A 243,793-nucleotide genomic window follows, 5' to 3' on the forward strand; every position below is an offset into this window, starting at 1 on the left:
TGGATTTCACCAGGTTTTGAACTACTATCTTTTTGGGTCTTAGATCCAGTCCGGGCCTGGATTTACACATTTTCATGTCGCGTTCAGCTGTTCTGACCCCTTACCTTAGTCCCTCTGTGTCTGTGGCCGTGCCTCATTCTTTTCTTCTTTTCCGTGACCTTGACACATCCTAAGAGCAGTGCTGGGTCACCTTGCAGAGCGCCCCTTGCTCTGGGTGTGATGTTTTCTCATGACCGTGCAGACGGCATATCCATCACTGGCAAAGGTGCCCCAGAAGGGATGTCACTTGCTAACGCGCTGTTGTGAGGGCACAGAAGTCAGTGACAGGTGTTTCTCACGCTGTTAACTACGATCGCTTGGCTAAAATCACCTCTGCAAGGAAGCCCCACTGTGCAGTTACAATTTTCCCCTTGGTGGTCGCTACATATTAGGCGGGAGACACTTTGAAACTATGCAGGTTTCAAGTGGACTTCACCTTTGGCACTGGGCTACTCAGGCTGAGCTTCCTGTGGGCGTAAAGGCCAAGCTTTTAGGCTCCTGACACTTCCTCCTGCCCCACACAGAGGACATCCACGGCTGGCTCACAGGCTTGCCTTGAAGGCTGCTGGCTCCCTTTTCACTTCCACTGTGCAGGCACCGCTTCTTCTGGCACTCCAGGCTGTTAGCATGCTGGTCTATATTGTATTTTGTGGGGAAGAATTCTTTGCAGATTAACTATACCGACATCTTGCTGAGAGCGATGGTTGCTTCCACCCATCCACACACGCTGACCCCAACATACCTCTGTATCCTCAAGGCCATTATATTTTCTGAGCCCAAAATAACGACTCCTATTCTGAGAAAAGGACTTCTCTTGATCTGTGCACTTTTTTTCTGGGAAAGCCTTTGCAATTGCAGAAAAGTCAATTACATAATTATTTGCTTAGTCAATCCTCCAGGCATGTATTTGGGAAACAATACAATGGTATAGAATTGAGACAAGCACAGGAAATCCCGCACACATGTTCTCAGCACCTCTGGCTCATTCATCATGTTAAATATCATTGTTTATTCCACATGGGCTTTTCTCTATGTGCATTTCATGAAGATGATGCTGATGATATGAGGAAGTGACTGCTGTTTCCAAATGATGGACAGAGAGACAGGAATGCTGAACAAAATAGCTCTTCTTAACGCGTCTTAAAAAATGGGCTCTGACCTGATAACCGAGCAAGGAAATGTAATTTGGATCATAAATTCTTGGTTGATTTAAAACCGCCCCCCCAAAAACAATGGGCTCTGTCAGCGCAGAGCGCCATGTTCCCCCATCGCCCTGGTCGGGCCTCTGCCCAGAGAGCACCGGCTCCCTTCCAACACGCTGCTCTCCACTGAGCTGGGCTTCCTGACAGGCGCCATCTGTCACTGTAACTTCTCTTCCAGGCTGCGTGGCTTTGCACGCCATGAATACCGGTTTCCTACCACCTGGACCTCGGAGCTCCCCAGGAGAGAGGAGGATCTCACTAGGGCTGTATTCGGGTACCTGACTCATCTGAAGGTGCTGCCAAGACGAAAACCTGAGGTGAAAAGCCAATCAAGTGCTTTCTGTTTAGGTGGGGGTGAAGGTTGGGGCCAGGCACGTGAGTGCACACACGTGTGTGTGTGTGTGTAATGCACATGTGCTCATTTGGAGAGGGCAGGCTCAGTCCCATTGCTCACGAAAGCAGGGAACAATGTATTTTGGTTTATGAAAACTCACATTTTACTTTTATGATAAGTGTGCTTTTTGGTAGGGAACAGATGGTGCTGTCAGTTCTCGGCACAGCGCGGCCGCGCCATGGGAGCCCCCCAGACGGCGCGGCACATGCAGACCCAAGCTGCCAGCACCCCTCCGATGGCCAAGGCCCCAGAGCTCCCAGACAGCACATTGCCCCGCAGTCCTTTGAACAATAAAAATTGCTTTGCTTCCTGCCTTCCTCCGCATTCCATCCCCCCAGTGCTGCCTGGGGCAAGTTGGAGACAGCTTCAGACTTAAATTCTATGAAATCAAGTCTTTATTCATCGTTTGTTCTCTAAGGCAAGGAGATACTAACACCTGCTGGTCATACATAAATAATAAATGAGTGGAACTGGGAATCAGTGAGTGGGATTCATCACAATGAATGTGGTAATTATTTATTCCCTAAACAAGTATATGAGAATCTCCCTGTACAGGGAAAAGCCTATGTGGAATAGACACTGATATTTAAGAAAATACTTCAAGCCGGTAATAAATCAAAGGATATAAGATAATATGGCCAACGTACAAGTTGGAACATGAAAAACATAAAATGAAAGAGTTTAAATAAATGACATCACTGCTAAATTGAGAGGATAAACTTTATGGAGACAGTAGCATTTGTGTTGGACTTTGAGAAAGTGAGCTTTAAGTTGAAAGACAAGGGGGGTTATAGTTTACCAGAGTTAATACAAATTAAATATATAGAGCACTGGAGTAATTCCTAGTTCCATCACTAGTCTTTAAGCCACGGAAAATTAAAATGAGGAAAAAAATTGAGTTTTGGGATTTGGCCCTTTTCTTCTCATTGAAGAATTCCCTTTGCAACAATTCCTCCTGTTTGTGAACTTCCAGTCCAGCTGGAGCTCACGCGCGGTTGCTTGAGCTCAACTGGTGCTACCACTTTAGAAAAGCAAAGCTAAATATATGTGTATCCTATGATGCAGTAAATCCGCTCCTGTATATATAGTCATCAAAAGGCACTTTCTAGAAAATTTGTAGCAGCATTATTTAGTCCTCAACTGGAAGTCACCCAAATGCCCATTGACTTTAAAATTAATAGCTATATCATGGGGTATACATTTGGTGGAATGCTGCACAGTGATACATCCATGATGTATATCTCCACACGTATGGACGAATCTCTCAGATCTAAGCTGAGCAAAGAAGCCAGATACAAAAGAATAGACACTATATGATTCCATTTATATAAAGTATGTAAACTGGTTAAAATACTCCATGATGTTAGAGAGCAAGGCAGTTGTTGCCTTGGGGAAACTGGATGGGATCTCAAGGAGGGGCTTCTAAGGTGCTGGTGAGGTTCTATTTATTTTTCTGGGTTCCAGTTAAATGGATATATTTGGTTTATGAAAACTCAGATTTTACTTTTATGATAAGTGTACTTTTTTGTAGACACAATAAAAAGGTTCTGAATATTTTCTCAAATTAAGATAGCCTCGATTTGTCAAATGTGAGGCATAGAAGAATTTAAGTGATGTTGCTTTGGTTCTTTAAAACCTAGTCCTTTATCTTATTATGTAAATTTGACTTGACCTCTAAAAGTGTTTAATGACTCTCCTATGCAGATAATATGTGTCTTTCCTCAATAACAAAGTTTGGACTGGGTCAGGATCAATGTTCTTTGAGTTCTCCTTCTCCTTAAATACTGCTCAGCCAAGTTCTGTCCTTCTTTTGTTTGTTTCTGCATCTGGTCCATCCCTACGTGCTCTGTTACTCACCCTGTGGCTTCAACTTACACCACTGATGAGTGGTATCAAAATTTTCTAGCTCTTTTCTCTCCTTAGCTCCAGAGCCCCTGATGGCGTCTCTGCTTGGATGAATCGCAGGGCCTGTGAATGCGGCCACATGCAAAACAGAGCTGGGTACCTGCCCGCCACGAAGTCCCTTTCCCTCCTACACTCCCTGTCACGGCAAGGTCAGCGCTCCCGTCCACCAGCCGGTCATCCTGGACTCTCCCCTCTTCCTTAGTCCTTGCTTCCTGCACCTAATTAGTCCACAGATTGTGTCATTTCTGCCTCCTAAAAAGCTCTTAGATCTTACTTTTCAGTACCATCTATTCAGTGGAATCAACTAGCCACTTCCCACCTATCTGTTCCTTGTACAAACCTTTATTAATATAAACAGTAAGTTTATTCTACCAGTTCTCAGAACAAAAACACGTTAGGCCATTTCTGACTTTTCTCGCACACATCCAGTTGCACAGCTCCATCTGCAAATATATCCAGAATCTGGCTATGTCCTGTCACCTCCTTCCCATCCCCACCACCTTGATTGGACAGAAGTCATTGTCAGGCCTGTGCCTGGCACCATGCCCACACTGCCCAGGCACGGTGCCCCAGCCCAGCACAGTCCCTTCCCATCGTCAGGGGCGCCTGCCCCCTCCTGCTGACCCGGACAGTTCTTTCCCATCATCCAGGTGAGCATGGCCCACTGCTCTCTGGGACATTTTTCCTGGACCTTCAGGCTGAGCCAGCACTCCATGTTGTTATTTATCTTTGTATTCTGAGTGCCAGGCAGGCTGGACCAGGCAGTTTTCTTTCTGGCAGATAAGGTGGAATCAAGTTTGCTTTGAGAAAACCCCTAATTGTTGTCTGTTTGATGCAGTACTTTGTCACTCTGGTGATGGGACAGTTTGGTGACTTGCCAACGAACCCTAAAATAATGCCCTCTCCCAAATAAAAAAAAGGGAGTGGGTTTCTAAAGACAAGAGCTGAAAAGCCCAGGTAAGGGCTGTGGGGAGGGACGAAGCAGGGAGAGCTGGAGGCAGAGCGCTGTTCTCCATGTACGTAACAGCACATGGGGGATCTGCCCCCTCGGGATGGTGCCAGCCTTTCTCCGTAGCTCTCCTGGGAGGGAAACAGCCCTGGTGCTAGGAAGTGTGGAGCAAACTGCTGGTCTGGTCATGCTTGGCAAGCACACACGGGAGGCCAGGCGTACAAGCAGGAGAGAGCCGAGAGGGTCCACAGCTCCGGGTCAAATGTGCAGGGCCACCCCCGCAGAGGACGGTCCCCTTGGCCTTCCCGCCACATCCCGCCACCGCTTCTTTCAGACCAGCCTCCCCACTGACCTTTCTGTTACAGGCCTCTGGGGACCAGCCACGCAGAGGGGAAGCTGGCTGTCTGCAGGAGGCATGTCTCCGGAGATGAGCTGGGGAATCTGCAGCCGAAGGGCATCTCCCAGCAGACCCAGGGCTTTTTAACCCCGTCTCTTTTTCCTTGGCCCTGCATTTGATCCTAAGACTTTTACCTAAAACTCATCAATGAGGGAGACTGGATCTTGTTTTCAAGCTCCTTGGTCAGGACAGATCCTCAGATTTTGACCTCAAGTTAGCATCCATTAAGAGCTGCGATTTGGTTTTGAGTGTTGTGCCATGCGGCATGTTTCCCAGCTAAAAGCCACCAATGATCAAAACATGGTGCTCAGCTGAAAGGGGAAAAACGGTGCATACTTCCTAAACCAAAGAAGACTCTGCCCAAAGGAAATGGACATTTTCCTGAAGAGAGTGGTCAGGGTCGGCCCCCAGCGCTGGCTTGGGAGGGTGTCAGCCATCAGCAGGGGCTCCAGAACAGGCAGAGACTGGTACCACATCTCACTGCCATCTCCCCTCACGCGTCTCCTCTGTTTTTCAAAAAGAAGCTTTTTAAATATGCATTAAAACTCGTAAGTCCAAGTGAAATGTAGTAGAGACAGGCTAAGCATCCATACATACCAGGACTTAGGCTCTCTGTCATTCTCCTCCAAATTAGGTCACGGGGGAATATGGGGGGGTGACATTTGGTTAATTATCAGGAGACCCCACAGGAACCCCAAGGAAAGTCAGGCTCAAGCCTCCCTGATGTAATTACTGGTGCGTTTAATTAAATCATGTACAAAGGCATTAAGCATTTCAGCAAAGTCTGTTTTAAGTTGTTTTACCTCTTGAAAGACACTAATAGGAAATGATTTGCTCCGATAAATGAGATGTAGCTTTGTTGGTGCGTGGAGCAGACACGGCAGCTGCAGTTTTAATTAAACGTTTGCCTAACCGTATAAAAAGACAGTGATCTATCTGCATAGCATCTGGCAGCCTCCCCATCCTGCAGTCACTCTTTAATTAGCATGCTGGAGAATGTAACAGAAAGTGGCTTTAACTCAGGAGCAGATGGGTTTTCTGCGCGGTGAGGGAATGACAGGGCTGGCATGCTTCCTTTGGGTGCAGCCCCCGAGGAAGTCAAGGGTGAGGTTTAGTGTCTTCTGAAAGCAACCAATTCTGAATCTCGTTCAGTCAAAAAAAAGTCTGACTCCCGAGCTTCCAGAGACGGTCTTCCTTCGTCTCTCCATGTCCACTTCTCCTATTTGATCATGAGATGAGCCTTTTTCGCTGTGAAAAGTTTTATGAGAGTTTACAGCTTCCCCGAGACAGCTCAGACGGTCGGATGCGATACGGGGTCCAATGAGAATCGCCAGCAGAGTTTTAAAGTTTAGGAAACATGAACCCCAGCTTCCTCTTAGCTGGCAATGGGCTGGAGAGAAGAAGGGGGAAAAATATCTTTGCTTTTCATAGAAGTTGTTTTTGAAATAAAAGGAAAAAGTAAGAAAATCCTAAGGAATAGGGAAAACAAGACTGTTCACAAGTTTTGATGTGCTTTGATTCTTATGGGCCAACTTTTAGAACTTCTTTCCGGTATAAATGCTCTTCCTGCAGGCCTCTGATTACTGTGCCCATTCTATGGGGTAGCCGCGGGGCACCTAGGACATTTTAAATAATGCATTTAGTTTATTTCACACGGTCAAGAGTGACTGAGTCAGAAATGGATAATTAATCTGTTTGCATTAAGCGTGCTGTTTCTCCATTTCTGCATTTATTTTCAGGTTTTCAAGGATGAATTGCAGACAAACTGGTCTAAACCAACTGACCAACTATGTGCCTTCTACACCTGCTAATAGCTGCCAGCCGTAATATTAGGTACTCTACTAAAATTATCACACTTAATTCTCACAATAAACCCGTAAGCCTGGGACCCTTTTGCAAATGAAGAGATGGCCTGGAGAGGTACAAGGGTGGCTGGCCCAGTTTCAATGCAGGCCTGTCAGACAGAAATACTGTTCTCTGTCCCCGGCTGACACTGTTTTTAGAGCCAGAGATCATTTGTTACTCATTCACAGAAAAAGAAAAAGCATGGAACACATTTGACCACTTGCCAGACAGGTGTTGGGGACTGAAGATGCATAGAGCCTGGCCCCTGCCCTTGAAGAACCCTCAGTCTTGAGGGGTGCACAGAGGGATAATATAAGCACAGTAAATGCGTGACAGTTAAAGACACAGACCTCTGGGACCTCAGAGGCTAGAGCAGGAAAATTTTCCAGGTGTTATGCATTAATTGACATTGAATTTGGTCTCATTTCCAACAATCCCATCCCCAGCTTTATTGAGATTTAATTGACAAAAATTATATATATTTAAGGCATGTGATGTGGTGTTTTGATAAATGTATACATTGTGAAATGATAGCCGCAGTCAAGATAATTAACACTTCATCACTTCGCATGGTTACTGTGTGTGTGTGTGTGTCTGTGTGTTAAGGACTCATAAGATTTACTCTTTTGCAAATTAGAAGTCTACAATGCAGCATTATTAACTAGGGTCACCATGGTGTACATTAGATCCACAGAACTCACTCATTTGCATACAAACTTTATCCCCTCTGCCCAGTGATTCTCCACTTCCCCCACGCCAGGTCCTGGCGACCACCATTGCTTTAGTGTTTTTGTCTTGATGCGTGCAGCCTTGTACTGGAGCCTGCATTTGAAGGAATGAACGTCAATTCTGATCTTCATAGACTGGTTTTGGCTGTTGGAGACCTTGTGCTGCCGAGTCTCCAGCCTCGCAGAAATGACCCAGGGCCCCAGTGCGTTGGGGCTGGGGCTGGCGCTTGTCGGCAGGTCTGTTTGCAGTCGGCAGGCCTGTTACCAGAGTCATACCTGGGCGTGGCTTCGGCTGGGTTCCTGAGCATGCTGCTGCCAGTTGCCTGGCTGGGCCTGGGGCAGGCAAGATGGCCTTCACGCTGCAGCAGAGCAGAACTGTAGCTGGGACTGTAGTTGAGTCCAGGGTTGGTGACCTGTTACTGGGGACCTGGATCAGTGTGGCCTCCGTGGGCGGAAGGTCAAGATTCATGGTAGGCCCGTGGACAGGTGAGGGTGAGCTGACCGCACAGTGGGGCGGGGCTGCTTCCAGGGACCGTGGCTCGTATGCGGGTCTGCCCGCAGTGAGTGGACCTGCCTTCTCACGGTGGCCCTCCTGGGTCTGGGACCTCAAGGGGGTTTCACGGCGTCCTGCCTGGATCCTTAAGCTCCCATGAAGGCACTCTTGTCTGCAGCTGGCTGCCATTTGTGTCTGTGTGAGGATGCGGCCTGGGAACCTACTGTTTTACTGCCTGTGATGTCCTGAATTTAGTCTTAAAAAAGCAGTAGGAAATCTCCGAGGGGAAGCTGGGTGGAAGCTTGTTCTCAGCTAAGTAAGCCATGAATAAAATCTCAGCGGTCTGAAAGAGCTTCGCGTATTTTAGCAACAGGGCTGTTTCACGTGAATGGATATAACGGTGTGTGCGTGTAGGAGGATGGCTTGCTTTTAGCAAAAGGGACGGTGAACTCAAACGTCTACTTGGGCCAGATGAGGAAAGAAAATGACCAAAGTGAACCCAGTTTGGTGATAGGGAGTCATTGGGACTGCAACAAAGAGGTTCTATGCTCCACAGAAGGGTGGCATCTGATACTCAGCTCCTGTCATTATAACCAAGGAATATTGACCCAGCACCACCAGAGCTCTCATCTTTCCAAGAAGAGTCAAACATTCAGATATTTGAAAATTCTTCAATAGGAATTTACCAGGAAATAACACTTCCACCATGTGAAACATTTGCATTCATTACAGCATGCTTGAAAGAAAATAACTGGAGAGAAATGAGGGCCTATTCAAAGAGAAATTGTTCACTAAATGTCCTGAGTGTCTAAATAAGTACAACCAAGTTAAAGTTAGAGAAAATAGGACTTGTGTGCCGAGCATGTTCACTAGCAACCATCGGGTATTGGAGAACCACTATTTCAACTTGCTAGTCCATCAAATTCCATTCCTATTAAACAAGTTCCCCATTGGCAGGTTTGGGAAAATGGAATATCATTTAGGGATGAGCAATCCACCTGGGAAATGAATGTTCCTGTTAAAGTTTAGTTTTCTTTCAAGTTAGCACCTGGAGGCAGCTTTCACTTGAAATGTATTCACTTTGCACCTTTTGAGCAGTTATTTACACTTGCTAGTGTTAATAAAGGAAAGCATTTGGCTACAGGAGGGAAGAGGCACAGACTTGTCTTTATTTAGAGGACCCAGGGGGATAGGAAGTGAGTTAGAAGAGGGATGGGGGAAAGACAGCACACTCCTGTTAATAGAAATGTGTCAGGTCAGGAACACGGATGCCTAACGCAATGTCTCCTCTCCCCAAGGGTGTTTGTGGTTCTCTTGTAAGATCTAGACTCTCATCAGGACACGTTGGACCAAAGAGAATTTCCCACTATGTATTAACTTGCCAAATGATACCTGATAAATACAAAATGAAACATAAGTACTGTGAAATAAAGGATATATACACCCCATCTTCCTGTTTATTTTTTAGGAACCTCCCGTGTTAGGCACGGTAAGTACTTGCTGTCTCTGACTTAACGCACTTACGGGATGACTTTGTCCTGTTTTCATGGCTTTCTAACCCATCTTTTATATTATCTGTAGTTTATCGTATACAGTTCAGCATAGAAATGGGGTTTATATTTTGACTGCAGACACGGGGGCAGTTGTCTAACAACCGATTGATCTGGAGCACAGACCCCAGAGGAGATTAATAAACATCTGACATATCCGTTGTCAAAGGCCTACATCAGAGAGGCAGCCACAAGAAATTCATCTATCTCCCGTGGACTTAAAGACCTTCTCTCCAGTTACTACTAACATAACGGATGCTAGAAATAATCTTTCCTTGGTGAGATGAGTGGTGTCTAAGGAATGTGGGTTGGCCAGGAATTCCATACCAGTACTGTGAGAACCCAGTACGCTTGGTGACTCAAACCCTTCAGAGAGGCGGCTGTGGCTTAGAATTCTGACCTTTCTCATGATGGACACTCAGAAAGGATTTTGTCTCTTGGAATTTTGCCCTAAGAGAATCTTCCAGACAAGGTATTTCTGGGAGCGCCTACAAAGAGAGAGAGAACTGATGCTTCACCGAGCTTAGGCTGGGATTGGTTTTGTGCCTATTTGCAGAGAAAAGCTTGTACGGATGTCAGAATTGGGTGGGAGATTTGCTCTCGGAATAACCTGTCACCTGGTGATGATGCCAGGGGGAGGAATGCCTGTCGACCTTTCCTGCCTCTAACTAGTGGAGACTAACTGATATCTGCCAAGTAGAACATAGTCGTTGTTAGCGACCAGCTGGACAGAGGGACATTGGCGGAGGGATGCGATGGGAAGGGGAGGGTTCCGGGGTCCCACCTGCCCTTGCTTCTCTTCCTACCTCCCAGCCTTAGATCTTGCTGCTCCCCCTGCCTGGGGTGACTTTCCCTGATGGCACATGCCTCCGCCTTTGGGGTCCGGCTCTGATGGCCCCTCCCAGGAGGCCTTCCCAGCTCCCTGACCCCTGGGGACCTCAGATCCCAGCCCATCCCCCAGAAGCAGGTCCAGGTCTCCATCCCAGTGGAATAAACAGTTTCTAAGTACCTACTGTGTAAAAACAGAAGCACATAGTGCTGCCTCTATCTTCCTTTCAGGTCACCTTGGAGAAATTCAGGCTCACTCATCATGGCCGGAGGGCCGTGTTGAGATTCTGCTTTCTCTGCTACAGAAGTTATTCTGGGATCAGCGTCTGGGGTAAGCCTGGAGGTCCCGGAGCCGCCCACGTAGCTTCTTGTGTAACCTGAGAAACAGTCTCTTGACAATAGTTGAATATAAATAATTTATACCCACTATCATGTAGGCTGCCTTCTTTCAATCCCCTGGAAACAGCTAGACTTTGTGTGCATGATGACAGAAGAGGCAGATGGTGGAAAAGGCATCCACGCAGCCAATGGCTTTTGAACTTACTCCCAACAGAGTTGGCATACGGGCATCTAAGGGAGTCCAGGAAATAGAGCAGAAATGATCTTTTCCATCATTGCCAGGAAAAATAATGACATATGTAGGAGGCTTTCTTATTTTTTTTCTCTTAGCCAGACATCACTCTTCAAATGATCATGAAGATTACTCAGAGGTCTGACAGGTAAACTGAGCAAGGAACACTCTTGTCCTAAACAGGGCAGAGAACACTGGGCTGGAAATACTTTTAACAATTGGAAACTTTTTTTCCAAGTGGAATGTTACCTCGTTCTCTGACATAAGACATGGACAAGAGCGATGAGCAGGGTCTCCAGTCAGGGTAAATACTCATCATTGTTTCCCGAGCTGTGGAGCTCCTCAAAGAAGCTACCGTTTGAAGACAGACAATCTCACGTGGCGCCTTGCTGCCATGGGGTAACGCAAACACATGATGCATAATGAGGAAATGATAAACTGGACTTAACCAAAAGTAAAAGCTGTTCTTCTAAGGTTCTGTTAAAAAAATGAAAAGACAAGCCACAGGCTGGGAGCAACTCTTTGCAAATCACTCATTTTATCTGATGAAGGACATAATCCACAATAGATTAAGAAACCCCAAAACTCAGTAATAAGAAAATAAGCCATCTGATTAAAAAATAGGCAAAATATTTTAACAGATGCTTCACCAAGAAGGTATAAGGATGGCAAATAAACACATGAAAAAAGTCTCCCTATTGTTAATCATTCAGGGAAGGTGAGTTAAAGCCACAATGAAACACTACTCCACTGCTATTTAGAATGGCTAAAGTCAGAAAGACAGACCATATCAAGTGTTGGCAAGATGGTGGAGGGAGAAGAATTCTCAAATTCTGTTGATGGGAATGCAACATGGTACAACCACTTTGCAAAAGCATTTGACTATTTTGTAAAATGTTAAACACATGCTTACCACATGATCCTCACTTTCCATACTTACGGGTTCAACCGAGAGAAATGAAATCATATGTATATATAAGCATATAGCTACAAAAATGAAAACCAGCTCAAATGTATATCAACAGGTGAATGAATGAACTCTAGGATCTCCACACAATGGGCTATTATTCAGCAATAAAACAGAATAAACTATTCATACAGGCCAGGATGGGCTCAATCTCAAAGTGACCATGTTGAATAGAAGAGGACAGATAAAAAAAGAGGAAATACAATGTGATCCTATTTATATAAATGCTGGTATATGCCAACTATACTCCAGCAATAGGAAACAGATTTGGAGAGAGAGTAAGGGCTGGGAAGTGAGGGGCATGAGGAACCTTTTGGGGGATGATGGGTACACTCGTTATTGTCACTGGGGGTGGTTTCACAGATGTTTATATGTCAAAATTCATCAAATTTCACACCATAAATATATAAAGTTTATTTCTGAACAAATCCACGATAAAAAATTCCATTGTCCAAAATTCAGTGTCAAAAAAGATTATTTGCTTGTTTAGTTTCTAGATGCCCAAATCTGTTTAGTTGGGCTCAGTATCATGCAGCAGGTCTGGGCATTTCAGATAAAGTACCAGCTAGTCGACTCGGGTGGCTGAGCCCAGTAGTCGGGAGCTCACTGACAGAGGGTGAGCCCCGACTGAAAGGCGAGAGGCAGGGCTGTCGGGCCGGAGCGGAGGGGCCCCCAGTCAGGTCCTCGTTTGCATTTCCTGGGTGGGTGGCTTTGGCCGGTTGCTCACCTGCTCTCAGTGTCAGCCTGTCTCTCATGGGAAAATAGTAACTCATGAGATCATCAGGAGCGTAAGTGAGAGAAAGCAGGGGAAGGGAACACCTGTCGGCATGTGCTTTTGTTGCTGGGACTGTTGTTACACAGGAGTGAAACACCCAGGGGCAGTGGACAGAGACCCCATCCCTGCATCTCTGGTAGAACTGACCTTGTGCAGCACGCGGGCCCCGGCTCATTCACTCAGCCATTGCAGAAGTGTCCTTGCAGCCAAGCCCCTGCAGATGTCCCTAATGCCTTCACATTCACTTGCTTAGGGACTCTAGCTCCACATGCATTCTGCTCCACGCACCCCTTTTTTAACTTCTGGGGTCCTCTCACCACAGCACCATGCATCTCTGCTTTCAGACTTTGGACTGGCTTGGTGCATGCCTGCAGACAGCTCATCCAAAAATTGTCTCGAGGTCCCGATATCTTTGCTCTGCACCTGGGTCAGTTACCGTACGCACCGCTAGTCCCATCAACGGACGGTTCATTGAGCTCCACAACCTGCCATCTTCAGTAACTCATGGTCACTTACAAATAGTTGTGCACCTTAAGGGCATTGCAATGCACAGGACTGATTTTTTTAAGTCACTATGGAGATAAGTGATAAAATGCAGGACAAGCCCCCTTCTAGTACGGGAAAGCTATCGCACAGGCATAAATATTTGTAGGTAGACAGTATCATAATCATAATATCTAGGGGTATATACTCCCGTCTTGTGGCTTGCTTCTGTTCCTTATTTTCTCAAGCTTATGATCCTTTAATTCAGTGTTGGCAAAGTTTTTCTGTGAAGGGCCCAGAAATAAATATTTTAGCCTTTGCTAGCCAAGAGGCAAAATCAAAGGTGCTATGAGGATACTTATGTAGCCATTTTAAGTGAAGCCATTAAAAAATATAAAAACCTTCTTAGATCTTGGGTCACAAAAATAAACCAAACCAAACCAAGCAGCAGCTAATACTGTCCCACTGGCCATGTTGGTCAATCCCTGATTTAGGTGCTTGTGACTGAGCTTCAGTAACTTAACACTCATTGAATCCAGTTTTAAAGAGTTATTTTCCTTAACTGATTATGACATGATGTCCTTTTGTTACATCCTGGTGACTCATTTTAGGAGAGGAAGGGGTTAAATCTCACCGAGAACTTACTGAACTTATTCCAGTGGAATTACTGGGAATTTGGACTCCCTCCACTGTTTTTCTTTGAAATGTTTACTACTTCAATATTTTGGGCCTCTTCCATAACCCATTTAACAGAAAACACATTTTCATCCATGCCTTTCCTCTTTCCTGCGCCAGAATCCTTTGGATCTAAAAAAGGAACAATGTTGGGCTAATTAATTGCTTTGCAAGCAGTCAGAAATCAGTATTCTTTTTTTTTGTCATTACTCTTAGTGGCCGTTGGCTAAATCATTAGAATTCTTTTAACATATCAATATTTTTAGATAAGTAAATATTTTCCTTGGAGAAATGCCCTTTTTGGATTCCAAACTTTTCTTGGGAGATAAACTTCACAGAGTGACATAGGCTTCTTATCCCTAAATATTTTAAGAGAGCAAGATGCCACTGGAGATAACTTTGCATCCACCCTGTTTCCTCAATCGGATTTCAGCTCCACCAGAAACGGCAACAGCCACGCAGAGGCCTCCGTCTGCCCGGGATTCGCCCCGACAAATACGCCTCCTAATTTCCCACCCTTTCTGAGATGGCTTCCCTTCATTTTGAAGAACTGAGAATGTATTTCCTGGTCTCAGCGTTTCTGCATCTCCAGCTCAGAATTTATTGGCGTCTCCGCTTGTCTTTTCTTGTTCTGCTTGCATTTTGGAGGAGAATGTGTGCTTTTCTCCTTAACACACCCAAGTTCTTAGCCGCTTCTTGGTCTCATGCACTGTTTCTCCTCCAGGCCAGTCGTCCCTCCGCGATCTGTTCGTTGCATTTCCTGTGTTTTCTTTCCACCCGTTCTCTTGGTGATAGCAGATGTTTCCTTAGCACTGAAAATATTGACTTGTTGAGTCCAAACATTGCCTCAAACTACCACGCTTCTCTGCCCTCTTTTCTTACTCAGTCTGAAGCCAGGTGATCTGTCCCCTCTGCTTCCTGTTGCCCCCTTTGCTTCCTGTTGTCCCCTCTGCTGTCCGATTTATCACCCTCCTCTTTCTATTCTGATGAAACTACTTTCTTGAAGACCACATGTAATTTACTAACCTAAAAATCCAATGACTTTTCTCCACATATGCATACATTTTTTTAAACTTCTACAAACTAAATAAGTCTTGATCAAGTTTATTTTAATTCAGAAATTTTCAATGAGTTTCCACTGATGACAGAATGAGGCCCAATCCCAGAGGCCTAGTATTTAAGGCCTTCCACCTAATCACGAAGAGCTTTCTCTACTGCTCCACGCACATTATGTTCTGAATAAGTTGGTCTATCTCCTATTGTTTCTTGAACACATTCAGTGTTTTCCTACCTTAGCATCTTTTAGGTAAGTGACAAGAGAGACCTTCTCTGCTCGTGTTCTCTTCTGCGGGAGAAGTGAGAGTGTGTGAGTAAGAATACAGCTTCCCCAGCTGTGCAGGACACTGCCAAAGAAACCTGCTTCTTTCTGACCCCATCCAGAACACCGAGGGGTGCTGCAAAATTTGCTGGGAGCCATGTGTAGGGCATGAAATGAATGTAGACCTTAATAACCGCTTTCCAACTCCATCAGGAAGCCCACCCATGGACGGCTGGTGATGCCTCACCCAGGGATCTGCCCAGCTGGCCCAGGGGCACCCCCAGCATTCTATGTACCTCACCCACACACCCCACCACCTCGTGGCTGGCCCCTGTGAACAGTCCCAAGGGCGGCAAAAGCAAATCTCTGCAAATGGCTAGTGAGCAGGAGCAGAAGGCTGGCCCTGCTCTGTGGGACTGGGAGAAAGCACACAGACTTGTGCATTCAGCACTGCCCTAAGGAGAGAAAACAGGAAGCTGTCAGCACCCCGCTTGGCTTCGCAGAACAGAGAGAACGCAGGAAATCTTAAGATTCTTCCTCTAGGGAATGCAAGTGTGGAGGAGGCATCCACACACAAGGTCTGAGAAAGCCTGAGAACCCCTGAAAGGGCAGATGGACGGCACTTCTCTCCCAAAGCCAGCCAGTAAAGACTAGAGGAGGCGACTGCTTCCACAGGTGTGACGACAGCAGTGCAAGGCTCCAAGAAGCAAGAAAAATCACGCGTCCTCCAAAGTGGGTTCCCTGAAACACCCCCAAGGAGTGGAGAGCTGGGACTGGCCCGAGAAAGAATTCAAAACCATTGTTTTCAGGAAGCTCAGTGAGCTACAAGAAAACACAGAAAGACGGTGCACTGAAGACAACAACACGTGAACGAAGCAAGAATGTCAACAAAGAGAAATGCTGCAAACTAACCCAAGTGGAGCTCTGCTTTCTGCTGAAGAGTATGATGAAGGAGGTGAACGATGCCGCAGACAGCATCACCAGCAGATCTGGTCAAGCAGGGGGAAGAAAGGTCATCTGTAAGTATTCATCAGAAGAGAGCAAAGAAAAGAATCATGGGAAAAAACGTGAAGGCAGCCTACATGGGCCATAGGGTGACATTAATAGAAATGATGTATGCATTGTTGCAGTCCCAGGAGGAGAAGAGAGAGAGAAAGGAGCCAGAGGTTATTTACAGCAATAATGGCCAGTTATTTCCCAAATCTGGGGAAATTTAGACATCCAGGGTCATGAAACTCAAAGGTCTCCAAGAATTTCAACTCACAAGGATCTTTTCCAAGACACATTATAATAAAAATAAATAAAAGAGAAAAAGAGAATTTTAAAAGCAGCAAAAGAAAACTAACTCCTCGTATATAAAAAAAGCCACACTGGTAGAAACAATATTTAACTATATTTAACTATAAATATTGTTACAGTTAACAATGTTGTATTGTACACTTGAAAGCTGCTAAGAGAGTAAATCTTAAATCTTCTCACCACACACACAGACACACGGTCATTACGTGAGGTGATGGAGGTGTTAACTAACCTAATTGTGGTAATCATTCAGCAATACATACGTGTATCAGATCATCACATTGTCCACCTTAACCTCACACAGTGTTACATGTCCCCTGTATCTCAAAGCTGGGGGAAAAAAAGACTTTGTTTTCTCCAATAATGCATCCCTAGCACATAAAACACTGCTTGTCACTTAGGAGGTGATCAATAAGCATTGAATAACGGAGTGAAGATGAGACTCATTCATATTACTGGAGGCTTCCTAAGATGCCCAGTAAGATGAGGGCTGAGAAATCTGCACTGAGTTCGCTGACAGGAGCGTTGCAGGTGATGAGGGCCAGTCGTCGCTGTGGGGAATGAGGTGTGGAGTCCAGGATGCAGGTGTGCGTGGCGAAGATGAAAGGTGCAGAGAACCCTTCAGTGGGAGAAAAGAAGAGAAAAAGCTGTACCTCAAAGATGGTGTGTCATCAGAGACATTCTTTTTGCTTTTTAAGATCTGAGAGACTTGACCATGTTTAGAAAAAGCTGGTGAGCTGAGAATAGCAGAGAGCTAGAACACAAAGGCTGAGGATTCAGGAACATGTATGTGTGTGTGTTCCTACATATGTATAATAGGCAGGAAAATCATAACAAACTGAAACATGAAGGGAAAATAAAACGTGCAATGAGGGATTATAGCAGCAGGATCTTCCTAAGACTGTTGGCGGCATGGGGTCCAGAGCCCAGGGGATCAGCCGTAGACAACAGAGGGCACCTCATCCCCTGCAGAGAGATGTGGCCAGTATGCAGAGTGGTGCAGGGAGGCTAAGGAAGTTCCTCTTTTGATACCTACTTCTTCTGCAAAGCAGAGAGCAAGCGCATTTGCTGGGAAATGGGGAAAATAATTAATTTCCTAGGCTGCCTGGAAGTTCTTAATTTATATTTCTACGGAACATATGTCATACCCTTAGGACCTCCCCAGGAACTGTTGGTAATTAAGGCTTTTTAATAGGCCAACTGGAAGAGGCTATTTTCATCATTTATTTCCTAATTTATGCTGCTCTCCAGTAAGAAAATGGCCCTTTTATTTGGCAAAGCTAGACATCCTTCCCTCTCCTGGTGACGTTGATTAGGTGGTACCTCAGTTCTTCACCATCAGCGTTCTCTTTATAAGTTTCCCACGAGCCCTGTATTTGAAGATAACTGCCTTTGCAAACAAGCTACATTTATAAAGTAATATGCAGGTATCTGCTTTTTTATTAACTGGATGTAACATTTGCTCATAGCCAAAAAAATGTGACTTATCTGCATGAGCAATTATGCTTGATTAATCTAACTCCATCCAATCAAAGGAATATGACATCTCAGTTATCCTGTACAACCTTGCTGAAGATAAATGCATGATGCTTCTGGACTTTTAAAATATATGAAAACAGCTTTTGGACACCCCTCATTTCTTAACAGACTCTTGGAGGAAAGACTACAGGTGTAGGTGACAGCCTTGATTTTCACTGTGGTCTAACTTCTAATCTAAAGGTAGCCAGTAGTAAAATCTCTTCTTTCCCAAAATCAAAGACGTGAACCCCGATTGCCCTTCATGTATATTTACCACTTAGTGAGAATTTTAAGAGGCATCAACTCTGGAAGTAAATGGATGATTCAGTATCTCTTCCGCAAACCAGACCATCATTTACTAAATTACTTTGCTCTTGAAAGAGCTATTCAAACGACCCCAATACCTGGAAGTGATTTAGACTTTTTAAGCTTCTCTTTGACAGTGACAGTGAATAATAGCTTTGTAATAAAGCTACAAAGGATCATTTCAGCTAATTCAGTTCTGATGTTTTTAAATATGTTATTAAGATTATATGGGAAAGAAATCTATTCACCCAACAAATCTATCTCAAGCCACACAACATTCTGGGAGACAGCTGTGGGTACTAAAGAAGGGAACCGTGTCCTTGTGTACCTAACATGAGCCAAACAATGCAAATAACCATAATATTGTAATTTGAGATAATGTGTAGGAAAATTATAACAGAATGAAGCATGAAGGGAAAATAAAATGTGCAATGAAGGATTGTAACCAAAGAGCCTAATTTAAATGGGAACTGGGCTGTGCCTCCAAGGGAAGGCCATTGGTGCAGTAGCTTTAGTGTGAGTAGGTTTGGGCTGGAAGCGGACGGAGGGTGAGAGGATTTCCAGGCAGAAGACGTAGAAGCTTTGAATGCTGGACGGTAGAAATGAGCGATCTTTCCCCCTCTCTGCCCTCACCTAGGACAGAAGAGCCAGACGGGCGCTTAGGGGAGCTCAGGGGATGGGACATAATCACAATGAGTCCATTTCTGTCGGGGATGTATTTCTGGACCATAAGTTAATTTGCCAAAATGATTTCAGCAAACGGTGACTCATTTACAGTAAACAGTTTCCTTTCGACAGTCTCTTAAATTCTGAGGAGGGTAACACAGAAGACTAAGTGGCCTGCTTGGGCCACAAAGACTGTTTCAGATCCTTAGTGTATATACTCTGTCACAAAGTGTGATCCATTAGCTTCAGGAAGAACTGAGGTGGTAAGGAAACCGAGATATAAGTATTTCTACCCCTTATGTGTTACTGGCGAGCCACACAGGTGATCACCTTCAGCTTTTCACAATCAGAAAGAGCTAATGATTCCTTCGCATGCTCATTCCCGTTCCCCACCTTGAACAAAGAAATGAAATGACAGCTGTCAGCTGTCAACCTCTTTTGGTTTGATTGTTGCCCCGGGGGACCTCTGGTGATGACAGGATTTCCTCAGCATCACTTAGTAATGAAGGACATTCCCCTATTATAAATGTCACATGTCCCCAACTTAAGGTTAATTTATACAGATCAAGGCTAGTATTTGTCAGGAGAAAAGCAGTACAAAGCGAATGCATGTAATATTTTCAGTATATGATATTTAAAAGGCACTTCCCTGTCCCTGGAAACCTTTACAGACTTTATTTCCTTGGACTTGAGCCAGTCACTGTGTACTGTTCACCTTCTAACTTGAGGATCGGAGTAATTCTTGTAAGTCACAGAACTATCCCCTGGCTACTGAAGTTTTACTACAGAGAACTTTCTAAATGGTCTATTTGTTCTCTAATGGGATTCAGCCTGATCAGTCTTCTCCACTGCACTTTAGAGAGTTACTCTCCTGCTTTTAGATAAATAAGTTGCCAGATATATTTAAAGCTGGGAACCTAAGATCTTACAAGGTACACAAAACCACTGGGTTAATACTTCTCAGCCATGGCTACACAGCCCCTGGGGAGTTCTTAAAGTTCTTTAAAGTTATTGCACAGGACCTACAAATATAATAGGTACAAAGGATATATTTCACACACAGATATGTACTTTTAATTTTCAAATGTAAATGTATATAGGCCACTGTGATAAAATATATGCCATGTTCAAGCATTACTGAATTCATGATAATGCTTTTGTTGATCAATAAGTGGAAGAAAAATGATCACAGTATCATTTCTTAAAATTAAAAATGAATTATGACACTCCAAAAATTTAGGAACTTCTACTACATGCTGTGTTGACTGATTTAAGCAGTGGCTTTCCAGCTTCTGATCACGTATCACTCTCAGTTAAAAAACTGAGCTCATGCATCCCAGTTAATGCATATTTATTTATGAGCAATATGCATGTACTGTTATGCTAATATATTTATGTACTTTATGCAAGTTCTGTAAAAGTAAATTCAAAACAATCAGTTAAAAAACAAATACAAATGTTAACTATTTCTTGAGCGTCCCTGGCACCCGGTAGCTCCATGTTGGAAGTCACCGGATAGGAAGGAAAGACACCGAGGGCTGTGTGTAGAAATAAGAGGAATTAAGTCAGTATAGTGCGAGAGAGAGACCGTGCAGGCCAGCTAGGCCTTGTGGAGAGGCTCCTGCATCCTGCCGACATTACCTTTTCTACTGACTCTGGCCGTCAGTACAAGAATAAACCGCAAGGCACATACATGCATTGTCTCACCTGTTTTACCCATCAGCATTGCTGTCTGGACAGAATTCTGTGCTGGAAAAGGCAAAAGCTCACTGTCCTGGTCCCCCATATAAAATGTCCTGAATTTGGAGCGATCTTGACAGGCTGCTGTGTCCTTTGATGGCTAACCACCCCTCACCGCGACCCGGAGGGCTGGCCCTGTCATCGGCATGGCAGAGTAAACAGTGAGTTGGAACTAGTCTCTGAAGGCTTCTGGGGGGCCTGGCAGGATCTCACAGAACCAAATTCCTTACAAGGGTGCTAAATCCAGGTCAGTAGACATTTGACTGATGTCCTTCCGAGTTTGGAAGCGGAGAAACTGTCGCATACCCATCGGAAGCCGAGCTTGTGCTGGAGGAGGAGCAGTACGTCCCTATTGGTAGAGCACAAGGAGGGATCACAGGTGGGAGAAAAGGCAGAAACAAGGGGAGCTCGCCCCAGAGGCAGCCGGGAAGCCGACAGCTTTTCATTACCCAAATGAATGCACGAATGGGTACGTGGAAAATCGGAAGAGACAATTCAACTTCACCAGTTCACCGCTTTGCATGTCATTTTTCTCCTCCTGGAAACAGGGACAACGTCCCACTCACCTCGCAAGCAGGCACAAGCAATGAAAGCCTTAGGAGATTGTGACATGGGAGTTTTTTTTTTACCTCTTGGGTGAGCATCCGTCGGCAGGCTGTGAATATATATTGTTGTTATGATGATTATTCCACGAATCCTGGTTTTCCTTTGAAAACCAATATATCTAATTCCTTTTTTTTAATTTTTTTCAGTAGTTCTTAATAAATTTAGACACCCTTCATGAAATGCCGGGACAGCTTGAACCACAAAAATAAATGACTACTCAGAACTTGAGATAAAAGGGTTTGCCATTTCAATGCACATAGGCGATCAGTTTTTTATTTTAGTGAGGCTCATTAATGTCTAAAATCATATGATGACATAAAAGGGACAATGTCATTAAATCTGTGCAAGAAATGAGAACTTAATGAGTTCCATAGTGAACTCCAACTTCCTAACGGAAGCGAAGAAGTCACGATACTATCTATGCTGACAGGAAGGTGCACTTAAAAGAATTGAAAAGCACTAGCAATACGTGAAAACGATGGGCTGATGGAGGAAACTCGGTGTGATCCTCTCCTCTCTGCAGGGAACCCGAGGGGGGACGCCCCTGGGGATGCCTCAGGGGACAGCGACACAATCAAATGGCATTCAGCACACAATTAATAAAGCATCGGAAAGCAGAATGACTTTTTCCATGGCACAGATCATCAGAAAGTCCAGAATTTTATTGGCCAGATTCTTTATTGTTCTTCCAGGGCGTCAGGAATCCACACCTGGATGATTAAAAGCACCAGAAGCCAGCGTGCTGTTCAGCTAGTCAGCTTCCATTGAGGAACAGGTACAGAGAGAATAGAAAATACAGTTACATGCTTAAACAGCCAGAATGCTCAATTTCCAAACATGAAAACTATATAATTCAGAAACTAATTGAGATGGAAGTTTTAAGGAATTCACGCAATAATGTAGTGTTGCCGACTAAAAGAATATGTCCCTTACCCAGCAGGCAATCTGCTCCTGAAAGAGCCGGTTCTGTTCGGGAGGGATGAAAGGGTCCCAGTCTTTCTCTTTAATCAAGGCTTGATGCTGGGCCTAGGAGTGTGAGGAAATGGTTCTCAAATGGCCAAGAACCCTGAAAAAGAGTGGTGTGAAACTGCCCGGCACAGAAGTTCTAAAGAAATGCAGCACTTTGTAGAAAGTGGAAGGGCAGCCAGTCACAAGCAGCTGGTGCCGACTCTGCTGTCAAGCTGGAGAACGTGGGCCTGGACACCCCCCGAACCATGGCCTGGCCCTTGCTGCCCTACACCATGCCTAGCACTGTCCCTGTTCTCAAACTTTATCCTAAATGGACTTGATGGTCTTCTAGCCTGAGAATTTGGTCATGATTTAAGTGCAGTGAACAGGCAGCTAGAGTTCTGGTCACAAAGAATTCAAGTGGAAAAATCAGGAACTATTTCTTACTTCCTTTCATCCTAGGACAGTGTCCGGCCGGATGCTGCGCAAGTGAATTAGTGGGAAGCCTTCACTGAAAGGAGAAGGGGAATTCACAGGCCTGCCGGGGCTGGAAGGCTGTATTCAGGAAATGAGATGAGCAAACCCAGTAAATGAATTAGCACTCTATGATGCATTTAGCTATTGATCAAAGAGAGAATTTATTCACAGAGCTTTTCAAATACAAACAAATGGCACTTTTTTATTTTTTACAAAATGGATATTGAAATAAATGCAGTCAGCACAGTACAACAACGGACAAAAGAAAACAAGGTCTAATGACTGGAAAATGTCTCTCATTACTCTCGTTTCAGTAACTGAACTCTCTCCGATAGTGGAAAGTTGCCCTTCCACTTTGTAAGGATATATCACAGCAGAAGCTACTCAGAGAAATATTGCATATTTTTGAATAATATTGAAATACAAAGGCTTAACTCGTAAGTGTGCATAAATGCTGACAACGGGCATGTTTTCATATGTTGAGGACAGAAGAGTCTATGCCAGATACACAAAATACTGATAGAGTGGTTTATTGGTCCACTTATTGAGTGTAATGTATGCCTTATAAAGTGATAATACTGTGGCTTAAATGAGTATTAAAAAGGAAACAGAGTCGTGGTGCCCCGCTGCACCCCCCCGCCCCCACCGTCTGCGACCATGTGTCTGTGCAAGGGCACAAGTGGGGCTGTGTCTGCCTGTGCTTTCCGAAGCGCCGTGACCCACAGGGAACACCGGCCCGTTACCCTGCTCCCCAACGGAACCCACTTTCGGCTAGCCCTTTCAGTTCTCAGAATCCTCAGCTTCAAAAAACACAAAAAACAAACCTTGTTTGCATATATAATTGGTTGTGTGTGTACGTGTTCTACGTGAACAGTCTTCTGTGGAATACAAACACCCAACAGCCTGCAATATTTCAGCATTTGGTCCCTTTTCTCTATCATTCCATGCTCTCCATTTTTTTTCCCCACAAACCTTGTGCAATTCTTCCACATTGGGTGACGTTCCTGATCCCACTTGGTTGCATTTCCTTACCCGGGATGGGCGAGCGGCAGTCGGCCACCTTTCGAAAGCAGCTGGAGGCTTCGGGCCCTGCAAGCCCCTCGGGCCCGTCTCCCCTGCTCCCCGCGGCCCCGGCTCAGTAGGGGTACTGTTTCTGCTTCTTGCCCGAGAAGCAGGCCAGCCACGCGCAGAGCAGCACGGCGGCGGCGGCACCCGCCCCGGTGCAGTAGTAGGCCCAGCCAACTTCACACGTCCCTGGGGACACAAGAGGGGGCGGGGCGCAGGCGCAGGTCAGCGGGGTCGGGCGGGAGGCTCTGCTACCTCCCGCAGGGTACGTGTTGGTGATGCGGCAGGAAACTGATCCGCAGGGCACTCCGTCAGGGGGATGCCCGCAATATCACAGGTCCTGGAAGCTGTCTGGGCACAAAGCCGGGGTGCCCGTGGGTGCCCTCCATTAGGACCTCCTGCCAGCTAGGAGGGCGGAAGCCCCGACCTCCTCACACTACCTACTCCCCTGGTGGAAGAAGAGAAGGATTTATGGGCAGCAGTCTGGATAGAAGAGGTGAAGGAATTTGTTCTAATTTAAATCATCCCAACCCATAGGCATAATCAGGCGCCCTAGGAAAAAATTCGAAATATAGATACAGTTCTGCAAAGGGGCCACTCTAAGGAGGAGGTGCATTTGAAGGGCGATGCTGAAGTCAATACCGCTATTCACATGGAATTGCCAAATGATTCACACTCGGCCATTCGAACTGGAGAGCAAACAGTCCCCGATTCTTCTGGAGTCAACATTAACCTTTAAATTAAAGTGTCATATAAATGGGAACATAACGACAAGGGTCATTACAGGTCCTGATCTCTGAGTTGAATGAGTATTAATAGTAATAGTAACACACTCACAATACTGAAAATCCACTGAGCCAAGGAAAGCAGGAGCAGCCATCTTAATTTTAGAAAGAGCAGACTCGAAGCAAGAAAAGTTATTAGGGATAAAGAAGGCCATTGCCTAACGATAAAGGAGTGAATTCTCCAAGAAGACGTAAGAGTCTGTAAGATGTTTATGCCTAACCATAGAGCATCAAACTATGCAATACAAAAACTGACAGACTTCAAGGAGAACTAGATGCACCCATTATCAGAGCTGGAGATTTCAATACCCCTCTGCTGCAAATGACAGATCCGAAAGGCAGAAAAGATCTGTGAGGACATAGCTGCCATCATTCAACTGAATATAACTGACATCTCTAACTACTTTAACCAAAAAACAGCCGAATACACGTACTTCGCACATTCACATGCAAAATTCACCAAGACGCTGGGTTACAAAAGACACCTTATAACATTTAAAAGAATAGAAATCATACGATGTCTGTTCTTAGATCACAATAAAATGAAACTAGAAATGATGGTCAGAAGGATGATTGAAAATTCTCCAAATTTGTGGATATTAAACAATGTGCTTCTAAATAGCACATGGGTTAAAGATGAAATCTCAAAAGAAATTAAAAACATACTTTGAACTAAATGAAATGAAAACATACCATAAAAATTTGTGGGATGCAGTGAACCAGTGCTTAGAAATTTACAGCTTATACTGAATGCATATATTAGAGAAGAAGAAAGATCTAAAATCAATAATCTAAGCCTCCACCTTAGGAACCTAGAAAAAGAAGAGCAAATTAAATTCAAAGTAAGCAGAAGAAAGGAAATAAGAAGTATTAGAGCAGAAATCATTAACATTCTATGAGACCATCATTACCCTAACATCAAAATCAAACAGACATTATAAGAAAACTACAGACCATCATCTCTCATGAACAAAGGTGAAGAATTCTCAAAAAAATATTAGCAAATAAAATCTGACATAGTATAAAAACAATTGTACACCTCAACTAAGTGGGACCTATCCCAAGGATAAAAGGCTGATCGGCATTTGAAAATCAACTGATACAATCCATCACTTCAAAAGACTAAAAGAGAAACATCACCTGATCATATCAATAGATGCAGAAAAAGTATTTGACAAACATCCAACACCCATTCACGATAAAAAAAAAATCCCACTCTGTAAAGGACAGTGTTAAAAAGAATGAGAAGACAATCCACAGACTGGGAGTAAATATTTGCAAAAGACACATCAGCTAAAGGACCTATTACCCGAAATATATACAAAGAACTCTTGAAACTCAACAATAAGAAAATAAGCAACCTGATTTCAAAATGGGTCAAAAGAGACACCTCACTAAAGATCTATAGATGGCAGATAAGAATATGAAAAGATGCTCCACATTGCATGTCATCAGAGAAATGAAAATTACAACAGTGAGATACCACTACGTCCCCATTTGAATGGCCCAAAGCTGGAACACGGGCACCATCGGATGCTGGTGAGGGTGCGGAGCAGCAGGAACTGTCACGCACCGACGGTGGGAATGCCAAACGGTGAGGCCACTTTAGAAGGCAGTTTGGCAGTTACTCACAAAACTAAACATACTCCTGTCACACAATTCCACCATCGCACTTGTTACTTACCCATAGGAGCTGAAAACTTATGTCCCATTAAAAATCTGCATGTGATGTTTATAGCAGCTTTACCCATAATTCTCAGAACTCTGAAGCACCAGAAAACCTCTCAGATCCAGGACTCAAACCCGGGATTCAGATTCTAAGAATAAATGAAATTGACCCGACATATCCTTTCTGAATTAATGGATAGGTTTCTGCATTCATCAATCCCCCCCTTTTTTTTTTAAACAGCAGACAAGTTATTTTTGCATGTACAGTAAGGGAGCTCTGTACATCTTTCAATCAACATTGTCTTCTATGCTCTAGTTTTAATCCCTCTCTCAGTGCTATGACCTTACCAGAAAATGCCCAGACAACAATCCCTCCCTTTTCTTTTGTTTATGTTTATACATTGCATTCAATACAAACACATACCCCAAGATAGCTGGATTCCACAGTCATTGAAAATACACAGCATAGAGTGAAAACCCTACCCCTTTTCCTCCAAGTAATCTTTTCCAACAAAGTAAATCTGGGATTTTATTTCAAGGGTAACTCTAATCCCATTTTGGCTCAGAATTTTTGGAAAGAAGTTCCCAAACCAGCTATGCACTTACGGCCTCATGCAGAGTGTCTTAAATTTATCAGGACATGGGCTCCCAAAAGAGTGTATCTCCATCCTAGGGTAGGTCTCACTGGCACAATCACTGCCATTAATACTGATCCACAGGATAAGCATATTTCAAGCGTAACAGAGTCCCCTTCATGGGCCAGATTTTCTTATAACTATATGCTAATGTGCCTGGGAGTTTGGGGAATAATCTCCATTTTGAATTATTCTTTAGTTGGGTTAAATAAATCCAGGAGGGAGAATTAATAGGTAGCTAGAGAGAGCAAGTGGCTTAGAACCTTTAAAAAAGTCAGCAAAACTTGTGCTCTGTCCATTCAGCACAGGGCTCGTATATAGAATACAATCAATCGTTCATTAACAACAAGGTATTGACCTACAAACAGTTTCACGACCTAACATGGAAAATGGAGAACATAATTCTTTATTAATTATTGGACACTTACTCAAGAAAAAGCAGTAGATGAGGCTATTTGAGAACAGTGTATGTGGCCGTAGCCTCATGTGTTAGAGGTGAAAAAACACCACCACAGGGCCGACTCTCAGAGGACCCGGGAGAGGGCACATGCCTTTTCTTTTTCTCCAGGGAAATCAATAAAATGGCAGAAGTTTGAACTTTACGGGCTCTTAACTGGCTTGACCGCTGTAGCAGATGGTGTGGAGCTCCACCCGCCTCCTCTGCATCCCTGCGCTGGCTCTGGGCTCCCCTCCCTCAGCTTCGGGGTGCGCTTTGCTCCTGACAGCTTACACGTGGCCCCCTCTTCAGAGGACCTGTGAGCACAGAGGCGCTTTGCCCCAACCCTCTGAGAGCTGAGCGCCCCATGTATGGCCTGCAGCCCATAACTAACACGTGGGGGAATATACCAGGCCCCTTTCTTTCCCCCAGGGGCACATGCTGCATGGAATGTTCCAGAGCTCCTGTGAGGTCAGGTGGGGCCGGGACCTCGCTGCACCTAGCTGGGTGTTTTCTTCTTCCCTGCCGGGCCTTCCCACCTCCTGGCTGGTGTCTCCTTGGCAGGAGAGAGCCCTTAGCACAGCTGTCTCACCCGCCCCCTGCGCCCCCATCGTCCTTGGGCAGATCCAACTGCGCATGCTGTTAAGTGTGTATGTGCCGTTTCTCAAACTTGGTACGTTTCTGGAACCTTCATAAAACATGTTGTCAGCTCCTCAGACTATCTGTCAATCAGATGAAAACAGGAAGGAAGGAAACCAAATAAAGGTACTTGAAAACTACACCGAAGTAGAAAATGTTTGAGGATGTCACAAAATATCGCCCCGAATTCCACATATATGCAGAATATATAATTTATATATTTTGGGGTTTACATTCAGAAACTGGCTCAGATCCAAAATGAATCCAAAACAATTAATACAATTTTAAAAAATATTTCTCTATTTCAGATACGAAGACTTTTGCTTACTAGGTAATTCATAAAAGAAGTAATTATTAAATCAGTATAGATTTCTTCTGGTATTTTGGATTACATAGACATATAGCCAGCCCATCAAACTAACCTCAAGACAATATACAGAAGCATATACCACACACACACACACACACACACACACACACACACAAATGGTCAAGATGAGTCTGGTAAGATCAAGATGTGTCAGTGGGATTTAGGCAACTCTAAAGAAACACCGAGTCACCCAGTTCCTGTTCTTGATTCCTTGATTTCTTTGCTCCCCCTCTCCCTCAATGTATTCACTGATGCAACAGACACTAGTAAGTGCCTCTCCCACTAGGCGTCACTGGGTGCTGGGGTCTACGGACCCTGCTATCAAGGAGCTACCATCTAGTCACGGAAGTAAGTATTAAACAATAATTACTCAGATAACTATATAATGGTAATTGTGATATGTGCTTTGAAAAAAAATTCAGGACAGGAAGACAAAAAGTCCCAAGGGAGAGTATATAGTGTGCTCAGCAAAGGAAAGCCTTCAGTTAGAAGAGAAACCTAAGCTGTGACCCGGCTGATGAGCGGGAGTGAGTCACGCGTGGATGTGCGAGGCCAGGAAGGAGTGTGTCTACGCTCACGGGGATGGGACACGTGGTGGAGAAAGGCAGGCAGGTTCGGGTCTTGTTCAGGTATCGCTCAAGAGAGAGTCGGATGCTGCTGTGGGCGTCAGCGAGAGGTGGGGCTGGGCGCAACCACCTCCAGGGTTTGGGAGTTTGAAGCCTGGAAACTTCCTCTCCAGCATCTTCCTCTGTACTGGTGGGTGGAAATGCCAAGGCTTCAACATTCCTCAGTAAGTCTCGAGTACCTGCTGGCTGTGCGGCGATGTCACGGAATCCGAGCTCCGTGGGAGGGGGCCGAGGTGACCAGCGGGGCTTCATGCGGTGTGTGGTGGTAAAGATGATCCTGCAGTTTCTGTCAGCAGCTGCTCTTGACAAAGCCTGGAACTACCTGAAATGCTGGTCCTCTGGCTCCTGGACAGGCCAGAAGAAAGTGAAAGGACCTACACTGTCCCTTTTGCTGCTTCTGTGTAGCCCATGAATGCAGCCAGTAATCTAGCAAACGAGAGCCGCTGCATCCCACCCTGAGGCTTGTTATCTCCCTCCCCAGTCTGCACGGGTCGCACCTCCATCGGCCGCCGAGCAGCGGCTGAATATACCGTCTGTGTCCAGGTAAATGCGACAGGCTGTGGCAGGACCGCTGTGATCTTGGCTAGCGGCCCTCGCTTCTCGTGGCTAAAGTACAGTACCTGCTGGAAAAGTCTTAGTGAGGGCTGCGGGCTATTTCTGGTGTGCCATGAAAGCAATGCCCAGACCGAATCCCAGGGCACGCACAGATGCCTGTTAGACGATCCGCCGTCGGGACGCAGGCACAGACCAGCTCCTCAGCCCGTTCCAGCTTTCTACCTATGTAAGGGCTTGGGAATGCCCCCTGCATGCAAGAGCCACCAGAGGCAAATGTAGGCAGGCCCCAGTGCAGGATTCTATTCTCTGTGGCCTCAAACGACCAGAGAGCCTCTGAACTGAAGACCAGAAGCCAAGCCCTTTAGGGACGTCCACGCCTTGGCTGCCATGCAAAGGTGAGCCGGAAACCTTCAGAAAAGCTTGCAACAGTGGTTAAAAATATGAAAATATGTGCCTGTGCACAGACAGGTAAATGACCACTGCTTCAAGCTTCCCAAATGTACACTGTCCCTCCCCACACCCCACTGAGAACCCTGGAGAAGCCCAGCCTCCGGTCCCAGAGGGCAAGTGGTTGCAGGGCAGCCCCTGAAGCCCAGGCCAGGGCTGGGCTGCTGTCCATCTTAATTTGTATTGATCAGGCCTGTGGTACGGCGGTTGTTACAAGAACGGCCATATGCCTGGATGGATGTTTACATCCTCTCATGTAAGGATAGGGGGTGTCTATAGCCCTCTTAGCCAATCCACAATCTTGAATAGTTTTAATTTCACTGATTAGAGTCCATTTTTGACATGCATCCTGCTAATCCCACCAATAAAACTCCATTTCTGGCCAGCCCTGCTCACGTGAGGCCCCCAGTGCCGGCTGGGGTGTGGAAAGCGGGACACCTCGGCGGGGCCCTTGGGTTCTGCTCTGGGCTGTGAGCCTGCATCAGGATCCCCTGACTGCGTCCCCTGACATCTCACTGTGTCTCTCCTGAGTGTGTAAAATGACTTACAGGCATTGCAGCAGTGTGTCAAGAACTCCGTAGAGCCTAGATTTTTACTCTACTTGCAAGCTCACAAATTAGCCACAATCTCATGGATGCTGGTGAAAGACAGGAGAGCCCAGCCAGAGGCAGAGGACAGGTACAGCCCGTGTGCCGCGCGAGCCTCTTGGCCACACCTGTCCCCTGGCCTCCCGCCTCCCAAAGGGGCTGATGTGACAATGTCTTGAGTTTGTGTCCCAGTTGAGGAATCCCACACTTAGAGAACCTCACTATTTTTAATAGTGTCTTGCCAATGGGTTTCAGCCCCTGACAAGTTCACTACGGATTCAGAGATGAGATTTCTTCACTGGACTGAACATTTGGAAGAAACAGACTCTCATCTTTTTCCGACGCAGAGGCTGCTTTTAGATTGTGGGCCTGTTCTTGAGAAGCCAAGAGTTATTTCAAGAGCACAAAACAGAGTGGCTTCTTAATCAAATTAAATAGCAAAATGAAAGCAATAATTACTCAAATTTACTGGGCAAATTAGCAGGACAATTTAATTGAAACACTACTTTTGATCATGAGGATATAATTAGAAAAGGTTTCAGTGGATAAAAATATCTCTGAGGCATGAATTAAATCAATTGGACATCCTGATTATAAAGACCTTATGCGTGGCGTGTAAGTCCAAACTTACTGCTATGGATGGGAAGCGGGAGAAAGACCCATCAGCAAGTGTTCATTAACCATGGGCCTGTACGAATGACTGCGTGAATGATGACGGCTGACACCGAGTGGATTTTTCTGTCAAAGTACTGTTCTTACATTTGTACTGTTTCATTCTCTTAAAAAGTAATAAATAAAATCACCATCATTAACAGTTACACACAACAGGCCACTCCTGACCCTTCATCCACAATGCAGACGTCATGATAGAAAGAGCTGCATGGGGTACCGATGTCTGACTAAAGGCAGAAGACGGCCATGCCTTCTCTCTTCTTACCCTCATCGTCCACTTACAAGTGCCACGACTTCTCAGTCACACCGGGTTCTGTAAAACTCCAAACACACCCACGCTGGTACCCCCGGCAGCAGCGACTCATTCCGGAGGGGACACTTGGCAAAGTTGGCCCGACTAGGTTGGGGAGAGACTTTTATTCCATCACTGGGAGAGAGACTGAGCTCATGTATTTGACCTGAACAAGGATGCTTCCAGCCACGGTGCCAAATGCAGTCATCAAGGACCAAGGAGAGGACTGACCTCAGGATGGAGCCCCGCGTGAGACGGAGGGGCCCTCGCGCAGGAAGGACCTGAGGACGGAAGGTCTCCAGCTCAGAAAACCTGAACGGTGTATTTTGAGCCCCCAAATCCATCTAGTGACAAGCTCACCTCCGCTCTGGCCTTCTTGTAAGCGAGATTGCCAATGTCACCTTTGTTTGTTTAAGCCAGTTGGAGTCATACTTTTGTCACCTAAAAGCTAAATGCCATCAGTTACATGAAACAAAACAAAATAAGTGCCTTTTTGAATTCTAGCAAACTACAAAAGTTAATTTTCTGTATAAATTAGAGAAATCATTTTTTGAAGTATGTCTGCTGACCCCTGGTCCTTGGATCATTTTGGGTACTTGTTTGAAGCACAAATGAGAGAACCATAGTTTCTGGGCTACTGAAACTAAAAACCTACATTCTCCCCAAGTCTGCCTCTGATCCTAATGCTAAAGGTCCAGAGTTACTGTCAAGGCAAGGTGTACAATCCACAGTTGAGTAATTATGAAAGTCAGGTGCAGCCCATCTGGGCTCTTGGTTTCCTGTTTTAAAAATACATTTAAGCCTGCTCTTTGCTTCTTCATCCTAAGTGTGGTCCAAAAGAAACCAGACTAGAAACCATTGATTTGTAAAAGTGGGTACTTTTTTGCAAAATTGCTTCAAAGCTCTGTATTTTATAAAATATTAAAATGTGTGAGAACTAACCCATAGCCTCGTAAAATTATTTTCAAGGCATTTAAAATTCCTCCCCAAATCTCCTTTTTAGGGAAAGGAGGCATTTTTGAGAATAGATTCAACGAGACGCCTACCACATTACCTTATACAACCACAAACATGAGCTTTTTATGAAATGCCTTTCTGGCCTAACTACAGCTTTTGTGTTTGGACTCAGGTTAAATATTCTCCCCCTGGGAAGCCCTTCCTGCCCCTCCCCATGTCTTCCTACCCCTCCAGGGTGCCTCCCTGGGCTCCATCCCAGCTCCTCCAGGGACCCCCCGCCATCTACCCCTGCACGCCACCCTAAACACACCGCGCTCACTCTTCACCTGCCCAGGTCCTACAGGAAGCTCAGCCGGAAGTCCCGAGGTGAGGACAGGGCCCCTTGAATTGTGATAGAGCAACAATTAAAATGCCAGTGAGGCTGCTTCCAGAGCTGAGTAAGGGAAAGTGTGCTCCACACATCACCCCATAAGGAAATGAATTGCTGTGTGTCGGCAAGGTTGGGAATTCCTGGGGGAGGCCAGCTGCAAGGTGACTGAACCACAGGCTGGTCTCTCTGCCCGCCTCTGCCCCTGCAGGCTGCTCCCACCAAGCCCCTGCTCAGAGGTGGCTGCCCGGGGCGGGGAGAGCATGGCCTCTGCATCACAGAGCTCCTCAGAAGCCTCTGGAAACACCTCCTCTGTCTCACTGCCCACATGGGCCTAAGCCTGCCTATTCCGTGCTGGTGTGAAGAGGTGAGATAACAAGATTCGTTTATGGTGCACGTCCCGTTATTTCACCATACTGCACAAGAATATGGCAGTGTTTATACAGGATAACAGGATGACTGGATGGGGCTGGTCAGTGCAGAGCCCGAGACTGCCCTAGGGTCCTTAGCAGCTGCCCTGGGGGCTGAAGTGATCAACACATGAGCGCATCTTTAAATGAACCCATTTCTAGAGTGTCAGCAGTATGCTTGGGTTAAGATAAGGGGCCTTCAGACTTCAGCCCCACTGCCTGTTTTTGCAACTAAAATTTATTAGCACCGTCACACCCCCCGTTCATACACAAAGGGTCTTTAAGGTCACAGCCGCAGACCTGAAGAGCTGCAACAGAGACCCTACGGCTCACAAAGCTGAAAATAGTCACGAACTGGCTCTTTACAGAAATGTTTGCCAACCTCTGGCTTAGACTTACAACTAGAGTGGAATTAGTATCAGTAAGAGCCACAAAGCCTGCTGCGCTGCCCGAACCTTTTCCTTTCTAGCACATTTCCTACGCATGTTGTGCTTTTAAGTATCTGCCTCTCCCCCTAAGTCACGTTACCTAGGGTGGCGGATAGCACCTCTTACCATCGCTTGCTGACGCCACATGATTCGCGCTAGTGCGGAGCCTGGCACCTTGTGAGCACCCACACATGCCTGTTGGCTGGATAACTGAATGCATGTACTCCTTAAACCATCTTCCATGTGGGAACAAAGGCGAGGGTTCCTTGGGGATGTGCTCTAGAGAGTGAGCAACAATGTTTCCATAACGGGATTCCAGGAACGTGACCCATATTCCACAATACAGAGCTCATGAACCTTAATAATATTAATATTTCCCAGCCTTGGGAGGAAGGTGTGCCCATACATTCCTTTGGGAGGAGGCAGAAATGAGCTCGGATCCTCAAATGCAGCAGAAACTAGGTGTGGCCGACAAGCAGGGTGTCGGCTACTAAGATTGGCCCTGGAGCCATCCTTACTGAAGATGCTCCCCCTCACGCTCAGAGGTAGTTGGCAGGACCTCTGAACCCCAAATCAGCACCAGTCCTGAGCTCTCTGCCAAGTGTGCTCTGTAATCTGTGACTTTCTCATTCACTCGCGCTCAGCCTTCACTGGTGTTCCCAGAGACCAGGAGCCCTTTTTTATAAAGAAAACAGGCAGTTTCATAGGATGGGCCCACTGACAAGGCTATGCCCCAGGTTCTCGTTAGGTTTTCTTTCCAAAGAAAACATGGCATATCTGCCAAAACCATAGTAACCTGGAAAACAGAACTTGATAAACCCCAAATACTTATTCAGTAGACCCAGAACTCATTTTATCTGTAGATGATGCCAGTTTCGATTATTTCTCTCACCATCCGATCTAAGAGAAGTTTAAACATAGAAAGGCAAAAATTAAGACAACACTGTAGTTTTTCAATTGCTACCATGGCTTTAGTGAGTTTAATCACGTAAGAAATCACTACCAGTAGTAAAGAGCCGAGCTTTCAGTTTAAGTCTGACATTCGAATTTTTAATCTGCAATAGTGCGAAGATGTAAAATACTGGGGGCAGTAGTGACAGTCGCAAAAACAGGAACTGGGTTTCATTAAAACCTGCTAATTAATAAAACAACACACCACAGTAAGAGATCAGCTAGAACACTCTTCTCATCAAGTTGAGGCCTCTGTGACGCAGCCAAGAATGCCCCAAACAGCAAGGAAAGGAAGAAAGGCCAAACACTGAATTAAAATATCTCCCTTGGACACACTGTGTTTCCCGCCTAAAGAAAAGCCGATAGTCAAGTCCGTGCTGGCATTTTCCCTTCTCTGCGTTCACGGCCACCACAGACTGACCCGGGCTTATTAGCAAGCCTCAGCATCAGAGAGGGAAGAAGCTGCACAGGGAAATCTCCTATTTTTTATCCATGCAAATCGAGTGGAAGTTGGAGCACCAGCTTCTCTGAATGAGCCAGTACTGTTTTGAGGGAAGCAAGGTTTTTTCCATCCATTGAGTCAAACAAAAATGGCTCATTTTCAAATGTGTAGACTTTGGTGTGGTATCACATTGGTCCATATTTCTCACTGTCTTAATACAGTGTCTGTAATTCTTTTCCTAGAAGTTCTAACACAAAATTTAAAAAGTGACTTGGGATAAAATAACACCGACAATAGACCAGCTCCCTCAACACTGTTCTTCTTAGGGTGAAGTATTTCATCTGAAAAGTGCATGTTGACGTGAGGAACTCTCTACGCATTAATTGTCAACAGCTTAATTTTCTATCCATCTGCTTGGCGAGAGTATGTTTGCTATCATTCGTCAGTCAGTGTTTCATTGGTTCATGGTCATTGATCCAGTAACACCGGTGCTGGAAAAACATTCTAAGAAAATAATTTGTAGAGATTCATATTCTTTATATTGCTCATTACAATATGTCTTAAAATAACAGAACTGGAACAGACTAAACACCCAACTGGAAAGTAAAAAGGATGCGGTTAAGCAAATGTAGGTTTGTCAACCAAGTGAAATATTGTCCAATTATTGCAAGTTATGATGACGCAAGTCGTGTACCACCAGGCAAATTTTCAGTGGATGGCTAAGGACACTGTGGCTACAAGTGAAAAGTGCCGAAATGCCCTGATACGGCACCAGGAAGACAGGCCACCCGGAGCCCTTGGGCAGTGGGCGGACTGTCCCCTGTGCCTCCATCCCCGTGGTCTCCTGGTGACTTGTGCCCACTGGTCCCTTGTTCCTTGGCAGTTGTGCATTCCTGGCCCGCGAGGGACTCTGTCTCCTGCCAGGTAATCCACACACATCCCTTTGTCCAAGACCCACCTCGACTCCTACCCCCCACACAGAGCTGTCTACGACTCTGGAGCTGAACTTACTGTCAGTGCCTGGTTGGAAATGACTCTCAGGTACACTGTGGACCCCACTGAGCTATTTTTAGCACATGCAGTGAGTGTTGATTTTGATTATGATTTTGAATGAATTAGTCAATGATTATAAACTTGTCAGAACAGAAGCAGTATTGTATCTGTGTAACCGGGATACTTCCCATAGTTCAGGCAAACCGTGGATGACCAGTAACTCTTCACTGAATAAACGGGGGGATGAGTGCATCGCTGCGTGTGATGCTGGTAATACCGGGATATGTTTTTCTTCCTCACCCCTTTTCCATCTTCAGTGTCTATGAAAGGTCAGGTAGGGCTCCTTTCTACAAGGAGGGCCCCCCTCCCCCATGAAGAGAACTTACCCAGGTCAAACTGGCCAGAAACGTAGCCACAAGTCTGCCGGACCTCCTCACTGTCCCAGCCCAAGGGGTAGAGGGCACAGCCAGCACCAATCAACAAGCCTGCAAAGACATAAGACAAGAGGGCTTTACCAGCGCCCATCTGCATCTCTCACTAAGGCGGGGAGGGATCAATATTAGCAATATAACGAAAGAGCATGGCGCCCACTCTTGGGAACAAGCACCCACCACGGCTCCCTTAAGCAATCCAAGGTCAGTTTGAGTCCAAGAACAATTTCAAGTCTGCTCAAAAGGAAAAAAACAAACTTGATGGACAGCTTAGTTTGGTCCCAACTTTGCCTTTTAAAGCATTAAAAGTCTTGCAAATCCTGTTTAGGGAACACAGTCCAGAAGCTTTTTTAATCGCTCTTGTAAAAAAACCAACCGACTGCACCACCATGGATTGGTGAGTCGAGGGACCCTCTAAGGCAGCGAATGGCTTGGCTTCACTTCTGTCTAGTTGCTCCTTAAACTACTGCTTTCTCATTGTGCCCCAGGGCGGGTGAGTCAGCGCAGGGACCCCCTCAGTGATATCCCTCTACTGCGGGCCTCGCTTCAGGGGCGGGGTTCCTGTTACTGTGTCTTCACCTCTCCTACCTTTCTCTGTGTGGTCCCTCTATCCTTTGCTGGGCAAAAGCTGTTCAATCAGCCCTCAGCTCTTCTTCAGGAGGAACTACTTATATGTGGGTGTAGATTTGGTGTGATGTGGGAGGAGGTGAGTTCGGGGTCTCGCTACATCACCTTCTCAGACCTGCCTCTGAGAGCATCTTTGTAATGGCAGGAATCTGCTATTGTTCAGTTTCAGTAGTGTTAAATCTCTTAGTGACCTAAGGGGATTTTAATGACCCTAGTTGCATAATTTACTCCTGGGGAGCAAATGGCTCAGTTAGAATCACCGGCTTACAAACTTTTATATTAGTGACATCGGTTTTTTAATTAGATCTGTAAACCTGGTGGTTACCATGAGGGTTTATGCGGTATTTTAACCAAATTCCTTTGTCACTGCCATAAAAGACATCATGGAAAAAAAGTCACATTATCACACTTTCTGACAATCTGTGCCTATAGGAGTAGAAGTGAAGAAACAGCCTGAAGAAGGTGAGAACAGAGGTGGGCAGACGGAGGCCGCACGAGACCATTCGCACCTACAGGCTCATTTGCAATTAAGAAGCAATTGATTTTTGAAATCCTAGCGACGCTGCAACTTCAAAGGGGTTACAAGTAAACCACAAATTAGCGTGAATTAGTTCAATCTTAAATTTCCACCAAGCACCTCGCTGAAGTCAGCTATCACGAGGCAGCAGGCAGCAGACCACGAGGAAGGCCCTTCTGTGTTGTGTAGGAGGTCTTAGACATTGAGAGAGGCTGCCCTTTAAAAGGGGAGAAAATAATCATCCAACGAATGGCTCAATAATTCTTTAGCTTAAAAAAGTCCTTTTGAATAATGCACTGACTCTTATGGCACTTCAAGCTGAGTACCCTAGGGTTTAGTCCTCACCCTATTCAATGGCGTATGAGCCACGTCAGTGCAATGACCTCCTAGGGAAAGCCAGGGTTGAAGGAGAAGAGAAGGCAGACAAAGGCACAGAGGCAGGCCCTGGGGGGCTGCACCGTGCACGGTAAGGGTCCCCCCTTTAGCCCAGGCGGCCTCCAGGGCCTACACCGTAGCGGGCACTCTGCCTGCCCAGAAACCACCTTCCGCAGAGAGCTCGTGGTGGAAAGTGCTGGTTTTCACTGCAATGCTAGGAACATCTGCCATGATGCTAGTTCTTTCTTCGGGTTTGAGTGGGAAGTCTGAAGTTAGTAAAGAGCTCAGCGGTCAAGGTGCAACCCGATGGCTGGGAATTTTCCCATCTGCAAAACTTTCTATTCAAAGTCCGTATTTAACACTTAGCCAGAGAAATATTAACATAACAATTCAGCTCCTGTCAAGAAGGCAAAACGAACCTGCAGCAGGGCCCAGGCCAATTACTCTCCACAGGTGGTAAGAAGAGAGCCCTCCTGTGAGACTCATAAAGCCTTATTTTTTTCCAAGCTGCTCTTGCAAGTTTTATGTGATCTCACTTTTTTTCCAGGACTATTGCTTCTTTCTTTTTTCCACAGTGTGTTATTTTTTTTATACTGAGACTTTTTCCACCTATTGCCCCTTCAGTGGTCACACCAGCATTTCCCATCAATTCATCTTTTATGTTTTTTTGGATACTTATCCATCCTTTCTCTTGCTTTTTGTAGCAAGCACTCAGGGAAACTGTTTTCTTTACTTTTCTCATGAAAGCTGCTCCGTCCCGCAGCCTGTCTGGACCTTCTCTGCAAGAGGCTGGCACATTTCCATCTCCAAGTCTCCATATGCTGATCTACGTGCACCCTTCCCATCCGTTCTCACCGTCCACTGACGGTCCCTTCCCAAAACTCCTTCCAAAGAGCTTTCTAGAAACTGAGGCTCAGAGGACAGAAGAGGCTTGTCCACGAACACAAGCCCAGATCAGTCCCAGGGCTCCTGGGTCCCAGTCCACAGGTCTCTCCCACCTACCAGATTCCACTGCTGGGACACAAGGCCTTTTAAGGTCCCACACTTGCCACCCTCAGACTGAATTCGGCCACAGACATGTTGGATTTGACAAACTTCATGCTTTACTAAGTGGGGCTCTTCACCTGCAAGTCCATTATTTCTTGTGTCAATAGCTGAAAGACATGCCAGCACTGAGCCTGCACACAGCTGGCTGGAGTCAAGTGACAGCAGTCCCATTAAATGACGCAGGGGCCCCGGCCAGCCCCAAAGGCATTTCTGACCGGGGACTATCGGTTCTCTGCATATGTCTTGAACTTTCTCATCTCTGAAAGTTGAATCCCTTCTCTCTGACGGAGACACTATTACCCCTTACGTTATTGTCAGACTCCACCATGAAAATAACAAGATTCCACCTGATCAGTAAAAGACTCTGCTGTTAAGTTCTAGAAGCTTCCACACACAACCTGCCCTGGCCACTTCAGTAAGATATGGGATTTGCTCCTTTCTGTGAGCTCCTATGGGAGGCACTACGTCCCATTTATTTGGGGCTTACCTCTTTGCTGTAGTTATTGGTAAGTATTTTATCTCCTGGAAGGCTGGGAGTTCTGCTGTGTGTTTTATTTGCATTCACCCTACTGGTTCATGATGTCTGTTAAATATTAAATACCACAGGGCACAGAGTAGCCCCCCATGATGGCTCAGACCGGGCTTTCTCCAGGGAAACTCTCTCCACCATCGAAATTTCTACCTCACTCACAAAGGGAGAGCAGAGCCTCAGATGAATGCCTCCTTTCCCAAGCAGACCCGAGCAGCTGATCAAAGCTGTGAATATGATTTGTGCACCTAGCGCTTCATGGGAGGCATAAAAGGAAAAATCACAACACCATGTTTATCTCCCTTTCTTTGCTGGTTCTGGCAATAGTATTACACACAGGCAGGCTGAGTCAAAACAATTTTCTAAAAATATGGATCAGCTGAGACCATTTAAAGCCTCCTTTTATGGAATTGATGTGAGGACTCTCCCCCGGGCTGTTCTGGGTAGTCATTCCCACCGCCTGTTCCTCCCACAGCATCCAGCCTTCTAAAAAATATGTTCTTCCCCCTTCCCAGGGGGAGCACAGCCTCCCAAAGGCCGATAAGCAAGCCCACATTCCTCCCAGGAGCCTGGCCAGTTGTCCCAGGGCCACCGTCAGGGTAGGACACACGTGGGCCTGGCCGAGGCTCCACTGGGCAGTCACTGGTCTTGCTGGAGGGCCTGGTGCCACTCTGTAGGCGGGACTGGCTGCAGTCCAGTCTATTTCAACCCTTGCAAGGATGAGTTTCTACTTCTCCAACTTTATGAAGGAGAGAGATTCTGGGGAATAAACCGCATGGGCTGTGATTTCACACGGATGCTCCGGCGTAAGCGGCAGAAAATCAGCTCTGCGTCTGTGTCAAGCTCTTTGCGCAGCTGCTCGGACGGCTGCTGGCGGCAATGCAGAGGTGACATGGCAGCTTCGCTTTCAGCATAGATTCCACCTCCTTTGTAGTAAAACCAATAGGCAAAGGAAATGCAACTGCTTTCAAAGAAGCTCTATAAACCGACGATTTTCAGAATATGTGCTCCTAAACGCTGCCTGCACAAAGGCCTGGGATTTCATTGAGAAAGGAACCCAGTGGACATTTAGTCCCACAGCTTTTAATGCTGTGCCCTTCAAGGCCCTGGGGGATGTCCATGGGGGGCAAAGAGCACCTGCACAGTTGGGAAGGGCCAGGGGACCTGGAAGGGTGGAGGGCAGACAGCCCCGGGCCCCTCTGCTGCTCCATGTGGTGGGGCCACACCTACCTGCTATCCCAGGGGCTTCCTAGGCCTGCTTCGTAGGAGGGGAAGGTTCGGCTCCCAACATTTTCAAACTGCGCTAACCTGGTATGATGGGTTGGACTGTGTCTCTGCACCCTCAGATATTTTGGGGTCCTAATCCCCAGGACCTCAGTCTGTGATCTCATTTGGAAGCAGGGTCACTGCAGAGGTAGTTAGCTGAGGTCTCACTGGAGTGGAGAGGCCTGTAATCCAGTGTCACGGGGTCCATGTAAGAAGACAGCCATGGGAAGACCCCCGGACCAGACAGACGATGGCTGCACGAAGACGGAAGTGCATTTGGAGTGGGGCCGCCACCAGGACCATCAGAAGCTGAGACGAGGTGATGATGGGCTCTTCTCTAGAGCCCTCAGAGGGCACAGCCCTGCCAGCACCTGGATTTCTGACATGCAGCCTCCAGAACAGCAAAACAATCCCTTCCCTTTCTGTGGTTTCCAGCCCTTTCTTCCAGCAGCCCTAGGAAACTAGCAGACCTGGCCAAAAATATTTTCTTCTTTCACCGTTTGACTTTTTTACCCTCTTAGGAAGTAAGTGGACAAAGGGAAGTGCATGCAAAGAAAAAAGTGGGAAGTTATTTTCTCAGCTTACTGACCAACTCCCACCCCTCACCCCACCCCCACACTCTCTGCCTCCTCGGAAGGGCCTCCGAGAAGGGAAAAAACAGGCTCTGGGCTTCCCAGGCACGACGCCGAGGTTCAGTGAGGGGTCCGCAGTCGGCACACGTGACACCATAAATCTCTGCCTTACTGGGTCAAAGGACTAAGGTGGACTGGGACCCTCACCCTTCTAGCCTGGAGGAAGTATCACTTACACATCGGCCATAGTCAGCCATGCACGATGCTCGGCAGGGGGACCCAGGCTGTGTGATCATGATTTATAGATAAACAGCTTCTTTCGTCCAAGGGCTCAAGGAAATTTTCAGACTTTTACTTCATTCATCCTTGCAAGCCATCCATGAAGGAGGTAAAGGAAGGTCAAACACCCCCCTGGCCTGCAGTTCACCTCAAGGTCGGCCTCCCTTTATTCCTGCCCTCACGATCATGGAGCTTGTCTTCTTTCAGGGTACAGGCTTCTGTTTTGAAGTTGACGTTCATATTTCCATATGATCCTAATTCTGGAAGCTCCTGGTTAGCAGAGGAAAATAAGCCCCAATCCCCCTCCACCTTTTGCGGTGGGGAGGGCTCAGGAAAGCCCGAACGACTCTTTAAATAAATTGCCTTTTCTTTCAAGTTTTAGCTGCTGAATTAGGTGGCGGTCTAGGAGACTCGGTGCGCCTGTGCGTGTTTATACAGAGGGAGCGAAGTTTATAAATATACAAAAGAGAAGCAAGACACTTGCCGAGTGGCACTGGAATGCCATAAAAGTTATTTGAGGGTGGAGGCAGGACTTCAACATCTCAGGACACACCTTCCGTAACTCTTCGGGGCTGTTCTCAGATTATGTCCCAGGGGACTCCCCCCAGGACTGCCAGGGTACGAGATGTGGGGGACAAATAATCGGGGAGACTGCAGAAGAAAGAGCTTTAGTCCCACCTGCTGGCCGCTCCTCCTTCACCTGCTTTCCTGCTGAGCTTCCGAGGAAGCCGTTCTATCCTTTCCTGAGCTCCTTGGAGAGAGAAGTTATCAGAGAAGGTCAGGAAATGTCTTTGAGCTCCTTGGAGAAAGAAGTTATTAAAAAAAAAAAAAAAAAGGCCATGTGACATTGGGCTCTGCGGACGGGACCTGTGAGTCTCCGCCTTTAATTTACCGTTAGGGGAAACGTTACTGTGGCAAACAGCGACTGGGAGTTACGGGAGCCACTCCATCCCCTGGCCCATAGCCCAGGTCACTCGGTGCCAGGCTTCATTTCACCACCTGGGAGCTTTACTGGTACCAGTTTGCCTTCTGGGACCGTTGAATCGGTTGGATTCAGCCAAGTGACACCAGCCTCGAATACAGCAGATCACTTTTACGACCATTCAACATGCATGCTGCTAACCCACCTACAACTCAAGGTCTTCCGTGGAGCCAGTGATTGGTGCCAGAATGCATGTTTTTAAAACCTTATGGTTTTCCAGATGCTATAAAAATTCCATCCAAGGACTTCCAAAGCTTCAACGCAAGTTGTTTGCAACCCAAAAGAGCTTAACACTCCGCCTGGTTTATTCTGCCGCCTATATTAAAATCTGTAACTAACCACATTTCAATAGTACTTACAGCCATCTTGTTGAGGAAATTAGTACAGAAATCACAGTCTAAAGTGGTTTTAATATGTTCATTTATGCTCAAAATGGTTTGAAAGATTCAGAGGAAAAACTGAGTTTAGCCTCTTTGAGAGGAAGAATTTAAAACAGAAGGTTTTAAACCAGTAAGAAAATACGTCAATCAGCATTTATTAGAAGAGGAAAATGACCATTAGGAAGGAGACAAAATTGGAAGGAGGGGTGCACAAGTTCTTTCTAAACTCTTATAAAAAAAACACATATGTAGATATATCTTGATTGGAAGTTTAGGGTAGCAGGTCTAAGAAAGCAGGGCAGGAATTATTAACTCTGGCTTAAGGACGGGGGAGAAGCATGGGGCTGAAAAAGATAGGATTCTATAAGGACCGAGCTGTGGGAAAGAAAGGAACTCCGAGAGGTCAAAGTGTTACGGCTAAACTGCCTAATGCCGCCTCTTCCATCTTCACCAACACCAGGAATGGGAAGGACGGGCCCGGGAGAGCAGAGGACACTGCCTGCCAGGGTTAAAATAAAGAAATTCATGAATTCAGTCTGATCCTGGAAGGAGAACCCAGAGTGAAGTGGAAATGAGCCGTAGCCAGATGTAAGAAGCAGGATAGCAACGGCGGGTACCTTGACATGACACCTTGCGCCTCAACGATGGTTTCTGTTACTGTTAACTCGTGAAAAGAAAGTGGCCTGACTTCCATCCGTGTAAATTAAATATTCAGTTTCTCAGTCACATTAGCCCATTTCACACCTTCCACAGCCACACATGGCTAGCGGCTGCCCCAGGAGACGGCCCAGACCCAAGGAATTTTCATTTGTAGACAGTCCTACTGGACATCTCTGCTGTCAAAGGAATAGCTTTTAGACTTTTCAGACCGTCATAAGGATGGCGCGTGTCAGTGAGAGCCTTCTGTATCTCCCCAGCACCAAAATGCCTGTCAGCATCAACCGTGATGCTCATTCCAACTTCCTTTGTCCCTTTTCCTTATTATATATCAGTTTCGACAACTTCTAGCTTCACCACAAGGGAGATAAACAAGAAGAAATATAGAAAAAAGGTAATTTTAACACAGCATAGCATACTCCAGGCGATATGTAAAAAAACTAGCTTGGATTGTTCCTTTATGGAGCCCACGTGACACTGAATTCTGGTGTCACAACTACGTGGTGTGGAACCGCATGTGCCCAAGAGACGCACTGAGTGGCCCAAGTCCAGCATATCACAGACACCCGGGTGTCCTTTCAAATGTGGGGTGGCTTTAATGACACTTATTTGGACTTTTACAGAAGTGCACACAAGTGCCACAGCCATTCGTGTGAACCCTCTTAGATAAACAGCAATGAAAGTAAAAACTAGAAAAGGAGAAATCCAGTATAGTTTGTTCCTCATCGCCTATTTCTCTCCTTAAACCTGAGAACTTCACCGTTTTCACCGCAGAGGAGAAATCCATCAGCTTCGTGATTAAACAGATGCGGGGAACTTGGAATCAGCAGTGGAAAATGACGACCCCACCATCTCCTGCTGCCAGAGTCAACGAGGGCCGGGGGGCACCCCTCCATCGTGTCTGTGCTCTCCAGAAGTTATCAGACTGGTGCTGCAGCAGGAAGGTCGGCAGAATGACAGTCGCTGAGCTTTACAGAGATGCACATGCTTAGCCTTTTCCTTCTGACTTTTTAAAATTTAGGTTTCACCAAGTATCCCCACTGATTAGTTACCCCCATACCTTTCTTGGGTTTGCCAGCCACCTACCCCTGGGGGCATCGGTCTGCTTCCATCAGCTCTATGTTGCTGTGAACAATTAACCAGGATGGTTAGGCTGTGGGACCAAACACATCAGGGCCCCATGTCCGAACCCCACAAGGCAGTGAGCCTCCTACCAGCAACACCCTTAACCCTGTCGTCCCGGCAACAGCAGCCACTGGTCCTGGGAGCCCCTGGGACGTAGGGAAGGATCTGGCACGTGCTGTAAAAAAATCAATCCAAATGGCAGGCTTAATGGGAAATTCAGATTTTTCCCTATCTATAAAATGGACAAAGTGCAAGATCTGCACAGCAGTTCTTTTTCAAAATCAACTGGAAAAAAGTTACCAGGTGTATTTTGAATATGCAACACAGACTCACAGATGCCACGTTAGTTTTTATGAGGACATAAGGTGACTGTGGAGAAGACTGACAGCTTGGCCACGCTTGGCCCCGAGGGCGCCTAAGAAGGAGTCTTCACCTGTGATAATGGGAGGAGAGGGCGGCTTGTCCCTATGAGAGAAAAGCAGTGCAGCCTCAGGGCGCACTGTGTCACCGTGCTGCGTACCGGCTCACCTCGAGGGGGCCCTCCCAGCCCACCTCTGCTCAGGGCACCCCCACCAACCAAGGCTGCCACCCCAGTTCGGGGACCCAGGGCTGCCCCCAAGGACCTGGGCTGGCCTATCCCGATGGTACAAAGGCTGCTTTGATGGTAGGACTTCTGGGCGGGGTGGAGGTCTGTGGACAGAGGATTCCTCAAGAGCCTGATTTAAGTCTGTTCTCTGTGAAAGCCAAATGTGTTTCTCATCACTGGGACTATTTTCCTAACAGTAGCAGTAGGTCACAGGTGACAGGGTCTGATGGCAGATATTACATTTAGAGGAAAGGTTTCTTAGTGATAATATACAAACTTCTGCTGTCCAACGGCAGCCACTAGCTACCAGTGGCTATTGAGCACCTGAAATGTGGCTTGTCCACAGTGAGATATGCTGGGAGGGTAAGATACACATGGATTACAGACTTAGGGTGAAAAATGGTAAAAGTCTTCACTAATAGATTTTATCTTGATGACCCATTGAAATGGCAGTAATCTGTTATCTAGGGTTACAGAAATATATTATTAATTCCATGCTTCCTTTTACTTTCTGAAATACAGCTCCCAGAGAATGTTAAATGACCTACACGGCCCACAACCCAGACCCTGACGGCGGGGGCCATCTGCAACACCAAGAGCTTAGGAAGCCTCACCCACGGAGAGCGATGCTAAACACGATCTGCTCCGAAGGCAGCAAAGCAGAAGGGTGGCTGGAGTCGGAGGAGGCGCCGCAGATGGCTTGGCCACGGGATGCAACACGAAGGCCTAGCCGGCGGCGGGAGCTGCACCGTGCAGCTGCGTCAAAAAGAAATCAAACAGATTTCAAGATCCCTGCCTTGTCTTTGAACTGCCTGGGGAAGGTGGCTCTCACACTCTGCCGGAGGCTGGGGCTGCACCCCTGAGACACTCTGACCCTCGGTTGGGTTTTCTCTTGATCAAAGACGCCACCTCGTTACTGAAAAGGGGCGGAAGGTGGAAGGCATTCCCGCAGCAGGGCACATGAGCACCCAGGGACAGGGCCAGATAGTTGGATAACTGCATCGGAGAGTGTTCTGATTAATATTTACGTCCCCGGATATTGAGAAATAAAGAAAAATAGGGATCAATACATTGCATAAGACCTAGGAGAAGCACTGTTTTTATCAGATGCGGCCATCCAAGGCATTTGGAGCTGGACAGTGAAGGCACATGCCCACTTAGAACAGGGAACGTCCAACCAGCTCTCTGTTTCTTCTGTTATTTCCAAGTCTGTGTCGTGTTGCTCTATAACCTCTGTGTTCTACAAATAGGCAGGAAAGGAGGGTCATCGGGGTGAGCTTTCTCTTCCAAGAAGACTTTTATCCCCAGCTCCTTTCCAATGACCGTTATTGTTATTTACCTTAAATCACTTCCTAGAAGCATAGCGTGATCTTGTGCCTATATCAGTTGGTTTAAACCTTCATGCCCAGGAGTCCTCAGCTAGCCTGCTGTGACGAACGCCCAGGCCAGGGTGGCAAGATGACATCTGATCACAATAAGGCCACCGCCCAGAGGCCGCCACTGCCGGCCCTCAAGTGCTGCTGTTTCTGTGCACCGATCACGAGCAGAAACGTTGCCAGTATAAAATAAAGAGCAACAGTGGGTTTTTACTGGTGAAAGTAATACTTTGTTAATTGGCATGATGGCTGCAATAGTAGGACCTCATCGGTGACATTTCAGACATTCAAAATACGTGCACAAGCGGAAGGAAGTCAGCCGCACCCCCACTGCTGCATGACGGTAGGAGAGTCCAGTGGGCCTGCATCTCTCTCTTGAGGCCTAAATCCTGCAGCTCTTGGAGGGAAGGTGCCAAGGGGCTTCATCTCTGGTTGGATGGGTGCCCAGCCACTGGTGCAAAAGGATTTCTGATTTACGGTGCCAAGCAGAGGGCCTGGGCTCCAGCCTCATGAATGCTTTCATTTTTGTCTGATGTAAACCTTTCATACATGATAAGGTCAGCACACTTAGAAATAAAAAACTGAGGCTTTCTGGAGCTTCCAAACAAAGCTTTCGACCTGTTTTACATCTGCTTTACTAAAGGCTACTTACTAAATAAATGTGTGGCAGAATTTTGTTTGAAATGTATACGTTTTATATAACTGTAACGAGGCCACGGGGCAGTGGCTGTCACCCGCTTCCAAGTTCTCCGCTGCCACTATGATGCGACAAAGTCAACCTCAGTGCCGTGTGGTTGGCAACCGCCCTATCCTCACCCTGTCCAACAAAGAGCCTTTCACCCCCGAGTGTGCCATCCTTCCTGCCTCAAGGGGCTCTGATACCCCTCCGTTTCTTCCCCTGGTCAATTCCTACTCACCCTGCAGGTCCCAGCATAAATCACTGGTTCCCAAACTTTGCTGAGCATTAGAACCCCCCAGACAGCTTCTCAGAAACCCCACAACCCGGGTCACACCCACTACAGATTCAATCAGAATGTCTGGAGCTGGGAGCCAGGCATGAGCATTTAAATTAAATTCTTTAGGTGGTTCCATTGGGCAGCCATTTGAGAACCACTAGCTTCAATGCTGTTTTTCTCAGCAAAGACGTCACTTATCACTCCACCCGATTTAGGTCCCTCTGTGATTTCGTTTCCCATGTCTCATAGCTCTCTTGACATTTTCTTACAATTAGCTATGCCATTTTTGCTCCGGTGCTATCTGCCTCCTAGGCTGTATGTACTTTGGGGCCAACACCTTGACTATTTGTGTCTCAGCATATGAAGCTGCTGTTACACTGACTGATACGCAGGAGGCACTCAGTATAAATTTGTGCAAAATGAACGTATCAATGGGCTCAATATTTACCTCTTCACTGATACTTTCTCCCCCAGTTAAAACTACCCAGCTAACCAACATTAATTAGCACATAGTACTAATGGTGTGATCAGTTTTCTATCAAGTACTTTGAAATGATCAGAGAGAATTTCTTATCTATAAGCAAGATTAATGCATGTGACATCATAAGAGAACTGGATAATGCAGAATATATAAAAAGCAAGGGCTTAAATAAAGTGACAGTAAGCGCAAGGGAACAAATAACACACATATGGGGCCATTTGTTTTCCTAGACTTGTATCATCGATCTTGAGCATACCAAATTCATAAGTCACAAAGGACAGGCTGCCACCACCCATCCCATAATTTTGCATTCACATTTCTTAATTGCACTACCGGACAAAGCTTCCTGAACATAGGCAGCATTCGCCTAAATGAGCATTCGCCTGTTTATCTGAATCAGAGAACCAGATTCACTCACAAAAATGTTAAAAAAAAAATCTCCATCTTAAAAACTGATTATCATCCTTATTTAGTTTTGATCAGGCATTTGGGATAATATTTAAATGATTAGCCTGATGGATCATAGAGCTGCACTAAAAGAAACAGATTTGCTTATGTGCTCTGAAATATTTATTCTCCTTAGATTCTTATCTTCCACCCAAATCCTTGACGATGTAAACATTTGCCCGGCTGTCTCTACAAAGCACAATCCTTGCATCCGGCATGACAGCGTCTGAGCAGGATCCCAGACTGGGTGGAGGGGGCAGGAAATGTTCTTGCTAATTTCAAGAAGCCCATGCAGAAACAACCCAAAAGATGCTCTGGGGCCCTTCTGCTGCATAACACAAGCAGGTGCTGCACATTAAGGTGATGTTCCCAGGACCCATCGGAGAGAGGATGAATGAATTCCATCCAGGGAGCTCCAGGTGGGAGAGGCATGTGGTAAAGGCACTAGTGAAGGGCACTTAGTCCGGGCGGCTTGGAGGCAGGAACAGCCCTTTTTCTAAGCAAATGCTGAGTTCATGGTGGGACTCCTCCTATTAAGGCAAAGGATGGAATTTGTCCAAACTAATTTTGCAATGGGTAACATTAAAGAGACCTCCTGGGTGTGACTGACACTAATTTATTTTTCTGTATTGTAACTGAGCTCCCCAGGGTTCAGGATGAATGAGCAATGACAGTAAGACATTTGCAGTTTCTCTCCAAGTCCAGCTTAGTCCCGTGTCTCCAAAGGCAGCAGACACTCTTCCCCAATTACGGCTGAGATGCCTGTAGAAACATTGCCCGGGGGGCACCTCTTCTTTTCAATAAACAATACACGGTATGAAGAAGAATTACATCAGGTTAGCATCCCACGTGCGGTTAAGATTATCTTGAAGTTACTTCTTAAAAATAAATATTCCTGAAATGGCTAGACCTAATTTGTAAACTTTTTTTGTTCCCTTTTGAAATTTGGCAAATATTCACAATTTCTCTTAAGTGCTCTTTGATCGATGAATAGTCCCACTTATTACTTTAAGCAAACTCCCTAAACATTTTAAACTACATTTACGAATTTACTGTTAAGTGTCCTTAATTGTTTCAATTGTTAAGAGTACAAACTCTACATCGTATATAAGCAGTCCTTGTAAATAAAAAATTATACCTTGAACAGAGTGAATCTTAAGCTATGTCAAGTGGTTCAATGCTGTTTACAAACTTAATTATTTCAACTCAAAACAAGTCTGAATGAAACAATGACCCATTTTTAATTTAATCACAGGGCTCAGAGGAGATACTCAGACACTTAAGATACCAAATACGTTTGGATTTCTTTGTACAAAAATATTTAATGTTACAGGGTGACTTCCTTAAACATTGTACATTTAATGTTAAGTCTTCTAATGGAAACAACCAAATCACGTCAGACAATTTTGTGGTCATGCTGACAAAGTGATATTTGAGGTTAGGCTCCCTGCCGGGAGTGACCATCACCTACAATTTCCAGCCTAGAGGTAAACTCTGGGACAGCAAGAGACCCAGGGTAATTTTTCTCACTAGCATCAGCACGCCAGGGAATTCTGATTCGACCTTTGTGGGGCCCACGTAGGTCTCAAGACCACCCCCTCCAAACGGGGTGGATTTGTTCCCCAGTCAATGAAGTAATATCTTTAATTTTCCTCTACTAACAGAATTTTGCAACCCACGTTAAACTGAAAGCGAATGTCCTTCACTATTTCCATTGTATTTACTTGTGTTTCTTTGGGTTTCATAGATCCTAACTTTTCCCACTGGATCCCATAGACTCCCCCCACCCCTTTTTTAAAGACAATTCTGTGCTGACCAAGTAGTTAATGATTTTCCCAGGCTCTCCAACCCGTTAGAGATCTTCTGCCTGAGAATTTCTAGGGTGGAGTCCGGTTCTTCTGTACCAAGACCCTGAGCACCCCACCTCCTGCGGACAGCTCAGCTCGAAGCTCACCTTGACGCAGGTGAAGGCATCATTACTCTCTAGCCTGTGTGCTTTCTGTTTTCCAGACCTTTAGCTATAAACATCTCTAAGTATTGTTGATCCTCCCCCACATAAATGCCAAATGGAAAATGGGCCAAACATCTCAGAAATCTAAATATGGAAGAATTAGATCATGTCATCAAGACTTGGTATTTGTTAAGGAAAACGACTCAGAAAAGCTTTGAAAATAGCTGCTTATAACTGAGAAAAAGATCAGGCCGCAAATAGGAATTAAATGCGATGAACTATAAAAGTGATGCTTTTCGACATAAGGAATAGTTGTTTTAAAGGGTGTTTTACTTTCGTATTCACTGATCCATCCACATACATATGTACACAGAGGATAAATCTTTGCACATGATTATTAATGATGACTGATTGATGACCTGTCCATTTCTTTTCTTCAAGAACCACTTTACAAAAGTTGACTTAGTTAATTAGCCATCAAAACAATTACAGACTCAGCTAAACAGCACTGGATTCTCTTGGAAAGAAATAGGGACATTTCCCTTCTGTAAACTAAGGAAAGAGGGCCAGTGCCCGTCTGGGGCCGTGCGTGGCTCTGTGCTGTTCCTTTGGCACTTCCAACCGGGCCACCGAAGGGATGCCACGGACTACATTACCTTGGTACCCGCCATGGTGTCAAGCAGGGTGTTTATATTTAGCAACCCCAAATCCTTCTTGAAATACAGTGGAAATTCAGTAAGCAAAAGCACCATATACATAATCTTAAAAATGTCCAAGACTATTGAATAAATGATTCCGTTTTCCTGAGGAACAGCTGAGTTTTATTAATAAGTCAGTTATATAAATTCAAATTGCTACTTTATTTATGACCAAGTGTTGGTGGTCTAACCTATGGACTAAACTAAACTGCCCTAATGCGGGCAGAAATCTCTCCCCAGACTCAGACCGGAAGGCCAGGGAATTATTTTGTAGTAATGAAGAAATCTTTTCATCCTCAAATTAAAAACAATGTTACAGAGTTCCTGGTATAATCACTTTAATTAAGTGTAATTTATTTGATCCTTATACAGATCTTCCAGGATGAGTGCTTACAGACAGCCCAGAGACTTCCTACTCTTAATGCAGGGAAATAAAATGCTTTAATAAAACATGCAACATGCCACAAGCAGGAGCCATTCAGTTTCTGTTATGGGGCTTTCCTGTATTTTGCACCAAATACACAATAAGCATATCTTCCTTCCCTTTAACCCTATGCCCACAGTGAACTGCTGTGGCTTGAGCCGCAGAAACAGAAAAATTAAGTGTAAACAGAAGTGGACGATGACAGATATCCAGCCGGTGCCCCGTCACATGACATTACCTGTCAACATCAAAAAATGCAAGCAGGTCCTCCACTGTGGAGCTTCCAGCAGTATGCGCAGAAATGAGAAATATTTCAATAGTAATGGAAGGGATGAGAGATTTGTGTTGTTATTATTTGATGATGTGGCTAAACTGGTCATCTTCAAGAAAGTAAGGCTGGCATTTGACTTGCTCCATGCAAAGCAACCTGCATGTTTTGCAAAGAGCCACCCCAGCAGTGAAAGCGGCTGCAGGTCAGCGTGCCGCAGAGGTGAAGGGGTGGAGTGTACCGCAGCATACAAGGCACCTGTTGCCTTCAGAGACGACCGACAGCATCACCGGATCCACAGGCAAAGTGGCCTCAGATTCAAAATTCAAAGTGGGTTTCAGATTCAAGACATAACCCCTTCGTTTGTCTGAACTGATAGTTCAAGTGATCGAGGGGAACCGAGATACTATGCGGACGCCACCCACAGGCACGTGCTGCCATCATAGTGTTCTAAGCGCCAGTGAGTTCAGAGACACACACACGTCTCTGGGCCACACGGTCTTCACTGCTGCACACCCGCCTTCTATTGTACACAATCTGACGTGACACTTCGATGTACACAATACGCCCTCACACTTTCTGACGTGATGGGATAGAACTTATCAGGATGGTCTTCAGGTGATGTCGTTTAAAATGCGCACTTGATCAGGAAAGAGATAATGTGCTGAAACAAAGTCAATCCAAAACAAGCTGTTCTATAACAGTGGGGTCCTTTGAGCATCAGTCAACTTCTAGAAAAATAATTCAGTATTGTTCAGAGCTGTTCCACAATATGGCAGGATCTGAGCCAGGGTTTAGAGAGCTTACCATTTTTATTCCACACACAATAATCCTTGCTGGATCATGTTCAACCTCAAATGCTAGATAAAAGTTTAAGGGGGAGCTTTTGGTGTATGATAAAAATTCTTAAAATTGAGGATACAGACTGGAAATCATTGCTCAGATACCCACATATTTTATCTGTAACTTTCAGATGGTAAAACTGTCTACCTCTCTGAATTACACATCCCCTTTGGCTTAACAAGGATGTTGTATGAAGAAAAGTTTTTCTGTGATTAAACAAAAAAAAGCAAGCTAAGGAACAGAAAGTCTTTCACAACATCACAAATCCTGAGGCCTCGTTTATCCACTCCTTTGGCCATCTGCAGGCTCCGCTTTGTCCCCGGCAGTATGATGCAAGCCCACTTAAGAATGCAGAAGGGCTGGAGAGCCGGCAGTCCCTCCCCACTGCCACGGGGAACGCAGACAGCTGCTCCAGCGCAGGGCGCAGCAGGGGGGCCTCGGGCGCCCTTGCGGGGGCCGCCTTGGCACTGAGGAGCATTAGGACCCGGACAACATCGCTGCAGATCTCACTTCAGGGAAATAGACCCTTTCCCCACCGCCCACCAGCAACGGTGACGCAGAACTAACGAGAGAAGGATTTTCCCGCATCTCAGAGAATGTATGAAGAACAGTCACAACAGCGACTTGCCACGTCCCAGGAAGCACAGCAAGTCGGAGCACAATGTCAGCACAAGTACTTTGACAAAACCACCCAGCAAACACGCCCCCTGGAGATGACCAGTCAGCACCCAGTGGCTTGGGGCTGTTTTCTAAAAGAGAAGTCTCCAAAGAATGCCGACATTTCACTACTGCCTTCTCTTCTGAAGGTTCTTGGGTCAGGAAGTCCTTGTCCCCTAGTCATCTCTGAAGAGGAGAAAAGCAGTGGCAAGATCGAGAACAAGTTCACACACAGGGCTGCCGGGCTGCCAATCTACACCCCAGATTTCAAGTAGTTAGTCCACAGTAAACCACACATTTATAAGTAGGTGGTTTATTATAGGGGAAGCTTCCCAGGTAGATGTCTCTGTGGAGGGATATTTGAATAAACAGTTAAACTTACTTTTCATGTTATGTTGCCTCTAATACATGTATTTCTACATGGGTAGTATGACATGTGAGTGTGAGTCATCCATTTACTGGACCCCCGGGGGTGATCCGGCGCCCTGACTAGGAACCGACGCTTACCTGTGGTTATCTAGTGTTTCACAGAGCTGCACAGGGTGACCGCTTCAGGTTTGCCTTGGTTATTTTTATCTCTAGGCTTGGAACTTACGAGATTTTATAATTGGCAAAATGGATGTTAGAGGAGGCTTTGGTTAGTGACATTATTGGTGCTTAAGATACACAGATTGGCTGGACTATAGACATGCTTCACTCTGGTTGTGCAAAGATCCTAGTGAGTCCTGGAGGGTGCACTCCTGGAAACTGTTTCTGAGACTTGATTCCCAAACACTGCTGCGTCCAGGTAGCTGCACAGGACTTGACTGCTGGATCGCTGCTCAGGTTAACTAAGTCTTGTCCCTAGAACAGTGTGCGTTTAGCTCCAAGGGACTCCTTCGCGTCAGCTGCAGCTGAAGCACCCACAAGGACAGAGAGCTGGGATTCGGGCGAGCACTGGGGACGACACCGTCATTGTCAGGGCCTGACTACTAGTAAATAGGTGTGTGGAGGATCTTTTCTGAATCTGTGTCTGTGTTTGCAGGGGGATTTTCAGAGACATACCATCATCTATTTGTAAGCACTGGCAAATGCTACTGACTGTTCCCAAAACTCAGTTTCTTCTTCTGGGACACGCACTTAAGCTACATTTACCAGCATCTCTTCAATTGAAGGTGGACACTAACTGAAGTGTCCGGCCAGAGGATGTGAGGGCAAGCGACGTGTGCTTTCACATCACAGCTCTCCAGGCAGACGTGTCCTGCTTTTGTTAACTGGGAAGAGCTATTGATGAGCCTTAGGGAACGTACACCTTTCAAAGGAGCCTGAATCCTTGAATCACCCTATGGAAGCTGACTGCCAATATCCACCTGGACTGTGATGTGAGCTAAGAACAAAACTTTTACTGGGTTTTAGCAATTATACATTCTTGGGTCTACTGAGTCCCATAGCCTAGTCTACCGCACTGAATCAGGAGACCACTGATATTTACCAAAAAGAACCTAATAATTTATAATAATTGTAATTGTTTCTGACTAAACTGATTAGAATGGTTTGAATACATTTAACTACAAGTGATGAACACATTGTGTTTGAAGAACATCTGAGAAAAAAGTTGTATTTGGGAGTTGGCAGGCAGGGTCTTTGCCAAACAATCCTACATTTTAGGTACGACTTTCTGATTAACTACTACTCCTAGGCCTTATTAAATTTTTCCTTTTCTTTTTCTCATTCAGGAATCACAATAGGAATCCTAATGATACACCGACTGAAAACAGCAGCTAACAGCTATTGAGCACTTAGTACGCATCTGACCAGCTGCAGACCTTTAGGCATCTAATGCATTTAACCTTCACGACGACCCTCAGTGCCAGGTGCCACGACTGTCCCTATGTTATAAATAAGGAAACAAGAAGAGAGAGGTCAAAGTTGCACAATTTATAAGGCACAGAGAGTGGGCTTGAAGCCAGGCACTCCAGCATGCGTACATACCACCATTTATCGGTTCTACTGTTGAGATTCTGTTTGCTACAAAAAGTGCTTCTGTGAACATTCTCAATATGTCTTTTCATTCACCTCTGCATGTTGCTTTTTGGTGTATCGCAGGGCATTGAAGTGCTCAATCAGAGAGTGGACAGGTTTTTCCAAATGTATTTCCTACCTGGAAATCAAGCTCAGGTAATAATGTTATATGTGTGGACAAGCACGAGTCAGATCACAAGGCCTTAGGGAAAAGAGCAACGGCTGTGAGGTTAGAGGTGTCAACGGCCACACGATATACTCTTCCTAGTCAGATTTAGCCGCATGTCAGTAGCAGCCTATCGGCGGACAGGGTCTTGCCATTTTCCAAGCGACTGATTTTAAGATCTCACACTGAGTTTTAGGGCATGGGCTTCAGAAATGCCTTCATGGACGATCCTGGCTGGAGCACAGAACGAGGCTTTGTTGTGGTCTTTCGGGCCCTTGGGGAATCTCTCTTGGGGCCCCTTTGTCACTTGTCCCCTTATTTCTAGTGCACTCAAGTTTATTTCACATATAATGCTCCTAATTCCAACCGCTGTGGACTCACTTTTCGCCATCTGTGTTAGAACATGCTATGAAAACTGTGCTTATGAACTTTGATAGAGTGCATAACAATGCCAATTATTTGTCTTATTTCTGTCCAAACAGCTAAATGGCATAATTCCTTGGCAGCTGGGTTTTTTTTTCCATGCCTATTCACATTTAGACCCTTGACAATGTTAGACAGGTTAGGGTAAATTGCATTGAAAGAAAACAACACGTTAACTTAGGTCAAAACATAAATAACATATGGAACCAGGCTGAGTCAACGTCTTTGTGAAGACATTGAGCATGTTATGTTTCTTAAAAACATTTATAATTCAGGGGACTGCTCAGATTTTAAAGTCTGGCTTTCGCCTTCTCCCTAACCCTTCTCTAGCAGGTGACCAGGTTACCTGGGGACGAGCACATTCTTCAGGCTCCAGGACAGGCCAACTTGGCCTGGTTTGTGTTGTACTTTTTTGTAATCACAGCCCAAGATGGAAACATCTGGAAAAATACCATGACTGAGCTGGTGGAATCAAAGACTGAAGCGAAAGGGGTCTATTGTTAACCTCCAGGAACTGACACAGAGCACAGAACGAAATAATTCAGCGGGGCATGAATCCTGTCGGATGTCTGCCAGGCCCGCGTGTCCCGGTATCGCTGCACCAGCAAGGTGAAGGAAAGTACTTCAGCGAAGTTGAGGAAGGATACATCCTGTGCGTGTGTGTACGCTGTGTGCCTACAGCGTGTGCACAAACACGTGCCAAGTGACTCAGATCTGTAACATATGTTTGAGGTGTATTCTTCTGACGGTGGAGACGCGCCATAAAGACGTCCAAAAAATACAAAAGCCAGTTGAAGAAACACTTTGGTCCTTAGGACTTGAAGCCAGGCACTGTGTCTGCGAGGAGCATCCTGGTCCCCAGCAGACGAAGCCCCGGGGGGCAGTGGCTGTCCACTCTCCACCTGCTCTGCTTACTGGCTGGGCTGCGGGCTGGCACTTGTTTGGCAGTAACCATAAGTCTCCTGGGTGAAGAGCTATCGAATGAGTAAGTGAATGGGAGAACTAATAAAACGAGCAGCCTAGCTTCGGAGTCTCAGCGCTGACCCTGCATCTTCTCTAGTCTCTGCCATTTGGAGGCAAGTTACCTCCTCGGCCTTAGTGAGCACACCGAGAAATGCCCAGAGGAGAGAGAAAAACACTTAGCTAGCCTGAGCAGGTATTTGATACCTAAGTATTTGCAGGATAAGACTAGAAAGACCTTCGGGTATCACCTCTCCCTGGGTCTCTGCCCACAGGAAGTGGTTAGTGAGAAACGGTCTGAAGGCAGGTGGAGAGATGCCCGGTGGATGAGATTACACCGTCTCCCTGGGTAACGTCTGAAGAGCGCTGAGCAGACGTAAACTGCGACGGGGATGGTGAGTAAAGTCAACATGAACGGAAGTCTCAGAGAAGGCTCAAATACTGAGAAGATTTGGCAGGAAAATACGAACAATTAGAGTCAGAGCCCATGGTTCAGGCCAAGATTCTGCCCTAAACTGTAACCCGCAAGAGGGCTGGTATCTACCTGGTTTGTTCATGAATGTATTGCAAGGGCCTAGAGCAATGGCTGGCATAGTATAGGTGCTCAGAACATATTTAAAAAATGAATGAATAAACCTTAAAATAGTACAATGAAAAAAAAGAGGGGGTATTAAATTCTATTATATTAGGTACACTAGTTGACCATTTACTCTACATTTTCTCAACTAAAAGCAGATGATAACAATACTGTCCAACTATGGTGGACACAATACTCACAATGTACAATTGAAAGGATAAAAACAGAACAAGGGGCTTTGTCTCTTCTCCCACCTTGAGTCCCTTTTCCATATAACATTTTAATATTTGGGCAACAGAGTCAAAAGTTAACACCTGGCGAGCAGTAGAATTAGATGCATCTACTTAATGTGTGATGTGTTGCTTAGTGGCCAGAGAGGAGAAAATACTACCTTCCTCTCTCTTTCAGTTTACGTGAGCATCAGTCAAACATACGGAAGTTGTAAAGTTAGTGTGCAGTTTTCTAAACTTTCATAAGTGGTGTCAGAGGTGGTGGAAATCATTTGTGTCTCACAAATCAAATTTTTCTCCTCCAGTTGTTAAAACCTCAGTTCTGCTAATCCCAGCATCTTTATTTTGTTACCTACCACAGGCATATAAACATTTGTCACAGGCATTTAAACACTTCGTACAGTTACACGAGGTTGTTTCTATCAACGGGAGTACATTTTGGTTTAAAAATGTCATTTGCTGATTTCCTCTGTCCTGCCTATACATTTAGGTTATTACGAATTCAGAAGAGACCAAAGACATGGGGCCTCCTCTTAACTCCAGGAAGAAGCATGGGTGGAACAAGCCGACTCGCTTCTCTCACACTTACCAGTATCTTTTCCCTCCCCTGAAGTGTCCCCCTGGCTTATTCATATCCCTCTCGAGAGAGAACAAGACTGGACTTCACCGTAGAGACCAGCCACCCAACCTTTCTCCCAAGACGTTGTTTGCTGGCAGCCGGGGAGCAGAAAAATCTGTGGACGTCCTCAAATCCTCTGACTTGGGTGCCACGGGTCGCCAGGCTGCACGAGGTCACGGCAGCTGCACAATACTGAATGGGGCAGGGCTGCCCCAGCGAGTCCGTGAGAGGCTTCCCTCCTAAAAGCAGGAATTGGAAGCCACAGGGGGAGTTTTTGTTTTGCTTTTGGAAAATATATCTCTCTGTTACCCCCCATTGTTAACCACCACTCTCCAATTTCCCTGTCCCTCAAAAGGACAAAAAGAAGGGGAAAGAGGTACAGGGATGTCCAAATTCCCCTCAGCAAAATTCTTCTTTGCTAGCTATTCTGCAAAAAGTCCACTTGCTCAAATCAGCTGTGCTCCACAGATCTCATCTTTATGCCTCTCTGCTCTCCCCTCCCCCTCTTTTCCTTTTAACCTTTCAGAGCAGAATTCAGTCTTTGTGAGAGTCAGCACGTCCGTGAACTCTCGCCCAGCCCCGCGGAGCTCCAGGGCCGGGGCGGAGGCCACTCTGTGGGCTGCATTCCAATTCGGTGAGGTGGGGATGGGGAGGCCCGGCCGCAGCCGTCCACTGGCCCTGGGTCCCAGCAGGATTATAACACAAACAGGTTTAGAAAGCAAAAGGAAGTAAAAAGGCAAGGGATTTGGAGTCATTGAGTCAGTACTGTGGGAAGATTATGGGGGGGAGAGAAAGAGGATTTATTGTGTCCCAGCACCCAACCCACAGCCAGCTTTGCTTTAAAAGAAGGCCAGTGGCACTATACAATGTCTTCCAAGCTAAGTTAGAATGAAAACTAAACAGAACAAAACCCACAACCACTCCTGCCCCCACGCCATCCCATTTCTCCCTGTCATGGCAAAATGAACATGTGAATGAATGAATGCACACAAGTCCCTTTTGACAATGGCCAGTCTTGTCTACAGTTTTTTCTCCTTATGCATAATGTAGGAGCTGAATTAGCTGCTAATTCTTTTTTATGAGATTTGGAAAAAAAAATATGCTGCAAGGATATTTAAATATTCTGTGAACTGGAAAAAAAAGTGAAATGAATTATTATGATTCTTATTTAAACAGACATCGTTAATTTGTTAAGGGACAAATTAATGTAGGTGTTTTCATTGATACACAAGGAATGTCATCTATTCAAAATGAAATGACTGATGGGCAAACACATTATGATTTTTAAAATAAGATGTTAAAGAAAAGAGTAAAGTTTTGTTTTTAGGATATAAAAGAACTAATATCAGAGTAAAAAGGGTTGGGTATGTCTTATTGCTGTATTACCCCCTTATTTTTAATAGACGTATGAATATTTTACATTTTATCTAGGAATCTCCTCATAATGCATTTGGCCACATATTAAAAACTGTAGAAGCTAATATCAGTGTGACTGCGTGCAGCTGGCGATGACTATCATACACTTTAAATAATGGAAGGTCCTCATTAAGGCAGAATTCCTTAAAGCTCCAAATAGCAGCTGGGCATTTTCTTCAACATACAAATAAAGTACCTGATTTGGTCACAGAAATCTCACAATATGTCTTATCTTTGGGAAATTCAATAGCTTTGCCTTTCCTGTTTTATAACTCTCATTCTGGCATTAACATAAAATCTCTACTGAGGCTGACCAGCCCTATAAAGTAGCGTGTAAATAGTCACACTCATTCTGAACCACCCGGAAGAGTGAAAGGTGGAAAACCGATTCAGCACTTGGTGATCTCTAAGGCGCTGCCCCCAGTGTCCAGGACAAGGATTCAACACAGCCACTTTTTTGGAAATGTTTCAGCAATGCTGCCTGCCCTGTCTTTCACTCACAGGGAGTGAATGAAGCTTCTCAATCTGTTGATGGGTGAATCAGTCTACATCTCAAATGCTGGCTGCGCTAACCCATCCACTTAGTTTATTAAAACAGCCCCACAAAATCTAGGACAGTCTGAACTCTCTTTTGTACTGACTTCAATCTTGCTTACAAAAGAGAAAAAATACTTTTAAATGGAAATGAATGATGGATAATAACGGGCTATTTCTCAACCCTGGAACCTGTCGCTGCTTGTGAAGTACAAGTACAGTTCACTTCCTCTCATCAGTAGGTTTAAACTGATGTCACTGGTGGGACTGTGGTGGACTAAAATCAACGTCTTTTATATTGGTGAACAAAGAAAGGGGAATATCTTTAGGCAGCTTTGGGTGAAATGGTTTTAAAACATATTTGGTATTCCTACCCTCTACTTTGGACAAAAAAAAGAGTGAAATGAATTGCTATGATTTGTATTTAAACAGACATTTTTTTTTATTCCATCTTTTAAACAATTCTAAGTAAAAAGCCTTATAACCACTAAATTCGTCATTCGTTGTGTGTAAAATAAGAATTGAATTAAATCATGAGAAATGTAAATCAAAACCACAATGAGGCATCACCTTACACCAGTTCAAATGGCCGCTGTCCAAAAGACAAGAAACAACAAATACTGGCAAGGATGTGGAGAAACGGAACCCTCCTACCCTGTTTTTGGGAATGCAAATTGGTACAGCCACTCTGGAAAGCAGTATGGAGATTCCTCAAAAAACTAAAAATAGAAATACCATTTGACCCAGGAATTCCACTCCTAGGAATTTACCTGAAGAAAACAAGATCCCAGATTCAAAAGGACATATGCACCCCTATGTTTATTGCAGCACTATTTACAAAAGCCAAGATATGGAAGCAACCTAAGTGCCCATCAGTAGATGAATGGATAAAGGAGATGTGGTACATATGCACGATTGAATATTACGCAGACATCAAAAAGAAGGAACTTTTGCCATTTGTGACAACATGGATGGACCTAGAGGATATCATGCTCAGTGAAATAACGCTAGGCAGAGAAAGACAAATACCCTATGATCTCACTTATTTGTGAGTATAAAAACAAAGCAAAACAGAATGAACAAAACAGCATTAGACTCATAGACGCTGAGAAGTGACTGGTGGTTTGCAAGGGAGAGGGGTTGGGATGGGTTTGGTGGGGAAAGGGGGGGGAATAAAGGGGCACAGTGACTCACAATCACAATATAAGTTGATCACTGTGACTGCTGGACCACTGTGATATACATTTGAAACCAACATTAAGACTATATATTAACAACACTTTAATAAAAAAAAAGAGTTGAGTTAGTGTTCTGAAATTCACTAAAATGTTTTAACTTCTCCTAAAGCTGTTACAATCTTAGTTTGGGCAAAGTGGTTTAAGTTTATAATTCCTTCTAAATCCCAATTTCTATTGAAATTTTTAGGCATTATGAGTTCTGTAAACACCAGTCCCAAATTTAAAATAACATCATGTTCTCCTGCCTGCAAAGAGTTCAGAAAATACTTTTCTTTTTTCTTGAGGTTCTTTTACCAATTTGAGGCTTACTCACATAGGTTAGAATGAACTAAAACTTTTTATAGAGATACTTAAAAAACATCCAAGTACTTTTCACAACTGTTAATAAGACACATATTTCTTTTACAGAAGTAAAAATGGAGGGAATGATGATTTTCAGCAAAGTGAGCAAAGGTGCAAAGTGACTTTATAGAAAACACACAGCTTAATGGCCTGTGTTCCTAGAGGCCTGGAACGCCTGTGGAGGTGCCCCGACCTCCACAGTATTGGGCACACAGACTCTGGGCAGCCTGTACCCAGCTCTCTCACAGCCCTCTCCGGGCTGACGCACACCACACCCTCAGAAATAAGACTTAGTTCCCAAGGACTTCGGAGTATCTGAAAATGATGGTCTGGGTCATCACGGAATCTCAACATACAGAGTGTGAGCTCACCTATCACAGTGCAATCTACCCCTCAGCTTGAACCTCTGTCAGTAGCTCTTCACCCTGTGTGCTTTTCTCCGTAAGTAACAATGAAGGTTGCTAGCCTTATGGAGGAAAAATAAGGCTTTGCCATTTGAAAGAACTGTTCTCAGGGAAGAAAAGAGGCCAGCAACTGTTAGGTTGTCCTGATGAACTGACCCCTCTGTCATTAGGAAATAATCTTGATCCTTGATGACATTTCTTGCTCTGAAATCCATTTGTCTGCTGTTAATATAGTCACTCCAGCTTTTAGTTGTTGTTCGTGTTAGCACGACATGTCTTTTTCTATCCTTTTATTTTTAACTGAATCACATCTCTGTATTTAAAGCACATTTCCTGTAGGCACCATATAATTGGGTCTTATTTTAATTTTAATCTGACAATCTTTGCTTTATATCTGGGATGTTTAAACCATTCATATGTAATGTGATTACGGATACTGATTTTTCTGTTTTCTCTGAATAAAAAATTTCCTCAAATAAAAAATGGTGTAGACTTGCTTTGTCCAAATTCTCTTCCCTTCTCTGTTGAACAAGCTTCAGTCCGGCTACCATTCCTACCAATCCACCGGAACAACTCTTAATCAAGGTGAACAACTTCCCATCTTGCTAAATCCAAAGGCCAGTTCTCCAGTCTCATTATACTTTATCTCTGCGCAGCATCTGATATGTTGAAATACGTGGCTTGTAGGACATCCCACCCTCCTTACACTCATTGGACAGCACTGGCTACCCTTTCTCAGAGTTCTTTGCTTTTTCCATCTTATCACCCAAGCCTCTTAACTTCAGAGCTCAGTCCTTGGACATCTCTAACCACATTCATCTCTTTCATGATCTTATCTCATCCTTCCCAGCAATTTAAATGTGAGCTGCAGTGGATGCTGGGCATACTGCAGATAAACTTTGCTCCTGATGCAGTCCTGTGCCCTTTACTCCTATTACTGAAAATACTGCTGAAATAGCAACTTGTAGTTCCACAGCCACAATTTTGGGGGTGCTGGAGGTCTGTGTGGGCATCCACTGGCCCTAAAGACAAGCAAGGGGGTCAAGCGGCAGATCCCTCTCCTGCTTTAAAGAGCTGCCCATTTCTGGTGTCTTCCACCAGCACCTCTACCCTGGTGACGTACACCCCTCCGTCTCTAGGCCTAATGACAGCACATCTCGTAATGGAAACGAGTCATGGGGATAGATTGGGAATTCAACAATACTTAGAGATGTTCTTCAGCTCAGGCCTTTGTAAAGACCTATTGAGAAAACAATGTTTCCATTTTCATAAATTAAAAAACATAGGATGAGAGAGTTCAGATTAATTATCCACCCCGGTACTAAGCTGGGCCACTGAAACAAACAAGACTGCCCAGTCTTAGCACATGGCGAATTTCAACAAACTTTTGTTAAGATGTTCTCTGGAATCCCTGCCAGGTGGGGTATTAAAAGACAGAAATAACCTGAGTAAGTGCTCAGGGGTTGGTAGCTCCCAGCACTTGCTTCTCATAACTTACGGGCCAGCCTTTTCCCGCAGTTATTCAACTGTCCGGAAGTGCATACTCGGTGCAGCCTTATCTTTGCTGCAGACAAAACAATCACACAGCGGCGCAGCCAAGGTAACCCGGCTCCTTCACACGGCAACGCCCAGTTCTTCAAGAGGACCTGCCACCTCAGAGGACATCAACGTTCGCTTGAAAGAGAAACACCCTCTCCAAAATGGGTCTTCAAAGACGGCAAAGAACTGCAGAACAGCTTTAAATGTAGGCTTTTATCTGTGGTACTTTAAGTGTAACAGATGGATCTTCATAATTAGCATCACATTTGCATTTTTCTCTCCTCAGAAAAAAGAGAGCTAATGATCTTAGAAGGAGAATTAAAAAGCATCATTGCATCACATTTTATTGATCTTACTTATAATTTGTATGCCAAGGCTTTCTTACGGTCCCTGTTACTTCCACGTGTCTCCCAGGGGATGAGTGATTTACGGACAGGGAATGAGCAGACAGGTCACTCAGGAGCAGAAACCTGAAAATGACTTCGGGCTGCACTGGCCCCGAAAGCCCGGGGACCGTGGAAGGAGCCGAGATGCAGGGACAGCTGAAGCCCGTCGATGTCATGTCCTCCAGCAGAATAGACCTGTTTATCTCTCAGGTACATTTCTGCAAGTCTCCCATCCTCTCCTTGTGCAAGAGCGCTCCCACCACTCAGAACCACTGGTAGGAAGGTGCTATTAAATAAAGGAAATCATTGAACAATGCCCTCCCAGCAAGCTGGTCTGCGGGGGGTCTGCGGCCAGAGGCAGCAGCTCATGAAGCAGGCTGGGCACCAGGGTGAGCAGACAGAGCCCACGGGAGTGGGCAGCGGGGACGGCGTTCCAGTTCCTGGGATGACAGCGGAGCGCGCAGGCCCTGGGGTCTGGGCCACACTCCATCCCTGGACAGCAGCTGATTTGGTGACTTCCCCCTGAGACTGGCAGCACCCTCATTTTGTAGACAGAGGAACTAAGAGTTAGAGAAGTGAAACATCTGGTCCAAGTACTCCAGGGAAGTGGCGAAGGAGGATTTTCATTTGGGTCCTGTCCCACGGCAGACTTCACAACCACCACTACCATGCAACAATTTTACATTGGTGAGGGCTTTGCTCTGCTCCACTTACACCCGATCCTCCATAATCAAAAACATGACTTTGCAAGTCCCGTGAATAGGGACTAGGAACCTGATCAATGACCATGGAACAGAGATGACAAACTGGTTGCCAGGGAAACTGAACCCTGGACCTTAAGCTCTGGAGGTTCATTTCTAACCAAGTCAGTTCAGTAGCCACCGACTATTAAATGAACACGGAGGATCCATATTCTTTCAAACCACAAATTCTGAGCTGACCCCTTACAGGAGTGCAGAGTTAAAATGCAGCCATTTTGCATGCATTCCCATTTAGCAAACTGCAGCTATCCCCAAACACAGGAAACTGCAAGAGAAAATTACATTCTTATTTTGACATTCCCTTGCAGTATTAATGCCTATGCTTTACTATGTCTACTTTTTGTTTTTCATTGGAGATGATATACCTAACCTAGGAATCAGGGTCTTTAAAAGAATCGTGGTCAAAGCGCCAATTTTTCATCAGATTCATTAAATTCCACCCTATAGGCAAAATCAGACCTTGATTCTTGAATCAGACAGTGTCCCATAAAAAAACACAATGAGTCCTAAATGTAAATTGCTTGTACACGTAACTGCCGAGATCTGTCAGCCCAGAAAGCTGGACAAAGACTGCCCCTCCCCCAGCCTGTTGCCAAGGGGCCTCCGCCTCCCCGAGCACCCTGAGCACCCTGAGCGTGCTCCGCACACAGCTCGGTACCCCTGCCCAGTTCCCACGGGAACCGGTCACTTAGGGGCTGGGCTCTTGTGGGCAGGGGAGGATGAGCGAAGGAGACAAGAGGAGGGGGTCGCAGCCTCCGCCCAGCAGGGTGTGTGCATTGCTCTGCTCCACCATCCATAAACTCATGATGCTGTTGAAAGGGCTGGGAAGGAAGGAGGAAGGGCGCCCGCCTGGGTTGCTCTTCCATCCCTGTTCCCGCAGCCCAACCCCGACACCTTCCTGCTGTCTTCACGGTGACTCCTTGCACCTCGCTATTCCCAGTCCCTAATCTGTACTGCAGCCAAGGCCCCAGCCCCGCAACCACATGCTGGGATTTGCTTCGGGGGGTGGGGGGGGCAGGACGGCACAGATCTCCCGTGAGAGCAGACTCGCTGGCTGCGCTGCATCTGGAAGCGCTCCTCAGGATGACTGTGTGATAGAACTGTTATTCAGGACACACTCGAACTTAAACAGGCTTTAGATCTTAGCCATCATAACATTCCAGGGCTTCTGCGTAGGAGCCCTGCCAGCATTGCGTCGTACACACATTTATTCATCAGGCGGAAAAATTAGGAAGGCTGGAAATTAAAGAATGGACTTTAAAGAGGAAGTTGAACAATGTCAGCTCAAGAATCTGGCACAGGGGATATACTGTGTTACTATGAGAAGTAGGACCAGGTACTACACATGTTAGAAATTCATCATTTGCTCCAATATCTCGGCTTCCATCTTCTAAACAACGTATACAACTTTATGTGCCAAAGTGCTGTCATAACACCTGATGGTCACTCTAGATTTGGACTGGAAAAGCCTAATTAAGAGAAATCACATGGTTATACTTCTTTTCAATGGAATTCTTGGCTGTTCAGACTATCATTCACGAGAGAACTCTAAGTGCAGAAAGGTGATGGATTCTAATTTACTGGTGTTCATCTGACAAGATCACTGGAAATATTCAAACTGCCTGTAGCAGAAATCACTTATGGGAAGGCTGTAATAAATTCCTTCATGAGTTTATTTCAGGACAGAAAAGAAGACTAATACTCTGGTTTTTAAAGAGAAAACAAAGAATGGGATTAAATTTGCAATGAAAGGAGCATAAGGAGAAGTTGGCTGATTGAAGCGAGCAAAACCACGTGAGCAGATGCTTTAGCGATCATCCAATCCCAACACAGTCCAATGTCCTAAAACTGCCCCTGCCATGTGGATGCAAAAATGGAGCATTTTTCCTAGCTTGCAGCTTTAGTAAAGCCAAGGGAGGTGCTGCTTACAGTCAGGAGAAGCTTTTCAACAGCATCTGATGCATCTACCATGCACAGACAGTTCAGGTCACCTGGAAAGGAACCCTCTAAACCAAATGACCAGCGACACCCCTTAACTGTATTCCATGACATTTAAATACGCACTGAACACATGTATGTTTGAAATGGACTTTAATGGGCAAACCCATTAACACCAAATTCTACATCAGGTAAATTAATAAGGATATGTTTACTTACTTAAAGGTTTAGAGTTATAAACAATATTTCCCACTATGTTATTATCAAGAGTGTAAATGGATGTGGTATTAGGGATAAAAAAATACACTGTGTTTTTTATGGGATACTGTCTAATTCAAGAAAGGCATTTTTTCAAGGTTGCAAGCACTCTGATTTTTCTACACTGTTATTTACAGAAGTTGACTTACAGTCTTGTCACTTAAAAAGTATCATTAACTGTGAAATGTTGAACATTCATTTCAATGTTTACATTTAAAAATGAGCCTAAATTTATGCATCACACTGCCCTATCTTTAGTTTGATGGTGGAGCTTTTCTTCAAGACAGAATATAAGAGGGATACATAGATAATGACCCAAATTATCCAAGCAGCTAAGCTTTCTCTAGTGTAGATACCAGAAGAAGCTACACTGAAAACTAATGGTATTACTCCAACCCAGAGATAACAACTATATCTGCGATTCAATGCCAGGTCCACCCAAGGCCAGTGGCTAAGGGCTCAGTGACTCTGAAGTGGAAGAAATAAAAGGAATTTCAAATCATAATGGACTAATTTGGTCACTTCCACCAGCTCTGGTTTTACCAGATTTACCATCCCTGGTTTCCTTCTGTGACATCTTACTTACCCACACATTTTTATTTGGCAACCTCATATATTTGGAACAGAACAGAACAGTCAGTTAAGTCACAAAATTCAAGCAAGGAAACTCTCTACTGTGTCTCGGAGGAGAGACTCTTTGACCGTCCACTTCAGAAAATATTTGCTTTTACACTTTACCTAAAAATATGACAAATTTGGTGACCTACTTTCTAAATCCAAAAAATACTAGAAGCCAGAAGTATGTGGGTCGGAAGCTGTGACAGGTTCTACGAGAGCAGAGAGAAATCATGGCCACAGTAGTAGAGGAAATAGGAAATCTACTAAAACTAACAAAGGCTTAAAACGCACAATATTCTGGAGAGACGGCAGTAAGACCTAACACAACTCAACAGTCCTGCTGGCATGATAGTCCTCCATGCGTGGCAGAATTGACGATCATCCTAAGGTCTGATTCATTCAAAAGAGTTTGTATTTTGTTTGGCTAGTCTATTTAACAAGTCATAAAAGTACTGATTCATTTTAGAAAGGGGTCTATTCAAAAGGCTGAGAGCAATGTCTGTATGTATGCGTGTATATGTGCATGAGTGGGTGGATGGCTGGGTGTCTATCTACTTACCTACCTTAGACTCTGAGAACTTCAGCCGATTTTTGCCTGAATTCAATTTTCAATTAGTTACACATCTCTTATATTTAGCACAGTGTCTGGAATATATAAGTAATAATAAAAAAGAAAACAAATCTTACTGATCAGCTGCGTATTAAGTCCCACAGACTATCCTAGGCTTTTTTCATACATTATTTCTAATTCTCAAAATAGAGAAAAGTAGGTCTTGTTATCTCCATTTTATCGCTGAGAAAGCTGGGCTCAGAAAAGCTGGCCAGAGTTCAGAGTTACGAGACCAGTGTCTGCACAGAACCCGGGACCCACTCACTGCCAAGTCCACCTCTTCTCACTGTGCCAGTCTCTGCCCCGGAAGCCCTCGGTGGGTGGCTGCTTGGCCTGAACCATCTCACAGTGGGGTTTGGCAGGTCTAATCTAAAGGAATGCCATTTTTATAACTTAAAAGCAGTCAAATTCCATCATTTTCATAAGGCTGTAGGCAACAGTATATATTTCAAAGCAGTATAGACCTTTTTGTGATCCATTTATCTCCTCTGTACTATATTTTATTTAGGTCAATTATAAAATCATATAAGATTATAAGCATGCAGTAACTGGATAGTAGGGATCCCAGAATGAAAAATATGATCACTGTTATAAAGGAAACCACAATGATGATAAAAAGTGTTGGTATTTGAAAGGTCACACACGAGAGCCCTCCATTACTGCAGATTCATCGGGAAGAGCTGGATCGTAACTCACACTAGTACCGCGAAGGTGTTACCCCGCTGGCGGTCGGCTTGGGACCTCCACCTGGGAAACGTGCACCAAACCTGAAGTGGACACTGTTGGGCTTTCCTCCTGGCCACCAGTTCCATTTTGTTTGTTTGTTTACTCATTTAGCCAAAGGAAGGGGTGGTTACAAATGGTCTGCAGAGCCAGTGGAAGAAATCACTAAGTTTGCTTGTATCTCTGGCAAAACAAAAACATAAACTTTTGTTTTCTGTGGCAGCTACTAAGATATCGGGTGATGAGCAATAGAAAAAAAAGAAAAACATCAAATGGCATCATGATTTTATTACAAGTAAACTTCGTTTGAAACTGGGGTATGCTTTTTAATTTAAGATCAAGATTTATAATAATTGATCATTTTTCTGTGAAATAACTGGCCTACCTTCCACCTATCCACAAGAGAAAAGACTGTTCCCAAGGAGTCATCACACCAAGTACCTGGCTAAACAGAAGCTGATTGGTACTGAAGATTAAAGAAGTGCATTTTGAAAGCACACAGAGCTCTTTATAACCAAGCATGTTATTACAGGGTTCATTTCACTCTAACACATCATATTAGCATATGTCTACTGCTGTTTTCCTCCAATGAGTCTCATAGAGTTAAACCAAGTAAATTTTACTGTCCTGTTTGTTTTCAGCTTTAGCACTCTTCTCTGATATTTCTGAAGATTCGAGTATATTCAAACATTCTTGTTAAATGTTGGGGAAAAAAGTCCTATCCAAGCACAGTAATAAAACCACAGAGAACAGAAGAGCAGGACTACAGGAAGAGTGTGTGTGTGTGTGTGTGTGTGTGTGTGTGTGTGTGTGTGTTGCTCTCTCTTGAGAATAGATGGGTTTAAGAAATATTTCTGGATCAGGGCCATGAACTGGATGAACACAGACTCCATGGAGCCCCAAGAGGACTCCATGCACATTAAAGGCATAAAAAGCTTCTATAGAAAATGTGTCATGCACAGCTATATCAAGTTAAAAAAAACAACAACTATAAAACAGAGAGTGTAAAAGAGGTCAGCAGAATCACAGCAGCTGGTTCCACTCCCCAGCAGGCTGCAGAGGGGAGAGAGGAAACCCATGGAGTACCTAAGATTTCATCCAGACAAACCTCCACAGAAAAAGAAAATCCACACACAGAATTGCACTGAAAACAGCCATCAGCCAGCCCAGATCACGGAGGCTAATACAACTCAATACTTCAAATGTTTGCCCTCCAAAGAGAAACTCTTACATACAAAGCCAGTTAGCCCGGGTTTTGATATGAACTGAATTTAGAAACACAGCCTTCCTTTTAGAGAAGAGGGAAGTGGGCCATACATTCTGATTAATGCAAATGTAAAACCACAGTTGCCAATATTACGTCCTCAAATCTGAAGCCGAGCTGTGAGGGAGATGCCCGCAGTGCCGTACGTGTGTTGGGGTGCGGAGTGGCAGAGGGGTTTTGTGCAGGGCTTTGACGCAGCCCATTACGAGGACACACGGACAACGGGCACCCTACACACATTCCTTTCCTGCCGCCCTTTTGAGTCTCTCCTTCAGATGCTGGAGTGAAGGAGCTGAAGATTGTAACTGAAGCTCAAGGGAGAGAAGCAGGAAAAATGGCCAAGGTGTAAATGTAGAGGCTAAAAGCAGAGACATCTGCTGACTTTGTTCATTGGAAAGAGCATTCAGTTACACACAGGACATCCTGGTCTTTTCCTCTTTATCATGCCCATTCCTGGCTCAGCTGGCCCTGCTCCCCATGGTTCGGACCCATCCTCTGCCTCTGTCCACCTGCCCCACTTTCTCCCTGACCCCCGGGAGTGCAACCTTATTGCTGCTCTACGGAAAGGCAATAAGCGTGTGTGTCAAAGGAGCCTGGGGAAAACAGAGATGCCAGCAACAGAGAAGTTTCCCTGGAATCCTGACCTTTAAAAAGCTTTTTATGGACACTCAGGATAAAGAGAAGCCTGCTGACTTCACTCACCTACACACACTGGGCAGAGGTATGCACAGGCCATTCTTTTTTTTTGGCTTTACCCCGGGAACTGGGTCATTCTTCCACCGAAGAGAATATATTTTCACTGGCTTTACTTGAAGAACCACATTTAGGTGATTAATTTGTAGTTACAACTTAAGACCAGGATAGTTTATTCAAATAAAAATCTAAGCAACACTGTCCATAAGCACAGGAAGAAGGCAGCCTCAGGCTAATTAAGCAAGATTTATTAAGCTACATCAATTTTAGGCTTCCATGGTGTTTTTATTATAAGCCTTGAGATATATACCATGATGTACACTTAAACTCAGGTAGTGTCTCTCATCTAGAAATGCAGAACACGTTATCTCGGAAAGCAAATCAAAGTTTTTATGTATCACTTTTTATAGTGCTGAAATTTTAAAAAAATCTCACATGAATGATTCTATTTAATTTTCACTGAAACATGGCATTGGCACTATTAATTCTCTGTTAAGAAGTACAAACCAAAGAAGTGAGATGAAAATCAAGCCCACAGCTGGTAACAGTGTTTCTCCTTCTGCCTGGTCACCAGCTAGGAGACCTGAAGTGGGCCCCGTGCCTTCCCTGGGAGGTGGGCCATTCATTCACTCTGAAATTTAACACCAGGGGTGGGGGGCGGACAGGACAGGTGGCCCACGGCAAGGTCTCCATCCTGACTGGAGGAAGAATTCAACAAGGGAGCCGTGTGTGCGATCTATTTAAAGAAAAGAAGATTCTAACCTCTTGAGCAGAGAAGCTCCAGACAGAACTGGGAAGAGGCCCAAGTTGGGCCAGCGGTTCTGAGCGTCTACCGGTGCCTGATGTCCGTCAGCTGAGAGCTTTGACCGCAGACCCCAGGCAATGCGGCCGGTTCTGGAATCATCAGCCGCCTTGAGTGGCTCGACCCAGCTCCCCTCCGTCCCTACAAATCATCATGAACTGATACGAAATTTAGAATTTAAGGAACATTAGATCTCAAACTACCAGTATAACCTTTGAATCTGTCTCCACTGTGGATTATTATACCTCTGCAGGGCAGGACAGGAGTCCAGAGTAATGAAACAAACGTTAGTGGAACCTATAGCTATACTTTAATACAGAATTCAGCACCATCTGGTCTTCTGGGTTGGGGAGACTCTGTTCTTCTCTCTATAACATGTCCTTAAGAGCTGTAATCAGGGGGTGCCTGGGTGAGAGCTGGGTACACTTAAAGGGCAAGACTGGAGTTCTTCCTGTAACTACATTCCAGCGCTACTTGATTAACCTTAATGCGTTAAAGAGCTGCTTTTTGTAGATTTATTATCATACACATTCATCACCTTTGGTTTCCTAATGATACTGTTTAAAGAATGGACATACAATATTTTCAACCAAAAAGTCACAATGTGTGTAACGGCTGGCATTTTAACCCATTTGGAAAGAACAAATGTTAGCACCGAACCACTGGAGTGTCCTTCACTGCTGACTCATTCTGGACATGCTATTAGCAAAACCCAAGTGGTTTTCAGTTTTTTAATGTCCGAATCATTTCATTAAATTCATGGAGCAGCCAGAGCGCTCTGAACCCTCCGCCTGGAACTGCTGCAAACCGGGGGGGCGGCGGCTGCAACCCAATCTGGGGTCACCACAGAGGGCAGGCAGTGAGCCCCCACCACTCACTCTGAAATGACTGGCTGAGGACGCCCTCTGCGCTTGTTAAAGGAGAGATCTGTGCCTCTGCTGTCACATGCCACCGACACTGTCCATGTAGAATTAATTAGATCACTTGGTTAATAAAACCCACTTTCCATTTTTTTAAAAAAGTGACAGCTAGTCTACCTTCCCAAGAGTCCCGTTAGTTGCAAAGAGAGCAGACATGCTGATTGGGCAGTGAAACCCCTGCTCAGAACCCTGAGGAAGAGAAACGGTTGCTGAGAACATGACCTGAGTTTATTTCAGGAGGGAGGAAGGCTTTCAAGTCTCCTGTTACTTCTCATACTAGATGTAATGTATTTATCAAATGTTAGGAAACATTTACTTCATCTGCTCTAGTCATCAACGGCTGATGAGATTACCACATGGAACATAAAAATTGTAAAGAATGAACTGCTAAAATGAACTTCATCAAGGCTGAAAACTTATTTTGAAAGATTTAGTTAAGAAAGACATACAAGCAATGGATGGGAGAAAATATTTGAAAACATATAGCCAACCAATAGTATCCAGAATATATAAAGAACTCTTCCAATTCAAGAAGAATAACAATCCCATTAAAAATGAACAAAATATTTGAACGGACACTTCACAGAAGAAGGAATACAAATGGGCAATAGGTACATGAAGAAGTGTTCAACACCACCGGCTGTTAGGGAAATGCAAAGGAAAGCGCCGTGAGACGGGACGACACATCCGCCCGACTGGCTGCAGTTGGAACGACGGACAACATCAAGTGCACACGAGGATGTGGATCCAGTGGAACTCTCATCATTGACAGTAGGGATGAAAAGGGTACCCACACTGTGGAAAACAGTACGGCAATGTGTTATAAAATTAAAGACTGGCTTACAAGATGACCCAACAACTCCATTCCTAGGAATTTATCCAAAAGAAATACAAAGTGAAATCTGCACAGCAACAAAAAGCACATCAGGGTAGAAGGTGGGGGTCAGCTGTGGAGGGCAGGGGGGACCCAGCCAGGATGCAGGAATCCTTCTGTATCTCAATGGGGGTGATGGTGAAGTGACTGTACACATGGCCAGGATTCACCAAGCCCCACCCTTAAAATGGGTGAACTTCACTGTATTAACTAAAATAAAATTTAATATAGGAATGAATTTAATTTAATAAAATTTAAATACATAAATAACATTTAAAGAATAAGCAAGATTTGAAATGATATAAACACATGCTTAAAATTATATCATAAAACAATGATTTAAATAAAACAAAAAATTTAGATTTATTTAAATAAAATGTAAAGTTATATAGCCACTGCCTTTTGGCACAGAGCCACAGTCCCCGGGAAAACCACCACAGACTCACAGAGGGAGGCTGAGATTCTGAGAGGAGAGTGACCAGGAATCCAGACCCAAAATCAGCAAGACCGCCCGAACACGGAGCCTTCGGCGCTATGAGTCTCATCAGGCAGCGTGTAATTTTGTGGAAAAACGTCCACTGGGGAACAAACCGGTCATAACAGCTGTTTCTGGGCCCATTGACTGACCTCTTGGAGAAACAGCGCGGTCCTGGGGCTCAGTCCCAGCAATGGTCACTAGGGGTGAGCGTGGGAACAGGGCCGAGGGACGAGCAGAAGGGGATGGGACAGAAGGAGCCCCTCAGAGGGGAGGCGAGGGGGCACCGCCCACGAGAGATGGGTACACAGGGGCGAGGGTTCCAGGGGAACAGGGTGAGGGAGACGCACAGTGAGAGCTGATGGCGTCGGGGCGAAGCCCAAAGGCGAGTGGAGGCGGGAGCCCGAGTGCCAGGCAAGATGCAGGGTCAGGGCGCAGGGAGAGGGATGCAGGAGCCCCGGGCTGCAGGCGGGGAGGCTAAGGAGGGGCCCAAAGCCCACAGTCGGATGGGAATGGGAGACAGGAGCCCGCCGGTGTATTATTTTGTCATAAAGTTGAAGTATTTTAAGGACATGCCAGAGAAATAACTTGAAGAATTCTTTTCCTTCTGTGCACTATATATAACCTTTCTGGGACCTATCAAAATCTTAACTTGGCCTCCTTAAGTAACTCTACTAAAGGCATGGTATCGCTTCCAGGGACATTTTACCATGTACACTATTTTTATTTTTACAATTCTTTTCAAAGATTTCAAAATGCTTATGATATAATTTCCCACTGTGAAGATGAGGACAAAAGGCACATACATATATAATAAAGGCACGCCTGCACGCTGTTCCAGGTGTGTGTGTGCGTGTGTGTGTGTGTTTGTGTTTTAAGAAACACTCCCTTTCAGTTTCATTTATTTCACTCTTCTTTCCCCCTTCCCCTTCCCTTTTCTCCTTCCTTCCTTCTGTCGTTTGCTTTGCTTTCCTTTCTCTCTCTCCTTCCCTTTTGCTATCTAACGACAAATATGGTGGCATACGCTGTGCGGGGCACTGTCCCAGCCACAGGAGACACAAATCCGCAGGGGTTTGATTCTACCCAGCATTTGGACTCGTGTGGAGAGCGCTAATTTTTCAGTATTTTCAGTGTTTCAACATAAAGAAGCAGCAGCTGCAGACTGTTCTACCCTCCAACCGCCATCTTTTTAAGTGTAAAAGCAAGACTTTCTTTCCTACGGGGATTTAAGTCCTTTGGGACACAGCATTTTCCTAGCTACACACTCCGATTTATCTCCCCATTTCCTAATGTCATGTCCTTACAATTCATCTGGAATCTTAAAACTCAGCCTGACAAGACAGCCTGAGGGGCCTGCTGCGTGGAGGCTGTAAACCTAATCCCGTGAATTTAGAGAATTGTTTATGGTGACAACAAATGCTCCAACAACTTGAAACATAAATACTTTCAGAAAAATGCGCCTCATTTTAGCAAAGAACTTGATGCGCAAGAAATCACCTAAAGTAGGCTTGAAAAACAATTGCTCCCTGGTGTTGACACACCAGCATACCTTTCAGCTCTTAGATTCCCACAATCGTCAGAAAGAATGTGGTATGAGGGTCTTTCTCTTTTTTTACGATAATATTCCTTTAGTACCTTAATCCTTCTTCTTCTTAATACTCTTTGCTAGTCAATATATCCCCTTGAGCACCAACTGAAATTTCTCTTTTCATGCTATGACTAATTGATCTCCGTAAACTGGCAGGCATTTCAACCAAAACTTCCCTGGGAATGGCTGGTGGTCTGCTTGATCCAACCTGGAAGACTCCGCAGGCTCAAGAAAGCAGAGAGCACACCTTCCTTCACACAAGTCAAGGAGGAAGAATCCAGTGACTATTGGGAGTAAAATTATGAGCACTCTGCTGATCAAATCGAAGAGAAACCCCAGCGCTTCCTCTTGGGAGAAAGATCCCATCCCTGCTTGTCTCAGAGCTTCTCTCTCTTTAGATTTCTCCAGTGTTTTCCAATGATTGCTCAAGAGGAGACCCTTCTCCGTAAGAACGATGGTGCAAACATTAAAAGTGCAGGCTTGCAAGACAACAGATGTGCCCGTTTTCACTTGCAGGCGAAGGGGAGACAGACAAGCAGCTGGCCCGACATGCATGGCATCTTTCAACAATTTAAAATGACGACTTCTCAAAGAGCAATGCCTGTTTCTTTTTAAGTTCCTTGGTCAGAACCCAGGACAACATTTGCGGGCACTTGATAAATCGTATTTGATGGCAAAACAAATTGTAAACAGTGTTGGTTATTTTGAGAGTCATGCTTCTGAGAGATTGCAACGACTAACAGATGCTCTGTGTGGGAGCAGACATTTAGTTTGCTCTTTGGAAATATTAATGGGAAGGAAAGAGTCTCTCTGTGGTCTTTCCAGCGTCCTCATCTGCACATGTTTACGGCTACATGTGCAAGGTCAAGGAGTGGGGAGGCTGACTGACTGCACAGTCAGCGCCCATCCGGGAACTTGAACATCCTCACAAGTCACTGTCCCTTAGGCAAGTTTTTCCTTACAGCTGAGGTTTGTACTTGGACCTGCTCAGGCTAGCCTGTGCCCAGAAGGGAAAGCCCTATGGCCCACAGCTGGCTACACCTGGGGAAGGGATCCGAGAGCACGGAGGTGGAGGGAAACGGCAAAGGCCACAATATGAATCTACCTGGAAACTTACTGCTGAAGGATATATATTTAAAAAGCCTTAACCCCACATACAATGGTGCATACCACTGGAATTACTGTTTTGCTTTATACGAGCTTACTACGGGCATTTTCCGTGTCACCAGCTATTACTATTTCTTCAACCCCTGAGTTTTTTTTAAAAGAGTTAGACACCTATGAACAGACAGAGGAGCAGACTGGGATTTGTAGCTAAAAGCCCTGTGGCTGAATCTGCCATCCGGGGATTGTGCGAAGTCGGTCTCCCATCTGGGGTAGGCGCTCCGCTAAGGGGGGCTGACTCTCAGGTTTCCTGCCTCAGAGGCTCAGGGAATTTGCCACTCTGCTTGGAGGCCAGCCTTCTCTCGCTGAACTACGCATCCTGTTACCTCTCGGTGGGCAGAGCAGACCCCTTCCCCCTCATCATCGCCCCTTCAGGATGCCTGGGAGTGACGGTGCAGTGACAGGACCTTTAGCGGAAGGGGAAGAGCTGGCCCCACCCTCAGAAATCACAGGCCTCTGCATTGGATGGAGATCTGAGGATGTCAGCCCAAGACTTGCCCTGGCACCTGAGGGGAGAGGGGGCAGGCGGGTGTGAATCCTTGCAGTTCTTACTCTCTGGAGTGGAGACCCCCTTGCAGTAAGTGGTGTCCTGAGGTTCTGTGCATCCGGGCTGTGACTGGCCCTGAGCAAATCAACAAACCCTGACGCGTGGATCCCAGATACGATCCACGCAGGCACTCCCGCCCACCGCCTGTAGATGTTCTAGAAAGCAGACTGGGCTGCCCTAATACGTCGGTGCTGACGGGCCGAGGAGGCTTCCCCTGTGACACAGTGACCCTCACGGGCTGCTGCTGAAGTGATGGCAGGAACTGGGATTGGACTCATAATTCACAGGGTCACAAACCCTACATCAGGAAAACACGCCAGGACCAAAGGGAATCATGAACCAGGGAGATGTTCAAAAGAGCTACATTTCTATAAATCAAGTATAAAAATCAAACGAATATTCATATTTGACCTGATTGTTTATAGGTCATAATGCCTGATCAAAACCGAAAGTTTCTGGGATGACTGCCCTTGCACTGTTCACCATGTAAGAACATATTCACTATGTAAGAATTTGTTCACCATGTAAGAACTTGTTCGTTATGCTTCAGAAGATTGGAGACTGACGAGAATTAGGCTTGGGGTGGATTAACGACTGTGCATTGAGCATTGACCCCCCTATACAGAATTTTATTGTTGTTAACAACCATTTGATCAATAAATATGAGAGATGCCCTCTCAAAAAAAAAAAAAAAGAGCTATGTTTCAAGTAGGTCAGGGATTCATATTTCTTTCTTATCAGCTCAGCAATGAACCTGTTCATGAATTAGTGATGCATTAAAAACATCTCCAGCACAGCACTGAAATGCCAGTGAGAACAGGTGGAATATCAAACCAGAAGTGATATTTAGGGTCAATTAGATTTCCCACACTGGCGATTTTTATATAAGCTGATACATGGAGGGACTGATGCTAGCAAACAGGCGTTATATAGAAACACAAAGGATACACTCCATTTCACATTTGACCCTGACCAGCCAGGTGAAAATAGCTAGCTAAATGGACCCACAGCCATAATCCCTGGAAAGATTAGTAACAATGAATTTCAGAGCAACTGTAGCAGTTGACTCCATATGAAAGAATGTTAGAAAAGAAAAAGCTTTCATACCAAATTGCTACAAAAAATGTCAGGAAGCCCAAATCCCTTTGATCTATTCAAGGAAGTCTATAAATTAAAGGTACAGCAAAGTAAGATTTTATGTCTGTAAAACTGAGAGATTCCCTGTACATACATTCAAGACTCAGAAAAAGAAAACAAACCAGTCTTTGTGGGACCTAACGTCTCGATTTGGGTTTTGAGTATATTTGGTCAGCACAGAAATAAAGCGTAGGACCTACCCCCAGAGAACTGGAAACGATGAACTTGCGTCTGCCTTAATTCATAACATACAATGGGGGACACACGGCCCTAAGTATTGTTCAGGCTGACTCTCCCTCCCACATGTGGAGGGCCCTGCAGACAACTCAGTGGACGTGGTGCTGGGGAGACTCGCCTGGGTCCCCTTAGCAGGAACTTACTAGCTGAAAAAGAACAAGAAGCCAGTGATCTTCAGGGATGCCAGCTGCTGAACGACATGAATCAGCACCATGATTGATGAACTGATTTGAGCAGTAAAGACAGATTTGGTTTCTATGGTAATGAAGGACCGGCTGATCTGATCACCTGGGAGATTTCGTGGCCCTGGGAAGCCACAGAGAACACGCCCACGGTCACTGACGGTAGCCTTGAAATAATAATGCTTTGCAATCCTTGCTCTTCTGAAGTGTTGCATGGCTTTACTGATGCTAATTTCTAGGGTGACCTGGGACAGCTAGGGGCTCCCCAGTCTATCACTAACAAGACTCGGAGAAGCCACTCCTGGACTGTGAGCTGGAGCTCAAGACGCCAGGGTCTGCTGTCTCTGTGGTCTCCCAATAATTCACTCCCCTGGCTGAGGAGCTACGTCCCCCCGCATTCCAGGGTCTCACTGCTCATGGCTATTACCTGACCAGTGCGATTTTGGGGGGAGGAAAATGAGTCCCACTTCCTGGACTGCCGTCCCCCCCGCCCTGGCATCCCATTCCAGAAACAATGGCTGGAAGCTGAGCATATTGCATGGACGCTTGTGTAAAAAAGACAAACTGGGAAGGTACTTACTGATCTTTGTCAGAAGATGTCTGAAATGCTGAGCTCCAGAAAAAAAAAAAAAAGAGATCAAAGCTATTCTGCATGATTTCAGGGGCAGAATCTGAGGGTGGCCTCAGAAAGCAGACACAGTGCATTGTGAGGATCCTAGTTTCAATCAACACGAAAAAGGGGGCAGGAGCGCCCTGCACGGCAGGAGAGCGCCTTTCACTGAGAAACAGTCTAGCAGGGGCCAGCGGTGACCCTTAGGATGGGTGAGAAACTGCTTCCCGCTGCTCAGAGGACGGGGCGCAGGAGGTCAGCGATGGCTCCTGAGTCCTGCGACTGACCCTGAGGTGTGAGGGGTGGTGGCGACGGGACGCTTGCGCCTTCCCTGCAGGACTGCCCTCTGTGCTCCGGGGAAACGCCTTCCCTTCTGGGTGAGCTCTCCTGGGTGCAGAAAGGCCACTTCTCTCCATTCTTCAGGTCTGTATCTTTCACTGGAAAGACACTGGAGGTATTTTTCTAAAGTCTTAAAATGTTTGACTGAAATATTTGTATCTGAATTTGACTGATGGATTGAAAATTTTCCTAAGGTTCTCTCAATATTGCCACAGAATTCTCTGTACTCCTAGACTGGGAAAAATGGAAGCCTTGGCCACAGAGACTGGGTGGAAGAGGGGACAAAAGGAAGGTGTCCTGATTTTAGATTCACTTCCACCTGATGTTGGCATAAATCGATGTCAGCAAATACTACACACTGGGCACTGCAAAGAACCGCCGTGAAAAGAGCAGAATGAACATTTCTCTGTATTTATTATACTTCATCATCTTGCATGGATTTTTTAGGGCCTTCTGAGTGATTAATACACAGGGCCTGACTTTACCAGGTTCACAGAGGAATAAGGTGAAAGTACTGTGAATATCCTCCCCTGGTCGGCACTTATTTAGAGAAATAATCTAATTAGTAGTTCGGAGCCCAGATTTCAGAATCAGACGACCTGGGCTGACACAAGACTCAGTCCATGACATTCTGTGACCTCGGTCACTGGAAATATCTCTTCACTTAGAATCATTTACAAAAGAAGTGAAAGCCTTTGCTCTTTGTTCACATTTCTGTGAATAGGAACAGTAATAACGAGGCCGCAGACGACTCCACGGCGCAGCAGCACTTTTTCCGACCACACCTCTAAAGCATTTACCACATGATGATTGCAGAATAAATCACCTTTGTTGATCTTATGCAGGTTACCCTGAGTAGCTTTCAGGTAACCGTATATAAACATACAAGGGCTAAACACAGAAACCCAGCACTGTCTTTATCCATTCATTCGCTCTGTGCCTTAAGTCCTGCATTACGTTTATAAACTGATCTGTGTTACTTAGTGGCAGAGGGATGAAGGCGAGTTAGAGGTCTGCAGGCGAAAGGACACAGAGGGGTCCAGATGGCCGCAGACCTGGGCCAGGGCGGCGACGGCTCCTGCCCGCAGAGCGAGCCTGCGCTTGTTCTCCCGTCTCCTTCCTGCCCCCACCGCGGAGGCCCTGCTCCCCTTCACGGCCTGTATCACCTATGGCCCCTTTCCTTCTCCGTCCGAGACCCTACGTTCCCCGAGTTCGGGCACCACGTCTTGTGCTTCATTCCTAGAGTTCGGTGCGGTGCCTGGTGCGTGGAAAGCAGTCCATACGTGTGCCGAATGAAGTGAGCTTACAAATCTCCTCCAGCTATTTTCACATTTGCCTCTCACAATTTTTGAAGGATGCCTCCATGTCCACAAGGCTAAGGTCTCTCTTGCCTGCAGCTCTGAATCCACCCCCCCCACCACCCGCCTATAAATGTGTCAAGAACACATACCGATCTGCTGCTGACCTGGATTTTGGCTGACTGCATGTTGGACATGCCTACTCATGCGTGTTACCGTATGTGCTGTGCACATCACCAGGGACCAGGACGGCCGACCCTGTACAGATAGATATTAACCAAGGGACTCTACTTAATTTTTAGGCATTAGAAGTTATTCTTGTGGCATGAAACTTTGAATGAGTGGGAACATGATTATCATTCTCATTCACTGTTATCCTAGAAAAATCCAACGTGATTTTCAAAACAAAAGGGACTTATTCTAGCATGTCAGCAATTCATCGCCAAGTGAGTCTATCTTTTCCAGAAGATGGTGCAGATAAGGTACATGGGATGCATGATTCTCCTCTGCCTGGTATCAGGAAGAGAATAAGCACTCCGGACTGGTAAGCTGTGTCCCCAGACCACACAGCAAACTGGCAGCAGAGCTGAGACTGAATCCTGGCACGCCAGGTCCTCTGGTTCACAATCTGTTTCCTTCACCACATCGCGTTAGCCCTAGACTGTTCCCTGCAGCTGAGTGTATCCCTTCCCAAATGTGTGCTATTCAGTCATCTGCACAGGAGAAAAGACTCAGACAAACAAAATCACAGAGTAGTTTAATCCCATTAAAAATGCCTTCTCTTCCTCAGCTATCAGCATCCTTACAACTCCCGCTTGGGTTTCCTAAGGACTCCCCCGTCTCATTCCCCTGGTGTCTTCCTTGTTACAGGTCTCCGGCTTTAAAGTCTGAAGACAACACATAGCTTCCGTTTGTTTCCCTTCTTGGGGAATATGCCGAGGTTCAGCAGTAGGGCAGAAACACTATTTTTCCTTAATGAACCTGAAAGGTTTCTTCCTTCGTTCATTAGCCAGAGTCCTCCGCACTGGCACAGTGGTTTCTGTAACTGCACTAAAATCCCTTGAAGGTGTTAGTGCTGGGTGGGAGCTCTGCCGGATGCGAGTGGTGACTGCAGAGTCAGGGATGAAGCAAAGCTGGAGAATGTGTCTCCAGAAAACCGGGCACTTCTGTGCAGCTCTGTGGGCAGCGGGTGGACGGTAGGGGTGTGGAGCGGGAAGAAGAGTTTTTCATGGACTCTGCTCCCAAACAAGAGCTGTAAAGATGGCCCAAGGCCTCTCTGTATCCACGCCAGCCGGGCCCTGATGCCACCCCACCTGCCTGCATCCAACAGGTGAGGTTTAAGAACCAACGGTCTCCAGGGAAACACCCAGTTCTTCCAGAATAGGACAGAAGATACAAGATCATATGCACAACCATACCCACCCCACACATGCACAGACATACACACAAATCAAACACGAATAAATTTTGTATTTACCCGTCCAACATGCCATGAGGAGACGTACATTACAAAGCTTTCAGGGGATCCGAGTCCCTCAGACTCCAGAATTATGTGTAAAAGCCGATTAGGGTCCAGGCAAAGGACGTGGCATTTGTGCCTCCCACAATGTTACACAATCTTGGTTCAGTTTCTTTCAATATAATGTATCCCATTTGCCTTTTTCCAGTAGGTCAACCTACAAGATTTTACACAGTCGAGCCCACCAGTGTCTTTTTACTTTCAGGCACCTTGACAGGAGTGCCCCCAACTTCACGTATACACGTCCTTCTGGGGCCACTCTGCATGAGCCTGTCATGTACCGGCATTCTTTCAGTGGGTGGGGTAGAAAAGAAAACACAAAACAGTTGTGTTATTTAAAATTTATGAGAGTCTAAGTCTCACTGACATCATATCAGAGCTGGAAATCACTCCCCAGGGCTAGTGGTCTGCAAAAAGGAACGTCGAGGGCCTGAGACGTCGAGTGCCTGCACTCACACAGCATCAAGACGACGACGGTTTGGAGCAGGAATGGTGGTTCCACAGGGATGCCAACCTCCTCGGCAGCTGCCGCATCAATTCAAATCTCACAGAAGTACATTTATAATTTGATGTGCAATGTGCAGCCTTGGCAAAGAGCAGCTTTAAAGTTGAATGAAACCATCAATGCTACTTCGGAATCTCCTTTGTATTCTTTTTTCTGTGACTCAGGAGCTGCAAAGTCCAATTTCTTTCTCTGCTTCTTTAGGGAAACCAACAGAGAAATGGGGAGAAAAAAAAATCCTCCTAGAACTTGAGGACCATCAAGTAAATTTCCAGTCACACAGAAGGTCCTCGACATGCTAGGACAGAGCCTGGAAGACAGGTCACTCTATTCCATGCACAGTCACTGATTTGAGGGCAGTGTTGGGTAGTTTATCTTCCTGAACAAAACTGCAATTGCAAAAGTAAAAGAATTCTCCACAACGCCTCTGTTTACTGATATTTCGTGGTTATGACCCTGTATTAAACATTCTGCATCTGTGGTCTGTGAAAACGTAATAAAAACTGTTTAAGTAATATCACTTTAGAAAGAAGAGGAACAAACTGTCTTCTTGTTGTAATAATACAGCTTTTCTATTTTATGGGTTTGTTTAAAGTAACAGTGCAAATTACTTCTCAGTTTTCTCAGTTGCATGAAAAGAATTTTACTTGTCTTTATTTTTCCATTTTTCCTGCTCTGAGTCAGTGTTCCAATTTACATATTTCTTGTCAAGAAACTTGGCAAGACAAATTGGTAACAACTTTTTATATATACTTGGTTTTTATTTCGGTTTTATCTTGGTTTCATTACATTAAAATGCAATACTATTATTTTTCCCTCATTTGTCTAAATAGGATCTCTTTAAAAATAATATTTCTTCACCTTCTTTCTTACCTTTCTAGAGTCAAACTAACAAGTCAGTGTGAGTTCAATGTGAAGAATACGCAGGGTAATTCAATGTCACGCATGCGAATCCTGAGTTGATGATGAGCAAATAAACAGGCCCCTGTTAAGCTCTGCTCCGCACGAGGCCTGTGCTAAGAAGGACAAAAGGGGAGTCTCGTGAGGCCCCAGCCAGTGAGGAGCTCGCTGACCGCGCAGGACAGGGCAGGCTTGCAGGCAGGGAAGGGGCGCACGCAGCATTTGGGGGGACAAACGCACCCCGTGAGAGCACAGGGAGGGAGACCCTGGCAAGCAGCGAGGGCTTCCTTGATGGATGGCAGTGGAACTGCACTCCAAAGAAGGAATTTGTCTTGTAGATCAGTGGTTCTCACATTTTAGGTTGAACTTGTTCAAAATAAAGTCCAGCTCGGCTCACCCAGCAACCAGATGCAATACACCTCAGATGGGACCCAGAACTCTGTGTTTTTAATAAGCTGCTCATCGGATCTTGATTCATGTGGTCCCAGGACCACCGGGGGAACCACGAAGCAGACAGATGGGAGGAGGCAGGTCGGGTAGGAGGACCGGCCTGGGAATTCTGAGCAGGGCGGTGTGGGTGGGCAGAGAGGGATGGAGAAATTCGAGGGTACAGACAGCGGTGGAGGCGGGTGCCTGACCAGCAAGGCCTTGCTGCCATGTGTAAGAGCTGGAACGTGGTCCTAAATGTGACGGAGAGGACTTTTGAGTGTTTAAAAAAAATAAGAAACAAGACTAAAGGCACTGGATAGCTTCTGACGATAGCAACAAAGTTGAGGATCAACCCTTTCAACTCGATTAGCTGATCCATTTTTTTGGAATAAAGCCATGAGGAAAATGAAAAATAAATTTCCTGTTGTTTTTGATGCAGACACTAATGTCAGAATACAATGGCCTAAGATGCCCACTGAACTTTCGGGGTAGGGTGGTGGCAGACCATCCCACAGCAGACAACGCCCAGGCCCTTGGGTGCTACAGAGCCGTCTACACAGGCGGCTGCCAGTGCAACACCCACCTTCTCGTCGGCCCCAGGAAGTTCTGGGCAGCCTGCATCCCAGGTGAGACCACAGCTGAGAGGCGGCAGTCAGCATCACGTGAAGCAGAAGCGACAATGGCCCGTGATCAGAGTATAAATAAAGCAGCACCAGCTCTCGGTGCCAGCAAAAGGTGATCAGAGGACCAGCACCGTCGGTGCCACACCGCCTGGGGAGAGCTCAGACAATGCCCTTGGACACCGCCACCGGGAATGACGGGCTAAGGTCGTGGCACCCCTGAATGGAACTGCTGCCCCATAGGCAAGAGCCCCCCGCTGCTGAAATAAACATCATACAGGTGATGGTGTGTGTTTATATCTATGTCCTGACTGTGTAATATCAGTGATTTTTTTTGTTATTTTATCCAAACTAAGAAACTTAGTTACCTTTTCCCATAAAGTGATTATTGCTATTTTTACTAATGACTTATGACATGATCAGTAGTACATTTAACCTAATGGAGCATAGATCCTGGTTTTTTAGTTGTAATGAGAATACCTTTCATTTAATCATGTATTAATTCAATTAAAAATAAAAATTTGAGCTATAAAATAATCTCCAGTTTAAATTCAATCTAGATACACTATTTGAATGAAGGCTTGCAATTAAAATAAGATGTATGACAAAGAATTATTTAGATCTTGGCATAACTTCTAAATTCTTCTAAAGATCTAGTAACTAAGCCTAAAGAGCTTCTGCTGAAGTAAAAATTTTATTTAAAACTGAATTGAGGGCAAAGTGCATTCTTAATATATTTCCTCAAACCTCCAGGATAATTTATACCAACCGTAGCATGACTAAAAACATAAGTCTGGTAAAAAAAAAATATATATATATATATACACACACACACACACACACACACACACACACACATACATATATATAGCAGCTCTGAAGAATTTGTAAACCGCATTTGCAAAGTGACACCAGCAATAATACGTAATAATGTCTGTGCTCAATTTTCCGGAACCCATGGGGAGCCTCTTCATTTCACGATGATGAAAGCCTCTCGAGCTTAAAGGCAGCATCTCAGTTTAGTGAAATTTGCAATCTTCGAGCCTCATTAAACGTGAGGCCTCTTGCTCCAGTGCAAAGGGGGCTGTTCTGTATCACCTCTGCAGTCACGTAAAGGGGACGCGCAATAAACTGTTGACGGTATTTGCGCACTGCAACAGCTCAAGCCTGGGTAGTAAAAGAGAGGCCTTGGCGCTTTCAGCAAAACCCTCTGCCCCCCAGCATGCATTTACGCCTTCAAAACTGGGCCTTCCCCGGCCCTCCCCCTCCCCTGCCCTCCCTGCCTCTGGGCCCACGATGATGCTCGCCCCACCCCGAGCCCTCCTCCGACGCTCTGCAGCCTTTCCCACCCAGCGTGGCCTGGGTGAGCGCCCTTCTCCCCTGACCTAGTGCTGTGAATGCAGCCGGCGCTGCTCCGCGTCGCTTGGCATCTCTGGGCAGGTTTCGTGGGGAGGGGGCTGTTCCAAGTGGTTTTAGAAGTCTACTCACACGTCCACCCTGGGAACAGCGGAGGAGCACGTTTAGCAGCAGAGCTCGGTCCTCAAACGAACTCCACGTCCCAGGGCATCTGCGAAGGGGACACGGCCCTGTGGCCAAACCCGCCGGGCCACCCGCTTTAGGAGGTGGCCAAGAAGGAAGGAGTGTCCGGCTCGCTGGCCAAGGGGCTCTCTCCTAGTGCGCAGGCCATCCCTAGATAACATGCTGTCTTTTGTCGGCCCCTCGTTGCCTAGGAACAAGGTGTGACTTTTGAGAGGATAAAGAGGCCAGATGTTTTTCTGGTTTGGGTTCTAGCTCTTCTGGTTTATGAGAAGCACCCTGGGGGGTGTCAGGGAGTCACCAGGAAGCGAGGAAGTAATGATGGTCTCACTGGGCATGACTTGCCTGTAAACTGATTTCCCTAAAAGCCATGGATAAACTTATCCATAGAGAACATTGATGGAATTACGACGATACAAACCAATCAACGCCAGTCTCAGCGTCAGCCTGGAAACCAACGTCAGGTTCTCAGAGGAATTAAACTAAGAAAACATTCCGAAGCAAGGACAGTCGTCTCATTTTACAAAATCAAACCAAAGCAGAGTTGGATTCGCTGAGCATTCACTAGAGACACAGCACCATCCCCAGTGGGACGGGGACTGGGCTTTGGAGAAGCAGACATCTATGTCCCCAAGCAGTGGCATGTCCCACCCACTAGTTAGGATGGTTCTGAGAGGCAAGGCTCGTGGGACTTACCACACCCACCAAGGACTCTTGGAGTGGCCTGGTATCTATTGGATTTTCCACTAGGAGATCAGAACTAAGCTATAAACATTTTCTGAGTCTGTGGGATTCCAGGCACTGAGCTGAAAAATGAAAATACAATAATAAAGAAAATAATAGTTGAAAAAAATTCCTTCTAGACCATTGAAGACACAGCATTACTATATAATTTGCATACTAATAGTACATTAAATGTACTTGCGTAGGTATTTTGTCTTTTTTAAAATCTAGCTCTGCTACGTAGGGGTCAAGATTAACTCACTTCTAGTGCTCAGCAGCAGAGTAACAGCAAAATGACACAGATGCCCTTTTTGGGGTGACAGAGAGGAAATGGTTCTGGAAGCATCTTCTGAGCACTGAGAAACTAGGCAGAAATGGACCCAGAAGTCCTGAATCTAAACTCTTAGCAGCATCTCTACCCCTTCCCCAGAGAGGCTCAGTCAGACCAAGGGATGGCAGGGACCGCTGAGTTTTCTAGAGCAGTCTCGGGGTTACTACTGTGTGCTAACAATTAGGAATAAAACACAAAGAGAAATAACAAGAAAGAATATAAAAAAAGGGGATAGAAAACAGAAAGGCCTTCAGCAGCAATCGGCCCCTGTGTGGTGGGTCACAAAACATATTCAAGGACAGAGCGACACTGACAATCCCCCATCATGACGTGACCTCACTCAGACACGCAAGTGCCAGGGCGTGGTGGACCCCAGAGAGCCAGAATCCCACTAAGGTGGATACAAGCATTTCACTGTATTTCAGAGCCTGAGTATTTTAACTTATAGTAAAAATGAACATTTTTCCTGTCATCGGAAACTGTGCAGACAAGTTAATTTGAGAAACTGGAAAATAGAGAGAAATAAAAATAAGGGAAACTACCCATACCCCACATAGAAACCCCCCCATTGATACTCTGGCACAGATTCTTCCAAAGGTACCAATTTAAAAAAAGCCTCATCGTGAGAAAGACCAAAGTATTAGAAAAAGCACAAGAAGAAACAAATCTGAAATTAGACCTAGGCTATGAGATACAACGTAATGTTACCCTCCTGAGCAAAGGTTTTCAGATGTATATTACTACTCAAACACACCATAGTTACATCTGTATTTTACACTAGCATTTTAATACAGAAGCATCTATATTCATATATTTATATGAATTCATATATTTATATGAATATCTATGTAGAGTTCATACAGAGCACCTATTGACTACAATTCTTTTTCAACTGGTCCTGTCATTTGTCCACTGCTGTCCCAAGATAAAGGCTCTCTTCTGGTGTCAGGAAGAAGGGGGGATACCAAGGTAACCCCCAGAGATGAAGGCCACTTACTGCCACCCCAAAAAGATTTGTCTCCAAAGGGACCTTGTGGGTAGGTCTTAGAGAAAATGTCATAACAGAAACACCTTTGGGTGGGCCCCTCAAGCCCATCCCTCTCCCAGGGAAGATGTGGATTAAGAGCATTAAGTCACTGGATTTAAGAGGCCACCCGTCTTCACTCAAGAAAAATCCCTACAGTAAGGACAGACTTGGAGGTGGTGAAAGTCAAAGCAGGATCAAGGCACTGTGGTTTCATTATGAGTATTAACACGAAGGAAATGCAACAAAATTACAAACGCATTTCTCACCAATATCGCTAAAAGAGCAAATCTTAGTGTCACACAATTTGAAGTTATTTTAAAAGGTAAAAGAAATATATATTGCAATGCTATTTGGGAATAAAACTGAAAACTGAATATTCATAGAATAATGAATATGCCCCAGCCATAGAGACAAACCACTATTTAGCTATTAAAATTATATTTACTGGCTTGAATAATTTAATGTTACATATTTATGTGTCTATATGTGAACAGATATGTAGCACATTATTAACGAGTATTATGAGTCAGTGTTCCCTCTTTGTGTATTTATGTATATGTCTAGGTTTGTTCAGTTAACTTGTATTAGTTGGTAATAAAAAAGAATTGGTAAAAAAAATGTCTAACAACACAGGAAAATGTTAATTTTATGATAGTAATTGAAAAAAATCAGGCAATGAATAACAATGTAGGAGATGATTACAATACAGTGCTTTATTTCATAGTAAAAAAGAACTAGAGGAAAATATTTTAATATTTGTTCAGTGATCATTCAGCCCTTATTTATTAAGTACTTGCTCCATACTAAGACTAAGCTCTGGTCTATTCCCTGAGCACGTAAGTGGTAAAGCAAGATCTTTTCCGATGTAGCCAAGTGCCGTGAAGACCGTATGGACGGGAGTATGTGGTGAAAGGTCCGGGGAGGGGTGGGGCGATGCAGGCTGTGCACTTAGGAGTTACTGCTTTGAGGAGAGCTTATCTGGCTGGGATGGAACCCACATAGCTGGGGAAAGCCAGCAGGTGATGATGGAGGGCATGGAGAAGTAAGTAATGATGAGGGCCAAGACCCCCACATTAAATTAGGGTGAGAACATGGGGAGCCAGAGGGTGGGGACACATTCAGAGGAGCAGACGAGGGTCAGGCACGGTCAGGGGAATGAGTCTGCCGTTGTCTTCATTAATGAGAATTAATGGTAGGGTTTCAAACAGGACCATGACATTGACTGAGTCCTGATGAAGTAGAGGTGAAGTTTGGGGCAAGAGCAAGCATCAGTCACAGCTCCAATATGAGAGGGACGGCCGGTGGTGGCGCCAGGCTGTGATGACCTGAGGGGGACACGCTTCGGAGCAGGAGAACGTGGACGTGGAGAATTCAGAGTTCGTTCTGGCCGAGTTTTGTGGGGCGGCCACATGAAGTGGTTACCTAGTAGGCGACCGGTTCCCTGAAGCTTAGTGGAGAGCACAGGATCGGTGAACAACTTAACTGGTATGTGGATGATATTTCAAGCATGGTTCTGGATGGAATCACACAAAATGAGAACATTCAGGAAGACTCAGTTTTGACCCAGTTAATAGGTCAAGCAGAGGAAGGTAAGAAAACTAGCTGATAATTGATGAAGAAAACTTGGAGAACATGGTATCTCGGAAGATGAGCTGAAAGACTATTTCAAGAAACAGAAGTAATCAATGTGTCAAATGCTGCACAGAGGTTCAGTAAAAAGGGACAGAGAATTAACCACTGGACTTGCCCTGAGGTCATGGGTGACCTGGATGATGGCAGTTTTAGAGGCATGACGGGGAAGCAGGACCCACCGGAGCCGGAGGAGGCCAGAACAGGCCGGAAGGACGCCAACAGAGAACAGAGAGAACTCAGGTGTATGAAATGGGCAAAGTAGGAGTTGTTGGAGTGGAGCGGAGTTCCAGGGTGCAGACAACAGACCGCTGAGACAGAAGGGTGTAGGGAAGGGCCTAGGGGGAGGGGGCCCCTCATCCCCCATAACAGACGGGCATCGGGGTGCCTGGGACGGTACCGAGGGCTGGGACACATGAGGATGCGCAGTGAAGTGTCCATCTCCTCTCTTCCCGTTATAACAGAGGCTGGGATTGGACTCTGATGGGTGGAATGACTGGTGAATTTTATTCTAGTGTTACAACTTTTTTCTAGGTTTCCCCACATTTCCATAATGAGCATACATTACATTCCTAATAAAAACAAACATTATGTATAAACCATATATTGAATGAAACTAAAAACCACACTGGAAACAGAGAGAACTGTTGGAAAACAAATTGGAAAACTTTAAAAATAATAATATCACACAAGAGATTTATTTGAACTGACATGAAAAAGAGGGAAAATTTTTGTGGCATAATCCCTGCCCTGCTCCAGCCCTCTGGCTGTTAAAGATGCTCCCCTCCCTCCATGTCCTCATTCCAGGGGCTGGTGAGTGGCAAAGGCTGGAGAAAACGCACCAGGGCTGCGGCCCTGGAGCCCGTCCAGTACATGGGACTTCTCTCTGCCCCGACCAGTGACCCAGATGCATCCTGGAAGTCAGGAACCAGACGAGGAATGTAAGCCCAGGGAGGCAGCCACACTTATAGGAGGGTCGGCATTCAACCTCATGAACGCATATGTATCTTAACTCACTGGCCAACAAAATGCAAGCTGCCTGTCAGAAACAAAACATATCATCTTGGAGGCTTTTGAAAACACACACAGGACAAAAAGGGCCACTCTCAAAAGCTTTTCCTCCAAAAATTGTTACAAATGATAAAGAGAGCATCGGTCAGTTTGGGCAGTACTATAGGCCCCTCCGACATTATTCAAGAAACAAATGCAGATGGAACAGAGATGCCTCACATCTCAAAAGGGAGTGCCTTTTGGGCTAGATTTTTAGTAGACAGAAGAGCCACCTCCCTCCACTTTTAGGAGCCACAGGACTGAGCTTTGTCTGCGCTCCCCTGGCCTGCTGTCACTGCGCCACTGGTTTCCTGAGTGGCCTTCGGAGAAGCGCTTAACCTTCCTGCATTTTAGTGTGTCCAACTGTGAAATAAGAAAGATAATGACAACAATAATAAGTCTCGGCACCTACACGCCTCACTGCAGTGTTTTATGAATTAATCATATTGGGCTTGGAAAGTGGGCTTTAGGAGCACCAGAGAGCAGTTAGCAAATTCCCACATTGACGTAACTAATTTATGTGGTCCACAGAATTACAGTAGAGGGTTTTTGGGGTAAAGTGCATTCAGGTTACTTTGAGGACAAGGCTTTAGTTAACATTTAAAGAAATACGTTCTTTCATTTCTTTTGCTGTTTATCCCAGGGGGAAATAGGTAGAAAAGCAATTTTAAAAAATCACACACAATTCAGTGAGACTTGTAACTGTATCCTAGAGTTTTAGTGGGAGCTCTGAGAGTAGGTACTGGACGCGATGAGGTGATTCTTCCTTTTGTCCCAGAAGTTCGTTCCTTTCCCCAGTCGTGCCCTCAACACCATGGCAAGGTCCGCCTCTCTCACCCTGTGCCATGCCACATTCTTCCCTCCCATCTAAGATGCAACATGTATGCCAACTTTCCCAGTCAGATAACCCCTGCTTCTATCACCCCAGCCCCATGGAGAAAATTCAAACTACCAAACGGGGCTGTAACTGTCTGGTTATATCAGGTAACACATCGTTAAGTGAAATGAACCACGCGCTGACTCATGACCCCCATTACACTGTCAGCGCAGGCGCCGGGCACAGGGCGCTCGGTACCTGGAGAGTAACACGAGCTGAGCACAGCACCCTCCGCTCCACGCACACCCTGCACGGCCCTGATCAGTTTCAGAGCAGTCTTTACATATTCACCACAGTGTAAGGCTTCAAAGATACATTGTCACCAATATGCACTGCCTGGTCTCAACACACAAGACTGTAGACATCTCTTCAGATCCTATGTTCTGCACAGTGAATGCAAGATGGGGACAAAAGCACCCTTAATGGAAATTTGTTGGTTTACGTGGCCGCTAGGCCTTCCTCTATCTGTTGGGTTCACTTCCCTTTAGCCCTGCCTCTCAGCTGTGATCTGCACAATATCATTTAAGGGCTCCCATATCTCCCTTCTTATAAACACAAATTTGTCAGCAAATTGTTCAGTCCTGATGTGTTCTTTGCTGCAGAAGGCTTTGTGACCTTTTACCCATTGATTGTAGTTGATGTCCACATCATAACTGAAAGTCATTGAACAGTGGCACCACTGAGAGGTCTAGGACACCGCCTCACAACCCTGAGAAATTGCTTTGCAAAGCCAATCTTCTATTTCCAGAGCTAAAAAAAAAAGTGTCTTTGATACAGCACCGACCTGAGCAGGAGTGGGCCCTCAGGTGACGTGCTCGGCTTCCCTAAGCCGGTGTTTCTTCAGAAATGTTGAACTCCGTGAATCTCATCTCCCTATTAATCCTGAAATGCATGTAGAATAATAATAATTCCATGACTCTCACATTCATATTTATTTAAAAGATATATTAAAGGAATGGAGAAATCTGGTATGGTGTTTTGAATGACCTACAACTAAGATTTCTAGTTTTTCTCATCAACTAGGGAGAATAAAATAACTTATACTTCCCTCACAGGCTGTCTTCCTACACGTTTTATTTTCAGTTGGCTTACACAGACACGCCTTCTTGTCTGGCATCCATGCAAATTAGAAAGAGAAAACATCCATCTGTGGGGGGATCGGCCACCCCAGCAAGAGGAACCGTGAGGTTAAGTCAGTGGTGTAGAAGGGGCAGGGATCGAGGCTATCAGCCCCAAATGCCTCAGGAATCACTGCTCCTCTCCCTGGGACGCAGGGGGATCTGGGCAGAATCCCGTGGCCAGGACAACCTCAGCGGAATTCAGGACAGGACTGGTGTCAGAATATTGTCAAGGCAAACTTCCCCTGAGGGCCTACTATGTGTCGAGAATTGTGCAAGACCCTGAGGGAAGGTGGATTTGGTTTACTCTCAGTCTCTGAAACACAGAATTCATTCAATGACTCAGAGCCTGAGAGCCTGATTTTAGCTAAAGGAAAGAAAAACTGCCTGACCCAACTATCCAGGGAGATGGGGCAGCAAGTCCCCCACTGAATATAACCAAACTGGGGCTGCCGGAGAACGACACGCGTGTCATGTCAAACACTAACTCGCTTCCCTCCAAATCTGAGAACCTGTGAGGCCCGCTCTCTCTACAAGTTCCCAGTAAGAGAGTGGACAGCAGTACGTACTTTCATGCACTGTCTGGGTAACACCGTGCCTGCAGGACAAATAAGAATGTCATCAGCTACTCAGTGATGCATTACTGGCCACCACAAAGGGTCACCCCTCATGCCTTCAGTCCCTGGGCACAGTGCAGGGTCTAGGACACACCTCTCCCCACTGGCCTCTGCCACTAAATTCCGGCCAAGCCTACAGTCACAACCGACCGCCGTGCCATGCAAGTCACCCTGCCGGAACCATCTCTCCTTACAGACAGAGTAACCCCAAGTTCCCTGCAGAAAACAGAATTCAAATAACACACTTCACTCTACACTGTGCTCTCCTCCACGAGCTTCACTGCAGTGCACCTTTCTAGGCAACAAAGGCATGGTTTCTGACGTTCAGCACCCGCTTTGTGGACTTAATATCCTATTCTGTGACACATTCCTATTCTTAATCGTGAATGGGAAAAATAAAAAAGAGGCCACCATCAAATATGTACGAAAGAGGACCTGTTATTACTGCTGTTAATGGCTTTGCTGAGTTTTTAAGAAGTGAGGGTCCTAATGTTCAGGGGTGATCGCTACGTCCAGCCGTGAGAAAAGAGCTCAGGGACAGAGGGACCAGGGCAGCCCCGAGTGGGGGAGAACAAACCGCTGTCAGAGCTAAGTTCCCTCTGATTTCACACTCTGCTGAGCAGTGGAAACCCCAATCACCTAATTTCCTACCAGCCAGGCAAGGATGGTGCTTCACAGCCAGTGAGACGTAGCTTTACTTGTCGCCCCTAAACTAATATGGGCCACTGCCCTCCAGCCAGCTTCACCAGCGGAGCTGCGTCCTGTCGGCTCTGTAGGAAGACAGCCTGAGGATGCAACGCACGCTGGGCTGGGGGAGGCAGCAGGCAGAGAAGGAAGGAGTGTGGGACCCGGAGTGAGAGAGGAAGACAGAGGTGTGGAAAAAAACGTGACATCTCGCAAAGAACCTGAAGCTAAGGCAGCCGTGTAATTATGAGGCTAGCCTTTCTTTCACTTGACAGCATAAGAAAAGAAGGTGGAGAAAGGCTTTTAAATGAAACATGACATTCCCTTATCACAGTGTGATTTATATTTTTAAATGGCTCGGCGCTTCACATCTACTTCCACACCCTGGGCTGTCCGAGGAGTTGATGTTTAATGGAAAGAGAAACTGAGATGTTTTTTTTTGAAGTCTAAGCCTGTTTCTAAACAATTTCTTTAGGAACATTTTTATATTTAAAAGCCTTTTATGTTACCCAAGCAATAGTTGGCTGCCTTTTGGTAAGCATCAGTGTATTTCAGCTTACAGGGAAAGTGCCTGCTATGCCTCGTGTTTAAAAATAACGATGCATAATGTGGGCCACGCTTGAAGAATTTATTGCTGTTTCTACTTCAGTTCTTCTCTTCTGGGGGCAGCCCGCAGAAGCTGCAAGTCCTCACAAGCAGTGTTCCACGGCCCACATTAGATCCGAGCACGGCACGCCGGGACCTGCAGCCCCTAAACCGGAGGGCGGCTGCAGCACGTTGCCTGGGTGATGAGCGTCTAACACGTTTCAAGTTTTATTTCCATCTCATGGCAAAGATGGACATCCCTGTGTCTTCTCTCCTCCCTATACCCACTGTAACTTTCCTCCTACCCCAAAGGACTCCCAAAGTGGGAAGAGAGACACCCCAAATTCCTTTGGTTTGGACCTGCTTGATATTATCAATAATATTTATAATAATGTCTAGTATTTATTGAATATTTTCATACTGTAAACTATTTTGCATACATTACCTATGTATGAGATGGATATCATGAACCTCGTTTTATAGGAAAAAACATTAAGGCTCAAAGAACGCAATGTACTCACAGGTACATAGCAGGTTAATGACAGACCCAAGATCTCAACACAGGGCTCGGGCTCCAAGGGCGCACCCTCCCCCACCCCCTCCTTTCTTTCTTTCTATCCCTTCATCCTTCCTGCCCCTTCCTCTTCTTTCTTTTGAACAGCTTTATGAGATGTAATCGAGATATAATAAACTGAACTTACTTAGTAAAGTGTACAATTTGATAATTTTTGATGTGTGTTTAACAGTAAAGGTATCATTGTAATTAAAATAATCAACATTGTCATTATTCGTGAAATTCCCTCCTGATTCTTTGTAATCCCTTCCTGCAACCTCTCCACACTCCACCATCCCAGGCAACCCTGAACCTGCTTTCTTGCACTATCATAAGGTTGAATTTTTGGAAGTTTATATAAACAGAATCCTACAGTATATACTCTTTTTATGTCTAGCTTCTTCCACTCAGCATAACTGCTTTGAGATTCATCCATGTTGTCACATGTATCATTTTTTCCTCCCTTTTACCTTTTTTACTGCTGAATAGTATTCCACGATATGGATATACCACAATGTGTTCATCCAGTCACCTGCTGATGAGCATCTGGATTGTTTTCAGTTTGGGGCTGTTACACATACAGCTGCTATGAGCATTCATACACAGTCTGTGTGTAAAATATACACATTCGTGTCTATTTAGTAAATACCTGGGAGTAGAATGGCTGGGTAAGATGGTACGTGTATGTCTAACTTATTAAAGAATCTGCCGAGTCATTGTCCAAAGTGGAAGCGCCATTCTGACACTGGCCACCAGCAGTGCGTGAAAATTCTGTGTCATTCACATCCTCACCAGCACTTAGCACAGTTAGTCTTTTTAACTCCAGTTATTCTAACAGGTGCTGAACGATGTCTTGTGGTTTTATTTACATTTCCCTAATGACAAGAGACATGGAACATCTTTTCACATGGTTATTCGCCATCCACGCATCCTCTTTTTCAGAACATTTTTTCCTATTAATTGCATTTTTCATTTTATCAAGTTTTTGGTGTTTCTAGATGTCGAGATGATCAATAAAGAAAAGATTTTAAAATTAAGATGGTACATAGCACAGCCCAGACAATATTAAAGGAACAGCTAGTAACAGGGAAACAGAATAGGCTCTCTGAGAGCAGCTGACCCTGCTCCAGTAGGATCCTGGGAGGCTGACGCCCGGTTGGCTGTCCTGCTGGGGGGCACTGGCTGCCCTGCAGAGGGCACAAAAGCAAACGTGCATTGTTCTGGAGTCGCGTGCAATCAGGGCACCTCCCTGGAGAATGAAAGACTAATGAATGACGGAGTTTATGTCCCTCAAATCACACATTCTAAGCAGTGTTGGTTCACAAGAAACATTTCTCAAGCGTCCTTTATCTTTACCTTTTTCCCCCAATTACAAGACCTTTTCCACATGACACTGTTTCCCGGAAGTGGTGCCTCTGCCCTGGGGCAAACTGGGGTGGCAATACCTGCAGTAGCTGCTCCGCCCCATCCCAGGAGCAGGTCGCCAGACACTGAACATTCAGAGCCAAGTGTTTCTCCTGCTGCTTCTCAGGGTTGTACTTCGAGCATTTGAAGGAGGCCGTGGTGGGCGCCTGGGAAACTATTTTTTACATAGGCCCAAAATCGGTGCATCTGTACCTTAAATCCTGCACCAAACCCTATGTTAATCAAGAGATCAGCATGCATCTTTCCAGAAAAAAAGGAAAAAGAAATACAGAAGGGGGAGAAGGTAACAAATGAGGGGTCACAGCAATCAGAGGAAGTATTCTTTCCAGAAAGGACACCTTTGCTTTATGGGTGGAAAGGTTAAGTAAAACCAAACCAAACCAAAAGAGTTGCATAGAAAACTGCAATTTGAAACAGGAAACTTACACCTGAAATTAAATTAATGGTACCGGTATCCTTGATTATCATTTTTAAAACATTTTCTCATGAAGTATTTCAAATAGAAAGTCACGAATTAATATAATGAACATTTCTGTGTTCAGTTCCCAATTTATCAAGTGTTCACATTTTACCAAATATGCTTATTTCTTAAAACAGTATTATAATAATCTTTCTTGATTAAAAATTTACAAATAAGAATGGCCTGCAAGGCATGAAAACCACACTTAACATACGTCCTCCCACTTTCACAGCCATCAGCAATCAATCATGGCTCTCTTTGTTTCTGACCTTCATCAATTGATTAAAATTGGTTCAATTAAAAAAAGAAAAATAGAAAAATGTAATCACCGTCCTTGACAAATACATAAGAGGCATAAACCAAGGGTTTGGCCTAAAGACAAGAATAATTGAACTTTGTAGACTAACTACATTGCCTTCATGAAAAAAATCACAGAAAGTTTGTTTCTTGAAAAATGAATAACCTTGAGCCACATTATTTTCTTTCTGTGAAAAACCCGAGGTATTTAAAGAAAGGACAAAGTTACAGAAGATGTGAAACCCTCTGTTTCTCTCTACCATTTTAGTAATATTTTAGAATCTGTCACCAATTTAAAGTCTAGTTTCTCTGCATCAAAAGTTACACCGAGGAGGTATTGCTCTCTATTTTCGTGGTGCTCCACAGGGAGATTCTGCCGTCGGGTACCTGACTCCTGGGACAAAAACGGGTGCAGGGCTGTCCTTGGGAAACGCTTCTTGGTCATAACAGTGACATAGGTTCCCTGCCTGCACCCTCTGTTGTAACGTCCTACCATTTCCCCAGTCTTTTCCAGAACTTTCTGGAGCACTCACTACCTGTTAGATTTCTCACACAACCCAGCCAATGCCTGTGGGTTATCTGGAAGTTTTCTCCTCCTGACAACTGATTCACAAAACTCTCCCTGTGACCACCGATGAACACGTATTGTTTTCTGGTTCTGAAGTGAGATGGGCAGCTAAAATGCTTCTCGATCTGAAGACTTACTCAGTATAGAGAATACATCAAGCGTTAAGGATTTACTGATGACTTCAGCAACGTCCCTCTCCTTGCCTTCTCCTTCCCCCTTCATGCTGGCTGCAGGTAACCTCCCACCCCACCCCAGGGGCTCTGTCTGGCATGGTCTCCTTGACTGAACACCAAGCCCTAGTCCTCATTCCTTGCTTTCACAGTGTGCAAAAGACGTAAGAGGTAAAATAGAATTTCTCTGTCACCAGTTTCAAAACAGTTGAGCTAATCCTGCCCTCTTTTTTATTTAACTCTGTGAAGTTGTTTTGGAAAATATTCATATCCTCAGCCTGCTCTTCATTCTCACAGCAGCTGGGGGAGCCTGCCTGGATCTGGGATGTTTGGAATGTGGGAGAAGACAAGGGAAGAATCCAGGCTCTCTCCCTGACGGTTCTGTTCTAAGGCCTGTCCCTGTCTTCACAGGGCTTGGACGGCGGGTCGGCGAGGCCACCCAGTCACGCACCCACCTCTCTCTCTCTTGCATCTTGGCTGCCGGGCACTTGGGAGACAGCACTTATCAAGACATAGGGCTGAAATGTGCTGGGTGTTGTTCAAGAAGAAATATTCTCACCATTTGCTGGCCTTGCCCTCCCCTGACCCCAATTTCCTTCCTTTGGAAGCGCAAAGGGCATTTTTTGAATGATAGTAAATAAATTTTAACACTTACTAACTGGATATATGGGCCACAAGAGTGCTTTTCCTAGGTCAGGTTCAGTCCCTTTAGATCAGATCAAGTAACTCCCACCTGGAGGCAGAAGGACTAACTCTTCCTGCGGCATCCGTGGAATTCCGACCCCCAGCAGCTGTCACCCCATCCAGAAGGCAAGGCTGCCCCTGTCCCCACTGCTCACACTTCTTGTGTCACCTCGGACACTCAGTCTTGCTTCTGGGTTGTATTTCTATTCCGCATCTCCCAGTGGCCTTCTTTATTTGAATCTCTCAACATAGTATTTGAATGTCTTAAGGGCTAAAACTACATAAAGATAGAAAGCTCTGAAAATGAAGAGAGAAATATATTCTATAGGATGCTTAGAAAGCTAGTTTACGAGAAATGTGAAAACGGGCAGAGTAAACTGTACTTTATTGAGTGTCTGCTGTGCGCCAGGCAGTGTGACAGAAGCTTTTGTGTTACAGTATCTACTCTTCACAATAACTCTATAAAGTGTTATTTCAGGTAGGAAACTGAACTGGAGAGAGAATAAATTTCATTGTCCAAGGTCCTACATCTTAAGTCAGGATCTACACTCACACCTTAATGATCACATGTATGTGACCTTCACTGGTTCACACAATGCCCCTTCCGCAACTACATCCAGGAAGTATTTACTGTGTAGACACTGTATGATCTCTGCTGTACTAGTATACCATAGGATTAATAGTACATACAGTTTAGTGCCTGCCCTCAACAGCTTTACTATGAATATATTCCATTTCTTCCAAGTAAGAGCCAAGCAATGATAAAAATATCAGTGGGGGTTGAGGGGGGGACAGAGAGAGAAATATGATTAATATGTTCAAAAAGGAAGATGTTGATGGGCTGAGAGAGACACGGGGAACCTCGTGTGAAAACGAAAACTAAACTAAGCCTTAATGGGGCTCAGGAGGTCACCCACCCTCACCGCCCTGCGCATCCTTCCAGAGAACCGGTGTTCGGGTGGGAAGAGCGGCAGCTCAACCTCATCGTGACGCAGGTGAGGACCCTCCGCCCAAGGGCTAAGCCACTCAGTAAACCTTCCCCAGCGAAACAGGATCAGACTGGGACTGGGGCTTGTATTTTGCCCAATGTTATGCTTCCTCCACATGCTATAGTGCCAAAGCATTCTTAACATTCATTCATTCCTCACGAAATGTTAAGTCCCGGGTGTGTTCCAGACACTGCGACAGATGCTGGAGAAATAAAAGGGAAGGTGCCAGGTGCGGCCCTGCCTTGCAGAGCATACAGGTGCCTACAGATTCTCATGCCCTCCCACCCTGTGTGCCTACCATAAAGGCAGAGAATAGAGGCACAGAACAGCTGTTTCTCCTTCCCGAAGTTTCAGTGGTCATTAGTTATCTGTGACTATCAGACTAGTCTCCCATCAATGTTCCCTTTTAACTCGCTCAGTTCCACGACTGTCGTCTCTGCCAGCGGAAGGTGGGAGAACTGTTTAGCTCAGTGGTTCTCAAGCCTTACTGTGTGTGGTGGAATCGCTTGGCAGACTCGTTAAAACACGGATTGCTAGACTTCCCCCCAGATTTCGTGTGTAGCAGGTCAGGGACGGGGCCAAGGATCTGCATTTCTCACCAGTTTCCAGGCCATATAGATGCTGGGGCGGGGACCACACTTCCAGAGCCACTGGCGACATCAACCCCCGAGCGATCACCCTCCTCACGTAAAACGTAAGGCAAGAGTGCACGGCTCACACCGTCTCTTACCCGCGGCGCTGAGCACATTATTTGGATTCTACGTATGAGGAAGCTCAGGCAAATAGAAATTCAGTAGCCACGTGTCTCCTGGCTGACAGACACGCAAATCAAATTTTCAAAGCAAAACTGAGAAGGTGTTACAAGACTAAACACTTAGATCTTCATGGAACATTTTAGGACTGCTCCCCTCTTTCCGACCTGGTTACTGTAATCCAGCAGTTAACCTCACACACCCCGCTCAGGCTGTTCTGCTCATCTCGACAAGAAGCTCAGCGATTAGCGAGGGAGGTTTGAGACTGAGGGTCAGGAGACCCACATCTGGTCCACTCTTTGGTGCTGAGAATGTAAACTGCCCTAATTAAAGTAGCCGGACTTGCTTTCTTTACCTGTGAATTGAATGATTGGGAAGATGACTTGGAAAGTCCTACTAAACTCGAATATTCTGCAGTTTCCTCTTGTTTCCCTGCTTATGAATAGACTGAAAACGGACCAAGAGGAGGGGTGGAGAGACAAGAAACAAGGCTCTACGTCTTCTGCGGGAACACCAGCCTTCTCCTCTCGGCGCCACGGCTCAGCAGGGCCGTGATCGAGGGTCTTCAAGTCGGACCCGTGGCCTCACTGTTGACACTGATACAGGAAAAACGGTCTGACATCGACACTGCCCCCTGGCACCCCGTCTGTACCCGCTCTGAAAGGTGAGTTATCGCTGTGATTCAGAGGCAAACGCAGACCACGATCATCTAAGAAGGACCACGGTTCATCTAATCCAGCGCTACACGTAAAATCAAAATTTACCAAAGAAATCCGAGCCACAAAACCCACCTGAGCAGCTCATTACTGTTTAGCCCAGGTTAACTGAGAGCGGAGGTGTGGGGGCAGGAAAAGGCTACCCCACTCTCAACTCCGCAAAACTCTGAAACCAGGGTTAGGGCTGGAACAACGACTCAAATGTAAATATATTTCCACACTAACCTGGACAAGAATTTAATCCTCCCCAATGCTGACAAAGCCAGTCAAGGACACGACAGATGGATGTAAAATTTTTCATTCCAGCCAGCCAAAAACCTAAAGAAAATAATGAAATGCTCAAGGGGAGGGACTCCTAGCCCCCATAAGCCACATATTAGATACAAGCTCAGAGAATGTATAAGATGGTGCCTCAATATAAAGCATTTTTTAAAAAAGAATGTGTGAGATAAACCTGTGAGTTTTCAGGCATTTGCAGGAATAGATAAATTCAAGAATTAACTACCAAAGCAGCCAGAGGCGCTCCTGTTAGGACCATCTGAGCCATTGCTGGGGAACTTTACTCTGTTGATCCTGATGAGACTGAACCCCAACATGGAGAGGTCGCATCTCAGACAGCTCTGCCTGCTTTACCCGCAAAGAATCTTACTCTGTCTTACACTGTGCAGTTTTTTGACAAAATACTGTCTCTGCCTGCTGCCCCCACTTACAAGGCGGCCCTGGCCAGGGAGGGGCCTCTCCTGCCTTCAAGAAGTGATGTGCCCTCAAACTTCTGCAGCCACTACAGGCTTTGCCCGCTTTTCCACCAAGGGGCCAGGATTTTTTCTGAAAGCAAAGCAAAGCCTGAAGCACACAGAGCTATAAATCGGCGTCAGGAAACAAGATAGTGCATCTCACAGCACGTGATCCGAACGCACGCTGTGTCAGATGGGCCTTCAGTCGCCTAAACTGACAAAATGTGTCTGGGCTGACACTTAACTTCTACCATTTGCCCTTATTATAGGATAAAGGCTGTCACCTTACCCTTCCTGGGAATTTCTCTCTGGCTTAACAGCTTCCTAAATGCTTGCCTTTGTTTGATAATCATTTGAAGACATTGCTTTAAATCACCTTGCTTCCTTCTTAATTTATCTCTGCCAGACAGCAAAGCGGCCCCCGAGCTATCTGTGCGGAGGCAGGTGATTAACTGGCTCGCTGACCGGCCCTATATTATATTAACATCGACGCTGTCTTCCCAGCCACCACCGCGAGCGGGGTGATGAGGAAAGGACAGGAGAAACGCAAATTGAAGGAATTACTTAAATAAAAAGCATTATTAACTGAGAGGGGAGACCAATCATAAAAAAAACATTTACTTTCATAAAAAAATAAATCACTATGGGCATACTTACACAGGGGAGAAAAAAACTGTACCTTGGGTATAGTTTTAGATGAATTCATACCTCCAAAGTTATACATAATTACAGTATACCCTTCTCTTTATTCATGCTACTTACTCACTTAGTATGTTTAAATTAAATTTCAACAAAGGAATTTATTAAAGTGTCTTGCATTCCAGCATATCCTAGAAGACTCACTGTGGAGGCTTACTGAGGGTTCCTATTGTCTAATCCTTCTGGAATAGTCTTCTAGCAGAATTCCTGTGAGCTTCACATTTGGTATCTGGGCAAACCTTTCAGAAGCAGCCACAAAAATCTAACAGCTATGCCAAACTCCCAGCAGCCTCTAGGAAATGAATGCGAAACATTTCTCTACTGGCAAGGGCTTCATGCCCCTCAAATGAAGTAATTTATTTGCAGGCCATCCTGCCTTCTGCTGCGCCAGCTTCAAATCCCAGACAGCACATGCCTTACCATCCCACCCCATGCAGGCATACGGGTGGGGCAGACTGGGCAGTCAGAGCTTGATGTTGCTGGCATGGGGTGACAGATCCCCAGAGACCCGTGTCCCCTTGTAGGGGATCACCTTGATTGATCTACACCCCTCCTCTGCAGATAAAGTGATAAGGCAGGAGCATGCAGGCTTCCTGTCAAGTCCCCCTGGAGCTGAGGGCCGGTCAGCACAGCCAGTCCACAAGGAGAGCCCAAAGATGACATGGATGTTAATTAACAGCCTGATGAACGTATAATGCAGGATCCTTAGGGACCGAAAGAAAACCCATCTGAGCTAAGACACTGACATGCCGGATGACCTTGGATGAGCACTTGACCTCTGTAAGCCTCGATTAGCTGAACAGTAAAACTGAATAAAACAAAAGAACTTGATGAAAATTAGAGGCTGAATTTAATTTACTCTGATGAGCTTGCCGGAATAAGGTACAGTCCCAAAGACAATAGTCAAAACACAGAGCAAACATTGAAAGTGCCAGCGCAGGAGGGGGCCGGATCACAGCAGCCACCCAGCATTTTATCCAAAGTCTCTCTAATCAGCCTGCACAGCATCCGATTAACGTGAAACACGCGACATGATGGCAATTTAAATCTTTCATATTGGAAACACAGCGTACTATGTAGCTCTAGGAGAAAGAGAGGTTTAAAAAAAAAAAATCCAATCTCCCTACATGAACTAAAAACACCACCTTTTACTAGAAATTGCTTTAAAAAAGCCCACCATGGTATTACAGGGGGAGGCTTGCCAAGCGTTCTGCGGGTCCCAAAGAAAAATGCTGCTGACTATAGGGGCGTAATGAGAACTTTCACGCTTCTAAATTACATAATTAGTTCCTGAGTACCCAAGACTATTTAAAATGCAATTTGCTGATTGGAAAGGAAAAGAAAAATAATGAAGTACAAAGAACATCAAGGAAGGTACCACTTGTTAAGCCAGTGAACGTTCGCGGTGTTGGAGGAACCACAACGGCCCTCTGTGGTCCTGCTTTGCAATCCAAGATTTTCCAGAGGATCAGGTTTTTTAGAAAAAGTGAGTTTTGGCTTTGTTTTTACAAATAGATATAGGGTCCTTGGCTCCCTTATTTTTATGCAAAATCTTAACTAACTTTAAGTTAATCCGGGCGTCCGTGTTGATCACTACTGTCTGTGCTGACGATCCTGAATTCGTGTCTCCAGCCCAGAGGGCGTCCATAACCAAATTTTTGTCCCAACGCTCTTCAATTCACTGAAAACCCTTCGAAGCTGTCTCTGCTCTCGCAGCACATGACACGGCTGTACGTCCAGGCGCTGGTCGTCCTGGGTAAGTATTAACAGGGCTCCCTTTCACGCTGACGATGGGAAGCTAGACATGTGGTCACCTTTGCACATTCCACCTCCCCCATCCCCCCTGCGAGCTGTAGGCAGGCCTGCATCGCTGTCTCGGGCCCAGGCTGCTGACATACTCCTTCCCTGGGCTCATCTCCACGGCACCTGCCGTTCCTCCAAGGGTGGATCTTTCACAGTGAAAATCCAGCATCAGGTCGCCTCCCTGTTTGTGGGCTTTGCCCGCCTGCAGAATGAAGCTGAAATGCCTTAGAGTAGGGGAGTCCCTCCCTGACTTGGCTTCGTGCAGTCACACCATCTTCCCAGCCACACAGCCCTGTGAGTGGTCACAAGGCTGAGAAGAGAGGGAGGCACATCGAAGGTCTCACTGAAACAGAAGCCGAGGGGGAGACCAAAGGACCCCGATTTCCTCGCGTTACTGATCAGGTTGGCATCAACGGCCCAGAACATTCACTCTGAAGATGAAAAGAATTTTCAGACGTGCCTCTGTCTCCATCCCTTCCAGCCTCCCATCTGCAGCTGATGTCAGATCAGTGAGACCAGGGACTTCCTCATTCCTCGGCTTTGAACAGCACACAAAATCCGCATTATTGAACACTGACAGAGCTCTTTTCTGAGCATTTACACCAGCTAAGACTGTGAAGCTAACCACGGTACATGAAAAATAGCCCATCAAGGCTGAGGGTGGAGGCTCTGCTCCATTCCTACTTTGCTTGTGACCTTTAAGTAGCTCCACAATTTCTCCTTTTATGTCAATCAAGGAGTGAGCATCTATACATCCTAATACTTAGATTTCAGTAGGACAGATAAGGCAATACATGAAGCATGCTGGAATTGGGGTCTTGGAAACCAGTTTATAAAGTGTAGACATGTCAAGGCCAGACAACAGGGACAGTCACAGCAATGCTGAGCCAAAGAGTGTTCGCCGCGGTCTCCCCAGAGCCGTCTGTCTGAGGCACAGGTGGCCACAGGGCAGGCACTCATTCCCGACTGCCCTTTAGAGCCACTGATGCCAGCCCCTAGTCTAATCATATCAGATGCTCAGGTGTGGGGCTGGGCAGGGGTGATTTCCAGGGTGCAGGTGACGCACCGTGGGGCAGGGTGCAGGATGATGCAGGCCTGGGAAAGGGCAGCTGCTGGGTAATGGAGAGCCAGCTCAGGAGAGGGGCACTGGACGCACAGTCAAGGCCTGCTGGGACCCAGGCAGGATGTGAAACAGGCCCATCAGCAAATCTATAAAATCCCAAGACAGTGTCTACACAGACACAGATGATCCACCCAGTTCGGATCATTTAGACCAACCAGAGACAGAAACAAGCCCTCCTCAGAGCTTCCATCAGGATTCCTTCCAAGTCGCAAGCAAAGGCCGCCCAGGCTTAAGCCGCCCCACTGTCCAGGCTGTGTGTTCCAGCGCCTACATGATCCTTCTCCCGCAAATCAAATCTTAGAAAGCAGAGTGTCAAAGTGTCCTGCAATGCCAACTACCACAGGGAGCAGCCTCTACTGTTAACCTGTCATCTGCTGAACGTGTCTCATGAGCATTTCATGTGACAAAGAGGCATTTGGAGGCTGACCAGTGAGAGTCACATCTCCTCCACTGCACAGAACACTTCCAGCCTGGCCGCCACGTGGCTGCAGCAGCTACGGGCCGGTTGCTGAGACCCGCGTCTGCCGGGGTGCCATTAGTGGCTGCTGTGTACAGATGCCCTACACAGGGTGGGCAGGACCGGGCGTGGTCCCCTGGGCGCAGAGGTTTGGCCTGGTCCTGGGCATCCTCTCCGGCCTGGGCTTGGACCTTTTCCACTGTGGCCACAGCAGGCTGGCTCAAGGGGTTGTGGCAGAAAGTTCAGCTGATGCCCACAGTCCTCAGCAAGGAGAGGGCAAAATGGGGTCTGGTGCCCTGCAGCCTGATGCTGACCACCGAACAGGTGCAGGCCGGCTGGTGACGGGACTGAGCAGAAAGGGCACACGCAGCCCCTCTAAGCCCTCCCTGCATTTCTGGCCCAGCCCGCTGGCTTTCTGCTCTCACTGCAGCCTCCACTGCGGCCTGCTGGCACACCCCACACTCGCCCATCCCTGCCACTACCACTGGACTGAGCACTGTGCCAACATTTGTCCTGTCATGTTTGTCCTCCAAAGACAAGACTCTTTCCTCTTTAACAGCACTTAGCTCTGGTGGGCACTGCCCAGGAGGCGGGGAAGATGTGCTGACTCGGCGAATGCTCACAAAACCCCTAGAAGGTGGTTGATATTTTAATTTCATTTTGCGAGTGGGTAAACTGAGGCAAAGGAGGTTTTAGTGAACAACTTACGTGGCTAGTAAGCGACACAGCGGGATTCTAGCCTGAGGACGTCTGGCTCCAGCGTCTGGGCTCCTACCCGGCACAGGGATGTCAGCGTGGCCAAGTCCAGGACCCTCAGCATGACAAAGTGCCCCCTCCCTCTAGGATGGACCTCCTGGCATTTCTGGGTCCCGCGCTTCCCCCGTGCAGCCCTGGCCTCCCAAGTCAAAGCAGACGCCTCTCTGTGCCACACACGCGGCCCGCACCCACCACCTGCACCCGGAAAGACCGCGTTCTCCCGGGGCACAGCCCTCACATCCCCTTTTGGATCTGGTGGGCTCACTGCACAGGATGTCGCCATCTCTGTTCCCCCAATGAGATCTCTCTTCCAGTTCACATTTCCCTACGTCTTTACCTAAAATTCATCGCGGCTCACTCATAATTCCGTGCACCTGGGCACCCTCTTCCCCCCAACCGCAGAGAGACCATGTTTTTGCTCCATCTGCAGTTCGCTCTGTTTGCCAGGATCTCATGTCCTGCCTCACTTGCGTTGATCTCGGTCGCAGGAAACTCTCCCGGACGGTGCAGAAATGTGCGCCGAGTGACAGTGTGACCACACGGAGTCCGGGGCTGCTCATCAGCTCCACACAGAGCATGCTGGCAAATGGACGGTCTCCCCGAGAAGAAGCTCCCGGTGACGGGAAACTCTCCGGTTTTTGGTCCTGTCTTGACTTGGTCTTGTCAGTAACTTTCAGTCAGACCAGAAGGAGTATTTACCAGGTCACTGGAGTATGCAAAACATGAGAGGAATAGAGACTGTTAATAGGACAGAAACAGCCACAAAGAATGGGTCGAAATGAACATAATTGGGACATCACGTGCATATGTAGAAAGGCTGAAATCAGCAGCATTAGAGTGTCAGCTGAGGAACACAGAACCTCAGGAGTCTTTGCAGGGGAGGGAAAAATACAAGCAAGCCTGGCTGGACCAGCGCTCACTGCACGGCCCCTGACAACCTACACGACCCCTCGGAGCCTTACTTAGTCGTCTGCATGACAACACCTTGGAACTGACACGTGCACAGCGCCTCTTAAGCAGACAGCACGTACTTCCTTGTTGCTCTTATTGTTATCATTACAAGGCGTTTAGGTTACTGGAAACTCAGTGCTAGCCAATGATGTGACGTGATTACTGGAAAGTTAGTGCAGACCCTTGTCATATTAATAGATGCTAAGGTTAAGATCATAAGAGGAACGAGCTAACTGGACACTTGGCTGGTCAGAGCATTCGGCGACAGGATTCTGGAGAGAGAGCATGTGGGGTGGAGTCCACCAAAAGGGCAGCAGGCCTGAAAGAGACACCCCAGGTATGGAGTGTGCTTTCTTACCATTTTCTAGCGCGGCCGCTCTGTTCTCTAACTAGGTCTATCAGTACAAGGCCCATTTGTTTTACGAAAGATGAAAAAGTAAATAAAAGTTCTGGAATTAGGGCTGGCATTAGAATAAATGAGAGAAGTGGGACAAAAAAGAGCCCAGTGCAGTAAAGAGAGGGCTCCCTAAATAGGCTGGGCGAGCTTCAGAGGGGAGTTATCTTGACACAGACAAGAAAGGATTGCTTGAACAGTCAGGGAAGAGCAGGAGAGGGTGGCACGTGTGCAAATACAAGATGATAAAAAGCAGGAGCCAATGACAGGAGGCCGAGATGCACACAGCCCATACTTCAGAGTTTTCAGGAATGTGCTGATGCCATGAAATGTGGAACAGAAGCGGAGATGAAAGGAAGGGAAGCGGACAGCAATGTGGCCGCAGCGTGAGAACGAAACCTCAGCAGGGATCTCTCTGGCACACATGGGAAGGGAAAGTCCGCCAATACTGATTGTGTATAGACTGGATTTCTGCCCAGATAAGCCTGATTTAATCAGCAGCTTTTTCTGAAAGTTGCAATTCTCAGGCAGAGCCTGGAAGAAAAGGGGAATGAGAGTGACGCTAAGGTCCAAAGAAACCACGTTCATTAACATGCTTCTGGAAATCCATTCCTGTTTTATATCACATCACTTGCAGGAACTGAGCGTATCTGGGGATGGTACCAGAGCCCGACGCGAAGGTCCCCTGAAAGGAGAGAGGCTGAGACCTTGACGCGGCGCTCTGGAACGTCTGGCTGCTGCCTATCCTGATGCGTACGCGGTATGCTGTGCGAAAGGAGAAAGGCACCTGGGCTTTCAGAAAGCCCTGCCTTCTTTCAGTCAAAAGCACTTTGAAGGAGTGGCGTTAAAAGCAGCTATAGGTGATAGCCTTTCTCCAAACCTATTATGCAACAGTGGGGTCAGTGGGAAGCGAGACAAATGGGTCTCCTGCCATCACGGTCACCGCGAGAGGCGGACCTTAACTAAAGTAGGCAACAGAAATAATGAACTACTTTGTTGGGAAATGTACGAAATAGGAAGAGGCACGAAAATGGCATGTAACTGGGGGTTCCGTTCACATCTGGAATATACAGAATGATGAGAATATGAAATCAGCACAGCAACACAAAAGTTCTTGAATATTCTACTGCCTGCCAGGAGTGGCAACTTTGCTATAGGCTGATGATGACGTAATGGCTAGAAAACAAGCCCAGAAATGAAAGAGGGAATTGCATCTGCAGACTTCCTTTGGTAAATGCTCAGGGCATCTGAGTTCCGAGCGGGCAGCTGGAGCCGAGCCACGGTCCAGGGGCAACAGTGGCCATAGGAGCTGGGAGCGGCTGCCTTTCCAACCTTACTGCAGCCTGTTGAATGGCTTCCTTTAGTTTTTAATTTCTTTTGGATGTGAATCACACCTGCACCTCTCAGAGCCTTTGAAAAGTCATTCTCATTACAGAGCCTCCCCAGGGGTTCATTTCTGGTCTCTGCCTGAGAAAGGATGTTGACCTTTACCCCCTGGGTTTCAAGTGGAAAGCATCTTGAAGTAGTTCTCCTTCTGACTTAAATCTTATATAAAGGAGATAATAAAATCAATAATTTCCCTAAGAACATCTTTTGTCCCAGTATTGTCTTCCTGGAAGGCTAGTACCCAATTTGATGGTGAACTTCTCTGCATTTAATACCGTCTTAGGTCTTCATATCAGCCCTCATGAGTTTAATGTTATTCACTAATTCCAGAGGAGGCACTCAGGGTTAGTTTAAATATCACTGAGCCCCTGAAAGGGACAGTGACAGGTACACGTTACTCAAGTGTCTACATAGACTTGGGTCTTCTTTACACATTTTGACACTGAAGAATGTGAAATAAGGATGTCTGACATTGAAGAATGCCAATAAAATAAGGATAAGCCATGCCAAAGGCAGGTGCCCAGACATCCTAACATGTATCCAAGAAGCTTTATCTCTTCTTAAGCTGATCCACTGGGAAACTCTCATAACTGGGCAACAGAAACCAGTGCACCATTCACACCAAAGGCATTTATTATCACCAAAACAGTAAAAGCACAGTCCTCATAAAAAGCCTCAAGGTTGCTACTATGTAATAACAATTTTTGCTCCTTCTGCTTAAAACTCAGGGGATACAGGAGGGTCAAAAGAAAAGCTTCCGGCGAGTCAGAGAAAGAATGCTAGCTAGTAGGAGCAAACCTTGAACAAATGCAGTATCTGGGACAGAACCCAGTCCTGCCGGTTAAAATGAAAACTCCCATCTTCCTCTATTCACACTGCTTCATAATAGGATCTTCATGTTGGTGACAGACAAATGCGCGCATCGGCAGGTCGCCAGACAGAAACTGAAAGTCATCTCATTGAGTAGACACCACGCCTGCACTGACTGGTCACTGCTTCACGAGCTTATTTATCAGGGCACCCCAAGCCCTTAGTACAGGGACTAGCCCATAACTGCTCAATAAACTCTAGTAAGTGCAGGTACCAGGTAGCTTCGGTCAGGCTGACTTCATGTGACTAAAAGATGTCCATCTCCTGTCCGTTTTTGAACAGTGGACCACGTGGTTCCAACTGTTGTCAAAAAAAAAAAAAGTACACATTCTACAATCAAATGAAACCTGAATTCCACCTCCTTGAGCAGCTAAGACATGCCTGGAATTGTTTCTTCTTTGCTTCCAGTGACAGATTTGTGCTGGAAGATCTGGGCCTGCCTACTTGGGGCGATTCTGCAGGATGACACTTAGCTCCCGGGGCCAGGAAAGTATGTGACGCTCTGCGCTCAGACAGGCTGCGCCAGGTCTCACGTTTTGCACTGAAACTAAGAACTGTCCAGTGTTGGTATCAGGCTGAGTGAGGGTGTTGTCTCCCAGTGTCTTTACTGGACTCCAACAGCCACTCTCAGCCTTCCCAGTCACCAGGATGCAGATATACTCTCAGAGCTGTCTTTGATTTATATCCCAGAAACTTCTCTCCATATGCCAAGAGTTCCACCAGATTGTCACAATTACAGATTTAAGGACTTCCAGTTGCTTCTGTTGGAAATAATATTGGCAGTTATAAAAATTTAATCTAGAAAATATGAGGTTTGTATCTGACCTGTCTCCTAGTCTATAGATTCGGTAGCTCAGGGTCTAGCTCTAATTACAGAGAATTTCATCTCTTTCCTACAAAGAGATAACCCTACAAAAAGAGAAGTTACTGTTTCAGTTTTTGTTGAGAGTAAGAAAAAAGATCTACGGGCCCACAGTCTGAATCAAGCTAGAGCTCAAACAGAAGGTTTGGCAAAGTCCCCATCCCAGGTATCAGAGTCCAGGCCACCTCTACACTCACTCACACACTCTAGTCCTGTTCCGTCCCCCAAAAACAGCTGAATCTGCTTCCCAATGGGAATCCTGACTGCTTACCCCTCAACTTAGGAATCCCTCCTTGCCCTTCTGATTGAAAAGTGCTGGGCCTCTGAATATTGTGCAAGCTGACTTAGAAAGGGAAATTAAAAGACTCCTAATCAGATCCCACAGAGACCTCCTGCTGCGTTTGACCCCTATGGGGACCCCAGAGGGAAACAGTAATGACAGACCCAGCATTTCCACGCGCCTGTGTGCCGGGTGGTAGGGTGCAGGGCACCCCTCTCTCCCGGAAACCAGCCACTAACACGGACGAGAGTCCCTTGGACATTCATTTGCATTGTGTAGACTTTACAAGTAAGAGTGGAATTTCCCGTCTCTCTCTATGATATTAGAACTTATTTCCATTTTAGGGAACGTGGCAGGCAAGATAAAACATAGTGAGAAACAGAATTTATGAGCCTCTTCCCATACATCTGGGCTACAATTCCTGCTTGTCACCCCTGTTGACAAGCTTAAAATAAAACCATGATTTTTTTTTAGGTCCCAAGATAGTCTTCCAGGAACTCCCTTTAAATTCATTTTCCTCCTTGAGCAAGAAGAATTAACACCGAATGCATAATAAATGTATTGATTGTGTTGCTTAGACTCTCTGGAAGACAAAAAATGTATACGACTAGACTTTCAAATGTTACTTTTTTTTGCCAAAAAGGAGAATGAAGGCTAAGGCAGTGCCAATCGCTTCTGTTCAGACAGCTGGAGGGTAAGGCCACGGTTCTGAGCACCTGGTTATCGAGATGGCACTGCCAGGAAACAACAGATAAATCCATGCCTCTCCCTCACCTCTGTCTAAAGATACTTACTGACGGAAACCCTGTGTGCTTTGCCCATTTACTCAGTAGACATTTGTGAGCTTCTATGTTCCAAGTCGCAGGCAAGGGGGAAGGACAGAGCTGTGAACAGACAGACGGACACCTCAGTATGTCCGTGCTCCGTGTGTCAGGCAGTGGGTTGGAAATGTACAAACATGTTCTCGTTTGGAAAGTCTAAGGACACAGTAAAAGCAAATAAGGCTTGCTGAATTGATTTAATTGGCATTCTTATCTCCAACACAAATGTGGAATCCTGGATTTAGAAAAGTTAATTAACTTGCCCAGCTAGCAAGAGGTCCAGTTGGAACTGAAACGGTCTGTGTGATTCTTAACTTTCGCTCTTTCCAATTTACTCAGCTACTTGTTGGGAAACAAATAAAAAATAGTATCTAGATCTCAAAGGACTTAAGTACTTATGGTCCAAAGGGAGAAAATACACAGATAAAAATAAGCAACCACAACACAATGTAAAACAGTGAAATTTAAAAGAAATTTTGTACCAAATGTCAAAAAAGGAGAAAGCTTTACAGAAGAAGTCATTTTATGCTGTGGCTTCTCCAAGAATTAACTTACCCAATTCCAGACTATAATAGCCCTTTCTATGTGCTTAACACAATGCATGGTACATGAGGTGCCCTAGACAGGCGGCTGGATTATTGAATGAATGGGTAGGAATTTCTTTAGGTGAACACAGACTGGGGAGGCATTACTGAGGAAGAGAGACCACAGGATAAAGGCATGGAGACCTTAAAGAAGGCCAGCTGCCCTGCCGGAGCTGGCAGAAAGTAGGGAAGAGATGGGAGGCAGGTGCCACAGGGCTGGGCGGGGGCAGGCTGCCTGGGCTTAGGAACTGGAACTCACGCCTTCTGGGTTGGGGGTCCCACCACTGGGAAGTCACACTGTGGGCGATCCAGGTCAGTGTCCTCACCTCCCACAGATGCAAAGGGCGGCGTCACCCTGTATTTCAGATGACTACCCACCCCACCCCCCAGACTTGGGCAAACGGACGTCCTGACGAGGTAAATAAATGATACTACCGACCTGGACTGGACCCCATGCAGCAGCGTATGGAAAAGAGCGTGTAAGCTGCAGTGAGTCCGAACTCCCAGCGACAAGCATCAGGGACAAGGAGGGCCCCCCAAAGGCCAAGCCACTGTCAGAACTGCCATCGGGTCACAGACTAGCCAGACTCCAACTGCAGGCACTGCCGCCCGCCTGCTACGGACAGGAAGATACCCGGTTAATTGAAAACTGGAACAAGGGTGGCATTCATGAGGGGTCGGTGGCATTTCAAGCTATATAGGTCTAACTGCCTCAGCTTTTCAGAGGGATTATTTGCAAGCTCACTCATGCCAGAATCATGTAGTACAGCTAATGAAAACTACAGCTTTTCCAACCAAAGGTACGGAGAAAGTTTATTGGCATAACTTAAGAGCAAGTATTAAAAACAATCCAGACATGATCATACCCTAGTGACATACTATTATGTCAAAAAATCCTCTCTTTTCTGGAAAAGTTGCATCTCGTTTGTAATAGAAAAAGAGGTTGTACTAGTAGAAATGGCTTTTACACAGATGAGAATTAATAAAAAAAAAAAAAGATAGCTGTGCATACGTTTTGATCCGTTTTGGACACACAGACTTTTAAAAACAAAGAAAAGCTTAGAGCACGCCTAAATAAAATGGAAAAGCTATTTTAAATTAGCAGCTTCCTTTGAGGCTGTGGTGCAAGAGTGTAGGTAACACAAGTCAAAACACTGTTGTGGGGCTGAAGCAAACATACCCACTCAGAGGTAAAAATGTGCCACACGGGAGTGCCAAAATTATCGGAGGAATTTACAGAAGCTGAGCTTTAAGCAGCAAAAGCTAGTTGGACTTCTACTAGATTCCCAGCAAGCACCACAGGTCTCCCCACTGCCAAAGAATTGGTGTGTGTGGCCCGGATGCTTTGCAAATCTCCTGACAAAGTTCTGCCTTCACATTAAGAGCCTGGAAAATTCAGCTACAGAGCAAATACCTTGTGCTGGACAAGGAACACTTTACAGGATGTGATTTCAGACGTCCACCCTTCTGCCCCAAGGATACTCAGGAAAGGAGAGCGTGGGTGAAAGGTCATATGACATAAGCCAAGCCCAGGAAGGTCCACTGGGTACGCTTTGCCAACAACACCTGTCAAAATGCAACCGTGAAACAGATACGGCTTCTGTGTTTTCAAGTGTGGTCACAGGCTTCTACTTTCTGATCTTGTATTACGGATATATGTTTCTAAAAGCCCACATGTCAGCTCCACACAAAACATAACAGCAGCAGTAGGAGTGCGAAACACAGCTGTTCAGCGAGTTGCCCCTGCACTGCCTTCCCTCCGTCTCTCCCTGTGGACGGTCGCGGGGCACCTGCCGGGTCACGCAGTGTCCCTACAGTGTCTGTGCACCCCAAACCATTTTTGTTCAGATGTCAGGTTGCTCTTCTTAACCAACACCGATTCCCGCCCTGTTCAGGCCCCTCTGGGGGTTCCCTAGCACGGCCCCATTAGATCTAAGTCAAACCACCCACCATGCAAACCCAACGGGTGTTCTCCAGGATGACAGTTACCGCGGATCTACTGCCAGCAACGGTTTTTCAACGGACTTTTGCTGCAGCACAGCTGTTTTTGCCAGTTAAGATCTTACACACGATCCAAGTAATAGAAGGCAGGGAAGATGCTGTCTCATGAAAATATATCCAAACTTGTATCTTTTTTTTGTTGTTCGGTAACCTTTTCGCAGACCCGCCTGGGGAGGTTCATCGTGAGAACGTCTGGAGGCCTGACTCCCTTTCTCTACTTGGGGCGCCACCAGCCGGCTCAGCTGCCTCGGTCCTGCCGCGTTTAGCCATTGACGGGCCCGGTGGGGGACCAGGAGCTCCGTGAGGACCCAGAGGCGGCAGGCAGGACCCCTGCAGGGGGCCGCCCATCTTGCTGCGGGATTCGATCCATTCCTGGGAGTGCTTCTTGGGCTCCACGGGGGTCAGCACCCTGTTGTCTTCATGCTCACTGCCCTCTTCGTCTGTGGGGGCTGTTGGAGGGACTCTGGTCCCTGTCCCTGACCCGGGTGCCCCTGCCCGGCCTCTACTGCCCCACTGCCACGTCGGCCCTGGGCCTGATCTCCGATCTCCGACTACCTGGGGCCGCTGGTCTCGCCCCCTTTTCCTGCGCTTACTGACCCAAGAACTCATCCTTCAGACCGGCAGGTGGCAGGGTGATGCGAGTGTTGTGAGCCGGCAGCGTTCCCTCCAGCCTGGAGCAGAACGGGGGACAGGGACCGTGGTAGAGGAGAGCAGGGCGAGGCCAGGGTCGTAGGCAAGGCCCCTTTCTCCCCACTGACTTCAAGATATACCCCAATTCCAGACATTTCGCTTCTCTCGGGCCCAGCCGTGTCGCTCGTCCTCAGCCCCAGCTCGGGTCCCCTTCCCCCCAGGCCTGCCTTGGGCCTCTGGGGCTCCACCTCTCGGCCTCTTGAGGCCTGATCCCTGATCCCCCCAGCCCTCCTCAGACCCTCTGGAAGATGTCCTGGCTCAGCTCTGGCTCCTTGAACCTCATCCCAGTGACAAGCATCAGAGACAAGGAGGGCCCCCCAAAGGCCAAGACACTGTCAGAACTGCCGTCGGGTCAGAGACCAGGCAGACTCCACCTGCAGGTGCTGCCGCCCGCCTGCTACGGACAGGAAGATACTCAGTTGTCCTTAAAGCCCATTCCCATCCCATCTGCCTCCTTTCTGGCCTCCCGAGCTGTCCCCAGCTCCCTGGATTTCCGCCCCAGCCCCTGGCTGCACAGGCACCTCGCTGTCCTTGATGTGGCGCAGCACCTCCGGCATGTTGTCTTTTCCGACCTGCGCCCGCAGCTTCAGGCCCTTTCCCGCCACGAGGTCCATTAGATTCGGCAGATGGTCAGCTGCATTGGGATCCAGCTCCTTTGGCGCGGAGCCGCGGCAAAACTTGTATCTTTTCATACTGTACGTTTCACTTGTACCATGTCCACAGCCCGTGGACTGATGTGAACAAGTCTGAACCCTGACGATAAGGTGGGCAGAGTTGCTTCCTCTGAGTTAGAGCTCTGATCCCCCAAAAATGGGTGAGCTGCACCGTGGGCTTTAATAGAGACAGCTGGTTTATGGACCAGTTACAGGACAGCGGTACCACCCTCTGTACCCCTCTAAGCCCAAGCTGTGCTTCAGAAGAACATGAGTTCCACAGAACATTATTTGTGCTCCAAGGAGAGAGAGAATTTTGCAAAAGGCCACGCACAGTGCTGGCAGATTGGTGTCCCTGCTTTCTCATGATGGGTGCTGGGGAAGCCGGTTAAAGCCGCCGGACCCACTGCTTTTTACACTTGCTGCCTTCAAGCCACCCCCTAGACCACTTTGGGAAGGACGCTCAGGCGGCACTGTGACCTATAATAAATGCGTACGTAGGTCTCCATCCACACTTCCTGGCTCACAGCCCCTGGACCCTTGGAACCTCCTGAGCCATAAGAGCAACGGACACATCTTTCCTTGTGATATTTGGTCTCTGGTCCTCAGGTCCTGAAGGCACTTCAGGGTCGCAAAGGTGAAATGGGCGTCACACTATTCAGAAAAAGACCCTCTGCTCAAGACTGGGATTAGAGTAATGAGGTGGCTTCTGCCAAGCACCTAAGGATGGGGCTGGTTGTCAGGCAGACCAAACATGCAGAGAGGCTTGGGACTTCCAGCCCCCACGCCCTGATTTCCATGGGCGACAGGCTGGAATGATTCACTGGTGGCCAATGAATTAATCACTCATGCCTAGGTAGTGAAAACCCTCCATAAAAAACCAAAAGGAGGGGGTTTGGAGAGTGTCCAGGTTGGGGAACTGACACTTCCATGTGGCCCCACACCGGGTCCCATGCAGGGTCCCACAGCAGGTCGCAGGCTCGAGGACAGGAGCTTTGTTCAGGGCCTCGCCCAGTGCATCTCTTCATCTGACTGTTGGTTTTATCCTTTAATATCCTTTGCGATCAGTGAGTGAATGGGTTTCCTGAGTTCGGGGAACTGCTCTAGCAAATTAATCAACCCAAGAAGGGCGGAGTGTCACAGAAACCCCTGATTTGTAGTCAGTCAGCCAGAAGCATAGGCAATAACCTTGCTTGCAATTGGCATTCGAAGTGGGGGACAGTCTTACGGGATTGAGCCCCTAACCCCTGGAATCTGTATCTCTGGGTAAATAGTGTTAGAATAAGCTGAACTGTAGGACACCCAGAGACTGTCAGAGAATCGCCTGTTGTGTTGGAGAATGTGTCCCTCACACTGGGAGCCCCAGTACTGGAACTGGGTACTGGGGAATCCACAGCCCACTAATATAAGTTTCCTGAAGAGTATCTTAGAAAATATTGGCTACAGCCAACTTGACACTAACTAGTCTCGTTTCATGTGATGCACATTTCTAAAACCCAAAATTAAAGAAAGAAAACAGGAGAATCATTATCTTGGAATCTAGGCTGCTCTGAGACTAGTAATTTGCATGTTTAATATTTGATTCCAAAAAGTAGTTAAAGGATGTAGCTGCCCTAGTTCTCCACCAATACCCAGACAACTGGGTGTATTAATTAGGGCACAGCTAAGCTGCTGAGACAAACAACACTCCCAAAATACTGGAGTTTAAGCAAGACAGTGATACCCCTCTCTCTCGGGGAACATCTATCCCCTGGTGGCAGGAGGGCTCGGCCTGGACACATGGCTTCACTCTGGGGTCCAGGACACAGCCTCAGCCTCCGCCTCCACGTGTAGCTCTGAACATCAGTCAAGGAGACAGAAAAGGCGCGAGCAGTCATTGCTTTCAAGGGCCTGGCCGGAAGGACCCCGCACTGCCTCCACCCACACCCCGTTCTTGAGGACTTAGTTACCTGCCACACTTGAGCTGCAGACACCAGAATGAACTCCCCAGCTGGGGAGCTGATCAGCTCTGCCACCGAACAGCTAGAGCAAACACAGACCGGGAAAACACAGGGGGGGCTCCCTATGGTCGGAGCCCGTGCCAGGAACGGACAACTTGTGCTGTGCTTCCAGACGCCGCGGTCTACACACCCTGTTTCTATGGCAGATTACCTGACGCGGTCTTCACGTTTCCGTGTTGGAACCGGACAGGGATGCTGCAGATGCTTCCCCACTCCCCTGGGCTCAGACAGTGCTCTGCATTCTTCTAGGCCCTGGCTGCCGGCTTCCCAGTGAAGAATCCCCACTTGTGCCATGGCTGCAGTGACCGTCGCCATCACCGGAGTGGCACACTGGGTTGTATCTGTAACTGGCTCGCTCCCTCTGGGTAAGATACGTATGTACCCTTGATTGGATCCTAAGTAAGAACACTCAGAAAAATGAAAACCGGGCTCTGCTTTGCTGAGCACGAATTCTATACACAGAAAAACCAGATTTATAGCACAAAACCAAATAACGTTTATTCAGCAATGACAAGAAAAAGCAAGAGATAAGGATTTTAACATAAAACTAACCTAACCTGGAAGTGGTTTCGCAGGAATCAGGACTACCTATAAAAATTTCTAATTTTTATTCCTTTCAGGAGCCTACAGTACAAATGGAACTTGACCCTGTTGCAACAGTAAACATTTGTGTTCTGAAAACCAAGGAAATTGGAGGCTTCTTGTGAATTCTCCTGCCCCCCACTCAAGAACAGGGTAAATACAGTACATAAACCACTTGCACGGTGCCGAGCACATAGTGGTTTTCAAAACATGGTGGTATTAAAAACTCTCCATATATGACTGCGTGGTACACTAACAGAAACAACGATTGGGTTTTGTAAGCAAGGAATTATTTGCAAGTCAAATTTAAATATTCCTTAATACAAAGTAGTTCCACAAGTATTCACAGGCAAAGATGTCAAAGATACATTGTAAATGAAAAATCTCAGGGCTCAAATATGTAAAGAGCATGTTGTCATTAGCTGAGAGAGACTGGGAAAGGGAAGTAGATATTCTCACATGCTTGTAAATACATTATGTACGCTGAACGATACCCAAGAAAGTGGTTCGGTGGGTGTCCTGTGGAGGACACCTGGGAGGCGGTGGTAAATGAGCCGGACATGGTTTTACTAAAGACATTTTATACCTTTTATAACTGTGGGCTATATCCACATACCACTAATTCAAAGACATTAAAACTAATAATTACGTATATTTTCTCACTGACAAGAGTGCCACCTTCACTCTCCTGCCGTTAAGAATACTACCTGTATTTCCCTAGGGCTGTCGTAAAAGTGCTGCAAACTGGGTGTGTTGAAAGAACACGTATCTGTCACATTTCTGCAGGCTAAAATCCAAAATCCAGGTGGTGGCCTCTAGGGGAGGATCTCTGTTCCCCTCCTCCAGCTTCGGGCTGCCCTGGCTCCTTAGGTTTCAGCACGACCGCGAAATCTCTGCCGCCTCCTCCAAGGGCCATTTCTCCGCCCAAGTTTCCCTCTTCTTACAAGGACATCCTCTGGGATAAGGACAAGACCTCCCGGATTAGGACCCCAAGTCCAGCATGGCCTCATCCTGAGACCCTACTTCCAGACAGGGTCACCTTCACAGGTACCTGGCACTAGAACTCCAGCACATCACTGCGGGGGCCCAATCCGACCACACTCCTGTGATTCACATCACCACTCGCTACATTCTACGGGCCTCATTTCTCTGCCCCTGCCCTCTCTGCTCAGAGCTCAACACAGTAGGGTGTCTGGGTGACCCCGACAGTAAGTAACCTGTCTTTCTTTAAATATTTGGCTGGCATTGTAAAAACGAAAATGCATCTCTTGGTGGAAGAAATGTAAACGAAAAAAGTCAGAAGACCAGAAGGGTGGATATTTTTTAGTGATGTTAACAGGGAAAGCAAGGTCATTATGTATCACTAAATGGGAATATCGGGACTTGATCAGGTCGCTCTATGAATTCAGAGGTAGGCTACACACATTGTTTTTGAAGCCGTCACCTTTTATCTGGTTGAAGCTGACCTACATAGACATGTGTGCTATTAAATTTTACAGCCAAATTGATGTAGATAAGAAACTAAAGTGAGCTTTTGTTACAAGCAAAAGCACCCTTCTTCTGCTATTTTACCTCTTCTTTTGAGAGTCATAATCACCTGTTCTTGGTTATTATAGTGAGTAAGCAACTGAGCTTAGGACCTAAGAAAGACAGGGCGCGGGGTGTGACAGAGACAGTCAGTGTTCTAAATAAACAGCGCAGGTGAGTGGAAGCACCATAAACTTCTCGACCACCCACAGAGCATTAACTGATCACCCGCTTCAGCCCTCCCCCTGACACCATGTGGGAAAGGAAATGTGAGTCACCGTCATCCCGCCATCTCACCGATTTTTTCCTGCGTTATCTTTCTCATTATCCCTCTAGCAAAAGGTCCCCATTTGTCAGGTCACAAAAAGGTCCCCCCTGCTCAGATCCCCTGCCCGTCTGACCAGCAGAATGCAGTTACCACTCAACTTAAGCCAGTATTCTCATGAATCAGTGAGTCATGAACCCAGTTCCGATCTACCTTTTGTCTACACTTCACATGCAGACGATGGGCAGCCTCTTTTACGGCAGTCATTCTTCCTAAAACAACGAAGCAGGATTCTTTTTTATTTTTCAGCTTCTGAGCCTTAGCTATCTATTCTCTATACCTATTCTAATACATCCAATATCCAGGAGAAGCCCAGACATTTCCCTGAGGTCATTACGAGGCTGCTCGGCATGTTCCCTCTGACGGGCTTGCACCTCTGCACCTGTCATTTTGATTAACTGTCCTCCTACTGATGGCAGTCCTCTGAGCCTTGTGGGAATTTTTAAAGTTCATTCACTGTTCTCTGCTCGCAGTGTCTTCCCGCCCCTCACTCTATGCCTCCCCTTGCTAGGGCCATAAATGCATCCCTGCCTGAAATAATAGGACAGGCTAGGTGGTGAACAACTCAAGGATCACAGTCCTACACACACACCCCAAACAATACTATGCGTTTTTAGCTCAGATGCATGAAAAACTAAGCCTGGGCTGTAAAACTCAAGTTTATGAGCCAAGGAAATAATAGTTTTAAGGCAAAACAGAAAACAGACTGACACAACGAAAGTCCATCTGCAAAAGTCACAGGTAGAGGCATCTGTCCACGTCCGGTTTATTTCACGCCACAGGAGGAGCCTCTACAAGAATTTTCAGTGCTTAAAACTACATTCAAATTGTAAAATCGTTATCATTACTTGAATGCAACTATTAACTTACAGCTTGGGCTTCTCTGTCTGTTCTAAGTCTCAGTCACGACTCCTCTGGATTTCCTTGACATCTCATCATCAGTCTGTACTATCTTTAACCATTTCATTGTTTTTCTCTCATATTACCTCACTTGAAAACAAAAAACATAATAAAAACAAAATGCTCCGCAGCTCAGAATCTAAACAAGATACAATTATCAAGAAAACAGGCCTAGGGCCGTTCTAATGCCCGTTCCTGCCGAACTTCACTGAGTCCCAACGTGACCCAGGGGCAAAACCGCTCAGAAGAGCAACGGGCGGCATGCGATGCCAGCTGGGGACCGCCAGGGACGGCACAGAGCAGGGCTCAGTCCGAACTACTTCTGCGCTGCACTTCCCCTTCTAGACACCACTCTTTAAATTTTTTAAATAACATTGACTAGGTGGATGGTCCATCTCAGGGTCACCGACGGTGGTACAAACCTTCCACTCTGATGCAGGTTCCAGGACCTCTTCTCAAGATTTCTGCACAACTGGTTTAACCTGAGTTCCGCTGAGGCCTAACCTCCAGTTTAAGGTAAATCGAGGACAGGGAGAAACATACCAGCTGAAATACTCCTCCAAAACAGAAGGCCAGACATTCCCTGGGAGGGCACGGCCTTGTCAGGAAGCCGCTGTCCAAGAGAAGGGACCTGTCCTGACTGAAGGAGGCTGGAGAGACGCAGACGTCAGATGCAAGGCACAGCCCCGGGCCGGCTCCTGGTCCGGCAAACCAATTGCAAATGATATTTTGGAAACAACTCAGAAATTTCTCTATGAACTGGTACCAAATTACCTTAAGGAGTTACTGTTAATTTTGTTAGGTATGATCATTTTAATTTGGCTATATAGAAAACATCATCTTCTTGAGATACCCATTGGAGAAATGCAAGGTGGGATGTGAAGATATCTGTAATTTACATTAAAATACCTCCACATGAAATGTGATCTTCTCATCTACCACAGGGCCCTTCACCCACCCTAGGGATCAGTAAACATCTACAAGGGCCAAGGCCGTCACTGTTTCAGGCCTCATGGACCACACGGACTGTGACATTGACTCCACTTCACTGCCATAGCACAAAGGCAGTCACAGGCAATACACAAATGAATGTGCATGGCTGTGTTTCAATAAAACTTTATTTACAATGACAGGACCTTACAGGCCATAGTTTGCAGATCCCTGATTTACCCATTCATTTAAAAAGAGACGCTGGGCTTGTAGCAAGTACAGCTCGTGGCCACGGCAGACAACGCGGCCTCATCTCAGCCTTTCCTCTCCTTCTCCCTGGGCATCTGGAACAGCGGCGGTGGCATCTGGTTCCACGTCGAGATCCACAATATGTGGCAAGTGTTTTTCCTACACAGCTAATCTGTCCTCCACCATGTGACTCAGAAGAACAAAAGGTGAAGTGACCGTATCAGAAGAAAGTCTGCCTCTGAGAAGGCCCGTCTCGCCCTGGCTCCGAGCAGCACCCGACCCGCCTGGACAGGTGAGGGGGGAAGCCATCCGACCCTTCCCCTCCCTGCACTGCCAGAGCCCAGGTCACTCCTTCAGGTCCCTGGGGCGCTGGCCACCCAGCAAGCCAGTGCTGTGTATGTGCCTTGTGCACGTGGCCTGAGAGAGCAAACGGGCTCCCAAAGAGTCTGGGTAGAGCCAGTGGGAAAACTGGGTTCAGTGAACCTGCACATGGCATAGATGAGGTTGGTACCTCTTACCAAGTATGTACAGGTTCAACTAAATTTGGGCATCTGAGGATGCTCATAAAGACGCAGTCCTTCAAGAATGAGGCCCACAACTCAGATTTCTCTTCAAGATGATATGAGATATACAGAAGTCAGGATAGAATACTTAGAAGATTAATTAAATTGCACCACGGGTTCAGAGTGCCTATTAAAAGTTTACCTGTAATGGAAAGCTTTAGTCTATTCACCTCTGTGCTCCGCCATTAAAACTACACGTAATAAAATTTTATAGAATATGGCATGTCATGAAATTTGAATAGACTTAGTTTCTAGAAGAGTTTCACTGGGATGATGAGCAAAAACTGAAACACAATTCATGTCACATAGATTCTGTATTAACAAAAAGAAACTGAAATCATGATTCAAATTTTTAGGAAAGAAAAACTCACAGAGTTAAGATAAGATAGGTTCTAAATGCTTCGGAAATGTTGGGGCTGCGGGGGTGGAGGTGTGTGGAACCCCTGCCGAAGCTCAAGGTCATAAAAGTTATTGAAATAAAATGCAAAGCTATATATAGGGCCACATTTTTCATGGTAATATATTTTATAGTTCAAAACTGGGCAGTAAAGTAGGGAACCTCATGAAAAAATACCACATTAGAGTCTTATAATTAATTCTGTGCATGAGGTCAGGATTATTAGGGAAACTGACCAGAAATACTAGAAGAAGGTACTGCTGTTAAGTCTTTTAAGAAAATCATCTTTAGAAACATGCTATTTACTTTTCAAATATCTGCTTTTAAGTATTGTATCCATCTAAGACATAATACCCATATTATCATTGTGTTTCTATGGTAATTTGCACCCTGAAATTTATATTCATTGGTTGAGAGGAGGGAAGATTTACCTCTGCTCTAATCCAGCAGAAGGGATTTTTTTTTATAAGAAATAAAGGCACCATGAATATATGTAATCTGCTTAAGACAGTAAATTTTCAATCCACTGCAGGAGATTTTTGGGTCAGCAATTAGCATCACAATTATAAAACAGTTGTACCGTTCTGGAAGGTAGGCCTGGGCCTGTATTAGACAATACTTACCTGAAAGGTGAAAAAAAAATGTTTCTAAAGGGGAAATATTAAAATCGCACTCCTTTCAAAGTATTTCAGATGGTCACACCTCTCTAATCTGGGAATACCACTTTCCTGATTAACTCAGATAAAGGACAGTTTACCAAAGAGTAGAAATAAACGTATTTACAATTTTTCTCTTCTCGCACACACACACACCAGAACACAAGTGAACAGGATGGACACAGAAATCCCCAGTTCAGTTCTGAGTAGACGTCTGAGGTGAAACAAGAACAGCTCACACTTAGCCAACAGTGTCCCCGAGAAGCGGTCAGACTAGACTCCACGAGATGCGGAAATCCGCCGAGACTCAGACAGTGTGTGTCTTAGTATCTAGCAGGTGGTGCTGCCGGGAAGCGCCAGGGTCCCAGCGTGGGAAGCCGAGCGGCAGCCGGGCCCCCGCCCAGGAGATGGGGCACAGGGGCAGACGCCCCTGGCAAGCGTGCGTTTGGTGGATGGAGAGACACAGCTTGGACACATACCACATCCTGTCATTCCTCCACATTTGCTCTTTATGAAAAATTTCAGACAGAAAAAAAAAAATCAGCAAAACCAAATTCTGCAGGTTTGCTTCTTCATTCTGGCGGGCAGGCTCTCCACAGCTGGGTGGCATCTGCGCAGGCCTCATGCAGCCACATGGGTCCTCACGCCCAGCAGAAGCCCGCGCCACATGCACTCCTGCCCCGGGGCCGCCAGCAGCTCTGCCTGCCCACTGCTGTGTCAGCTCACGGGGCCTCCCCGAGCCCTGTCCCCTTGTGTCTGCCCCAGCCAGGCCTTACCCCCCACTGTCCATCCCAATGCCGGCCTGGTGCTGGGGCACGGAAAGCCTGAAGTGTACGTGCTGAGCCATCTGACCCCGCAGCAGCAAGCCCTGGCCTGTTGGTGGCTGAGACTGGGGAAGGGGGCCAGGCAGGGGCCAAGAATCTGCCCAAGAAACTGGTCTTAAATTCCGGCCCACTGTGCTCAGAATTAACTAAGTCAGTGAACACAGGCCCTCCTGTATCCTGGACTTTTTACAAGACACTGAGATGTTGCAAAACACCAGCCAGTGCAGGTCCAGCCCCTGAGAAACAGAGGTCTCCCGTCGGCTGCCGCCAAACCCTGAAACAAACCCACAGACAGAAGGCTCAGCCAATTTTGAAATCATAAATTTCTCTCAAATGAAAGAACTTGCCTAATGCTTCCAAGCTCTTTTTTAGTCTTTACTCCTTCCTTTGTTTTCTAACATTAAGAATGAAGTGCCATTATGGTACAAATGATTTCAATTATCAGAAAATGAGTCAAGTGGAGCCCAGCACCCCACGCGGGGATGCTACGTAATGCTATACTTTAGGTGCAAACTTAAGCTATTGTCTTTCGGGGAGAAAACAGGTCCACATACACCCTCCCTCACTGGCCTCTGCCCCATCCTCCAGGTAATCAATGGAAATAACTCTTACCTCACTGATAAAACAAGTACCCAGGCAAGATAAGAAGGCTAGGAGATAGTCACAAAACATTATGAATGATTACTTCCGAAGAATACCTTAAGGTCATTAAATTAAATTAAATTAAATTGAAAACAGAATGGTGTAGAAACATTACCTGGGGGATTACCCACTTCAAAAAGCTTAATAATACATTGGGAACTTGAAGCAGACATTCCTACGCAACGAGCAAACAATGGCCACGTTTAGGAATCAGAGAGAGCGTCCCCTCTGGTTTGTTTGATTGCTGTTATTCTGACCTTTTGAAAAGAAAATCTGTGAAAACAACAGATTCCTCAAGTAGGAGAATCTCAAATTAAAGGATCATCGGAATGTTTCTTAAGTTGTGATCTTTTCTACTGTGTTCCCACTATGTGGATAACAGCATATCTCCACAAGGTTAGCAACTGAGGTGGATTAGTTAGGGGACCTATACGATCTGTCTGACGGCAGATGAATGTCAGATGCAGGACGCCAAGTGAAAGACGCCAGACTCCAGAAAGGGGATGAGTGGCTCCCTCGGGCTGGGAAGGTCGGAAAGAAACAGGGAGTGTTTACTATGCGTGTTGGGTTTCTTTTCGGGTGAAGGAAATGTTCAAAGATTGATTGTGATGGCGGTTGCACAGCTTTGTGAATATACTAGACTAAAAGCTACTGAATTGTACACTTTAAGCGTGTGAATTGTATGATGTGTGAATTTTATCTCAATAAAGCTGGGGTTTTTTTAAGGTTACATATTGTATGATTCCAATTTATTATATTCTACAAAAGGCAACAACATAGGCACAGAAAACAGATCACCAGTTGTCAGGGGCCAGGGATGCGTGGAGAACCTGGGGGAACATTCTGGGGGTGCAACTGTTACGTACCTTGAGTGTGACAGAGGTTATACAATTATATGTGTTTGTTAAAACTCACACAACAGTTAACTAAGCAGTGTGAATTTTACTGCAAGTCAATAATACCTCCATAAACCTGACATTAAAAATAAAAAATGATTATATTTCTTACCAGAAAAATAGTCATTAGCCTTAAGGTTTTTAATTTATATGTTGAGATGATCCTATGCTATTTATACTATTCACCTTCCCCAAATACTGGGCTGTCAGGCATCTGTCACAGACAAAACCCCTGTGAGTATGTGGTTTGTCCTTCCCTTTCTATCACTGAAGTGGTTTTATTCCACTTTCCAAACATTTGTTAAATAAACATAAGAGGTAATACAATAATATGCATTTCCAGTCACAAATATAAAGCTATTAACTACCTCTGAGTCTCTTTATCATGGTTTTAGGAATATGATAGATTTGGTTTGCAGGTACTTATCATATTAACAGTGAGCTTTCCACTGTTAAAAAGCACGTGCAGATAGAAACTTAATTGCGTGTTTAAGAGAAAATATTTCAAAATTGAATTACTTCACTCTTGAAAACTTTCATAGATCAGTTAGATTTTTCTTCTAGGGAAGCCGAATTTTTTTTTTAATCTTAAAAAATGTCAAATATGCAGAAAAATTTCAAGTGTAAGAACAGCACAGAGAGCGTCTATCTGGCCGCTTACCCAGATCCACCTGCCCCTGGCCCGCTTCCTGGCCTGCCTTCCCTCCCACTCGGGAGGGCCTAGTTTGGGTTCTAGGTTCCGTCCCACTGACCGAGGTGTCCACCTTCCACTGCTCCCCAGTAAAACCTGAAATCAGCATGAGTGTTTCAACCTGGTTCTTTTCTGGCTATTCTAGTTCCATTATTTTCCCTTTTCAATTTTTTAATCAACTTGAAAATATCTACAAAAAAATCTTGTTGGGATTTTGATTAGGAATGCATTGAATCCATTAATTAATTGGGGAAGAACTGGTATCTTCACAATACTGACTTTCCCAATTTTTCTCCCACAGTTTCTCTCTTCATTTATTTAGATCTTCTTTGATTGCTTTTTCTCAAGGGAAATTTACTTTTTATTTCTGGCGTCTTCTTTCTCATTCCTGCCTATTCCTCATGCCATTCCCCAAAGTCAAGTTTTGACACATTAAAGAATGTGCTTAAGACATGGATAAAAAGTACTATTTTTCTATTTTTAAATTTTCAGTTACTAACGTAATGAAAGCCCTCTGTACCTAAAAGTTTCCACTTAAAAATGACTCAGAATATCTTGGCTAACTTCCTTAATTATGTGTGAATAAGCTACATAGAATTGGCCTGTGCTTTTTATTGGATAGGGCAATGTCTCAAACATCAGAAACAATTCAAGAGAACATAAAATTTCAAAAATCAGTGCCCTCTCTGCCAGCTACCATTCCCGTCACAGATCAGAAATGGTATGTGGGTATCTCATTCACAAGGGTCTTTGACCAAAATAAACTGTACGCAAGGGTAACATAACCCCAGTGTTAAAAGGCCAGTTTAAGCATGTACCCTCGAAGCCTGTAGCAGAGGCAGGTGCCAGCATTAATAGAGGAAGAATCCATTAACTGGGAGGAATATACACAACCGCACTCAAAGACTATGGCTGTGACAGTAATTGGAAAACTGAGTAATTTTCAAAAAGCCCCACTTCTCTTAAAGGCAGCAAAATGATTGTTGGCTATACCACGGTCACCAGCATGAGCAGCGATAGTGCGTACTGGTCCATGCAGGGGATCAGAAGCTGTGATGAAATGGCCTGCAATTAGTAATAATTGCTTCCTAAGTGTCTATTTCATGTAATGATTCTGCTTTGTCAGGGATACACTGGAGGCCACGGGATAGGCTTCATATTTTTGCTGTGGGTGGTCCATTCTGAGGAAGTTATTCAAAGCCTCCGCATGGAGCTAGCAAAGCACCATTGGTAAGAACTGCAGAGCCAGGGCACACCCTGCTGACGGTGCCACCGAGCAAAGCGGCCCACGCAGCCTGGGAAACTCGTGAAATGATGCTCCCAGAGACAACGAAGGCACCGTTACTTATTTATTTAAGGCTTTTAACAGGTGGGTGCTTTTTTGTAAGGGGCGACCAAGAGTAGGGTTGACATCTGCAGGCTCGGTTATATACTTGTTATTTGCCTTGGGTAATTTTAAATAAAAGACTGAAACTCTATGAATGCTTCTGAAAAGAAGTTAAATGAAAAAACGTAAAACATCAAGAACCAGGTAAAGGGAAACCAAAACAATACTCCTTTAAGTATTGTTCCAACAAAGAGAGAAATCGAATCAAATACCAACACTTTCATGTGCATGTTAGAAAATCATTCATTTTAGGCTTCACTGGGAAGCAGAGGAATACAATTTTTCAATTCTTTTGGTAATCACTCAATATCTAAGAATCACTGTGGTAGACTGACTAAAATAACAGTCCCCTTCTTCATCCCTCCCCACAGCTATCTGCCTTAAGATGAAAAACTGCACCTGGATCCCTTGAAGCTGGACTGGCCTCGTGACTTGCTTTAGCCAAGAGAATGCAGTGAACTGATAATGTGCCAGGACTGAGACCAGGCCTCGGAAGGCCATGCACACCTTGGAATCCCTCCCAGATGTCGAGAAAGCCAGCCTGAGCTGCTAACCTGCTGGCTGATGACAAACAGAGGAGAGCCATCTCAGCTGAGGCCACCCTACGGCAGCCAGCCGCTAGGCAACTGTCTTCAGACTGCAGACACACGGGTGAGAGAAGGCGAGGTTATTCCAGGCCATTCCAGGCCATCCCAGGCCTGAGGAATCACCTCATGAGCATAATTAATACACAGTTGTTCTGGCATGAAATTTGGGGGCAATTTGTTACACACAAGCTGACTGATACAATCACTCCCTTTCCTAGTTGCTCCTTAGATTACAGTCTGTACCTTTCTCTTTTCCTACCCTTCTGTCTTCTCAGTTACCAGTATCACCATTACTAGCTCTATGACTCCTGATTATTCCGTCTCCTTTGCCTGCTTCCTCTCCTATACTTCATGTCATCAGTGACGTAATCGTACAACCTCTCTAGGGTAGTGGGTGTCAGATCTGCTTCTCCCCATTCTTTTGGCATTCTTTTAGTAAATGTCTTCATTTGTCTTCTCAAAGCTTTTCTTTCTTCATTTTGTTTCTTCAATATATTCCTTGGTCACTAAAGTAATGTTCTTTCTAAACTGGAATCATTATTTTTCTCAAATGCATGCCAGGGCATATCATTCCCCATCTCAGATATTTTAATATCTCCCACTTACCTTCAGAATGTCTGACCAGCTTAGCAGAGGATTCAAGATGCTCTGTCGTCGGATCCCAATCTCTCTGTTAGGTCATTTCCTACTGCACCCCTCCACACTTCTTCAGTTACCCCAAGCTGGAATTATCACCCAAACAGACCATGCTCTTTCATATCACTGTGCTTCTGAAATGTTATTTTCTTTCCCTCTTCCCTACCTACTGAACTCCCAACCCACTGACTCAACTACTGACAACTCCCTGACCTGATTCTCCAATAGGCGCCAGCTCTCCCCTCCACGCTCTGACCTGATTCTCTGATTGGCACACAGCCCACACTCCATGCACACCTGCTGAGTGTGTTGGGTCATTCTGTTTTTTCCCCTGAATGTCTTGAATATGCCTTCATTACAGTGATGTTTCACTGATGTTTAGCCTAGACTTAGTTAAATGCTGGGAGGTTGTGAATTCTTTGACAGCATGGCATATGAAATTTTGCACCCCTCGTGTGACCAACCCAGTGCTCGACACACTAAATATCATATGCAGTGGACCCCATTGCCCCAGAGGAGCCGTTCAGAGGGGATTTAGTTTTCTGGCCCAAAGGCCAAATCTAGACTTGAGGCAAATAAATACCTTTGTTCCACGATCAGAAATGGAAAGTTATGCAAAGCAGAAAGCTAGCTTTTGACTCTTTCAAAATCCTAAATTTAAATATCACAACACAGTATCAGCTATTTCACTCTTGTTCAGGAAGCTAACAACTGCAACTATGTTAAATCCATTTAGAATCAGGACCCGGAAGTGTTATAATCCCTTTCAGTTCTCATTCTTGTCTGCCTGGCATATTTGGTAGAATCAGATTAAGTGAAGGGTAATAATTTCTGAATACTTGTAAAAGAGAACTCTGTTAAGCAAAACCACTTTTTTAATTTCACTGTAAAGAGAAGAAAAAAAATAAGTTGGTATTGGGCTTTATGCAAGAGCTACTTCCAGGGAGATATTATGTTATAATATATATATTATGTGCAGAGAGTTCTGCAATCCTATGCACATTGTACCTCTCAAAAGAAACACAGTGACCCTGGGCGAAGTCTCCTGACTCCTCTGGGTCCATGTTTCTTCGCCTGTACGATGAAAGATTGAGACTAACTCAGCTAAACTTCAGTGAGCTTTTAAACATCAGTTTATTGAAACTGATGTTCACAATAACGAATGTAAGGGAATGCAAGATTTCCAGTGATAGAAACTTTCATTATTAAATTATGCAAATATTCTTACAAGGATAGCAAAAGATGCCAATATAATTTTGAAAGATTTTTAACAGAGGTAAAAAATGGGGTTCAATTAGAAATTTCAATTAATAAGAACAATCTATTCCTACCCGTGGTCAAGTTAATCAAGCTACTGTTATGAATATTAAAACACTGATACAGAGGGTGGGACAAGCACCGGCTTTGGGGACGAGCTGCGGGGACTTGGACAAGTTATGTGACCTCCACTTCATCGCCTGAAAAATAGGGATACACCTTCTGCCTCCCTGGGGTTTGTAAAGACTGAATGAGATAATGTCCACACAGTGACAAGAATGTAGCAGATACTAAATAAATGTTAATTCCCCCTCCTCCACCCCCGCCCCCAGGGAAGTTCAAGAGCACTTTAACAGTGCCTGATTGGATGTACCTCTCAGCTGTACCACACCCTTATTTTTCTTCATTGGTCAACAGTCTGTCATAATGCTGAAATATTTTATTTTCACTTGTTTCAAAGTCACTTACCACCTCTGTTTACTACATGGCAGGATGATGATGCCATAAAAAGTGCCACAATAAATGTATTCATAAAAACAAGTTTGACTGACACAAGTCTTGACTTCCGTTGTATGCTGGTTTATGAAATAAAGTCAGCGAGTATCTGACAGCAACTTTGGTTTGCAGAAGTTCCAAAGAGAGTAGACACCCTTGATTTACCTAAATGATTCTCCGATAGGCATTTATCTAAATGCCACCCTCTTTGCATTTATTTGAGCAAAATGGACCTTTTCAAAAGCCCTTCTTGAAAATGAGGAGCATTCTATGAACTACTCCATTCTATGAAATTCCTGTCCATCTATGTAATCACACCTTGGAGCGCGGTCCCCTCAGATTTAAGGAGATAAAACAGGCTGGGAGGGGCAGGAGCCTGAAAGAGGGGCGCCCCATGCAGGTGCCGCGGGGGCTGAGACGGGTCCCATCTGTGCGGCCAAACCCAGCCTCCCAGCTGCTGAGCGGCAGGTGCTGGGAGTCCCAGCGACACTTCGCACAGGGCGACAGCACCCGGGGCCTCTCCAGCAGGGGCCGGCGGGAAGTCCTCCCGGGAAGGCGCTTCCCACATGGCCCTCGAGGCCACATGAGAGTAAGGACCTTGTTCCTCCATGATTCCCATTTCCAGGAATGGGGCACTGTCTGACTCATAGCTGGGAATGGGAATCACGGGGGAGACAAGGGCTTTATTCTAATGTGACTGGCCTAGCGAACAGGGAACAGACATGGAAGCAGACAGGGTTCAAGAGAAGTGCTTGGACCTCAAAAACGGTATGCAGAATAGGGCACAGAGTCAGGATCGGGGTAACTGAAGGGGACTCCGCAGCCCCCAGAGCACCGGGACGGGGCCCCAGGAGACTGCCTCCTCCAGTGCCGTCCTTCTTGGCAGGTGTAACGTGCTTCACAGAACGACGGGGAGGTGGAAGCACTTACTGAAGCCAACTTTGTGTGGCTGCTCCCGGCAGTGGGAAATCAGAGAAAGGCACCGTCTCTGCCTATGAAGCTCAAAGTCTAGCAGTGGAGGCAAAACGTGGTGTGCACTGCAGTGTGCACAGCCACCGCGGGCTGCAGGACACAGAGGAGGGTGCCCCCCACCCCCAGATCCCAACTACATAGCTGGAAAGTAAAATCCCTCTAGTGGGGCCGGAACTCAATCCCTGCTGTCCATCTCCAAAGCCCACGGAAATCTGGACGCTTGCCTTTCACCTACCGTCTTATTCTTTCCATTTACAACCCAGGAATATTCCAGCACAACTACTTTAACTTATGGAAACTATCTAACACGATACAGCATTTGGCTATTTTCAAAACAGTTCTACACGTACCCCAGACTGGCTCTGCCGGCCCTGAGGATGCTGTGCCAGCTCCAGGCCTGAGCCTGAGCCCTGAGCTGGGCACATGAGCCCATGCTTCACCACCCGGGCCCAGGGGGGTGCTGTAGCCCCCTCTGTGAGCACCCTGCCCCTTCCTCTGCTTTCCTAGCTCTGTGCCAGAGCCCATGTGCACATCCGTGCTGCTCCCTCTGACCAAAGGCCTCATCCACTTTACACCTGGCAGACTGATGCGGCTCTTCAGGACCCAGATGGCCACGTTCAGGACACGCTGCTGCCTTGATGCCCCTGTCACACTTCTAGAATGCCAGAGGAGCGGCACTTACCATCAGGCATTAGTATTTGTTTGCCGGCCTCTCCCTAAAGCCCCGCTATTCAGGTCTGGCCTGTGGACCTGCACACTGACGTCCCCGACCTCAGGGGCTCCCCAGGCCAGACGCATCAGCCTGCACGCTGCCGACAACATCTCCTTGACCTTGGCCCACTTCAGGTTTCACCGAGAATTTCTCTTACCACCTATGGATTTCAAGATCAGAGGGGTGGCGTCGTTATTTACCCTCAGAACTTAAGCACAGGGTCCCGCACTGAGCGAATGTAACGTTCATTCCGTAAACGTCTGTTGGATCCGAGCGATCTCATTTGACTCTCACAACAACCTTCTGAGACAGAAACCAGTCCATGGTAGATGAGGGAACTGAGGACACAGACTTCCAGAAAATCTCCTACACTCACACAGGCAGCACTCGGCACCAGGAGATCCCCATCCTTTAACCTTAAACTCTGTATTCTTCCCACGTACCTGAACTACACCCCATGCGTTATGAACAAGTATTCATCCAGCAATGCACACGGTGTTCATCACGGTAGCAGAACCCTCCCCAGACAGGGTCACAGATGCCGCTTTCGGTGTTCGTCCACTCGCTCTTTCCTTCGTGGGTCAAGCCTCGCTGCACATCCACCAGGGACCGGGCTTTGTACTCAGAATCAAAGACGTAGCAAAGGGTTAACCAGCCCCTCATGCGGATACAACAAATACAGAGCGACCCTCACCAGTGGGAGTCCAGGGCACAAGGGAGGCCCAGACGGAGGACTGAACTGAGATGCAGAGCCAGGCTCTCTGTGAGAAGAACCACAGTCAGAACTTAGCTTCTTTTACCTATCTCTTCATTTTCTAAGACCACACCTGCACGTTTGGGAGCGTGTGTGTGCGTGCGTGTACACCATGTGCACCAGTAAAGAGGAAAACATGAGAGAAGGCCCTTTAAACAACCCTGTAGCACCTGCTGCCAGACACAATCCAGTGAGAAAGGCAGAGAAAAGACCCGCTGGGGTGCCATTTGGTTTTCAGCGCGTCAAAGATTTACACACTCTTCCCATTATCATTAATGGCCGTTAGGAATGTAATTTGTCCCCACGCACCAAGGGGAGAATAAATTCCTCACAGAGGAGAAATAGAGGGTATTCAAAGAAAAAATATTTTATGCAGAAAGCTGATGACTGCTAGCTAGTAATGAAGGCAGTAGGCATGGTAATAATTTTTTTAATTCCTCATTAAATGAGTCATAAAGGTCATAGGGCACTTCTAGATACACACACGTGTGTACACACACACACACAGCACCTCTGAATTCTCCAGCAATGACAAAAATGGCTTCTTTTTAAGCGCGGAGCTAAATAAGTGAGAAATAAAAATCAGGATGAAAGAAAAATAAAAGGCAGTTGACACTCCAGTAACTTTAAATTATAAAGATCGTATAAGAAGCAGACAAGTACAAGGATGGATCACCTAAGAAAACCCCTCCTCCAAGAGCCCACTCTCCCTGAAGTCTCTAACTCTGCTGACAACAGAAACAAGACACGGAAAGCTATCTTTGTGCAGAGGAAAAGAAGCAAACGCACTCCCGAGCGACTGGAATGAACGAGTCCAGGGAGTTGGTAAGCGACTTACACAGTCGCTACGGGTGTTACATAAGGAGACAGGGAGCAGATATTCTCGGCAGTAAAGCTGACACGTCTGCAGTACAGAGGCCTCCTCAAGAACAGCACCGCAGCGCGTTTCCACGCTTTCCTGGATAATAAGAATAAAACAAACAGGCCAAGTAGAGGTGTGGGACTTGCGACGTCCCTTCTACTTGCCTGGGAGCACCATTTCTTCAGGCGATTGAGAGGATTAGCTCATCAGATCTTTATTAATCCGCTGTCATGTCTCCACATTTTATTATTCCTTCCAGGGTAACAGATTATAGTCACGACTTCCGGTCGTAATGTGTAACAGCTAACTCAGGGGATTGGAAAACAAAATTTAAAAATAAAGAATGGCGTGTTCCTGTGCTTCCCAGCGCCTCTGCTCCTTCGCCTGCCGAATGAGGTTGACACTCACTGTCTGTCCCCTGGGGCTACTGGGTCAGAGACCAGACACTTGTTGAATATTCCCCAAAAGCAACTAAAATGATGTTCAGACAACCTCAGAGATATGTGGGCTTGGTTCCAGACCACTGTAATAAAGCAAGTATTGCAGTAAGGCCAGTCAAATGAATTGTCTGGTTTCCCAGTGCATATAAAAGTTACGTTTACACTATACGGTAGTCCATTAAGTGTGTAATAGCATTATGTCTAAAAAAAAAAGTGAATGCTTTCATTTAAAAACACTTTACTGCTAAAAAATGCTAGCCATTATCTCAGCCTTCAGGGGGTCACAATCCTCATGCTGGTGGATTTGTGGAGGATGTGGCCTCAGGGCTGACAGCGGCTGGCTGACCAGGGTGTTCGGTGCTGAAGCCTGGGGTGGCTGTGAAAATCTCTTTAAATAAGACAACAATGATGTTTGCTTCGTCGACTGACCCTTCCTCTCATGAACAGTTTCTCTGCAGCGTGCGATGCCATCCAATAGCATTGCACCCACAGAACTTCTTTTAAAATTGAAATAAATACCCAAACCCTGTTTCTGCTTTATCAACTCAGTTCATGTCATGTCCTAAACCCTTTGCTGCCACCTCAACCATCTTCACAGCACCTTCACCAGGAGTAGATTCCACCTGGAGAAGCCACTTTCTTCGCTCGCCCGTGACATGCAGCTCCTCCTCCGTTGAAGTTTCAGCGTGAGATGCGGCCATTCAGTCCCAGCCTCGGGCTGCGCTTCTGATTCCAGTGCTTTTGTCGCTTCCACCACACCTGCAGTGACTGCCCCCACTCAAGTCTCGAACCCCGCAAAGGCACCCTTCACGGAGGTTGGAATCTACTTCTCCCACCCTCCTGTTAAGGTTGATATTTTTACTTCTTCCTGGGATTCAGGAATGTTCTTCGTGGTGTTTAGATGGTGAATCTTTTCAGGAGGTTTTCAATCCGCCCAAATCTATCAGAGACACGTATCTGATAGGGCACTTTGAGGCTTAGCAAATATATTTCTTCAGTAATAAGGCTTGAAAATCAAAAGGACTCCTTGATCCACAAGCTACAAAAAGCATAAAAACAGCACCCATCTCATTGAGCATCTCCACCAGAGCTGGGCGATCGGGTGTGTTGTCAATGAGCCACAATGTTTTGAAAGGCATCTTTTTCTTCTGAGCAGTAGGTCTCAACAGTGCGCTTAAAACAGTAGTAAATACTGCTGTAAACAGATGTGCTGTCACCCAGGCTTTATGGTTCCCCCGAAAGAGCACAGGCAGAGAAGATTCACCAAAATTCTTAAGGACCCTAGGATTTGCAGGAGGGTCAATGAGCACCAGCTTCCACCTGAAGTCCCAGGCTCATTAGCCCCTAGCAGGAGAGTCAGCCTGCCCTTCAAAGCTTTGAAGCCAGGCATTGACTTCTCCTCTCCAGCTGTGAAAACCCTAGATGGCATCTTCTTCCAGGAGACCGGTGTTTCCCCTGCACTGAACGTCTGTTATTTAGTGCAGCCCCTTCATGAAAGATCTTAGATAAATCTGGAAAACCTGCTGCAGCTTCTCCGTTAGCACCTGCTGCTTCACCTCCACTTTGATGTTCTGGAGATGGCTTCTTCCCTCAAATCTCATGAACCAAGCTCTGCTGGCTTCACGCTTTTCTCCTGCAGCTTCCTCACCCCTCTCAGCCCCCACAGAATTGCAGAGAGTCAGGGCCTTGCGCTGGGCGAGGCTTCGGCTGAAGGGAATGCTGTGGCTGGTCTGCTCCTCCATCCAGACCTCTGAAACTTTGTCCATATCAGCAATGAGACTGCTTTGCTTTCTTATCACTCGTGTGCTCACTGGAGGAACACTTTTAATTTTCTTCAAGAACTTCTTCTTTGCATCACAACTTGGCTAGCTGTTCGGTGCAAGAGGCCTGGCTTCAGCCAGTCTCTGCTCTCAACGGGCCTTCCCCACTGAGCCGAATCATTTCTAGTTTTTGATTTAAGTGATAGATGAGCGACTCTCCCTTTGAACACTTAAGAGGCCATTGGAGGGTCATTAACTGGCCTAATTTCAATATTGTTGTGTCTCAGGGACTAGGGGGGTCCCAGGAGAGGGAAAGAGATGGGCTAAAGGCTGGGAGGTGGAGCAGTCGGAACACAGGCATTAATCAATTAAGTTCACCATCTTATATGGGTGTGACTCATGCCTCCCCAGAACAATTATAACAGTAACATCGAATATAACCGACCACGACCACCATAACAAATACCGTAATAATGAATGGTTTGAAATACCATGAGAATTACCAGAATGAAACGCAGAGTCATGACGCGAGCAGATGCAGTTGCAAAAACGGCAGCGATAGACTTGCTCAAGGCAGGGTTGCCACAAACCTTCAATTTGTAAAAAATGCAGTTATCTGTGAAGTGCAATAAAACCAAGTATGCCCGTTAACATGTATGCAAGCATCCAAGTACCCAGCCTGGCCCACGGAGACCATTGCTAAACGCAGGGTGTAGCATCACTACATGAGGAGGCTTCCCGCCATCAGGACGCACTAAAGCCAGGACATTCTGAGCTACTTTCCTCTGGAGACGTCTTTAAAAAAAAAAAAAGTACAGCACAGGTTTAGCCAAATCAGCAGATAAACCACCAAGGTCAAGGATGAACTCTTTTTAGTATACTCTGAATACAGCACCCAGCACACCATTATAAATACAGAGCGCTTAATGAGGAATATTAAAAAGAAATGGTGAAGTCTACTGCCAGGACTAAATGAGGGGACCTCTCTGGATTCCTTCCAAATGGAGGCAGTAAAAGAAAAATTAACTATTAAATACCTATCTGTCTCTCTAGCTATTTATACCCAATCCATCTGGACTGTAGCATCCAGACGGGGCCAGGCAACAGGTATCGGTGCATTTTCCTATCCTTACACTGCAACTCGGGGCCCGTGCAGAACATACCCAAGAGCACAGAATAGTGGCCCTCGACCCTCCTTGCAATCCATCACCTATAGCCACCCGCCTGGAGGCCAACTGTAGGTTGTACAGTTTACCGGTTGCAACTCCCGTAAAATTACCCTGTGATTTCACACTATCGGGGCGCCTCCGGGAGACACGCGAGGCAGCACCTTCTGACATGGCCAAATGAATCAGTGTGGGCCTTCAGAAACAGAAATGCTGATGAAAGACTGAGTTTGCTTCTTAAAATATAAAGCCTTTGTATATAAAGAGGAGATAAGAACACCACTTCCTTATGCCGCCCGCAAACCGTTCTCATCTGGAAATTGGAGCAGTGCAGGCAGTGTACCAACTATGATGCGACAGAACTAAAGGTGTGAATGGGTCAGGGCTCTGTAAAAGCATCTACATATTGTATTCTACTTTGATATTATACAGCCAGCATTCTTCAAAAATAACTAAGATTAACATTAATAGCAACAAATTAAGGACTGTATCCTCGAAGAGAAGCCACTCTGATAGCGGCCGTCCCCAGCCATAAACACCTCTTCTGCATTTCAATGCTCTAAGAATACTCCAAAGAGCAGAATGACCAGTGCTGTTTAAAAGACAGCACTTGCTCGGAATAAAAACAAAATGTCCTGAAATAAGCTTGCCTTCCAGCTCATCCCATGTCCAGGGGGAAGACAAGCCAAGGAGAAAAAACAGGACGGAAGCAATTAAATTAAATTATAATATGTACCATCACAGAGCGATAAAGTGTTATTTTAAGAAAATAATCCAGTTTATGTCAAAAAGAGTATCATTTCTAAACACTGTGGTCAAAAAAAAAGAGAGGTGTTTCTTTTTTCATTTTGAGTTCTAGTTTATAGCAAATTACATAGGACAATACTATTCTTTTAAGTGCAAAGTGAAGCTCCAACTATAATTTTGGTATTGTGGTCTTTATTTTTGTGTAGTTGTTAAAATAAGATGGAACGCTGGCGCAACCGTCCCAGACAGCAGAAAACAAGCTACGGAACGAAGGGGAAATGACCAAAGAGACAGACAGAGCGGAGAAGCGATGGGTTTCAAGAGGGTTTTGGTGAGAATGGTGGGGCTTTTTCAGTCTGCATTAATTGCCTGACTTCTGGCTGAAGATCTGAAGATTGTAAGGAACATTCTATATAATCTAATAAAACTGTAAATTGCTGACAGCGTCAGCTCACAAGTATGAGGCTGACAAGCCCTTCTTTTGGAAATCTGACGTGTGCGAGCATTATCACTCAGGGGCGGGCGGATGCCAGGCCTGCTGACTCACGCGCCAGCCCCCTGCGCTGGGGCTGGCGGGCCAGGGAGTCGCAGCCCACCGTGGCAGGGGGCTCCAGGGCCTTGCCAGCCCAGAGGAGCCACAAGGGGAACAGCAAGCAGGTGGAGGAAGCTGCTTGCCAGATATAAAAAAGCCAAATCCACAGAGAAGCCACGAGACTGTTGTGTTTCTATTTTGACTCAGTTCTTGAACTGCTGCATCCACAGCTGGATATGAACCACACACCCGACCAACGGCAGAAAGGGCGCCTGCGAACCTGGGAGACGGGACACTTTTTATAGCACGCAGACGCCTCTCGAGTTCCCAGTGCCAACGCATGATTTTACCCTGTTGCAAAAAATAGAAAGGGGAGGAAACCTTCAAAAGGAACCGTGCACCACCTCTTTAAGAGGGTGGGAACGGGGCTTAGCCGTGCAGGGAAACAAAGCAACGTTTGACTGCATTTTCTAGCTCCTCCTTTTCCCTTACACCCCATTAGAGCAACCTGCTGTCCTTCAAGCATCATTTTGAGATAATAAATCCTTAGAAAACAGAAACAGTACCTCGATGATCCCCAACATATATTAGCTATTGTAACATCACTCAGGAAAGCTTTAGGAGATTGATGAAGTAATAAAGGATAAGGGTTGACTTTGAAGGGCTCTGAAGGAAAATTCAAAGAGACCTTTTCTCCGGGAAGTTGTCCAAAACCTGAGTTAAATCCAATTTCTGCCATTAAGTAGCTGTGTTATCTTGGACAAGGCACTGAACTTCTCTGATTCTTAATCTCTTCAGGCTTAAAACTGGGGTTTATAATCACACCTATCTCCTAGAATCCTCGCCTGAAAGCGTTATGTTAAGCACGTAGCATGGCATTTTCACACAGAGAGCCCTGAATAGGTGTTAACTGGTATTATTTTTTGGCTAACATCAAAAAACATTTCAATTACAGAAAAGGGCATGACATTGATCCAGCATGCTCCATCCCAGATGAAGGTCAGGAGACTCCAAATTTCAGGGACAGAATTAAGGAGGAATAAATAGTAGTGTTTTATATTCCCACTGAAAAACGTTTTCAAGAGAATAATTTACATTTGATAAATTTCCTATAAAAATCTTAGATTTTAAAAGAATGAAGTGACTAAAGGCAGCTATCAGTGCTATTTTTTTTCTGATACCCAATGTATTACCAAAATTTTAAGTTCTGTAGGGTATCTAATAAATGTTATTGCTCCATATTACTGAGACTTTAAAAATAAAAAGTGAGCAAAAATCAATCATGGCTTGAAATTACCAAGCACCAAGTAAGCAACCTTTTAGTGTAAGGGTCAACAGACACCGTCACCAAACAATAAATAATTTAGGCTTTGTGGGCCCCATAAGTTCTGTCAACTCCTCTCCTTTTCTTCTTTCCCCTTCTTGCCCTCTTGTACAATATTTTAAGAACTCTTTAAAAATATGAACAGTTCTTAGCTCAACGACCCTACAGAAAAGAGGCCCTAGGTCAGATTCAGCCCAAGGGCAATATTTTTCCAACTCCCATTCTAGAGTGGGGGTCAGCAAATGGCACAGCAAAAACCAAATCCTGCCTGCAGCCTGACTTTATAAATAAAGTTTTATTGGAACACAGACACTCATTCATTTACAAATTCTTCACGGCTGCTTTTCCACCCCAAAACCAGAGTTGAGTAGTTTTAACAGAGACCCTACAGCCCACAAGCTGAAAATATTTACTGTCTGATCCTTTAACCGGAAACTGTTTGCCAATCTCTGCTCTACAATAATGAGAATGTTCCATTAGTTATAATTTCTCTGTGTCTCTTTCCACTACAGAAAGAACTAGAATGTGTAGCCTTAGTTACTTCCTTGAGAGTTTGGGGTTTTTTGTTGTTTCTTATTGCTGTTGTCTGCCATCGGTAAACACCATAAAGCCAAAACATAGTAAATCTTACATAGGGAACTAGTGTTGGGTAGAGAAAACTTGCAAACACCCATTTGTTTCTCTAAATGGATGGCATGTATTTTCACAGCTTTTGTAAGGATGGGGAATGGGAACTACTGCCTCATATAAAATGTTGAATGCGAGCAATACGAAGTTTCAATAGCCTGTCCAAAAGCGCAGAAGAGGATATGCAACATAAACGTAGGTAAGGAAAGCACCCTTTTGTGGCGTATCAGTGGTGGGTGGGTTTGCACAGTACCTGAGAACACAACTGCTCAGGCCTGAAAACATAGCTTCCACCTGTCAATTTCAAGCCAGCCTAGAAAAAGTACAGAACTATGTCAACAGAGCAAAACACCGCGCACACAGATCTGCCCATACGAATACAAACATCTAACCCAAATTCAATCATTTCCAAAAACTACTTTTCTCAACTAGCCAACTTTCTCTCAAGTCTATAAACAGAGTGTTTTATCCTACAAATTAAATTTAGAAAGCACTGTGAAGGTGTTTTCATATGTTCTATTTCACTTACCCTCTGCATGATGTCATAAGTCAAAACTCCTTCCTGCCCACCTCAGAAGCCCCAAGCTCTGGCACTGCCCCCAGCCCACACCTTCAGCCCAGGCTGTTCGCCCTTCCAGATGAAGTGGAGGCCACTACAGCTCCAGAAACGGGCTCTTATTTCCCTGCCCAAGAGCAGACCAGAGTGTGAGTTGATCTTATCCAGTGAATTCAAATATGGGAATGATGGAGGATTCAACCCACAGAGGCGGTTTCTGATGAGCCCTCATCCATTCTGCTCAACCTGAGCAGTTAAACATTTTCACTGGTGTTTAAAACCATTTTCCACACTGGTTTTCATTACTGCTAAAAAATAAAAACCCCAGCAGAGTAAGGTCTGTGAGCGTAGTAGGGATTTTGTCTGCTTTGCTCACTGATACATCTTTAGCCCTTAGCTCAGGGCTGGCACACAGTAGAAAAAAAATGAAGTAAATTGAATATATTGCTGTTGGACGGATGGATGAATGAATGGATGAGATCGCCAAACATCAGAACAGTGCTTGGTCTTTAAACAACACAGTGCTTATCCAGAAATGTCTTCATAAACATAAGTGAATAACTGTCGACCACGTTGATTAAGGGATTCGTAAATTCAAGAGGCCTGTTTGTACTGAACTGACGGGGTTGGGGGTGACATCAGCAAGTGTAATCCAGGCGGCCAGGTCTGGAACCCTCCAGACGATAGCTCTCATTTCCAAAGGGGAAAAATGTTAGTATTGAGAGACACAGATAAGTAATTTTATATTGAGAGCCCAGAAAAAAAATGCAGAGATAATCATCAACTGAACGGTCTAAAAGATTTACTCAGGAGAAAGGAGATTACCAGAAAGCAGAGCTGTATCACTGCGAATAAACTATTAAATTCACCTCATTCTTAGTTTCAGGAAGTTAAGAAAATGCTACAGGCATAACCTGTCGTGATTTTTTGCAAGGTACTTGACAATGTTAGTGTTCTTTATGGTCAAAATGGGAAAATGTTCATTGGATGACAGCACAGAACGGTGGAGCCAAAACTGATGGAAGATTATCACTGAAGTGTGCTGTTAGTAAATTCACACCTTAATCTCCTCGTACGTGCAGAAGGTCCGGCTAGAAACAACAGACGCTCGAGAAAGGCACAAGCTTAAAACTGAAATATCGAAAATGCTAACAATTAGGAAGGTTCTCAAATGGCTTAAACCACTTGCAGAAGTTTTAACACCTAGTCAAGTACAGAGTGGCTTTGACTGTCTAGAAGGGATGACTTAAAAAGATGAGAGAGAAACATGCTCTTTACATATCCTCCCCTTTAAAATCCCATCAGTCTGAGAAACACCCACAGAGAGAATGATGCTTAAAGGAAACCACGTGCGCAGGTTGTGGCTCCAGTTTAGTTTTTCAAGCTTAATCTTTCCTTGCTCCCTTTTTATTCGTCACCCCAGCAAGACTTCACTATGTGTAGTTTCACAAACACATCCTACAATTTCCCACCTTTGCAGATTCTCTTCTCTTTTCCTGCAACAATCTTCAATATTTTATGTCAGTTATATTAATATTTTGATTTTCTTCTATTATTAAAATTCTCCTCATCCGCCAAGGCCCACCCCATAGTCTAATCTTTAAACTTTATCCCTACATCCCATCCATCTTCCAAAGGATATTTTTTATCTTGCCCTTTCCTGGACTCTGGTCATGTCTGTGAACCCTCCAAGGTGCATCACACTTGGCATATATTATGCTCGGTGGTCTTCTGGCTTCTACAAGCTTTCTTAATGACCTCATTCGCTCTCGTGGCTTTAACATCACCATTACAGCCAAAGACCAGGTTTATGTCTTGCCGTGGTGTCTCCTTCAAACGTGACCATCACACACAGCTCTGCAACACAGCCCTCTTGCAAACACAGCTGCGTTCAAAAGTGCGATCATCAATAGCCCCCTGGACTCTTTATTTTAGCGGGTGACCCAACTACTATCAATACTGATGATTTCACCTTCCTAAACAGACTCAAATCCAAGGGTCTTACCTACTTTCATTGCTGCTCTAGTTTAGACCTTCATCTTTTCTCACCCAAATGGGACACAGTCTCCTAAGGATCTGTGCCCTGAATCATTACTTTTTATAAATCTACTCTACAGAAAGTAGTTTACCTAACACACAAATATAACAATAACTTTGCACTGCTTAAACCCTTCAATGCCTCCCCATTCTATCAAGTTAAAGTCCAAATTCCTCCCAACAGCCTTAAGGAGGACCTCATCAGCCAGGTTACGTTCACAAGAATAAACAGTAGAGTGTAAGGGTTAAAACCTAAAAGCTCACTTACTGCAAAGCCCTCTTTAACCAAAATTCCAGTTGCTCATATCGGGCCTGCCAACTCTTCTTTAGAAATGGATACAGGGAGGACGACAGCAGCACGAGACCTGATGGCAGCGGATGGAAGCAAAGCTCTCTTTACCTCTCCAGTTCCTTCAAATGTTCTTGGAAGGTTTGGGTGACTTGAAGCAAGGGAAACTTATACTTCCCACAATGATTTATTTTATGTTCCAAAACACAGCCTCACCAAATCTAGGTAACTGAACTCTCTTACCTCTCCGTGGGCAGATTTACATAATTTTAAAATATCCACAAGGAGTCAGGGAGAGAGAGAGGTGCAACCTTATATGACAGAATGATAGGCAATAAGCTAAGCAAGAAAATGAGCATTTGTGGCAAGAATGGTCTAATCATGGTTAAAGCTACAGCACATACGGGATACTTGCATTCTAAGTAATGTCACCTGTCAGTCTGGTGACAACTGTGCGTGTGTTGTTTTTCTTTTCAGGGTTTAACGCAACAGCTTAAAATAAGGGAGGCTATCTCTTAAAGAGGAATGTTCAAAGCAGGGAAACCCTATCATTTCTTCTGCCCGTGGTTGACATTCTTTATCCCCTCATCTAATCAGATTCAGTAAACAAGAATCCTTGATTCCCACGAGGACAACCATGTAACCACTTAATTGAAAGTGTAAACAACAAAAAACTAACCCTTTCATGTAGTCCAAACTTTAGCCAAGCTTATGCTTTTCAAGAAATCTTAAGAGATGCCTCATACCACAGATCAGGCTGAAGATACGATGTTTATAAACGTAATAATTAAATTAGAGGAAATAGTTGAATCAGAGGATGACACTATGCCACAGGACAAGGAATTCCTAAGTGAACCACTGTTTGTGTCCCACCCAAGTCAGTACTTACTTTACAACCAGATCACAAAATATCCAGCTTTCAGAGAAATGATTGAAAGTCACCTAAAATCGAATGCAATCAAACATGAAATAAAACATTTAAGACAGAACAATCTAGAGTCACTCCTCTAAGGCTCAGTGTGCTGGTGATTCATTTGTTTGGTTTTTATTTAAACTTTGTGTGTGTGTCACCATCTCCAGTGGGAAATCTTGTTCAAAGCCTAGGAGTCCACGCCAGAGAAACGGAGATGTCTCTGGACAAGATGCACAGCTTTGCCGCAGGCCACCTGTGTCGTCGCGGGGGAGGGAGCATGTTCCGCAGGAAGAGGCGCAGTTTGGGGCTCACCTGATTCATGGCTGAATTCCCACCTCGCCACTGGCATCTCCATGCTCGTGACCGCTCCAAACCTCGGCCTTCTCATCTGTGAAATCGGGCCAACCCTCCCTTACAGAAACGTGGTCATGATCGCCGATAAAAGCGTCCAGCCTACAGTGAGTATGCAATAGGATCACTTTCATAGTTTTTAGATTACTCATCAGTTGTGAGCATAAATCGTGTCGTCCCAGCTCCGCTGCAGAGCAAGATCTGGCACCAGGACGCAGCTGGGGATGACATTCTGAGGTCCCTGGGAACTGAGACGCTTCCTAAGGCTGGAAGTGTGGGGGGCGGGCACAAACAGGGCCCTGGGTGTGGTCCTGCCTCTACGGGGAAAGGAGGTGGGTCTGACCAGCTCTGGTTCCACTCTCTCCTCCACGCTCTCTGCTCCATCAAGTGAAAACACAATCGTGGCCCCTACATGGTGACCAGGTCGCTCTACCCTTTCCTGGCAGACGAGGGCATGGAGCAGAGATGTGAGGGCAGAAAGATAATGTGTTAATAAGCTCTGGCTTGTGATCCAGTGAATGCCTCCAGACAATCACTCAGAAGCTGCTGCTACGTACACTTGCTGGTAATTCACACTTCAGCATATAATTAATAATTTTTAAATACATTTTCCCAGCCTCCTAGCAGTTCATTCTCTATATAAATTAGAAACTAGCATAATGGAAGCCCATAGATAGTCATCACACGTCGTTTTACTAACGTCTTCCTCCTTCACTTCTAGTTTTTTACCTTCAGGGATCGAGAAGTAGAAGTGGTCAGATTTATTTTCAGCCTCATTTTAATTCCCAAAGGCCTCCCTGTTGGTAAAAGTGATATGTCATCACATTACGTCACTTGGTAGCACGTGATATGAGGCAGCCGATAATGAATAGGCGGTGGAGAAGGACGCCGGCGGCAGTCAGAGGTGGCAGCGTGGGGACAGCCCGAGAGGGGACGGGCTGGCCTCTGGGGTCCAGGAGAAGCACAACAGCTCATTTCTAGCCCTGGGGCAGCCGGGGTGCAGCCCACAGGCAGCTCCTGATTTTCAGATTCTCCTTCAGCGGCTGCAGGACAATCTGTGCTGACAAGCCTGAGTAGATGAGTAGACATGACCCACTTAGCTCTCACCCCGTGAAGACCACAGAGGAGCCAACATGTACTTGCCGTGCAGGTTTACGCACCATGCAAATAGCCCTGGAGGGGAGATCTCTTCCTTCCGCTTTATAACAATTTGATTTTGCTTGGACACTAAACCTTCCCCGGGGGATGTGAGGTCTCTCTCCACTCTTCCTGGGACCAGGGACTCTTCAGCAATCTCGTTTTGAACTTGTCCCTAAGTCTCCAGAGCAAGAGAGGAAATCAGATCATTTTTCGCAGCTCTAGTTCAAGATTATTTTGCCAGAGTTCATACAGACCAGATTTGGGTCCAAACGATTTACTAGCGCCACACAGTTTAAGTCAGTCAAATACTAGCGCCGTGGATGAGGACAGATGGCTCAGGCCGGGGGAGTTTGCCGCTTTCAATTTTACGCTAAGAAAACTGGTACAGGCTGACTTCAAAGGTGGTAAATTAAGCATTAGTTCAAATTTGTGGTGTGACAGGTACTCGTATGAAGCACTTGCTCTCCCTATTTCATTGGGAATCAAAGAGGCAAAGCTTTCATACTATTAACTGGAAATGAAAGAACACAGTATGTTTAATTCACAAGTAAAAACAAGAAGGATGGAAATTCAAGTGTCCGGCTCCTTTCTTAATCATACAGGGTGGCACCGTGGCCTGTGACCTGTCATTGCACAAAGCCACATGTGGTCACAAAGCTCTGCTGACACCATCTTGAAATTTCTAATCATTTTTGAAAAAGGGGGACCTCCACCACCTTTTGCACTGGGTCTTGCAAATCATGTCAGAATCCTGCCGAAGGGGTGTGAACGCTATTAACCTGTTATCCTTACCTCCTTCCTGACAGATGTCACTCAACCATTCACTCATTCAGTGCTATTTGTTGAGACCTACTGTGTGCTAAAGCAGTGAGAAACTCTAAGAACAGTTATATTCAGTATCTTCATAGAATTAAGAGGCTAAAACAAACAATGTTAACATTTAAACAAGAAAAATATTTAAGTGCTAAGCTGATCTTTAAAACTTCACCAAAAATTATTTGACATGGCAGTTAAAAAGGACATTGTCCTAAAGCAAGTAGACCCAAGTTTGCCACCCCTCCTTGATTTCCATCTTCCCTCCCACCCTCAGTGCCACACAGAACCACATGGCAGTGCCCGGCTGAGCCAGGCTGAGGTGACCCGCACCCCAGCACCAGCTGTGGTTCAGGCTCAGGACTCACTTTGCAGACTTGGGAGAGTCGGCATTTTGGAAGGAGCACAAGTTACTCCCACATACAAGCTAAAGGAAAGAAACTCAAGGGTTCCACTGGACTCTGAGGAGACAAGCCCAACAGTCCCCATGAGCTACTGTCCCGTTAGATGCACTGGGATGGGTGCCGCGGCCAGCCTGGCGGGAGGGTGCTCACAGCATCACAGAAACTGTACCAGCTGGTGGCGATGGGTCTCCTTCTAACAGCCCCACACCGGTGGCTGCATTTGCTAGCATTTTGAAATAGAAACTGGGTAGGACACAAGCAAGCATGCGCTCCATCAGCAAAGACTGAATGAAGACAGGGTTTTTTAGCATATTCACCACCTTCAAAATACACACTGGCAGCATGTCTCAACCCATACTGCTGACAACCTCTCCTTCTCCCTCTCAGGAGCGGGGCCACCCAGTCAGCTCTTATCGGAGGTAAATGGCGACCCAGCCATCATGGGGCAGAGGGCGGAGGCCCTGACCAAGCGCCTGAGCCGACAGGAAGCAGCCGCCCCTGAGGGGACACCTCCCAGCGACATTTCCAGTGGCGTTCAGGGCCGTCTGCGGGTTCGGACACCACTGGAATGGGAATGAGCAGAGGAAGATCATCTTTTGAAACTGACTTCATCAGAAATATTTCCATTGAACCAGATCTTTTTCAAGCAGAGGGCTATTGGCGTCCTGAACAGGAAATGCCACAGAATCTGTATTTCACTATTAGGTGTGGGAGAACCAGACACAAGAAGTGACCCACCAAAGGGTGGTGGGGGGTGGGGGGAATTAACAGGGTGACGTAGAGAACACAGGCCAAGCCGACACGGACCCCAGTTAGTATCTTGCTCAGGTGACTACCTGGATTCAGAATTTTCCAGAATGGCCTAAGCAAATCATCAGTCAGATGGATGCCACAATTGTGGTAAGTCCAGGGTGTGCTGAGGGGTGACGGTAGGGGGTTGGGGGCCGGCGGTCACCAGGGCAGGCAGTGCGCCCTGCCAGCCTCCCAGACAAAACTGATTGGTGAAGCTCCAAGGGGCTCCAGGAAGACAGGATTCCTTCCAGCCGCCCAGGCAGAGGAGACCCTGTGGAGAGGCCATCATGCAAATCAGGCCTTGAAAGGCGAGTGGATCCGGGGCCAGGGAGAAGGGTAAGAGAAGGAACGGTCTGAGCAAAGGCAGGGGTGGGATGGGGCGGCAAGTGCCCCCGAAACACCACAGAGCTCAGCTGGCCACAGCAGACGCGCAGGAAGGATGTCACCGGATGACAATGTGACAAATGGAGTGTGGGGACGCTGTAGCATCTGGGCACTAAGAGCACGAAGGGCCGTGATCACCCAAGAACCTCACTCTGAGGATGGACAGGACAGAGGCAGGCACCAGGGAGGGAGCCAGGCAGGTGCCGGGCATTCGCCACCTAGCGCAGGTCTTCCGCGCCATTTGAACAGATGAGATAGATACTATGTGACTGAACAATATTTTAATGGCTCTTTAAGTGATCACTCAGAGGTCACGACCGCTGCCGTCGCATGTTCCGGTTACACAGTCACCTGCTGCCTGAACCCACTTTCTCAGGGTATGTTCAAGACAGTGGACTTCTCATCATTTGACAGGCTTCAGTCTTGGATTTCCAGATACTTCACTGCATTACAGCACATTCTTCTGCCCCATGTCTTTGTGCATTTCAAAATACATTTTATCTTTATCTCACAATATACTTGGTACAGTGTTTAAAGAGTTACATGCAACCATCAAAGATATTTCCTTTTTATTTTGCTCCATTCCCCTAAGGATCAGAAATGGAAGCCCCTGAATAGTGATCTGGGAGACCATCACTGCAGCAGACACCTGCCAGTACCGTCGGCAAGGCCCATTTTGTGAAGATAAAATGACAATCCAGCTACATAACACAGAGCGGCAGCGTGCCATGGAGAATAACAATGATGCCTCTCTGAGGGAGAGTCTAGTGCCCGAGACATGAATTTGTAAACTCAAGAACACAGCCCTGTGTTATATCTGCTTTTGTTTCCCACACTACCAATCACAGTTTCAAGCACAAAGCTGCAGCAGGATTTTAAGATAAAAGGAGAAAATGGGTACCGGAGTGTTTGCTATCTTGTAAGATGCTATATTAAAAATAGCTGACATTAGTTGACTTGGAGCCCTAAAGAACTAATTTTACTTTCAACTGGTCCCTGTGGCTGTTTGAAAGGAATAAAAATATGGACAGGTAGCAATCAGACTATAAATACAGGCTATGAATATAAGTAAGTATCAGAGGAGAGATGGAAGGTTAGAAGAAGCCTCACAGAAGCTACAGATGCTAGAAAAAGGCCACCAGGATGGGGAAAACCCGCAATATGGGGCCATAAAAAAAAAGGAAAAAGGAAGCCACGTGTCTAGATGTTGAGACTATCATACAGATGTCCACACTGCACCTCAAATTATGATCTACGGAGGACAAACAGAGCCAACAGCAAAGTGCATTTACTAGTCAAGCACAGGTTAAGAACAACACTAGTTCAAAACCTGGTTGGAGAAATGGGGTGTGGTGAAGGTGTGATGGCTGTACCCCTCATGACTTTACCCCCAGGATCTGGAATGCTGCCTACAGCACAAAGCCGAATTCAATAAATATCTGTGTAATGAATGAAGCTAGAGTGAAGTTTAACATGTTAAGTCAAATGCATGATCAATGATACCCACCCTTTACTGGGCATCTTCTTTATCAGGCCTGATATGATTTACACATATCTAAACTTCAGGAAAGCCCAATGAGTTAGTGTCACTGTGGGTATGGGGGGAAGGAACGAAGGCTGAGTCCAGAACTCGCCCAGGGACCTGAGGCTGATGAGCAGCACAGCTGAGCCCTGTCTGTCCAGGTCCTGCGTTCACTTGCTTTACACGACCACACGTGGCCTCAGAACAACGTGAACACATGAGCGGAAGGCAATCCTGAGGACTTGCAAACATGAGAAAAAGAGTATTAACACTTCGTTTCACTTACAGTCATACAGAAACAGTTTTCTGGGTCTGACTGCAGGTAAAACCCTTAAGCATCCCATGCGGGAAAAACCATTGTAATTCTAATCATACACTGTCAGTGATGCTGCAAAAACCACCTGCCGCAGCGTGCACGCCTAAGAGCTGAAGACCGAAAGCCCAGAGGTTTAACTAAAGTAGTTTCCCCGTCTAGAGTCTTCCACCATCTTAAAACCCCGTCAGATTCAGATTTCCAGATGTGCCCTACAGACTGGGCTACAGGACTACTGTGCTAAAACCACACTTGTCTGAAATCACACTGAAGTGAAATTGCACACAAGGGTACCACTCACAGAAGAGGTCACCGCTGTGTGACTGAAGAAACCTACTGAGGTCCAAGGGCACAGGCAGCCGAGCTGAAGTCTAAATGGTGCCTCCCAGAAGGCCATGACCAGGGCAGCCGCCAGTGGGGCCGAGAGGAACGAGTGATCAGAACAGAACGCCATCTTCATGCATGAGACCAGAGACCACGAAGGGTAAAACATTCACCCTCACACCTCTGCTCTTTCACTCCATGCTCATTCCTAGATTCTTCCTTCTCCAAGGCGCCTTTGCGTGAGTCAACATCAGGCACAAGGATGCTTTTTTCCTACCTTAATTTTTCTTGCAATTTTTTTTTTTCCAGAAAAGTAAAATGTCTTCCTACAAGGGCAAACTTCTGGGCAATCCTGGTCCACAGCTTGGTAACTGTTAAGCCCCTAGACTGCCCAAAGGGAGGCTCAGAATTGATGACTAAGTTAGACGTAGCTGGGAGCTTCCTTCCAAGCAGGACAGCCAAATGGGAGAAGAAAGTGGTGGTATTTAAAGCTCTGCATTTTTAAGAGTAAATGAAATCATACTCTCTCATCAGGTTTTCAAAGACATTATCCTCACAAATCTGAATATTTAACCCTAATCTCTCACAAATCTATATATCAGACCCTAATCTTTCTCTTGAGCTCTTTGCCCATGTTGCCAACCACCCACCTGAGCTTCCATGTCAAAGTCCCACCAGAAGCTGAACTACAAACCGTCCAGAACTGCGCTTGTCACCCCGCTTCACAAACCATGCCCCCCGCAGACACCCCACTCTCCTTAAGGGCATCCGCACTCTGGGGGGTGCACAGACGTGGACAACAAGCCCCCGAGGTTGCTCAGCCTCACCGACGACAATCAGTCGCCAAGCCACACGGACTGTGTTCACGCCACCTTTCGTGTCTCTTCATCTCTTATGTTTCCCGGCATCCAGAGCCTTGCTGGGCAGGTCCCCCAGGGAGGGCAGCAAGGCCCAGCCGAGTGAGCTGCAGCCAGTGAGTCTGTGTCACTGGGGGACGTGGAGGGTGAAGAAGTGAGGAAACCAAGGCAGAGCCGACCACGTAGAACGAGGCAGGAGACTGCGACGCGGTGAGCATGCTGGCCCCCAGCATCCGGGAAAGCGTCTTACAAAGAATCTGGCCAGGAGCAAATCACTCCGGAGCTCCTCCTGTACCCCTGCCTGGCCCTTTCTGACTTTTTCAATGGGCAGTACTGAAGACTGCAGAGAAAGGGCTCGGGGTCTGCAGCCAGGGCTGGCCGAGGCCGGCAGAAGCTGGCCTGTTCTAGCACCTGCTCAATGTGCCTCATCTCACAGCATCTGGGGGACATCAACCCAATGCCATGTCTCTGAACTCGCTCAGCACCCACACTCCTCACATTCGAGTTTGCGCCTCCTGAAGGCAGATGCTGGCATATGCAAGCCAGAACGCAACACAAGGCCTAGCACCTGCCATGCTGCAAAGCAGGAATTTGATCAATTGCTGCCAAGTTGGACTGGCTTTAAAATACATGCACAACGGCTTTGCAGAGAGACCACATTACAGCAGGCAGACGAAAGTTTGCTATTGCCTGTTCTCTCTGAGCACTTCTCTAGGCTCCGGGGAAATGTGGTGAATAAAACACAGGAGGCCTCTGCTCTCGGCGTTACGACCATCAGAGAAGAAAGACATTATGCACAAAATCAGAAAGTTAAGTAACTAATCACAAGTGAATAAAATGTCATGAAGGACAGCTGTAGACACACCAGGTGCAACTACACGAAGAAAACTTTACTTCACTCAGCTGCTGTGTGCAAAACATGGATGTGCATGTATTTATCACAACTCCTCTGGACTGTAATTAGACCTTATGTGTTGGTCTCCTCCATCAGGCCATGAGCCTGCTAGCGGGGGCCTTATCTCAGTTCGTATCCCGACACCTAGCACAGTATTTGACATACTGTTCACACTCAGTAAATACTGTTAAACGCCCATAAATACTAATCCCCTGGATCCACAACATATTTTAACTCAGCGCTTCCCTAAGTTCATTCTGTTGGCCATTAATTCAAAGAGATGCTATTGCCTACTGGAGGTAAGCAGGACTTTGCCAGTTTTAAACCAATTTGTGAAACACAGTGCTTAACAAAGTTACGCTGATATCTTAGTCCATTGGGCTGCGATAACAGAATCCTATGGACTGGGGGCTTATAAGAGCAGAAATGTATTTCTCACAGTTCTGGACGCTGGAAGTCTGAGATCAGGGTGCAGGAAGATTGGGTGGGAGCCCTCTTTCCGACCTCTCCTCACTGGGCAGGAGGGGCAAAGAAGCTCTCTCTGACTTCTTTATAAGGCCATTCATCTCACTCACGACGGCTCCGTGCTCAGGCCCTAATCATCTCCGAAAGGCTCCCACTCCCACCACCGTCACATCGGGGCTGCGACTGCAACCAGTGAACTTGGCGAAGACACAAATACTCAGACCAAAGCAGCTGATTTCTTCAGTGCACAAAGTAAAGCTCATCCAGGGCTTTTAAAATGTGCTTGAAGACAGAGATGTAGTATCATACAGCAGCATTTCAACACGAATAATCACAGAACACTGTCTTTCAAAGGCCTGACACTATCCGGAAGCACCAGCTAAGGGGACATTCCTCTCAATGTCTTTCCATGGGTGGCATTATTTTTTTCATCTTTGAAACAGTCCTGCGAGGTAGAGAAGAACAAGGTCACACCATATGGATAAAATGTTGCTAGTAAATAATTAAGACTAAATAACTCATCAGGTATTAATTGAAGATATGTCATTGACTATTCTAGTCACTGTAGGGCCAGAAGAAAAATATAAATCTTAGTTTCTGCCCTATTGGAGAGATAAGACACACAAGAGAGACAGATAACCGTAAGATGGAACTTTCTTTTTATCTAGTAATATTTTTGTGCATGTTTTAGTACATCTCAGTATCTAGTATTGCCTGATCACTGAAAATAGGACACACAGAGAAGATAAATTATTAACTGAAGTCATAAGCAGGCCATCTCTGGAGCTTGCATTCCAGTTTGAGCTCCATTCCCCCCCTTGTCCCCAGGAGACAGGCAATAGGCATCAACACACTGAAGGCTCTGAGTTTTGCTGGGATGAAATCTTAACTATCACCAAGTGTTTCTCAAATCTGCTCGTTCCCAAAACCATCTGCTTTTTCCTGCAAACACCTGTTGCAGGTCCTCAGAACATACAGGAGGGTGAAAACAAAAGGATGAACTTTAATGACATCCACAAATAAAAGATTTGAACATGACGCTGGCGTTCTTTCTGCTTATAACCAGCACACGGTAAATCCCTCCCGCCAGGCTGGAGGTGGCTGAAGAGTGGTGTGCAGGGATGGGTCGGGCCACCCCGCTGTGCATGGAGCACAAATGTGTGCACCTGACGATATTACACAGGATGGTGCAAAGCTCTCTAAAGTGTGTGCTTTCAGATTTTCTCATAGGCATGGTTATGAAGTCACATTCCTCAGCTAGTTTTCTTTGTGAATAACAACACGTTTTTACAAGATAGCTAACCAATCTGCAATGGCCACGGGAGGCAGGCTAACTAACCCATGTGGATCCGGGCCTCAGTGGTATCTGGCTGTGGCTAGGCCGGGGGACACCAGGCAACTAAGTTAATGATCCCATGACTCTTAGAAAAACCGTATCCTGCATAAAGTGAATGACGATTTGGGCCCTGTCAAAAACACCCTTCTAAATGATTCTAGGCAAGTCCTGACAGCTGCTAATAGGACAGGCCCAAGTACAATGGATAACTCCTTATTCCACCATTTTTAAGAGTTCTTTGTGTTTTCTTTTACTTCAGAGATGCAACCTTAGAAGGCACAAACCAGTAATCCAAAACAGGGAAAAAATGAGTACACTTGGCAGAAAAGAAATCAAGAGATCTGCACACACCCTAAGAGAACACGACTCCCAGCACCACACTGCTGCCAGGTGGAGGATGCGAGCCACAGGGCCGGGAAGGGCAGCAGGTCTGTCCCTGGCAGCCGGAGGCACAGCTCACAGCAGCCTGCACCGAAGGAAGCGCAGCTCTGGGAGGTGTGGGTCCGGGCTGACCATCCTGCGGGGCTGGCCGTCACTGTGACTCCTAAGGCCAGAGACAGCAAGCGCAGGGTTATGCACTGGTCTGGTCCTGCCCTGAACCTGGTGTCTTACTGCTCGAATCATGTTGCCCCAAAATAATAACTACGGATGGAGAGAGACTGATAATTCACACTTACCTTAGCAGTTGATAGAAGCCCAGGCACCAATACTAAGTTTTAAGAAATAAAATTGGTTCCTGGTTCTCAAAATGTGGTCGGTGGACCACAGGTGGCCAGAACTGCTGGGGAGTTGGCTGAAAGGGGTTGATGGGGGCCCCGCACGCACCTAACTGAGTCAGACTCTGGGGCAGGGCCCTGGATTTGGTGCTTGGAATAAACTCTCAAGCAACTATTAGACCCGCTAGAGAACTAAACAAATTTTTCGTTGAACTCTGCTGCCAATGACTGATGTGGAGAACTTGGACGTTTCATAGGAAAATCTAAAAACTATGAAAATCTTGCCAAATTAGGCTTCCAAAACAAGTTCTCCTGGCAACATGTAGGGTATGCTAAAAAAATTAAATTGGTGACAATGACTATTTGAAAATGCAATTTTAAGACATTATTCAATGCAAACATATAAAGTGTGGTGGTTTTAGATTTCACAGGAGACCCGTCAGTTCATCAGCATCCCTGCTGTTAGCGATCCCAGAGCTCAGAGCAGATGCCCCCTGTGACCTTTCTTGTGCTTGTCTATGCGGCACCCCTTCCCCCCTGCCCTGGCGGCCCAAGCCCTGCTTACACTGCTGCACTGCTCAGGCCCCTCCATCTCAAGCTTGTTGCACTTCATCATCGATGCACATGGGACACACACTTGTGATAAAAGCGTGGTGTGTGGCCCTAGAAAGTACCACTATTCAGCACGAGTTCATCACCTTTTACCCTAGAGATGTTCAAGACCAGGAGACATTTCCCAAGTCAGTCCAGTTTCAGGACCGTCCCGCCACCGGCGGAAGCTCAGCGTGCCTGGTTCCTGCGTGCCCTCCTAGCCTAGCCATTCTGCTTTTCCAAGATACACACAGCTTCACGGAGTTGGCCAAACTTTCGAATTCTTGGCCCATCTTTTTGGTCTGTAGTATGATCTCCACGTCGTTCAATTAGCAATTCTTTACTGCAAATCCACTGCATGGAAACTACAAAGGATGAATTAGGGTCTTATTTTGAGTTCTCCATCTATAAAATCTTGTGTCTGGTGTAAGAAAATGGTAAGTGAAAGAAAATATATTATATACATATTCTATAATGGATGTATGCTATAACCATAATATGTATTAATGTTTTAAGAGAAAGAACCCCAGGAAAACAATTTTCTGTGACAGAAACAAGGAGAGATAGAGCAAGGGCGTCCTCAGTCAACACCAAACCACAGGGGTGGGGTCCCCCCGTAGCCCGATTCGGGGGGGTTACATCAGATCACGACACAGCTGAACTTTAGCATAAGTTCCGAAAGCAAGCTATCATTAGGAGTCACATTTTTAAAAACGTGAAATGGTTAACTTAGAACATGGTTCTCCAGGTGTGGCCTCAGAACCAGATCTGGAAACTTGTTAGAAATGCAAGTCATCACCCCCCACCACACCGGCTGAATCGGGAATTCCAGCACAGGCCCCAGCGATCTGTGCTTCCAAGCCCTGTGGCTGATTCTGACGCACGCTCAGGTCTGAGAACCACCGGTTCAGAACTCAAGACAACTCACGTGGGCCGCACAGTGCAGGTCGGGGTTGCTGGATGGAACAGGACCACATAGCATCGACAAGGTATGATTTTATCCTATTCTTTTTCATTTTTTACTTTAGTGCCGCTGATAGACAATGTTATATTCATTTCAAATGTACAACATAGTGATGCAACAGTCACCTACGTTATTAAACGGTCACCCCAATGAGTGCAGTTACTACCTGTCAATACAGAGAGATATTTACATATTATTGACTATAGTTCCTCTGCTGTACTTTCATCCCCAGGACTCATTCACATTATGATTGAGATTTTGTGCCCCTTTATCCCCTTCACCTATTTCATCCGCCTCCCGTGGCCCCTCCCCCATGGCAACCACCGATCCCTTCTCAGGTATGATTCTAAAAGAAGGAGAAAGTCTTGCTTGCTCCCCAAAGGGCCTAAGAAGTGCCTGGATTTTTTAAAGTTAGAGCGACTTCTTTCAGTTAAGACACTGTCACTGAAAAGCCACTATGTCATTAACACGCCAGCCCTTCCTTCTCTTCTTCCTCAGCTGTCACCTGACGGACAGCCTGGCTAGAAAGCATGCATAACATGGAGTGTCACATGGCAGGTCAGGCTTAGAGTGGACCGAGGGAAGGAATGTCCCATGCACTCATCCTAAAGGGGTGAGAGACAGGCCCAGATGGGACCCCACAGCAGGGGAGGCATACGGAGAAGGGGACACACAAAGAAATACTTTGTCATTGTTACTGTCCTGTGCAGCACCTACCCCAGTTAGTTGGGGACATGGTCTCCCCTGCCTTCTTAGAACAGAGCCACGCCTAAATCGGAAACGTAGGCCGTTGTTTGCTACTGGTAAGCATTCTACCCCATTTTATACACACAGGTTACACATTGCAAGGAAATATGGAATCATATAAACTTGCCCCTCCTTTGAGCACCAGCAGCTTCCTAAGATGAAATCTAAAAATTCAGATCCTGACATTGCATGACTTCCCGTATCTTTATAATGTTGTTACATGTCCTGTTTACAGGACACGTAAATAAGGTATTTTACTAATACATGCACCAAAAACTAAAACTGTTGAAGTACTTAATGCCTGCAACAGGATTCGAGAGCACGTAATTTTATACTCAACAAACAAAAACATCATGAAAACATCTACTTTCTCACAGTACCATTACCAAGCTATGTGCATGTTTAATGTATTTTATTATACATCATCTTTCTCAAAGGCTTTCCACATGTCTTTTAAAAACTCAGTTGAGGGTAAAAGCCAACACAGACTGGTTTTTAAAAATCATGTCAAAAACATGACTGAAAGTATAAGATGGAGATGGTGGCAACCGGAGTTTCTGTCCTGTGGTCACAAGAAAAGCATGCCACTGAGTCCCTGAAATACTCCTACATTCGCTACGACACTGAGTAGCGAATGCCGGTGTACAACAGTCCCATTTTGTGCTGTCCTGTCAGTTGACAGGTGACACTTCAATCTCTAACCAACCATAGCAAGACAATTCAAAATTAAGGCAGACACTTCGTCCTTTAACTGGTTCCAAAGTACCGCGGGGGATGTACTGCCTGACGCTGGACCATATGTGCGCCCCCGGCGCACAGCAGGCCAGTGGAGCGGGATGCCTCTGCGCTCTGCCTTTCTGCCACTTCCAGCTGGTCCTGGAGCAGCTCTAACTTTAGCTAAACATAACCCTTCTGGGTGAATCATGTTTTAGCAAGAGAACCGCCTTGTAACAGAGTTCCTTGGAGGCTGATGATAATTCTGACGCTCTGCCATTGATGGAATTTATCAAACACGCTGGTTTGCTATTTTGCGGTCTTTATGAAACCCACCCATTTTATGAAAAATTTCACAAATAAAATGACTTGCCACTTAAGTTTTTGGGAATAAAAACACAAACAATTCTGAACAGAACAAGAGGAGCAATTTTTTGAAGCATTTTTTTTTTTGGTCAACTGGCTTGCCCTTAAAAGATAGTGATTAACCACAGATTTTCCAACTCCTTTTCCATAATTGAAGTTATTTTTTAATTCTAAATTCATTACTATCTTGGACAATGGGATGTATTTACGTGTACCCTCAAGAGGTTCGAATCAGAAAAGCCCTCTAGGTTTTACACCCAAAATTATTTTTTGCCAGTCATGCAAAATGAGACTAAGGCAACTAACTGCTAGTAATAAACCGCATCCTTCGCTTGGTGTCCATAACTCCTACCAAGCCACAGCTCATGAAAAGCAAGTACAGAGAAAAAAAAAGGTCCTTTTAAAAATATATGTAACTTCCCCAATGGTCTTTCCTCTTGAGTTTTCTGTAAAGTAGAACAGTTAGTTCTATATAATTCCAAAAAAATCTATACAGAGACGAGAGAGGAAAGCATAAATCTCATGGGTCTCGGATGCACTTCCTGTTGCCTTCCATTACACGTTTAAAAATAATCAATAAAAGCTGATTTCTCTTTGTAAGCATTTTCCTGTTCTGCCAGAAATAACGGCAGTCCCTGCGCGAAGATGAAGAGAGGACGGAAAGGGATATTTACCATAAGGGGAGAAGCGAACCTACGTCAGCACTTTTCCTGAGCCAAGTGAAACAGCGAATTGAGTTATTCTTAAAAGAAAAAAAATTTAAATACTCCTGGCATTAGTTATCTCCTTAAGATCTGTGGTATCAACAAGTGTTCAAACTCTGGATGTTCAAACTGCAACTCTCAACGGAAACCTCTTCAGGCTGCTTCGTCATTTTCCTGTATCTCTGTACGAACATCCCTGCCATCCGCAGGGCTTCCACTCCAGGCTGGACACTGGGGCAGTAAGAAAGGGAAGGAAGGGCAGCGAAGTCCCCCACATTGTCCCCTGGGTGGACAGAGAGGCGAACCACAGGGGAAAAAAACAAAACAAAACAGACGAGAACAAAGTTACATCCACTAAGGAAATAAAGAACTGCGAACAACTCTCTCTCTTCTTTCAAAACAAAGACACTTTTTTACCACTTGCATTTTTAGCCCAAGAATTTTCTCAGTTGAAACGTTACTTCAAAGTCTTATGTTAAGTAATCTAAAGTAATATACAGAGTCTGTCTCAGAACTACTTATTTAAAAGATTTTTTTCTTCTGGATTCTTCACAAATGGCTGTAAGAAAACACCAAATGGAAGAGTAACAGGCTTTTACTTTGTAATGAAGTTACAAGTACATTTTATGTATTTTCCTGGCTTCCTGTTTCCCCTGACTCCATGCTATCTAAGGAGGCTGTCATATTTCACTAGGCTGGATTATAAATCAGACAAGTTCGGCCTGTCAAGTTGAAGAATGGAGGTGGAAAGCCCAGTGGAAAATAAATAAAGTGTAATTAAAACCATATGATCAGAAATACTGAAGCAATACGTGGAGGAAACCCAAGTAAAAATCAGACCTTTTCTGGTGTTAGTGAGACTGTCCAGTCCATTTGGGACAAGGATTTGGTGTCCTTTTCTCCATTAGAAAGAGCATCCAGGCAAGATAAATCACAGCAAGGTAATGAAGCCTAGAGCTATCCCTGTAGCATAGTTGTTAATGTAATACTGATCTCTCATTTCAAACAGTAATCAATTATTTGGAAATATAGTTTAAGATTGGGCAAGGTTCAAGTTCAGATCCACCAAAGAGTATTAAAGTCCCCCACTTATGGTGACAAGGTTGAATCAAAACCTTTTCCACTTTTCCATGAAGTCTCCACCTCTAAATACCCGAGGATTCCGATAAGATGCAGATCATCTAATTGCTTACGTTGACCACGAAGAACAAGAAATTCTAAACTCCAAACTGTCTCCCCTACTACATTATAAACGACCTCGGTGCTGACTGCCTCACACAGGTGGTACCCAGAAAACCAGTGCAGCATGTATGTCCAAGGATGTACAGAAATTAAGAGCTCTTAGAAGTTGTAAAAGCAATTCCAGTAAAAACCTTTGACTCTGGCAATCCATCGCCAAAGCCATCCCATGTCTATTTCTCCCAAGCATTCAAAGATGTCAGTTATAATCTCGGTAGACAACCAGAACACAATTTTCCACATTGCTTTGGGATTCTGGTAAACAACTCAAGTTCCGCAGTCACTTACCCCCCAGAAACTGAATTCCTCCAGCCACTCTTCCCACAGTCCTGGAGATGAGCTCCGACACACAGCAGCCCATGAGGGCAGTGAGGGCCACCAGGAGGAGGAGGCCACAGCCCAGGCCCGTCACGATGGTGCAGATCCTCCACTCCGCGCTGGGGATGCCCTGGAACGAGGCGTAGCGCCCGCATTCCTCCACCATCACCATCATCTGCCGGCTCTCATCATGCACAGGGTATGAGCACCTCCGGAAAGTGCCGAAGGACACGGGCTTGCCCAGCTGTGAGCCCCACAGCCAGTAAGGCATGAAGAACCCCACGCAGGAGGTGACAGCACAGAGAAATGAGAGCAACGCCCAGATCACCCCGGTGCAAGTCAGGCTGGGTGCCATGCTTCACCAGGTAGGGCAATGAGCAGCCCAAGTCCCTGCTCTGGGATTGCAGCAGGGGCCGACGCGGGAAACCCCCAGGGCCCTGCGGGGAGTCCTCTGCTGCGTAATGAGGGTGTCTGTTAACCTCTTCGATCTTCAGTCTTACTGTCCATCAACTTCCCATCCTCTGTAGTAAAGATGATTGATGGTCCCTGGTGAGACAATGAAAAATGTTAAAAGTTAAATGTTTTTAGAGAAGTGGGAACACCAATTAACTTTCAATTAATAAACCTTCGAACTTGCCTCACACTTCAAAAGTGGGAAAGACTAATTCTCTCTATAAACTTCTCTGTCATTCAAGTTTCACCAAACCAGCTCAAAGATTTTACACGTCTGTGTCTCCTATAAATGCTCCCAAATTCACTCTGACCGCTATTTACTTAAACTAATGCATGACTTCTATTTGCCAAGCCAGTGAATTCATTTCATAAACCCACATCAAAAGTAATGTAGCATTTTTACATTGGCAATAAACATAATCCCAAATATTATAATAAAATGAACTATACTATAGTTTAGTATTTGGCCTGCAAGGTCAGGCTTAGAATTTGTGGCAACTTTTCTGTGTCCCTTCAGGGGCAATAACCCTCTGCATGAGCCCAAATAAAACAATTAGGATAACTTTCACAACTGCACAGGACCACAGATTCAACAAACATTTACACACTGTCCGGGTACAGAATGGATGGAACCATGAGGCCCTCCCAGGACTCGTTCAGCAGCACTTGTGAACCCCTCCAGTCTTAACTATCCTGCCCTGGTGTGAGTGAAAGAAAGCCTCGTATGACTTAGTCTCGGATCCGCAACGTTGACTGGTTGGTTCCAACAAAGTTGCTGGAACCATCTCTCCCGCCGAATGCCTGTCGGTGTCTCATCTGAAAAGTGATCCGTACGTGCCTGCACTACATGCAACCCCAGTCATTCAAAAGGCTCCACGTGCACTGCCGTCCCCCCTCGCTGCCTTTCCAAAAGCGCCCCGCACCGCCGCCCACACTTGCCCTGAGTGAACGGAGGCCCGAGCCGGCACCCCCGGCGCCCTGCGCGGGCGGCCGGCCGCAGCGGACCCCGCGCCCGCCCCTGCCGGCCCACCCGCCCCGCGCCGGGCCAGCCGGCCGCTCCGGCCGCTCTCTCCGGGCCTGGCCCGCAGCGCGCGCCCCGGCCGCCGAACTTGGTGCGTCCGCCCGAGGCGGGCCGGGGAAGGCCCCGGGGGCGCCCCCCGCCCGCGCCCCGACGGCAGCGGCGGCCCGGGGCTCCGCCGGCCTCGCACGCACCTGACGGCCGGCCGCCTGCTCTCCGGGACCGGGGCGCACCCCGCTCGCCGCCCCTCCGGCGCAGCATCCGCGCGAGGCCGCCCTCGGCCGCAGACTCGGGCCCGCCGGGAGCCGCGGCGGCGGAGCGGAGGCCGGGCGGGCGGAGGCCGGGCGGGGCGCTGCGGCGCGGGCGGCGGGCGCGGACCCCGGGCCCCGGCCGGCTGGCCCCGCCCCGCGCGGAGCCCGCCCCCCGCGCCCGAGCCCGGGACCCCCGCCGCCCCGGCCGCCCGCCCGCCCTCCCCCCGCGCCGCTGCCTCCGCGGGGCCAGCGGGGCTCCGGGGACAAAGTTGCTTCTCGGGGGCTCCCGAGGGGCCACGGGGGCCGCGACCCGCTCCCGGCCTGCCTCTCGGGTCCGGCATTGGGGGCGTAGGCTCCGGTTTCCTACCGACTTGGCTCTAGCTGGGGAGGGCTTCCAGCGCGGCGAGGCGACCCTCCGGGGCTTCGGAGACCCGGGCGGGCCCTTCGCGGCGGGGGCGAGGCCAGCGCGCTCCGGGGAACCGCGGCCCGGACCCGCCGGCAGCGCCCCTGCAGACCCGGCGAGAGGCGGGGGGCTGCGGCCGCGAGCCTCTCCCGGGAGACCCCGCGCTCGGGAGCCTCTTCCCAGGCATGTCCGTCCCTGCCCTCCCTCCTCCCCCCTTCCCTGCCCCACAGCCCTGCCTCCAATCAGTCCTGCGAACTAGTACCGGTGGGTCTCGTTCCGGAGAAGCCGCGGATTTGAGGTCCCCTCTGAACGGAGGTGTGCTTTTGCTCGTCGTTAGCACCGACCCCTTTGGAAGTTGGGAGCTACATTCGGTACAGGATGTGGGAGCCTGCGCTGAAGACAGTATTTTAGGAATCCTGCCATCTGGGAGTAGCAGTCTGTGCAGCAGATTGATTCCCTGACACAGTTTGCAAAGTGGTTTTCTAGACGTTCAAAGTTAACAAATGGGTAGGTACCTATTTGATAGTAAATTTCCAAATTTCGGCATTTTAATTAGCCACGATGGCATGTATTTTTTCCACTACAGCTGAGGATATGTGTTTTTTCATTCTTGTTTTGAAAGGCTTTGAGTAATTGGTAGCAACTCTTTTGAGGTAATATACCTTTTAACAATATGATGAAACTGATAAATCTCCCAGAGAAAAAGGGAGGGAAAGCACGTGCAGAGGAAGCTTAGTCACAATGGTTTTCAAAGGGGAGAAGGGAGATTATGCCCCCTCCCCCCAACCCAGGGACCAGTTGGCAAAGTCTGGAGATGGTTTTGATTGTCATGATCATGGAGGGGCACTAGCATCCAATGGTCACAGGCTAAGGATGCTGCTAAGTGCACGGGGACAGTGTACAGGACAGGACTGGGGAATGCCAGTGGTGCTGAGGTAGAGAAAACCTGTTGCAGTGAAATGTCACCGGGGAGCGTGCGGCCAGGACGCAGCGCCGTTCCCCTGCAACCCATCCATGGATTCCAGATTCAGAATCCTGGACTTAAATGATTTAAATTTGCCTTGTACAAATCACTAGTTGCTGAGCTCAGGTCCAGCGTAATACTGACTGATCTGACTTCCCGTGGTGGACCACACCCTTAGCTGTTAACGCAGAACCTGCAGATCTAGGTAATGTGAAGGTAGAAGATACAACTGTACGAAGACAAAATAATGATCATGACATTCAGACACCCTCCACACGACCCACTGGGAAATTGGTTTAGGGTGCTTTTCTCAAGACTGGAGGGGTTTAAAGCACTGAGATGAATGGCTGGGATTAAGTTCTTGTCAGGCGCTATGTTAACTTTTCTTAATAGATTAGCTAGTCCTCAAAAAAGAAGACAAAACATGAAAACAGTGCAATAATTATTTTACAGAAAGGTAATTTGCCTAAGACCTTACAGCTAAAAAGTGGGTTTTTTGAAATCTCATTATTTTCATTCTATTAAACAGAGCAAAAGCTATTGAAGAAGCTCTAAAATGAAAAAGAAGACAGAAAAAGAGGCTGAAATTTTTTAAAAATACATCAGGAGGCAGTAGCGATTGTGAAAACATACTGTGTTACATGCTAAGACTCATATGTCCGAGTTCGATGAGTGAATCTGGACAAATGGTGACCTCTGCAGTCTCAGTTACTTCATTTGTGTAAAGAGATTGGAATAGATGATTTTTAATACTCTTCTAGCTCAGGACTTCTAGCATCACGATTATATAGATACTCATGTTTGAGAAGTTTAGGGGTCATCTGATTTTGTTCAAGTACATCATTTTGCAGATGAGGAAGCAGAGGCCCAGAACCCTTGCACTATCTTAGCAGAGCTGAGCCTAGAATCCAGTATCCGGGTTTCTTTCGTCATTCCACTTTGTAGTTATTTTCGCAAAGTATAAAATCTTCTTAATTATTCCTTGGGTTCTTGTATGCCTGTTTCATAGGCAAATTGCATTTTGCCAAAATAGCTTTAAAATCCCTGCGTTAAATTTGCACCTCCCGAGGCTCTTTAAATTACTTAGCAGTCAGAAGTCCCCACACAGCAGAAACCGGTTATGCCTCCTGCTGCACGTTTGACTTTCTAGGGTGTTTGGACAGTAGTCCCATTGAGTCATGAGACCATGCGTGTGAAGGTGTGTGGAAAGCTGTAGCACACCTATGACAACACTCTTGGTTAGCCACCTAATAATACTAATTCCCAACCCCCTTCTTTATTCACTAAATACTTTCCTAACCTCCCTGAAAGCTAGTGGTGGCCACATGACCCTGGTCTAGCCAGTGAGTTTGCTGAAAAGGCCTCTGGGGAAGATCGTCTTCTCTGATAAAAAGAAGGGAGTGTGAGAGAACAGTTGTCTCACCGTCCCGGCTGCCTTTCGGACACATTCTTGAAGGATGAGATGTTTGGACCTGTGGCAGCCTTCTCGTAACTGTTCAGAGGAATCACAGAGATATAAACCCTGACTGTTGTAGAGCTACATAGATTCTTTTGAATTTTTTAAAAGTAAATTATGGATTGTTAATATGGTTTAAGTCATTGTTATTTGACTGTTCTGCTTTTAGTAGCAGAAAGCATTCCGAGTTGCTAAAGCGCTGTCCAGATAGGGCAGACGCACAAGGACAGGAGACACACGTTCCTCAACAGTGTGTCCCAGGGCTTGGCAATAAAAGACAGATACTCCATAGCTGAACGTTAACTGAGGTAATTAATGTGCAGATCAATATCACTGTGATCACTATCCTTGTTCTAGTGCGGCACACAGAGTGGGTGTTTAATTTTTGAACAAATGGAATGTACTATGTGAAATTAGGGAAGGAGAATGATAATGGAATTTGTAAGAAATGCCATGGAATCAAGCATTCTGGCCTTTGGGGAGGGTGGGAAAAGTTCTTCAGTTCACGTTGTGGCAAACGCTGTGCTGTCATTTGGTTGATCCAACGCCCATTTCCAACCCTCTCCTTCCTTATCCTTCTGTCCAGCAGAAGCAGCGGCAGCTGAAATCTCCCTGGAAGTTGGGGTGGCCATGTGACAGCGCTAGCCCATGACATGAGAGGGAAGGGTGCTGGTACCATCGCACTCGCGTCCTTTTCCTCCCAGCCTAGAAAATGGATGTGGGAGCCCCTCGAAGCTCATCTTTCAACCAGGAGGTGACGTGAATGAAGACAAAAGCCGTTGCACCAAGAGTGATGGAGTAAAACAGTGGGAAGAGCCTGCCCCGGGTCTCCGTTAGGCAGCTGTGTTACCCGCAGACATTTCTTGGGGTAGACCAGTAACCTTAGCTGTCTGAGTCATTGCTACTGACAGCAGACATGTGCCTGCTAGGCTACTCAGACTAACTGTCCCTTTGTAGTGCAGGGGCCGGCACCACGGGCAAGCGAATTAGACCCTGAGCACAGAGGCACTAAACGGAGAAAGGACGGACAGACTAGCGCCAAGGGAGAATCCATTCTCCAGAAGACGGTGGCCGCAGCAGGCATCCGTTGTCCACGTCACGTTTTAGAGAAGACTGGACCCTCCTTAAAATCTGGCCATAGAAATAGAAATAGCTATGAAAATAGTTTATGAAAGTATTAACTCTGAGTATTATAAAAGTATTATTTAGTCTGAGTATTTATAAAAGTATTAACTCTGAGTATTAATTTCTAAGAAAGACAGAAATCCTCAGCATTGTAAGTGGCCTGGGCCAGGAAGGGTCCCCTTGAACATAGGCCGGCGAGAGAGACAGGGGACAGTGCGAAGTCCAGAGGAGAATGAGTGAGTGACGGGGGAGAGGCCCGCCGACAGAGCCAGGGGGGGACCTTCGCCCCCACCTCTCCTGGCCGGGACGTCCTCGGTTCTCCCTCCCAATACAGCTGTTACCTGGTGATGCTGGTACGCCAAGAAACGGTCCTCGGCCAGAAAGCTGCCATCACAGTTTCCTGTACAGAAGGGTATGAAATAAATAATTTGAGGTCATGGAAATTCCTCCTTTTTGCCATATCCTCCCTCCCTCCCTCCCTCCCTTCGCTACCCTTTCCTTTGATGAATCCCTTAAGACAACTTTAAGTAAATACTGCTGTATTTTACTGCATTGTGTCCATCTTACACACAGGGAAAAAAATCTCACAGGACAAGGGACCTCTCAGGGCTCCTGGTCTCCATTTCAAGTAGTGATTCAAATCATGTACTGCTTTTAGAATGCTCATTCTCCCATTTTTATACATATTTCCATAGCCAGCCCAACATCCTATTACAGAAGGGCTGCTGCTCTCATTTTCTGTGAACTTTCTTTTATGTGTTTGATAGACTTACATCCCTCTTCCCGGTAGAAACTGACTGTGTCTAGTTATATATAATTGCTAAACATAGTGATTTGTAGGACACATTCCCCAGGAACTCTCGTGGAAATAGGTGCATATAGACCACAGCCTGCTCCCTGGGGCGCTGTCTGCATTATTCATTTAAAGTTTGCAGATGACTTTGGACATACAAAGTGCCATATAATTTCTCTACATCGTTCTTTTATGAATAAAACTGGCACACAAAATTTTAAATCAATGACTTATTCATAAGAAAAAAATGTGAGGTGTTAAATCACATTTAACACAGCAAATACTTCACACGAAGCCATCAGAGTGGAAAATGTCCATAACACTTTATATATATTTTTGCTACATGACCCAATATGAATTTTTAAAGCAGCACATAATTGTGTTTAATATGGACTCAGTGTCATGCTTTTGCTATTTTTAAATTCTTCTTCGGTTTTTTTCCAGTATCAAGAATCATCTTAGGCTTTTTCAGTGTTAAGACTACATTTTCTGGATTTTCTTCCTCAAAAAAAAGGTTTTTTCCAAAAAAAAAGCTTTTTTTCTGTTTCCCAAATATGTAGAAAGATGAATATAAGGAGTTCTACAGAAAATGATAAGAATTATATTTTGTGGATAATAATATTCACCACAATCAGTCATAGCCTCTGATAGAATTCACAAAGATTTGTTTCTGTTATTTAAAAATCTTAACTTCACCTCTCCCCACCCCACTTCACCAAAATAAGATGCACTGCAAGGGTCAAAGATACTAACATAATGATCTAACAGAAGAAAGCCAAAATTTAAACTCTTCATTTGGTATTATAACCCGAAGAGGAGTTCAACAAACACTGATTTTTCCAAAGCAAGTAATTCCATATCACAGATAAGAAATGGCAGAGCAGAAATGCCTCTTCAGTGAGCCGGTCTTCCTCAAGAAAAATTATTCCTAAATGCACCTGGCTTCTTCCCACTCATCGGAGCACCAGGGGCAACTGGGGACTCTAGGAGGAGCCCCCCACATGTGCTTCCTGGGCTCTGCTCCTCCTCGGGGGTGAATTCCCCCCCCTCCCCCGGGCAGGGCAGGAGCAGCTCTGCGGCTGGGGCCTGCCCTTGTCCACACAGCTGCGGCTGAGAGCCAGCAAACCCACCGGCCCAGGGGCTCCGCGAGCAGGCCCCTGGGCCTCTCTCTAAGCCACATCCCCCACGTTAGCCCTTATCAGTGATAATCACAGTATTTTGGTCTCCACCTGCCACATTTCTCCCTCAATTTGTTCCAGCTGCAGCTGGGCAAGAGGAATGGTGTGTTCTGGCTCCAAGCAGAGACCCACAAACTGAATGGAAACACGTTCCAGTATTGATTAGCTATTACTATTAGATATTACCGCTACATTAGATGTTACTATTTTGAGACCAACATGTCGGCAACACCAGTTCCACATGAATGGGGCCAAGGAGAAAAAGGGGAACTAATTTTTGGCAGTTGGCATTGGGTTGACCTGCCAACTATTGTATCTTAAAATTCTGGCCTTGGTTGACTTGCCAGCAAGAGCGGACGTGTGGATGACAAGAGGTTGCTCTTCAGCCAGTTGCGTCTTTGAAGGATCCATATTTCTGTGTGTTAAAAGCTAAAGAGCATAGGCAAGGTGACAAGAAGCAGAAGACAAAAGACTAAAAATAGAATTCAGAGACGTATACGGCATGGACTACGTCAGCAGATAGACATTGAGGTGTTGATGTAGCTGATGAACAGAAGTGTTGGGTGGAGGAGAAATAGGGAGGGAAAAGGAGGGAAATAGGGAGGAAGGAAAGAATGGCAGAGACAGGAGTCGGGGGAGCAGGAGAGAGACAGAGAAGGAAACTGCTGTGTGTCTGATTTTCGGTGGTTCTGCTTGTTTCCAAAGAGGGATAAATGGTGGGGCTGTGTCTTTACATTGAAAGCACAGACATGGGGTACTTGGGTCCGGTGAGCGATGGGAAAATGATGGGTCCGATGACTCAGCTGCTACGTGGGCATTAATGTGCCATGAGGAGGCATTAGCGGACCCGCGGTCAGTGTCTACAGTAACAAGCCAGTATAGTGACCGATCTTCAACATGATGTTTCATGTTTCAGGCCAACTGTTTCAGGCATTTAGCCGGCCCTTCCTCCGTGCTTCCGATCAGCTTGGAATTTATACCTATTTCTACGATGAGCTTGAAACAATGCATTATAATTATTTGGCTGTGCATGGGTATCTCACACTTGATTTAGGTCTTCAAGAGCTACTTACTCATCCTGCTAGACACGTACAGGTGCTTGCACTGTAAGGCCTGAATTCCGTGGGCCGCTGTGATGTCCTGGAGGCTCCCAAGGTCGCCAAGTCCTGCTGTGAGTTCCCCACTCGTGCCAGAAATGTCCCCACCCATAAAGAGAAGCTGCCTACCAGACTTGCTCCTCTATACGCCAGATCAGCTGCACCCCACCTGGTCCGCAACCTGTGAGGTCCATCCCCCTCCCAGCTCACAGAATTATCCAAACAAGACAATCCTATCCTCCTGTGGGAACCAGGGGGCACTTCACCCTTTTGTTCCCACCAAGCCTGTCTCCCACTGCCCCTCAGGTTCCCTCGGCTCCCAAGTGCGTCCTGCATGGTGTGCAGGGCCCTCCTTCCCTAGCCTGTGAGCGTGTGACCAGGAAACTGCAGTCACCTCACCTGTCCAGTCTCCCTGGCATGTGTTCAGCCTTCTCGCGCTGTTTAGTGTGGGACTGCTCTCATCAGAGGCCACTAGGAGGTGACAAAACAGTGCTGAACAAATACTTGACAAAAAGATGAATGTCTGAATCCCTATCATCACATCATCAAGGAAAAACTACATTATGTAGTTTTGTTTTTCTTAAAGGCACTCAATTATACAATACAATTTGGAAGTATTTCCATACAGCAAAAGTTAGAAGTCTGGAATGTGAAATCCCTAGGTATCTAGAAATATATTATCCAAATCAGCCACTCCTTGATTAGCACAGTAAATTTTTTACTATGTGATGAAATAAGCAATTAAAATGTGGTAAGACTGAGGGTTGTTTTTTTTTTCTTTTGTCTTATCTGTATTTCCTAATCTTTCTTCAAACAACCTGCATTACTTATATGATTAAAAGTGACAACCTGCATTACTTATATGATTCAATTATCAAATGAATGAACTCTCTGAAACACAGAATAACTGACTAACCCTCTGGACAGAATTACTTATGAAGAAGCTTATTTTCAGGTGGGAGTAAGGAAGGGCAGGCATTGTCCCCAAGTGGAACATGCATTCCGACCTGGGTCTGCTGTGAACTCCAACACAATCAAGTATTCACTCAAAGAGCAGATCGGGATGTCAGGAATGTTGTAGAAAACCAACTAGATTCGGTCTGAAGTTCTCCTCTGTTCTTCCTGTTCCCTCCTGTTCTGGGGTGTACTTTCTCTTCAGCACTTCTTTAATTGCTCAAAGCCATATCCAGCGAGGACCCTACATTTCTGCCCATTGCTTGGAGGGACCCTGTTGTCTTCTCACTAAGCTCTGGGTCTCTTCCCAGGGTTCGCATATCGAACTCCAAGCGGTAAAAGACCTCTTCTTCATTATCTCCAAAGTAAGACCACGCCCCGTGTCAGGTTTTTTTTAAAGGTTTAAAGGAGGGAGGGTCCAGAAGAGAGCTTGCATTGATCCCCGCAGGCGATCCACCTGAAATGGCTTCAGTGGGCCTCGTTCTCCGGAGGCCCCTGCTGTGAGGGGTGCTCCAGAGCTTGCTTTCTCCTCTTTGCCTACTGCCATCATTCCTGGCCAGGGGGGGCCCTTTCCTGGACCCTGCTTCGATTGCCCCTTCCTGCAGCCCAGCTCTTCCTGAACCCCTCACCACCTCTCTCCAGGCTGCCCTGGGAAACGCGTGAGCCTTTCTCTCTGTACTGTCCGAGCAGTCAGCTTTCCCCCTCTGGCTCCCTGTTGTCCACCCTTTGGGGCGGGTCAGGGCCAAAGGCACCTTAACGATTCCCCCACCCCACCCCCGCCGACCCAATTAAAAAAAAAAGACGTTCTCTTGCTCGGGGGATTTAGATTTGTGCCTCGCTGCGGTGTTCACTGGCTCAAACACCAGTCTGCTTTTTAAAAACATAACTTATTCAGAATGTATTATCAGACTATGTTCCAAAGGATACTTCTTTAAAAAGAACAACTTTTCATCTATTTAGCATGAGTTCCGTATCATCTCAGAGATCCTTTGAGCCAAGATATTAAACTAAAAAGTCCACTTTACTACTGGTTTTAAAAAAGAATACATAAAACACGCCACTACCCTGCCTTCAAAAATATTTCTTTTCTAAGAGCAATCAGAGCCAGCTTCTGCCCGTCGTGAAAAACCCACAGCGAGCAGCTGTGGAAAGAACACTGCGTGTGTAGAATCAAAGCCCTGAGTTCAAATTCAGAGCCTGGATCTTGATTGTACTATGATTCAAATAACAGTTCTTTTATAACCCATTTATACAAGGTCTTGGCTTTATCTAATAACACTGTTGACCATTGTATCCAAGCACTTGCCAGAGGTGCAATAAATCAATTAACTTATTCATAATAGTTAGCGATAAAGCTTGAATTAATGGTAGTACTTGGATTAAAATATCATTTTTTTTGAATGTTAGGTATTTGCTTATTTATACCAGAAGCCGCCTAGTGGCAGAAGTGCAGCAAAATGAAGATGGGACCTTCTGTAATTTTTCTTCGAGATATAAGGGTGAGTTAGATTTCAGCTGAACCTTGGCTGACTTTCAGTCAATCATCACGAGCGTCCCAGTGTCTCTGCCCCTAATGCATTAAGCATTCACGGTTCAGTACTGGCGTATTGAAAACGGCATTAGGCTGAGAGAAGGCCCAAGTTCTACTTTGCTTGAACTCTCCTGTCAGTTACCTTATTTTTCTTCTTCTTTGGTGTTCGCTTTTACAAATGTGGCTATTATTTCTTTCATGGTCATGATGCTTAATCAGAAAGTATGTATAATGTACTGACTGCTAAATGTGAAGTCTTTACTTACCACCTGCTTTTAATCCAAAAGTTTGGCCAGTCTTATCTGAGCTTAGATATTGTTTAGAAAACCATTACGGTGCAGGGAACAGAATCGTGGTTCGCATAAGGCAAAGGAACCTTTGAGGTAAGCAGAAGAGACAGAAAATAAGCATGCAGCTTCTGACTGGTGTTCCCAACCTTCATTTTTGTTGGTAAAGAGGCAGAGAAGGGGGTGGCACAGGCTCCCGCTGGAGATCTAAACACAGGGTGGACGTCAGGAACGCCCAGTTCTGGGCTTGGTCTAGCTGCTAAATTGCTGCTTGACCTTGGACAAGCCGCAGTGTAACATGAGGGCTCTGACCATCCTATTGTTCTGTCCTCCAAACAAATGCTGCATGGACGCTTAACCTGGTTACCAACAGCCAATCAGACCAGTATCAGGAAATGCCTGGCTGGAGCAAGTGAGCCGAACTGTTCGAGAGAAACCTGTCCAACAAACTCCAACAGGGATACAGGTGGGAAGATGCACCATTTTGTCATGGGTTAACCTTTTCCCTATGTCTTGTCCATGTATTTCTTAATAAAAGTAACACCCCGAAGGCTTTAATAATAGTTCTGTCGCATTAATCAGTAAAAGAGAATGCCAGAACATCCCGACATCAAGCTTCCCAAGGTGATAAATTAAGCCAAACCATCAGTTTTGAGTAGCTGATTTTGCATGGACAGATTCTGCAGAATCTCTCTTCTGCCGTCTTAGAATTCATTAACAAAAACTCCAACATGTTCAAACCTATCGTAACAGTCTGACCTGTCCTTTGAAGATGAATTTTAGCATGTGATTAGTTTACCAGGAGTAAGCAAAGAATCAAGGCATTTTAACGGTCATAACATTGTATAATTAACCTAAAGCCAATTGCTTTTATTGTTTTATAATAAAGAGAAAAGGTTTTTGTTTTCTGTTTGTCTGCTTTTGTCTGGGTATTTTCCAGATTTTCTTAGATGCAGTGTTGATGTATAATAAAGGTAAATGGAAGTATGAGATATAGTATAATGATTTATTTTCACCAGCAGGATTGATCTGAGTTTGATTGAGCCATAGACACACACCCTGTGAGGAAGACCTGCCAGGGTTTAGTGTGGGCAGATTCTGAGCTCTGCCGTGTACTGGTTTTCTTATCTCGGTTAAGTTATTTAGCCTTTCTAAAACTCATTTTTCTTCTGTAAAATGGTGATTATAAAATCTTCCCATAGTATTATTCTAAAGACTAGATGTGAAAACATATATAAAGTTACTTCCCACAGTGCCAGACACATAGTAACTGCTCAATAAATGAAAGGTTTTGAAACTATTACTTAAGTAAGATTTCTTTTCTACTATCTTAGAATTCATTTAATAACAAATAATCCAACACATTCAAACCTACAGAAAGGTTTGATCTACCTTTTTAAGATGAATTACTACATAAAATGAAAATGAGCTTTCTTTTTAAAATATTATTCATATGGAATCTGTTATGTCTGCCACAAATTGTCTTCAAAAGAGAAGATATTTTCATACAAATAGACCAACATGTTCACACAAAGAAACAGAACACCAACACTTTCATACAAATAAAATCATCAAAATGTACCCCAATTTTGATGCATTCGTTGTTCAGTATGCCATATATAATGCCACAAAACAGTAGTCAAAAAATTTTCTAATAGAAATAACCTTTGATATTTTAATACACTAAATTAATGAAAATTGAACATGAAATACGTGTTTACTCTGAACTCTAGAAATCTGAGGGTGACTCCCTCAAAAGTTAGATTCTGTTGGTCTATTTTCTTTCCTCTCACCAAGTGGGACTCTGTACTGTGCCCCCCCCCCCTCCATTTCCTTATTCTGCCTGCCAATCCAGTCTGGCAGGGACGTATATATGAAAGAACTTTGAATTCTGTTGGGAAGACAACGTTAATACCATCCCAAAGTCCTTAGTAAAAACTTCAGCTCACGAGAGGTATAGTCCTTACTCATTTACACCGATTCTAGCTAACAATTAACGATCTTTGTGGATAAAATACAAAGCATGACAGTCTGCAAAAATATCTATGATCTTCTAATTCTTCATATTTACTGACAATTACAAGAATAGGGATACCATCTGAGTAGGAAACACATAGAAGTTATTCCCACCAAGATAGACTTCAGATTTTAGAATTAATGCAGAAACCCCCCAGACACCATTTTATCTTGATCAGTTCTCAGGAGCCAAATAAGTGTTACCTTTATTATTAAAATTTAAAAATATGCTTTCAGGGCAGATTTAAAGTAGCTGGTGTAGCACCTTGCATCTGCAGCCTGCGGGGAATACTCCCTCAGCAGACCCTGCCTGCTAGAAGCTCAGCTGTCACTCAGTAGTGACGTCTGCCGACAGCCCAGTGGGAAGGTTTGCCGCAACGGGAAGCTCTGCGCCTTGGCACCCCTGTGGCTGGAATCATAGTAAACCCTGAGGTACGGACAGACTTACTAATTTGTGCATTTTGAAGTTCTTTTGGCAACTCTTCATTCCCCCCCCGTTCTCTGCGAGCTGGCTGAAACGCTAATCTTAGCGTTCTTTCCAGAGGTGAACTAGGCAGGGAATAAAAGGAGGACCTCACATCAGTCGGTATTGTTTCTCCCGGGTGACCAAGTGGACATCACCAGGCACCCTGATGTAACGTGAGGACAGGGCACTGCACCACTGCAGTATCCTTCCCCCAAATCTGTAACCCTAGTCTAATCATGGCAGACCAGCCCAGATGGGGGCATGTCCCCCAACCTACCTGATCAGTACTCTTCAGGCTGTCAAAACAATAAAAAGCAAATGAGGAAAGACTGAGAAACTGCAGGAGACTAAGACATGACAACTACATGAACGCACTGTGGCTCCCGGATGGGACCTGGAACAGCAAAAGGTCAACAGTGCGAAAACCAGTGGGATTCGAATAAAATCTGGTGTTTAGCTAATGGGCAGGTGCCAGTGTTGGGTTCCTGGTTTTGACGAATGTACCACAGTTACGATGACAACAGGGGACACTGAAACCAGACGAGAGGCATATGGGAATACTCTGGACTCTCTTTGCAAATTTTCTGTGAATTTCCAAGTATTCCAAAATATTGTTTTTTAAATAATGTTTATTACTTTTTTAAAAAGGCATTTTTTAAATAAAATATATTTAAAATTAAAAAAACATGTTAAAAAAGTATTAAATACTTGCATGCCATTTCTATACCAAACATTCTTGGGGATACCGTCTCATATTGGAATAGCATGTCACAGATTAAACTGCATTTTCACCTCCTTTCATCAAACTTCCGTAACAGTCCTGCAAGGCAGGAAAGATGGAATCATTTCCACCCACAATGTATAGACGAGGAAGCAGAGCCTCAGAGAGGTTTGTGTCCTTCTCCACGTCACAGAGGAGAAAGAAGCAGGGGCAGAACCCAGACTGGACTGGGGCTCCCCGCCTAGGACTCTGTCTGCAGCCCACAAGTTTGTCGCCTCTCCATTGCAGCAGAAGTGACCCTGTTGGGAGTGACTGACGCGGGCTGCTGGGCCTGAGGTATCCGTGTTATCCTGCCACCGCTCTGTGAGGATTTAAGTGTGGAGAGAGTAATGGAAGGTACATGGAAAACAGTGCAAATGGGAAAGAGTAAGTCGGAGTTCTAATATTTAGTCCCAGACTCCATCCTGAAGTAATGAAATTCTCCCTGCGGAGACTGACATCCCTCCCACCGCTTAAGTCTTGGGGCAAGAGCTGCTCTGTGAGCCCCGCCTCTGGACTCCCCTCTGCCTGCAGGGAACACGCTCTTCAAACCCGGTATTCCTGCAGCACTTACCCCTGATGCTTGTTCTTTGGGAGGGAGGGGGCGTAAAGATGAGAAATATGTTGTATATTTTTGTGATAAGTAAAAAGCATCATCTCCCGCCTCTCCTTTTCTTACAACCACTTTTTCTCTCCCAACTTAATCCTCATGTATTTTCCTAGCCAAAGGGCTCCGTGCGGGTGGGCCTGCTGTTACTGCGGTTAAAGGCAATGTCTCCAGAGACCCGTGAGGGAATAGAAGCAGGTAAGCCAGGCACAAGCATAACAAAGTAAGCTGATCTTCTCTTTTATTTTCCCACCTTTGGAAGACCCACAAATACTGATGTTTTCTACTAGAAGAAAAATGGTGTTTGGTGCTGAATGGTAACTGGTATTGGACCTCAGTGTTTGTAGGGGAACAGGAGAGTGATGGGAACTGTGCAAACTGCGAAGTGCACGGCCCGTTTAACAAAGTGGCAGAACTATTTTGTGTCAAACAACTGTTTCTTGCAGAAATGCAAGGATGGTATTGATAAATATCCTCTTTCTTGTCTTTTCTTAAGAGAAGCTGGAAATCTGACTTTTAAGTTTTTAAGTTTTTAAGCTTGGGCTTAGATTTAGACAAACTCTTTGCTGGCCAAGTGAGACCTATGGGGTCCCAGCTGGGCCCATGTGTACAGTTTGCAGCATCTGACTGAAACAATGAGTCAAGACTCGTATCTAAAGTAGAGTCCTGCTCTGAGAAGGTTCCAAAAGATATCTTTGCCCTACCAACCTGGGGATGATCTCAGAATTTTCACTGCCCAACATCCTTTTCTTTGAATTAAAAGGATATTTTCTGTTCAAAGGGAAAAAATTCTTAGAAAGCAACACATGGTTATCATGAGTGAAGTAAACCTTAATATGAATGATAACATCAGGTCCTTGTAAGTTGCTGGATAGTAAAGACTGAGGGTAGGACGGAGCTGAGCAGAGTTTATAGATCAGAGGAAGAAGCCACCCAGGATAGGAAATAGCTAAAAGCTGTGGCTTAGGGTCTAAAATTAAAACTTCTACTTCACGATTTTATTTTGAACAATATACCTTGACTTATGATAGTTCCAGAGAGCGACCATTGTTCTTTTCATACACCTTGAAACAAGAAATGGCTTTATCAGAGTATTTTTTGCACCCCACTGGAAACAAATAGAAATATTAGACTCAATAATATGCATTAATTTTTCTGTCCATTATCTACATTTTATTCTCCTCTCTCTGGTGTGGAAAAACCTCATTAATAAACCATTAATGTTATTGCTTATAAGGAATTATAGGCAGTTAACAAAGTGTTCATTATACTTAAATTATCTCTTACTGTTTGAAGGATATTACAATTTCTACAAATAATTAAGTTTAATTTCTATTTTTGAAGAAAATTACACTGTAAATTGACATGTATTTCTTGAGAAATAAAAGCTAGTTGACATGCAGAATTCAAACGAATTCACTGGCATTTTGTGGGTTTTTTTTCTTTATTTAGAAAAAGTGATAGTAATGCATTAGAGTTTATAAAAATTTTACATTGCATCATGTTAATGGGAAAGAGGAACATCAATTCAGTGACTTTAAAAGATATTATCAATTTAAAATTCATCATTAAAAATTTGTCTCAAGCATGGCAAAATATGTAGACATGTACTTCATAAGTAATTTTTATTTTTATGTCAATTCTGTTTCCCATCAGTGGCAAGTGATCTATAAGCTTTTTATTACTAATGACAGAAGTAATAACAGTACCTATACTTTACTTTAAAAATTAGGTGATAGACTTCAGAAACAGGACTCCATGGAGCCAGCCTGGAGTTATGCAGGATTAAGAGAGGATTTCTCCTTGTATATCACCGCCATCTGTGATGTTTTCAAGGTCTGAGACCCCAAAGAGGGATGGGGTCAGTTTTGGGGCCCCGCTAGGGTGACAGGATCTGTCCATTTTTTGTTCAAAACCTGTCTATTAATTAGGCTTTGGAGTCATCTCATCTTGATAGAAGAATCTCTTCATGAAAAACCTGTTTTCTGTCCTCTGAGATTATTAGAGCACGCAGTTTTTCCTCCTTTAGGTGGAAAGAGTAGAGATGGGCTTAAAAATACAGCCCATGTTTCATTAGGCCTCTCACACCGAAATGCTGGAACCTCACAAAGGTGGCTCCTCACTGACTGCCAACTCCTCGGTCTTTTCTTCCAGCCCTTCCCTCTCCAGGCAGAGAGTGTCTGCTGGTTTTGGTGGCCCTGTTCCTTGGCCTCATGATTGAATTTTTGCTCAAAATGATGCACCCCAGACAGCTTTTTAAGCAGACTGGCCCAAAGCTGGAAAGCAAACTACCGCAGGGCTCAGCTATTCGCTAGGAAGCAGCGATCTCCCATAAGCACATGCCCATTGCCGGAGTGCAGCTCAAATTCTGCAAACCAGTCACTGGGCACCAGCCCTTCCGTCCAGTCCCCAATGATAGAGTCTCCCCTGACTCAGATCTCACTGCTTCTGTGGGACCACTACTTTAAGCTGCCAAAAGATTGCCTTGCATTAATATTTAAAATGAAAATCCATGATTACAGTGACGGAATGCTTGCTGCTGAACACTATGGAATTTCTCATTAATATTAATTTGTAGTTGGTAGAGAAATGGTTTAACAACTGAGCTCATACGTATAATTCAAATACTGATTAACTAGGCCATAAATCTGTGATCATGCAATAAATTGCTTTCAACTGTCTGTGTTTGATTTTATGTTGTTTCCTAGCATTCTCAAAATTCATCATGTTTCAGTAATAGAATGTAATGTGCTTTTTCTAGTAGGATGGTTATTAGTAAATATTTTCCAATTTTCTGACCACCATAAGTTTGTTTTACGTTGCCAGGAATGACATAAAATTTTCTGAGATTTTTACCTAAAGGCATGATAATTTTGATATCAGTATGTTGTCAACCATGATTAACTGAATATGCTTTAGGACATGGGATGGAAATGAGAATCTGATTTTCCTTTGTATAGGAAAATGATGCTATTGACCTGAAATTAATAGGATACTTAATTTGGATTGTTTTCTTGTTTGCAGTAATTAACTTCCACTATATTTAAGCTATCAACACATCATGCATTAACATGAGATGAACATGTACCCACAGAACATTAAAGATCTACAACCCTAACTTGATGCGCTTATAAATTCCAAACAGAAAGATTGCTTTTTATAAGAGAACAGTTTATTTATGTGTTCCTTAACAAATATTTATTGATTGTGTAAGGCATTATACTAATTTTTGCAGTGGGTTACAGGTGAATAACACATGTTCTTTAACCTCAAGGTATCTTACTGTAAGCTAGGAAACTGATGAGGCAGAATGCAATATCCATAATACAACTTCCACTTTATATATATATATATATACACACACATATATATGGCACTACCTCCCTAGGTTTGTAAGAATCAGAGAGTGAACAAAAATATTGTAGAGATGAAACTTCTCTTCAGTGCCTGCTACGTGGGTATGACTTCGTTAAAAACCCACACATGCTTTAGCCCAGAGCAGTAGAACACAAACTTTAGTGGGTATCGGAGACATGTACAGGACTTACTTTTTTAACTGAAATATAATTGATATACAATATTATATTGGCTGCAGATGTACGACATAATGGTGGGACTTGGAGGACTTGTTCACACGGTTTGCTGGGCCTCCCCTCAGGGTTTCTGATTGTGTGTGTCTAGGATGGTGCCTGAGAATCTGCACTGCTAACAAGTTTCCAGGGGATGCTGAAGTTTCCGGTGGAGGAACCACACCTTGAAAGACCACTGGATCAGAGACTCCCCAAACTGGGCAGCAGGAAAAGTCACACAGGGAACATTTTGTTGCTTTCTTTCCATTTTTCCTTTCCTTCCTCCATCTCTCCCTCCCGTCCTCTCTTTTTCTCGTTTCCTATTTAACACAGACGTTCCTACTCCTCACTCTGAAGAGACTTAATGCGTCTGTGCCCAGGATAAAAGATCAACACTTTTAGAAAGCTTACACGGTAGGTTGCTGGACTCCGGGTTCGTTCATTTCCTTTCCATTACACTGGGCAAAATTAAACAGGGAAGAGGACTGAGTGAACACAGGAGCATTAAAAAGCAATTCAACCAAGTACATTTGAAGATCTAATTGGTTCTATTATGTGATTCATGAATCGGGCAGCAGAGGACCTTTCAGTTCTACAGCACATGGTTCAGATGAAGGGACAAGGGACTGTGCCCAGATGGCGGAAGTTTCAAGAGGGAGAAGCCTGGGTGGAGACTCAGGGATCAAGTGGGGAGAGCATTCCCGGTGGGCAGGGGTGGGGGCCGGGTGCACCCTGGGGCATGTTTGCAAACACAGGCCCGGGGTGCTTGAGGGGCAGCATACAACAAACGTAGGGCTGCAGTGAGCTGCAGGGATCTCGTCTCAGAGGGTCTGGCATCAAATGACAGAGTACCTGGAGGCCAGGGACAGCTCTATGGACTTTATTCTCTACCCTAGTAGTCTCCAAAGTGGGGCACAAACCCCGGGAGGTGTGTAAGAGAAGGTGCCGGGCTGTGAGAAGATGTCAATACTCCATCTAGTTCTAATATTTAATCTTCGAAATAGAAGAAACTAAGCATGACTAAAATTTACTCTGTGGACTGATGCTGGCTCCTCACAGCCCACATTTCGGGGTCACACGGCACCTCTCACATGCAGCTGGGTGCCCCGCGGTGCTGAGGGATCGAGGGAGCCCTCTCTGCGACGTTCCAGGGAGCCTGCAGAGTTGGCGGCCACCTCTGGCTCAAATCAATACATAAGTCTAAATAAATCCATAAAGCTGACTTATTTAAACTTATACTGTTAAAATTTTACCAGGAAATGTTGCATTTAAATAAATTAAAATCACAATACGAACCCTATAAATTGTGACTTCGTCATATTTTAAAAGGCAACATACATTTTTCAGATGATTTTATATTGTTCTAATTTCCCATTTTCTTTTTCATTTTTTTTTCTGCACCTGTGGTCACCTGGATTTGCCCACATCATTCCAAAATGTATAAATTGATTGATTCCGAGGATTTGACTTTATCATTATTTTCTCTCAGCTGCGTTTTATTCCTTCCTAGAGTCATTATCACATCTTTCTTCACTCAAAAAATTTCAAGCGATGGCTAGTGGTTATGGATAGGGACCTGGAATCTAGGGGCAATTCACAGAATAATTGCCCTTGAGCTGTCTGTTAATACCCCAAGCTGGTTCATAGAGAGAGGAGGCTGTTCAAGTCCTTACATTTTTTTGCAGACAATATCATCTGGCTTTTTCTTAGCCATTTTATTTTGACTACAACTTCAGACACAGCTCTTACTTCTACTCCATAAATATAGTTGCCTAATTTGGATGCATGGCACCTTGTGCCCACCTCACCCAGTTGCAATTAATCTCTGCTGTCTGCTCAAAATTAACTGAAATCTGTGGAACAGCCCCAGTAGTTCTGTGTGCTGATGGTGTCACTAATCTCTCTACTATCTCTACTAGCCAGATTTTGCACCTTTCTTGTATAGATTACTTCCTTATCTGTCTCACAGACCACAATTTATAGCTATTATGTTGACCAGAATCACCTCTCTGGTGCTGTGTGCTGTCAGCAGGGGATCATAAATCCTGGTGTCCTGACCAGTGGGTGGGGATGTGGCAAAAGTAGACTCCCTCCAAGACTTTGAATGTCAAGCAAACGCAGAAAAAAGTGCCCGTGGGAAAGTCCTCACCACCACCAAGTGTTGCAGCTCCTGAAATCCTCTATCGCTGCTGGTCCCCAGGTGGGTCTTTAGCCTTCCCTTCAGCCCTGTCAGTGCCTTCAGACCCTTCCAGTCAATCACCCTGTCTGTTGCTTTGCGACTCCAAAACTCTGACACGGGCAGCGAAGGAGAGATGCACACAGACTTTGGGTTCCACGTACTGGAGAAAGAGTAAGAGACTGACCGTCGCTTCAGCCAGTCGGCCCCGCATCATGTGTTCTGCCTGCTGCATTCGAAGAAGGCTTGAAGTCATTACATTCATGATTGCTAAGTTTTCTAGTCTAAAACCTTCAAATTGGAGAATTTTAAGGACAAACTGAAGGATGAGAACGATTTGCAGAAAATATGCCTCATCAAAAAAGAAAATGAGAAATTTGGGTTGGTTTCACGATTCACGAGGTATCCGAAAAAGAGAAATCGGGGTCTGTTCCAATGGGAGAGGCTTCCATGCCTACAGACTGAAGAATGAGCGGTAAAGGCAAATAACAGGAGAGAGTGACAAGGGCTCAGGAAGCTGTGACTAAGACAGATGGGAGACGTGGGGCCTTTCCGTTAAAGCCCCTGAGAGAAATACCAGCAGACAGCACAGAGAAATCGATTTAACCACAAATGAAAGTGAAAAATTTCACACTCAAGTTCTCAGCTTTTCTAAAAACCTAGAGCACGGGTATGCGGTTCAGGTCCAACTAACCAGCAAACACAGAAACGTGATCCAGGGACACCATGAAACTGGCGCCAGGGGGATTTTCCCTGGAGGTGGTTTTGTGCCAATATGGCCAGTGGCCAGTGCGAGGTACAGAATCAGCTAAAGGACGCAGGGTTCGGCTTGGCGGCCAGGGACGTCCTCAGCTGACGACCCTGGGGAGCACTTTTGACCACAGTCTGGCAACATGGCTGCCCTCTGTTTCTGCCTATTTCCTGGGCTTGTTGCTCCAGTTTTTCAGAGATTCTCTGGTCTGGTAGCAACGAATCCTCAAGGAGAAGATGGGGACGTCTAGTATCTGCCGTGTGGGATGACTGGTGCTGCAGACAGTAAAACCAGCTCACATTCAGGGACGGGACTTGAGCAGCCTCCGACAGGCAACGAGTAAGCCATTCATCGGGTTTCCACCCAGGGTCGCTCTGGAATAACCGGTCTATTAATGACCACGTGGTTCCCCATGATCAGATGAACAGAACAACCAGCTCTGTGAGCATCGGGCATCCTCCTTCCTAACCACCCCCATGTTTGCTCATTTGGGCCCAAAAACAAAATAAAATGGAGACAAGAACATACACTCAGAAACATGGATTTCCTTACGCCTGCTGCAGCCAAACCTGAGTCTCCAGTATATTAACACACCCCAGGGAGACTAGCAGCCACTGAATAATTAGGTCTCATTCCTCATTGGACAGAGATATTTTGTTCAAGTGAACTGACATCATATCTGAATTTGCCTTCTTTTTCTACCACCCACTGGCTTACCAAATGCTTTATTTACCACCTAATTTTGCGTGCAACATTGCTTCTTCCCTAAAAAATCGCTTTACAGTGAATGAAGAATGTAATATCTATGGAAAGAAGCATTCTTCTATGAAGCAGCATACAAAACAGGGACAGAAGCTATTCATGCCTCATGGCTCCAGCAACCAGAGATGGCTCCTCCCAAGCTTAGGCTGCATGCTATTCTCTGAATCCTGAAAGATCAGCATTTGTCCCATTTCTGGCATAGCCAGAGTCTATGATCTAGGAACAAAGGGTGGGGCAGGGTGAGGAAGGCTCCTCTCACTGTTTCATACACGTGGAGAACTCTCGTCTCCAGAAGTCTGGCGCCACGGCCACTGCGGCTGCCTCTGGAGTTCTCTGTTGCTTAGACTTCTGCCTTCTGAAAATATAAGTATAGGTGCCTGTTACTGCAGAGCTTAGGTGTTGTGATTAGGGCCCCAGGAAAGAGAACCTGTACCAGGAGTAGCAAAGGGTCACCTTGCCTTGGACGATGTGATTCCTGGTGGCCCTGAGCAGACAGACAAGGGGGCTAGGTGGCTGTGCAAGTGACCGATCCTGACCAGGAAGGGGATTTCTGGTATACACACAGGCAGAAGGGCCAAGGACACAGCCTAGAGAGTCGCCTGTCTGCTTCCTAGGCCTCCCACACCCTGGGGCAAAACTAAAAGGAAAGTACAGCCAGACCATCAAAGGCACAGGCTCATTCTGCAGGACACTTGGGGCACTTCACCAGAGAGACCTTGGGGCAGCTACGTGTTGGCTGCAGGCAAAGGGGTCATGGAAAGGATAGAAGTCATACATTCCAAAAACAGCTCTGTGACACTTGCAGAAAGAAAGTTACGCTATGTAACCCTGCTTCCTAGTCTGTCTTCTTTCTTGAACAACTACTTTACACAGGAGGGGTTTTTGGTGGTTACATGACAATTCAGTCCATATGTTACATGGTATTGGGGAAAGAATTAGAAAAAACTAGAGAAAGATCTGACTTTGAACAGAGCAGAAAAACATTAAATTTTAGGTTGTTCCTTAAGGGATAAGGTAAGTGAGGTTTTGGTTATGTGGTAAATAAACTGAATTATATTATGCAAAGACATTCTTTTTAAGCTAAGTATGAGAGGAGTACATGCTCACATTGCCTGACTAAAGGGAAGAGACTGGTGGATGGAGGGATTTATGTATGTATGTATGGGAATGGGCATTGCATAGTATTTGAATCAATTCTTTATATTTTCAAGTAATCGTCCGCTTTCTCAGCTTCCCTGGCAATAGGCACCAATCCGTTACCTAAGCCCTGCCAAGGGGAAGCATCCAACCTAGGCTTTGGAACAAGGGAAAGTGACACAAAGCCATAGGCAGTGGAGAGTTCATCAGGAAGTCAAGTTTTAAGCAACACCGTCTCCAAACAGCACTGGCAGTGGTGCTGTGGAGGCATCCTGTGTCTGAGAAGGCCACAGAGGGATGGGAACTGGGCATGGCTGCTGCTGGGCGCAAGCTTGCTTTTTGGAATGGTGAAAATGCCCTGAAATTAGATTATAGTGATGTTTGCACAATTCTCTAAATTGGACCTCAATTAAGTTTTAAAAAACTTAGCACGTTAGTGTTTTCTTATCACTTTAAAGCTTTGTCTATTTACCTCTCCCTTTTTAAAAAAAGCAACTTTGAGATATAAATCACATGCCATATAATTGCACCCTTTAAAGCAGACAGTTCGGTGGTTTTCAGTATATTCACAGAGCTATGTAAACGTCACCGTAATCTAGATTTGGAATCTTTTCATCACCCCCAAAACAAACCTGTGCCCATGAGATGTCACTCCCCAATCGGTCCTCTCAGTAACCTCTCCACCAGAATCACTGGTCTACTTTTGGTCTCTGTAAAAATTCACCTATTCTGGAGATTTCATAAAAATGAAATGATAGAATATGTAATCTTTTGGGACTCCCCGCCCTTTGGCCACTATCATTGTCATTTATTCTGATTGTGCATATTTGTAAACGCTACAAGACGCTGTTTTAGTTAAAATTTATTTACGTGTATCTGCACAATTATGGCATACCTTTGATATGTTAATTTTGGTCCTTGAATTTGAACTTATACATTCAAGAGGAACAGTATCTCTACAATATTGAGTCTTCCTGTTGAAGAGCACATGTATCCAAGTCCTGCATATCTCTTACTGACTTCGTGCCCGGATGTTGTGTCTTAATGGTGTTTTTTCTGTTATTGAGCCCCCTTACTTCCACTGGCCAAGGGGTGCTGGTCACAGCTTTCTTGGACAGATAGGGCGTAAGGCACACTAAAGACAAAAGTCAAAGTGGTTGGTGTCAGAAAAATACTTTGCAAGGGGTTCAGACATTTCATTCTGCTGGAAGATTTTGATACTGAGAAAAGAAACAATAACGTTTGTGACGCAGACGTTCTGGGAACCTACCTCTCGTCCCGTCGTGTCGCTTACTCTCGGCCCCGCCCCCGGGAAGGGCCCCGCGCCTTCGGCCTCTGCGTCTGCCTGTCCCCCACCGGGACTGGTTCCGCCCTTTCTTATTTTTAGATATGGTGACATTTCTCTATTAAAAAAGGAAAAAATATCCGAAACTATAGCCTGACACTGTTTACATCACTTAGAATGAGCAAATATGGACATTTTATAAACTCTGCAATATTTTTAATGTTGCAGAATCACTGACACGTCTCCACGACGAGCCGCTATCCCCGAGGCGGTCTTTTGTCGTGGCCGGAACTCCTGCGCCCCTTACCCGCCTCCCCACCGTAACTCGGTGAACTTGAACTCGCCCCGCGCCGACCGACCGGACCCTGCTGGGGGCAAGTCTCGCGTGAGTCTCTTCCTCCCGGCCCCGCCTCCCGAGAACGGCAGCACCACCGCGCTTCCTCCCGCGGGCGGGGGCGGCAGGTCCTCGTCTTCCGGTGCCCGAGCGCATGCGCTGCACGCGGCGCACAGGCGCAGTTGCGGCGCTGCCGGCCCTGATCGTGGCGGGGGGCGTGTCGCGCGGCGAGATGGCGGAGGCTGGCGGGGAGGTGGCCGCTGTTCCCGCAGCCGGGGCCGCCAACGGCCTCGGCCCTGGGGCCGGCGGGACCGCGGCGCCGACCAGCAACCCGCTGTCGCGGAAGTTGCGTAAGATCCTGGAGACGCGGCTGGACAACGACAAGGTACCGGCCACGGGCGGCGCGTCGGTCGGCGCCCGCTCCCTCGCCCCTCGTCCCTCGTCCCCGCGCGCAGGGACTCGTCGCCCGGCCGGGGCGCGCGAGAAGCGGAGGCCCCTCCGCGGAAAGCACCTGCCCCTCGGAGGCCCCGGGTCTGGGACCGGGCGGCGGAGCCCGTGCCCGCGGGGAGCCCGGCCCGGAGGGCGAGGCGGACGAGCAGCTCCACCGGGGGAAAAGGGCAAAGCAAGCGCCGCCCGCTCGGGCCGCCACGAAGCCGTCGCCGCCGGTGTTGGCAGGTGTCTGCGATGTGCGGGCCCTGCGCGCCCAGCTCCTGTCTAGCACCTTCTCTGCACCGTTGAGTCGCTAGGTAGATGGGTCATGCCAGCGTACCGTTAGAAATGCATGTAGAAGGGAGAGGATTTTATAGGCGAATCTGCAGGTAACAGAAAATAGGCCGCCAAGAAGGATATGTGCGTAAAAAATTGTAGTAAGTCAGAACGACAGGCTTCTTAGGTAGAACCACCAAGTTGACGGCGCTCTGCGTACGCCCCTAACCGCTCGGCGCCTGCGCCGCATCACTTCGGAACTGGGAACACTGCCCGCGGTGGGGAGGGTTCAGGAGTCCATCTCCGTTCTCAGCACAGTGCCCGGCACTCACAGACCCTTATTACATGTCAGTTTCACCGTGCAATTTATTGTTTAATGTGTCCGACACCGGCATTCATTATCTCACTTAATACAGTTACTCTGATGTAGATACCGCTGTCTCCTTTTTACCCGTGAGAAGAATAAGGTGCGGGGAGAAGTGTACTTAGATTAAGACATCTGACTAGCGACTGGTGGAGCTGTGACTTGCACCGGAGACTGTTCCTTCAGCATTTACTGACTTCTACTTTGAGCCAGTGTCTACAGCCAAAGAAATGGCCTTGTTTTATTTTATATTTTATTTTGTACAATAAATATTTGTAGTTGTAGAGATATGTTTGCTCTCTCTTACATACTGAAAAGCTTTACCCGTTTCTGTCAGCCCAGCCCATATTTCAAAATAACATTGTAAGAGAAACATGGAAAGGTAAGCCCGTTAGAATTTATTTTTTAGTTGAGGTGTAGGAACTTGTAGGATTTCGGGTACCATGGGGTATCCTGGGTTTAGGCCCCTGTGCTCTCTCCATATTCTCTCTGTAGGAGAAGTCTTGTTACTTTCGTGGTCTTAAGTAGCAAAAAGCGTGATGATTTGCAGATGTATCAGCCTGTTCCTGACATCTCCGCTGGGCTCCTGTTGTCTAGGTGACACCTTCACTGGATATACCTGGTCTACATCATAAAAACTCAGTGTCCAGAACTTTTGCTTTCTGATAGTAAAGAACATCACCGTTACCCACTCAAGCAGGAAGTGTCTAAATTTTTGATGCCTTTCATTTTTTTCTCATCTCACATTCAGTCCATTAGTAAGTCCTATATAGACTTACTACCTTTTTTTGGAATAGACCCTACCTTTTTTTGGAATACCTCCTCTCCTTTTCATCTGACCTAGAACTGTCTTGGTCTAAATCACTATCAAGCCTTGTTTGGTTATTTTAGTTTCTTCCTACCTGCTGGCTTCCTTTCTTGTTCCCACCTACTATCCATTCTCACGAAGTCAGGATAACCTTTTGAATGTAGAAAGCACAGGACATTACTACTTTGCTTAAAACCTCCCGTGGTTCCTACAGCTTCAATCACCCTGGCCTTCCTGCTTCTTTTGGGTCTGGTTACTGTGTTTCTTCTGCCTGTGAAAGGCTTTGCGTCCAGGGATGCCTCTTTCCTACCCCTCAGGCCTCAGTTCAGAATTCCCCTTAGAGAGAGGCCTTCCTGTAAGTGCCGCTCCCACTCACTCTGCCCCTAGCCTGAAGGCTGCGTGTGGTACTTATTTCTTACATGCATCCTCCCAGAGGTAGTTCATGCTTTAGCCAGTAAATACGCATGTACGAAGTCCTCTTTATTTTTAATACTTGTTGGTATAACTGTTCCTATACCTTGCTCTTTCACTTACTGTATCTTAAAGTTCATATTATGTAAGTACATAGAGAATTTTCACCTTTTCAAAAACATATATCATTTCTTTAACCAATTCCTTTTAGATGGACTTTAAGGTTATTTCCAGTCTATACCATTCCAAACTATTCTGCAATGAATGACCTAGTATATATGCCACAGTACACAAGTAAGTATATTCTGTGTTTCAGAAGTAAGTTTACTGCTCAGTAATGTGAACGTTATCCAGAATTTTTTTTGATTGTTCGTTGGAAACAAATCATTTGAGAATGATTTCAATAAATTTAGGCTTGAGATTATGCGAAAATTGATCCCAATAATTTTCTTCTGTTCTCAATTGTGCAGGAGATGTTGGAAGCTCTCAAGGCACTTTCAACCTTTTTTGTTGAAAATAGTTTGCGGACTCGAAGAAATTTACGTGGAGATATTGAACGCAGAAGTTTAGCCATCAATGAAGAATTTGTGAGCATTTTCAAGGAGGTGAAGGAAGTATGTAAACTCTTTGTACTTAACACTGAGAATTTACTGCATGCCTGTCTCTGTGCTAAATATTTCTATGAATTGGGTTGATATGTTTGGTATTTATATACCATGTTCAAATAGAAAATTTACCTACTCCAGAAGCATAAGGTCTTTAAATTCATGTGATCTCTGATCTGTGACCCCCACTAATGTTGCTGCATAGAAAGTTGAAACATTTCTTCTAGAATAGTCTGTTAGAAGTTTTAGCTTTTTTAACAACAAAAAACATTTCTCTGAATGGTTTTCCAGTGGAATATTCCCTCATTGAATAAACCTGTCTTGGATAACCACTTCTCCATTAGAGATTAATTAAGATTGAGTTACTTTACTAAGTGCATCCTAAATTATGACATTTTCAGATTGAATAAGATCAATTCCTTCAGTGCATAAATAATGATTCATCATACTAGAGTGAGCAGTGTACTCACCATAGGGTAAAAAGGAACTTTGTTTATTATTTATTGTGTAAAATTTTGTTAATCATGTTAACACTACATAGTTATTTCTTTGTGAGTCGAATGGAAGTATAATGCATGGGTTCAATGAGTACTTAATAAAAACAAATTATGCTTAATAGTAATTCATTGCCTGAAGGCTAATAATCTACAAGGTTGAAAGGGAAGTTTGATAGTGTTCATAAAAATAGAAAAAGATGGTAGCAAAGAGTTGCTATTTCCCACTGAAAGGAACAATTTTATCAATATCAGAGAGCAATGAAACTACCTAAGATGATTGGTAAAGTGACAAAAGAACTTTGGAGCTGATACGAAGAGGCTTCCACTGGCCAAAGATAGGATGATTGTAGCATCAATAACAATTACTCAGTGGACCAAACATTTCAAACATGTTTAAGTTCGTGAATTCATAATAATACTAAAACAGAAACTTCATTGGTTATCTGCAACGGACAAGGGAAAACTCATTTAGAAAGCTGCGAGGTAGGACGAAGGAGTCAAGCATTTATCCAGTTTTGTATACCAACTACATAGTTGTTGAGGGAGGCTTCTCTTTACAGAAACATTCCATCTGTTAAATAGGGAAGACTTGATATATTTAGAAGATTAGAAGGTTTTGCAACAATTGCTGATTTTATGGATCTAGGTCAGGGTTTCTAAACTTGGTGCTATTCACATTTTGGGCCACATCATCGTTGGGGACTGTCTTCTGCAGTGTGGGTCACTGAGTAGCATCCCTGACCTCTGTCCACTAGATCCAGTAGCAGTACTTTTCCCCGAGTTGTTCCAGACACTGGAATGTCCCTCTGGGGGGTACTCAACAGAGCAAAACACTCAACAGGGCAAAAACTGCTCCTGTTGAGAACCACTGATTTAGTCATTGGTCATCACTGGTTGGTCACCTCGCAGAAAGAGAAACAAACATATGCGACTCCTCATGAAAGTACACAGCATCACCTGGGAAGGATTTGTGCTGGAGTATAATCAGGCTTCCAGATCCATTTGCTGACTTACAGGCAATGCTGGGGACAGAGGAGTGCGCTACCATCACAGAGGTGCAGGGAGCTAATACGGAACTGTACAGGCAAGTGAACTCGTTCCGTCAACAACTACATTGTAAGAAAGAGGAGACGGGAAATAGGGATGAATGAGAAGCTATAGATTAAAAAAAAAAAAGTATCAACCAGTTGTTGTTTTTAAATCTTTTTTCTCAACTTGAACAAATTATTACTTTTTTCCTTTTTTTAAATTACAATATCATTGATATACAGTCTTATGATGGTTTCATAGAAACAACACTGTGGTTTCAACATTGAACAAATTATTTGAAAATTGAGACAATTGGCAAAATTTAAACACTGACTAGATATTTGATATTAAGATTATTGTTAAATGTTTAGATGTGAAAATACCTTTTTTAAGAGTCCTCTTAGAAGTACATGCTGATACAGCAAAGTGATATGATATCTGAATTCAAAAATAATTCGATTTTTGGTGGAGGGAGAAGGTGAATGGGAGGCGAGATAGAAGGGGTAGCGGGAGAGACCGAACAGTGGTCATGAGTTTATAACTGCGGAGCTGAGTGACATGTACACAGGCGTTCACACTGTCTCAACTTTCGGGTATATTTAAAAATGTTCCATGATAAAGAGTTTAGAAAAACTTTATCATACATAATTTTATTTCATTGGGAAAAAAAGGAAGTTTGCTCCAAGTTCAAATGAGGACTTTATAAGTAACATAAAAGCCATTGAACTGCAATTAGCAAACCTTAGCATTTAAGTCATATAAAGAGACTTAATTTCTATTATTTTACAGATCAAACCCATTCAGTATATTTTGGTAGCTAAAGTAAATATTAGAGTACTTACTCTTGAGCCAGCTGGCTGATATGTTACAATGCTTTCTTATTAGGTTACATAGTGAGATAAGGGAATGGTGAAATCAGTTTGCTTAGATATCTGCTACTGCAGATGCTGATATTTTAAATCATGCTGCTTTTACTGTTCACCTTAAAGCAGTTTAGGACCTAGTTTAATAATTTGATTTACCTTATTTGTAGTGAAATATAGAAGGTAACATTTGAAAATACTTTTATATAGGACCTTTATAAAAGTATTTATTGAGAGAAGGGGAAGATTCTTAATTCTGGATCTAAGATTTATGCCCATACTCAGACTTTGTAAATCTGGTTTATCCTCACATTTTGTTTGTAGCCTAGCTTGGCTGCTTTCTTATTTCTTGCCCTCTGATTGGCCCATCCCCTCATAAAACTCATGTTTCTACTTGGAGGTCTAGACTGTTTTGAAAGGGGTTGCCTGCTGTCTGCCACTGAAACTTTCATCCCCTGAGCACCCTGAGTTCTACTGTGTGACCCTGAGCTGGGGGAAGAAGTCATAGTGTAGGATGAAGTTACATGTGATCTTGTGATACCAGGTTTTCATATCTTTTCATCAGTTCAGTAAAGACTAGGGGATAGTTTGGTAGAGTGTAGAGCCTCAGAGACCTTTTTTTAATCAGTCCATGCGAGGAATAACAACCTGAACTTAAATAGTAGCTGTTTGGGTAGCAAAAAAGAAATAGATAACACGTGAAGGGGTATAAATGATAGGACTTAGTGCCCTTAAATTCCATTCGTGTATGTGGAGGGAGCAGGAAGCAGAGGTCTGTAGGGAGAGAAAGTTACTGGGAAAATGATCGAATTTTTGGCTCTGATATGTGATGATTTTCAGCAAGATAGAGGAGGCACTCTTTTTAGCTTACTGGGTTTTCAAATTTACTTGTTTGTATTAATTGTTACAAATGATTAATTATATAAAAGTTAGATAACAAGGTCAGAAATGGAACAGACTCTGTCACCCAGAAGTGAAGTAACTATTGCCGGTATTTTACTGTGTGGCCTCTCCTGTGCTCTTCCGTACATGGATGTGTAGTTTTCTAAAAAGTTAAAAAAGTATTATATGAGTTGTTTTATAACACTTTCTTTTTACCTTATATGTACATCTTTCCATAGCAACAAACATATATATGCACACACATTATCATTGTTAATGTACACACAGATTTCCATTGTCTGGCCTAATGTTTCACATTTTCCATTTGTTTTAGGCAACTCTGTGTGATCACCTTATGTATATTTTTGTACACTTAAACCTGATTAATTCCTTAGGATAAATTCTTAGTATTAGATACACTGAATAAAGAGATATTAAATATATTTCCAAAGCATTTGCCATTTCTTGTTGCCATACCCTCTGAGAAGAATATACTGATTCCTTTACATGTTTTCTAACACTGGATGTGATTCTTAAATCATTTCCAACCTTAAACATGGCATCTTTTCTCATGCTTTGGCAAAAATAATTCATGAGATGCAAGTAAGGATTTAGTAAAGAGAAGAGAAATACCTTTAACAATATATATAAGACTTGATGCTATTTTCTCCTTTCCAGGAACTTGAAAGTATAAATGAAGATGTGCAAGCAATGAGCAGCTGTTGCCAGGACATGACGAGTCGCCTCCAGGTACTATGTAGTGGCTGGATTTCAGCATAGTTGATGGCACAGAGTCAGCTTCCAGACATGCTCTCTGAGATGTCATGCCTTGCAGGAAGTTTGAGTATTCCTATTATACTTATCTTTTTTAATTACAAATGTCTTAGTGTTTCTTGGGGTGATGGGGTTTACTAATATTGTTGAGGTAACTCCAGAGCCTTGTATTTTGATCCAGCCAGTACTACAGAGCTCACTGTAGAATTTGATGAACTTCTCAATGCCATAAATTCAGCAGGAATGAATTCCGTAGTATAAGGCCTTTGGAATAAGTCCACACTAAAGTTGTACCATATAAGACGCAGCTTAAATATCATGCCCAGCCTGAAAAAATTCTTGGGAAAATATGTATAATGTTAGGTCCGTTTATTAAAGCAGTTCCAGACCTCTAGTTTGGCTTCAGAGTTAGCCTTCAACCTAAATACACTCATTCATGTAATTTCGGAGTAGCGAATAGAATAGATTACTCCTAAGAATCAGCGTGATTATGTATACAACCTGCACACTTTTATTCCCAGCTTACACCTGTCAGCTTCTCCTTGAACTGTTGACCACTACGGTGACCCAGGAAGAATCAATCTATACATGTTCACAGAGTAATCGTGGGCTGCTTGCAGGATCTGCGTCCACTTAAATCATAGAAATCAGTTCATTTTGACAGTTTTATGTACCCATGAAACAACCACCATAATCAAGATGTAAAACATTTTTATCACTTGCAGAAGATTCCCTGATAGCTTTTTAAGTTGAATATTAAAGAATATTTTATATTGCCTATTGTTTACATTCATTTTTGATTCTTAGATTGGTTGGAATTAGAGTAAAAATTTAGAAGTTGTGTTCATCCACTGGCACTAATTTATCTGGATATAATGTCATTGGACTCTTAATAGTTCCCACTTATACTGTCAACTCTAGAATAACATTTTCAATTTATTCATAAAGAAAAATGTTTCTTGGAGTGTCCCCCCAACCCTTTTTCATTGCAGGCTATTATACATGGGACTAAGTTGTTAACATTTTCTAAAATACTTTGGCTTTGGGACATTTTAAAAATAACTATTACTGTAAGATACATTTAGAAATTTCAGCGTTAACTTTTTTATATGCTTTGGCCTATCCCTTTGGCTGTGGTTTTCCTTGGATAAATTACATTTAGAGGTATATGTTTATTGTTTAATGAGAAATAATCATCCTTAACATTTAAGGTAAGTTGGAAATTGTTTTACAATAATAATCTTCACTAGTATTATCGAGCATTTGGGAATCTGCCACAATTTATAAATGAAGAGTCAGGAAATATGCAGGCAATCTGACTACCTAACATCATAACATCAGGTATCATACTGCAGTGATTACAGTGGTTTTGTTTGTAAGCTGCACCCTCAATTTAATAGTGACTGAGGCTACAAAAGGAAGGTAGAGAGCATTTGTGAGATTGACTTTGTGAAGGATTCCTTTTCATCAAATATTAAAGTGTAAATATCTTTAGAACTGAGGAAATACTATATTTAAAAAATTGCACAGGCCAGAATAAGGGTGGAAGTGGATCTTTAAAGCAGAGTAACTAGGAAGGGTAAGCATTTGAATAAGTTACTGGATATAAAGAGTAATCGTTGTAGAAGAGTACCGGGAGGGCCATCACCATTCCTTACAAGTGACTGGTCTGCTGAATTGTCTCAGTTCAAGTTATTTTTCTTGAAAATATCTACTATTTGCTAGGTGCGTAATTTGGTTGCAAGGAACACAGACTCAAACTAGCTTCTCTAGAGATGCGGGAGGGGCTGTTATTGCCAAAGTTCTATTGACAGCTTGGGAGTTTGCACCCAGAACTCGTGTGTGTGTGTGTGTCTGGGGGTGGGGGGTGGGGGTGGGCTAGATCTAATGCAGTTCTAGAAACGTGAGCAGCGGAGCTGGGCGCGTCTCTGGCTGACTCACAACTGCCCGCTCCCCTCGCTGCTGGCTGCCCTGCGAGCAGGTCTTTGAGAATCTCACGGGCTACATTCGTCTTTGTTTCGAGCCACCTTATAAACATCTGCCTAATCCTTGGATAGACTACGTGTTCAGGTTTTCTCTCCTGGCCCTTCGGCTCTGGCTTGCGGGAGGGAGAACTGCTCTGTATGAAGCTTGGTCAGACGCCCCGTGCCCATTAGTAGGGCTGGCGCTCGGCGTCACCAGAGCCCTGGACGAGGGCAGCTTGTGCGTCCCGACTCTCAGGCCTGTGTCTCCACTTGGCATCCTTGTCGCATTTCACACCAGCCTCACGGTGACCTCACTTCTCCCTCCCTCCGCTCAGAGGTCTCGTGGTGTCTCGGCGCAGCATGTGCGCGAGGAGATGAGGCTTCTCATCCTTAACTTGCTCTTCCCGTGCTTCTCTGCCACTAAAAAGCATCGGGAACCGTGAAACTGCTCAGCAAGCATCCTGACATCCATCTTATGTAAGCCTCAGCATTGTGTGTGTACTGGGGACTCTGAATGAGTCCCTCTTAGTAAAGATGGTCTGTGAGCCTTAAAATGCCAATTTCAAGTACTTGAGCCTTTTTAATACTTTTGAATTGTGGAGCATCATCTCGTCTGCTATAGGCCTGCTTTCCAGTAAGTGGCAGTATTAGTTATCTGAAGTATTGCACAGTGAAATGTCCTGATGTTAGATGTATTTGTAATTTTAGGCAGCAAAGGAACAGACTCAAGATTTAATAGTAAAAACCACCAAGCTTCAAGCGGAAAGGTAAGTTTTTCTTTATATACTCACCTCTTCATTAATTTGGAGATTAAGTGGAAAGAAAATAATAGATAATTCCATATCAGTTGAAACAAAATAATAATAAACATGATTAAAAATTCATAAAACATAATAAAGTTCTAAGCAGTTATCCAAGAGTAAAATAAACATATAACAATAGGAATATCAAACTTGATACTGAGATTGAGGGATTTTTCCCTCTTTGGAGGGGAGAATGTGTTGTTTATTGTTTGCTGTGGAATTAAAAAGGATTACTTTTTAACTTGTAGATGTTCTCAGATTGTAAGTAATTTTATTTTTTCACAATCATTGTCTCTTATTTTGTAACTGATTAATCTCTGGCGTAATTGTTGACTATATAAATTCTTGTGTAGTTTACAAATAGATGTACTGATATTTGTTGACTGAATAAATGGGTGAATGAAGGTGAGTATAATATAGATTTGTGTATTTTAGTGGTTTTCACAGCCATGTGTAATACATTGTTTTGATTGCTTCTCTTTTCCTACAAAAATGAACTTCTTGAGAACAATGACAATTTCTTATTCTCTTGGTGTGTCTGCAGTGCCTAACACACTGTAGATTCAATAAATAATTTTTGAGTGAATGGATAGGGAATGAAATTATTCTTATGTCAGGAAAGAAACCCAAAAGCTGAAAAGTAAGCATTGTATTGGAGCATGTAACATAGATCGGACTCTGATTAATGTCTACAGGAGGTGATATTAGAACTTTGTCCTTTTCAAAACTATTTAAGAAGGTTGTATTCATTATTTTAGTAAGCCTGTGAAAGCATTTTAGCCTGGTATACCTTTGGAAGTGGAAACTTGTGACTTTCTGGTATCACAAGAGCTATAAATATGATGTGCCAATTGAATATTTGTGTGAAAGTATTTTAGGAAAATTATGTAGCAGAAATGATAATAGATTCCTGGGAGCTGGCAGAGAGTTGTTTTTCCATTTTAAAATAATACCTTTTCTTTTTAACAGAATTTAAACAAGCAGTTAGCTTTAGAAATAGAAATTCTGTGGGCTTATTTGCACTTAATATGATACTCTTATTCAGACAGATGTATAAATGACACGAATATTTCTCCAGCGGGGTTAGATGGCCAGTCGTGACAGGTGGTGCTCTAGGAGGTGAAGTCATGTAGAATTGCCTTCACAGACCTGCAGCCTGCAGCCTAACATTTCCCATTAATATTTAGTTGATAGAAGATGGGTTTCATTGATAATCAGGAAAAAGCTATATCCATGTAAATATATTTCCATACTTCTTAATACTATTGCAGTCACTATTCTTTATATTTTTTATTGTCTCTTGTAAACACCCCACCAGCCAGAATTTCTCTCTAGACTCAGAAAAAATAGTCTGGTGAATGTTTGTTTACTCTTGAGGTGTAGTATGTTATAATGGAAAGAATGAAGCCTTTGAAGACAAAAACCTGAATTCTAATATAAGTTTTGGGTAAGAGCTCATCAGATTTTTAATTCTGTCCAAATTATTTCTTAACCTCCCTCAGCCTCAATTTCCACATCTGGAAAGGGGGAATAATATCTGTGTCACAGGGTTGTTGTGGTGAGTCAGTAATTCACAAAGAGTGCTGCACTCACTGTCTGACGGACATCAAGGCGCATCACCCCTCTGTTCTCCCTGCTAGTTGGCAAGGCTGCGTTGCATGTCTTGTTTATACCTTGGCTTTGGTGGCCAGAAGCTGAGCTCTTCTGTGCTTAATTGCAATAGCTTCCCTTGGCTATGTTACTTACTTTCTCATCCTTTCTCTTTATTTCTTACTGTTTTGTTTTTTAATATTTAAAATCTTAATTGTGTTACTTGTTATAAACTATTGTAGGTTTTGAAGTTGGAGAAAAAATATAAAGTTCTTTATTTTGTTGAAATCTGAATGTAAAGGTATACTACAGAAGCATGTGTGTGTGGCAGGGGAGCTTTGGACCTCTCCTTTCTTCCTGTCTCATTGATATGTATAAAATTTAGAGAGGAAAATTAAAATCAGATATAAATTCACCACCCAGGTATAGCCACTATTAGAGTATTTCTGCCCAGAGTGAGTATGTTTTACTTTTTTCACTTACTTGCATTTTTCTGTGTCTCTTAATTTAGAAAACCAGGTTTCTTAGTGGTGACATTCATCATGTTTTATTTTATGAATGAACGAACCTGTGTTTAAGCATATGAAAATTATTGAATGTTTGTATTATTTCCATTACTAAAAATAATGGTTTAGTACATGTTTTTAAATCAAATGTGCATTTCAGATTATTTCCTTAAGATATATTCCTAGAATCGTAAACTAGTGAGTCAACTGATACAAACTTTTAAATGTCCTGATGCATATTGCCTACGCATACAAACATATCTCTCAAAGAAGAATATCCCTATTTACTATTGAACTTTTATCAGAAATGAGAATGTCTTTTTTAAACCCTTGTCAGCATTTTTCATAGATCAGAAATAGTATCACACTTTTAATATAGATTTCTTTGAACATTAGTAGATCACCATTCTTCTCATTTTCTTCGACCATTTATATGTTTTTTGTTTTGGTTTGTATCTTATGCCCATTTTTTTCTTTTAACCTTCTGTTATTTTGAAATTATTTGGTGGAGGTCAGATTAAAAGATAAAGTTAAAATATGACAGGCATGTTTTCAGGAAGAAAATCAATGAGTGCACCATATCATAAGTTATGTCCTGAGATGGTTTGAAAGAATCATTGGACAGATTAAACAGGTGTTTTTAAATACTTAGGCCGTGTATGAATACATGTCCTAAAAATTCGTGTGTTTATGTGTTTTTATGTCTATTTTATTTTTTAAAAATGGGAGTTGCTATACGTATTTTCTTGTGACTTGTTTTTTTGTACCTATAAAATGCTTTATAAATCATTTTATGTTAATATGTATATATCTACCTCATTTTTTATTATCCTGCAGTGATTATTTGCTAATTTATTTATCTATTGTATAATATACAGAGTGATTACATGAACACCTCTTGAAGCTGTAATTTATACTAATCATATGTTTTATGTTAACATTTCTTTCATATAATTTTTATTTAGACATTTAAAAGCCCTCCAGAGATACCGTATTTCAGTAGTGATGTAGCTGAGGGCAGGGTCTGCATGGTGTGGACCTCGGGTCGCAGCAGCCTCTGGCTTAGGGTCTTAACAGGGTGGGTCCCCATTAGTGTCACTCGATTGCACAGATGCTCCCAAACCGAATCACTGGGCTCTCTGACAGTAGCTTTCAATCAGAATGACCATGAAATTTTACCTGGGAAGAGTATATATGGTAAAACTAATGTAATATATGATTTAAAAAGTATACTAGAGTAATATATTTTAAAAATACATTAGAATTTATTTTGTTGCTACTTTAAAGTTGTCATCTTGAGACACCAAGCCGTTGTTTTGGTAGTGTGGCTGTTGTAAAATATATTTTTGGACCAAGTACTTTGTAGATATAGAGCCTCTGATTCAAAGTCTTTATTTGAGTGATTGATTTTTAGATAGAGTCAACAATATAATGTTACCTGGAATTAATTTTAATGAGTAAGGGGTATGATCAAGATGAGTAATACTAGATTTGGTTAAAACAAAATAAAGCTATAAAGAAATTTATTTTCCTTTGTGTCTATTAAGTTGACTCTAAAGACAGATTCGAAAGAAGTTCCAAAAAGGTTTTTGAAGTGGGTAATTTGTGTAGTCTCAAGGAATTTAGAGAAATTTTTTAGAATTACTTTAAATCTCGTATGATAATGATTGGAGCTTTATGTAAGAGTGTAAAACAAAACCCAAGGTAACTTCAAAATCTGCACTAGATGATTAAGGACACTTGCCATTTATCTGTAAGTTTAATTAGGTGACGCGCCTTTCCATTTGAGATGAGTGGAACGTTACTGCCGCCTGGAGGACTTCCCTGGCTTTCTGTGTTACTCAACAGGAGCATTTGACTGAAGTAAACCTAAACGGAGGGGTACAAAGAAAGGTGGCGGATGGTGTGGCCTTCCCTACACAGTGTTAGTCCTTAGCTCTGGTCACGCTCATTTGAATGTTACTAGATTGTAGAATAGGACTACTAATGAAACGCTTACAATTTTATTTACTTACCTTCAAATCTGAGCCCTAAAGGCCAGGAATGCTGTGCTTCTGCGCAGAGAGTTTGTATTCGCAGGCGCCTGTAGGTGATGACCCTGCTCAGCCCTTCCGGTTCTCGGACATTGCATTCCAGGCCAGAGCGTGCCTTGTCCTGGTTGTCAGCCGAGTCTAGGTAGCTTGCAGATAATGTGGTTTAAAATCATTTTTATTCCCATAGTATGCAGAAAAGGAGGGATGGCGAAAGTGGAGGTGATTTTATGAATTTATAAGGAATTAGTAAATGTGTTCTTGATTTCTGTTCCTAATCTAAAATAAAAAAATTATAGACCTGAATATTCGTTGTTATGTACTTGGTGTGAAAACTTCATAGGCTTAGGATTTTTTAGTGAATGAAGTTTTTAGTGATTTTTTTTTCAGGGCTTATTTTTCTCTCCTGTAAGATAGCCGTGTTTTTACAAGGTGGGCAAGTCAAGTGCATGTTAGTGGCTGAGAATTTGTCATACGGGGACCATTTGTGAGCTTGTTTTGCATAATGAGTAAATTCCTTTTACTGTGTGCAAGCATCTGAAGTGGAACAATATTGGCTAATTTCATCGCCTGTCTGCCTGATGAGCTTCTTACATTTGAGGCAGAAACAGGGCTGTCAGAGGTGTTGAGAATCTTTCACACTTGTTTTAAGAAGTTAATTCTGTCGGAGCTGTAACTTGTTTTAAAGCTGTGTAAATGTGTGGCATGGTTGATTTTTCTGCTGCTTGTTTTTTAATTGTAGTCAGAGATTAGAAATGAGAGCTCAAGTTGCAGACGCCTTCTTATCCAAGTTCCAGCTGACTTCTGATGAAATGAGCCTCCTCCGAGGAACAAGAGAAGGGCCTGTCACTGAGGTAGCTTGCTTTCTGTTGTGGTCATTTAAGGCTTAGCAGTTACAGATTATACTGAGAAATCACTCTTTTTTTAAGGCTTTCTTTTCCCATCTTAAGAAGAAATTTGATTTTAATTTATTCTTAAATTTGGAAAACAAGGTGTGTATTGTAAATTACCTTAATTTGTTTTATTTTTGGTTCTTCAAAAGCAATATATGTACTTTTTTTAGAAGTGAAAGAGTATAAGGTTTATAAAGTAACCTGTATCGCTGCTTCCCCATCTCTGAGTCCTTCGTCAGCCATTTTCAGCCTTGTTAATTGCATCTTTTGTAAACTCTGTATCCAGGGTCTGTAGTTAAAAAGAATATGCCCTGATTGTGTTACCTATTTTCTGTTGATTTCGCATCATGAAATATGAGGTTCAGCCTCTTCCCCCCGGGTCCTCCTGCAGTGCACACATACGCTCTCCCCCTCATGCTCGGCGGTACAGTTCTGTGGCGGTGCAGTTCCATGACAGCCTCTGTTTCCATTACAGTGCCATTAAATGATCACGTGTACCTTTTTTTACAACTTTTTGTCTATCCTAGAACCTTTTCATTTAGTTTCTGAAACTATGCCACTCTTTCCAAAACTGAAAAGCCTCTCAGAGTGCTAACTGACATAGAACTGAGAAGTACTAAAAACACAGAGAACTTTTATTCCTTTTTTTTTTCCCTCCAAGACATTCAGTTTTTCCAGAAAGGGATCTTCCAATCTCCTAACTGGGAGGAGCTGTCAGACTAGGCCTTCTGTCATCATTGTGGGGTCTGAGGGCAGGACGTTCTCGAGACGGGGGTGGGGTGCTGCTGAGTGGCTCTTCCCGACGTCCCTGCTATCTTACTGCCTCGGCTGGGGTGGAGCAGTTGCCTGGGCGTGGGGAGTAATGAGGGCAAGAGCACTGCTTGTACAGTACTCAGCAGTATTTATCGCCCTTGTAGTTTGAGGAACACTTGCACATTTAAGATATTTGACATCGCACCTTTTCTCCATTTAACAGAAATAGTAAACAGTATTGGAGTTTCAATTCATCAAAGAAAAAGAACTCATATGTCATCTTCTCGGTCGGGATACCATTTCTGGCCATCTGGAAACTCAGGGAAAAGGAAGAGTGTCTCTGGAGCTCAGCGCCAGTCAGCTCCGGTGTATTTGACACGCGTCTTTTACGCATCCAAGTGTGCATTCTGCGCTCAGATGGGGGGGCAGGAATGGGTATATAAGATGCATAAACATCGTCTTCAGTGATAACAACGCCAAGTTTAATTAACCATAAGACGTGTAATGCACAGCAAGTTTTTCTTTGTGCGATAATCTTTAAGTCAGCATTTTTGTTTGCTAGGCTGTGTATTTCTTGAGGACAGGGATTTTTGTCTATAAATTTTGTATCCCTGGCAATTAGTACACTATTTAGTACACGGTAGACATTGAATTAAAATGTATTTTAAAAGGTGAATCAGTATCTGCTAACACTTCCTGTTAACAAAATAGAAAGTTGAGATCAGTATAGGAAGGCTTCACTAGAGTAAGTGAAAGAATTTGTTTCTCCTCTGTGGTGATAATTTAGAGTAATGTAATTTTACCTGCTAAGAAGGGCTTTTTAAAGTTTCATTCTTAATTTTAAAGGATTTTTTCAAGGCACTGGGGAGAGTAAAACAGATCCATAATGATGTCAAAGTTCTCCTGCGTACAAACCAGCAAACTGCAGGGTGAGTGACCTTTTAAATTCATAATTGCTTTCTCTCTTATATTTTCAACGTCTTCAAAACATTCCAAGTTCTTTTTGAAACTATATGATACTTTGTGAAAAAGGAGTTCACTCTTTTTATTTCTTTGGATAATGAGGAAGTTATTACCTGATATGTTTAGAGTAAAACAGTATTTGGATACCTAAATAATGGTATTAAGACCTGACAACTGATGAATCATAAGTTATTGAAAATCATTCCATAAAATGATAAAAAATTAATGTGCTGTAACCAAGTCATTCTCTCATTAAGCAAAATAGTTAAGTTCTTAGATGTAGCTATTAGTTGAAACTTTAAATTACACTAAATCTTTAATTTTTTTAGTTTAGAAATCATGGAGCAGATGGCCCTGCTTCAGGAAACAGCTTACGAAAGGCTTTACCGATGGGCTCAAAGTAAGTGGCTTCTTTCTTGTGCTGTAGACGCACGAGTATTAGTTTATTATGACTTTGTTATTTTGCTGGGTCTTAATTGGATATGTCTTGATCTTGGAAATGAAAAAGTATTTTTAAAAAGAAGCAAACTTTGCACTTGAACATACTGTCTTCATGATCACGAGCGTGTCCTCCAGTCCAAGCTCTGGGTGACCGAGAGTCGGGGATGAAAAAGAAAGCCGGTGTCTCTGCCCTCGGTCGTCTTGGAGTTGATTGGACATTGCTTGTTACTTATGTAACTGTTTTGTAACTGGTGAATCGATCCTCTCTTGCTGCATGTGACCACAACGTAATGGCTTAAAACAGCACAGATTCGCTCCCTTAGAGTCGTGTCGGTCAGGATCGGACGTGGTTCTCAACACACTGAAATGAGGTGTCGGCGGGGCCCCAGTCGTTCCTGGAGGCCGGGAGGAGTCTTCTGTCCCTCGCTCACTTAGTTTCTTGGCATAACTTGGTTCCTTAGCCTGTAGGAGGGGGTCTGAGTTTCCCTGCTGGCTGTCACCGAGGGCTTCTCCCAGTTTCCAGAGGCTGCCCACGTTCCTGGCTGGGGCCCCTTCGCCCGTTTTCAGAGCCATCTAGGCACCTGAACCTCTAAATCTCTCCTGCTCCCTCTTCTGTCCCATATCTCTGAGTCTCTTCCCAGCCTCTTCCACTTCTAAGACCTGTGTGGTCCCCTTGGACGCAATTATTAATTTAACTGTTAACTATTTGATTGCACTGTTTTTCAGGTGAATGCAGAATGCTGACGCAGGAATCATGTGACATACCTCCAGTGTTAACTCAGGCCATGGAAGCCCTGCACGATAGGCCTGTCTTATACAAGTGGGTGACTCTCTCCTGATTTAAAAAGCCGAATCCACCTTTTCCCTGATAATTTACATTAGCTCTCAGTATTATCAAATTCATATGATAGTGTCAGTAATACTTCTAATAATTTACAGTGATATTTTCATCTCATATTTTATGTGTATCATTGGAACATCAGCTTACGTCGCATGTGGTGGTTACAGAATGTGATACAGATGGTAAAGCAAGGTGTCCCTGTAGCCCCACTGCCCCTCATTTATGTAGAGGTTAAGGGGCTTTTCCCCAGTGTGCCAGCTCAGTAACTGCCTCGGACTTGTATGAAGCTGAAACTCCTCTATCATCCCTGCCCTGGAGAGAAGGAGGCCAAATAGGGGGGCTGAGAAATACTCAGAGATGGAAAAAGAAAATTTAAAATCAGGATTCCATTAATAGGATTCAAGAACAGAAAATGTTCAGGCCTTTGATCCTGTAGGTTATGGCAACCAAGAGAGGGAGATAATGCTTTGAGTAAGAACTGTGTGCATTAGTAACCTGTTTACATATTATTCTGTGCTTTAAACTTATTCTTTTATTTTCCATGTAAAATAGAAGTAAACACTTCTAAAATTTCTGGAATAGTATGAAAATAGGGAAACCAGATGGGGAATATAATTCAGAATACAGCAAGCCAGGGGACTCTTACATAGGCATTGAATCCTGACTTTTAGATGTGTAGTAGTTTTAGAGGAATTCCCTGTTACTCTGCTCTGGGAGTGCAACTTTGCTTTGCCTGTAAAAGGTTCCAGAACACGGCTGCTCGTCCCAGAGCCACTTAGAGTGCACTTAGTGCACAGTGAGCACCCCTCTGAGTGCTTGAGCCACAGCATCAATAAAGCCCTACCCCCATATGTTCTCTCAAGAGGCCAGGCATGAACACATCCATTTTAGTGAATATATTAATTACTGTTAATAGAGGTGATGTTTCAGGCACTGTGTACCCCAAGTATATTCCGTGGCAGGGGAAAGGGGTGAACATCAGGGCAGGTTTCCTTTGGGAAGTGGGTAGGAAGTGAGTTCTGAAGGTTGGAAAGGCATTTTCTAGGAAGAAAAGGAGGGCAAGAACATCCCCGGTCCAGGGGACGGCAGGCGCCGAGGTGTGGACCAGGGAAGGGTGTGCAGCCTGGGAAGTTAACTGCCAGGCTTGCACAGGCTGTTGGGTCAGTGGGGCCGGATCGTTAGGACCCTCGGTGTTGGGAGTGACACATGATAGCACACGGTAGGTACTTGAATTTTCCTTCCCAGCCTTTTCACTTTAAGGTATTGGTGTTCAATTATAAGAGTCTTTTAGTACTTAAAATGTTTGCTGTTTGGTTTTAATAAAATGTTACATTGTCCACAGATTGATACTCATAAGGTTAATTAATCTCTTAAAAAAAGGCCTTTGTGTGCTTTGGGCATCTGAAAATGCTAACTTGACTTCGACCATGAATGTTCTTTCTGAATTTTGATTCTTGATAAATACTTTGAAGGGAGCAATATTGCGTCATGGTTTAGAAGGTGGGCTCAGAATTAGATTTTTTGGCAAGACCCTCTACCTTCAGTCTTCTTAGCTATAAAATAAAGATAAAAATAGTGCCTATCTACAGGGTTGTGAAGATTAAATTAGATAGTTTGCATAAGGTAGCATAATGCTTTGCTCATCTTTTTTTTAAGCTATCTTTAGCCATCATTTTTATTTTGAAAGGAAATTAGATAAACTGGAAAACTGTCATCTACGGAGGGGTGCGTTTAGGGCCTATGTGATGGCCGGGCCGAAGCTTGAAGACAAAGAATAACACTGAACTACAGAGGCATAGAGATTTACCTCTGAAGGGCATGTGCCAGGGAATGGGGGGCAATAGTGCAATTTGAAGTTTTGTAATAAAGCGTTTGGAAGTCGAGTGAAGAAGAAAGAAGATTTTAAGACCAGTTGATTATCATAAGATGAATGCTAAGAAAATAACGTTGTCCTTTCATTAAGTAATCATACATGTTCCAAGTGGTGTTCTTTAAATTCAGGAAAAACTTACCAGTGTATCCCAGTAGCCACCAGGTGGTGCTGTGAACTTGATGTGAGAAATGAGTGACAGCTTCACTTGTTCATTGTCTTCTCAAACGTGGAGGCATCATGTTCTAGGAAATGTACCCACTTTTCACTAGTTAGTTAACATAGCTGGAGAGCTGGTGCATTATTAACTCTTAATGACTCAAGGACAGAATTGCCTTAAAAATAAATGTATTATAGTAGAATGAATGAATTGATGTCTTCTTTCCATAGGTAAATTGCCAGAGTATAAATTATTAAAGAATGTAGTAATACATCCAATGCTGATTTTTCTTCATTCTTTATGTATTTGTTGCATTGTATTTCTTAGGCTTTTACACCATTATCTTCCAATTTGGTTTTTACCTAAAATTTTTCATCCTATTTTTGCCATTTGGCCAGGATTTTTCTTTTCTTACTCCAGGTAGACATAAAAAAATGATGATCTCAGTTTTAACTGGGGGCATTTTGGAAAATTCACATTGTTTTAGTATTCACCTTTGTAAAGCTACATTTGAATATCTGACCCTGTTGGAAAAGAATCTGTCTTTGGTCAGCTGCATTTTCTTTGTCTTGGGGAAAAGATGTTTCACGTCTAGATCATCGCTGAAAGCCCCTTGATGAATACTCTCCCTCTCATTTGAAGTGCTGGTGGAGTCACTGCTTTCTGATCAGCCTGTCAGAGTGAACAGTCCCAGAAACAGAAGTTAGGTGGTTTCTGCTTAGCAGGTCCTCAGGGCGAGAATTTGCTTTATATTTTAAGAAGTTAAAAGTTGGTATATTTCGTGCTGTCATAGGTAATTAGGTAATCATCTTAGAGTTGGTGATCATTTAAAGGAATTCATTCTACACATGAAACATTTATAATTTAAGAGCAAAGGGAAAAATAGAAGTCTTTCAGCAAAAATTTAATTTGAGATTGTTTTTTCATCTTAACATACTACTAGGATGACACTACTTGGAGTTTCTAAACCATTTATTTTTAACTGAAAATAAACACAGAGAACAGAGATCAGGTTACTAGTGAACAGTCCTTTAAGAAGGTTCAGATTTCTAAAAATACATAGCTACTGACCACTTCACTGCATTTTCCCTTTTACTTAAAATGGAGATTTTTTAAATTAAATCAGTGGCATATTACAGCAGTGTAACTTTTTAGTATAGTGTATGACATTAATTTTTTTGGAAACGTTTGGGATTTTACTAACTTTCATTTGTATGTCAGGTAATGAAACAACTCTTAATATTTAGTCTGCTAGAATACTGTTGAGAGATTTAAAAGTTAGTGGGTCTAGAATGTGCTGACATTGAGCTGCGAATCAAATTTTGTTTCCCTGTGTACTTTTAAAATAGAAGGAACTCTTAGTTGGTCAGTGGGTGTGAGGAATTGTGGGGACAGTGGGAAGCAAAGGCTGGTTCTGCGCAGAGAACGGGGCGCGCTCGGCACCTCTAAGCCGTCTTAGAACCTCACCCGGTTTGATCTCCCCGTTCAAAGCTTCCCTTCCCTACAAATTCCCTCACTTTAGAAAAAGTTTTTTTCCCCTTTCAATCACAATAGATAACTTAAATATATAGTTTCTTTCTTAAAAATTTGTGTACCTCTATATAAATGTATACTTAGTATATATACTGAAAAAAGGATTTGCTCTGTACGCCTAGTTGTTTGTAAATTTAGGGAACATGTAATATGTCTAATATTGTAATATGTCTACTATGTGACAGCTTTTAAAGGCAAATAGTATGTTTGGGGCAAATTGTGGTAGTTTGTGTAGAGGACAATTTTTTAATGTGGAAGAAAAAGTCTTGTGTTTTGGATTGCGGGGTTCTCTCTCCCTCCCTCTGAGGACCAGACCCCGTGGCCGTGTGAGCTCTGTGGCATCAGGTTCTGGGCTCTGAGGGCGCTGAAACCTGACGTGTACAGGGCTCCCACTTGACCTTGATTTTTACTTTTATCAAACCCACTGCTCGCTCTCTCACTGCCACTGTCCCAAATCCCAGCATTCTTTCTTACGAGGTAGAAAAATATGTACCCCAAGATTAGACTGTAATTATGATCAAGTTGCATTTCCTAAATTTTTTTTTGTTTAAAAACAGTATTTCTTGAGAGAGTTTAAGATGGTTTAGATGTCTTCCTTATCTCAGAAATTGTGTGAATCTAACTGTTAAGAAAAACAGCTGTTTCCAAGTACCCTGTGTCCTGTAGGTATTCCCTGGATGAGTTCGGCACGGCCAGAAGGAGTACCGTTGTCCGCGGATTCATCGACGCCCTGACCCGAGGAGGCCCCGGAGGGACGCCCAGGCCCATTGAAATGCACTCCCACGACCCTCTGAGGTAGCAGTCAGGCAGCACGGGAACTGCCGGTTTTCTGAGGAGGCCTTTACCAACCCTGGTTTTCTCCCTAGGTACGTGGGGGACATGCTGGCGTGGCTCCATCAGGCTACTGCCTCCGAAAAGGAACACCTCGACGCCCTCTTAAAGCGCGTGACTACGCAAGGTGGGCCTCTGCTGTTGTCTCACCGCGCAGGGAAGGCCCAGGGCGTCCTGGTGTCCGCTCTGACTACGGCGTCTGCACGCCGGCCGGGACAAAGAGCACCCTGGCAAACCTGCCTCCCTCGCTCCCCTGCCTGCTAGCAGACGTTCTCCTCCATCCCGCCGTCCCGTCGCGCTGTGCACACCTTAGTGGGTCCTTGCTGTCCTCCGTCCCGGGCTCACACTCCCCCGGCACGGCGCTCCTGGGGGGCCTGCTGCGTGTCACCCCACGCCTTCCCCGCCAGGCCTTAGAGGCAAAGGTGGTGGTGTCCTTATTTTGCCTGTGAGTGAACAGACTGAGTCACTCGCTGAGGTCTGTAAGTCACTCACTTTTCATGTCTAATATACAAGCCCTTTATTCCTTTGCACGTGACTGTTTTAAAGTCATTCGGAAGAATCACCTGTGTACTAACTGTGCTTAAAATTTTGGTCTTGAAATCAAGGAAGAAAAATGACTATTTTGCTGATACCTGTTGTTTACAGAATTTCAAATATTCTTAGTTGTGATTACCTTAAGACGCCCGTTGAAGAGTTTGAAGGGTTAATGGAAAATTAAGATGTTCTGTTTTTAATAGAAAGTGGGGAGGGATACTGTGGCTGCTGTCGCCTGACTTATGCGTGGCTCAGCCCACAGGAGTCTGGTTCAGCAGGTGATCCTCAGAGAAGCCGGTGCACAGACTGGCGGCCGTCCTTACCCTCCTCATTCTTAACCCTTTGTTACGGAGATTAGATTTAGCATATATGCTAGATAGGCACAAAGTCTGCACTTGTTCAAATTGTTTTCTGTTATCCTGATTACCCAGTTTAAAAAATGTATTCAAAGATGTAGTAAAGTATCTAAAACAGACTGTGTTAAAGAGGTGGAAAGAAAACAGTTAGGTGAAATAGGTCACTCTGTGGAAAGGTTTAATTCTTCCAAGCTTCAGTTTCTCCGTCTGTCAAGATGAAGGTAGTTACAATTATTAAATGTGAAGTTCTAGTACAGAGCTTGACACACATAGTCGGCAGTTACTGGACAGTCTTCCCATTAGATGGCAAAGGGTGTTTTCCGTCTGTGGCCTCAGCTTCTGTGCTCAGCACCACTGCCTAGAGTGAGATGCTTGTAGAACAGATGGTGATACATCTTCACTTTACTTCCTTCAGGTAATGTATTTCAGTGTTTTTTTCCTGTGACTCATACATTTACTCTTTTTCACAAAGAAGTAATATTTCATTAAGAGGCAAATGAATTAAGTGTCTAGGTCACATATTAATATAATCATGTCCTAAAGAATACTGAACTTGATAAAATATTGTTATGGTTATTTTAAGTGTTATTAGTGCCATTCATCATACGTATTTTGGTTAGTTTTTGCATTTATGTGAAGCAGTATGTAACATGGGAAAAGTTTTCTGTTATAATTTATCATAGGTGTTGAAGAAAATATTCAGGAAGTTGTTGGACATATCACTGAAGGTGTGTGCAGGCCCTTAAAGGTAAAAATACTTTCTTTATACATGTTATATGGTGTCTGGTTAAATCATTGCCTTATTCATATGGTTTAAAGGAACTCAGTGTTTGAAACCAAGCTGTAATGTTCTCAAATGATTAACACATTAATATAGAGCAATAAAATACATTTAAAAATGACCATAGTTTTCTTTTTCAGAAAGAAAATTTGAAATATTCTTAGTTTGCATTGACTTTTTTTTTTTTACGTGTTCTTCCCATAGTAATTTATGTTAATTAATTGAGAAAAAATCTGTTAAATTGAAATAATTAATCTATGAACTCTTCACAGAGATTTACTAAGAACATACTCCATTTACTTTATTGCTTCAGGTGTAGTATATTTTTTAATCAGCAATAAATAATGGTAAATCCAAGGATAAATGATAACATGCTTCAGTGTTACTGTCAATACTGTTTACAGCAGCAGGAACAGAATTTGAAGTCAAACTGAGGTGCATGGACTTGTTCAAATTGCCGGATTCTTCTGCCCTGTTGATCGGCTCACTTTGGGCTGTGCAGGAATACCTGCTGTTAGGGTGCTTGTGAGGATTAAGTGAGAAAACTGGGCAGATGAAATGCAGTTCCTGACACCTTCTAGGCCTGCAATAGATGGTATTTTTCTTTATTAACATTTATAGAATATTTTGCAAGTACTGGTTTTCTTTTCTTTGTTGATTGACTTCAGTTACGATGTAGAAATTAAAGTCCAGAAGTTTTGTGATCTATTCTTACTAAGAATCAAATTTTGAAACTAATTTTTTGTTTCCAAGATTTTATTTGGTATTTTGCATCCAGGCAAGGGAATCTCAGATGACATAACCTTGTGGCACTGGTTATGTCTACAGATTTCATCATTACTGTAACTTGATTATATAACTACATGTAGTTGAATACAAGTCCTAGTCCCTTTGAGAATAAATCATGTTTCATCTGCCCCAGGTTCCCCCCTTACTCACAGTATTGTATTCCTTATATTACTCATTCCTTCTTTTCCTTTTTGTGTTTTTTCAGTAATTATGTAAGATACTATTCTAGGCTGGAATGAACCTTAAGAGTTTCCTGTCCTGATCTGACTAGAAAGCATTACCATATTAAATGTGTTAAAAATAACACCCATTGCTTATATAAAGATTATATACTAGTCTCCCTTTCTTTTAAAATGTACTTAAAAATTCTCATTTCATCTTATTTAAATGTATATGCCCAGAAAATTTTTATAACAATTGTAGGACATTATTGTGACTCCCTGTGAAATTTTAATTTCAGATATTTTAAAGATGAAGAAGGAAACTATAGAAAGCCAACAAAGATCATTTTATTGTAAAATTAAGAAAAATCCTTTTAGTTCCTGAAGTGACGGAAACCTTAAATCTTTCCACATGGTGGTAATATTTATCACATACTCCAGAGAATATCTGACATGCATTCACTTTTGTAGTTACACATCAGATTGGCTTGATAGTCACATGGGACTCAGTGATGACTCCTCTCCTTTCTCTATGCACAGTGTTATTTTGAGAGTTTTTTTCTGTATGATCTCATTTAGGTATCTAATATTCTCAGTGATACAGTAGTTAGCTGACAAAAAAAGCTTTAACGTTTTCTTTTGCAATTATAATTTTAAACATTTTTCTTTATAATCTGTTTGCTTTTACCTTCCATTAACATAAAACCTTTTTCCTCCTAATAAGCAGTTAAATTTTTTTTTTGTTAAGGTATCATAGATGTACAAATGTATGAAGGTTTCGCATGAGCAGCATTGTGGTCACACCATTCACCCATATTATCCAGTCCTCCCCACACCCCATTGCAGTCACTGTCCCTCAGCTAGTAAATTGCTAGAGTCCCTGCTTGTCTTCTCTGTGCTGTAATCTCCTCCCCAGGACCTTCCTGTATTATGTGAAACAGCTAAATTTTTAATCATGGCATATGACACTGAATGTTTTGGCCAGATTCCTGTCACTCAATCTCTTTTTTGCAGGAATGAATTCTCTTTAGGAAAGGGAAGAGTTCATTGTTAGAAGCATAAAGAAAAGGTTGTGATGGGAATTGGAGATGTCCCTGAGAAACTGTCTATTTGTTTTACTCTATCCTATATTTCACCACCTTTTATTTTGTTTAATAAAGTGAAGTTTCATAGGTAGTGGACTGTGTACTTACAAATGTATGCATTAAGATATGATCTCTAGTTATTTCCAGTTTTCAAAGTCTGCTTTAAAACTACATAGATAAAATCCACATGATGTGGAGAGGGTACAGGGGATCACCAGCATCAAGCCTATAGCTGTATAGCATCTTCACTCCAAAGTCGTAGCTAAAAACATCAGAATTAACATTTTAAATCATTGTTTTTCAAACCCATAGGTACAATGGTCCTTTTATGTGAAAGTTCTAGATTGCCAGCTGATATTTAAATTTTATGTCACTTAATAACAACTTTATTGTGTTAAATGCTCCTGACCATAAATTTGGGTGGGTTCTCTGTAGGTAGGTGTCAAGTACAAAGGTAATGGCGGGGAGAACAGAGCCCAGTGATGGATGGCACGGTGTAGTCAGGGTGCCCTCGGCTCGCCTGTGTACGCTGGGAACAGGCGCATCCTGAGCAGCCGCCTCTCGTGCCGGGGGACAGGGTCGTCGTTGTCAGCCAGGCCCCCACCTCGTCTCCCCCCCCCTCCAGAGGCATGCTCTCCTCTTGCTCCCATTCTTACGTTCCAGCCGCTCTGACGTTGGAATAAAGCGGCTGTGCTTTTATATCGCTTTCCGAGGTTGTTGTCAGGTTGCCTGCAGCCCATTTTGCCACTTTTAAAATTCCTGCCTTTATCATCTGTGCCATTTCTAGTACAGTTGGTTTGTGGGGTGCTTCGTCTGCGCCTGGACTGGAGAGCAGCGTGTATACCTGCGCCGCCGCTGCTGCTGGCCTGCTGCCTCAGTTTCCTTTATTACTCTTTCTACTTTGTGTCTGTTTGGCTTACCTGCTGTTGTTTTTCCCATGACCATTGGCTTTTACTGAGCTTGACTGGCCTCCTGAATAATCCCCATAAACGAGAGTGTGCCGGACTTTCCCGCCCTGGGGTGTCACGCAGAAATCTCCCAACACTGGAGCCTTTCTCTTGTCTCATTGGAGCCGAATGGACGCTCCTTTCCAGCAAACCTCTGTGTATGTAAGAGCTGGAAGTCATTTTATTTTTTTCTTTCTTCTTCCCCCCTGCACTTCCCTCATTTCCTTTCCTTCTTTCCTTCTTCCTCCTTTCTTTATTTCTTAAGGGAGTTGAGATGAAGTCTTTTCTTGAACGCTGAAAATTGTAGAAAGCTGATTGCCAGATAGTAGAGATGGTGTTACTAGGGAGCATCTGTCTACAATTAGTATCCTTTGTATTTTGCCCTAATAACTATATTAAAATTCAGAGAATACCACTTTTGCATTTCATTTTATGATATATAATTTAAGTCACTATTAAAATTGTAATTTGAAAACTATTCAGATGCCATTCATGATTTATAGTGTCATGGTAGTTAGCTAGTCTGTTACCTTATGCCAAAAGAGGTATCAGTTTCATAAATGTATTAATGTAAAGGCCAATTAATTTCTGTAATCCAAGAGATTTTTGTATATTGTGTACATAAATTTATAAAATTTAGCAAATCACATATGTTGACATTATGACATATTCCAAAATCCAAGTATAGAGAAACTTCAACTTTCAAAAGCATTTGTTAAGCATCTGCTGTGTCTGCACTGTTGTACCAGGTGCTTGTAGAGGCGCAAAAGCAGCAGGAAACACAATGTCTGTGGTTAGAATCCAGTTAGGAAACGACACAATGTCAGCAGCAGGTTCGGGACAGGTGCGGCAGTCGTGAGTACGCGTGTGTCGGTGTGCTTAGAGAGCATTCGTTAGTCAGGAAATATAAAGTAAGGGCTGGGGCACTGAGGGTGGGATTTAGTCAGGAAAGATCCCCAGCAGTTAGTCTTGAGGCAGGGCACGCTCACCTGGAGGTAGATCTGTTGCTGGCCTAGTACTCTTGAAATTAAAGATTTGTCTGTTTTCCTATTCTTTAATATAAAATGCAACTTGGTGTAATAGTTAGAAGATAAGAATTCTTTCATTTTTTCTGAATATTTGGTGGTAGAGCAGTGTATTTTCACTGCTAACCTGTTTTCAGGGCTGTCACAGCTGCTTTGCAATTTAGTGCTGGACTAGATTCCATTATGTACTGGGGAAATCTTAGAATGATTCATCATGTTGACTCTTTCTGATAACACCTGCTTTGAGCCAAATTCTGTAGGTGATGAAGCGTTTTTTGTAGAGTATCTGTATTAAAATGTCTTGTTATTTTACTATCTCCTATGATTTCATATAGAGAAATTATTCAGAAGGAATTTTGTGATTCCTGCAGTATTTAATTTTTTCCTTTTTTAATGCGATCTGTACCATGTGATTAATGAAGAAAAATTATGCTTTTAAGAAATTTTTAATTTTTTCTCACATGTTTTAATAGGTTCGAATTGAACAAGTAATAGTTGCTGAACCTGGGGCAGTTTTATTATATAAAATTTCCAACCTCCTTAAATTTTACCACCATACAATCAGGTAAGAGGAGTGGTTAAATGTGCTTGTGAGTCCCACGGGATGGCTCATTTTAGTTAGAATACAGTGTGAGGTATTACTTGTTTTCGCCATTTACATGACTGAGTGTGACCAGTAGAACTGCCACTGTGTGAATCATAAGCGTGTCATTCGTGCTGTGGTTTGATGTCTGCCCTTTCCTCACACCTAGCGTCCCCAGATGTAAGTACATGTACACACCCACACCTGCACACATACAGCTGGTGCGGCAGTGTGGGTCCGTAGTGTGATTTTTGAGTCTTCCGTTAATAGAAGAGATCCATGGGCCTTAAGCAGCTGGATATGATGTATGTATATTAGAAGGCATAAAAGTAAAATATCCTGTTCTGAGTGTAAATAACAAATTTGTCTTCAAGCTTTAGTTTTTTGTTACTGATAAAACAGAGCTATAGCTTTATCTTCTCTAAATAAAAAGTACTTAATCTGATTAGGAACCACTTGTCTTTTCTAAAATATGATGATTGACTCCAAAATTTACATTCATTTTTTACTCTGCATATATCTGTTGATGGCATATACTTAAGCTTTATTACAAATGACACTGTAAGACAGGCTATATTTTTTATAGTTTCCATATTAGTCTATTAAAATATTTAAAAATGACTCCATCCTATATGCCAGTATCAGGAACAGAAGGCCAGTTGTAAAAATACATGGTGGTTATTATAAATGACAGATACAATATAAGAAAAATATGTTAAATTAAATGAATAACTCAGTATTAATTTGAAAAATTTAAATGTTTTATCAATAGAGACATTGGTGGAATGGCTTCCATAAAATTAGGTCTTGGATAATCAAAACATACATTTTCTGTAATAGAGGAAAAGTAGAGGCATCAGTTTGCATATTATGAATGTGTCTGTTCTGACCTACTTTTTCTAACACAAATTGTGCAATATTAAAAATATAGTTTGTTTTCATTTGTTCATCACCTAACTTGAAAAAAACCCTGTCATTTCTTTATGAAGCTATAGTGATTATTTTTAATTGGCAGGTTATAGTCTACAGAAAACTTTCATTTAAATCTAGGTCTTTTAAATAAATTATACTCAGTTAAAGAACTGAATTGTTTTAGCCTGTTTTGTGACCTGAAATACTCTTTGCTTTTAGTGGCATTGTTGGAAATAGTGCAGCTACATTACTGACAACCATTGAAGAAATGCACTTGCTGAGCAAAAAGATATTCTTCAATAGCTTGAGTCTCCATGCAAGTAAATTAATGGACAAGGTATGTTTGAAACATGTAATTCTTAAACTATATGACTGAATCTTTTCCACTTAAAAATGTCATGTTACTGCTTTTACATTGGTTATGATTTTTTCCCATTCCATACACTTGTTCTTTTGTGTCCTTCCTGTGAACAACACAGTTCATTCTGAGGTGGTTTACTGGCCTGGGTGTAGAGTCCTTTCCTGGAACACTGCAATATTGAGTCGTCATTATAGATAGAATCTCAAGCCCTCGTTTCACTGCCATTTTCTATAGCCAAATATCTGTAATTAAGGCAAACTTACTATATTTAGGTTGGAGCTAAGATAACATATAGATTGAAAAATGAACCCTTACTGTTTTTTTCTAAACAGCTTGCTTATATTTTTACTGTCTGGTGGTCCATCTCTGTCCTTATGGAATTTATGCTCCTTTGAGTTATATACTATGATTAATTATGAAAACAAACAAGATAAATACTCCCACAAAAACTAAGTAAACAACAGAAACCTGAGAGTCCTATGAGAGGTAATATTTTAAATTGAGCTGCGTATTATGGTAGGATCCTACAGAATGGGTTTAAATAATCAAATTCTTCTTTATTCTTGTTTCATTATTTGAGGACTCAAGTTTTTCAAGGATACCTGGCAGTCGTCATGCTGGCTCTCTTTATGAATCATACTGCCCTGTCTGATAGGCTGGCTATGTCAGGCACAGACTCTGTAATAACTGATGGAACAGTCAGCAGCAATCCAGTATAGATAGCCTGTCAATTTTTATATTCTTAGGCTCAGGAAAACCTTAATAGGAGCCATGCACAACTCAGATTCTTCTGGAAAAGCAACATGAATTTGTAGCTGGAGTATTTATCTTAGATTTTTTCCTGTTTTGCCCCAGAAGTTTGCTAACAATCAATTTGTGTGTGTGTGTGTGCATGTGTGTGTGTGTGTGTTCATATGTTCTTAGAATTCTTCTAAAATTATTCCTACATGATACAGACTTTGAACATAAACAAAGGCAAGCAACCTGTTGGCCTCAGGTTTCTTCTCTTTTAGTGGAAAATAGTCAAATGAATTACTGAATCATATTTTATGAACTACATGTGTCCAAGGTGCTGTGGTAGCACAAAAGGGAGGCATATATATATAGCAACCCACATGTGCCCGACTTGAGCTTTAAAGGGTGTTAGGTTTAGGGAAGGGAAAAGGGTGTGGGCCAAGGTCATCCCAAGAGAAAACAGATAGAATATGCTAGAACACAAGCTGTGAGTCACCAGTAAGCAAATTTTTCATTTACTAAAAAGTCTCTTGGGAAGTGGTGTGGCATATAGATAGAAAGGCGAGGTTGAAGACAGGAAAATTAGGAGGTATCAAAGTAGTTTTTATAAAACCACATGATCCAAGGCAAACACCCAGGAAACTCATGAAGGGACTCATTCCTGAGGAGTAAAGGTGGACTTTCAGAACTTGGTGACTGAATATGGGTATATGAGGAGGAGGAGACCAAAGTCATTCCTGGGTTACCAACCTGGGAATATTAGTACTAATCACAAGTATCTGAAACACAGAAAGGGTGAAATCTGGGGGAGAAGGTGGTGGTGTCCAACTGAGACAAGTCATGGTGCTGTGGTGTGTCCCCGGCAGTTGGCCCCCTCTAGGGTGGAGCTGTACGTTGTCGGTTCCAAGAATGTTGTACATAAAAGGTAGTTAGATTGATGGACTTGGGTGAGGTCACTAGGAATCATGTTTAGTAGGAGTAGAGCTCTCAGGACAGGCTTGGAAACACACGGGAGGAAAGGTGCCCACCCATGGTGGGAGCCGAGGGAGGGTAACTGGAGGGACAGGAGAAAAATGAGGAAACGTGCTTCATCAGAAAAGCCCAGAGGGTAGAGTTTTGGGAAGGAGGGCATGGCTAACAGCAACACTGTATGAAGAGTCCTAGAAAACAAGGACAGCAGGCTTGGTGTCTTTGACAACCTGTAGATGATCCTTGACTTCCTGAGGACAGCTTTCGTCATGTGGTCGGGACAGGAGCCAGGGTGTGGTATGTGGAAAGGCACGGGGATGAGCCTGGTACCTAAAGCTGTCCCAGCTGGAGGCGTACAGGCTGGTGACTGAAAGTGCAATGTGCTAACATGCACTCTTGCTGTGAAGTTTGAAGGACAGCAAGGAAACAGAATGTTAAAAGGATGGAATTAAAGTTCAATGATAAATTAAAAAACAGGAGGTAATGATTATTTTTTTTAAAGATTAACAAATTGACAACCTTTTAACAATTCTTTAACCAAAGTAAAAATAATTTAAAATTATAGCATTAGATATTAGCAATAATAGAGATGAGGATTAAAATTTATTAGAGAATGCAATATTAAAATTTAGTGATCTTACACTAAAAAAAAACTGTGAGAAGCTGAATAAAAAGAACAATTTTAAGACAAAATAAATTGACAAAAAATGAATACAAAAGAGGTGGAAAACTTGAATGCACCTGTGGAGGGAAGAAAAATTGCTAAAGTTAACATGCCGCTAGACCAAGTCAGGTTATGTGGCTCGCCTCATTAACACCATGAAGAACAGGTAATTCTCCTGAATACAGAGAAGCACGGAAAGTACCAGTTCCTTTTAGGTGGTGTAACACTGACATAAAAGCCTTTTAAAGATAGGACAAAAGTGAAAACAGCTAACCAGTTACTTCAGGTTTTTTAAAAAGTTAAAATAGTTAAGAATAAGTTAAGAATAACTTCAGGTCAAATCCAGCATTATATTAAAACCAAGTATGGGTTATATCCAGGAATACAAGAATATTTCATTGTTAGAAAAATGCTTCAGTGTTAAATAAGAAAATTTTGTATTATTGTGGTAGTTGATCAAACTGTAGGGGGGTAAATCTTAGTAAAAGTGTAGAACTACTGTAACCATATAGAGATAAACTAACAGCAGGCATCATAATTAACAGAGGAGCATTAGCAGTATAGATTCTATTTGTGTCAGGAAAGAACAAGACAAAAATACTTGGCAGTAACACTTTTAAAATATCAGAAAGCCCAGATAAATAAATAAGCAATATAAATATTTCAAAGGAGGAGGCATTAGATTATTTATGGATACTATGATGATTCACTTCAGAAACCCAAGAGAATTAATTGAAAGTTTGTCGAAGTAGTAAATGGATATAGAAGGGTAACTAGTGACAAGATCAAAATATATAAGTTTGGGGGAAATGGTAAAGTAGGAAGCTCCAAAATCTGCCTCCTGCACTACCTAGGCAGCCCTGGCGGGGTCTAATGTAACCATCTCAGGTCTCTGGAGTCTGCTGATAATACAAAATCTCAGTTGCTAGAGGAAGGCTCGGATGGTGAACTGTCACCAGTTTTGGTCAGTTTCAGCTCTCAGCACAGGAGCATCTACCCATTTCTCGCCCGCAGCCGTGGCAGGCAGCTGGGCCCTTTTCCTGCAGCGCCTTGCACACAGCTTGTGGAGCCGGTGGGCAGAAAGGGCCCAGTCCCCCAGACCTCAGGGAGTCGAGGCTCTGGCCAGGGGAGGCAGCTGTTGTCTTTGCGCCCCCACTGTTGCATTTCCCACTCAGGTGGGTTTCTGGGGATTTGAAGGGCCAGTGCTTTTGTTCACCCCCTTAATTTTTCTAGTGTGTCCCCTTTTGGGAGCCATACGTTAAAGACTAGGACATTCAGAAGCAGATGTGTATATGGAGAAAATTAGAAAGAAACTGCACATGTGCAGGGAAAGGAACAGGCTCATGAAAGACCTGAGAAGACCTTAAGCTTACACCTCCGCTGATCTTGATGCAGAGACAGGTTACGATAACTAAAAATAAACCAGAAACAGTAACAGAAAATGGCAAACCTTGGGGAAGGGAAAATACCTGCTTTCCAGAGTTACTAAATTATTACATTGAAATGTTCAGGTCCTGGTAAAAAAAATGACAAGGTGTACAAAGAAAAAGGAAAGTGTGCCCCATTCAAAGGAAAGAAAGAAATCAGAAGCTATTCCTGATGTCCTGATGGCAGTTCTACTAGACAGAGACTTTAAAACAATCATGTTAAAGGTTCTCAAAGAACTAAAGGGTGATGTGGAGAAAATCAAAAAGGTAATGTATGTACAAAATGGAAATAGCTGTAAAGAGTTAAAAAACTTTAAAAGAAACCAAGTAGAAATTCTAGAGTTTAAAAGTACATCAATTGAAATGAAAGGTTCAGTAGAGTGATTCAAAGGTGTATTTTAGTAGGCAGAAGACAGTATCGATGAACTTGAAGATTGGACCTTGGAAATTATTGAGTCTGAGGAATAAAAAGGAAAAAAGATTGAGGAGTAGTAAACTTTGTTTCTAGTGGTGATTTTTGTCTTTAAGTCTGTATTGTCTGAAGTTGTATAGCTACTCTAACTCTATTTTGGTTGCTGTTTGCAAGGTTTATCTTTTTTCCATCTTTTCACTTTCAGTCTGTTTTTGTCTTTCAATCTAGCGTGTTTCCTGAACACAGCATGTAGTTAGGTCGTGTTTTTGTTGTTTGTTTTTTATACGTCTGTCCGCCTCTGCTGGTTTTGGTCGTGCTTAACTTAATTGCTGATAAAGTAGGATTTATGTCTGCCATTTTGTTTTTTGTTCTTGTATGTCTTTAGTGTTTTTTTTGGTTCCTCTGTCCCTCCATTACTGCCTTCTTTTGTGTTAATATTTCCATCTTATTATTTAAATATATGTTCGTGAGTGTGTGGTGTGTGTGTGTGTGTGTGTGTGTGTGTGTGTGTGTGTACGTACATACAGTAGATAATTATTCTCTTAATGGTGCCCTGGGAATTAAAATTAGCATCTTAATTTACAACAGTCAAGTTTCAGTTAACACCAGCTTACTTGCAATAGGATACAAAAGCTTTGCTCCTGAATAGCCCAGTTCTCTTCTCCCTTTATGGTATTATTGTTATAAATCGCATCTTTCTACATTGTATGGTCATCAACATATATTTATAATTATTGCTTCATGCAGTTTTCTTTTAGACAGGGAAAAAAATGGAGTTACAAGCAGAAAGTCCATTAATACTGTCTTTTCTGTTTACCTGTGTCAGAATCCTTATTAGTGTTTTCCCTTTGTGCACATTTGAGCTGCCGTCTAGTGCCCCTTTGTTGTGTCCTGAGGAGTCCCTTTAGTATTTCTTGTGGAGGTTTGATAGTGAAGAATTTTGGTTTTGTTTGTTGGGCCTGTCTTAATGCCGTTTTCCTTCCTGAGTAGCCCTGCTGACGCAGAGCCCCCCGACCGTCTCCTGCCGGCCCTTGAGTGTGCCGGCCAGCGCCCCTGCTCTCCGTGTCGTCCGGTGACACATCTGCTGTCAGTCCTACTGAGAAGCCTAAGCTCAGGGGGAGTCATTTCTCTCCCTCACGCTGTCCGATTCTTTGTCTTTGGACAGTTTAGAATGCGTCTCAGTGTAGGTCTTTTTAAGTTTATTCTGCTGGGAGTTTGTGGAGCTACTTGGATGTTTAAATTCATGTTTTTTTTAATTACATTTGTGAGTCTTCTGCAATGATCTCTTCAAACGGTCTTTCTGCGCCCCTCGGCGCCCGCCAGTCTGAGCTCCCTCTTGTACTTGTGTCGCGGTGGCATCCCATAGTTCTCTGAAACTCTGGTAATTTTTTTAAGTTGTTTTTTCTCTCTCTTCCTCAGACTGGATAATTTTTATTGACCTGTCTTCAAGTGTCTTGATTATGTATTCTTCCTCCTTAAATCTGCTGTTGATTCCCTGTAGTGAATTTTTCATTTCAGTTATTTTGCTTTTCAACTCCAAAATTTTTATTTGGTTAGTTTTCTTTTTATCGTTTTTCTCTTTTTACTTGATATTCTCTTTTTGGTAAGACATTATTCTGATACTTGCCTTTAGTTAATCAACTAAATTCATTAACTGGAAGTCAACTGCCAGTCTCTGCTTTTTAGTTCTTTGAACATATTTAAAACATCGTATTTGAAGTCTTTGGCTAGTAATTTCAGTGTCTGGGTTTCCTCAGGGAAATTCCTTTTGACTGTTTATGTGCACGGCCTGCATTTCTCTGTTTGTTTGCATGTCTCTTACATTTTGTTTTTGTTGCCTTTATGAAGGAGGGATGATTCTCAGAAGTCAGTATTTCACCGTTCCTGCTGATGTCACTTATGCTTTAACTTTTATACGTAAAGATTTCTTAATACAGATCTGACACTTGAAAATTCTTATGCCTTTCTGTCTACCCGATGTAAGACTGAAGTCTCTTATGTGGACTTCAAGGTAGTCAGTGTTGTTTCATTTACAAAATCTGACTATAATAGTATAAGTACTCTGAAAAGTGTTTTTGGAAAAGTTCATGGGCACCTCTTCTTGGCTGTTGGGGTAAGCGAGTAGGGGTGATGGACCTGGCATTCTTTCTGGTTAGTAAGTTCCAGGCCCTCTTCTCAGCAGCTGAGATTCTGTGATCCCACTGAATCCTTCCGGATCCCTCTGAAGGTCTGCAGAGTCAAATAACTTCTCCAGGGCACAGAACTACTAAGTGGTAGGCCCAAATGTAAAATGGATCTCTTTGCCTCCAGTGCCTGTGATCAGTGACACTGTTACACTGTGTGTGTGATGTGTGCAGCCCATGAACCAGTCTCAGGAAATCGCCTGGTCTCTTGTTGAAGGATAGACTCCTAGGGCCTAAACCTATACTTACTGAGCTGCAGTCTCTGAGGTTTTGGCCTGTGATGGGTGGTGAGTCTCAGTTATATTACAGCTGTGGCACTGCTGTCTCTTGATTACTTTTTTCTCATGACTTGGTCTAAAGAAACTAAATACTAACTAGGCCATTACAAATCCACATGTCAGTGTAACTCTACAGTTCAAAGACCAGTAAGTTTTCTCATATTTTTTTGAATTTTAGAAGTACAAATTCTGTACTTCTAGTTGTGATACACTTATTCTGAAATAATCTAACAAAAATTTTCTGTCATTTTGTGTGCTGATTAGTACAACAAACTGTTGATAAACTATAGACTTAGTAATGGGTCAGCTCATGGTTTACATCTTTTACATATTATTTTACTGTGAATTGGAATTTACTTACACCTTAAAATACAGAGGGGAAAACATGAACAGTGATAAACCGTCCTTGCTTTTAGGTCGAGCTCCCACCACCTGATCTTGGACCAAGTTCCGCGTTAAATCAGACACTCATGCTGTTGCGTGAAGTTTTGGCATCTCATGGTTCTTCGGTCATGCCGCTAGATGCCCGCCAGGCCGATTTTGTGCAAGTATGTTCTGAATTCATTTTTCAACGATTGCTTATCGCTCTTCTGTTGTGCGTTCAGTGGAAATTCTGGCATTTTATAACCGATACTATTTTGACAATTAAGTTTTCCTTCAAATATTAAATCACTTCTGTTTAATCTACAAAGTATCTATTCATGGATGCCTGTTTTAAGAACTATTGTGATTTTTTTACCGTTTAGTCTTTTTCCTAGGTGCTTCTGTACGTCGGCCCCTTCTGGGTAGTTTGGCACTCATTGTGAAGTGTCCTGACCCAGGCCCGCGTCACCAGCTGGGGGGACTTTCATATGACCCTGCGCCCACAGGTGCTGTCCTGCGTCCTGGACCCTCTCCTCCAGATGTGCACAGTGTCTGCCAGTGGCTTGGGCACCGCTGACATGGCCACTTTCATGGTCAATTCCCTGTGCCTGACCAGGACGACACTGGCTCTGTTTGAGTTCACTGACCGGCGCCTGGAAATGCTGCAGTTCCAGGTAAATTTTGCCATAAAATGACTGCTCAAAACCGCTGTGGTTTTTTCCCTCCATATAATCTCAGTTCCTCTGTTCACCTCATTTCAGTGACCTACTTTCTATAAATCCTTTGTTACACTCTGATGGAAGGCCACACACACACACACACACACACACACACACACACACACACACACACACACACACACACACACACACACACACACACACACACACACACACACACACACACACACACACACACACACACACACACACACACACACAGCCTTTCACTTTTGTTCTAGAGAAGCCAGAATATGTAATGAGTAGATATTTTATGTGATGGTAGAATGAAGCTTTCTGACTAATTGGATGGTTATTCTGTATGCACATTTCAGTCTCTAAACTGTGAATAATATGCTAGATTTTCTAAGCTGCGCAGCTAGTGCAGAAGGTGCTACAGAGGACAGATATATTTTTATCCATGTGTAACCCAGTGTAGGCGAACGTTACCATTTGTCGCACAAATCACTCCAGTTCCATAAAGCCAAACGGTATCAATGAAGAGAGTCTCTAAAGTGGCCAAAACAAAGCTATTTATAAAATTTGCTGGATGCTTGGCTTCTGATTTTGAAAGTAATTTTTGGTAAATACAATGTTTAAAGAAAACTCAGTGTTCTGTGTTGTCATAAAAATATAAATAAATGGGCAGTGGCTATAGTAAAAATTTATTTGTAAAGTTTGGAGATTTTCCTGACGAATGGGTCTTGATTTATCTAAATTTGTGATATTTTCTAATTTGTAATTCCTTCTTTTAAAAAATATAATGAGTTCTAATTAATTTTACTTCCTAGCATAACTTTTTTGTTTTATGTGGAATTAATAAAGTTTTCTTAATGCATTGGTTTTTTACTGTGAATTAGTTCATCACTAATTCAACACCAAGCTCTGCCATTTGTCTGAACCTTTTCTCAATGTTCAGGTACACCAGGTGTTCATCAGCCTATTCTGTCACTGAGTAGGTTTTTTTAAATGTGCCATGATGGTGGTTTGCGTCCCCGCAGGTCGCGCCCTGTGTGTGAGACCCTCGTAGGCCTGCACTGCCGTCATGCTTGCTGATGGGCACTGGGGCACTGCCGGGCTCGTGGACCAGCTGCAGGCGGTGGGAGAGACGACTGCACAGGCATCTCAGGGACGCCGCAGCTCGGTTCCAGACCAGCCCAGGATAGCAAATACCGCAGCTGCGCAAGTCATGAACTTTATGATTTCCCAGTTCATGTGAAAATCACTTTACACATACCGCAGTCTGTTATGTAATAGCAAATCATTGTCTGAAACAATCAAATCAGTGTACATACCCTAATGAGAAAACACTTGATTGCCAAAAAATGCTAACTGTATCTGAGCTTTCAGTGAGTCGTGATGTTGCCAATGGAGGGTCAGCTTTGATGTTGTGTCTGCCGAGTGGTCAGTCGGGCTGGTGGTTGCTGAAGGATGGGGTGCCCGTGGTAATATCTTAAAATGAGACAGCAGTGAAGTTTGCCTTGCAGATTGTTCCTTTCACAGATGATTTCTCTGCAGCATGTGAAACTGTTTGATAGCTTCTCCCCAAAGTAGAGCTGCTTTCAAAAATGGAGTCAGTCCTCCCAGACCCTGCCACTGCTTTACCAGACAAGTGTATGTAGCACTCTGAATCCTCGGTCGTCACTTTAGCACCCTTCCCCGGGAGTCGCCTCCGTCTCGAGGCCACTGGCTCTGCTCGTCATGAGAAGCAGCTCCTCCCCTGAGGATGCCCCCTGAGACGTGGCCGCTCAGCCCCGTGCTCCAGGCCCCGCTCCCGACTCCAGCCCTCGTGCGGTCTCCGCCGCACCTGCAGTGGCCGCCTGCGTTGGTCTTGAACCCTTCAGATCATTTTTTGGAGTCAACTTCTTCCTGTGGATGTCGATACTTTCACTTCTTCCCATGAATCATGGATGATCGTAATGACATCTAGAGGAAAATCCTTTCTAGCCGCTTTCGCCTTGTGAAATGTATTTTTTCAATAATCAGACTTGAAAGCCAGAAGTATTCCTTGTCCGTGGGCCGCAGAATGGTTGCTGTGTCAGCAGGCATGAGAATAATGTTCATCTCACTGTCCGTCCCCAGCAGAGCTCTTGGGTGGCCAGGCCATTGTCAGTGAGCAATAATATTTTGGGCTTAAAATATTCAGTAAACCATACGGGAAATGACCGTGCTGTCATCGGGCCTTGCTGTTCCATTCACAGAGCACAGGCAGCGTAGACTGAGCAGCAGTCTGAAGGACCCTGTGAGGTCCGGCATGGCCGACCTGTCCCCGACCAGCAGTAGGTGACCTTACTGCCGAGAGAGATTCTCGATGTCAGCGTTGCCTATCAGGAGCCCATCAGCGCTCTCCCACCCCTGCTTGGCTTCTTCCAGGGTCTCAGGGGGGGAGCGCGGGCTGGTCTGACGCTCCTGCTTGTGGGAACGTGCTCTGTCCGTCTGGAAGCTTGTTCGGCTTGTCCTTTGAGTTCAGATATTTCCTCAGAACGGTCTTTGGTAGGTATCGCTCTCCGTTGTTCGCATCTCAGAATTTGCAGAACCATTTTAGTCTGAAGATGTAACCCTTTCTTTTGATCAGTCAAGTTTTATGATATCTTTAATTAATCATCACTTCTCCATCTCTTACGTTTGCATTCTGAAGCTCCTGCCCTTAGTTGGTTTTATCACCTCCAGCTTCTAATTTCTCTTCACTTTAATCTGTTTCTTTGATGCTAACTTTGTATTACTTCATTTTTCTCACATGTGCTGATTTGGTTCTTAGGAACTCCTTCATTAAATGTTAATATTTGCACATCTTGTTTTTCTTTGATTTCTGGTAAGTACAGTAAAAGCTCTTTCTTGAGCATTCACTTAAGAAAATTAGTCTGCATTTTTCAGTCATGCTGCCTCAGGAAAAGATGCCGTTCTAATTATTCAGTTGGGTTTCCTCTTAGAAGTTACTCACCTCTTTTAAATAAGCTGTAAGCTTTGGGGGAAGGCTCAGCTCCGGGAGCCCTTGGTCAGCGGCAGGAAGTCGGGTGGAAGCAGCGCAGTTAGCAGGGTGCCGGGTGCCAGGCGCCGGCAAACAGGCCGGCAAATCTGAGGGACTCCAGGTGAGGAGTGGGTTGCCCTGCCGACCCTCAGGCCGTGTGGTCAAGGTAAGGGAAGAGCAGACCTCTCCGCTCCGGGGAGCCCCCTTCCGTGGGTGTGCCCCACTGGCATCAGGGGTTTCCCCAAAGCTGGCACAGAGCGGGCGTGCATGTGTAGCTCGCATCGCCAGCCGGCTCATGTCGGGCAGTTGCTGAACCTGAAGTCTGACCAGCCCCCTGCTGGGCCCTCCGCTCTCCCTGGTTGGCACAGCGCTGCCCCCTCCTCCGGAGACCTCCCTGCCTCGGCCCGCGGCACCGCCCCGCTGCTCCACACGGTCCGTGATTGGGTGGGGCGCCCAGCGGGTGCGGAGGGCGAGGTCGAGAACGTCAGGCCCTCAGCACCCCAGACTTCTCCTGGCTGTCTGATTTTATGTTGTGGTTTATTAGTGGTGTTTGTTTCTTTGTGGTTCGCTTATGACCAGCTTTTAAAAGAGTTGAGAAGCAACTCTAGATTTTTGACTAGTGGCCAGTCCTGGACTCCTCTCTGGTGGTCATTATATAAAGGTAAGACTCTCTCTCTTAGAGGCCTTCCTCTCTCGGGGAAGGATGCGCTTTGGTCACAGAAGCTGCCCCTGTGTCTCGGAGTCCGCCTCTGCCATGCGGGGACCAGGTCACGGGGAAGAGCTAAGACTCAGGGCAGCGAGCTCACACCCACGTCAGTCTTACTCCTCTTCTCAAGCGTTTTCTTTCCATTGTGTTTTATTTCAGATTGAAGCGCATTTGGACACACTTATAAATGAGCAAGCTTCCTACGTGTTAACTAGAGCAGGCTTGAGCTACATCTACAGCTCTGTGCAGCAGCATAAACCTCAGCAGGTGAGCCCGGGGCTGCCCCTGACTAGAGGGGGGCGCCAGGGCAGGGGCGGCTCCGCCCGAGCACAGCTCTGCCGTCAGCCCTGCTCTGGCTGACCAGCTCTTTCTCACTGAGAAAGTGACCGGCTCTGCGCCTGTAGGTGGGCTGTATACGCGCAGTAACCATATCTGTGTCATGGGGTCCTTCTGAAGACTGACTGATGCAATGCAGGTGTGGTTCCTAGATGACCCCCTGAGATGGGGTAGAGTGCCCCAAAATATTAACTGTCCTCTTTACTACAGATAGTTTTGGTTAACAGTAACAAAAATATACAAAAAGTAGTAGTATAAAATGTATAAAGGATATTTATACTGGTAAATTTTTCAGAGTTCTGTATCGCTGTCAGTTAATTGAGTGCATAGATTACTATAAATCTGTAGTATTATCTCCTTTTTAATTCAAGTCATGGTCCGTTACTTGGAAAGGTAAATACTCCTGGGGTTGTCTGAGATCTTGTTAAGTTGCAGAACTCCAGTGGAAATAGGGGATGGAGTGGCGGGGACCCCGGAAAACCACGGAGGCACCCTTCTTTGAACAGCAGAGAACTCTGTTAAACCACATCAGCATGAAGAATATTTCATAGTCTAGGAACTCTTACATAAGTCTCAAAGATCAACAGTTCTGAATTTTTCCTTCTGATGAAGTAGTAGTAACAGATTTCCACCCCCGGGAGCCAGTTTGCTGCCCTTTGGTGCCACCTCAGTGGCCAAAGTGAATCCAGCAGCCCCCGTTCTCACTGCCGTGTCCCAGGCACCTCATGGCCTCTTTCCTGCTTATGAGTAAATCGGAAGTATCCTGAAACTTCTTAATAGCCTTATGGGCTTCTCCCTCTAACGAATACCGTGGAGTGCCTTCATGCTAGTTACCCAACAGTGAGCAAATCCTAGTCCCTGCTGTACGGGGGTTAGAAGACGTGACACCTGAGTTCCTCGGGATTCTGGGCAACCCATGAGTGGACTGTGTTCCATAAGTAAACTGAAATGTAACATATTTTTTACATCTTAAAAAAAATTTTTTTAGGGCCCGTTGGCTAATTTGCCCAACCTTGATTCTGTGGCATTGAAGGCTGCAATGGTAAGTGCACAGTAAAGCCTTTCGGCAAGGGTTTCCGTGTGGAATATCTCTCTTAACTTCCTCCTGTGTGATCCTTGTCCTGGGTGGTAATCTTCTCTCTTGATAAAAAGTTACTCACACTGGGTCCGTGCCAATGATTGCACATTCATTCCGTTCTGTTAAGGAGGTCTGACCAGACCTATGTTTGTAGTAATAGTCCACCACGCCCATCAGTCCCGTCACTCCTGTTTGGGTTTCTTCATTTTCATTTTTACTCTTGACCTAATGGAGAAGCAGGAATGACAGACATGAAGAGGTTGGGCTGTGATCATATAGATTTCCTGCTGTCAGGGAGCCACGGCTTAGAGGCTGCGACTGCTCCCTGAGATGATAACTGGAGTCAGTTCCAGTCCCAAAATAAAATAATATATTATCCTTGAGGGTGAGACTCACTCACTTTATTACCTACTTTTCAAGTGAACAGCTCGCCTGCACACCCCTCCTTCATGAGCGCCCCATTGGTGTGCACTTCGCATGTAAGTACATCATTCAGTTGGATGGCACTCCTTAGCCCTGCCAGGAATGATCCCCTTGGGCGCTTTAAGGAACAACAATGAATAAGAGCAGGAGCCATTAACAGCATTTTTCAAGGGTTAGCTCTTTCAGCCTCACAATCCCATTCACCCCTGAGTGTGTGGCCTTCACCGCTGTGCCGTAGTGCCCGTCCGAATGGTTTAAATACTCACGTGTACTCACTGTACAGTTGTTCGCCTAATGAAGAGTTTCAAATGACTTCTGCAATTTGAGAACTTTTCTCTCTGTCATCTTACAGAGCTGAATTTAACTGAAAATAGCTAACGAATGCAAAGAATGCAGAGCTAACAACATTAATATTAGACAAGATAGATTTTATAAAACTAAATAGGATACAGAAGGAGCATTATGTCACACAGAAGACAGTATGCAGAGAAGTACTGTTACAGCCTCTGGTATCAAACATACCAGTAAAAGCTGCAGAAATGCAATAAAGATTTGATTCCAAAATGTTCAAATAAAGATAAATAGAAATGAATAAGTTTTAGATTCACTAGACAAAGAAGTTTCTTAGTTAAACATACACTCACAACGGTGCCTAATCACCCACTCGAAGGCACCGGCCCCCGAGTGCGGCAGGCGTCCGGAGACGAGCAGCCCAAGTGGCGCGCAGTGTGTTCCCCCCTCCGTCTTCCTTCCCTGACACATGCCCAGGCCATGGTGTGAACCCACGAAGTGTATCTGACCCCATTACAAGTTCCTGTGTGCCTGGGCTTAAATTTTAAAAACGATGAAGTTGAATATCTTAGGTCTTTCTGAAGAATGGTCTTGTTTTGTGTGATCCCTTGATGTATGTATACCTGTGTGTTCGTATGTGCCTGTCTGTTTATGTATACCTGCCTGTGGCCTCCGCTTGGGTGCTTCACAGGCAACTCAGTTCAGCTTATGCAAACCTGAGCGCTCCTGACCTCCCCGCCCCGCCCGCCCTGTCCCCTCTGAGCATTCTTAACTCAGCAAATGGTAAGACCATCTGTCTGTTTATCATTTCAACAGTTATCAACCAAGTATCTTCTGTTTTCTAGGCATCATGCTAAGAACTGGGGTGAAAATAGACATGCTGTAGTGAGGAATGCAGCTATTACACAACTGAATAAACAAATGCAGCTATGAGTTGTGGTAATACTGTGAATTAAATTATATAGATCCAAAATTTGGGAGCCAAGCCCCTCGTCCTATCACTAACCAGCTCTTGATACGTTTACTCCTTGATTCTCTGGAAGGTCTCCTCTTCTCTCCAGCTTTATTCCGTTTACCATCTGAGGTGCTGCAGTAGCTGCCTGTTTGGTGTCCTTACGCAGACCATTCCAACCCTCCATTCCATTTATCTTGCATAGCCAGACTTAGCTCCTTGGAACTTCAGATTATTCCCCTACTCCAGTGATTTCCTAATGCTTTTACAGTGAGAATCCAAATCCCCTAAAAAAGCTTGAGGTCCCACATGAACTGTTAGCCACTGTCTTGCGCATCTCAAGCCGTTGTCCATGCTGTCCCCACGCCCTGAGCCCCCGCTGCACACACACACCCAGTGTATACTCATCTTTGAGGTCTCACTTCAAATGCCCTTTCCTCAGAGGGGCTTTTGCCAAACACACGGCCTGGGCCCGCCCTCCTCATTTACGCTTGGTTCGCACCTTGGTTTTTTCCTTCATAGCGTTTGACCCAGTTTGTGACTGTGTATGAATTTGTATTATCAGTTTGCTGCCCCCCACTGAGCCTTAAGCCCCACGAATCTAGGCACTGCCGTCTTGCTCACCATCACATTCACGTTACCTGTACAGTGCCTGTCTGACAGTAGGTTCGTGATAAATATTAGCTGAGTGAATAAATGAATGAATGATTGACAAATGCAGTGGATTTAAGAAAGTCAGGTAGACTTGAAATCTGATGACTTTCTTCTTCCTGTTATTACTCACAAGTTTGGTGAGAGAGATTAAGGTGAGTGGCTTGGATTCAGAATTTTAGAGTTGGTATGGCTGATATTGACTACATTAAACTGACACCTTTAAGGAGTTTTAGAACACCTAGTAATGCATTTGGATCACAAGAGACTCATTGTTTGGAATATCGGATTTTTTGCTAAGATGTAACCTTTAAAAGAAATGCCTGTATTTGAGATGTTTGTTAGCAAATACTTGCATTTTAGGTTTTGCTGTTCTGTTTCATTTAGGCTCAGTTTGATCGCTATCTGTCGGCCCCAGATAGCCTGTTAATGCCACAGCTGAACTTCCTTCTGAGCGCCACAGTGAAGTAAGTAATTTCTGGTCACAATCAGTTGGTAAAGAATCACGTATTTTTAATACCAGGCATACTTCTTGAGAAAATTTATTTTCAGTAATAGGAGATTTACCATAGATCGAGAGTTAGTAAGCTTTTTCTGCCTCACTACCCCTCAGAGATCTGACCTGACCCTGTTATACTTATTTCTTCCATGTGTATAGCTCCAATATTTCTGTTTAGTGAATAATTTTTTAAATTAATCTGAATATAACTGGAACTGGATAGCCATAAAACCAGATTCACTTATATAAACAAACAGGTCAGAATGATATTGAATAGGTCATGAAAGATCAGTAATATGTTAATAGTCTAATGCAGATGAATGACTGTATAGTTTTGGACCTAAGCAGTTTCTATAGATACATAATTGTTCAGTATCAGATATTTATCAGGAATGCGTTGAGGACAAAGGACTGTACATTAAAATGTTAAAATATGATGGAAGAAACTAAGAGATTGTATTGTCCAACTTTCTTGATTTTAAGAAAAATAATGACATACTAAAATTATCTACAAGTCGGAAATTAGACATCTACATATATACATTTTCCCTTCCCATTCAACCAGCTGTGTATTAAATGTTCTGTTTGTAACAAGCACTAGGGATCAAGGGTTAAAAGACATTTGTGCTGCCTTCACGGATCACGGTCTCACGGGTCATTTGGGCACGTGGGCAAATATTCACTAAAAAGTACAGTGAGTAGGGAACCGCCTACTCACTGTGATGTGAAGAAAACCTTGCATCTGTTGGAAAGGATGCGATGCCAGAGAGGTGCGCACTGCCCTTCTGTTGTCCTGGAGGGCAAGCTGGCAGCAGTAAAAAGGCCAAGAAGCGGCTTCTGACTCAGTATTCGGAAGAATTTGGTGTCTGTTAGAACTGGCCGGAAATGGGATAGATCATTTTCTCTCTCAGACATAGAGTTAGGAATTCCCATGTTAGCTGTGGTTAGAATGAATGATTATATAAGAAACTCCATTATACCATTGGTCATATTCTTTGTGTTTCTTCAATTAGTTTTTTAACAAAATATCTTTAGTTCATTTACATTTAACCAGGTTTCAATATTTTAAATATTGAGTTGTTTGCAGCATGACTAAATGTAGGCATACCATTATTCTTCCCTTGCTACAATGATTGAGGGCAAATTTTAATGTGCTTTAAAGGTGGCATTGCAGCTCAGATGCCAATAAAGGAAAAATGGGACAGATTTGCTATATTACACTTTAAATTTTTTTGTTTGTTTACAGAAAAAATATAAACTAAGTTAAAATATAAACGGTAATGTGAAAACTATTTTCAAATTATGTAATAGATTATACTTAATATAGAATAAGGTCTACAAAACAGTAGAAATGGGCATCATATGTTTGGACAAGTCATAGAAGAGGGGCAAATGGCAAATGCAAGAAGATAATAATGGTCAAAAATGCAAATTAAAACAGCAGTAAGAATTTCTTCCCATCAGATCACTGACAAGAACTTTGTTGTATACTAGTGATAAAGGTCTTGGAAAAGCATTTTCATACTCTGTTGGTGAGATTATAAATTAGTACAGTCTTTGTGCAGTTTGACATTATCAAAATTTAAAAGGTCTGCAGCTTTAGACTCAGGGATACCTCTTAGTAGAATTTTTGCCCTTTCTTAACTTTTGTAAGAGTTAAAAATAAATCTGATGAACTAGCAGTGAGGTAAAGCCCTTTATGTGGATATGTCTGAATTATTTGTATCTGAGGACTTTTCAGATTTCCTAAAACTTAAATGTTATTTCAAATCAAATGTTTGTCTTCTGTTACTGAAGAAATATTTTAGGTTCCCATTAATTGGTATTGTCTCATTTAACAGTAGTAGTGCAAATTTTGTTACTAACAAAGTCAAATGAACATAGTTTTTGGTACATTATTTCAAAAATCTATATATTTTTAGTATTTTGGTTTTATATACCTCACATCCTGTTATAAGTACTAATTAAAATGACATTTAAAAATTGATATATGCAAATAGTTTATATAAATACGAACAGTGCAGCAAAGATTAGAGATCAGTTAGTACCTATTTAACCGCTGCTTTTTTCATTAAGAAAATTTCTAAAATGTTATTTGCAGACTATTCTGAAATTAAATGTATTTTTGGGTTTTTATTAGGAGAAATATATGGTATCAACTTGGCTACTTATTTTAAAAATCAGGATTGCTTTGGAGCATTTTACATATTTAAGATTTACTATTGAAGCTGATATTCTAACTGTGCTTTTCCCCCCTCCTTTTTTCTAATTGATGGCATTTCCTTATTTACAAAATAATTTTTATTCTTTCTGCTTCTCTATAGCCAGCCACTCTATATATTTGATCTTATTTATAAAGCATTTGAAATAATAGGAGATAATTTTATCCAGTTAAATTTTGAACCTTTTCAAAATGGCAGTATATTTGTAAGCAAAAGTAATTTGTATCTTCATGTCCCCAATTTCTCTTTCTATTCATATTTATTTAAAATTGCAGTTGTTTCTTTGAAATAGATCTTGAAACGTAGCACATTCTCTCGTACCCCGGTCCCGTCTTGCTCTGTGGACGCTGCCGAGCTGGCTGCCCGTCTCGGCGGTGCGGGGCCCTCGGGGCGGCCGGTCCTTGGGGCTGCCCTCCAAAGGAGATTCTGAGTGAGCCCTGCAACCTTGGAAAAATTGTTACACAAATTTAAGTAGCCAGGAAACAAGGTTTTATCGAAAATAGAGAAAAGGATAGAAAAAGAAAATTCAGTTGACCCTTGAACAGTGTAGGGTTAGCAAAACTAATTTATATCTTCATGTCCCCCAATGTAGCAAAAAAAAATCCACATATAACTGTTGACTCTCCAAAAACTTAACTACTAATAGCCTACTGCTGACTGGAACCTTACTGGTAACATAGTCAGTTAACACATATTTTGTATGTTATATGTAATATATACTGCATTCTTACAGTAAAATGAGCTAGAGAAAAGAAAGTTTTTTTACATTGTCCCAAATCTGAAAAAATGTTTCCAGTGCATATTGAGAAAGTCCACATATAAATAGGTCTATGCAGTTAAAACCTGTGTTAATCAATGATTACCTGTAGCTTTAAAGAATTCTTCCTTTCTTCCATTCTTGGGGTGAGTTAGAAGGGTGTTGTTCTTTTTTTCAATGCCAAACTCAGTATTCAACTTTCAGTGGTCTTAAAGTAGTTAAATGGACTATAGAAACCACAATTATGCATGTAGAAGATATTTTTCAGTATATTTTTTAATTGGGTCAGAATTATTTCTATGAGTAATTTAAGAAATATATGGATAAATGCTTCCTAGAGTGAGTCTATAGGGTATTGCATATGATTTGAGAACTCTTTATCCAGGCATCTTCCTCTATATACACTAGAAATAAAGCATATACCTTTAAAAGGAACTACTACCTTTTTTAAAAGAGGTAAATGGAATAAATTTCTTCTATTTACCTCCTTTTAACTCACTTACATTAACGAAAATCAACAAAAATAAAGCAATTTTGTGATGGAAAAAACTATCAGGGAAAGAGCAACTACTGGAAACCTTCGAGCTAGAACATAGCTGGAGCTCGCACGACGCGTTGGAGACCAGGGGATGTCCAGGCCTTAAAAAGCACGGTTGGCCTAGTCCATGAGATCTTCAGAGCCCTGTAGACTCACACTAATAAAGCTTAAAACAAACTTTCCAAGGACAATGCTGATCTTCAACTCAATCAACTGCCTTTCAGAGCAAAACGTAGCATTCTTAAAGACTTAACAACAAATGCAATCAGTAATATAGCATTCATAATGCTGAGCATGCAATAAAAAAATTACTTGGGTGGAGTAGTAGGAAAATATGAACCCAAACTAGAAAAATCCAACAGAAACAGATTCAGATGATGGAGTTCACGAAATTAGCAGTTACGATCTTTAAAGCACCCGTTTAAAATATATTCAAGGACTTAAAGGAAAACATTATTTTATTGAGGGAAAAAAATAGGGAATTTTACAAAGTGGAAATTCTAGACCTGGAAAACATCATATCTAAAATGAAAAATTCACTGAAAGAGCACAGTGGCCAGTTGAGCCCCTAGAAGGAAAAGTCAGCCAACATCCAAACCAGAGCACAGAAAGAAAAAAATTAAGGGCTGGGAAACGATGAAGAGCCCTGGTGAACTGTGAGATAATATTAAGCAGTCTGATGTAGGTATGACTGGAGTGTCGCAGTAAGATCGACGCAGAAGAAAAATTGAAGAAATAAGAGTTTTTGCCAAATGCATGGGAAACAGGAACCCACAGATCCAAGAAGCCCAGTGACCCAGCACAGAAAAGTATACTGAGGCTGCTATGACCAGCTTATTGAAAATGATTGAAAAAGAGAAAAATCTTGAAAGTAGCCAGAAGGGAAAAAAATATCTTACTACTTCCAGGGGAATAGTGGTAAGCATACTACTGTCGTCTTGTCAGAAGACAACAGAATATCGTCGTCTAAGAGCGACGGCACTTTTGACTGCCTTGCTACATGTAATAAAGCTCAGTTTAAGTGATAACAGAGCCTGAATGTTGAAAGAAGCTATTTTTGGAAATGCTGGGTTTGTGGTAATGGTGAAAGTTGTATCATGTTGTTATGGCAACCAAAGCCCTAAAGTACTGACTACTGACAAATTGACTGGTTCTGGGAGTAAGCAGTTCTGTTCTTTTCACAGCTCAGTGCTTTAATAATTACTTAAAATACACTTAGTTTCCCTGGGCACATTTTAAAATGAAGATGATATCTCCATTTAGGCATATATTAATCTTTATTAGTATTTTTGAAATTTATAATAAAAGATTTTATAGCACTATGACATTTATAATTGGCTGTTAATGTATGGTACTCTAATGCATAAGTGATTGAAAAATATTGCCTTTCTGTAAAATTTTATAACAATCTCATCTCCTTCAGTTAAAATTTTTTTTTCTGGTATTAAATTAACTGTATGGTTATTGCCTCTGATGTATGATACACTAGCATAGCAAACTGCTTTCTAAAACTTGGAAACAGAGCAGATGGGGCCTGGAGAGAACAGCACGTCCTTCCAGCGTCGTGCTGAAGCACTGTCAGCGGGCCCATCAAAAATTAATTGTTCAGGGGAATGTGCCTTGTTTGATTCAGTTTACTGTTAATTCAGGATCGCGTGGATTTTCATGTCCTGTGGTTTCTTTGGCTTCAACGCATGTAACCCATTTGTATCTGCCCTTCCTTTTCCAATGCCTGTAAGTAACCAGTTCCTCAAAATGTCTTATGAAGCAGCTTCACCATCTTAGTAGTTTCCTCATTAATGAGATAGTAAATTTTTGACGTTCATTCATTGTTTATTTGTATGATTCATGTTTTAATTTTAAAATTTATATTTGTACTGTGAGGATTATTAAACTTCCCAAAGGCCAGCAGGGTTCCATTTAATAAATTACTACCTATGAGAATTTCATGGTAGTAAAGAAACCGAGAAAGTTAATGGTCTAACTTATAGATGATCTTGGCTTACACTCCAGTAGAAGTTTTTCTTTTCAACTGGACTTTTCTCATAGACTTTGGTCGTGTGAAAAGCAGGACTTACTTTTATAATTTAACCTACAGAAACAATTCTAAAACTGCTGTCCATGCATCAGTTTCTGGCTTGGCTGTGATGGATCAAAACATCAGCGTGGCCAACACCTCTGACCCTGCATTGTTCAGAGGTCAGCTATACTTTCTAAGATAATGGATGAAGTTACATAGTTAGCACTATAAGTAAAAGGGGGAGATAGTAAAATGCCAAGAAAATAAACTGTTTTAGCAGTTCAGCTATACCACCCATTTATATACAAATAATATACTTATTATAAATTATTATTTAAGAAGCCTAATTCCCCCAAATAATGTTTGTATGTGTATCTGTATGTGTGTTTTTGTGTATGTTTATATGTCTATAAATAAATAGGCACAAAGGTTTTTTTAACATCAATTAACATGCTCTTTATTCTCAATAGAATGGTACAGTTTAAAAGCTGAAAGTACCTTCTAACGATGACAGATTTCAGTATTTTTTTTTACAGTGTGAAATTAGTCCTGGAAAGATTACATTCTTATTCAGTAATAAGTGGTAGAGCTTCAACTAGACCCAAGGTATTCTGACCGTAATGTCTGTCACTACACCATTTATCCCTACTTTGTGTCATTAATTAGGAAAAAACTGAGTGAATGTGAGTGTATGAACCTGTACCAGGCTTTGGTAATGACCGTCAACTCTCACATTTGTCCGGAAACACGGCGTCTCTGTCAGTCACAGTTCTCACTACTCTTTACAGTGTGACTTGGATTCACTTGGAGAATCTCTCTCTTCGTTGCATTTCTGTCCCTTTGGCTTCAGCCGCCGATAGGCTGGGAGGAACAGCCTCTCCCCTGCCCTTTCTCCTTCCCACTACGTGAGAGACTTGCTTTTCTCCACAGGATTTGGTGTCTCCTGTCTGGTCACCACAGCCACGGTCATATTTCAGTGCCTCCCCTATCTTGGTGGCCTCTTAAACCGAGGATCACGGTGAACAAGCCCTGTGACATCAAACGGCAGCATTCAAAATGAATTGTGAACTCTTAGTCGGGCTTTGACTTAACTTTATTTAATTGTATCTTAGCAGTGTCTCTTTAATTCTGGTTTTCTCCACTGCAGATTTATAATGATTCTTCAGCTGCAGTGTGAGTTACAGACATTTACAAGCTCATTCATCTTATATGTAGAAAATGTGCCCTGAGTTCCAACTAAGCTTCAGTAAATTAAAAATTTTTTAATTCTGTGTTTATAATTCTGTATCCTGTATTCATTCTATATTTGCCAGTTGGTCTGGATTTTTTTTAATGGTATTTAATATTCATTATTGTACCTTACTATGATTTTAAACTCCTTTCTGAGAGGGAGAGCCTTGTTTCTGTGCATTCATTATATGGTATAAATACGCAATATGTTCAGGTTGACTATAGATTTTTGAGTATGAGGTGTAATGACTGCTTTTATACATCCCCCAAAGTCTTTTTTTTTTTTTGAGTAAAGAGCCCTGTATTATGAGATCCATTTTTTGATAAATGGGTTGCAAAATGGGTTATCAAATGTATAGTACATTTAAAAGATTTTGTAAATGCCAGTGTATAGTATTTTTCAGCTGTTTCCTTTATGGAAAATAATTTTTGTGTCATTTTGATGCATCCATTGTTAAACTCAGTTATAGGGACAATCACCAATAGACAGATGAAAAAAATCTCAACGCCTTATCTGGCTCGGTAGATTTCCAATCGAGTTTACCATCTCCCTCCAGCAAAACTGTAGGACAGCAGCATCTCAACCCCTCAGAGGGCTTCCTCATGTCCTTCCTCCTCCTACCCACTATCGTATTGGAAGTTGTAGCAGTTTTTTGAAAATGTTAAGTTGCTTCAACTCAGCAGGAGTTTGTGGTCCCGTCAGAACAGGGTGCTCATGACCCACGATCCTAAGTGACTTCCCTCCCCGTTCACAGATGAGGAGAGTACATGGTTACTGAGAATAAGCACATTTAAAGGTGTGAGAGAGAGACAGAGAGGCGTTCTGGGTGAATGGAGGACTTGAGGTCAGCAGGGGCAGGCAGAGAGGACAGCCGGGAGTCGCACTGGACTGCGGGGTTAGAGTGGTGGTGTAGCAGGAACGATAAAGGACTTCAGTGACAGGGCAGGGAATTTTGGCTCCCTGGGAACCAGAAGAAGCCCCTGAAGCTCCTCCAAGGCAGGTCCTGAGCGGAGGAGAAAGGTGGGGAAAGGCGTGCGTTAGAAAGATCACCTAACAGCCGTGCTTACGGCAGGTTGAGTGGGAGACCAGATGGGTTTGTATACTCAGGTGAGACTTCATCCGGGGCTGAACTAGGTGAGGGAACATGGTTATGCCGTTGACAGAATTAGGAAACATAACAAGAAAAGTAGGTTTGGGAGTAAATCCTGAAAGGTGCTTTTAATTGAGTTGTGAAAATAAGAAGCCGTGTCTCATCACTAGGGACAGCGATACGTGAGTAGAAGGAGCTAAGGATGAGTACATGTCATGGGGACATGGACAGAGTTGATGCACACTGAATGTACCCGATTCCAGTGTTCCAGTTTTTTTTATTTTTAACATTTACTTCAGTTCATTTAAAACTATCTCAGTTATTCTTTTATGTGCCTATGTAGAAATAAGTATTTTTGAAAATGCTGTGGCTTATAGGCAAGTGTCACATGATTTCAGCCTGATAGTATTGAGAGATGAGGTTAGGAGATGTGGTCATTAGTATAGGAGCTGTGGGTGAAAGGGCCATCGATTGTAGATTACTCTGAGATTTGAAATATTGATAAATATGAATAAATGTAACCCTTTTCCTTTAAGGCTAATGTATTATCAGTCACATTTGCAAAATCCGTAGCCAAATGGTGGGCCACAGTTTCTGTGTTTTGTTCAGTAATCTGTATATGAGGCACCGGTCCAGCTGTAAAGACAGAGCAGTGAACAAAGCACAGTCCCTGTCCCCCTGTAACCTACATATTCATGGGAAAGATTTAATAAACAAATAGTAAATATGTTTAATCCCCAAACCAAGATAAGTGACTTGTGTAGTTGTACAGTGATTTTTTAATAGTGTTTGTATGAAATTATGAAAATGAAATGCATTGGTTCAAGTATGAAGCTTTCTTGCAGTTCTTAGATTTAATTTGCAAACTGTGTGTTCACATTTTGTTTGTTTATCAATAGAGAGCAGATCATAAAACAGTCCACAGAATTAGTCTGCAGAGCCTATGGTGAAGTGTATGCTGCTGTGATGAACCCAGTCAGTGAATACAGAGACCCAGAGAGCGTCCTGCACCGGTCCCCGCAGCAAGTGCGGGCACTGCTCTCCTGACGGGCTTGTCCGGGTACTCGCGTCCGCAAAGCACAGCAGGGAGCCTTGTTTTTCAGTGTGTTGATCTTCACTTTGAAGCCGATGGTCACCGTTCTCTCGTATCCTAAGCTGGCGGGGCCCGCTGATCGCTCTGGCCGCAGCCACGTGGAAGGAAGTGGCGTGTGGCGGCCTGAGCTGGTGGCGCTCTGAGCTTGCTGTCTGGGTGGAGGCGCTCTGTGCCCTGCCGGCCGCCCCGCCCCCCCCCCAGCTCTGGGGTGTCCCTTCTGTTGGAATACAGGTGCATGGGAGAAGGTAGTACAAGGGGTTTGAGGGACTCCTTTTCAAACAAGATTAATTCTAAATTAACCATACATAAAAAATTGTCTGAATTTAAGAAGTAGTATGTGATATGACCTGATGTCTCTTCACCTGGAAATTCGTCTGCTTTCTTACTGGTTCTTAATGTGAGTAGGCATAATTAAACCGAGGAGCAGAAATACACACTCAATGAAAAGGGGACAAAGAGAGGAGTAATTTAAACAGGGTAGATTCCACTCTTTGCGTGCCCTGGACTGAAGTCAGCGTGAAGTTCGCCACTTTGAATGGGTTTTTGGTTCGTAGACGTCCTGTGCTGCATGCAAGTCTAATGTTTAAAGGTAGATATTTGTTGCACAGTGTGGACTGTAAATCCAGTTGTCAACAAGTTCCATCTGGCGTTCAAACCAAAGAAATAATGATCTGCTCTGGCACTGGAGGAGAAATGCCAGAGCAATTGCTGATTGGCAATGCGTCTGTCTTCTTGGTGGCCCTCACGAAGAATGATTTGAGATCTGACTTCAGAACTTTACCTGTGAGAAAGATTCCAAATGACTGTGTTTTTCAAACAAAAGTAAACTTTACTCCATTTGATGTGATTTGACTTTCTTGGTAAGATTTCATGGATGATTCTTATTAGAAAAATATTTTTAATTTCTGATAGATCTATGAAAAGAGATAAGTCCCTAAATTATAAACAAGAAAACTGAGGCATAAGGAAGAAACTGACTCAGTTAAGATAATTTGAAAAGTAGTAAGATAAATTTAATATTTACATAACATAATATATAACAAATCAGTATTCACAGAACAGGGCCTATTTATCTATCTGAAATTTGTAATTGTTTATACTAATATGATTCTTCTGGAGTAAGAGTGCTTATATACCATCTCTTATGGCATAAACCTATATTTTTAACCTTTTTCCTTGAAAGAGTATATGTGATACATAAAAGAGAAAATAAAGTGATATAATCACAAGGTTAAATTTCATGTAATTTCTACTGGAAAAAGATTATTGCCTATGCATTAGTGAATTTTTGTTTTCTAGGAAAAATGTGTATGTATTTGTCTTGTTCCTAGTTTTCTCAAATAAAATATTAAACTGTTTCTAGAGTGGTAATCCTCATAGTATTTTTATACATCTCATTGATGTGTTTTTAGAAAATCTGTTAATAGGAAAGGAAGTGCAATAGAAGGTCAGACCGAGATACCCAGTGGGAGACTGATGGGGAGACTGATGGGCAGACCGTGGTACCAAGTGACCTTGAGAACGAAGTGGGAAGAGAAGGTCAACCCAGTAGCATAGCGGTTAACATCTGCTGCCTACTTCATAGTCTGCATTTTGAGCTGTTTTGACGGGGAGTAAATACAACCTTAGGTAATACGTGTTAGTCTCTCTTTCAGAGAGAAGAGGTATTTGCATGGCAAAAAGAAACCTTCTCTGGTCGGACTTCCCATTTCGCTCTCTGTGCCAGTACCTAACGGGGGACACTACCTGAGAGGGCCGCTTGGCCTCTTGAGTTCCTGATCAGTCGTGCAGTGGCACTC

The 243,793-nt window shown here is 44.3% G+C and overlaps 2 protein-coding genes and 1 long non-coding RNA gene across 6 annotated transcripts in view; 2 read left to right on the top strand and 1 right to left on the bottom strand.

Annotated features, from left to right (window-relative positions):
• Positions 1 to 12,018, top strand: part of LOC140847936 (uncharacterized) — an 18,464-nt gene extending 6,446 nt beyond the window's left edge. Inside the window, exons 2-3 of the long non-coding RNA XR_012128247.1 lie at positions 1,420 to 1,558; positions 1,770 to 12,018. This is a non-coding gene — a long non-coding RNA (uncharacterized lncRNA). The remainder of the gene's footprint in view (positions 1 to 1,419; positions 1,559 to 1,769) is intronic.
• A 10,803-nt stretch (positions 12,019 to 22,821) lies between these two features.
• LHFPL6 (LHFPL tetraspan subfamily member 6) lies at positions 22,822 to 164,884 on the bottom strand. 3 transcript variants are annotated; one of them, XM_073229689.1, is made up of 4 exons: positions 164,754 to 164,884; positions 162,337 to 162,912; positions 36,391 to 36,489; positions 22,822 to 23,933 (listed from the first exon to the last, which is right to left on the bottom strand). In XM_073229689.1, the coding sequence occupies exons 2-4, from the start codon at positions 162,719 to 162,721 to the stop codon at positions 23,815 to 23,817; spliced, it is 603 nt and encodes a 200-aa protein (XP_073085790.1). In that variant the 5' UTR covers positions 162,722 to 162,912; positions 164,754 to 164,884; the 3' UTR covers positions 22,822 to 23,814. The 3 variants fall into 3 exon arrangements, with proteins under 3 accessions (XP_073085790.1, XP_073085789.1, XP_073085786.1); XM_073229688.1 differs by lacking the exon at positions 164,754 to 164,884 and adding an exon at positions 164,456 to 164,700; XM_073229685.1 differs by lacking the exon at positions 164,754 to 164,884 and adding an exon at positions 164,032 to 164,200.
• Positions 164,885 to 187,870: 22,986 nt separating this feature from the next.
• Positions 187,871 to 243,352, top strand: COG6 (component of oligomeric golgi complex 6). 2 transcript variants are annotated; one of them, XM_037011971.2, is made up of 20 exons: positions 187,985 to 188,124; positions 190,239 to 190,321; positions 190,498 to 190,641; positions 194,582 to 194,653; positions 197,350 to 197,408; positions 202,313 to 202,424; positions 204,063 to 204,145; positions 204,509 to 204,579; positions 205,347 to 205,440; positions 209,691 to 209,819; positions 209,891 to 209,982; positions 211,429 to 211,493; positions 216,007 to 216,098; positions 217,248 to 217,365; positions 224,474 to 224,605; positions 224,927 to 225,094; positions 228,973 to 229,080; positions 230,138 to 230,191; positions 232,932 to 233,011; positions 241,801 to 243,352. In XM_037011971.2, the coding sequence occupies exons 3-20, from the start codon at positions 190,501 to 190,503 to the stop codon at positions 241,946 to 241,948; spliced, it is 1,818 nt and encodes a 605-aa protein (XP_036867866.1). In that variant the 5' UTR covers positions 187,985 to 188,124; positions 190,239 to 190,321; positions 190,498 to 190,500; the 3' UTR covers positions 241,949 to 243,352. The 2 variants fall into 2 exon arrangements, with proteins under 2 accessions (XP_036867865.2, XP_036867866.1); XM_037011970.2 differs by lacking the exon at positions 190,239 to 190,321 and having other exon boundaries at positions 187,871 to 188,124.
• Positions 243,353 to 243,793: the final 441 nt, after the last annotated feature.

The sequence above is a fragment of the Manis javanica genome, chromosome 1, assembly GCF_040802235.1.
Source record: "Manis javanica isolate MJ-LG chromosome 1, MJ_LKY, whole genome shotgun sequence".
Taxonomy (NCBI): Eukaryota; Metazoa; Chordata; class Mammalia; order Pholidota; family Manidae; genus Manis; species Manis javanica.

Excerpts from the sequence above, each read along its gene's own strand:
- LHFPL6 (XM_073229689.1), bottom strand. The coding sequence starts at position 162,721 with ATGGCACCCAGCCTGACTTGCACCGGGGTGATCTGGGCGTTGCTCTCA. Across the intron at positions 36,490-162,336 it reads AGGAATTCAGTTTCTGGGGG|GCTTGTTGATTGGTGCTGGC; the intron begins GTAAGTGACTGC and ends ATGTCTTTGCAG. Across the intron at positions 23,934-36,390 it reads TTCTGGCCAGTTTGACCTGG|GGACGTGTGAAGTTGGCTGG; the intron begins GTAAGTTCTCTT and ends TTGTGTCCCCAG.
- COG6 (XM_037011970.2), top strand. The coding sequence starts at position 187,894 with ATGCGCTGCACGCGGCGCACAGGCGCAGTTGCGGCGCTGCCGGCCCTG. Across the intron at positions 211,494-216,006 it reads GTGTGTGCAGGCCCTTAAAG|GTTCGAATTGAACAAGTAAT; the intron begins GTAAAAATACTT and ends ATGTTTTAATAG. Across the intron at positions 230,192-232,931 it reads TGGCATTGAAGGCTGCAATG|GCTCAGTTTGATCGCTATCT; the intron begins GTAAGTGCACAG and ends TGTTTCATTTAG.